General features: G+C 36.6%; 2 protein-coding genes across 6 annotated transcripts; one reads left to right on the forward strand and one right to left on the reverse strand.

Moving 5' to 3' along the window:
* Positions 1–54890: 54890 nt before the first annotated feature.
* PUDP (pseudouridine 5'-phosphatase) lies at positions 54891–115720 on the reverse strand. Its single transcript, XM_058018288.1, has 4 exons — positions 115582–115720; positions 91820–92038; positions 80039–80268; positions 54891–55481 (listed from the first exon to the last, which is right to left on the reverse strand). The coding sequence occupies exons 1-4, from the start codon at positions 115655–115657 to the stop codon at positions 55305–55307; spliced, it is 702 nt and encodes a 233-aa protein (XP_057874271.1). The 5' UTR covers positions 115658–115720; the 3' UTR covers positions 54891–55304.
* On the forward strand, positions 115514–222146 carry STS (steroid sulfatase). Of its 5 annotated transcripts, none has more exons than XM_058018283.1 (11): positions 115514–115612; positions 138660–138812; positions 140523–140644; positions 143937–144059; positions 149681–150104; positions 159757–159893; positions 181565–181702; positions 191004–191163; positions 193764–193885; positions 218837–219259; positions 221377–222146. In XM_058018283.1, exons 1-10 carry the CDS (start codon positions 115599–115601, stop codon positions 219208–219210), a joined length of 1767 nt encoding a protein of 588 aa, XP_057874266.1. In that variant the 5' UTR covers positions 115514–115598; the 3' UTR covers positions 219211–219259; positions 221377–222146. The 5 variants fall into 5 exon arrangements, with proteins under 5 accessions (XP_057874266.1, XP_057874265.1, XP_057874267.1 ...); XM_058018284.1 differs by adding an exon at positions 116470–116653 and having other exon boundaries at positions 115528–115612; positions 218837–222146; XM_058018285.1 differs by adding an exon at positions 116470–116609 and having other exon boundaries at positions 115528–115612; positions 218837–222146.
* Positions 222147–288358: the final 66212 nt, after the last annotated feature.

Below are 288358 nucleotides of genomic sequence, written 5' to 3' on the forward strand. Positions count from 1 at the left end.
CAATCAGCTGAGTCACTTTCCCATAGCCCATCTTTGCTTAGCCAAAGCAGCAGGCCTGAGCCATGAATTTATAAGGGTAACAATGCCCTTATTTTATAAGGTTCTGGCTTTTACTGGGATATCCAACATCCAGTGACAACTTTCTAATTATCCAAAAGAAGGATATTATCTAGGTCAAGTCCAAATCACACAATTGGCATGATATCACTATAGCACTCAACATTTCCATCATAGTACCATCTCTCCATTTATTGAAATTATTGTCTTCTTTCCCTTCATTATTTCTCATGAAATATCATGCAGATACAGATGGCACCTGAAATAAATAAATAAATAAGCAAATAAATAAATAAATAGTCAGTGCTATTTCAGATGTATTTTTAGTAGGGATTTTAAATGGACAAATTGTAATCCAGAAACATACCACATGCTCATTTGCTGAAATATTGTGCATATTCAGTGCAATATTTATGCATATTTTCAGTGTAGAAAAGTGTTATCCTCACTGCTAGGGCTTTTCCTTCATATAATATGGCAGGACAGTGCACACTGAGAAAACTTGGTGCAAAGAAACCCATTTGCTTTATAGCTAAAATATTTTGAATGCTGGACAACAGTACCATAAGAACAGGGATATCAGTAATTATATTATAACTACCTTTTTTCTTCTTAGGGATACTTTGATCAGTTCTTTCATATTTAAATAATTTAGAGAAGCCAACAACAAAATTATGCAACTATTTTTTAACATCGTGCAGAAGTCTATATTATGTCATCTAAAAATTTGATTTTCAGAACAGGTAGTCCTTATTCTTGCATTTTCTCCATTTTATTACTGAAATTGTAATGACAAAGGGTGAGGGAAGAAAAATTAAAATCAATAAAGCAGATATTAATACATGACTCTTTCACTCTTCTGTTTCTTAGTGAGATAAGATTTCAGAATTAAGAACATTTATATCATTTAATTGGTTCACTAAATGTCTTCTACAACTCTGTCACTTAAATAACACTGCATCCTGCTTTGCAGAAATATAAATAGGATAGGTCCTTTGGTCAAAAAGCTCAAATTCAAGCAGATATTGGATGTACAGCAGCTGTTTCACCTGCACAAGGTTCCACTAACTAGGAAGACAAGACATAAGGCTGCAATGATTTTGGAAGAAGTCAGAAATAATCTCTGCCATCTGACTTGATTAGAAAATCCATCACGATTCTCCCACTGGGAATCACCGTTACCTACACCTGGGGCAATGTGGATATGCATGAAGAGTGGCCCTGTGAAGCTGCAGGGGCTTGGCTGAGTCGGGACTCCCTGGGAGACCCACCAGGGCTCTATTAAACCACAAACCAACCCAGAAGGAGTTCTGATGAAAATGCAGGTGAAAAAATTTTCCCCCCTTTCTTTGGTTTTGCTTTTTAGCCCTCAACATATTTATTTCAGAAATCTTTTCAGGTAATGCCATCCTTGTATATACTACATTGAAGCAGAACAAAAGAAAGGGAGAAATAAAGCTTCAGAGAAGTAGATTCTGATCTCTTCCCATCATTTAGTGCTGCTGCAAATAAAAAGGTCAAAAGAGAGAAAGAAATGCATCCTACTGTTCTCTTATAATAAAGCTTTTTTTTTTTTTTTTCAAAGAATCAACCAGGAACTGAACTGAAATTATTCTTTTTTTCAGTAAGTATCAAAAGCCCTCTACGAAAGAGGTGCAGTGTGGAGATGGATCACTTGTCAATCACTGTCTGAATAGCAGCCATTGAGTAAACCCGTTATCTTGGTTGCTAATGGCTGATAAGTCAATTCCATGAACCTTGCAAAAGACATATAGAAAGCACCCCACCCTTTTTATTTTAGCTCATGAAAAGAAGGCTGAGTTTTAGAGAGAAATTTTGAAGGTTTGCTTGTTTGTTCTGTCAGATACAGTACAAAAGACGGGAGAGGGGAGAAGAAACATGCAAAAATCTAAATTAAGGGATCTGCCCTTCTAAAACTGTGTCCTTTGGAGCATTGTGTCTTTAAGCATTGATTGGCAAAGGCTGGCAGGAATCCGTACATGTTTTTTGTTGTATGCTAAACTGTCATCCTCTTTGTAATATAGATTGTGCTTGAATGCTATCAGAGAGCCTTAGAGTTTCCCCTATTTAATATTGAGAACTGCCCCTACATCCTCTCACTTGGCCTGTCCCTCCTAAAATTATGTTTCTAGCACTGAGATTTATGGAGAGGTTTTTTCAAATTATTTATATGTAAATAGTTCTGTATTTTCTTCCATCTTTGTAAGTTGTGCGGGTCTAGACTAATACTAATTAGCAATGTGATTCTGAAAACAGAGGTTGATTGGGTGTAAGTAGTCTGAACCCTCTTGCCAATCACACAGTAATATTCAGACTTAAACTTCAATGCCTTGTTTCTACAAATAGCTACAAACATTTACACAAACTAACCTGCAAAATAATATATAAACACACAGTGCTTAGCTTTCACACTGTGAAAAATGTGCTTCACTCAAAGGAGCACGTTACAGAGCTCCTCATGTCAAATGCCAACCAGCTTGTTTCTACCACCCAGATTACCCAGAGAAGGATGATCTGGACAATTACAGCCAAGCACCAGCCTCACCCCAGGGCAGTGCCTGAGCTGGGGCTGTCTGCCTTTCTGGGCTGGTGGGGAAATCCCCCATCCACTTTCCCTTATTACAGCTTTAATCTGCTTCCTAAGTAGGACAAGCATAAATATGCTTCCCTAAGAACTGATAAGAAATTCACCTCAATTAACACTTATCACTGCTTCAAATGGCAGCGCAGGGGGAGGGAAAGATTATACATCTTAAAGTTCACAGCTCTTTGTTTTGAGGATAACAGTGATAAACACCTAACAAAAAGTTAGCTGCAAGTTTCTCCCCAGCAAAAAATGCATGATTATGTTAGCTATCATATAAATTATTGAATATTTATTAGTGATTGTAAACAGACCTGTTTACAAACAAGTAAAAACTTGTAAAATATGCGTTATAGCATTATTATGTCACTGTAAAGAGCTGGACTTCAGTGTTCTTATGGACTTGTAAGTCACATAGCCCTGACACCAAATGGACTCCTACCAAACCTCTGCTTCACTCTATACAGATTTGGAATTATGACCACTCGGGGGCTCCGCACAGCCCTGCCCAGCCTCTGCCCTGCTGGGCCAGGAGCCCTCCCAGGACACAGCCCAGCCCATCCCTCTGCCCATTGTGGTGCCAGGAAATAAACACAGTCATGGGAGCTTTCTCCTTTTTAATGCCTTTATTAGAAGTGATCAGCTCAGGTGAGGAGAACAGATGGGTCACACTCACACCACCGCTGCTCCCAGGAATGATGAGAAGAAGTGAAGCTTTGTCCACTGGTCTGTGGGCAGAGCTGGATGCTCAATCCTCACAAGAGCATCATGAGATTGCCCACTTTCTGCTTTAACTGTTGAGCTCCTCTCTCTAGCCAACATCCTTTAGGTTAGGGTGAGGGGTAAAAAGGGTCTTAGCAGATACTCAATTCTGTTCCTCATGTCTAGACATCACTTTGATTCATCCATTTCATGTTGGCTCACTGTTTTTAGGGGTTTTTGGCTAGGTTTGATGAGGGGCTTCTCCCATTGCATGCTGGTTCTGAGAGCGTTTGTGTGCTAACTCCAAGGCCTCCTCCCCTTCACCACCTGGGTGCCATCCTCCAGGAAGCAGCAGGGTGCTTCTTGAGAAAAGGGGGAATTCTTGACCATCAACAACAAGTAGTTAACAAAAATGACAGGTGACTACAATAACAAACAGTTAGAACTCCATCCTGGCCCAACCTGTTAGCTCTGCAACCTTTTAAAAAAATGGGCAGCTTTTCTACTCATAACACCTGGGGATGCCCCAAGCTCTACCCTGACCCACAGGGAGTCCCTGGCAGAGAGGTTTGGCTGTTTTGGGTATGTCCAGTACACATGATGAATCACCTGAAATTAGCAGAGCACTTCAGAGCTACTTTCTGTAGGATTCAAAGAAAAGAGGTAATTTTCTTACATTTCCTAACAACCTTCCCAAATGAAAAAAGATAAAGACATTTTTTTCAGTATTTTTTTAAAGAATACTGTGACCTCCAGGAAAACTTCCATCCCTCTGAATAACCACAAGCCCAAGAAAGGCATAAGTGTGAGCTTCCTTAGTTTTTAATTCTTCCCCTAGCAGATTCCATAAACTTATTGTTTGATTTTAGTTGACATTTCTTGCTGCAATCACACTTTTTTAAACATAACTATACAGATCACTTGGATCATGCAAATTTTTGTACATAATCCAATAGAAGTCCGTGTTTGAGAAAAGATATTCACCATATTCATCACTTTAAAAGATCAAGACTTTACACATAAATCAAGTCTCTCACCCTAAAACAACCAAAAATTCAAGAGCCAATGAAAGGATTTATAGGAGAACAATTATTTCACTTGAGTCTTCTTTTGCTTTATTTCACTCCAGTCTTCTTTTGCTTTTAACATAATTAATTTCTCATTCCTTAAAACTGTCTCCTGAATGAATTACTTCATAGACACACTGGTACTTGAAAAGTCTCTTAATATTTCCAACATTCCTAATGAGCAGAATTTTCTGTATTAACCTTACCCCATCACTGGCTGAAAAATCTAAACTAAACTAGGCCAGGGCAAGACATATAGAGCTTGGCAGTCTTCAACTCTCTGGTGAAATGTCTCTGGGAGTGCTAATTATGATGCAATAGTGAGAGCAGGAGCTCCTGAAGCACAAGTCAGCGTTTGTAAATAGTTCACCCTGACAGCTGTCTGCTATCTGCACTCCAAAGGTCCCTTTTAATAGTACTAAAACTATCCAATAGGAAATCTTTTTCCCTTTTCCCACCTTAACACTTAAATGCATTAGTCTTGTCTGCTGTGCACACACAACTAGTTAATATGGTGGTGCAAACATTTACCATAGCTGCATGTGTGTTTAACTCATTCATTCAACAAACAAGGGAAATAGAAAAACAAATGTTCCAACAGGCACCTAGCAATCCATCCTAACAGCATCCTTAACCATATTGTTGGACTCGTTGATATTGCTATTTCCTTTCTTCCTGTACCATGACTTTTCTCTCTCTCACATATACTGTGGACACACGTTAAATTTTTTTTCTATATATATTACGCGTTGTAGTTATATTGCAAAGGTTCTATTATCATTACATTGCAAGGGTTCCATATTGCTAGAGTTTCACACCTCCTTGATGTTTCTTGTAGGCATCTCCTCTAAGCACTGACTCTTCCTTGTCCTTATAGCAGCCAACTAATTCAAGTTCCCACCAATCCACTCTTTTATAACACTCTTCTGACTGGCTACAGGTGTGGCCGGTTAACATCAGGCCTGCTCCTAATCTTTAGTAATTGGTTCAGCTGCAACTCTTTAGGGGATAAGATTATATTCTATACTACCTTCATTTACCCCTACTGTATCCCCCTACAATTATGTACTCTCAGGAAAGAAAAATCTTTAATCTTTTTTTTTTTTTTTAGCTAGGTTAAAACTTAGCAACAGAGTCACATTTGAATAAAGTTTAGTTAAAAAGACAACTGACTATTGAAGACTTTACAGTTAATAGTGGTAATATGAAAAGTGTCACTCTGGAGGAGTTGCAAAAGAAAAAATATGCTGATCTTAAGCAGTTTCAGTCAATGACTGAGTGGTATTTGATATTCATTAAAGAGGGAGGTAGCTCATAATATTTAACTGATGAATGATTAAACTAACAATGAAGTGTTAGATTGAAATTTCTGTGATTGGAAAAACTTTTAACTGGAGGCAAACCAATTTACCATACAGTAAATTGAATGTTCTAAGGGGAAAATTAATTTCTTCAGTGGTCATTATATAAGGGATTTCATTAATCTTTTTTGTTCTTGCTTTTGTTCTGAATAAATACCTTATTTTTCTGACAAAGTCTGATATACCAAATAAGAGACTGTCCTGCCATGTGTAAAATAAATATTATGAAAAATAAACAGGAATTTAAAGTTTATTCTACCATTGCCTTTGCAGAGTCACAGTCACTATTAAAGAGAAATGAACAATGTCTGTTGTCTTGAAAATCATTGGCCACTGCAGGTAGTAAAAAAAACTTTGTTTTTCTCTCATATATCACACAAGTTACCTAAGAAACATATGGAGTTCTTTACGAGAAGGAATGACTGCAGAGCTTTGATTGTCATGGTTATTGTGTTTTCAGTACAACCTTCCCCTGGGAAATGGAAGAAGAGGTCCCTGGCTGTATCTGCCAAACTTCAATATATATTTACAGTATGCAGCATAACATAATTTGCCACAATAAAGAAGAAAAAATAGAGGTGAAGGTATTGTGTGAGATGTCAGAATGAAAAAGAAGTTTGAAGCTATACATCCTTTAAAAGAGGGAAGATAAAAGAACAAGCAATAAAACTGAGACTTCAGAAAATCCTGAATTTGACCTAGCTCTAATGCCATCAAATCCTCTGCAGGTAGTCTCAATGAGAACAGAAATAAACAAATAATAGGCACTTAGAGTATAGCCTGGTGACTGGCATGAAAAAACATAGATCAACAGGGATCAATCGTTCTCTGTCTTTTCTAATAAAAAATACTTAAATATCAAATTAAGCCATTTTACTTCAAGTTAAGAAAACCTAAAAAGGTATTATTTCTTCATACAATTAATAGCTAAGTTATATTTTTACTACAGGATGCTAAAGAAGCAAATCACAGCAGAAAGTATATCAGGACTATTAAGCACAAAAAAAAACAACTTTCACTTTAAGCACTCACTCTCACCCCTGTTATAAATTATGGAGGTCTGGGAAAAAATTTCAGTAAAATATTATAATTTTATTGCCTGTATCTTTTATCACTCACTATTATCATCCACTGTTCTTCCAATATTTAGTATTTGTCAGTGCTGGAGACAGAAGCCTAAGAAAGGAATTTCAACCTGATTTATGTAACTGTCAAGTGTTTCTGAAAATACATAAATATGTGTACCTGAAGATGATGCCCTTCTCAGATGACAATTTTTTTAAAATCAAAAGTTATCAGACATTTAGAAAATAACATATCTGCAATTAAAAAAAAAATTAGTGTGTTTGAACAACACAAAACACATAATGATTACTACTCAAATGATATTCAACCATATTCTTACAGACTGCAAACTGAGAATCAAAAACACTTTGTGTTTGCAGTCAGAAATAAGAAGGAGCTGCAATGTTATGTGCCAATAATATCACTAGCTGCTTGAAGAATTAGAAAAAAAGAAAAAGAAACACCTTATTCCATCAACTTCAATACAATCTATTCTGGAATTCAATAGATTTCTCTGGCCTGGAGAACAAAACTTTCCCTTTGTTTTAAGGGTACCTATCACTAGATAAATTGTTCTATTCCAGACATGTAGCAATAATGTAATTGAAATGGCTAGTGCCCTTGTAATACACATCAAGTAATTAACTTGATTTTACTTTATGATCCACAGTTTTGTCTGAAGTAAGGTGGCAAAAATAATAGAATTATGCTGTCAAGCCATTACCAACAAAGTATTTGGACCTGCAAAATGGAGAATACCTTAGTTGTGCTCTTGCCAGGAGATGGAATTAAAAGTAATTTGATACAGGGTCAGATCAATTTTAGAAATGCATGCTTTGAGAAGCTATACTGTGCTGATGTAATGATAGATAAACAACTAATTTCAGGTTTCAATGAAGTTCTGCATAAAAATTTCAACTGGCCTGAATTTTCTGATCATTCTGATTGTTTTACTTTAAAATATTTCAGCAAGACAACATCAATTTTGAAAATCTTCTGAAGGAGTACAGGCAGAATATATCTGAGTTTGTCCTTGTTTCATGACAGCTCAAGTGCCACACCACCAAAGAACTAAACTTAGTCAATTCTGCTAAATAGAAGATGACCAAGCCATGACCCTGAAATCAAGTGGCAAGAACTGATTCCCATCCATGCTTGTTAAAGTTGGTCTTGTGTAAGGCAAATTGCCCGTGTGTGTCCTGAAAAGCACTCTGTCTTCAATCTCCCCTGGGTCCTTTGTGCTCTATTTGACAAAATTAGTATTTTTTTCTGGAAATGTGGGGCGTGAGGTTTTATGGGTTACTTGAGTATACAATGCTGTTGAGAGAGAGCTGGAGGGCTGCCTAAGGGAGAAAAAGCCAAGACTGGTGGCATTTTTCAGTACCAGCCTGGCTGACCTGGGATCAAACTGCTGGGATGGAGACCTTGACAAACCTGCTCTGACTTACCAACTTGATTTACTTTAGCCTTGGACTTGTCATGTCACTACAGATCTGTTCAGCTGTGTGGGCTGACCCTGCCTGGATGCCAGACACCCACCAAGGCTTCTCTCTCTCTCCGCTCCACAGCTGGAGAGGGGACAGAAACTGTAATAATAATATATATAAAATATATGAGGGGTTCATGAGTTGAGGCAAGGGCAGGGAGAGATCACTCACCAAATACCATCACGGGCAAATCAGATTTCAAAAGTTCTGTCCATAAATCACACCACATTTATAAATTTATTACTCTCAATCATCATTCACAGAAGCCATTGACTCAGTGTATAAAACCCCTATATTTTAAAGCATTGAATACCAAGTCAATATTCAGTGAAGGCAACAGTGATGAATTCCATAAACTTCTACAGATTTTGCTGTTTTTTTTCAGAATGGGAGCTTTCATGTAAAAATAAATTCTCACACACTTTGGCTGTGAAACTAGCCTTCCTTCCCTAAATCAATAGATTTCTGTCTTGTTCATTCTGCAGTCAAGACAGACTGAAGAATGTAACACCTGCAGAAGTGTCGATGTCTTTCATCTGGATAAGAGTTTAACTTCAAGGTCAGTATCTGACTCTTTAGATGGTTAAGGCCCAGTTTTCAGTTTGTAACAAAGTACAGAGATTTTGTAACCAAAATTACAGTTTAGTTTCCAGTTATTCCTGATTCAGCAGAGGTAAATATGATGTTGCCTCCTTCCCGAAGTAACTGCAGGGAATGAGTATCACCACTTCGAGCAGCCTCCCAGGGAGCAGCTTTTGGCACAGCTCATGCTGCTCCTGCATTAGGGCCAGTCTGGCAGAGAGAGACCGAGTTCCTTCAGCCTTTTTTGCTGCCCAGGTCTGACAAGGGAATTACAGCCTTGTCCCAAGCTCAACAAGATAATTTAACAAACAGATTCCAGGTGGCCAAACCTGTATTTTTACTCACAACGTCTGACACCTATGTGGGATGTTATGCAATTCCCCATTGGCCAGATAACAAAATGTTCTCTTTTTTTGAAAACCAAATCAAACTGAACTGCGTGATATTAATTTTGCCCTTCATTCTATGCAGTCCTTGAGTCTCAGCCACAGCTGTCACTGGTTTTACAGTTTTAAAAACTCACTGACTTCTCATGGAAAATATTGACTAACATTCAATAATGGCAAAGAATATGTCCCCTCATGAATGATAATGACAAACAGCTTCCCCTCTACACTGATGGAAACATTGATTATTACAATTTTGCCTATGTTTCACATTTGGGACAAAAATCTTTTGTATAGATTTTCTTATAAAAGAAGAGAGGCTATATTGACAAAGGTGAGTATCTAATATTATTGGAAGACATCTCTGATCTCTGAAAGCACTTAAAGTAGAAAACATTTGAGAAAAAAAATAAATAGGCTAATAAATTTGTAGAGGAACTTTCTGAGAACACTAAATTCAAATAATGCTGAGATTGTCTCTTGGATTCCAAGTGCTGCAGGCAAGTGTGGAAGTGTGGAGCAGCACCTACAAAATTTGTGTATGCTTACACTGTGTGAGTGCCCAGGCCCCATTTATTTCCATTTTCCAGGACTCTTACTGTGGATCTTAATTTTTTTAGGCACGACAAATTTTCCTAAATTTCTATGGACCAGTGATGCAGATAGATTTCAGCAAATGATCCTGCTCTACACTGAAAAGCATTTACCCCCAGATTACTTGCACAGATAAGTTAGTTTTGCTGAAAGCTGTGAGAGATGCCAGAGGGATGACTGTGATAGAAGAAACACTTGTACACTTAAAAATTTGAGCAGGCACAGATTTTAGATATAAAAATTCATATAAAGCATTCTGTCCAATACTAATACTAATACTAATACTAATACTAATACTAATACTAATACTAATACTAATACTAATACTAATAATAACAACTCCTTTTTTTCCACAAATTTATGGTTTCAAGTAAAAAAAAAGGTCTTTTTCTTGAAAAAATTTCATAACAGAGTTTTGATAAACTGTTTTGTCACTGTGCTGGGTTGACCTTGGTCAATGGCCATGCACCCACGTAGCCACAATTTCACTCCTCTTCAAGGGGACATGGGGAGAAAAGAGGACAAAAAAGCTCATGGTTTTGAGGCAAAGACAGAGAGATCCTGTAGCAATTAGTGTCACAGATAAAGCAGTCTTGACTTGAGACAATTAATTTAATTTATTTAAAAGTAAAATAGTTATGGATGGTGATATACAAAGAAAAATTCCCTCCACCCTTTATTGTCAGTCTTTGCTTCACTCCTTCATCCATCAGTCTCTGACCTTAACCCTTCCTGAGCAGCACAAGAGGAATGGGAGTGATGCTCATAGCAGTTTCCCTCTCAGCCCTTGCTCACACTCCCTGCTCCAGTGAGATCTCTCCACTGAGCTGCAGCTTCCTTCAGGGAATATCCATCTGCCACAGCGTGGGCTCCTCCCCAGGCTGCAGTGGGGTTTCTGCTTCCCCAGCATCCTCCATGGGCCATGGGGGGACAGCCTGCTTCCCTTCAGCCTCTCCATGGGCTGCAGGAACATCTCAGCTCTGGCTCCTGAAACCCTTCCCTCCCTCCTTCTTCACTGAGCCTGGTGTCTGTGGGATGATTTCTCATGCTTTCAGACTCTGCCATGAAGGATTTTCCCTTTATTCAGTGTTTCCTGAAGGCATAACCAGCAGCATTGCTGGACCTGCTGGCAGTGTCCATGGGGCAGCCCCTGGCCTTTCCTCACAGAGACCAGCACTGCTGTTCCCCCTCTACTGCCAGCTCCTGGACACCAATGCCCAATACAAAACCTGACACCTCCTTCCCAGAAAATGGAAACCAGCTCTCAATTAGTGGTTTTTCCACTTTTTCAGCTAAAAATTCCCAGAAAGGAGAGAGCCGCTTTTATATCATGCTATAACTTCCTTCCTTGCATTTTAGTGTTCAAAAGATTGCTTTTTATCCTTTTCCCATTTGCCAAATGAAAAAGCAGATTTTTCCTCTCTGTGATTAAAAGGATCATATAGTTATGGCTTAAACCCCCCAATGCATTCTATTCTGTATTCAGCAAATGTTTCTAATTAGCTCACTGGCTGAAGTGGCAAAATGCATTAAAAAACTGGGATTTTTGGTGTTTTGCTTTCTTAATTGAAAGTCAAAATACCTTGGAATTGTAACCAACAGAAATAGATGTAGAACATACCTATAAGGCACAAGAAGTACACAGCTCATAGCCTTTGGAATGTGCGGATGGAAAAAAAAATAATTTTTTAAAAGTAAGAGCCATTAGAGGCTGTTAGAGACAAGGATTTCACTCTGGCTTAATCAGCAAATAACGTAATTCTAATAGAGCATAAGTGATTTTTTCTAAGTAGAAGAATAATTAATAGGCTAGGACTGAGCAGAAAATAAGGATTACCTGCAGTTCTGTTTATCTTTGTGACATTAAAAACTCTAAAAGTGCTCCATTTTGTAGGACTTAACTCACATACACACTGTTTTACCATTTATGCAATTAAGAAAATTAATTTCAGTAGAGAATAACCCACAAAATAACTCTCTTCTCAGGAATAAAAAGGAGGAAATATCTATAAATAAGGATAGATATTTTCCAATATCTAACGGAGAGACTAATGGAGGAAGTTTGAAAATTATGAATAAAAAGGAATTAATGTTTCTGTCTCCTGTGCTTGATGTTGCATTTCAGACTGATTTTAGAGGCAAAGAGCTAAATTAATTGACCTTGAAAACCTAAAAAAAAGTTGTATCAGTTTTCCTTTTAACTATGTGTCAAATGGAATCAGTTCCTAATTGCAGACCAGGTAAGGGAGTTGCTTTTGCTGCAGTATATGCAGAGTCATTAATCTGGGAAGAGTTGGTAGCATTTTTTCTGTACTTTTAGTGTGTCTGGAAGATTGCACAGAGGAACTATAGTCTATAACTACAGCTTCTGCTGTAATAATGCAGCTAATTAATAGCAATCCATTATGTCATTTATACTATATTAAACTTAACTTTTCTTTCAGGAGCCAGATGCACTGTTCAATAATCGCTCAGAGCAAAAGAGTTTTACACTTTTAAACCTTAGTGCCTAAGTTCTAGCTGATCAGCATTGTATGACTTCAACATCTGTGCACTCCAACTGGTTCCAAATGCCTTTTTTAAAAAGTTGAGGTATTTTAACTGAATTTATTTAATTGGAGTTGTAGAGGCAATTTAGCAGCCACCTTACACTGCTATTTTAGTCTCACTTTAGATTAAAACTAACCTTCTTATCCATTCAAGCAAATCCACACCATTGGATTGATTATAAATTGGATTAGTGACAGTAGCTACAGCTTCACTGGCAATGATGAAGGACTAGAATGGTACAAAGGGCAAAATTTGCAAAGCAGACTTGGATGTGTATTTGTCTTATGTGCCACTAGCAATTTAACTATCCAACTTATTTATCCACTACAATCCCAAATTTCTCTTTGTGTAGGGAACAACTGAGCAGATTTTTTCCTTAGTTTGAAACTAAATTTTTTACTTATTTGGAAAATTATTTCACTTACCCACATGCTCTGGTTCAACAGGCATGCTCAGAGCTTCTGAATCTGCATACATAATCTTAATAAACTACTTCTCAATAAATAATTAGGGTTTGTATAAGAAATATGGAAGATCAGATGAAATTCTTTGATCTGGGTTATGAATTTGTTCTTTAGTTTCTCACATTCTCCTTCCTTGTAGGCAGCACAGACAGCAAATTATTTATTCTTTCTCCAGTCTGCTTTATGCATGCTAAAACACTGGGTTTGCCAGAAAATAACAATGACTCTGTGGACAGATGATTAGCACAATCACCAGGGCTCCAGATCCCCATTAACATCCTTCTTGCTGCAGAGAAGTTTAAAAAGAGAGAGTTTGCCACACCATAATACACCTCAAAGAGACATACAGAATCAACTCATGCATAAAAGCATGTTTCATACTGCTGAAATAAAGATTAAAATTAATAGAATATAGAAAACAAAATTTTAATTAGGAGAAATGTCTGTCAAGACTATCCAGTGACCAGAGTGGGAACACTGCTGTGCAGCCTGAAAGACTTCTCTCTAAAAGTTAGGTGCCAATTTGTTGGATTAATCAGCTCAATTGTGGTTGAAGTGGTCCATGATATTTCCTAGTAGCTGGCCTCAGACAGATGACTTTCTTGTGATCATACGGATTTACCTGAGTGTTACACCTAGGGCTGCCTCCTTCTCTGTTTGTAAGGCAGGTACCCCCATACATTTATGGGCCTCGCACACATCCACACAGATGCATCACCAGGTCACTGAGGGCACTACCAGGCCCTGCTATCCCTGCCAGCTCCACATGCCCCCCACACGACCCATGGTGCCAGGAGCCCCCTTTCAGCCCACATGGGGATGGATCATCAGTCCCTGCCCCAGCTGGGAGTCATTCTCCAGTCCTCTCTCTGGCCCTGCCCCTCAGAAGAGCCTTTTCTCTGCACATAATTCATCTTGTGGATGAACCCTCAGGAGCCCACCTCCTTTTGCCCCTTTCTGCTGCCCCTGGTGGGCCTTTTGCCCTGGCTCTTCATTTGCTGTGCCTGAGGTTGTTGATGATCCTGATACTGGTACCTGGTGTTGTCCCCGCTATGGGCCTGCCCCCCTTGGAGAAGGCACAGCCTGTGATATGGTCACCCTTGGCCCTTGGCCTCAGGGACCAGCTGTCCCTTGCTGCGCTCTTACATATGCATCTTATGGAATAAATTAAAGCTGTGTAATTCACCAGGCACATTGCCATTATCTTGTGACCCTTAGTAATCTTGGACTAAATTCCTGTTAGAATTAGAGATTCAGCTGTGTGCCTCAGGAAGGTCAAAAGAAACCAAACTGAACCTAGGTCTGGTCAAAGACAATTGTCTTTGATTCAACAGTCTGGAAGCAGACTGGCATTAGACCCTTCATTAGGGGAACAATTCACCTGTATGTCAGCAAATCCTTGTTTGGAGAAAAAATGAAAAAGAAAACTCCTTACCCTTGAACTGACAGCATCCAGGCTTAGTATCCCAGGAAAATTGTTTGCGTGTTTGTGACATACTTCTAAAAGGCAGAAGGCTGCAGGCTTCTTTCCAGGCTATGTAGCAATGTCTGTTATATTCCCTCACTTCTTAGTTGTCTGTGTGAAACCATGTATTTCAAAAGTAAACTGACAGCACACAACTTCTTATTTTCTTCCATTTTCTACTGAAAAGAACACTGAAACTCAAAACCTGTGCAAACATTTATCCTGAACAGCATTTGGGATGTGTGACCAGCTAACTATGCACTGGGCCTCAGAACTTATAAACATTGCCCTAACATCAAGAACAATAGTGAAGTTCCTTGTCTTTGGATAGCTGTCCCTGAAGCTTTGCAGTCAGCTCTGAAAGTACTTTGTTTTTCTCTCAGGTATTGGTAGTCGATTATACTTCGCACTACATTTAACTCTTCTCTTCTCTTCTCTTCTCTTCTCTTCTCTTCTCTTCTCTTCTCTTCTCTTCTCTTCTCTTCTCTTCTCTTCTCTTCTCTTCTCTTCTCTTCTCTTCTCTTCTCTTCCTCTTCTCTTCTCTTCTCTTTCTTCCTCCGTCTCCTTTTCTGTTTTTTTCTCTTTTATGTGTGGCACTAGAAGGATTCTTTTGGCATATTGAATTGGTTTGACAATTTTATATTTCATGAGATAGATCCATATATTTCATTAGAGATACATCCATTATAATAAAATCAGCAGAACTGGCAGTTCTTGTTTAAGAAGCCTGCTCCTCTAGAACATTTTGTTGTCCCCTTAGTAACAAAGACAGCAATCTCACACTCTGCAGTAGCCTCACTCAAGTCATTAGAAGTGTAAAAAATTGTCAACTAGAAAACTAAAGTTCTATGTGGACTAAAATCTCAGACATTTTCAGACGTACATGCACCTAAAGAGCAAGTTTTACTACAATTCCTGTAATCAGTGCCACTTATTTATGCTTGAAATCAAGTTTTGTTGCCATACATATGCAGAGCCAGTGCTGTCAAGTCAGTAAGCAGCTCAGAGCTTAGCTCAACCTGATGTTTACAGAATCCTCCAAACCATTTTTCCAGCAGCCTGAATCAATGGGAAGTAGGGAATGCACCTAAAGACAGAATCTTCCTAAAGCACGGTCACATATCTGATTGTGTTAGCCCAGAAAAGTTATATATCTAAAACATAAAAATTTTCCACTGCAATTGTAAAAACAAGGAAAGATTCTGCCTAACCAGAGTTAGTCAAATGATGGAGCTCCTCTTTCTCTTCAGCTCAACACTGGCTTTTATATGGCAATTGCCTTCTGAAAAATCTTGGCTAATGTATGTACCTTGTGGAAACAAGACATCTAGGTCATGGCAAAGCCAGGATGCCTTCAAAGACATGGAGCTACAATATTATTTCCCCTTTATTTTTCTATTCTTCAGGTACGTGTTTCACTTGATTTCTGAGCTTCACTTGAGAGCACTGAAAATTAGCACATCCACTGAAGTTTCTGAACCTTGAGACCTTTGTTACAATATACTCCAAGGTTTGGTTCAGAATTATGTTTTGTGACCTCCATTGATAAAAAATTGCATTCTGACTGACAAATGAAGCAGCTGCTGTTATGGCTTCAACCCAGCCAGAAAGCAAGCCCCATGACACCACTCATTGCCTCCAACACACTTGAGATGGGGGAGAGAATTGACAAAGTGAGAAGACTCATGGGATGAGGTAAAGACAATTTAATAGGTCAAGCAAAAGCCACACATGCCAGCACAGAAAAACAAGCAATTCACCCACCACTTGCCATTGGCAGAGAGGTGTTCAGCTACCTGCAGGAAAGTCAGTCTCTGTCACACATAATGGTGAATTGGGAAGACAAATGCCATCACTACAAGAATGTTACCTCCCACTTAATTTTTCTTCACACAGATTTATATGCTGCGCATGATGCCATATGGTATGGAATATCCCTTTAGTCTTTTGGGGTAGGCTGTCCTGATTGTGTCCCCTCCCAGCTTCTTGTGCACCCCTAGCCCTCGCTGGTGGGGTGAGGTGAGAGATAGAAAAGGCTTTGATATTTTGTAAGTGCTGCTCAGCAATAAGAAAAGCACTCCTTTGTTACCAACACTGTTTCCATCAAAAATTGAAAACAGAGCCCCATACTAGCTACTATGAATAAGATTAACTTTACTCCAACCAAAACTAGCACAGTTACTTATGTTAAATGTTTCAAAAGTCTCTGTCATTCCATTTAATTTTTGCAGTGAAGGTAGATCCGCAGATCTTCTGGTTCTCCTCTACTCAAATATAAAATGTGTACATTCTGATGCTAGAAGCATACTGCTGGCTGTTGTGACACTCCAGTTAGGTGAACAGAACACAGGGACCTTTATTGTCACTTACTGGTGTTTGTTTGAAACTTTCCTGGCATTTTACAGACAATAGAGAAAGTAATGAAACTTATTTTCTGGCAGATCTGTAATTTTAGGGGATTTTTTTGTTTAAAAGAAATGGTTGTCCTTTGTAAAGTAAACTATAATCATACATCTCTTTGACTCTACTTTGACTATTAACTTCAACATAGACAACGAAGAATACAGATGTGACAGCAACTTGTAAGTTACTGAAATTTTTCTTTTCATTTAAAACTTGACTTTTTAAATATCAGCCCTTAATGAAACTCAGGAACTGCTGGTCAATTAATAGATGCATCATATCAAGAACAAAACTTTTTAAGGAATGTTGTACAGTTAGAAAGTCATGGGTTGCATAAGTTTCCAGAAAAGGTTTGAATCAGAAGAAAATGCTGTTCTGGAAGCAAGTCTTAAAATAGTCTTAACTTACCAGATGTCCTCCATGAATTGAGGATATTTAAAACTCTTTTAGAAATCTAGTTGTTTTTTTTTTTTTCATCTAGGAACTCAGTAAATTACAGAGTAGAATACTCTCAATTTACTAAATATCTGATAATTGCATCTCATCTGATTAAGCACCATTGTTTCATGGGTTTGTGTCCCATTTTCAATGTATAATACAATCAATGAATTCCTTTTTAAAAATTATTTAATACATTGAGAAAAAAATGAAAAAATACCTTGCTTTAAAACTGCTGGGTGACAATATATGGAGGTTTAAAGAAACAGAGAATATCAGAAGGGAGGGTGGAGGACTGGCAAAGTTAACAGAGCACAGTTTGGTTATTGTTATTGCTGCTGTGTTTAGTAGCTCTCTAAGCTATTAAATTCTGACAGCAAAATATTCTGCCTGTAAGTCAGTCGTGATTTTTAACATGAACAAATATAAACAGGACAAAGTCTAAGTTCAAAAGTAGGTCAGTGCTCTTTACATGTAGGTGGCAGAAAATGGTATCATAAATCTTAGACTTTAGTTGACTTAGCATGATGACTTTCTTTGTGTTGAAATGTAATGAGTTTTGTGAGCTACTTGGATTTTAAAGTATTTGTGCGTAAGCTTTGTTTCCCTGTTTTTGTTTTGTCCTCAGAAAAAGTTTTATTGTGTGTGTAAGTGTCTCCATACGAATGAAGTCAGGCAGAATGTACAAACCAGTGACTTTGAAACAGCAGCAGTCTCTCCTGAAAAGAACAGTACCTGGGGACATATGAGTCTCTAAAGACACACAATCATCTTCCAGCACAGCACAGAATCCTTTGCTCCTTGTTCACTGCAGTTATACACATCATAGGATGACTCAAAAGAATGATTTGGTGAATGGAGATGTAGGCTCACTAAATAGACTGGCAATGTCAGAAAATTTAAGTTCTTATAGACTCGTAAGGTCAGAAAATTGTAAGTTCTTAGGAAGAATATATAAAATTGACTTGAAAGTTATTTGGCATGCTTCCTAGTACCATACATTCCTGTAGGATACTAAAGAAATTTTTAAAAAGTCATTAACAAAATAGATTGTGAATTAAAAAATTAAAACCAGAATGGTCATTATTCTAGACACTATGCAGTCAATGTAAGCTATTCCAACACAAACCCGCCCTAAACCTTTCAAACTCAGAGTGTTTTGCAAGTGTTCCCAGAGCATCCACTGAGACTTTACCTTCTCAATAAATTAAAGCATTATTAAAGCTGCACTAATTATCTGTGTGCTTTCTGTTGCATATCAAGAGATTATGCTCTTTAAAGCAAAATAGCAAAAAGGACACTTTGCTGTGTCAGGATAATAAAGTCTTCATTACATTCTAGCCCATTTTTCTCTCTCTCTCTCTTTTTTTTTTTTTTTTTTTTTTTTGTAATGGGGAAGATATAGCAATTTTTGCTAAAGTTAATAGGCAGTGGAGAGACTTAAAATAAGCATTTACCCTAAGGACATGGATTAAAGAACAAGCTCATGCATTTTTACCCTAGAGGAAGTGAGTTTGGTTTATGGGTCACTGATTCAGCTAAAATGAGACAGAAAGAGGTGACCTGAACACCACATCTTTCAGTAGGCAGAGAGAGAGGTTGAAGGTGAGCTGTAGCCTTTACAACACTAGCTCCTATACACAAATTGCATTAACAAAACTTCTTCCTGAAGCTGATACCACTCCTGTCTTTGCCGTATCAGCTCATTTTCCTTCCAATATAGCTGGAATTTTGATCTCCAGTTTTTCTTTGGATTTTCAGTTTGGGTTTTTTTCTGCCCAAAGGATGGTTTAAAAAGGCTAACAAGAGGGAACAGTTGCCACATTGCTGCCAAGAATATTAATTTACTATAGCTGAAGTGAACACTGGGGCCTGCATGTCCTGGGCATGCTTCCCACAGCTCCCTTCCTGGAGCAAGAGTAGGGTTTTACTCTCAAGAGTAAAAGTATTCTTGTGAGTAAAACACATTATTGTGTTTTACTCACAAGAATAAAGTTGAAAGCTTTTCTTTTTGCCACCTTTCAGTTAAACTTTTTTCCACCTTGGGAAAGCAGCATTTCTTCACTTGTCCATGAACATCCTCAGGTTTCTGAAAAGCTGCTTGTGAAAATATGACCACAAGATCTCCTCTTCTTCCCTTATGGCTTCATGTGATATAAGAGAAAGTCTGTGAATGGTATTGTGATATATTCCTTCCTTAATAACACTGCTGTGGGAGCTGACAAGCAATAAATAAAATGAAATTTACCTATAGCTATTTTAGATTTCTGTAGCTTCTAAATCAAGACACATAACCATCTTTTTTAAAAAAATGGATAATTTATTCACTGTCATCTTTATTTTTTTCAGAGGAGAAAAATGACTGGATAACAAGGGAAGCCAAATCACAGACTCATATAACCAGAAAATATTCTGAGTTGGAAGGCACCCACAAGGATCATCAAGTCCAACTCCTGGCCCTGAACAGGACCATTCCCAAGAATTGCACCATGTGTCCAACAGTATTATCCAAATGTGTCCTGAACTCTGCAGGCTTGGTGCTGTGACCACTTCCCTGAGGAGCCTGTTCCAGTGCCAAGCCACCCTGTGGGTGAAGAAACTTTTCCTAATGTCCAACCTGAATACTTTTTGACACAATCTCATGCTGTTCCCTGATCACCAGGGAGAAGAGATCAGTGTCTGCCCCTCCCTCTTGCCCTTATGGAGAAGCTGTAACTGCAGTGAAGTCTCCTCTCAGTCTCCCCCAGGCTGAACTGAACAAGTGACCTCAGCCGCTCCTCATACGGCTTCACCTCCAGACCCTTCGCCATCTTTGTTTCCCTCCCTTGTTAGACTCTCTCTAATAGTTTAATGTGTTCCTTATATTGTGGCATCCAAATCTGCCCCCAGCACTCGAGGTGAGGCCACCCCAGCTCAGAGCAGAGCAGGACAATCCCATCCCTTGCCCAGCTGGCCTTGCTGTCCCTGATGCCTCCAGGAGACATTTGGTCCCCTGGCTTCCAGGGCACTGCTAATTCATATTTTTCTGTTGACCGGGGCCCCAGGTCCCTTTCTGCAGCTGCTCTCCAGCCTCTCATTCCCCTGGGAATGAACCATTCTTAACTGAAGGGAACCCCATCCCAGGTGCAGAATCCAGCATCCGTTAAACTTCATACAGCTGGTGAGGGCCCATCTCTCTAATATGTTGAGGTCTCTCTGCAGGGACTCTATGGCTTCAAGGTAGCCAACAGCTCCTCCCAATTTACTATCACCAGCAAACTTACTTAGTATGGACGTTAGTCCATGTCATTTATGAATCTTGCTGTGTTTTCCTGATCTTCACATCATAATTCTAGGAGTGCTAACTTACCTCTTCCACAGTAGAAAACAGTGGTTCATGTAGTATTTTTGAAATTATTACCTCAGGAATATTGGAGATCTCTCTCCAGAACCACTACAACTGAGACTCTGAAGCCCCTTGAGTACAGTCATCAGCAAATTAGGGGTTGACAGAGCTTTTACTGGAACACTGGTTAGAAAGACCCAAACCAAAGCGCAACACCCTGCTGGTTATGAGGAATTCAAGCAATAGATTTTGGGTACTAAAAGATAAAAGAATAAAAAATGAAATATTGAAGTAGTTAATTGTTGTAGCTACAAAACATTGGTTTTTATTAATGTAGAATTGGAGTTACTTTGACGAACAGAAGTATCCTTAGAAAACCTAATTAAGCAATAGAGTCTCTTCTCCACTTATCTAACTCAAAAGAGGTCCTTTGAAGAATTTTTCTCACTGTGTCAATAATTTCTTTCAATATTAGTCTTTAAATAATTTTATATGAAGTATATCACTTTCAGTGTATGTCATGCAAACAACCCAGTATCTCTTACAGCCCAGTTGGAAGGAAGAAGTTGGTATGTGCTGTATGGAAGGAAAAGGCTTCAGAGACAAGACAAAGATAATCTTCATAATGGGTCTCCAGCATCCTGTTGTAGTAGGATAACAACTAAGTTGGAAGTGGAAGGAGAGATCAGCTTTATATTTCCGGTGTGGCATAAAGTCTATGGCATTAAAACTTAATTATATAGACCTAAACATTTGCTTTTGTTAGATATGCCCAGAAATAAGAAAAAAAAAGTGTCATAGACCATTAGATTTTAAATGATTTAATGATCAAGAAACAAAATTTAGAGTGAAGTGGAACCTCTTTGTTTCTTTAATTCTTTTCAGATCTTCCTGAATATTTTTTACACAAACTTAACTTATATTGCTAGTAGTCATCATTCTCATTTTTCAGAAGGAGCAAAAGTCCTTTATTTTTCTATATTAAATTGACATTCATAAAATCTGGTCTTTTAAGTTCAATTTTTCTTGAGTATTTATATAGTTTCAACTTTTTTTATAAGAAGCCTCTAAGTACTGTGCTTCACATTTGGATTAGAAAGTGATGAATATTATGGTCTTTTTCTGTGTCTCCAATCAATGAATTCCATTCTTTTATTTTAGTCTCCAAATATGTGATGACTTACCTGTTTTCTCATGAAGTTAGGTGGTTAAATTCCGAAGGTCAGAGTAACTATGACCCTGCTCAGTCAACAACTGGAAGACACTAGATGAAACATTAAATGTGACTCAGTGTTCCTCCTATAAGGAGCTGTTGCCAAGAGCACAACCGTGGGTGTAGGTATTTATCACGTTCAGGCTTCAGTAAACTTCATCATGATAATTAATTCATGAGATAAAGAAGGTATACATGATTAAGGTCATTTCATCACCAAACAAAAAGTGAAAAGCTGTCTCTTAGCCCTGGTGCTCGTGCTATTTATAAGTCCAAGTTCAGAGGGGAGTCTAGAAACCAAAGGCTGCTTTGATGATTTGTGCGACATGTCTTCAAATGAAGAAGCAAATATGATGGAAAGCTCCCTAGGGGGTTTCTTCTGCCTGCAGGCATAACCTCTTTTTTCCTTGGATTTAGTTTCAATTAACTCCTCGTCAGCTATGTGCTGAGCTCAGCAAGGCACCAGACCAGTCAACAGTCTTCATAAATTGTGACAAAAAATATTTTTGAATACAATCTGAATTATTTATCAGAGTCCATTATATCCTAGCCTTTCTTCATGTTGTTTTTTTAACCACGGGTATGATGATTCAGTATTACTTTGCATTTTTGTATGGTTATTTATGGTCCCACACAGTGTCTGCAAAAGATACTTTCTCTAATGTGATCATATTTTGCATTCCTTTTTTCTGTCACAGTGAATGGATCTCTAGATATTTGGTTTATATGTTTTTATGGTCTACATTGTTTCACTTTCTACCTTTCTTTAGGTTTTCTAAGTAACATCTAAATAAGCATATCCCCAAGACAAGATGTAAATCACTTATTACAGGTAAAGATTCAACTATATGTCTTTATTATTATAAAAGGGTTTGAACCAGATGACTAATTTAAATGCAGCCATAAAAAATGTTTATCCAGAACAAGGTACATTTTAGAATGCATTTGAAAGCTGTCTCGAGCTGACTGACAAAAGGGATATCTTTATGTTACTTCCAGCCATGACTTGATATTAAAACAAGTTTTATGTACTATATTTTGAAAGCCAGCCTCTATTCTGCTTTCCTGTTGTTGTTCGCTATGTCAGAAACTGTGACACATGACACTGCCTAGGCTGGAGATTTCCACAAAAAAATTAGCATTTCATCCAAGAACATGATGATGAGACAAACTTTTAATAAAAAAGACCAAAACTATTCAGAAGGATGTTGGGGTACCTGGTGATCTGACTTTATCCTAGCTGCTTAATGGAGCTTAATAATTTTTAAAAAAGTAAACCACAATAATAATAATAGTAATAATAATAATAATAATAATAGACACAAACAAACAAGTGATGTGGCATACAGTCCCTCACCATCCCCTGACTGATGCCAGGCCCCTTTTCCCGAACTCAGATCAGTCCCCAGTTCTGGGTAGCTCAGCCCAGTTTATCTAATAGGTATGACATTTTGTGATGTGGAGCATCCCTTTGGCCAGTTCAGATCACTTGTCCCAGCTGCACTTCCTCTCAGTTTCTTTTGTGTATCTTCTCACTGGAGCAGCATGAGACACACACACATAAAAACATCCTTGACTTAGGATAAACACAAATCAGCAAAACCCGAAAGGTCACTGTGTTATCAACATTATTCTCATTCTGAATTTGAAATACAGAACTGTGTCAGCTACTGGGAAGAAACTATCTCATCCAAGACCAAGGCAACTGGCTTTCATCTAACATAGCAGTGAGGATATTGTGTGATGAAATGTGGCCTAAAAAAATCTTAAAGCAACCACTGAATGTTAAAGCTTGTTAAAGAATTTCTGCAGAGCTGGTAACATCTCAGATGCCTGCAGAAGGTGCTTCGAGGATGATGCCCATTGATTTCCTGTTAAAGGGTCATTTTCTAAGAGATGTGTAGCAACTCAGTGCATTTCTGTGATAAGGGGAGGGAAAGAAACAGTAAAGATTCAAGATATGTTTACTAGTAGTAGTAGCAGCAGCAGCAGCAAGGGGGAAAATAGATAAAATTGGCTTAGATCAAGTACAGCATCTAGTAAAAGTGATAAATATTGGCAGCCAAGTGATAGAGCAGGATCTAGCTATTGCAGGACTATGGATATATAATTTTCGTTGTAAGTCTGGTAGTGCTCAATATTTTCATTAGAAACCTGGATAATGGAGAAAATTATGAGAAAATGTTAAAATCACATTGGTCAGAAAGGGAACGCAGGCTCTTTGGAAGACATCTTGAGAGTTCAGAATAGTCTTTTGCACCATAATCATCAGTTGTCTTGATGCTAATGACACCACCAAACAGACAGTACTTACTAGGTAGGCAAGAAAAGGGAAACAGAATTTCTAGTAGAGGTTGATAGGAAGCACTACTAGAAATAGAAAATCCTTTGATCCGTATAAGACATTATTTTCACAAGGCATTCATGAAAAGTTTAGACTGAAAATTACATCATCAAAATTAAACCAAAAGCACTTTGAAAATTTGCATGTCATGACAGGTTAAAGGAATTTGCCTCTGACTAGAAAAGACTGAATTTTCCAGTATAAGAAGTTGCTGTTAATGAGCATGATCAATTGTTCATCATGTCCTATGAATGCAGTACATTAAGTATCCAGCTTAATTTACAGCAAAGAAATTTTGGATAGATCAGGGAAATGTGCTTCTTAATATAAGACTTGCTGGAATGGTCTGTTTAATAGGCTACATAGAAACAGTATAATTTCAAGATTTAAAAGAAGTCACACAAGTTTCTGACATGGACAGGCTGGGTATACTCGAATTGCCTCAAAACAAGAAACTGGAGGTCTTTCAAGGGGAGGCTCTTTGTTTTTGTTTTGAATCCCCCCCACTCCTTTTCTATAGTATTTGTTTATAAAATTTTGTTCTTATAAGATAAAGTTTACTTTTCTGCCTAACATTGTGTATTCCACAAGCCCATAAAAATTTTTCATGTTCAAAACATCACATCCAGTTTATCAAACAATCTGAGAACTATTAGGCTTATAGAAAATTCCCACTGTATTGCTTAACTGCTCTTGACACAGCAGTAATAATGAAGCCAATATGGTAAACCAGGTTTCTGCTAGATCAGCTACATGCAATCACTGACACATAGAACAACACAAAACAAAATTATGAAAATAAATCTTACAGATTGTAAATTGTAGAAACGGGACAAGAAATTACATTACTAGTATATTAAACTCATTAATAAGGACCTTAGAGAAAAGGTGATGTAGAACTATGTGAAAAATCTTTAAAAAATATTTTGAAACCCCATAAAAACTAAAGCATAAATGACATCAGCCTTTGAAACAATACCTGAGGAGGAACATCAGGTTATATAGCCTGAACATCATGTTGCCAGATGGTTATTGACAAAATCTGAAGGACATTCAAGAAGGAAATAAGCAAGCTTTAGAACTACATACAACTCTTATTTAAACCATGGGTCATGGTAAATCTCTTGGATGAAGAAAATGCAGACAAAGAAACTATGAGTCTTCCATAATGAAAGGAAGAAAACAATTCAGCTTCTGAAAAAAAAACCCACAGTGAAGGGTTGGGGCCAGAGACAATGACTTAGAAAGATTGCCTGAGATGAAGTATTAGAGCAGATCATGGTGATTACAGGAAAAGAGCATGTCATATCCACCTGTAAATCTTCAGTTGAATAGGAGCTGACCAATAAAACTGGCTGTATCAGCTTAGTCATATAATAACTCAGCTGATCTTACCAGCTAAGATGATCTATTACTGTTTTTTCCAAGAAAATACTGGTGCTGCCTCTTTTTTAAGTTTCTATGAATCAAAAAGGAAAAAAGATTAGATACCTTACTAATACTTATATTTCCTATTGATATCACAATGTTGTTTTAGCTAGATTCCAATATAATTGTAATGTGAGGGTAATAAAAAAGCTTGCAATCTACTCTTCTGATGTATATAAGGCTACCTTATTCCCAAGGACCTATACTACAACTCATGTTGATAATATTAATTGCATAAAAATAGGCTGATGAATGAGAAGATAGTTGGAATGACTGTGAGAAGGCAAAAGCTGAAAGAAATAATTGTTAATTCAGGGGAAAAAATTTTAAAAATTGCAAAATTTAAGTAGTAAAGAGGTCTCAGGAGAACGCCATACTGACTATATGTGACTTATATTTCTAGCTAGGTTCCTTCAGGAATGACTATTCAGAAATGCAGTCAAATGCAATGAAAGAAAGAAATAATACTCAGGTGATATTGCTAAATATGAGGCCTATGGAAGTTAGCATTACAATAATTATATATGCAAATTGATCTCATTGTTTTTTCACACAAGTTTTTCCTATTATTACAAACTGGAATCCTCCTCCATTCACAGTCTTTTAAGTTTATTGTTTAACATCACTGAAATTCAATATGTAAATGAAAGGTTTTAGCCACAGGAGAAAAGATGAAGCCAATCAAAGATGGACTTAGACCTTGAGGGAAAGAACTGGAAATTTTGAGCTTTATCCTTCTATAGGGCCTTACATGTTCAAACTGCTGTATGAGCAGTCATTAGTGAAAAATGTCTCCTTTCATCATCTCATGCTAATTACTGAGAGAAAAAGCAAGAAGTTAGAGGCACCAATGGACACTGCACAAGATAGTACCCTGCCATGTATTAATTAGCATGAAAGTAGAAAAGTAAACTATCTTTAGGAAACATCTCAGGAGTGCAAATGGAACAGGAAGGGATAATCCTGTTTCAAAGTACTTGAAGGTAACAAGAAAAAAAGCCAAACAAAATAAGCAAATCTTAAGGAAAGAGCTGACTACAATGTTTTGCTGTTTTTTCTTTTTCAGATTGTCACTGTGAAAGGGGAAATATCTTTTAAATGTTGAATCTTCATTCATTCTCCTTTAGCTTGTTGCCTGTATTCAGATAAAATAGTAACCGTCTGCACCTCAATTAAGTGTTATTACTAAGTAATCTTTGATTATAACCCTGTTTGTTCCCCACAGTGAGCTTGTAAATCATTCAAGTTGAGCACTGTGCCTTCCTCAAATGCCCTGCAGGGTGAAGAATGATTTCTCAGACATTTCTTGGAATTGGTCTCTTCCCCTAGGCATTCTCTTACTGGAATTTTAATGTGATTTTACACTGGTTTGTTCTGTTTTAGAAGTCTGTAGCAACATTTCCTTTTTGTTTTAATCAATTTTCCCAACAATTTTCTTTTTCAAAGAGAAATGCAAAACTTTGCAATACTTTGAAGAACAACATCTGTTAATTTGCATGGAGAAAATTTTATTTTGTCTGTTATTTTTCATTCCACTAGTAATTGACAAGTGAGGAAAATTGAAGTATCTCCTGCTAGAAGGATGGGAAATAAGAATTATTTTTTATCATGTATATATAAAGTGAAAGTTATACAGTTGTTTAAAATTATACCAAAGATGCTGTATTTAAAAACTTTGAAGCAAACAACCAAAGCCAAGATATGATGAGTGTTCAAAACTAATTTTCTCCAGAACAGGTGTTTTCATTAAATAAAAATAGGCATTTCTGTATGTCAGACTTACGTCCCTCATGTGGCCACATGTGGAAAGTGCTGTTGAATTTTTCAATGGCATGAAAGCCTCGTCCAGCAGGAAGTGGCTTTTCTCCCATTACCTCTTTGAGGTTTGAAATCTTATGGGATACTGCTTAAAAATGTAATTCACATCTGGCTTCTGAAGTTTTTAGGCACATGAGGAAAGACAGATTATCCTGGCAAAATTCAGAGTTGATTAAAAGAAGACTGCAGCCACGTGGAAAATCATATCACCACACGTGATTTAAAAACATAGATGAGGACTTAAACAAATAATCATTTGATGTTGATCTACCTGCAGATTCAAGGATATCCTTGAACACTGCAAACTAATTCAAGGGGCTAACACTGTATGCATTAACTAATACTGTATGTATTAATTATGCACATTTCTTCTTAGCAGATTTGTCAGAAAGCCTCTTCCCCAGCAAGAAACAATTCTTTTTTTCAAGAGTCCATTACAGCCTCCTTCATATCTTTGTTAGCAAAAGGATGAATTTGACGCCAGTTGCACTGATACATCTTTTTTCCATAAGTATTTCATAACCTGTCATATAAGGGCTTCCTAACACAAATATTTTGAAAACCAAAGCAAAAGTAAACACAGAGAGTTCTCTGTAAAGCCATAATATACATCTATGATATTACACAAACAAATGATGAAAAGCAGATATCATTAATAAACGGTGTTGGTCAATATCTCCATGCATTTCAAATAACTGAATTTTGGATTAATGTCTCTGTGTTTTACAATAAGTCTACAGAGTATGAAAATAGCTGTGGTAATTTTTTTTCCACTGTTAATTGTATATTTTTCCCAGGACAACAAAAAAATCCTCTCCCCCCTAGAAAAAATATGAGATTACATGGAATAAAATTACAATGGATTTAGAATTTAATATTCAGCTTTTAAGTATACTTTATTGCACAAACCTTACACATTTTGACTTGACTAATTAAATGGGGAAAAAAAGGAATTCCAGTAGGGATACTTTTCTTATTTCAGGTAGCAAATATTAAATCATATTTGAATGCAGAAGTAGAATCTCAATAAAAGCAACCACAAAAATGTCAATTTGCAAGTATTTTTTCCATGTAAGTAATTGAAATTGTGAATAATTTGTGAATATATTTTATTTTGGCATATTGAAAAACTAATTATAAATTTTTAAAATCTTAGTTTTGTAAGTTTCAGTTTTCTGCCCATAAAATATACTGGTATGCTGCTCTGAGTCCTCCTACTATTGTAGCTAAGTCATATTTTGCATGCATGTAAAAATACTTGTTTTCAATACTTCAGTCACTTTGTCAACAGTGAAATGTAGAGCTTGGAAGGTGGCAAAAGAAACAAGTGAATGTATATATTTAGAAAACATAACATTCTTTGTTTACATCATATATAGCAGTCTCACTTGTATCTTATAGATGCTGGTGGTATGGCAAAGCTCCAAATCATTTTCTTACCTGAAAATGGACATAAAATGTGTCAGTCATAAATCAGGTGAAACACTGAAGACTTTCATTGCTCATATTTTCAAAGCACTGTGCAATTTAACTGTCTTGCGGAGGTGTTGTTGTTGTTTGTTGGATAAAATAGATTTTTTTTTTCCTCTGGAATCTTCAGATTTGATCATTTAAAAGTATATCTATATATATATGTGCTATGAGGATATGGGCACTATTTTAAGAAGACTCAAGAGACATATTTAGGACTTCCAGTGACCATCAGTCTTACTGTCTGGAGTATTAAAAATTGATACTTTCATATTTTGAACTTGATTTTACTTTCATTATTTCCACATTGACTTTCTTGGAATGAAGCACTTATTCTATATGGAAAATTAAAAAAAAAAAAAATATCAGCTCAAAATAAACGCTAGGCATTGATAAACAGACACAACAGAAACCATCTGAAACAACCATCACCCATAAGAAGCTGTCAGACCGAGTATATCCACTGGAAGGTGATATCACAAAAATCCACAACATTTTTTCACAAAGCCATTGAGATTTTGCATACATCATCCTTGGTATTCCATTATCTGGAATAAAGCCAGCAGAAAAATCCACAGACCTGGAAATCTTCCATGTATTTCTCCTCACTGGAGACAGTAGCTAGCAGTGACTTTGCTCCAGCTCTGTGCTGTGCATTGTGCCAGGGTTTCCTTGCTCTGTTTATTAAGCTGGCGACACAGGCAACGCAAACTCTGGCATTGCAATTCTGTTTGCAATCAAAATTGGTTGTTTCAATCAGAAAAGCCCAGCTGAGAAAGGGGCAGCATACTGATCATCTCTCAATAACTTTTCATCCAAATTTCCTCAGGGAATGTGAGGGAGGATAGGACTTTGATCAGAAAGCCAGTTCCTGAACAGTTAAACCTGAAAGTAAGTTTTCACTCAGCTCATCCATGTAATCTCCTTTTAGTCTGGGTGTGTGGTATATTCAATATGCTGGACTAAAAAGTAGTGGCAGAGGAAAACTGCATGTGAGGATGCTCAAAAGAATGAGATCCTTGTTACAATTGGGTTTCTGTGTCCTGCTACACCATATACGATTAGGCAGAGAATTAAGACATATCTCAAGATCCACTCAAGCTAGTCTAGGCAGGAGCAGTAATTTAGATTTATAGAAAACATGTTAATAAAGATGTCTGGATGTCAACTAGTCCATTCCTGGCCCAAAGGCAGGGTCCATTGAGAGGATACAACAGGTGGAGCTGGTGTAGCAGCAGTGAGCTGCAGTCAGCCCAGCCTGTCAACATCTGCTCAGATGTGAAAAGCTGAGACATAAAAGCCTAAAAAAAAAAAAAAAAAATCCTTCCTGCTGTTCCTGCATTTTGTTCTTTCTGGAGAAGTACAGTCCCTCATCATATTGGTGAACCTTACTGTCACTGCAGTTCATTGTTAGTTACATCTATCCTAGGAAATTAAATCTGGCAGAAGCATGGTCTGAAGTACAGGCATGAAAGCATTTTCATGCAGAGGTCAGCTTGCTTTCAGGCATGACTGCAGCTCGTGCCAAATAACCTCTGCCTGGCTCCTGTTCAAAAGATAACACAAGCCAGAGATGCTTCCCTGTGTGCAAACAGTGAAACCCAAGGAAACACGAGGGTTTAGTCACACAGACAAACTCTGCTGTGCCAGGGTCACAGAACGGATCTGAAAGGTTTTCTGTGGAGAGTCTGGTTCTAGCATGGCTTAAAGAAAGAGGCCATGAAGGTATACAGCTGAGGGAAAAGTAAAAGGTAGCTGTAAAGCAGCATTTCCCAGGCTTGATTCTGTAAATAATTAGGCTCTCAAGCACCACTTTATAAACAATAAGATTCTCAGACAGTCTTCCCATAACAGGCAAAACATTCTGTCCTTGGGCTCTCTGGGAACAGATAGGAAGGTTTTGAGTACTTTTCATATCACAGTGAGAACGCTGGTCCTGTTTTCAATAAACAAACCACAGATATTGTAAAACAAAAGGAGGGGTTAGAGTTTTCTCTGTAACCTATCGTGAGCTCGAATTTTGCAATATGCATGAAGTTAATTAACACTGTTATAAAAAGTGGATGATTTGATCAATAAATTGGAGTCGATGCTCATCAATCGGATGGTTGTCTCCCTTCACTTCAATAGTTTTCTTACATTAGTACAGTTATAGTCACTTAGGAAATGAGCCAAAAATCTAATTTTCCATCAACTTTTCCCATCTTTAATGATCTGGGATTGATCACTTCTTGCTTTTGGATCAGATTTCCATATTTACTGTTGAAGAAACAGGGATATGTCCTTGTCCCTCTACCAACACATATTTCTGACATCACAGAATTCAGCAGCCACAAATTTTCAATACTTAGACCAGAAGAAAAGGAGGTTTACAGAAGAACCTAAAGCTGGGTCATTTTTTTTCTTAAATTCAGTTCCAATAACTGAATCTCAGGACTGTCCTTTGCGTTACCTAAAAAGTGTTTACTACTTGATTCTGTCTTCATGGCATTTTATTACAAAGGCAAAGTTGCATTCTTATGCCAAATCCCTTAGTGCATTCTGAAATAAGTCAAATCAGTCATGTTTCCACATTCACAACATGTTACAAACAATGCAGGCCAATTCAATGCATGAATTACATGCCAAAAAGGCACAGTGGAGTCACCATAACATGAACATAACATTGCTCTCTGGCTGTAAACTGGATGCAAGCATAGGGAGATGCTTATTTGTTTCTCAGGAGAAAAGAAAATTATGCATTTGGATAAGGAGATTGTGCAGTACATATATTATGTGTAAGAATTACATTACCAATGGAATCTGTTCCAAGGAATTCCATTTTACACTTGAAAGAGTCCTTTAAGTCTGCTATAGCCCCTCTGAATTCTTTATAATGTTGACTTCTTTCTACTCAATAATACACACCATAAGGCACATCACCATCAAAATACAATTATATAGCATTCCTGTGGCAAATGAAACAACTACTTACATGGAAAATTAATATTATTAGAGTAACACAATTTTTGCCATCTTCTAATGCAATTTTGCTGCTGGAAATCTCCAGGGAAAGGTGCACTGGTGCAGCTCCTTGTGGCATAGAAAGAACTGCTCTTTGAAACAGAAGGCTGCTATGTAAAGTGGCCACTAGGAGCCTAATTAACATTTTCACTCAGTACTGCTTTCTTAATCTGAGAGCCAAATCAGATTTCTCTTCCAAGGCATTGCATCTAAAACAATAAATCAAACTGAAATATTGCTTGGCCATCCTCCAATGGACTGCTAAATGCTAGTTCCTCCAAAAACAAGAGATCAGAATCACTATCAATGCAAGAAAAAGTATAAGCTTTGATCTGTGAGTATATTGTCTCTACCTATCTGCATTTTATTGTCTCTACCTATCTGCATTTTCCATTCTTTTTTACTGTCATAGCCATTTTCAAATGCCTTGAAGCACTGCTGAAGAACAAACAACAGATAAAGATGCTGAGTAATCTTAAGCTAAAACAAAAATATCATTATTTTTCAGTGACTTCAAGAGAATAGTGCTCACACAAAACCCTCTAGCAGTAACCAACCAGACTTTGTGTGTGCTGATTTGGCAGCTTTGTGCCAATTTGCAACGACATCTAATGCATTACACTTGGCAAAATTTGGGGTGCATGCCAGCTCTGATGTTGAGTAGGCAAGTGTACATCCCATATAACAAACTGCTGTCAGTATTTTTGTAGGTTTTTATTACCTAGTGACTAGGCAGCTCAGAAGCTCAAACATTTACTTTATCATTTAGGAACAGCTTTTAGATTTGCTACAGTCCCTAGAGGATTTGGGGTCTTCTAAATTAATCAAATATTTATGATAGATAAATAAATAGTATATTATGTCTGTGATAGATGAATTTTTCTCCCCACTAATGGTCTTCTGGCCAGTCTAGGAACTGAGGACTGCTGTTGGATGACAAATAGATATTGCAATATGTTGCCTGAAGGAGGTTATACCAGAGAATGAAATTAGAGAACGCCTTTTCCATGGGTATTGATAAAGCCATAATTTTTTCTTTTTAATATTATAATTGTGGGAGCTTATTTGGTGTTGATTTTATTTGGATTTGAATACTAAGAACATTTTTTCTTCTTCATAGCTTTCTTACTTGCACAAAATTCTACATTCTGTAGAATATCTAAGGAAAATATTAAAATCTTTAATTAATATTATAAAGCTCCACTGCCACGGATGAAGTCACAGTAGTTGACATTAACTGAGAATCTATCACAGAAATGAGTTGTGCCTAATGGTTGTGAAGTGCACTTCTTTTTGCAAATTGTGGAAGACAAAAATGTGATATTTTTAGAAGCAATATTGTAGGAGACAACTTATGCATGCATGATATTAATGGCATAAGACATTAAGCTCTGAATGATTACTTTTCCTTGCTTGCATACCAATGCATTATTTTATACTTAACTGATATCTCAGATGGCTATCTCTTCTTTCACTCCTTTATTTATGTAAGATGTTTTCTCCTTTTACTCTTTTGCACATTTTGTTTGTCTTGTTATTTTTAGGGTCTGAGCATTTATTCTGGGAATAGGTTTTGTCTGTTAGAATGAGTCATGTCCTACCTCCTTCTCTCATCCATACAAGCACACAGGCAGAACTGAAATGTCCCTTATGTCTTCAGAGCAGGAAGAGTGTCTCTTGGTAGCATGGAATTTATTTCATATAGTAGAGCTTTTATCACAGGTGTGCAGTGAACAACAGCTACTTTTGATTTGTTTACAGATGAGTTTAGAGATTTCTTTTAAATCCCAATGGAGATAATCTCTAGATTCCCACTTATGACCTGCAGACTAATACAAAACTGTTGGGTTCCTTACTGTTCAGTAAAACACATTCTTATGTATTCTTATATAGTTTTCCCCTGTTTCTCATATTGTCATGTCAACGTTCAGTGCATGGCTATACATTATCTTTTAGACAGTGTGCTTTATGTCTCCATTGAGAACTTATTTTTCATTTTTATTATAACAGTGAAGTTTTTGGTATCACTGTGCATTTCCTTTGTAGGCAAGCAGCATTAAATTGAGTCACATCGTTGTAATTGCTTTGAACTGAGGTGTGTTCATGATGGCCATCAGATATGGTAATTACATTACCTGTGGCAATTAGGATAGGGATCCTTTTGCTTCCTTGACACACACTCACACATGTGATGCATACGTGCATCATACATACACAGAAGTGGCAATTCCAAAAGAAATTTATTGGAATATATTGGATATATTTTATAAGCAAATGGAGCTATTTTAATCAGAAATATTGCCTTTTTTAGAGATATATTTATGGATAAAACCTTCCATTAAAACTGGGGCTATTAAGAAGAATTAGAAAGTAGGTTTCTTTGGATAATTACATCAGCATAACCACTGTAAGCATAACTTACTCTTTTTTTGAATTTCAGTCATGGCCACAACATGTAAGATAATCTTTTCTGTTCCTCTTTCAACTCCCACACTTCACTCAATTTTTCTTCTTAAATTGGATTAGAATCTCTTGAGTAGAAGCAATTACCTTGATTCCTTAAATTCTCTGTCAAAGAAAGAAGGTCTCTGAAACACAAAGAAGGAACAATCTTCAGGATTGTTTTTCCTTTGTTGTAAAATCTGCCAATCACTTTCCAGGGAGGAACTGAAAAGAAGAGGAGGAGATGAGGAGGAAAATGAAAAAACATGCCAGAAACAGTGCATGCACTTCTGTTTATATTTTATATTTTTTTAACTTTATGGTCAAATGTCCAAAACAATAATTATTTTAAATCAGAATAATTGTAATCTTGTAGTCCTTTTACTTTGTCTGCACAGATCTTTGTGAAATAGACTCTTGAGAACATTATTCTCAGACTGTGTAAATTGTAACTGTTCCACAGTGGGTGTATGAAGTTTGTAAACAATTATGTTTTTGGACCTTAGAGTCACAGACATACACTGAAATACCAGGCATGTAGGGAAATACAGCTTGTAGACTTCTCAAATATACAGATTTGTCCAGTGATTCTAACTGAACTTGAGACTAAGTTTGCATGAATTGCATACAGAAGGATCAAGAGAGAGATGTAGAAGGCAAAGCAAATGTATAATGCATATGCAGCAGTTCAATGCACAAAAGGAATCTGATGAATACTTTATAAGCCTAATTTATGAGTGCATCCTGACTCCCTCAGTGTGCACTGTTTAAATTAAAAGTTTGTACATCTTGTATGGCATTCTCAGATTGTATCAACACCTCAGAGTGCTTTGTCTCATTCCTAGTAATGGAACATGGGTTTTGTTCACGTTTTGCAGAGTAAAATGAGCCCAAATAATAAGATACACAAAGACAATGTGGCTATGCACTTTGAAAGTGTGTTGGCTCATTTCCTCCAATTCTTCTAATTGCTTAAAAATCTAATACATATGGGTATTTTATCAGCTTAGTTACAATGCTACTGCTAAACACTTGATGAATAGGTTGCAGATGTCACACACAGCTAATGTAGGCCAAGACAGAGTAGATGAGTTAAAAAGAACTACATCAGTGGATGTATGATAATTTAGACCTCCACTGCCTTCACTAATTGTTCTGCAAAGTAAGGAGAAAGATAAAGGTGATTTGCTTACCCAAAGAAGTGACGGGATGAACATATGTCTTTATGGAGGAGTGATACTTCCAAAAAATTAGCTTTAGAGCATCTCCTTTAGAAATGGCATGTTCTAAACTCAAAGTGAATTTTAAACTCCTCATGCAACAAAAAATGTTTAAGTAGTGCTTGGAAACTTACAGGTACAAAGCCTTTAACAGATATGATAGTAAATTAATCAGTTACGTTGATTTTAAGATCAAAAAGACATAACTCATGTATTGAGAAGGATTCTTGTCTTCTCAAGCTGAATCATTAGTTACTGTCTTCACAAATGCATAAAATGCACCAAGGTAAGGATACACAGTATTGTGGGCAAGTCTATAAATCTGTGCATTTATCAAATGCCTGACTTTAGGTCCAAACCTGTGATGAAGGAAAAAAGGACCATGAAAACTGTGGGCTATCACTGAAGATAACTAGTGTATTTACTAAAGCACAGAGCCCCATCTGTTTTACTAAGGAGATATTGTGTCAGCAAGAACGACCAACAGAAGCTATCCCTTTTATGCATTGAAGAATGTATTTTCCCAGTTTTTTTCCAACTGCAACATACTATTATCATTACTTTTAGATTTAATTTCCCTAAACTTGGGCATACCAAACCCCAATTTACTTTAGCTTTCCAGCCAAATTACTTTTTAAAGCTTTCATACCTAATTTTTTTGCTGTAAATTCTATAAATAATTTCTTATTCTAAGAAAATTTCAAACCTTGGTTATCTTTTTTGCATTATTAAAATTATTTCATAGAGGGTTGTTTTATCCTGTTTTCCAGTGTCTACATCTTCAACCAAATTTGGCAATATAGCCTCTTTTCTAAGGAAACACTGAAGAATTAAATGCTTCATGGGCATGGTACTATAAACTCAAGTTCATATAATTCAAATAAAATATATTTGATTGTGAATCTGCATTATTTCAGTTATATAAATCAGCAATAACACTGACCTTTTTTCTCTTTCTTCACTTTTAAAAATTAAACAGCATTGCATTTAATGAGGGTGTGTTTACTTAGGAACTGTGATAGTGGGAGCAGATATAATTATTTCAATTGCTGAAGCATTGTCTGGCTAGTAGATTTTTAGCTGAAGCTTTGGTCAAATCTGAGTTATCTGTCACCAGGAGAGGCAAGTCTAGTGGTGGTGCCTCTAGAATGCTCTAAAAGAATAAGCAAAGTAATGCTTGTAGGCAAAAGGAATAACAAACAAGGGGCAAACATACAGAGGTTTCGTGATGCCAAGCAAACACTGTGATTATGAGTATTACAGCCCTCTAAAGAGAGATATTTGACAGTAGTCTGTGGTCATTTTTTTTGTATAACACAGTGAATATAATAATCCCAGAGCAGTGAGGTGATAAATCTCCTACAGAGCAAAGGTGCAGCTGGGTCTTCACACCTATGAAAACTAACTCACATGATTCCCAAAGCACAGATTCAGATCTCAAATCTCTCAGTTTAGCAAGCTGCCAGCAATGAGGATCCTGTAACTGGTTTTGGACCTATGAGTATTCAAGCTGCCAGTTTAAGCACCTCAAAAACTGCAGATCTTAGATGATCCACTAGAGAAAGTTATATTTATATTTGTACTGCTGAGAGTAAAACCAATAATTTATATTTTATCAAAATGTGGAGAAACAACTCTCAGCTGAATGTTTTTGAGTCCATAGCCCTTTGGAGGAAGATGACATTTTCTATGGAAATCTGTGCTACACTATTAGATTAAAATACATGAGGCAGGTACGTACTGAAGGACATAATATATGCATGATGGAATAAAAGAGAAATGTCACTGTAGCACAAAGAGGTTACCAGAGGTTATTCTCTTAAAATCTTTCAATCTGGGGGAGGTGGAGAGGGAGGCAACTTTTATATCAAAAGGTCATTTTGATCTAGCAGTCTAAAGCTATTCAGCTAGACAATCTGTTTTCCTCTCTGTGTTTGTTCCATTCTTTCAAGTCTATGTCTTTAGCACTCAAAACCATCTGGAATGAAATGTTTACTTTTGAATGTCAAATAATTGCTTTTTACTCTTTAATAAATATGGAGATATATATACAGATATATTTGCATGTCTATTTGCAAAAATGGGTATATTATGAAAACATGCATGTATATAATGCATGAATATATACATTGAATCACTGAGTTGGAAAAGACCCTTGAAATCATTGAATAAGTCCAAAAATGCAAGTTCACCCTAAGTCATGTCCCTAAGCCCCACATGTCTTTGAAACACCTCCAGGGGTGGCAACTCTACCACTGCCCTGGGCAGCCTGTTCCAGGGCTTTACAACCCTTTCAGTGAAGAAATTTTTCCCAATATACAATCTAGAGCTCTTCTGGCTCTAATGGAGTTTGTTTCTCTTGTGTTATCATTTATTGCTTGGGACAAGAGACTGACCCCCCACTTGAATATGTCCTCCTTTTATGTGGTTGCAGGGAGCAATAAGGTCTCCCCTGAGCCTTCTTTTCTCTAGCCTAAAAGAGACCCAGCTTCCTCAGCTGCTCCTCTTAAGATTTGTGCTCCAGACTCTTCTCCACTTCCACTGCACTTTTCTGCACGTGGTCCAGAGCCTCAATATCCTTCTTGTAGTGAGGGACCCAAACCTTAACACAGTACTGAAGGTGTGGCCTCAGCAGTACTGAGTACAAGGGGACAGTCTGTGGCCTGGTCCTGCCAACCACACTACTTCTGACACAGGCCAGGCTGCCTTTGGCCCTCTGCTCCATCTGGGCACATCTGGGTCATGTTCAGCCACTTTCAAACAGTACCCCCAGCTCCTTTTCCACTGAGCACCCTTCCAGCCACTCTTGCCCAGCCTGTAGAGCTGCATGGGGTTGTTGTGACGTGGTGGAAGCACCTGGCTCTTGCCCTTGTTGAACCTCATGCAGCTGGCCTCAGCCCATTGACTCATCCAGTCCAGATCCCTCTACAGAGCCTTCCTTCCCTTCAGCAGAACAACAAACATCTTGCCCAGCTTTGTGTCATCTTCAAACTGGCAGAGGGTTCACTCACCCCCCTCATCCAGATCATTGATGATGATAGACAGAGCTGGCCCCAACAGTGAGCCCTGGAGAACATTCAACACCACTCCTGGGCCTGAGCATCCAGCCAGTTTTTTATCCTGCAAAAGGCCTCTCTAAGCCATGGGCCACCAGCTTTTCCAGCACCATGCTGCGGGAAACAGTGTCAAATGCTTTACTAAGTCTGTGTAGATGGCTTTTACAGCCTTCCCCTCATCTATTAAGCACATCACCCTGCTGTAGAAGGAGATCAGGTTGGTCAAGCAGGACCTGCGCGTCTTAAACCCATGCTGACGGGGCCTGATCTCCTGGTTGTCCTGTACATGCCATGTGATGACATTCAGAATGATCTCCTCCATGACCTTCCGTGGCACCAAGGTCAGGCCTTTAGTTCCAGAATCCTCCTTTCAACCCTTGTTGGAGGCTGGTGTCACGGTTTTTAATGTCCACTCAAGAGAGACCTCCCTGGTCAAACAGGAATCCTGGTAAAGAATGGAAAATGGCTCAGTGGCACTTAGACCAGCTTCCTCAGTACCTCAGGGTGAGTGGATCCCATCCAGCCCCATAGATTTCTTCTATTATGGGAGTTTCATGCTGACCCCCATCCATCTCCTTCCAGCTCAGGGGTAGGATAACCTAAGAACAATTGCTCTTGCTGTTAAAGATTGAGGTAAAGGAGGCATTAATTAAATCAAGCCTTTTCCTCATTCTTTGTCACTATGTTTTCCCCCACATTAATAAAAGAGGGAGATTTTCCTTAGCCCTCCTTTTTTTTTTTCTGATGCATTATAGAAGGTTTTTTTATTTTTTGGCCTTTTATGCCAATAGTGAGATTAAGTTGTAGTTAAGCTTGGGGCCTTTTAATTTTCCCCCCGTATAACCTCTCAATATCCTTGTAGTCCTTTCAAGTGTCCCTTCTCCTAAAGATCATAAAATCCCATTTTTCCCCTAAGTACATAGATATTATTTATGCTGAGTTATTAATTATTATTTAATTGATGAATTATTATTTAATGTTATATTAACCTGACTAATTTGAATACAATATTGAATTTGAGAATTGAGAAACAGGAGTCCACATTCATCAAGATTTTAAATATCATTATAGATGTGCTAGACAAAATATTTTCCTTTTCTCAACAACCCTTTTATGACCTTCTAATGCATTTTTAAATTATATCTACTGTAATAGAAATAAATAAGGGGTTTGGGAGAATTTTGCTTTTAAGCAAAATAAGAAAATTATCCCTGGAGTCTTTGCCTTCCTTCCCTCTGGTCACACTTTTCAGATTTTGTTAATATACTATTAAAAGCAACAGCAAAAGGATTAATATTTTCATAGTGCATTATGTTACTGCTTGCTTGAGATCACTATGGGGGCAACCCTTTAGTTTACCTTTTTGTTTCTTTCTCTGAACTGAGAAAATAATGGTTTGTTTTCTCTAGGAAGGCAAAGTTGGTGGTTACATTGCCACAACAGTTCTCAGTATTCTAATGAGAAGGGGCTGTGTCTGAAATTCCTGTTTAGACAAAGAAACCCCACAAAACCCAAAACTATGAAAATTCATTTGCAAGGCATTTCCCAAGAGAATATGTATGACATATCATACCTTTCTATCTTAGGAGATTTAAAACTGATTCAAATTTGGAAAAGTGAGGTTGTATTTTACAGTGAAAATTTCACAATAGGGCCATGTGTCCCTAAAGTCCTTAAAGAATGATGGTTGTCCTGATAGCTATCTTATGGTTTCTAAAAATGATGAATTGCTTTTGAGATTTATATATCTGGTACTGAAAATGCATGAAATGTTATGTCTGGCTGTTTTTTGTTAGAAGAAAACCCTTCACTTAGCAGACCTGGACACGATGTAAAAGGATATTGCAACTCAATGTTTCAATGGCATGAAAAATTGGAAGCAATTTTCAGCTAGGACCTAACAGCTCCTAAAGCTTGTCTTCACAAAATTACTATGGTCTTCACATACAAACCTCTTTTTTGACAGACAACAAAATACTTCCCTGAATAAGGTCTCATATGAATTAGGCATTAATTAAAAATAGCAACAACCACCATACATCAAAACACCAACCCAAAACCAGCCCTGATCACCAGAGAGAAGAGATCAGTACTGCTCCTCTCCTTCCCCTCTTGAGGAAGCTGTAGACTACTACAATGGCAAGGTTCCTAGTTCTGGCTCAGAAATTAACATGTCTAAAATTAACATGTCCAGACGGAGGATATTGTCTGGGTGTGTGATAAAAGCTCTTGTGCTCAACCTTGCTGTCTAAGCGCAGCTGTGGGAAAGAGCCTCAATGCTGACGTGTATTTCTATATTCTCATTACCCGGCCCTCACCCTGCTGGGGCAGAGTGGGACAGGCAGGATGAGTCCCCTGGCACTGCCTGTGTTTGTGTGAGGCTCTTGTGTCTGTCTGCATTACCTGTGAAAGTGGCAGTTTACTGAGCAATAATGTGCTGGACAATGTGCTGTGCATGTGAGGTCTGCAGGGACGCTCACTGCTGGCTGGAGTAGGGGACATGCCTCCTGTCTGCATGATTTGCCAATTCCAAACAAATATTGTTTTCTTCTGCACTGGAAACTCATGTTCTGTGACCCATCCTGTATGAATACAAGTGTTTTCAAGGTTGTGGCTTACCAGGACAGTTCATTTTGTGTGAAAGGACTCCTTATTTTTAGGTGGTGCTTAAATGGCTGTCATTACTTTTGTGACTGATTGGTGCAAAATTCTCTGACCTTTCTCTCTAAGATACAGTCAATAAAATATAAAGTGCATGCCCAGGGAGGGGTGGTCATACCTTGGATGGGGGTAACTTTGGGATGGAGGTGTGCCTTGATATTACAATTAGGTTACAATGAACCAAGCTCATTGGAGGAGAGTGATTTCACTGCGAGCGGGAGATCTCCCCTGCCTGCCCTGGCTGACAGGTGCTGGGCCATTTCTCAGCTGCAAAGCACCATCGAGCTGCCCTCCCTGTGAGGATTTCAACAGGGCCTGGCCATGGTGTCTCCACTCTGCTCCCCTCTCTGCTCCATCCCCCTGGCCAGGTGAAATGGATGCAGATCGTGGCTGTTAGGAATTATCATGGAATAGCCTTTGAGCATGCCAGCTGCATTCTACTCAGGGAGCAGTGACTGTATTTTACCCTATAATCCCTATAATACCTGTACAGTTATAACCTTTGTTAAGATGCAAATATAACTTCTCAGTTTCCTCTAATTTTATCCCCAGTCCCACATTACTAATTTAATTTTTTTTTCTAAGTTTGATTTTATTATGACAAGATTATACTAAAGAGGTTATTCTATTTCATCTTTTTTATATATTGTAACAACATTAATTTTTGTTCCAGATGTTTCCTGAATATCCTCAACATTTCAATACTTTTGAAAATCAACCTTGACAGTGTAGAGAACTCCTCTGACACTTCTGTTATAATTCTTTGATGCAAATTACACAGACATGCTGATGGTACATTCAAGGGAGAGGGAGAGGGAGAGTTTAACATCCTTCAGAGTAACTTTAGTAATGGAAATTTCTTTATTGTGAACTATGAAGGGACTATATTATCTGAATGTTTCCCAAAAGAGAACAGAGATACTGACGGAAGCCTTTTACTTTGTCCACTGATAATCATTGTGGATTCATTATATTTTATTTTATTCCATGTTTAAACTCAAAGAAGCCATGCTTCCAACAGAAAAACTAACCCCACATCTTCCTTGCTTATTTGCTACCTTGGAAGCTTTGGGTCTGTAACTTAGGTCAGTGTGTTGAAACAGCTTTGCCATAATGGGCATGGATGGAAGAATTCCCAGGAGGCCTCCTGATGCTCTACAGTCACATTAACCCAAGAAAACACATACCAGGAAAAGGCACAGAGATATTAATTTCATTAAGTAGCTGAAGGGTTGCAATTACATTTTACATTTTACTATGTCCTTTTACATGGCAATTGGTCACATTTACACTAGAATAAAAGTGAAAAAGAAGAGGAATCAACAATCCAAACAAAATCTACTTGATGGATATCTTAACCCTACTCCATACAGCTTAGATCTGATGTAGTTATTGCTCCCATCTGCAGTGTGGAAAGATAGCTCAAAAATACTGCTGCCACTTTCCCTGGCTTAAGGTAGGGAAAATTAAATTTTTTTTCCTCAGTGTGTAATACTTTTTATAATTCTGAGATGCTAACTTCTTACTGTGTTGATCAGAGGGAGTACACTTAATAATCCTGAGTTATTAAGCTCCATATTTGAAGGGACAAAAGCGAATGAGAGAAAAAGAGGGATAAAAGCACGGTCTCTTCTCTTTGTAGCTAGAATGGACAGCTGGGGTTTTATGTGTATTCTACTAAGGATCCACTTTTTTATTTGGCATTACAGGTTTGTTTTACTTTATTTTGTCTTGATTTTAGATCTTAAACAGAATTTTTTATTTGCAAAATTTACAGCCATAATTGTAGAATTAAATAGGCAAAATACTGCATTTTGGTAGATGTGACATCTTCTTTTCAATGGTCATTAAGCTGTGGAACTACAGGTATAATATTCCTGACACTAGTGGTCTTATAAAAATAATTACAAACCATTTACTTAAAATACAATATAATATTAAAGAACATTTCCTTAAAAAAGTTGAAATGCATCACTGATACATTTCCAATATTTCAAATGCTGTTTGCACTCTGGCTTGTAAGTTTTTAACTTTTCACAATTATACTTTTTGTTTTTGTTTTGTGATTAATTCCATCTGCAAAGCTCAGGTCTGCTGATTGTTTATGTCTGTAATCAGCTGTGCAATCAGATATCTAAAGAAGTTGAATAGCTCAACTAGTTGGCATGCATTTCCAAAATCCCCAGCAGGTATGGGGCAGGGGGAGTACCATCCTATCGTCAGTGAACGATAATTGAAGACCTCTCAGCTCTGTGTTGGACTCTAGAAAGGGGTAAGGCTTTGCAGTGGTGATGAAGAACTTTGCATATACGGACAGTTCTGCATTGCTGGGCAAGGTGCTCTGGGCACTGAAGGGGGCTCCTGACACCAAAGGGGATTCAGGGAGCTCTGAACTGACATCTGGCCACCCTGCAACTGTTCATATGCACATTTTGCTCATGGCCACTGATACCTTTTTCCTATCTTTCCCTTGGGATAACATGATTAATGTCAGCTACTTTATGTCATAGATGATCTCCTAGCTTGCAACACTCTAGTTTTTAATTCTGAATGTACAAGGTAAACATGGTCCATGCAATGGGTTGGCTTTGCATTTCAGGAATCCCAGTGAATTAGCTTTAATCTTTAACATCAAAAGGGATTTTTGTTCAAATCACTAGTGATAGCTGCCAGCAAGCTGGACTGTAAACTGAGAAATATGAGGATAAGATTCACTGTAAAACAAAGATCTAGGTGGTGTTTCCCCATCAAATTCCTTGATGAGGTGATACATTTTACCTTTTGAGAAATAAATCTTAAGTTGTTTTAAATTTAATTAGTGGAATGTATATTTTCCCTCTTCACATTTGAAGTAGCTTGTGTTTTCCCTGGGTATGTTTTAGGCCAGAGTCTGTTATCAAAGATGAGGACTCTGCCTAATTAATAAGTCCAAACTACCATGGGAACTTGGAGTTCTTGAACTTTTTGGTTTTGAATGGATTATATAAAATTTTATCAAACGTTTCTTAAGATATTTTACTTTTAAGAAGAAAAGTTACTGAGCAAAACAGATAAGAAAAACAAATTTTTGCTTTTTCTATGAGTTTAAACCCCAACTATTAAAACAAATAATTTGGCAAGAACAGTTGAAATGTTTTGGTTATCAAGGCAAACGACATTAATTCAGTGTATAGCCATACATTTAAAGACAGCAATTAACTTATTTCTTTTTATGTAAACCTAACAGGACTTAAAAATACCATTCCAACAATGACTCCTCAGCCATGAAACCCAGCAAGGAAGATGTTATTTAATCACCAGTATTAAAGTCATATACGTGTTGATGAACTCTTATCTTCAAAGATGAACTCATATGAAGCATAGTGTTCAATCTTGCCAAATGTATTGATCTATTGTTAGGAATTTAAACATATATTAATCCTTGCATTTAACTTGAAACACATTCTAAGACCAAATGTTTATACCTGGCAGGGTGATGGGAAGAGGAAGGTAACAGGGGAGAGAGAGATGGGCTAAAAGGAGATTGCCTGCCTATACTTGTGTAATGTATAGCCCATTTAACAGAGGATTTTATGAGCTGCAATTACCCATGCGTCTCATGAGAGATATTTTTCCCTTCATTCTAGCCATCCTACTCAAAGAAAAAATGTGTGTGGCACACTTTTAGTCTTATCACTGCCACCAAAGCAGGTAGGATGCTGCTATCATAATTTGTAATAAATCATTATAGTCTGCAGTATTTTTAAGAATTTTCTATAGAATTGTTCACTTCAATTAATTGCTGATTAACTTTGCCTAGCCTGATGGCACAAAGTGGATTGGCTATTCAGCTATATAACAAATTCACTGCACAGAACTAATGGAAGTCTTCCAGCAAATCACAACCCTCCCAAACCCAGATGTTTTTCTCATCTCCAATGATAATTTGTCCTTATCAAGGTCTTAGAAACAGCACATCTGGCAAATAATTTTATTATCTCCTGATTCTAAATAAGACAGGGTTAATTTTTGCAGTAGCCAGGAGGGGGCACGGCTGATATCTGCCTTCTGTTATTGCTGGGGGCAGGAGGAAGGAATTCTCCCTTCAAGGGAGAAGGGTTTTATTCCAGTCAGAAAATGTGGCAGAGGGAGACATCCAGTAAGTCTATTATCAGGGAGTTTTTCTGTGTGAATAATTCCTTTTCTTATACCATTTGTTATTCATATTGTTGCTGTTCCTATTTGTTTTCTTGTCTCATTGCTGTTGCCAGGAAATTGTTCTTATCTCAACACATGATCTTTACTTTTTGTGTCTCTAGTTCTCAGCTCCCAACATCTGAAGGAGAAAGGGAGGGAAAAAATTGGGTGGAGTGAGTAGCAGCATGAGTTTGTTTGGAGCATTAAACTGGAGAATACCATTCCTAAACCATGACCACTTGCACATCTCTGAAGTGATTATTGTGTTTGGCAGCTACTTAACTCTGACAACCAAACACCAAAAATGAACCATACAACAGCAACAAAAACCAAAAACAAACAAAACCAAACCCCCCACAAAACCAAACAAACCAACTAATACTCCTATAAAAAAGACATTTTAATGACAACCAGGTTTAAGGGAAGGAAAAGTATAAGCAAAAATGTTCAAAAATTAATGAATTAAGAATGCAGGGTATTGTGTAAAAATAACAGGCAGACTAGAATCAATAACTGTGAGAGATCCCAAAGGATGGTTTCAGTCACCTTTGTAAGAACACACCTCAGATACCCAGCATGCGATCCCTCCCATATAGGCAGTCCTAAATATGCAATTCAATTTTTGGTATGTTAAATAGATCAATTAGAAGGAGATACAATAGAATTACACATTATTTACAGATTAGTTATATTGGGTACTGATAGTATCACAGCAGATTAGAGGTAGAGGTACCTGTAAATCTTAGTCTATGACTGAGGTAAATGTTAATGCAGGCAGCTTGTTCTGCAAAGGATGCTTCATGTTTAGCTGTTACTTGCTAAACATCAGTCCAGGTAGTCTATATCTGGAAGTGTCACCTACACTATCACTGGAAAGGAAATGTAAACCTCCCCATGGGGTATTAATACTAAGTGTTTAGTCTTTCAAGCAGAGTTTATTGTGATAATTCCATTTTCTGGGGAAGTATCACAGAATCACAGAATCACAAGGCTGGTAGAGACCTTCCAGATCATCAAGTCCAACTGGTGCCCCAAGACCTCAACTAAAGCATGGCACCGAGTGTCATATCCAGTCTTTTTTTAAACACATCCAGGAATGGTGATTCCACAATCTGCCCAAGCAGAAAATTCCAGTACTTTATCACTTAAAAAAAAAAAAAAAAAACCAACAACTTTTTCCTAATATCCAACCTATATTTCCCTTGGCACAGCTTGAGATTGTGTCCTCTGGTTCTGTCAGTGCTGCCTGGAGAAAGAGACCAACCCCACCTGACTGCAGCCACCTTTCAGGGAGCTGTAGGGAGTGATAAGGTCACCCCTGAGTCTCCTTTTCTCCAGGCTAAACACCCCAGCTCCCTCAGCTGTTCCTCACAGGGCTTGTGTTCCAAGCCCCTCTCCAGCCTCGTTGTCTCCTCTGGACGCCCTCAAGCCTCTCAATGTCCTTCCCAAACTGAGGGGCCAGACCTGGACACAGCTCTCAAGGTGTGGCCTCACCAGTGCCCAGTACAGGGGAAGAATGACCAGCTCCTGCTGGCCACACTGCTCCTGATCCAGGCCAGGATGCCCTTGGCCTCCTTGGCCCCCAGGGCACTCTGCTGGCTCATGTTCAGCCTGCTGTCACCCAATACCCCCAGGTCCCTTTCTGCCTGGGCACTGTCCAGCCACAGCATCCCCAGCCTATAACACTGCAGGGGGTTATTGTGGCCAAAATGCAGAATAGTAAAAGTAAATATCACTGACAAATATCCAGATTTTTTAAAGCTTGGATGGAGAAGAGCCAAACAGATCTTATTATCCAAAATGTCTTCCATATCAAAATGCAGTGAACAAGCTAGCCTTAGGGTCCCTTCCTTCCTTCCTTCCTTCCTTCCTTCCTTCCTTCCTTCCTTCCTTCCTTCCTTCCTTCCTTCCTTCCTTCCTTCCTTCCTTCCTTCCTTCCTTCCTTCCTTCCTTCCTTCCTTCCTTCCTTCCTTCCTTCCTTCCTTCCTTCCTTCCTTCCTTCCGCCACTTCCTTCCTTCCGCCACTTCCTTCCTTCCTTCCGCCACTTCCTTCCGCCACTTCCTTCCGCCACTTCCTTCCGCCACTTCCTTCCGCCACTTCCTTCCTTCCGCCACTTCCTTCCTTCCGCCACTTCCTTCCTTCCTTCCGCCACTTCCTTCCGCCACTTCCTTCCGCCACTTCCTTCCGCCACTTCCTTCCTTCCTTCCGCCACTTCCTTCCTTCCTTCCGCCACTTCCTTCCTTCCTTCCGCCACTTCCTTCCTTCCGCCACTTCCTTCCGCCACTTCCTTCCTTCCGCCACTTCCTTCCTTCCGCCACTTCCTTCCTTCCGCCACTTCCTTCCTTCCTCCACTTCCTTCCGCCACTTCCTTCCGCCACTTCCTTCCGCCACTTCCTTCCTTCCTTCCGCCACTTCCTTCCTTCCTTCCTCTTCGCAAAATTTCACAGAGGTGTGAACTTCACTAAGGATACAGCATTTTCTGCTGAGGTTAACAGGGGTATTAATTTCTAATCAGATACAGAATTGGCTTTAAGAAGAGCACAGATGACAGCTGTGCACCAGCTCCCCTTATGTAGATGTCAAAAAGTTCCTTTGTACCAGAAAAGGTTTGCAACCTCTGTTCCTGATATGATTGAGTCTTCACTAGAAAGTCAGCACTGAAAGGACTTGTGCCCTTTAGACAATTTCACAAAATAAGTTCCTTCAACCAACAAAAATAACAATTATTTGATTAATGGAATGTGTTTAGGACACATGGAATGTGTTTATGACACTGCAGACAAAATAATTTCAAATGGATTTCAGTCACATATGTGCTCCATAACATTGATAAAATCATTACTAAGAGTTATATAACATAGGTTAAGGATATATGACAGGATGAAATTACATGTCCTTGCAGTAAGATTTGCTTTAAAGAGAGGAAAAATCCACCATGTATTTCTTCTCATATTGCACAAAAAGACATAAAATCAGTTGCCTAATATGTTTGGTCTGAAAAACACAAAATTTTTTGCAATGTTTCAGATGCAGCCATCTGAAATAAGAACAATGTTGAGGGCTATAATGGATCAGTTTACAAGGCTGCAGTCATAGGCCTCCAGGAAATCCATTTTGACTTAATCAGCTTTCCAATTTTTCAGGTAAAATGTAGCAGTTCTGGATCATATCCAAGAATGAGGACACAGTAATAAAAAAGATTCAATACATTTTGCATAGTCTTCACAATTTTAAATCAAGATGGCATCTTAGCAAGCATTAACACTTGTTTTCCCTCATGTTCCCCATTCCTCCCCAGTTTTTGGGTATTGTAATGAAAACTCTTATCTCCCTACTTAAAAACAGCTTATGATATCCTTGTCTCTGGAGTTATTATGCCGAGAGTTAAATACAAGAAATATTTCTATGTCACAGAACTAGTGTTTGATGAAATTACATTTTGCTACAGCAAAATAACACTTCCCAAAGTGCAGCACTATTGAATGAATGCCTTTCAGCATTTTCTGAAAAGGAAAAGCATTCCCTAGTGTAGCACTTACCTTCTCTTTCTTCAGCACAACTCCCACGGTCCAGTGCTTGACCACGTCTCAGCTGATTAACTCAGGAGCTTGAGGAGCAGCAGCTGAGATAACCACTGAGAACAGCAGATGCTCTGGTAAGTCACAAAATCACTTCTCTGTACTTCTGGCAAAGTGTACAGAGATTTTTCTGCAAGTTGAGCCTAACTGCATTTCACATGTTTTTGTTTACCTCTAAAGTTCATGTACATTAGCTAAAACTGAGAAAGAGTTAAAACCTGTGCATTACTGAATTTCTTTAGTTAACAGCTAGAATGACTCTCATTTCATGGTCTCAGGCAGAGAAGCAGAGACTCAGAATGATTGATCTGTGTGTGTCTTCCTCTTTCCCTACATATTTCTACCTACACTACCTTTGGATAATGTCATTGGAAATAAAACTATTTTGTAGAAATACCATATTTGCATTCTTCCCCAAGCAAGCTGCATTATTTTGTGAGGAGCTGGTGGCAAGCATATTTTTCTATCAGTTGTAGGTCTGTGTGATCTCCTACCAAACACTTCCTTTTCTGGGTATCTGGGCAAAGAACCTCTTGTTTGAAATTCCTAATGTTTTTTATTTTATCACATTGGAGTGCAGGATAGCAGTTAAACCTGCAGCCATACAGGAGTTTGGATTGGATACTGTTACTATTAGACACATTGCCCACACGCTAGGTATGTAGGTAGAAGTAGTTAATTAAATAACTTGCAAGACATCAAGATTCTACAGTGGGAACTGCATTGTCAAATTTACAGGAAACTTCATTAACCTTGGTTATCCAGCTTCCGAAGTTCTCTAAATGAGGAATAGTTGTCTGTCAAAGAGTAGTCAGTAAGACCACCATCATACACTTTACTCGAGTAACCACGATAGCATGGGTGAAAAGCAGTCCAAATCAATGTCCCCTTCTGTAGGCAAATTGTTCTAGTTGCCACAGGGGCTGACTCTTATCTGTAGAGACCTGATTTTCATAACAGAATGCCTTTGCATTTGTTTTTGAGTTTTGCTTCCATTAATGCAAAACATTTTCCTGTCATAATTACTGCTTTTTACAGTTTTGCTAAGGACAAGGCTTTACTGTTTCTCTTCTTCCATTTCATTGGAGTGCTAGGTCCTAGATGGTTTATATCATGGGTCAAATCCTGGTCTCCAGCTCTCTTCTTCTACCATTCTGTTTTACTCCACTAAATAATGCCCCCTCTGCTACTTTTTGAATCACAGGAACTTTGGATATTAACAATGATCCTGTTAATGTTTTATTTCATATTCCAGTTTCATATTGGAGATATTCTGGGGAAAGAGCCATAGAGAGAGAAGCAAGAGCTGGAGTGCTCTCTCTTTCTGTGGAAGCTTGTTTTAATCACCAGAGTGAGCCAGCACCTAACATTTTGAATAAGATGGCGTAGGCCCATAAATCAAAGGGCTGAGGAGCAGAAGAGACAAACAGACTTTCTTATGCTGCCCCCTGCCCTCTAGTATACACATTTTTTTTTTCACACTGAGCTACCGGGTGTAAACACAGCCACTGGCATGTGCAGTGAGTGAGCCCTCCTGCTGGAATTGGCTTCCTTGGCTCTTGAAGTTCTGGAAGGGGTTTAGTTTGATCCTTGCCCTTCTTCTGTCCTTTGTTGAAATATGGGAATTAGCCCCACAACTTAGACTTATTGGCCAAAGGGAAGATTGACATAAAGTGTTGATGAGAGTCATGTTTCCCTTGGGACAGAGAAGTGTTCTCAGAGAACTTCTTTTCCTCCATTCCACTATTTCCATTTATTTCCATTAGTTTTACAAAAACATCAGTCCTACCTTCTCAGTGCTAGTAAATTCGGTGAAGATAGAAATTGGTTAAACTAGAACAAATGTATGGAAACAAATTAATTGGGAAAAAAGGAGTTGCTATATTTTTGTTGTTTATCCTAATATTAAAAAAAAGTAACAAATTTTTGATATGGCGGTGGAATTGTGGAATTTACTGCCAAGCTAGTGTTTTTGGTGTCTAAATTTATCTAGATTTAAAAAAAGAAAAGACTTTTGTATGGATAACCAGTATCTAGAGGTAGCAAGAAAGCAGCGAATTTCTAGCTTCATTTTCTATTTGTTAAAGACAAATCTGAATTTTAAAGTAGTAGAAAATAATTGTATTTTTTCTTCATATGAGTTTTCTTACAATTTTTTTTTCTAATTTGGATTCTACTTAAGACATTTTTTGGAATATATGCAACATGAGCATTCTGGGCAGAGTTTTCTCTGGTTTAAGTATAAAATTCTTTAGAAAGATATCGAATCCAAATGAGAAATGGATATCTGAGCTTTTTCTGATCTTTATTTGTAGAAGACAAATGCCAAGCTTCATAGAAGTCAGACTGCATTTTAAAATTAATCCTGTTCCAAGGCAATGAATTTTTATTTGAATATATTCAATGAAACCCCATTTATGTATATCTTTTCAACCTGGAAATTCTACCAAAATTAATCCTGTTGAAGTTCCAGTAAAATGTAAATCCTAATTCACTTGTGAGGTAGAAAGGAGTTTAAGTTTCAGTACAATAGTTTGTACATCACAAAATTGTCTTTTTTGTGTTTTTTTTTTTTTTTTTTTAATTTATTTTCATGACTGAATTTAGCTCCATCTTGCTGCACTGATCCCATTTCCAATGGCAAAAACTTGGTCATGAATTTTTGCATTTATTTTCTGGAGGCTGGAATCCTTCTCAGGATATGCCTGAAGCACATGTTCTATATTAAGCCAAATAAAATAAAATGTATCCTTAAAATTAAGCTGGTGCTTATTCTTTGCTTAATAAAAATTAATTAAGCATGTGTTAATTATTTACTGGGATTGAAGTCTGCTTGCTGAGTTAGAGGATAGACTTTTTGGATTAGTTTTTAACAGTCCTCTTCATAAAAACACAGATGGAGCATTCAAATGTCCTGATTGCTCACATGTTCTCATGATCTGTAGCCAGGATCTGGTATGGATTTTTTTCAGCTCAGTCAGAACAGGACTTCATCTGGAAAGCAGCAGATGGAAGGAAGGGAGGGGATCCAAGTTTTTAATCCGTTTTTCCTTTTTTTATTTTCTGAACAGATGTTGTTGAGATGATCGAGCTACAGAGCCACAAATCCAACCAAAAACTGGGTAAAGAAATATATATAAACATATGTTGATACTTGGTACATGGTTAATCAGGCAGGCTACAGTCATCTACTGCTGACATGAATATCTCCCTCCCATATAATGGAGAGGACAGGATTTTTAGGGCTACTGTAGAAGAAGGATTTAATTTTGTGTGCTGTTTCGATTTTTCATTCAGTCAAGAGAAAAGCTAACAACAACAGTCAAAATTACTTTAGTAACAGTAAAATGGCTCAGCACAGGACCAGGAAGTTGGTAAACAACAAGCTGAAAATTATGTGGAAGAAATTTTACCAGAATGATGGGAAGGTTATGGCGTATAGCTCAGGTTCACAGACTTCAATTTGGGGTCATAATTTCACTGACAACTGTCAGGTGGGATACTAAATAAATGAAAAAATAATTGTATACAATGGGATTTACTGATCAGTTAAGGAGCAGTATTTTTCTGATTAGTAATTTTCATAAAGATAAGGCTATCACATTAGAACTATGCTGATCTTGCCATGGTGGTTTTGATGATTTTGTCAGTGATATATTTATTGCATCTACATCTTTAAAACCAAAATTCATTACTTGGAAGACAACTCCTTCAAAGCAAAGTATAAATGAGACGACTCACTTTATTTTTTTGCAAAACTCACCAGTTAAATTAAATATATGCAAAACTTTGAAAAAGTTACTAATTACACCTTATTAAAGATTTTTCTACATAGTAACTTCCTTGTTGAAATTCAGTAATTATGAATGAAGGGGATCCCAACAGGCACCTGTTTTACACTTGAAAGCTCAGAATTATTGCTCTACAGTAAAACATTGTGCTGTGTAACACAAGTCAAAGGAGGAACTGTACAGCTACAACTGTACAATAGTTCTGTTATCTTGTCTGGGAAGATCAGAAATGGAGTTCAGGTTGGATGGGACAGGTTGTTGTCACTACACAAACAGTTATGACTGCAATATCCATGGACAAAAGGAACAACATAATATGGACAATACTTACACTAAATCAAAATATACTCTTTTTTGAAAAAATGCCTCCAGATCCTTAGAATGGAAAGCATTTACCTGCAAAGAATTATACTGTATGTATAAAAACATTCTGGTATAATCTAGGTCATATCTGATTGACCATATAGAATAAATTGTCCTTAATTTCCTGAGGTATAAACAGACAACTATAAAAGAAAATAATAACAGTCTACATAAAAGATGTAAAATTGTGAGTTTTTATAAACACAGAAGGAAAAAAATCACCTTGAATACTGAAGAGTCCATAACTCATTAATTTCTGTTCCTGACAAAACACCCTTAAAGCTAAAACAGTTAAACATCAGGAATGCCTAGAAAATATTTTTTGGAGGAAGACCATATATAAACATATAATATTTAAAAAACCCAAGATCAGAGCAGCCTTCTTATAATACATGGAAATTATCAGATTTGACATATTTCAGGCATCTTCTCTTTAGGGAGTTTGGTATTTTCCCAAGAATGGCAAGTATATCATGGATACTCATTAGAAATGAGGGATTTAAGTGCTGAATACAATAATTAATTTTATAAAACTGTCATAAAGGTACATGAATACTACATCTTTCTTTAGACAAGGTAAAAGACATTTCTTCCATCATGTCACACATGAAATTGTGGACTCCACCAAAATTTGTCTATGTATCTAGCATTTTATAAAGAGGCCCTTACCCTAGTATTAACAAGATACCAGAAAGAGACAGAAGTAAGAAGGACAGCTGACAACATAAAAATTTATTGGAAATTATGGTAGCGAGAAAAAGACATTTTTGCAATCTGCAATTCCTGCATTTTAAAAATATATAGTAAAACTCTGGAGGGAAATTGGTGAAAAACAAGGACTTAAGGACAAGGAAAGAATGGAAACTAAGGACAGCCTACTGAAAGCTATTAGCATAAAGGAGTTAGGGCCATAACTTCATCAGAATTGAAGCACAGAGATACATTTATTTCACAAGAATGAAAGAGAAGGCTACATGACACATGGACTATAAGAAGGATGTAAGGAAATGAAAGAAACAAGATGCAAAGCATTTTGGCTCAATTCTAAGATCATGTAAACTTGTTTATTTCCTTGCAGGTGATCAAAATATCAGAAAAGATAATGACAGAATTACAGAATAATGGAAGTTTTGAGGGATGTCTGGAAGTAATCTCATTCAATCTCTAAGAAGAAAACAAAGAAACACAGAATGTACAACAGAACCCCTGTGTCAAAAAAGTGGGAGGAAAAAAAAGAAAAAAGACAACACAATACAAGTGGAATAGATGAGCAAGCATGGTGATGCTTTAAGATTTTAGCCTTTATATTTTTCAAATCCTTTGCTGCATTAGTGCATAACTCTAAACTTCATATAAAGTGTTAACTACTATCTTCACAGTGTGGTCAGAAAAAAATTCCTCTGGGCCTGGAACCCAACGACACCCTACGGGCAGAGGGAGAAAAGTATAAACAAAAGGGAAATGGGTGGGGAAGGAGAGAGTTGACTTCATTAAGGAGTAATGGGGCAATATGACTTCATTACCTGAGGCTGGAATTGGACAATTAACCTCTGATATGCAAATAGACCAAACATATCTGTCTGAAAAACCTGTGACCATTGTGCATCTTGAGTGTAGCCTCTGTCAGGCTTTTGACTGTCCAAGGTTTATTTATTGAAGGCCTTTAATAAATACCCACTTAATTCTCTTAAATTTGTCTAGCTGCTGTTCTAGGTAGCCACTCCAAGGCATCAATGGGATGAGCAAAAGAATAAACATATTGATAGCAATAGTGGTGTCAAAAACGTTTTAATGGGATAAAAGGCAATCCAGAACAGGTTTCTGATTAAGATGTAAACAGTAAGTAATTCAAGTGGAAACAGAAAAAGAAGCTTCCAATGCAGTTACAATAAATTGTCTAAATAGTTCCATAATATTCTTAGAAAACATTATGATGTGAATAGAACAAGGTTGGATTCACTTAACAGAAAGATGCTGCTTTAATATTGTGTTTATCAAAAGGATAAATCATAAACATTCCACACAATTTATCAAAGGTAATGTGAAAAAGACTGAATGTTAACAGGATTTTTTGTGCTCTAGTTTTGCGGAAGAAAGTAGAAGATCAAAAAAAATCATAAAACTGAAATAAAACGCCATTTCGCTTTAAATTTATCTCCAGCCAAAAACATGTTCATAGGCATTAGGCATCAATCATATGCTGGTAAACCAAACAGTTCTGGTTTGAAATCTTCCATGGACTTCAGCACCAGTGTTGCCTCCTTTCTAAACTCTTCACCTAAATTTTCATCTGGAATCATGATCGCTTGCATTCCTGCTGTCCGGGCTCCTTTGATTCCCTGTGGTGAATCTTCAAACACAAGACACTGAAAAACAAGAAGGTGAGGAGAAAAAAATAATTATAATGTTACTATGAACTTCTAATAGCTTGTTTTAAAAGAGAGAATGATCCTGAATGAAACTTAGTAGGAAAAGTAAATTTCCTTCTTGTCTTAGACACCCCTAATTAGAAGAGCAAGCCTCTCAGTTTGAACATCTGCATGGTAATTAATTTCAATTCAAAAAACATCAATACACTTACTTAAATCCCAGAAAGTGGTTATCCAGATGTTCCTAAGTGCTTTAATAGGGACGTGTTTAATCACAAGCTTAAAGGAAAATTAAGCAAATGCCTAAATAAGCAAGAACTTTAACTTTCCCAAACCAACTTTAAAACCTGCAAAATGGCAAAAGCAGGGCTTTCACACACAAGTATAGCATTTCCTACACACACAAGGTTTGGGGAGCACTAAACTACCTAGGTCAACAGTAGAACTTCAGATGAGTGGAGATAGATACTACTTATCAGAAGAATGCTGTCAAAGTCATACTCTATTTACTTAATTCTTCCAATTCAATGATGAGAAAGAAAACAAGCAATTATATTGGAAAGTTACATTTAGAGAAGAAAGAGTTTCGTCAGTTAGAATTAGGCTTCATGCCTTACAATAGCCACAGTCATTCCAGATTGCAGTTTGGAAGCAAAGCTAAGATTTTTTAAAACAATCACACTTTATTTACGTGGATTTTGCAATATAATGTTGGAATATTGAATAATAAACAAATAAGATAAACATATAAAAATCATATGGTCTGAAATTTTATATAATAAAAGATAATGTTTCTGGAGATTATTTCAGAATTTATATAATGAAGCATCTCTTCCTGCCTCTTTCTGTCCATGTCTTGCAAATTCAGTTTGGATTTTTGGTCATGGATAACCCTAAGCAACTTTTGGCATTCAAGGACCTGAAAAATTCTGACCTATACAACACATGGTTTCAAACACTTCTCCAATTCATACTGCATTTCTTATCAATATTAGCACTGCTGCTATTACTAATGCCAAAGTCACTGTGACAAGTAATTTTAATAATTGAAAACAGATGTTGGGATGGTTAGGACTATTTTCCTCACATCTAGTAATCAACGCTCTCAGGCACATGGTGTGATTCCTGAGCCTGTCCTGTGCAGGGCCGGGAGCTGAACTTTGATGATCCTTGCAAGTCCTTTCAAACTCAGAATATTCTATGATTCTATGAACATACAACATCATACTGCACCTTTTAGATTCTGAAACACACAACTATTTCACTGCAGAACATAAAGGATGCACAGCATTTGTTCTGGCTTTGCTCTAAGGAAATCAAGTTGCAACTTACAAAAGCTTTATTACATTCAAAGAAAAAAATTTTGCAAGATTTATCAAATGTCTGCCCTATTTACACCTATCTATGGTATATATGGGATGGTGGAAGGTATATATGGACTGAGGAAGGAGAAAAATGAAAGAACCCTCTCCTGATTTCCTTTCTTTTTAAAATATTGATTCTTGCCTTTCAACATATCAGCAACAACCTGGAGTTTGTGAAGTGAAAAGGTGCTTTCTACCTTGCATGTAATAAAGTAAAACCTAATTAATAATTTTTAGTGAGCCAAATTAATCACACCAATGTTTTTTCTGCTCATTTCCTTCATAAAGTCGCTGCATTCCTGTTTGAACAATTGATACTTTCAAAAGTTGATCATTATCACTATTAGTAACTACAAATATGTAACCAGCTGATCCTGGCAAGCTTCGTACAATCACTATTGGAATGGAAGCGTGGCTATGCCTATAGGTTTTGTTCTTAACAATAACTTAGTTCATGAACTTAAGCACTCTGAGGACAATAAATGAAACTCTGACAGGCTTTGCTTTTTGAAGAATAAGCTTAAATGTTGCACAGAAGAGCATTATCAAGGCCTTTCAGAAACCTTTTCTGATCCAGCTCATACAAAAGAATGCACTTCACTGCTCTGCCTTGAAAGACCTAACTGGCTTCCATGATGTCACTAAGCTTACTGTATGAGAGGAACCAATGATTATGGAAGGCAATATGCATAATGAAAAGCTTAACTAATTCCATGGAGCTGGACACAATTAAAACTCTTAATTACCAAAGAAACCAGGCAAATGACCCATAATTACAGTGTCTTGCGCATTACAGGAAATAAGTGTACTAGGTCTTCCTTAAGTCTTTCTTTTTACTGAAACTTAGTGTCAACAGCACAGTCACAATTTTAATGGATGACAAAAGGTTTACAGAGGTTCACACACGAAATGGATTTATTAATACATAGAGATGTTATAAATGCTTCACTGTCCTGGACCACCCACACACTAAATTTAGAGATATGAAAGCAGCCAAGTTCTTTTCCATTTTGCATAAGTATTGCAACATCAGCATCACTCCAACTGAGAGACAGATGAGATTTATACAGACTTCAGCTGAGATTCTGGCTGCTTCTGTGCATTATTTTTAAAACTTGTGTCATTGATCAATACTACTCCTATGAGATCTCTCAAAAGGTCATACTAATATAGGACAGTTCTCACTTTGGAATGAACTAAATGCTTCAAAATGTACAGCAAAGTATATTAATTTATATTTCACTCTATGAATCTAGAAAAAAAAATTAATCACATAACCAGAGGAAGAAGTAATATTACTGCAGCACCTCATTACCTCATCCTCCTACATTAAATGCAAGAATATAAGAAAAGAGTATTAGTTAGGCTCTTGGTATGTACAGCAGGCCCTCTCTACCCCATACAGTGCAAAAGCCTGGATGGAATAATTATGTGACTAACAGGGATATCCATAAGTGTTACTGCAGATAACCAAGAAGGCTGGAAGCATAAAATATTAAAATCAGTTTTAAAATTAAGATTTAGAAAGACCTGTGAATAAAATGTATTTGCATAGGGATTGCTTATCTAATAAATATCCTTGACCACATATGACACTACTGTATCAGCCCTAAAACAGACTGAAGGATGAAACTAAAGATGCAGTGATTTATACATACAGAATTCATCTGCAAGTTTAACACTACCATCTATTGTTCTATAAGGAAAGAATGAAAATAAAGCTTTCATCACCTGTCCACAAATGACACAGAAGCATTTGGTATCAGAATGTGACATATTATGTTTTGGGCTTCTTATGGATTACATCTCATACTCTGTAACTTCTTCATTTTTAAATGATGTTTTTCTCCTTCCTAATATAATCAACTGGTCAAAAGCATGATGGGTGATTTGGAAAATTTGCACTGTAGAAGTATGTGGTACCCATATATATTAATTAATGTATATATGCACAATAAAGTCCTCTATAAATGTTTAATTTAAATTTCATTCTATCTCTAAAAAAAGCCCCAAAACAGGCTGCAAGAAGAAATTCACCGAGTGTATACAGCCAGATCACATGGATATCAGAATGACAGTTGATTTCTGTAAAGCAAGAGGTGCTCAGGCCTTCCATTTCTACAGACAGCTTGCTGACTATTCATTGCCGTAAGTGTTTTTACTATTTTCTTTGTGAAAAACTAGCCCATACTACATGGTTAAAATTCAAAACTAAAGAGCATCTAAGAAGTAACTTCGTCTGAAAGGTATTACTACTGCAATCATGGTTTGTGATTTGTTCAACAACTTTTGTAACTTTTCCTTGCTCAGTTTTTTTTTAGATTTTCAAAATAATTCCAGTACTAATCAACTGTGTTAGTCCTGTGAGTGACCCAGAAATTTTTAAGAACCATAATATATAATTCAGAATACAACACAGATCCATCCATATCCCATACAAAATATTGAGATGCTTAGAAGGGGCTGTTTGTCATTTATGGGAGATGATGGAAACTCACAAAAAGAGAGAGGAAACAACAATTTTAACATGATAACACAGATGGTGGGCAACTTTTTCGCTCAACTTATATTTTCTTTTTTCTTATGTTTTCACTGTCCAAATACCTGGGAACAAGAGGCAAATATATTTCTGGGTGACCCATTTACCATCAGGGTTACTTAAACATTACTGACTTAATCCATTTTAAGCAGCAGCATTATTTGCAGTTTTGGTCTCCTACTGTGTTAATTCTCTGATGAATTAAGAAAAAACAATAATGAAATAATGTACTTAATGTTTCTCTCCTAATATTTGGACTTACACTCCTTCCAGAAATAGTTGGGAAAAATTCCAATAGTGAATACAATAATAAATTACATTTCATTTTATTTTAAGGATGTGCCAATTTGACCAGCCAGGGATAACAGAATCATAATAAATATGCTGTTAGAAAGTAATGCAGCTTACAGCCGCACAACTTAGTTCCATTAAAGAAAATGAGGACTAAGCCAAGATGTTTTTAAATGCTATAACAAATGAATAAACTGGAAACTAAAAATCAACGTAATTAAGCACCAGAATATTCAGAATACTAACTACAACCACCATTCTTTATGAGTCAATGATTCATATTAAGAACTATTTGGAATTTACATGCAAATATGCTTTTTAATTCAGATTTTTATTAACTCACTACTAAGAGTATGTTGCAGACCATTATAAGAATCAAATTATTCACCATAAAACATACAAAATAAAAAATCATTAGCATAATTTCAAAAAGGAAAAAAGAAATAAAAAATTGTTACATCTGCACATAATTAGACCACTCTAATTTTTAGCTCTCACATAAATTCCACTTTACATTTCAGACCACACCAGCAGTTCTTCTCTCACAAACCAGTTCATGGAACATTATCTCAAGGAAGGCCAGAAGGAATAAAATGGTTTGGATGGAGAAGAAGGAAGAGAAATTTCATATTTCTTGCTTGTTTTCAAGACTCAATCAAATGAAAGAAAGTGTTTCTGTGAGTGACAGTCAGGCTCAGACACAGCGGCTCTGTGAGGCAGGGAGAAGGTCACATTTACATGCAGGGTTACTCTGATCATTCCAGATGGCTGGAGCACTCTTTTCACAGAGCACTGTGTGTTTAGAGGACAGCACACTGGGAACTTTGTACGGTAACTTGTGTTAAAGGCCTCAAGAAATTCTCAGGCGTTTCTGAAACAGTGTCCAATTATCCCAGCAGCAGAAATCTAACTCAATCAACTGCAGCTTGGAGTAGCCATAGAAGGGTATTGTTCCTTTATGGAGAACACAAGGCAAATACTCAAGATGTTCTCTACTGAGGATACTCGTATTCCATAACATGCTGGAGTTTTATGTCACTTATCTCTAAAATTGGCCTAAAAAGTAATCCTGTACAGTGAAATAGTTAATTTGAGTTGCCTTCCTTTCCACAGAGAACTATCTTTATCTCACCCACTGACTTCCTTGACATGTAATACACAACACATTCAAGGAATGCACCTTGCATGCAGAGCTCAGAACTGTAGGACAAAAAGCACTGAGTGAGTGCCTGAAGGCCCTTTGGAAACACCCTATTCAACACATGTCCAGCCAAAGCAGGCTGCTCAGGTCCTTGGCCAGGTGAGCTTTGAGCATTTTCAAGTATGCAGATTCCACATACCTCCTGGTCACCTGTTCTCATACATGAAACCATATGGTGGAACCAGCCCTCTGGTGGAAATGGTTTTCCAAGAATCTAGGAGTTTCTTGTGTTCCCCCTTCTGCCTGTTGCCTACTGCACGATCACTCTGCATCTTGGACAAGAGGCTGAGCCCATTTTGTGAGCAAACACATCAGAGATACAAGCCAGGTACGCCCAAAGGAGGAAGTTTTGATGCATCCTGATTCCAAGTCTTGAACTGAAACTGGAAGTAGGGACCAAAAGTATTTCCTGAATAAAAGCAGTTAACTTTTTGCCACAGGGAATGTGGACAAACCCTCAGGTGCAGGGTGCCAGAGCAGGTACCCTTCCTGCTTGTTTTGGGTAACTGGACCCCATCACTTGCCTACAACTGCCTCAGCAGGGGCTGCAGAAGGCAATTCTCACGGAGCAAGCTAATTTTTCTAAAATCTATTTTGGCAATAGTTTGTTTTTGTTCTATAGTGCCTCCTTGATCAGTGTTATTTTCCCACACAGAAAGATCAGCTTGCATAGTGAAATTTACATGAATTTGATCTAAACATTATTTAATGATTGTATAATCTTTGATGGAAGTGTTAATAATAGCCTACATATGCTTCAGACATAAGGTCATTTCTTAATTTCTTCAATAAAGAGAGAAAGGGGCAGAAAAGGCATTAACCTTTAAACAGGTTTTCATTGGGAATGCAAAAACATCATGGAAAAGGTCCTTTTTTTCTATTCAGTACAAGCTTCTCACTGAACTGCACAAAAGAGTGTCACCAGTCTGGAGTGACTTGGTGAGATATAGCTGCATTACACTTCAACTCTTCCTGATCAGGAAGAAAAGAGCCTTTCTTTCAAAATTTAAAGGTGAAAATTATTCTAGAAAATATTTAAGATTATTAGCATAAAGCTCCAAGCACAAAGCCAGAAACTACCACCTTTAAATAAAACAAACAAAGACTAACAAAATTCCAATAAGTATTTTCTTGTATTTCAACCACAGGAAAAAAACCCCAAACCACATTAAAAATGGCAATTCTCTCTTGTCAATATAGATTTTCAGAGGAAAGTGGAGAAGAAGAATGTACAAAACTAAGTTTGAAAAAATATTAACTCCTAAAGTTAAGAGGAATACAAATGTTCCTGTTGGGCAGTGTCTAAATCATACAGGCTCATCCCTTCAACCCATCTTACACCTGGCATGCCTGAAGCTGATTGTACACGTAAACCCACAAAAGAGCTGCGCAAGTGAATGTGCTTCTTCAACAGTAGCCCACCTGTGGTCATTGGGTTATGGTAAGGAATGTCATAATTCCATAATTTATTTTTGCAACAGCAATCTAAAAATATCACATCTGAAATGAAAAGCCTCATAACATCAGTAACCAGAACTATTTAAGTAACTGTCCTGTGATTTCAAAAGATGATTTCTCAGCCTCTTAGTTTACAAAGCTGCTTTGACTCTGCAAGAAAATGAAATTCCGAACTCAAAATTTCTTTCCTAAATCTCTTTACCTGAGAAATTATTTCTGTGTGCTAAATACAATATTTCTAAAAAATGTGAAATCTACCACCAAAAGTAAAAGAATTCATTATGAAATCCTATTTCTTCATGCACTATGTACAATATATTTCCTTTTGGAACTATTTATTATGAGAAATAATTAATTCAGTGGACTCACTCTCCTAACCCCGAATGAGGGATTAACTGTAAGTGCACTCAAGTTCTACTAGATCAATACAATTATTATTGGTAAAACCAAAAATTTTAAAAAGAACTATGTATTAAAAGGAAAGTTTAAAAATAAGGTCATAATTATTTTTTTTTAGATTCCAGTAGAGAAGTTGTGTTTTTCACATTAATCCCTAGCTTGGTTTTATCAGCTTCCTTTGTTTATTTTAGGGAAGCAATAGTTACCTAGCTTTTTTGATTTATAAAAAATGCAGAGAAGAAAAGTCAGTGAATATCAAACAGTTTTATGTGAATTGACCATTACAACAGACCACTCCTCTAGAAAATTTCTTTCTACTGTAAACTCCAAGCCCAAATATTTATGTAAATAAGAAAATTAATATACTGTTAAAAAATGAATTCACATGTAGAAAGCTATTTAAGTCTTAATCTCAAAATATTTCAACATGCTTTTGTTGAAATTCCCTTAATATGATCTAGCTATTTTATATATCACATAGAAACACTTTTTAAAAGGCATTGATGACACACAGTTATCAAGCTGCTCCTATTTTTCTATTAGACCTGCTCTACCAGATAAGAGGATGCTAACAGTCACTTCAACCAAGGACTCTCAGCTCTTTTTTTTTACTAAGTTATGCTTACAGAAAGAGTATCAGGTCATTTTCCATGAAAGGAATAAGGCGTGCATATAAATGAATGTGTAAGAGTAAACAATGAACAAAACCAGAAAAGCATGTTTATTTAACTCTGTGTACGTATGCATGTGGATAAATACATGGTGTATATGGTCTCCATACAGTCTCCCTCTCTGTGGCATAAGGCTTATTGAGTTTAAGAGATCAGTAACTAACAGAGCCATGACACTGGCTTAACAGAACATTATTTTTGGAATATTGCCATGGTATCAGCAACTTTTGGGTACTCAGTTCTTCAAATAAACAAGTTTATCAGTATCTGGGTTCTCGTTAGCTTTACTTAATGTAATTTTTTTTCTAAAAACTCCTCCCATTCCATATATTTCAACCACAAATAAAGTTCAGATTCAACAGGGTATAAAGCTGACAGATGGCAGACTAATTCAAAAGAAAAACTACCATATATTTGCCTGTAAAACAACCTCTCATGGGCAAAGTCCTCAAAACACTTCATCAGACCATATGCTTAAATGAAAACTACTTGCTCATCCAACACAATAATAAATTTATATTAAAAGTAAGAATCACTTAATGAATCTGCTGATCTGAAGTATCCTGCATTTGCTGACCTTCAATAGTTTGAGTGAGTCTATAGAAAAGGGATGAGGGTGGCTAATTGCCCATTTAAGCTGTGTCCACATTTCTGAAACTTTTTGAATTGTTACTCTAAAGCTTGTTGCCACATTATTTTGCTATGCCATTAATAACTAATTATTGCTTTTTAATGGACCCCACATAATATACATATATACACAGAAAATGTGCAAATGATACACAAGTATTGTATGGACTCAGAGTCACATGATTCCAGAATGGCAGGTTATAGTGTGGTGTTATAATGCCAAGGTTGTGGGCTTGATCCCTGTATGGGCCATTCACTCAGGAGGTAGACTCATGCTCCTTGTGGATCCCTTCCACCTCAGAATATCTGTGATTCTGTGATTCCTTGACTGAGATTGGAAGCAACCTCTGAAGGTCACCTGGGCCAACCTCCTGCTGAAGCAAGGACACCCACAGCCCAGGACAAGATCTAGACAGTGTTTGAGTATTTCCAAGGAACAAGATTCTGCCACCTCTCTGGGTAACCTGCAACAGTGCTCAGTCAATCTTATGGGGAAAAGGTGTTTCCTGATGCTCAGAGGGAACCTCCTGTCTTTCAGTTTGTGTCCATTGCCTCTGACCACTAAAGAGTGCCTGGCTCTTTCCATTCTCCCTTCAGGTATTTACTTGCATTAATGTTTCCCCGAGCCTTCTATTCTCCAAGCTCACTTTGCCTTTCCTCAAATGTGATATGCTGAAATCCCTTAATTATCTTGGTGTCCCTTTGCAGGACTCACTCCAGCAGCTCAATGTCTCTTGTACTGGGAAGTGCAGAACTGCTCCCAGTATTTTCCTGGTGTGGTCTTACCAGTGCTGAGTAGAAGGGCAGGATCAATTCCCTCAATCTGCTGGCAAGACTCCTCCTCATCAGCCACCTGTGCTGCAATGGCACATTGCTGGCTCATGGCCAACTCAGTGTCCACCACACATTGTAATTACCTTTTTTTCTGACCACAGGAAATAAATCAATTGGGTTTTCTGTCCTGTTCAAAAGTGTGCAGCTAGATTCATTGCAGAGACAGATGGCACTGTAATGGAACTTGTAAATTTAAAGGTCTGAATGAAAAATGTGCAAAAAATACAGATAAAACTTAATGCTAAGTGACCATTAGAAAACTTATGATGAGAATATAAAGCACTCCATTAGGAAGTGTCTCAGTCACCCCAATACTGATATAAACACATTTCTTCATAGTAAAATCCAAGACAAATTGCCTTCTATGCAAATGCCTGCAGTCAAATTACAGAGAATCACCTTAATGAGAGTTAATGTGCTTATAAGACACACTTGTTTGGAAAAAAAAAAATCTGAGTCTTCTCTGTGTAAACACAGTCCATTCTGCTTTTCTTCTATTTAAAAACAAATTATGTGTATTTATATATTAGTTAAACTAGTTAAACTACCATGGCATACTGGAAAGAGTGATTTTACATTGCTCTAACCATGACAACACATGACCTGAAAGAAAGTACCTCAGATACAGTAATACAATCAGTTCAGAAAGATGCTGAGATATTGCCAAGAATCTGGATAAATTGACAAGCAACTGAGTGCTACAAGTAGCATTTTACTGGAAGCTTGGAACTTGGAAGCTTCAGCATCCAGACATTATATAAAGATTCCCTAGCGAAACCAGACTGCAGCAGGTGTGTCAAGGTGAAAAAGTATCACTGCCATACAGTCCACTGAATTATATGTTCTGGCTACCAGGTAAAATATGCTGTGACTAAAAAAAAAATAAAATAGGACAGGCTGACTATCAGATGAACAAGCAAAAGTGAATCTTAAACTTTGTGATTCAGCACACAGAAAATGGTGAAGGTGATTTTTTTTCTACTTTTGTTTTTGTTTTTGTTTTTTTTTTTTAAGAAGTTGTAGTGATCTATTATATTCTATTTCTATTTTATTTCAAGTCTTTGCAAATTGACTCCAGCTGTCTCTAGCGAGCTTATAGGTAAGATTCATCATTGAATGGAAAAAATTGATAAATCAAATAGCAAATATGTCTAAAGATTGAGGACTGAAAATCTCATCCACACATAAAGACTGACTCTGGGATCTATGTTCTGGTCAGGCAGATCTTGAAGGTGTGGCTAAAAATAACTGTTTTATAGTCTTCAAAGGTTTCTAAGTTCTAGTCTTCGCAAGCAGAACAGTGTGAGAAAAGACACTAAAAATTCTTTTTTCTCCATTGACCCTGCATCTGAAAAAAAAAACACTTCAATACTTTTAAAGCCATAGAGAACAGCCTCCTCATTGACAACAAAACTAGGAATTTAACAGGTAGTTCTACTGGATATCAAGATGATGGATTAAAACTGGAAAGAAACAATTACTCTGTCTAGAAACACTGTTATTCTATGCTCTACTAGGTCATATTTAACTTTGTTACAAAAAGTAACAACAAGAAAATCTTACAAAATCAAGTGACAATTACACTTTTGAGCTAGTTCACATAGATACCCAGTATCTTACACATTGAGGAAAACCAAAGATGTTCTCATGATACTCAAAATGTTTTTCTAAACCAGATGTTCTTGTGCTTTGCAGTGGTAGTGCTGCAGGCTTCCAGTCTAGGTTCTCTTCATGTTTTTCTACTTTCCCTATCAACTAAAAAAGTTTTCTCTCTGCCTTGGCTGCCTTCCTGACTACCTTCCTTGAAGAAAAGGAACACAGTTTAGGTATGCTGATCTTAATTAATAAGAATCTCTCCTTCCAAGCCATAAAAAATGTGGAACACCCACAGACAAAGACTTTGCAAATACAATGAGAGCCATGGTCAATCTAAATAATACTGATCCCTTTGCTGTATTTATAAAGAAATGCAAAAAGATGGTTGGCTTGGTTTTGTCAGACAACACAAGCTTTTAGTATCTCTAGTCATTCAGACCTTTGACTAAGATTTATTAACCCGTCAAACAAAAGCAATTTTACAACATACACAACTGCAGTTCATTTCAGAACATTTATTGCTCTGTAAACAGAAAATCCAGATTCTGCTAAAACAATCTATTCCTTTTCTTCCTCTTGAAGCAAGAAGGAATACACAGTAATAAGAGAAATTCTAAGTGAAAAATAAAGAAGTATTTACAAATTTATTTTCACAAATACATAAAGAGCATAAAGTTAGAAATTAAAATAGACTTTTATGGTGACTACCTCAACTGAGAAAATATCCCCCACATTTGGATAGTATGGGGAGGGGAAGGGCAAACAGAATAGGGGCACAGTTCCATGTATACTTTGCATATTTTCTGCTATGCAGTGCAGCTCAAATGGCTGTGAGAGATGTCTAGAAAGGAGGCAGTTCATTAGGAGATTGAAACAGAAGGATTATGACACCTACCTGGAACATGATCAGGTTATCCAATCTCCCTTTTTAGAGAGAAACATGTGATGCTAGGGAAGGGGTTGCTGCTGTTTGGGAATAGAGCCTCCTCTAATTGCCTGACAAAGGGGAGGCAGCCACAGCTCCCTGCTCCCAGCTCAAACGGTAGTAAGGCTGAGCACATATCTCCCAGCAGGCACCACAAAACACATAAATAAATAAATAAATAAATAAATAAAATAGATAAATAAATAAATAAATAAATTTACGTAAGGCTAGACACACAGATCAATGCAGTTATACTCAGCACTCCCAAGGACCCACAGGTTCATTCAGCTGCCTCTTCTCTAGTGCTCACAGGATTGCATTTCAGCCTGGCCACTGGCTCTGCAGATGCCTGGGCTGGGCCCCTGTGACCTGCAGTTCCAGGCTGTGGGCTGGCACCTCATTTTGCCCAGTTGCCAGCACCCAGATCCGTGCTCACTCCAGATGCTGGTACCATGAACACATTGCGCCTCTGCCTGGGTCTGGTTGCTGGCCACACACACAGAGGCCCTTCAGCCAGGAAGAGTTAGAAGTGGAATTTGTAAACACAGGACACACTACACTGGTAAGGAGCTGTGCATGGCCAGACAAATGAATGTGTCACCTATTTACACATCCAATGTTTTTTATCCTCTTATCTCTCTATTTCCCTGTAATAAATCCTGATAAAACCCCAAATTATCTTCCTCTGCATCCCATACTGAGAGTGACACTGTCACAGACATCTTTTATAAAAAATCCTTTCCTTAGGATTTTTCCTCCTGAGAAGCTGAGAGGCCTCAAGTACAAAATGTAAACAATGGTTATCTACTGCTGTGGAATGCAACAAGTGGATCTGTAATTGGTCTCATAGAGTTGTTTCTAATTAGTGGCCAATCACAGTCAGCTGGCTTAGACTCTCTGTCTGAGACAGAAGCTTTTGTTATCATTTTTTCCTATGCTATTATTACTTAGCCTTCTGATGACAACCTTTCCTTCTATTCTTTTAGTATAGTTTTAATGTAATATATATCATAAAATAATAAATCAAACCTTCTGAAACATGGAGTCAGATCTTCGTCTCTTCCCCAACCCAAGAACCCCTGCGAACACTGTCACACGATGCTCTAGGCTGCATCTTTCCTCAGTCCAAAAGGATTGGTCCAGCATTGATTTCCCTCGATAGAACTTCAGGGATAGCCCTGGGAGGGCCTGAACAGGCTGTCCCTCCCTTTGAGCTCTTAATCTGAGCTTCTGTCTACCTCTGGGACTCTGTGCTGCCCTGACCATATGGAGATGGGCACCTGATGGATGATGACTTCTGCGACTGATGTGGGAACTGTTGGGAAGGTGTGACTTGGGATCCCCCACCTGCTGTCACCTCTCTCAGCTCTTTTGTGGCTCTACAAAGAAGCTTTTAACACAAACCCCAACATCTGGTAAAGGATCTTCTTAGAATCCATCCAACTCTGTGCAAGTTTATGCATCACGTGCTGCTTGATTCCTAACATGCAAGACCAGGAATTCAAGTACTTTCTTTTATAGGTCTTTATAACCAGGGCCTGACATGCCATACACTATGCTAAATATACAAATCAATAGAAGAAAAAATGATGCTCAAATCAGACATCCTATTTTTCCTTTCTTCTCAATGCTGCTATTATTCCAGTGTTCAGTTTGATCCTAAAGCAATACACCACAGCATGTCACACGCATTATTATGTCTTTATATGGCCAAGTAACTGAAATCCTTTTATTAAAATAAAGCATTCTGTGATGGATTTCTTCATCCTTGGACTGACATTGAGCCTGAAGCTCTTAGTAGTAATCACTTTACACAAAGCCAGATCACTCAGACATACTCAGCTCAGACAGAGAAGCTAAGGACTCAATTGGCAGATTTTTAAAAATGGTGTGAAAGCTGGTGAGACTGAATTGTTCTAGAAAATAATAGACACATTTCAAAATTTCTGAGAAAAACTACAATGAAGGCCTTTTCTAAGTATTCTACTAACAGAACATTTTATTCACCATTCATTAGCACTGTATTATTTAAAAAAATCACAGAAACAAGAAAGTTACTGCACTAAATATTAACAATCTTTAAGAAAATTAAGGCTGTAATTTACTAATATCAGCTGTAAAGAGGACCTGTAAATATGAAGATAGCACTGAAACAGTCTTCTACCAGCCTACTCAAAGTCAACAATCATCCTTCAAGCATACTTGCTCTTCAACTAAGATTGCTAAGATGACAGGGGAAAAAAACAAATCAATTGAAAGGAGAAAGGGACAGAAATAAATTGTTCAAACACTTTAGAATTACTAGTTAATGCAATACTAGGATAGAAGATGAAACTCTGTCATCAGTGTTCCTAAAAAAACTTCTTTACTTTGAGAGAAATGCCAAAGTGCAAATTTGTAGCTGATTCCTCTTTCCACTATCTTCATGAGGTTTTAAATTTAGACATGTAGCATCCTAAATATTTGAAGAGTTTTTTCTGTAATGTTAGGTCTGTCACATCATCTACCAATCCTCATGAGACAGAATGCTTAGCCTCAAAGAAGTAAATGCCTTTACTATTTCAGTATATACATCATTAACTTATAGACCATTTCCTCACACTTCATCTACACTCCCTAAAAGATGCTTGAGAAAGCCATAAGGACAAATGGGCTACTGCACACTATTAACTCTTTATTATTTATAATGAAGGTATATAGATTACTTAGTGCAGCTACAAATTAAAGTTTTCATTTTCACCTTCAAGGCCCTATATTATCTTACCCACAATTACTTATGTCTTGCTTTTATTTCCTTCTACTCCCTAGACATCTTCTATTCTTTCACTTAATTGCATTCTTTATCTCTTTCTCCCACTTCCAGCTGTATGTCTTATATCATGCTGACCTCTGTGCCTTGTACAATCTTCATGCCTACATTCTTCATCCTTCTCCAGCAGTATATTTAGGAATACAGTCTTTCTGGAATCATTGGTACATGCTCTTCGTCCTCCCTTTCTTATTGCTGGGTTATTAACTAAAATTTGTCTTGCTTAAATTGCTTTTGCTACTTGTTGGACCAGCGCAGCAGAGAACACAGCTGAAAGCAGATTTGTCTGATTTACTTCTTATTTTTATTAGAATGACCTCTGTTAACTCTAACTCTGAGGAGAACTGAGGGACTTGCTTGCCATCTAAAACACGAAATTGGAATCTTGTTCACTAAAAAAGCCACAATGTTCATTAAATAGATTGAAGTGTGTGCTTACAGTGCTTAGTTTGTACAAGCTACATCTGTACTTAGAGTCTTAGATGTTTACATTTATTTCATAGTGCTCAAAAAATTGTCCAGAGCAGACTCCATGCCTGTGATCCAGCATACATGAATATGATGCTTTTTATCCCATCATAGTTTAATGTGTACTTAAGTATAAATAGGATGACCACACTGAGCAGCACACAAATGTCAGGAAAACAGGGAAACATTCCCAGATGCAGTATTAGTCATGGTATGGTAGAGTAATAGCATCATTCCTGACTTCTAGAACACCTGACTACAGGAATTTCACCTTTCCAAACTTCAAACACCTACTGTACACAATATAACTCTTCACAGAATTATCATATGACCATTGTACTAGTTATCACTACAACTGAAAAATACTATCTTCTGAGGAACATCCTAAAAAATCTGCAAACATTTTTTGCTGAAATAAAAAAAAAATCCTCTCAATGAAAATTTTTCGCCTGAAAATTTAAAAAATCACATCTAATATCAGTCTTCAAATGATATATTGTAGCTAATCTAAAGCTTGCAAATGCCTTCTACCTCAGATACATGATCATTCTTTCTAAAATGAAAGGTTCTGGTTTCGGTTGCTTGGGATAACTGCATTATTGAAAGTGAAAAGCAGTAAGGTTACATACTGTTATGCTCATGGCACTTTTGAATCAGTAGTATTTTGAGTCCTTAATAGTTCTGAAGTTCAGGACAATAGGCAATCTCTAATGTCTCCAGACTGAGCTACAGGATGCAATAATATGTTCTGGAGACAAATTGAAGAGATCACTGTGACCAGGTGTCTGTTCAGGAGAAAGAAGACAATTTCCTAATGGAGGAAAACATGTTCTGTAACAGAGGATATTTTCAGCAATGGATGAAATCTCATCAACTGCTCTTTGCTACTCAACAAAACCTTGAGGCTTTGAAGCAACTAACCTATGAAGGACTTATAACATCAAAAGACATTTCCATTACCATGTCATTATATTAGAAAATAGTTGCAGTTGTATTTTAAAATAATTCTGGTTCTATTCAGGGAAGTATTAACTAGTAATCCTTAGCTCTATATTTAGTAAAATCTGCTGATAGCAGAAAGTTTTGTAGGTCATCTGGGATAACATTTGTAAGAACTTTGGAATGACAAACTAGTCTACTGGGCAGTCAAGTGTCAAATTAAATGAAATGGTCAAGAAACATGGCAGTAAATATTAGCTGGAAGAAAATAAATGACATATACATTTTCTAATATTTGGTTTAAATACTGGGCATCATTGTAAACAGCTCAGAGAAAACTCAGGACTTGGGAGACCAGCTCAGTGAAAACTTAGAGCTTGGGTGATATTATTTATATTCACAGACATATATAAAATGGTCTCATCTGGAATGCTCCATGTACTATGCTCCACAGACATTATTCTATGTTAAAATGTTTTTGATAGGAAGAGTAAGAAAAAATGCAATCAGAATGCTTACAAAGAGAAAAAAACCCAAACAACCATATCACTGTCCTCACTCCCACAAAAAATGCCAAACACAATCCTTTGAGATGGTGAGGTTTTGAACAGACTCTAAAGAACTTAATTTACGGAGCAAAAATTAAAAAGGGATGTGACAAGCAGCATTTACAATACTGAGTGGCAGATCAATTACTTCTTATCTTTCTCACTCATAACATATAAAAACTGACACTGGAACATATGCAACATATACAACATATACAGAATTCATTGTCCCAGGCACACATCAGTAGAAAGAAAACCCACAGATCTTGTGGAAGAGTTACTAAAGCCTATTTTTTGTCTGTTTTTGTTAAAAGCAACTTGATATGGGAGCAATAGAATTTAAGCGGATAAATTAACCACCTCTAGCTAAAAGGTGATTATTAAGCTGTGATTATTAGCTGTCACCAGAGATGGTATCAAATAAGCTGGACACTGAATCTGAGCATGAACAGCAATTCCTGTATTTAGCATCATTTAGACAAAAATGAAAAGGTTTGTTTGGGTTTTTTTTTTTGTGTTTGTTTGTTTGTTTATTTGTTTGTTTTTATGGAACAGAAGGGTAGAATTTCTACCACTGCTTGGAATTGTATTCTAATTTAAATCAGAATCACTCCAGTCTTACTGAAGTTAAACTTGAACCATTTTCATCTAGGCTTTGAATTATGCTATTATTCTAAGAAAAAAGGTGCTGAAATGGAAATGCTAAGCATCCTTTTTTAGCAGACAACTCTTCATATCTTCAGTTCTTTTGTATACTACAAGGTCTTTTATATTTATAACACCTTTATATATATTTATAACACTTTTATATTTATAACACAATAATAACGAAAAAAAAATCTCCAGTACTCCTTTATGGAGTACACTTTGTAATCACCTCCTAAGTGCACTCATTTCGTGATACAGCAATCAGTCTGCGCAAAAAGCTTTGCCCTGTTTAGACTATAAATAATTTACCAGTGTTAATTGATGGCTCCATATGTAGGTTTTCTGCAATCATGCCAAAAATACAGACTCTTACAAATTCTTTATCACACAGCAGAATAAGAAGAACCCTACCATGTAATACCAGCTCTCTGAAAATTGCCTACAACCACATCTCCACAAAGAACAAGTAATTTAAACAAACTAAGAAATTGTTGAAAGCCACTGTTACAACAAGCTCTGGGTGATTACAAAGGTAACTCCAGATACAGAGAGAATCAGTGCACTAGATCTCATTGAAAGAGGATTTATTCATGCTTGCTCTAACTCAAAAGACATTAAAAACATTTTTTGTGAAAATTCTCGTTAATTAAAATCTAATTATTCAATGATCGCTGTTTGGCATCTCTAAGAAAACGCTCAAGGTCTTGAAAGAAAGAAAAGATAAATCAGTGAGCAAGTTATCATAAAACAAGGATTTCCCCCCTCTTTTTTCCTAGTTGCCATGCATAATTAATATGTGATAATACTCATAATGAGTTCCCTAAAACAATTAGCAACACATCTCCAGCGACCGGCTAATCTGAATATAATGCCTTTTGAATTTGGAGGTGCACCAGTCTCTTTGTGCTCACACACTCACCTCACGTAGAAGCAAAGAAGGCTGCAGAGCATAATTTATTATTCTGCATCACATTTCATCAAGTCCCTTAGCAGCTACTTGATACATTATCAAGACAAATGCAAGGAAAAAAAAGTATTCCTACCTCTCCACCCTCCCAAGTAGAGTACCCCAAAGACTAAGAACTAATTATAATCCTTCTTTCCCCTTCCAATCATTAAGATACCTTCAGTGAAAGCAAACCTTGACCAGGTTACTTTTTGCATGGAATTCCAATGACTTTTTTCATCTCCGTAAGACAAATACATCCATAAATAAACATGCACTGCAGTAACAAGAGCAATGTCTGGAACACTTAAAAGTTAAATTACTTGCAAGCCATACAACGTCTCATTTTTCTTCCACAAATATATAATAGAGACTGCCAGTATGGGGAGGGGTAGGTTGGGAGAGTGGGTGAGGGCACGTGTGAACACACAAGTACACATGCTTTAGAAGTGAGGAGTAAATCAGCCATAGGAACTGAGAGCATGATAATTGAAAAAAAACTGAAAATGAACAAACAAAAAGTACCCTTCCTTTAATTATCTTTAAGTATAAAATAGTGGCTTATTATGAATTTAGGGAAAAGATGCCTGCGTATAGTAGTGTAGAGGACCAGACCTAAGCCTGTTTTGTCTCAAATATTCAGAGTATTGCTACAGGAAAGATGATCAAAGGAGAGGGTCCCATGGAGGTGGGGCAGTGCTGTCCTGAGCCAACTTTCTGAAAAGAAAGATTAAATTCTTCTTTCTATCTCAAAATGCACCTTCAGCCAGAAAGAGTTGTGGAGCAACATTGATGTCTTTTCATAATAAGCAGCCACTGGCCTGTGCTGTATCTGCCTCTGTCAGACTACACTGTCTGAGAACAACAGTGATCATCTACAAACTCTTTGTCATCTCTCTCCCTGAATGCAGCCTAGCACTTTAAACTTCATACTCTGACCATTACCATCACAAGTTATATCCACTGGAAAAAATCCAATATCTAACAATATGCCAAAACAGCTGGTAAGAACTGTGAGTCCAAGGAAATAAGACAGCAGGGCTTGGGTAAATCAGAATGGCTCATACCATGAACAGCTATTTAGAAAGTTGTTTCAGATGAGAAAAAAATCAGTAATCTAGGCCTAGGCAAAGAAAAACCAGAGTCAAGCTTGAAGAAAAAAACCACTGATGTATATTTGAACTAAGCTGAAAAAATGTCAGTGGTTTTACATTTAATGCCTTTATTTCCAAAATAAAAAATTTGTGAATCATAAACATTCAGGAAAGAGTATAAGTCAATAAAATTGAAAGGAACAGATTTATGGTGACTAAAACATTTGATTTGAACAGCAGGGATTCCAATTTACAGCTCAGTGCACCACTTAGAATGGTTGTTCATGTCTGTAATTTCTGTACTTCAAATAAAGTACTTCTAATACATTCAACCTCCAGGTATACACAAGGAACAAAAGCAACATCACTAATTAAATACCTGCTTATCTGAAAACCATAGTGAGTAAAATATATGCACTACATGCATTCAGTCAAAATGGAGGACTTGAGTGGGGGAAAAAAACTAGAAAACGTTTAAAAATGAAGCAGATAATACAAAAAAAACAGTTTTAGCACTCTTTATTACAAAAGCTCACAACAACAGTGGTCACATTAAGCGCTAAATTAACCTTCTTTATCCAGTTTTAGTTGTACAATATAGAATAAAATTACAAAATATTTTAATGTCATAATGTTCTGAATCTACTGTTCTTCCCTTATATCTTCTACAGCAAAAAAGTCACAGAAAATTTCTCTTTGAACTTCTCCATTCTATGACAAAATGCCCACTGAGACTCATAAATCCTAATGCCATTTAATCAGTCTGAAAAAATTTTAATGAGCTCTCTCTAGATTTGGTACAGAGATTATTTGTAACTATGGGATCAATTAATTAATTAGAAATGGAAGAAACTGCAAAGAAATAGTCTTTTAAATTAAGGGAATGATTTACATCACTTGGAACTTTTTAAATAGAACAGATTGATTCTTCATAAGAGAGTTATGACCATTTGTATTACTACAGTCTATCCCTCTGTTTAAAAAGTTTATATAAATGGATTTATTCGCTTTTAAACTACTACTAAGGTCCTTTATTTTACAGAAAAGCTATAAGCAAATCTACCAAAATACTGGAAAGAAATGCCTTAGCCTTCAATGCCCTAAAAAGGATGTTAATTAATCTGTGTGGTTTTAATGACAGAAACATATTGGAAATATGTATAAATGCTGGCATGTGGATGTCAGAAACCTCTGATTCAGAGCCATACCTAAAATAAATTTATTTGCATCCCATTTTTGTTATTATGAAACAAAACTTCTTCAAGATAGCATTGAGAAGTTGTATTTGATATATAAATATATATATGTATAAACTATAAAAATACACACAAATGGCTTGGTTACTATAACTCTTTTAAATCAAAATTTAATATTCTGGTATTTCAAATCCCCAAAGCATTATTTTAAATAATGTGAGCTCTGTAAATTATAGAGGAACAGAAAAATGTTGTTCAGCAAAAACTTTTTTTTTTCCCTTTATTTTTTTCTTCCCAGATCAAACCTGTGAAGTTAATCACTGAACCACAGGATGAGTGAGATTGGAAGGGCTCTCCAGAGCTCATCTGGTCCAACCTCCTCCATTGCACAAGACTGTGTCCAGACACACTTTGTGTATCTCACAACCTCCTGAACAACCTTTGCAAGTGCTTGGCCATCCTCACAGTAAAAAAAAAAAAGTGTTTCCTTGTGCTCAGTCTCCTGTGTGTGTCTGTGTCCCTTGCCTCAGGTTCCATCACTGGGCATTGCTGAAAAAAGTCTGCCTCCTTCTTCATTACAGTCTTTCTTCAGGTACTCATATGCATTAGTAAGATCCCATTGAGCATTCTCTCAATTCATCCACACCACTAAAGATGTTAAACAGGGCTGCAGCCAGTATTCACCCTCAGAGCACACCACTAGTCACTGGCACCCAGCTAGACTTGTGCCACTGATCACAACCCTCTGGGCCTGGCCACTGAGCCACTTTTCAAACCACCTCACTGTCTGCTCATCCACATCATGTGGGTGAGAGTGTCACAGGCACCACTGTAGCTCAGGCAGAAAACAGCCACTGCTCTCACCATGTGCACTAGGACAGTCACTTCATCAAAGTAGTTAAACAGGTTGTCAAGCATGACTTTCCTTTGGTGTAGCCATAATGACTACTCCTGATGGTTTGCTTATCCTCACTGTGCCTGGAAATGATTTTCAGGATAAGTTGTTCCATCATCTTTTTCCAGGGATTGGGATGAGGCTGAGAAGCCTGCAGCTCCATGGGTCATCCTTCTTGCCTGGCTTCAACACAGGAGTGACATTTGCTGTCTCCAGCCTTCGAGCACTTCTCCCAGTGGCCATATAGATCAAAAATTATGGAAAATGGTCTTTCAATAACATCTTCCAGATCTCTCTGCACTTGAGAGTGCATTCCATTAGGATCCCTGGATTTATTAATGTTCAGTTTGTTTAAGCATTCCCCGACCAGAATCCAAACAGAAATAACACTATGAAAAGTGTTTTTTAATCATCTAAATAAAATGTATGAAAAAGAACACAGTGTTTTGAACATTGTGGCCTGAAAGTTCTATAATATTCAAGAACACATCATTTCTACACATATAGTTTTCATACAAGTTGCATCTGTGCATTTAAGAGCAGAATTTGGAATATATTTAAAAATAAATTTTATTAAAATACAAAATTTCTAGTATTTAATTTTTAGATCATATTTTGATTATCTGGCTAATTTACTTACATGATTGCTTATATGAATGGGCTTATATTACTAGCATTGGATGTTCATATGATGCTTCATGTAGCACAAGATAGGAGACCTAGGTTGAATTTGCAGGCTGTATCTTTTTTTAAATTCCTGTGCTATCATTTTATCATTATGCTTATTAAGTTCCTAGTTAAGCAGAGACTGCAAATCAAAAGATCAACATCTAAGAAATTTCAAGATGGATATCTATGACATCCTTCAATGACAGTATAGCAGATATCATAGCCATTTATATACCACCTAAATACTGGTCTACTTGCAGAAGTATTCCTGCACAGCAATTGCCACTGGGTGATATGACACTACAGCTCAATTCTGGCTTTGGTTTTCTCTATGCCTACATTGTATTTTTTGCTAACAGCAGCAATAAAGTTTGGAAGCAAACTTGAAAGCTCTCACTTTCTCCCTGATAGTTGGTTTCACTGGGTATTTTGGTATGTACTAGGTTGTTCTAGCCAGCATCTCCAGTGAAAGTTCTCTGCAGGCACTCATCAAGCAAGCTCCAAGGTTTAAGAGTACATAAAGCTCCAAAGAACCTTATCTCAGCCTGGGATCGCTGTAAATCCAATCCAACTGAAAACATTCAAATAATATATAGCATAGACCTCTGAGCTCAAGCACTGCCTATGATGCTCTAACAGTCTGTTTTGCTTAAATCCAATTATTTGCTTATGCAGACATTAGCTTTACCTCCTGATACTTGGCTGCAGCCTTGCATGTTAATGATTGCTGGCATGAAATCCAAACCTGTAGCTCTATTAGTTCACTGCTTGGGACAAAACACTGCAGATGACACTATTACACTGCAACTGGTCACAAATGCTTTGGATAGTTTCACATGCACTGTTTTCACTTCCTTCCTCTTGGGAATTCTGTGCATTAGTAAATTTCCCACACTTCAACATTTGTGACATTTTCAGATGGAACAAAAAAAAAATTCAGCTGAATTATCTGCACTAAGGGAATCTGATGCTATAAACTTCTTACAAAGGAAAAAGATGGATTTAAACATCTATGCCCTTCTTCAAAGGAAAGTGAACAAAATTAAAAATACACAACTGTGACACTGATTGTCTAACATACCTTTAAAGTTTAAAAATATTTAGTGTAATACAGATGCTACTATTTCTTCATGGCTTTTTTTCAATGCTAACATAACTGAAGAATACAAGTATCTACACACTGTCACTGGTTCACTGGTTTTGTTGCTTTCTTTTGGTTTGTTTTCAAACTTTTTGATTGTTTTAAGTATTACTATCTTGTGGGTTTTCTGAAATAGAACCACAAAAACTAAGGGTTTTGGAAAAGCTGTCCTGCTCCTTCCATGAAATTATAGTTTAATTTGCCATTAACACAGATGACATTCAATTTCCTTGGTTATGTACATTTGGTGTACCATTTCTAAACATGTAAGCTTATAAAGGAAGTAGATTCACACATCAAGACAAATTGCAACAGAAAAAAAATCAAACCAAATCCCAAACCCAGTTTGGTTAACTCTGTTCAAAAGGAAATCACACTGCACCAAACTTAATTCACTTTGTATTCCCAGGCAATAAAAATACCATTTAGACTCTGGGTGAGAACTTGAAGTATGAAAGGTGAGGAATCTTACCTAATCATTCCATATGTATTTGTGTAGCCATTTTTTCCCAATAATTTTACTGAGAGAACAGTAATCACAGTCTAATCTACCTAATTTTTTTCCCTAAAATTATCATGCAACACATTTTTCTGCAGTAATGAAAATAACTCCAAAACTTACATTCAACTTGTGGCAGAGAAGAAGTGAGAAAAATATTCTAAGGATAAAGGCAATTTGATTTAAAATAAAAATGAAGACATTGTTTTAACTAACTCTCAGTGAAATTTTCTTCCCACAGATTTCTAATTCAGAATAGTTTGTAAAGTTATATATAAGACAGGAAAAATTAACACATCCACTATTTGAGAAAGAGTGCTCAAACTGATAGTTTTAAATTGGAAACAAGGACTATGATCTCAGAGATTTAGACTGCTAGTGGAAAGATATAGCTTCAGAAAAATATATGTCCTCATCACAAAGAACTATATTTAATGTTTTGACACTTAAGAGGTAAATCAGCCATGAATGTTTCCAAACTCTGAATAGTGAAGTTAAGCTTGTAGACTTATATATACAGAAGAAAATCATTACACTTTCCTATTACTGCATGCTACCATGTAACAAATCAGAGCAATCTGCATGACAAACTCTAAATCCCTGTCTTGGACAGCACAAACATCTTTGAAAATGAGGGTTGCTGATTTTAATAATGTTTATATAAATCTAAGTATCACATTAAAAAAACATTTCCAAATATAGCCCAAACAGAAAATTCCTAAATGTAATCTATGCCCTAAATTAATTAATTAACAGAAAATTCCTAAATTTAATTTGTGCCCTCTCCCTCTTACCTTCTCTGGTGGTGCAGGAGGTTCAAATCTCTTTGCACAAAGCAAAAATGGATCAGGATGCGGCTTGCCACGCTTCAACTCAGGATCCTCTCCCAACACAATGTGATGAAAAAGACTAAAGAAGTCTTTGTGTCTGCTTGTTTTTAGCTCAAATGATGCTACACCCGAGCTGGTAGCAACAGCTATGGGTATCTTGTGTTTGTGTAAATGATGGACCAGCTTACTGACTCCTGCAAGACAAATATACACATTTTAGTTTTTATAAATATCCATATAAATTGGTATACGTAGTAATGTCTACACCCAATTACAAAGCATTTAGCAATACTTCAACAATGCTGTCTTACTGAATGTGATAAGCCTATTTCAAATAGTCAGTGTAAAATAAAATTCTTGCTATATCTGAAATGTTCCTTCTACACTCAAAAATCATGGAACATTCTGTAAGCTATATACATATGTTTTCTGCTATCAAACAAAGCTTTTCTCAAAATCTGTCAAAAATGTGATTAATAACACTACATAATGAGACCCACTAGAAACTCATTAAGCAATTTCCCCACATCATGTAAGTTTATTAGTTAAAACTCTAAGAGTTTGAGAGAACATTTTTTCATATACAGTTATGTTCCTGGAAAAAAATAAATCAAAGAAGTATACTCCTCTCAGTGGATTACAGAGATTTAATTCCTGAAGTAGGTATCCAGCTGGCTCAAACCAGCCCATAAGAGAGCATAGTTTCTCTCTTTTGCAATTACTAAAGCAAGTAACACTGGGCAGAGGAGAGCAGCTGTCAGTCACAGTTGTTAATACCAGAGCTTTATCTATTGATGCTGTGAACCCAGAGTAATGAACACCTCAAGCCTAATGGGTAGAAATTTCAATCTGATCCAGTCTTCTAGGGAAGGTTAATGCAGCAAACAGTGAAAACACAACCAGACTGTGTAAGAGGGAAACATACTTTGTTATTCAGTGCAAGTTTTGAGCTTTCTCTGAAGGGTTTTTAATACTCCTTTGCTGAAGTATTCTAAATGCTGGATACCATTCCCAGACAAAACAATTAGTATTATCTAATAAAAAACAAGTGTGGATGTCTGGTCTTTATCAATTCCCAAGTGAAAATCCTCCATACATGTAAAATCATTTCAGCTGTGCTTTTTGGCATTAATCCCAACTGTACTGGACACAGGGTATTAGTTTCAGTTACTTTAAGTTCAAGTAGAGTCCAGTGGACTTTTGGCTCCTTGAAACAACTTGAGCACAATTCTACTTTCATTTTCCAACTACATTAATTCTTATCCTATTTTTCATGCCTCGTTATACAAAAATAATCTTATTCCTTTCCTCCTGATTCACTATCATCATTATGTCTGGTCTTCACTCCCTTAAACCATTCCTACTCTCTTAAACCATTTCACTCCCTTAAACCATTAAACCATTCCTACTCCTCCTTGGCCACCCCAGCCCCTTTGATTTGTACTTCCTTTGTGATCCAGCCATTCAATTCTATAAACAACCATGTTATCTGCCATACATTTTTCCCAGGTATAGTCATATGCCCAACTTTGAAAAGCTGTAAGTACTACTGATAACAAAGTGTGTAGATTAGTGAATAGGTGCAGTAACTAATCTATCTATCGGGAAATAGGACTTGTAGGTATGACTCTCTGCAGATTTCTCATTTTTTCTCCAGAATCGAATCAAACAATTAATAACTGGCATTTCCAGCTCCATGCTTGTATTTGAAGATGGCCTTCAAACTTTGAATACATGCACTTCTCTAATGTTAGACTTTGAGATGGACAGATATAACAAGCACTACTCTTCCTCTAAGGTCAATACATCAGCTATTTAAAAGCCTTCTTATGCTCCGCTAAGTGGTTATACTAAGCAAGTGCACTTTTTCCCAAATGATGCAACTATGTCCTTTCACTAAAATATGATGTTAAATACAAGCCAGCTTTGTATGCCAGATAGTTTATATCTTCATTCTGAATCATGCCAAGTAAGTCTATATTAAATTAATGGAAGCACTGATTCCTTAATGTAAAGCAGGAGTATAAATGTCTCTTCCCTAAAATAAAATGCATTCATTCTAAAGAATTTAATAAACTGGAACATTTAGCAAGGCTAGCATACATAAGTGCTGTAACATAAAGTAGTCCAAAGATTACACAAGCAGAAGACTCTTCCTATCTCCTACGCTTTTTCTATGATATGGTTAGTTTTCTCTCAAGTTGTGCTCTTTTCAAATAGCTAATTTTCTTCATTCCCACTGCATCACAGCTTCAGTTCATCTCTCACTGGGTATGCTTATTCTGTTTCTATTGGAGGTAGCCAGCCAGAGAGAAGCACTGTTGCAGAAAGGTTATTTCTCCAGGGCTCTCCCTTGTATTCCTCGAGCACATCATGATTTCAGTGTGTAAATGTGTCTGCATGTGTATTTGATTTCTCTTTTTGACTTCCCTCACAATAAGGGAGCTAAAATGCAGTTTTAGCTAATATCTCCAGAGAGAAAATATTTACATTATTCAGACAACATGCCCCTTAAAAAATTATTATTTGCACACATGTAAATAGAGCAAGATAGAAAAAAAATGCAAAGGGCAAATCAGCTTCCCACAAAAAAATTAAACTGCATTTGGAAGAATAGCTAGCATAACTTGACAAGCTCAGAACAATAGCAGCTGAAAGATATTTTAATTTCAGGTTTGCTTCCCTCTTTGTAAAAGCTATAGATCAGGAAAATCCATTTTTGTTTGCATCAATTACCACCAGCTTAGTTCTAGACACTTTGCCACCACATCAAATTACCGACAGAATTATTTTACTAATTCGGCATATAATTCTTCATTAAGAATATAATATCTTCCTTAGTATCTATTTTTTTTAAGAAATTATCAACAGAAGGGGAATTGAGGAACTGCTTTAAAGATCTGTAAGAAACTTCCCCTGGCAAATACTGTGTCATTACATCTTCTTTAGCTACAAAGATTTTTCAATGTACTGACAATCAAAACCAACCAAATGAAAACTCAATGGCTATGAAGAAGCATACTGAAAATTCCCATGATCTCCCTAACTTCTAATTTATTTATGGCACCATGTAAGGGATCATGGACCACCCATCCCAGAGGGACCATCTGCTAGACTTCTTGGGACTACCCTCCACCTCTCCTACTGAAAGCTTAGTAATAGAGAACAAGAATAAAAATTCAAGAAATGTCAAAAGAAATGAGGATCTCTGTTTTTCCAGCATAAGAATACACTCCAAATGTGGCACACAGGCAATAAATGTCTTATGCAGAACAACATAAATTCTTCAAGTAGTTATAAAAAATGAGGAAAAAATATCCCACATTGCTATGATTTATTTCCAAATGTACTCTTGTTTTTAGATAGCAAAAGAGGTAAATACTGTATCTTTACACTATCTCTTTAAATAAGAAGTTTTAGATCGAACCTTAATATATACTAACTACAACAGTTAAGTATTAGTGACTATTGCACAGAAAAGAATTGTAAGCTGAGTTTTGTTACAGAAGCTGCAAAGAAGGAGGATCAACTTTAAATGTCAGCATCTTTAAGACCCAATTAATCACAAATGTCAATGAAGTTATCAACTTTGAGGGAAAAAAGAAAACAAATTAAACAAACAGAAAGGAGCTATTTCTTCTGAGACCACAGACACATTTAAAAGAAAGAGATCGTCTCTTTTGTTCTGAAACTTGCACAAAAGTATGTACATTATTTTATTTTTTTGAAAAATGAACTTTTATCCCTCCATTAGACTCCAGATGTGGTGTTGTTTGCCTTAGATTCAGCTGATATCATGGTGACTGATACATTGGATCAACTGACAAACTAAAGATAAGACTTATACTGAACAACAAAACCCTTGAGCTAACCGCCACATTTTCCTTCTAATTGACTAATACTAGATGTTCACCAAGAGTTCAGGAAACCAAATAATGTTACACTAAAATGATCTAACGAGAATCCCTATCTAATTATTTACATGCTATTACAACACTGTTTTCTACATTATTCCTTTTAAGCTATTCAATTTTCTAATCAAATGACATTATTGATCATGAAGTGAAAATTAACAAGATGAAACTCCTGAAAGCTAACTCAAATTGATTGAAAGCAAAGGAAAATTTTATTTTCCTTTTAGCTTTATAAAAACATAATCTCTGTGTCTTGCACAATAGTTTAGAAGTTTTTGCTACATTTTTGCTACATTTTATTTTATATAATTTCAAATTTTTGTACCATGCCTTTTCTTGTATTTCTCTATCTGTGTACAAAACACTGTTCTTGTATCACTTCTGTATATACAGATTCAGATCTATTTCTTTTAAAATGCTTTCAGATAAAGAAGGAGAGACTATAAAGCTCTTCTGTTTTTTTCAAATATTTATCTCCAACCAAACTTTCACCTACGGAAATGTTACAGGAGTATAATGAGAATGTTTTTCAAGATAAACAAGAAAGTGATGTCCATGATAAACTGGGAAAACATGTGAAAGGAGGAAGAGAATTATACATACCACTTCTGGAAGGAACCCTAATTTCAGTTTCCTTTGTTCCCCAGCAGAACATCTCTTGTATTGCATATCAGCAAAATCTTACAAAAGGAAGGCCCTACAAAATCATGGCTCAAGCCTGTTACTTTGGTTAACTAGAAAAGGACTGTGTGAAAGTGACTCAGCTGAGTTAGGGGTAGAAAAACAAGTTATGCAATCATGATATGTTCACATCGTGGTGTATGGTGGTAGCTGATAACTGCTAACTGGACTAACTGCTCAAAAAGGCCTGGTTTTTGCAATAAAGCAGCTCTCCTTTGCACCTGCCTGGGGACTCTGTGTCACTAAGGACCCTCACTCACCTACACTGGTGTTTATATTTCTGCTTGCAGTTGATTTATTTGAAGGCATAACACCATCATACAGACAATCACACAGCAAGCTCTGACAGTACCTTAGCCTGAAAATCCACTGTTTGATGTCTTATACACAGAGCTGAAGTCCTACAGTCTTCCAGGTCCAGGAAAACATCTGGTTAGTGTACTGTTAGCACAGAGTGCAGGAGCACATAAATACTCAGACCTACACAGACAGCTCCCCTGTCTTCTCTAACATCTGAATCCTAAAGAGATGAACGTAAGCTATGTAAGGAAAATGTCCTTAAAAATGAACTTCACAAGACCTTTACTCAAGAAAGTATACATTGCAAGAAGGACCATAATAAGTTAAAAATCTAGAATTTATAAGGTAGATTCTATGAAACCTAAGCTTCAAAATTACATTACAGGGTCTCCTACATGGCTGAGAAGGCCTCAAATAAACAAGCAGTGTCATTTTCAGTGGCCTATCACAAACACCACAGTGTACTATACCCCTCTTGCCAGTGCTTAGTTCTTCCCTGACTGGCACCTAGGTACCAATTACATCTTATTTCTGATAAATAGTATTTTATCCACAATGCAATCCCAGAAAGAAAACCAAGAAATCAATAGGAAATAGAGAAATATCAAGTGTGTGTGTGTGTGTGTGTGTGTGTGTGTGTGTGTGTGTGTGTGTGTGTGTTGTTGTTGCTCCTAATTTATCTGAAAGCTGGCATTCTCTGCTAGGAAGGACATATACCAGACATATAGACATTTTCCCACCCTCAAACAAAATCCAAACAGCTCACAGGGCTTTCAGATCTGCCCCAACCACCAAGTGGTCAATGAAATCAGGTTATATTGTGAAATTTCCATAGATTCTGTGTTTCCTTCAGATGCAAGTGGAAGTTCATATTAAATTATTACAGAAAGCAAAAGGCTACATGTATGGAAATAATAAAAAAAAAATTAGCTAGGCTTAGGTTGATTATAGAAAATGTGTATTTTAAAAGTGATATGAAGATGACTTACTATGTTCAAAAGCTTCTCCACACTTTAATCAGCTTAATAAAAATACTACTTCTCATTTCACAGAATCACAGAATAAGCTGACTTGGAAGAGTTCCACAAGGATCGAGTCCAACAAGCTTACTCATGCAGGCCTCAATAGTTATGATTAAAGTAACAACTTTCAGGCTACCCATTGCTGCTAGGTATAAACTTTGACATAGTTTTGGAGACTACAAAAATACTTCAGAAAAAGTGAGGCATTTAGAAAATTTTAAAGATTGTCTTATCCCTCTTCCGAGGTAGTTACTAGTTATGTGGTAAGTGATCCAGTTACAATCCTGTGCTATGTTTGTCTGTATTTTATAATCACAATCATTTCATTGCTAGTCGATTTTCGTTGTTGAAAAGATACTCATTCTCCTTACTTAAATAAGTTTTGAAGACCACTTTTCTTTGTACTAGGTACTAACGAGTACTATTAGTCATATTTATTTTAATGTCAAAGGAAAGGTTTTATTTCCAAACTTTTTGCTAAGAAATGTGGTGGTTTGAAAAAACAGAGTATGGAAATACATTACGAAGTTGTTTTTAACAGAGAACAAGAACTGTATTTCGTGGGTAACCAGATCTCTCCTTATGTATATTTCATGTATACATGCTTATGCTTTCTTGGGAGGGGTAGTTGGGAGAGGTGTAAGTTATTTATTTATTTAATCTGACTTCTTACTCGCATTCAAAGACACAATTGTTTTTATTTTTATTTTCATATCATGTTTGACTAATCTGTTAATCTGCTACCTCTTTTATTCTGTTTCCCTTTTCCTTTGCTGATGTAGATGTATGGTTTGTTTCTCTTTCCTTACTACACTTTTGGAGCTTGTCTACTCCATGTAGCTCATGCTAATACAACTACACTTGCTAAGACTTGTAGCTGAGATGCAGCATATTCTGAAAGAAACAACATGGGCTACAGACTTTTTAAAAGAACACAATATTAATCAACAGATTTTCAGACCTGTGCACTGAAGTGTTTGTTGGAAGAACTGTACCGGTCACCATATCCTTTCCTCATGTAGTCTGTGCACAAATTCATACAATGTTTTGCATTGGAAAGGACTTTGAAGATCATCTAGCTCCAATCCCCTGCCATGTGTGGGCCAACTTTTGTTAGGTCCAGTTTGCTCCAAGCCCCATCCAGACTGTCCTTGAAAACTTTGGAACATTCACAGCTTCATCAGGCAATCTTTTCCAGTGCCCCACCACTCTCACAGAAAAGAATTTCTTCCTAATATCTAACCTAAACCTACTTCCTTCCAGTTTGAAGCCATTCCCCCTTGTCCTGTCACTACAAGCTCTTGTAAAAAGTCCTTGCCCAGATTTCTCATGAGATACTGAAAGGTGCTATCAGGTCTCCCTGAAGTCTTCTCTTCTCCAGGCTGAACAACCCCTATTCTCTCAGTCAGCCTTCAAGAAGAGATGCTTCATTCTTCTGATCAGATGATCACTTGTTCTCCTCTGAGCTCATTCCCACATGTGCACATCTTTCTCATGCTGGGTGCCCCACAGCTGGATGCAGCATTCCAGGTGGGGTCTCAAAAACAACAGAGTAGAATGGCAGAACCACCTCCCTTGACCCACTGGCCATGCTCCTTTGGATGCAGCCCAGTTCACAGTTGACTTTCTGGGATGCGAGCACATGTTGCCAGCTTATGTCGAACTTCTTGTCAATCAATACCCCCAAGCCTCTCTTGTTAGGGCTGCTTTCAATCCATTCCCTTCCCTGTCTGTATTGGTGCTTGGGATTACTTCAGCTCAGGCACAGGACCTTGCACTTGCCCTTATTGACCTTCATGAGCTTTTCCTCGACACACCTCTCAAGTCTGTCCAAGTCCCTCTGGATGGCACTCCTTCCCTTCAGCATGCTTACTGGGACAAAAATCATCAGCAAATCTGCTAAGGGTGCAATCAATCCCACTGTCCATGTTGCCAAAAAAAAAGTTAAATGGCAATGGTCAAATACAACTTTGGCTTGTCTCACATTCAGTACTCCTACACCTACATCTATCACAGCATTGCTCTTCATTCACCACTGTGTAGATACGGTTACTTTTCTACTCACACTAAGCAGCCCAAGAACAGAGGACACCTGACCTCTGTGCCTAAATCAAGGCTCTTTAGACACAGATATTCAAGTCCACTTCATTTTACTGTAATGTTGCACAAAACAAGCTGTTCAAGAGTGTTTGGTGTATATCTTGAAGAAAAGATTTACTGCTGACAGAAAGACTAAAGGAAACCAAAGTGGTCCATGCAGTGTTTAAATTAACTGTGCACACATTATGTGTGTCTTGATGATTTATGTCCACTTGTACACAAACAGAAATCTCAAGGATATATATAGCTTGTGTATTAAAAAGACCACCCCTTTTTCCCAAAATCATTTACAGTTCCCACACTGAATGTGATATGTGGATATATGAAATCTTTTCAAGATTTCATCACTTTCTTTAATCAAAGAAAAGTTAACATTTGCACTCAGCTTTGTCACATTGATTAGATTTCTAACCAATTCAATGATAAGGAAATCCTTAAGTTCACAAAAACAAATCTATGGCAAGAAACCCCAGCAGCCTCTGAACACTAAGAGCACTCAGCAAAACAAAACAACCTCACTTAGAAAAAGAAGATATTGTTTGTTAACTTAAGTAATAAAATTATTTTAAAATATTTTTATGAAGTCTGGTGTGCTACAACAATGGCAAGCCCTTCACCGACGCTATTAATTTTATACGCTTGCTCTCAATCCTCAGGTGAAGTCAGGATTGCTGCTGTGAAGGTGACAGTGTGACAGAGATGGGGTTATCCATGGCTTGGTTTAATTGCCAAGAATGCTTTAAACTGGTCAGCCCTGAACAGGCAGTTGGACTAGATGACATTTGTTGGTCCCTTCCAATTGAAAAAGTTCTGTTCTGTTCTGTTCTATTCTATTCTATTCTATTCTATTCTATTCTATTCTATTCTATTCTATTCTAATTTCTGAATCTCATCAAAGTATGGAAACACAACTCTCAGATCAACCTGCTTCTTTCTTTGTTATGACATACTGTTTAAAAATGCTTATTGCAATGGTATGGCATCCTTTCTTAACCTTCAAAAGTGGAGGTGGAAACTACCAGCCTACCCCCTCATTTTGGAAGGCCATGACTATTAAGAAGGAATTTTGTCTTCTCATCTTATTTCTCCCTAAAAAGTATCAGAGAACCTTCTGGTTGGAGAGACTTCTTATTCATCAAATCATTACTCTCATTTGAATCTGGACATACTGACACATGCATGACCATAGAAGGAACATAAATATTAATTTTTACATAATTTAAAACCTCTATCAACTGTGTTGCTGATTTCCTGTCAAAAACATGTTTGGGATGCAGTCCCGTAGGACTGCACCTGGCACTAAGAAGGAAAAAAACTCTATCTCAGTCAGAACCAGGACAAGTTCGTAACTTGTCAGATGAAGAACTGCTTTGCCAATTAAATTTTCATTCAACTTCCACACTATCCTTAGCCATCTCTGACATACCTTTACTTGATTTAGGAATTTACAGCACTACCATCTTTGGCAAGATCATGTGCATAGCTCATCCAGAAACAAGTGCCACTTTGTTTGAGCCACTTTTTCAAACATCATTGGCCACTGCTTAACAGTGCTTTCCACCAAATCAAATTTCAATCCAATTTTTTTTCACAACTTTTAGAAACAGTTTGAAAAATAAAATGTCATCTGTTTATCAACTGTCAAAAGATGACCAGAGACACAGCACTTTAGAGTACTCTTACACCATGAATATGACAATTAACTTTCACTTTCCTGTATTTACCTGTAACCATCTAAAACATCAGTTCAGTCAGAGAACAATGGTAAACTCAAACATTACCACAATCTTACATCTTGCACAACATTCAAGAAGCCCATTCTTAATTCAACAGCATTGAGTGACTGTAGAATAAATCCACAATCCATTAATAAACATCCTCAGAAGACACAAAAAGACAGAATTGGATTAAAAAATCTGGTTAACTGGATAACAGTTTTTAAAGAAACTGAATAGTAAGCAGCTGCAGACATTTTCCCCTTAGCTTATCAGCTGTCATCATCCTGGTTTCCCAAAATTCATGGCAATTCAGCTTGCATCCTAGTTCACATAAATTCTACTTTAGAATATGGACTGAAAAAAGTTATCATGTGTATTTTGTTAAACTGAAAAATAATCAGTTGAACAATTTTGGTAATGATGAAAATGTTTACTTCTTCTCCTAGTACAAATTTGGCTTGTTTCATCCATAATAGTCCAGCTTTAGTGAGGACAAAATTCACTTCTTGAAGGCAGGAACAGTAGAAAACTTCATGTTTCCTTTGGTTAATCTGTTCCATCACCTTTCTAACTCTGTTCAAGCCAAGTCAGCCAGATTATCTGACAGTCTTCAGCAGTCATGGAATATCTCCTCTGTGCTACCCAACATTTTACCGAGTTTGTTCATCTGGTATTTTCTAAACCCATACCAGGTTTTTTTGTTTGGCTTGAAAAATATATATTTGAAAAATCAGTCCCAGAATCTTGAGATGAAAACCAAAAAAACCCACATCAATGAAAACTTTCTTGTTTTCTGGGAAGTTTAACTAGGCTTACAGTGTCAGGTGGATGTATAAGTGAGAGAGATGCAATTTGAAAAATCTTGCCTATAAAAGACATTAGAGAGATAACTAAGTGAGAACTAAGTTAGACACAAAATATACTGAAGCTTTTTAAGCTGCTGAAAAAAATCGCACTTTTTATTTTTGCTACTTGTTACTTACTCCTAACATATCACATATTTTTAATTTTCATCTTCTTAATGCATTATAAAACTAGGTATAAAACAGTTGCTCTAAAAATTAAAATATTAATGTGTTGTAGAAATTGTCAGAACAAATGAGTACACATTCAAAGAGAAAAAATAACTGTTAAACATGTACAGTGACATGCAGTTATTTCACTTCTAATACCTTTTTTATAGTCCTTCTGGTTTTGTTTTTTTTTTTACCATCATAAATTATTGATACTTGCTCCATAAATTGTAACACTGTATATAAAGTTATCAGCAATCCTAGCTTTAGGTCCTGATAGTGTTTCATGGCTGATGATTTCTCTCTAAGCATTTCAAATCTAAATGTAATTCAATACAGAAGAATGCATTCACGTTACAGGTAAGATTGGTCCTCTTGCTTATCTTGAGTTACCTCGTTGAAGTTACTCATTTGAGCATCCTACATAATCACTGGTAAAAGACATATCCTCAGAAGGTAAGGAAATTCCCCTGTCTTAGGATAACCTGAAAAACCCTCCTTCTCCACTGAGACACTCAGACACAGTATTTGAATTACAATTTTTGGGTTAGGTGAGATTAATTCCAACATAAAGAACCCATGGGCACACATACTTTTGTATGTGCAGGCAAACGCATCTATGCTTAACAAAGTCAGATTGTGCTCATAGCCATGTAAAACACAGCTGACAAAAAAAGTTACAAAAAATGTCTAGATGTCTAGTTTACCAAACAGAATTCATACATATATATCTAGTCTTTATTGTTCTTTTAAAACATGAAAAAAAGCTTTTCTCCAAGTAAGCAGGGCAAAAAAAAAATTCTGTCAACTTTAATAGGTAAAATATTCTTTTTTAAACAGGTAAGTAAACGGTAAATTTAGTAAATTTTCTAAAACAAGAGCAATGAAACATCATTTGTAAGAATGACTGCTTTTTAAAGGCAGATTATAGACTTCTACCTTGATTAGCATTTAAATAATTCCATAACGAGCTTATAAGTGCTGCAAGGAAACATACCTGGCATCAACCCAGAAGTATGGAATATCTTCTCCAGCATCGACTGACTTTCCTTGAATAACTCTTCTTTGGTTATTGGAAGATCTAGATGTTCTCGAATAATCCCTGCTGCTTCTGGGGCTTGTCTACCTAGAACCAAGGATTTCACATCCCAGGTGTAGCTCTTTCCATAACGCCTACAGATCTCGTCATACACTTTTGTATAGAGAATCTCAGTATCTGAAATAAAAAGAAAAAAAGAAATTTAAACCTATGTACAAACAAGTGGGCAGCTGGTCTTGCTAAGAGACCACATAAAAGGTCAGAGCATGAACTGCCAGGAGCCAGAGGGCATGGAGCAGAGTGGATAAAATGCCTCTTTATTTGCAGGAGGGAACCAAGGCTTCTCCCATCATCTCAAAGCTATCCAAGTTTTTCAAGCAGTAGTTTCTGCATTAAGAAAATGTATCTTAGGGTGTCAACAAATAACTATCTGGATCTTGTCTTTCATCATCTTTCTTCACTATCCAAGTTGGCAAGCAGTGTCTTAATTTAAATACTCTATGTATGCTTTTAATGAGAAAGAAAAGAAAGGAAGGAAGGAAATCTGGTACTGTGGGGGGATGCCATTATATCTGCCATGTAAATTGAAAAAAGAAAAAATATTTAATTATTTAGGAGTGTCTTTGAGAGGAAGCTTCTAAGTGCCTTCAAAGACATTATGGTCATTATAACAGAGCTGCTGGCACCACTGCATTTACAAGAGATTACTCAAGCAAAACATACTCACTTGTATTTCCAGTGGGTTTCAGACAAGATCAAACTTCAGATTGAATTTTGGCAGTGATACTATCAGCTTATATCTCAAAGGTGGTTTTAGGTTTAAAGCTATTTTTTTTAAATACAAACAAACAATTAATCCTTTCCTTCCCTCCTCCCCCTACAAATTTTTGAAAAAGGTCTTTAACATTGAATTTAACACTAATATGGGGATTACATGTCCTTCCAGCTCTTGTCTTCATTTCAGCAAAGATCTCAAACACTGCCTTCTGTATCTCTAAAGATATGTCTATTATCACCACTATAGAAATAAAAGGCAAAAGCAAGGAAAGAAGTTGCTCTTATGAGATTTATTTAGAGAAACTAGGGACTTCGCTTATCAACATATCCTTTGTCATGTAAAATATTTTTAATGGAGATAATAAAATAGTGAAATTATTAAAGTGGATATTGTGTCACTTTCTGAGTACATAGGAATTGTGCAGGAGTGATTAAATGTTAAGCTTTAACAAAGATACTATGAAGAACACAGGCTGAAGAAAGAAGCACAGAGCCTACGACTACAACAGATGCCAAGACCTTCCCTGCAGTCTGACAAACACTCCCTACTTCACCACAGTAATGTCGTCCTGAGATCAGCAGACGAGTCTCATCTGAAAGCAAATAGGAAACACAGGGGCCATTTCACCATCATGTGAACCCACAGGATGCAGAATAGATTCTCTGCCACCTGTCAGAGTGCTCTAGTCCATGTCTCCTCGCAGCAGCTACAGGGATATTGGGCCAAAAGACCAGATGAAGACCCAACATACTTGTCTGGGAAGTTTAACGGAGCACCAAGGGGTTCACGAAAAACTCTGTGCTGAAAAATAGAGGTAAAAAAAACTGTACTACTCTTTGTAAATGCCCCTCAAACACCTACACATAAAGGAAAAAAAATACAAGGAATCCTGGAGATCCCTAAAACACACAGGAAAGGTACCACAACATAAACACAGGCAAATGGGCTCTGAAAAGTGCTGAGCTGGCTGACACAAGAAAGGAGAAAAGAAAAGAGAACAATAACAAAAATTTCTCAGTTTTGCTTGAAAATGCCAGCTGGTACTCTCTGCAAGCTAGAAATGTAAATTAAGAATACAATTTTTTAAATTCACAGCTCTCACGTTCCTTTTTTTTTTTTTAAATAAACTAGTTTTTCTCCTGTATCTCAGACTCACCAGGTGAAGGGCATAAAATTCTTAACCTAAGTTTAAATTTGAAAGTGAAAATCAATCCTCATCCTATTAAATAGTACAAACTAAGCAGAATTAAAACAAAGCAAGGATACAAAAAATATTAGAATATGAAAATTTTCCAATGGGTCTCTACAATAATTACATGTTAATCTATTTGAACTGAAAGGTTCAACTTTATTGCTTAATATACTACTTTAATAGTGTCCTACATTTTCAATATTACATAGCTGACTTGTGAATGAAATTTTATTTATTTTCCTTAAAAAAATCAACATTATTTTAACTTTCATGAGTAGATGACAAAAGCATGGATGTTGGCATTTTACTTGCTGAAATAGGAATGGTTCACTACAGCACACAAATCAAACCTGAAATCTAAAGGAAAAATATTATGTACACATGCAGTGTACATAATCCAACTGGAATCTGAGAAGATCACTGCTGATAAAGCTGCATTTCTATATGCATGTATAACAGAAAAGGACACGATTCTTTTGATTGAAGACAAAGGAAGATCTATATGTTTCCCTAGTAATTAATGAGCATTACACGAATACTAAATAATGATATAACTTCAAGATTTCTTATTCCTATTGGAAAGGAGCAATCTCAAAAAAAAAAAAAAGGCAGGCTAGCTTTTTCACCATTGTAACAAGAAAGAAACCATTCACAGTTCAAAGGATTGAGCAGAGTTTAAATATATCATATGATAAATTTAAATATATCATATGATATATATCATATCATATCATCAAATTTCATACTGCTATAAATCTACTATACAAAACAAATTATATCTAGCTCCCACACATGAATAAAATCCATTGGTGAAATGACACAAGCAAGAAGAATTAGAAGTTCAACTCAAGTGCCTAATTGCAAGCACCTACTGGTAATTACTCTGGTATGTCCAGGACATCCACACACATCTAATGTTCAAAAGGTAATTTGGGCACAACTCACACTTAATGGCATAAGCAGTCACATGATGCCCTACAGAATCCCAAGTGTTTCACACTCACACATTTCAGCAAGTGAATCCAGCCCCAGCTGCTAGCCTCCATCAAGAATAAACTGAGAACACAACTGGGCATATGTAGCAGTGGCCTGTTCTAATAGTGGAAAGGAGAAGCAAGAATTCTTAGCTCCTGCAGCTTTGAGTAAATGCATAAGTTTTCAAAATATTCTTTTTATCTTTAGCTCTCATCTCTTGAAATATCTTTTATGTGGACATTATCAGCACAATGTACTGTCCATCTGCTTGCTACATTTCACTGGGAATGAGTAATATTCATTCCCTAGTCACATATCATCTTCTAGTCATTTTTATAGTGACCCTTCTTCAATATAAAAGCACAGTCAGCTCCACTGGTGTTGTTTAGAGTGTGTAAAAGCCAGCCACAATAAATACAAATAAAGTGACCAAAATGACAGAGGCACTGGATTACTCAATTTGTAATCTGGCACAAAAATATGCTGACATGTACTCAGGAAGTCCCGCAGGTCACTTGGAAACACACCACAGTGGAGTGCATGATCTGCTCGAATCACTGCAGAGTCTCAATTAGATGTGCAGATCTACCTAGGCTGGGGGTACAGCAAACATCAAAACAGTATGTAAGCCTTATGTTTATCACTTAGACATAAAGACAGTTTAAGACAGAAAATTGTAACTTCATGAATACAGAACTTAATTTTTTTAGAAGGTTATATATCTTCTAATTGAATGTTATGTTATTGTTCTTCTAAAATAATCTCTAGTTTAGCAAGTAGATGAGATTAGTAGGCATGAAACCTCCTTTAAGCCATAGCTCATTTTAATCACTATTTATGAGTTCTTTGTTTGAATAACCCATCTTTCTAAATAAACCCTCTATAGCAGACAACTGTCTTGCAATTTGTGTCAAAGGGTCAGTTATGCACTTCCCCCTCAATATTTTTCCATTCACACTTTCATTACTATGAACGCTAGTTTAAAAATGCATGACTATGGTCACCCATGATGGCTAAAAGGAAAAAAAAACCCAGCAATTTTACAACTGACCTCAAAATCACTTACAGCAGCCTAGCAAAAGTAGGGATGAGGAAAGCAGGCAACAGAAATTACTTTTTGCATAATAGTCTAACTGCTAGAGCACTAGCTCAGAAAACAAAACTCCGTCCTTCAATTAATCCTAAGGCCCTAAGGCTGTTTTTCTAACATACCCTGACATTTTTTATGCTATTATGTTATGTGCATATAAACACTTGCATACAGATAAACCATTTATATGCTTGTACATATATATATATATACACACACACACATTTATATATAAAAACTAAAAGCATACAGGCCTTTATTTCATATATTTACTTCTATATGGTGTATGTATAGAACTGTGTTTTACAGGCAAAAGTGTCCTTTAAAGAATGGAACTCAGGATGAGTACTAGCCAATGAATACAAATCAACCTCTTGACTAAAGGGCTCGTTAAGGGAATGTGGTTCAAAATGCTTAGCTTTGAAAGTACACAAGGAAATGTTCCATTCTTTACTGAAGTATTTCCCCATTCCTCCCATGAACTTGTTTAGGAATAAAAATGAAATCTAAATTTATCATCTTAGACATACCCACTTCACTGCCACAGCAGGAAATAAGCTCTGGTTTCACACATGCTCAAATGAAACATTTGGGCCATGCCTAAATGTCAAGGCTGATGTACCCAACCAGGCAAAGTGAACCCAAAGGCAGTCTGGACCACCAAACCAAGGGAAATGCTGCTGACATATTCATGTCTTGTACCTTTCCTCTCTCATAACCAGTACCATTTAAATTCATCTTACTGCTCCCTGGAAGTTAAAGGAAGGTGAAGTATCTATTAAAATAAACATCAAGCACCAAATAATGGCTACTTCAAAATCATAAGCTACTTACAAAGAACAAGTTATTTAGTAAACCATTTTACATATTGATAAACCATAACTTCTAAAGATACAGGAAAAAAAATAAATGCTGAAAATTAAAATTACTGCTTCCAATTTAACTGAGTAATGATTTGTAAACCATTACATTTTTGATTAGCACTTAGAAAAACTCACTGAAAATATCCATTATTCATTTTAGTAAGGAAAAGGTATAAGACTATTCTGGAGCTTTAATTTTTGCAAACCTACTTCTTATTTTCTCTTGTAACTGAATGTTAATACAAGTACACTCCAAGGTAGACAAAGATGTTGCATTGTGATTACTTTATTAGGTCCAGAGAAACATGTTGCTACTGGCTAATTCAGTGCTGTCAGTCTGTTTGTCCTTCTCTGAGAGATCCTACCATGAATTCAAGTTACTGCTAACAGGTTTAAAAAGGAAGTAAATTTGATTCTCAAACAACAGCAGCTGTATGAAACTGGAAACTGTTCCCAAATGAGTATTTCCCCCTGTGGGCTTATATTAGCAGAATTTTTCAATAGCAGCTACAGAGGAAGCCAATTTCTCATTTTATATGCAGAGAAACATGGTACTTCTATGGGGAGAGGAAGAAACTTCTGAACAAATTCAGAAGGCTTTTAGTTTTCATTAATACAGCAGACATATCTTAATGCTATCTTGTATTCATATATACACTTTATCCTTCTTTTTTAATGCCACAGGGAAGTGAAAGAAATAGTTCACAAATAAAGCATGCAAACTTTTTCGATGGGGAGCTGTAAACAATACTCTGGCACCAATGCAAAACAACACATGAAAACGTAAAGAAATCTGTATTTCAATTCCAGAGCACGAGGGATTCAAACTTTGAAATACAAGGGCAATATACATGACTTACTACAAAACATTCTAAAAATGTACTTATTAAGCATCATATATGTGACAGCATCTCATTAGTTTAAAAATAGAAAAGTTATTGATTCATAGAAACTGCCTGATATGCTTTCTTAGGCTCTCTTAACCATTAAAGACAGAACTATGCAAACATCAGTTGATATGATGCCTGCAAAGCCCTGTCTGTTGGGTGGAAATCTACACTTTACAGAGACACGGCTTCTTAAAATGTGTATGGGGAGACTCAAGTCAGGCAACAGTTTTACTATCATTACTATATGAGCTACTATACCATGGAAATTTATACAAGCAATGTTCTCAACCAGAGGAGCAATTACCAGCTCTGAACACCCTATCAGCTTACAGCATATTCACAAGGAAGTTAGCCTTTCACCAAGGGGCTACCTCCTCTTCTTGAGATGTTGCTGAAAACACAGAGCAGCAGTCCACTGGCCCAAGGAATGCAAAACAAGGTTTAAAAAGTTGTTTTGAAACTAGATGCTCCAAGGAACTTGTATAAAACCACTCCCCCACAAGGTAGATGAAACCAGAAGGGTCACTGTGTTATCAAAGTCAGCAGAATAATAGCTAATTGTATCTTCTTAATTAAGAATCTAGTGGGTTGGCCCTGGTTGGGCCAGGTACTCAGCCAGGTCCCAAGCTACTCTGTCATTCTCCTCCTCCTCAGTTGGACAAGGGAACGAAAATATAACAAAAGATTCACGGGTTGAGATGAGGGTAGGGAGAGATGACCCACCAGTTACCATCACAGGCAAAACACACACAATTTGGAGAAATTATATCTGAAAAGGGGAATAAGAAATAACACCAAATTTTAAAAAACCTTCCTTTACACCCATCCCATCCTCCTGGGCTTAGCTTTAATCCTAAATTCTCTACCTCCTCTCCTGCAGCAGCACAGGTGAAAGAGAAGAAGGGCTGTGATCAGTTCATCACACATCTCTGCTTCTCCTTCCTTGTTGTAGTGCGTTTGGTTATTTTGTTTAATTGCTCCCCCATTTGAGGTATTGCTCCCCCTATTTTGTGTAAAATGGTTCTGCCCTCCCCAGTTTTCCCGCCACAGCCCTGCCAGTTATGTTGTTCCTTTAGCAACCCTTGCTACGTGTATTGTCAATCTTTTAGGTTATATAATTCCTCCTCCCCCTTTTTCCCTTATATGTATACTTTTTCTCCTCCCTGGGTCCAGTCAATCACCCCCCCCACTCCACCTAGGGTTCCAGAAGCTTCTCCTCTTTGGGGGTTGTGGTTGGCTGTGGTCCCGGGACCCCTCCCATACCTGGTATCTATTGGGTTCTCCACTATGTCATTTGTGTTAAGTTCATCCCCTCTCCTCCCTCTATTGGTCTTTTGTAAACCCCTCCCTTATCTGCCCCTGCCCTTGATAACCCTACTCCCGACTCCATTTTGGGGTCATTCCCTGGTTGGCATTGTGGGCTTTCTAATAAACCTGTTTAGCCCCCCCAGCGAGTGTCCAGCTCCTTCCTTCTCGTTGTTTAGCAGTGATCCAGTCCGCAGCCAGCACAGCCCGAGGCCTTACGATGCCGAGGGGTGCTGGCAGACCCTGCAGCTGGGTGTCGGCCTTAACCTCAGCTAGCCGGACTCTGACCTTGAAGGCCAGATACACCTCGCTGCACTTCCTCTGCAGGAGTAGAACCCCTCCAGCACCTGGAGCACGTCCTCCCCCTCCTTCTTCACCAACCTCGATGCCTGCAGGCCTGTTTCTCTCAGATATTCTAGCTCTTCTGCCCTGGCTGCTGTTTTTCAGCAGGTGTTCCTCACCTTATTAAATCTGTTATCCCAGAAGTGCTTTCGCTGTTACTAATGAGCTCAGCCTTGGCCAGAGGCAGGTCTTTCTTGGATCTGGCTGGCATTGGCTCTGTTGGACATCAGGGAAGCTTCTGGCATCTTCTCACAGAAGCCACTCCTGTAGCCCACCCTTCCACGCAACTCCTCTGCTACCAAAACCTTGCACACAAAGCCAAATACAAATACATACTTTCTCTGGGAAGAGCTATCTATAGGAAACATAACCTTCCTTAAACAGATACCAAAGCTGTTCTGTTTAACTCACAACCTAAAAGAGCAGAAATGGAAAAAAAAAAAAGTTGTGAAATGGAAAAGGGTCAGGAAACTTTATTCCTTCCTCAAAAAGAAACACAACATGAGGCCATAGGGAAAATTCTCTTCAGCATGTCACAGGTCTCTCCTAATACTAATTTCCTTACTCTCAAAACACTTTCATCTTTCTAAGAATATATGCATATATTCTCAAAAGAGATTATATATGCATACATATATATGTATATAAAGACTTGATCAAGCTGCAAATTCAAGATGTTTGACTTTCAGTGCTACATGTTTCTAAATCACTTTCTGTAATACTGCCAAAATGTCTGTTTCCTCAATAGTGGAAACATTTTAAAAAACAGAGTAGCTTCAATAGGAAAAAAAAAAAACCACATTATATTTCTACTGTGGCCTTGGACAATGTTCTAAATTTAATGGTGGCAATGTGTCAAACATTACTACCACAGAGAAAGTGTAGAGAACTACAGATTAATAAAGACAATCTCTTCTGTCCACTCAAGAGTGCCTAAAATTTTTGAGGTAAATCTGTTGATGGAGTGATTTCTCTGCAGTAATAACACCAAGAGCAGAAAACCAAACATCATCAAATGGCTTGGTTTTCCAAAAGCAAGGACATTTCATCATGGCTGACTATTGTAGCAAGCTGAATTGCTGCTAGCATAGTCCAGGGTAAAGAAGCAAAAAGGACTTTCGCATAATATCCACAGATGTTTATTCAGCCACAGGTGAGATGTTCAAGCCCCAGACAGCACACAAGGGGGATCCAGCTTTCTCAAGTACAAAGACAAAGGCCAATCAGGGAATGGAGGGGAGTTGCTCAAGGACATAGGAACAGACATAGGAACAGGAGAAGGGCCAATGGGGTCTAACAGCTTTTTGAGGGAAGCTTCCTGTGTCTCCTTAGACCAGGAAATGCACCCCCAGGGTCTCCACAGACTATCTACATACAAGAGCAAAGTGACAGAAATACTGCAGAAGACCTGGTCACAATAATTCTTTAGTAGTTGTATACCAGGCACTTCTTATACTAACTATAGAAACTAAACTAACTAAAATACACAAAAAAGAATCAGACCTTTGAGATTCATGAGGCAAGTATGATACAACAAACTGAAAATTATGTTTTATGAGTTGCAGTGACTGTTTGTTGGAAAACTGTAGAAGAAAATTCAAACCCATTATATAGATACCAATAAAAGGAACTTCCAACACAACAGGGAACTTCCACAGAGGTGAGCCATAGGCTTCTCTGAAGATGTGTGACCAGAGCCCTCACCTCCCATGAGGGACTGAGGATCAGAAGAGAAGGCCAGTCTCACAGAGTACTCAAAGGCCTCACACAACAGCAACAGTTGTCCTGCCTCCAGACTCGGCAGTAAACCAGAGGCAAGTTCTGAGTCTTAGATCAAATACAGCCTGTAGCCCAGAGAAAGACTACCCAAAGTTACAACTGTCACAAATGATGGTTTTTTTTGTTTCCCAACCCCATTGGTAAAAGTACAGAAATACTGGAATATGCTTTAGAATATAATCAGCTTGCTTAAGATTGTCAGGATGAAACAAAACTTATACTTGGCCATAGAAACTTTTAACTAAGCCCTATTGAACCCAGTGAGATATAGGTACATAAACCATAGAATGGATTGGATTGAAAAGGACCCTTCAAACACAACCTATTCCAATCCCCCTGACAGAGGCAGGGACAGGTTGCTCATAGCCCCACCCAACATACAACACTTTTGTGCTTCTGAGCTAAAATACCATTTGTACTCAAGAACTTGAACCACAGGCTGGCAGATGCTGTGCACTGAGAACACCTCATATGGCAAAAAGAACGTCTATTCACAGGAAATTAGGCCAGTCACTCAAGTGCAGTCATACTCATCAGTACTAGGTCTTTGCAACAATATTCCCCAACAAACTGCCACTTACAGTTTAGTACACAATAAGAGATTTTTAACAGCATTCATTTTCTTAATGAGTATTTACACACCAAATCTCAATCTTGATCTTGAAGAGCTGCATAGTTTTCCTCCCCATATGTATCTAAAATTTTGCTAAAAAGCTTTAGCCTCTCTGTTTACTTGTTTTAGACTACATAGTAATACTAGTATAGAACCTACACTAGTTTATTATTTATTAATAATTATTCTAACTACAGTTCTGTAGATAGAACTACAACTAATTTAGTTATTATATAACTAAAAATAGACTGAGTTAACTTTCATTAACTGGAAAATCTTACCAGAATATTTTAAGTTAGCCTTCTGTCATGAAAATTATTGCCCAGAATTTCTATCTCCGATCATATAAAATCTCTACTTAATATGGCAGATGCAGATTGATTAGGAAGCCTGAAAAACAATAGCAAATAGCATCAACTACAGTTCAAGTAAGACATGGAAGAAACACTTCAAAATTAAATATCTGATGCAAAATACCTGTGAAAGGATTTCAAATCACCTCAGTTTGAAACCACCCTAGGGACATTCATCTGCAAAAATCTTCATCAACCTCTATGCTGCTGTAAGGATCTAAAAATTACAGTTGCCTGCCTAAAACACTGTTACCACTGAAGGACTTTGCCCATTGTGGCAAACTGTAAAGAAGAAAACGCTCATCTGCAACCACTGAAGGTGTCTCCCCGAAATATAACTGCATTGATTCCTGGAACTTGGACTGTAAATTAAGCCACCTGACAGGAACTTGAGAAAAGATAAAGGTGGTACTGTCGTCTAAATGTTATCTCAAACTAGAGAGAGGTAAAAAAAGCTGGTGGACAAGAATATATCACTGATTATGGACAAGAAAAACCAACTGAGCAACACTGCTAAAATCAGCTCAGACTAAATCCAGCAGGGGGACATCAGAACCCACTGACTTAAGAAACCCCCTGACTTAAAACTCAGAAAGACTGGGCACGGGATTAATTAGCGTTAGAAGTGAGGGAATTATTTAACCAATAGAGTAAGAGAATTACGTAGCCAATGAACACCAATTCCTTTGTTTGCTAAAATGTATAAATAGTGAAAATTTTTCAACAACTTCGGGATCTTCACCACCAAGAAGCCCAGGGTGAAGAAGGACCAATGGGATGCTGCTGGATCCATGGGTGGTGACTATATTCTGCTTGATCTGTCTGTCGGTCTGTCTGCCGGTCTCTCTGTCTCTCCCTCCTCTCTTTTTTTAATTTTTCTACCTTACATTTTACTGTTAAACAAAATCCATACTATTGATTTGGGTGTATGATCCTGCTTGTACCTTAATTTGGATAGAGGCATCTCTCAATAATGAGATCTTAACAGCTGCACACAATTATTTTATTGTAGTAGAAGTGACACACACAACCTTTAAAAGTTTGGCACACGTCAGGTACCTAAAAGCTGAAGCACTGGATCCAGCGCTCACTTTCAAGTAAAATATTTCAGCTTTTAAAGCTTTTCTGAGAGTGTCCCTTTCTTTTGGCAAAGAGGAGATGATCAAGAAATCTTAACTCCCATGCTTGAGTCAAACTGACCTTGTATTATTTTAGCACATAATGAAAACTTTAAAGAAGCATAAGGTCTTTGAACATCAAAATGCATTTAACCTAAATACTACCATCTCCTGTTTAAAATGGGAAAAATAATAAAACAGTATCAGAGATGTCTTATAAGAAGACATAAAACTTATATACAGTACAATCCTGAAAGAACACTGTAATTACAAAAAGGTTCAGAGAGAGAATCTCACTAACATGTCAGTGAACCCAATTCACATGAGGACTACAGGAGAAATGGAAACCTGGAAGGAGACTCTCTGACAGTAGCTATTAGGGTTATATTTTTAGGTATCTCAAAGAGGAGAGGCTGAATCTTCTTTTGCTTGAGAGTGGTTCTGGGCATAATGGAAATATTACCTTATGACTCTCTTTTGAGTGTGACAGCTTAGAGTTACAAGAAACACTGCTGTGTATCCTACTAAATGAAAAAAAATGTGTTCAGAGACTCAAAGAGTGCAAGAAATTTCAGTCCATCATTTCATTCTTCCATATGAGTAATGTGATAAAAATAAAGAGAGATACTGAGAATTGAACTAGAAATCATTCCACTTTCCCTCAATCTTTCTTTCCTTCTGCCTCAGTTCTGCAAGCTGAGGTCAAAGTTTACATCTTGAGACACAAACAGCTTCACTCTCCAGTGGCTGAAATTTAATAAGCCTGACACAGGAGTTACTACACTGGGGTGTTCTTAGTTTTACTGTAACATTGCTTGCAAAAGACAGACTGGGAATTTATATGCTCAATAAGCAGATAGAAGAGATTTGTTTACTTTACTTACAAAAATAGCCTAAGCTTCCTTCACTCTATCTAAAAACAAAGAAGGAAAAAAATCCAGTATCCTTTCTCCCACAATCAGCAAAAGGACAAGTGTCTGATTTATTTGCTGAATACATTCAACTGAGCCACTGAACTTAATGACTTTTAGATTAAAAGTCCTATACTTTTTGACCCATTATGTTTTTAAACTGTTAGAATACATCCTAGCATATAGTTAGAACTGCATAACCAGTTAAACAGGGTAACTTACATGTTTCCTAAATGTAAGGAAAAAACAACTCTGAGGTGTACAAGTTCACAGCTGGTCACCCAAAGAGCTTTCTTTTCTGCAAGAGCTGCACACACTCTAGGCCACATCTTTCTAACAACCTCTGTGAAGTAGTTTTCAAAGAGATTAAAAACTTTGCACAAAAATGCAAACCTGATAATTAAAAAGCAGGAATACCTTTTTTTCTTCTATTTTCTGAAAAGCAAGTCTAACTATTAATAAGAGAATCCAATTGTATAGAACATTGCAATCAGAGAAAAGAGAACTACACTCTGCTGACTACAGCTACTGTCTACACTTTCTAATACAAAGGGTTGCTTTAGTCATTGACCTTGTCATAAGCAAAGAGATTGGAGATTTTGTCCTTGTGTTAGGTTGACACAGACCATGGTGCTATTGCTACAGGGCTGTCAGGCTCTCATAATTTCTGTTATGAACTCGTATTCTATACAACTTAAAATTTGTTCCACTAACAAATAAAATTGAAATTACACACACAAAAAAAGCTGTTTTCTTTAGGAGAGGGATTTCTTCTTCTCAGTACTCTCTATCCTAATTATTAATTACAGAAAACCTAGCATGTCTCTTGAGATTTTAACTCCCTACACTGGACTCACAGAGGAGCTTAAGTAGCTCTTGAACTGGAAATAGGAAGCATTTACACTGTCAGTACTAAAGCAATTAAATTGCATCATCATCATCATTATTCTGTAAAAAATAATTTCTTTGGTAGTCTGCAATTGTTTCCAAGGCCCCACTATAGACAATTAAAGTGGGTAATACATTTTCCATATTTAGACTGCCATTAAGTACAGTTATACAATAGCTGTAATCATAGATAATTGTAAATTATTTTTTGAATATATGATTTACGCTTCTGGGCTTACATTATCAATGCCACTTTTTTATGGCTTGAAGGAAGGGAGTAGCTACTGTTATATAAACAGAACTACAGCATATTGTAACCAATTCCTTTAGTTTTACCCATGGAAAGTCCAGTACCTGTAAGATACTCCATATTATACATTTGATATCCTACATCACCTAGGAATTGGGCACTTTGTAACCAGTCATAATACAATCTTTCTGAATTATGTACTTATATGATGCTCTCCTCTAAGAAGAAGAATGGCATAAAAAACATGGGGTTCGGGAAAAGTTATTTATATGCACTATCAAATCAGCTACCAAGTCAAAATGACTCAGATAAAATGAGAATTTCAAGATGGTAGTGAGAATACGAAAATCAGATTAAATCTCAGGGTTTTTTTGTAACTTAACAACTTAGAATTTTATCTTGTTAATGTTAAATCCATATACTCACTACCTACTCTTTAAAACAAGTTGCAAAATAAAGGGGAATAGTTTACTTCTATTTTGGAAAACACAAAGCCATGATAAACAGTAAACTATGCAAAATGAACTCTGAATCAAACATTCCAAGAAATTAAATTTTGCAATACTCTGGAATTTGCAATCAACTGACACATACAACATTTGACATTTTAGAACACACAAAACCAGAACAGCAACACTACTTCTTGCTCTTTGCTCCTAGATACCTTCATCCATGAAAAATGAAAACATTTGAATTAAAAATGGTAAAAAGGGTAAATATAATAAAAATATGATCTACAACAATAATAACAGTGAAAGTTATTAGGCAGCAGAATAGCAATTAGATAGACTACAATACCTTAGTGGCACAAATACTTTCATTTTCCTGAGACATGTTCCCCATGAAACACTGTTTTTAATTTTTAAAGACTAGAAATTTATTACATTGTGATAAGCTCTTTATGGCTCCATCTCCCCTGAGCCATAAAGCAAAGAACACTTTGTTAGTCCAGCAATAATAATATAATGCTATAGAGAAGACTCAGTCCTAGCATGAAAATATCCACCATTTCATATGGTGAAATTTTTTGTAATAATGATCTTGTAGCAGAATGCTGACTTTATCCACAGTTATGTCACTTTACAGGCATGCATGAGTATACTCTTCTGCCCTGGAGAGACAGGTCAAAGGACGTTCCTATATGTCAATTACAAAACAAGCAAAGAAAAATATCTTTACCATAGAACAATTTATTCAAGTGAAATATGTCTCAGTATACTCATGCTCCACCTTAAACCATTAATTTCTCGTACTTCAAACCTTCTGATACATTATAATCCTATTTTTTTTCATTGAATACACATCATCTTTTACTTCATTCTTCCAGTACTAGTACATTTTTTTTCCTCCTGCTTAGAAATGTTCCCAAATGACCAGTACCAGCATCAAACTCATAAAACATTCCAATCCAAAAAACATAATCCCACTTATTACTGGTCAGTAATCAAATAAAGAAATAAAGGTATATTCTATTAGTTTGAATAGATAGTCTGTTTAAGCTTACATTGCGCACAAATGGAGCAATTAAAACAGAAGATAATTTTGAAGACACAGCGTTCCAAAAGATGCCCTGACATAAACAGGCTATTTTATGTATACAGTGACACTGTGATAAAAGAACCTGAATGAACTCATATTTATGCTCAGCTGACAATCCATGCCCAGGGCTGAGCAGCCTGGCAGCAAAGCCAGCGAGTGCAGCACGTGCAAGCATGGGGCTGCTGCAAAGGGCGAGCACGAGCCCATCCTGTGGAGAGCAAAGGTGACACGGGGCCCTGTTACAGCAGGTCAGAGAGCACACATTAATGAGCTGCAACAATGAGACACTCTAACACTGCCCATGTTATATAATGACAAAGGTCATGAGCACATTCACATAGATGTTAGACAGAAAGACTGGACTGACAAATAGTAAGGTGGGCTTTCCTCTTAAATGCCTTGCATTACCCTGAGACAAACTGCATGTGAAACTTATCCAAAAGAACCACACACAGGCAGAGGCAATCCAAAAACAAGCAGCAGAGAAAAAAGCAATGTTTGGAGTGCTAACCCATAAGTGGTGCCCTGTAATGACTGAAGCATGGACTCAGACTGGGAGGGAATCTGAATCCTTTATGCAACAATTCAAGCTGGTTTTATACACTTTTCCAAGGCACAGCATCTCCTTACATTAGAAGTCTCACTACATGGCCTATCCCATCTTGCCACATCAGCAACACTTTCTAAATGTCCTTCCAAAGAGTGACCATTGTGCTGTTCATCTGTCTGTCAGCTTCTGGCAGGCTCCTCTCTGTAGGGCTCTGCCATGTGGCACCTCCTCTCCCGAGGTCAGGTGGAGACAGCCTCTGTGTGCCCCCCTGTGCTCCTCTGTGCCACCCTGTGCTCCTCTGTGCCACCCCAGCATTCCACACGCACGTGCCACAGCCGGTAACTCAGTTCTATCCAATCTCTTCCCACAGTGCCCAAATGAAATCACTCAAGAGCCAGAAATAAACTTGCTTCATGAGACATAGTATATTAGAACTTACTTGATGACTTTTACAAAAATATGTCACATGTCATATGTCATATTTTCTTCCTCTTTCTCTAAAGAGAGAGAGGAAGTAAAGTAAGAATACATTTTAACAAGAACACAGCTATTATATATAATAATAGCTTGGAAAAGTACATGGGAAAGAGCAATGTATGCTTAGATAAAAGTTTTTCCAAAATGCAGCATCATATATACTACCAAACTACTACTGAATATGGTATTCATTATAAGAAAAATAAAAAGATTATTAAAAGCTGCACAAGAACAGAAAACATACACAGAGACAGCAAAAACTGACACTGTCAACAGGTATTCAACCCTTCAAGAAACAAAATATTGCTTAAAAAAGAAAGTTCAAAAAGGTTTTCAGCCATCAAAAAAAAAAAAAAAAAAAAAGAGCCACAAAAGATGCATTCTTCACCAGTTATTGAAGCAAAGGAAGCAAAAAACAGTGATTAAAAAGAGAGGATGGTTTTCCCCTAAGCATTAAATAAAATCTTGATGAAGGTTAACACTACCTCAACAAACCTTAAGTCAGAACAATGATTTTCCTATTATTATTATCAAAGGGGGCAAAAGGGGATAAGTCAAGGTCAGGAGCCTCTGAGAGAACCATTGTAAGCCACAAAAAAATTTTTGGTTATATAATTCTTTGTAGTCTTGTGAAAGAAATTAGTATCGATACAAAGATGTACATAAACACATAATAGGAGCAGCAACAATCATTAGCAATATCTGCTTCATGCCAGAGATGTCCATAATGAATGCAATAAAGTTTGAGAGGAGATATTTGGCTTAATTGCTTCTGTATTTTTAGTTAACATAGTTCCTGGTCTTAAAAAGAGCAATGGTCATAGTGTGAAAATTATAATCTCCATTAAGGTCTGTTGCCAATAAAAAAAAAAAAAAGTTAAAAATAAGAGCAAGCACAATCACCTCTTCCTCCATTAGAAGTGTAAATGCCAGTATTCAAGAACGGGATTGTGTCTCAGAGATAATATACCAGCAGAATTCAGAGACCAGAAACTGTCCTGCCCAAATTAAGATGTTCTGAAAAATTCCACTCTCAAGAGCTCAATTAGGCAACTCACAACAAGGCTACATGAATGAATTACAGCTACTCAGAACAAGAGCTGCAGAACTGGGTCCAAGATGGTACAGAGTGTAACTATTGCCAGTATGTAGAATAATAAAACCAGGGTTGTTAATGCTGTTTTTCTTCTTAAATGAGAAGAAAATTGGAATACAGCAGCTAGAAATTGTGTTATTATAATGGAAAATTCTATGCACCTTTTCTTTGTGTGAAATTCTATTCCATTTATGACACCTTATTATTTACATTCAAAGCAAAATAATTGGAACTTTATACACATGCCAGTTTATGTATACAACAAATCCTTATCATCTACAAACAGATTTGAAAATCTGCTTTTAGGCATAGGAAGAGACTAGTTTTTATAAATGGTCTTACTGCTGTATGCACCTCTAAAATCACTAAACAGAACCTCTACATTCCTAGCATTTTCAAAACATACCTCTCCACTTACTACAGGCTCTCTATGCAATTTCAAGTGTGTAACAGTCAGAAAACAAAAGCCACATAGGAAATTGGAAAACTCTATGGATTAACTGTTTGGCATGTGACTTCTCTGGGTTTTTTTTTTTTCCTTTTCTCTATAACCAAATGTTTTGGGTCTGGGGCAAGTCATAAATAAGCACCAAAACTACACTGCATTTGTGTGTAATTCCTGTACAACATTAAAATCAAATCATGGATCCTTCAGCTTGGGAGCATTCCTTGGTTAATTTCTCAAGAAAAAAAAATCATTGTTAATGCTGCCCATGGCATTTTGAAATGTGGTAGCCACTACAGAAATCAAAACCTAAACTCACAAAAAAACCCCCTGTTGAACGCTGAAATTACTCTGATTCTGGATTATTCTAACCACAAACAACAAGCAACCATGTGGATAGGCAATTCACAAATCAATCAAGGGAATAACAGAAGTCAGACTCTGGGTTAGTATGTTTGTTATGTTCTTGCCAAAATTTTTCTTGCTGTTAAATTAAAATGTTAGCTTTCAAGCATATGACAAATCTTATTTACTGTATTTATGGTCAGTTAATTCTCAATGAGGAGCTATTTTACTTATGTCCAAGATTTGCTCATGAAGCATCTGTAGGGTATTCTAATCCAATAATATCCTTAATCTCTTTAGTTTTGCAACAAATTTCAAATACTGAACACAGGGGCAAGAGAGTATTTTCCCTTCCCTCTTTGTTCCCAAAATCAGATGGAAAGAAGTGAGAATGACAAGAAAGTAAGTTTCCACTACACAGAAGCAGAAAATAGGCTTACAAAGATAGCCAGGTTATAGCCTAAGAAGATTAATTCCTGCACTTAAGGCATAACATAGACCAATCTAGAGAGGACTGATGTTTAATGGAATTGGTGTTATTTGCTTGGATGCAGAAGAAATAGGAAGCTGTTTTAAATATAAGACAGCATGCACATAAGCAAACTCCAGCATGGAACTCTCATCAGTTTTCTTGTAACAGCCATCTCCTAGGCAACATGCAATAAAATGAAAGTAAGAGTACATTTTTGACTTCTGACCTTGTGACAATGAGTACGTAACAATGGGGAGAAAGAAAACATACTGAAATTCTTGTGAATCTCACAACACTACAACGAATTTCTCTGCAAGCTAATTTCTTCTATGTTATAGACCAGAGAGGACCTGTCTAGCCAGTCATGCAGAAGTGTCTTAGAAGTGGCACAAAACACAGAGGTCTTCACACAAAGGAGACGGTGGCTATAAAAGCAGCAACTTCTGATCCTAGTTGCTTTAACTACATTCCATCCCTCTGGAAATGGTCACCAGCTGGCATACCTGTGCAGTCCAACATGACTTTGAGTTATGGTGAAGTTATCTTGCAAAACTAAGCTGCTTTAGGAACTTTCTCTCATATTTGAACACATTGATTTATCTCACATTAAGATACACTTTTCTAACACTGAGGGGCACTGACAAGGATAATAATTTACATAAAACAATCCCTACTCGTAGGAGAAATTTAAACAAAAATAAATATATGACTAAACTTCCTATACTAAAGTGTCATGCTGTTTGCATGTTAATTTAGCTCTAGTTCAGCTTTAAGCACAATGCTAAGAAATATTTTATCTTTGCAGCCATTTTCCTAAGTTCATTTGAGAAAGGTTACTATTACATGTTATTGATACATATAATAATATCGGCTTTTTACAAATATTAAAATAGGTTTTATATATATGGTGTAAAAGTAACTTTACTATAAAGATATAGTTTGTTTTTCTGTTGTTAATTAAGCTTAGATATAGTAGTGAAATAGCTATGCTTGTGTTAAAATGCCTGCTTGGATGGTATAACATCCAATGAACACAGGATAAGGACACCTGCTACAGATATGCCAACTATCAGCACTCACCATTTGAAGAAAGTATGGACCAAGGCCCAAACTAGAAGTGATAAAGAGAAGGAGCCAGAACCACAGCCAAGAAACATGCATGCTCTAAAAAGGCAGACCCAAGGAGGAGCCATGTAAAATAGTTCCTGGAAAACATCAACTAGTTTATGGATATGCATAGGGGTCTATGAACATGCAACAAACTGATGTAAGGGAAAAGGTATTTAAGGGGTATCCCTGAAGGTGATGGTGTTGTCTTAGATGAGTGCCAACATGCACCGGGCCATAATAACCTTTGCTTTATGGTCCTTATCTCCTATCATCCTTTAATAAACTTTTTTAATTTTCACAATGGAGTGAAAGTGTTTTTCACATTACATATGTAGCTTGTAGAGAATTTTAAATGTTTTCAGTCCCCTATAAGTTTAAGCACAGATCATCAAAGGCAACATTCAATCCTATTTGTGTTTTGGTAGTAGGGTAGCTATTGGCTACAATTATATAACAAAACTACTTGTCATAGTTTAAAAAGAAACCTACGCAGTAAGTTTATATGATAGATCCTGGGGGGCATTACTCTAGTTTTATATTCTGCACAAGTTAAATAGATTTTTCCTTCTCTATCTTTGGCACTGATTTTGTATGTTTTTACAATATGCTAAAATGTCAAGATCCAAACTGTACAACTGTAACAACAGGATTTATTTAGGAATCAAATATCTCAAGTTTCTGTTGTTGTTGTTATTCTTATTATCTGTTAACCCCATACTATGTGTTGGGTAAGTGCCTAAATAGATTTAATATTTTCAATATTATTAAATATTTAATTAATTATGTTAAATTAATTTATACATATGTTTAATTAATTAATTAATTGATATTTTAAATAGTTTAACATTTTTAACTAGACCACACACTAGCAGTTAGAACAGTAGTCTTCTGTAGGAACAGACTACCACATTTCAAGAAAAAGCAATCTAAGTAGAAACTTAACTTAAGAAATGTAATGCCTTAATTGAAGTGCTGGGAGGTTTTTTGTGGGTTTTTTTTTGTTGTTGTTTTGGGTGGGTTTTTTTGAGAAAGTACAGCAGTACAACAAAAATTAAGATGTAGTTATTCCTTTTCCTCTGGTTTCTACTACACAGTGCACCACTAATCAACTATGATAATTAATGAAGCTGCATGAGAGGATGATCAGTCACTGGAACCGGCTCCCCCAAGCAGTCATCGTGGCACCAAGGCTGTCAGAGTTCAAGGAGCATTTGGACAAGGCTCTTAGTCCTCTGTTCTACTTCTCAGAAGTCCTGCAAGGAGCTGGACTCAGTGATCCTTATGCTTTGGGAAGAGGTGGGATGGAGTTGAGCTGCAGGCTGTGGCACGCACCCGCAGCAGCACATGGCAGCACAGAGCTGGCCTGACCTTGGGAGGAGGCGTCACGCGACAGACCCCTATGGAGAGGAGCTGCTGGAGGCTGACAGACGGGTGAACAGCGCGTGATCACCCCTAAGACTCCATCCAGGAGCTCAAAGGGAAAGATGAGGTAATAAAAAACAGGAAGGGCAGATTGCATTGATTAGAAATGCAGAAGAAGGAGGCTGACAGACGGGTGAACAGTGCGTGATCACCCCTAAGATTTCATCCAAGAGCTCAAAGGGAAACATTAGGTAATAAAAAAAAAAAAAAGGAAGAGTAGATTGCATTGATTAGAAATGCAAAAAAACCCCTGGTGTTAGATAACCTTTGAAACAATATACAGAAGGACTCTGAATGAAAGGGATGAAGGACTTCCACAGGCAGCTCAGAGGCAGTAACTTCTGTGTTGAAAGTAAGCTGATGTATCAAGGTGCAACTCAAGGACAACTTAATCAGCCTCAATTATGTTAGAGGAAGGGAGGAGGTAAAATATCAGTTGATCAAACTCAGCAACACTTCCACACAGCCAAGGATTAGCCAGTAAAGTATAGGCTGCAGGTTTTATAGGGTAACACTTGGATTGTTTCCAAAGTCAAGAACCTTGTGAACATCTCCGACCTCATTTAAGGACTTCATACTCACAAAGATTTTGGAAATCTTTCTATCAGAAGATATCCTACCTTCCTTAATTAGAAGTGTCAATTACAGAAAGCAAGTTCATGGCACGTTACATCTGATGAATTTAATGCTCAATTTTTCTCATCATTTATAGATCAATTTATATTTGTTCTATAAAATCAGTAGGGTTTAGGTGAAAACATCTAGAAATAGTCATGTACATTTGCAGACACTACTTTATTCAGAAAAAGTTTTGCAAAACCTGAAGCTTCAGATTCTAAAAATTGCAATAAAATTTCTAAATTTTATTCTAAACTATGCAATCACCCAACCACTTAAAAAAGTTAGCAATAATAGATATTCAATACCAAAACTTTTATTTGTGCTCTTTGAAAGGAGGTACACTTGGGCCATTTCTGTAGCTTCTTGAAATATGTATGTTATTCATTTTATCACCTCCAATGAACATTATGTGGCACATTAAAAATTTCATGAGAAAATTATGGGGTTCTTATGTTAGGTTAACATCAATATGAACATTTGTCTCATTCAGAAGATTTACAGTAGGCAGGTTGGGCAGAGGGAATCTAATTTTGTGTGCCTTTTTTCACTCTTTCCCCTAAATTATTCCAAATTTCTTGAAACATTTAGAAACCTTGGGAAAGTCCAAGCAGTCTCTTGACTGCCTTTTTGCCTCCCAAGGGTCACTGCTTATCATGAAACAAACAGACTCACCAAGAATGTTAAACATTTCATAGTATTCAGAGGTTGAAACATACTGAAGTCCTCTGAAATGAAGTGCACATAGTGAAAATCACCAAGGTAGTGTCACTTTTACTACTCTGTACTGGAAGATACTTGAAGAGTATTTTCAGTCTATTTCCTTGCAGCCGAAAGATTTCTGAAATACAATATATACTTTATGTGTAACTTTTTAAAATAGAAGAAATCACATACATGTATCATTACCAATGCTGTCCTGTTAAGGTGACTATTGACTGTGTGAAGGAGATTTCCAGCTTCTGACAAAGAGCTGTAGTAACTAAAAAATACTCTCCTGAAACTTCTAAGAATGAAATCAAAATAATTGGTTCTAGATAAGAGGATCACACACACACACACGCATATATGTGTGTGTGTGTATGTATGTGTGTGTGTGTGTGTGTGTGTGTGCGTCCCCAGGCTATTTGAGAGGCCAGTGATGAAGTTGAAAATACAATTAAAATCTAAATGCAACTCAATCACTGTTTTGCATAGCATAGCCATTTTTGTTTTAGAAGGTAAATGTGGATCACATTCACCTCTTACAGCCCTGAGGGAGGGAAAAGTGCACATTTCTTGGAAACAGTGTAATTCATCAGACTTCAGAGCAGTCTTCTCAGAAACTACAACAATTCAGGTTTTGCAGAAAGAAAGCACACACCTCCAGTTCACACCTTTTAGGAATTCACCTATCTCCAGAACTGCTTCCTGTGTGATAACTCACAATAACTATTTCAATAACTAAGTCACATGTCAAAACATCCCATTATGCCTCACCAGAGGGTCCTGATTCAGCGAAGAGTTAAGAGCAGACTTAAAAACTGTCCTAATTATAGCGACTATTCAAACATCAAGATCTAACCGAGCTGCAGCACGGGAAGCATCAAGTTATAGAGTAACCCTGCAAAGCAGAAAGTCTACTGATGCCAAAGCTAAGTGAAAACTATCAGAGTGCTGTCCAGGCTCATCAGCTGGAGAAGGTAGCTCTAAACGCTGCCGAGCGCTGTCCAGCCCTCCGCGTCCCGCTGCTCCCGGCCTCCGGCAGTGCCCGGCCCGGGGTCCCTGAGCCCAGGCTGCCTGCCCGTCCGCTCCCTGCCCACCTTTCCCGGCTGCCAGCCCCAGCCTGCCCCGCACCGCTCTCCCCACACCCTCTCCGGCCTCGCTCAGCCCTCCGCCAGCCAGAGCGAGTACCCTGCTCTCTTACTTGAAGCACGAATACCCTACTCTGTTACTTTAATTAAGGCGAAATCTGCCCCCGAAAGGCAGCAAGTAGCGGAAACAGGAGAAGGAATTAACTCGTTTCCTGTTACTTTAATCCTTTCACACCGGTTTTAGCAGCGCTGCCCGGGGCGTTCTGGCTGCTCGCCCGGAGCGAGGCCGTGAACCAGCAGCCACAGCCTGGGCTGCTCCGACTGCGGGAGGCGGAGGGGAGGGGAGAAGGAGGGAAGGGAAAGTGGCTGCTCGCCGCCGGCTACGGCCCCTCGCAGTCGGGGCGGGCGGGGCGGGCCGGGCCCGGCGGCGCGGTGGGACCCACCGCCGCGGGGCGGAGCGGAGCGGGGACCTGGCCGTGGAGGGGAGAGGGGTTCAGGCTACGCACCCAGCAGCAGCCCGTCCATGTCAAAGATCAGGTGAGTGACCGGGCGCAGCGCGGCCGCCGAGGAGGAAGCGGCCATGGCGAGGCAGAGCAGCCGGAGTGCGGCAGGAGCAGAGGCAGATGGAGCCCGCGCGGTGCGAGACTGGCCAGGCCGGAAACCTAACGGGGAGGCCGGGGTAGGGCGGCGGTTTATAGCGGCACACGGGGCGGGCCGGGCCGGGCCTGCCTGAGCCTGCCGGACCTTTGTTCTGTCTTGTTCTACTTCTTAACCAAAGTCTATTTCTCTTATTGGGGCCTCTTATCTTGCAGAATAGCACTTCGTGTCCAGAGAGGTTATGGAGTCTCCCTCTCTGGAAGCCATCTGGATGCAGTTCTGTTCAGTGTGCTCTGGGATGACCCTGCAGGGAGGTTGGCCCAGGCGACCCATGGTGGTCCCTTGCAACCAGACTTATTTTGTGATTCCTAAATCCTGTTTGGTGCTGCTGGCGGGAAATACAGAACATGACATCAAGTTGACATGTTAGCCAGTGTCTCTTCTGCATGCCTGTGCAGAGATACTATTTCACTAGACTATAGATGAAACAAAAAGGTGTAAATCTGTATGAAACTGTGAGGGATGAGTAAAGTAATGGAGAGAAAAAAATCTGTGAGGAAGGAGTAAATCTGTCTCTTACAGGTTGCTGAGTGCAAGAGTGGTTAATTGAAAGCTGTTTTGGGTGTTGTATGTTTTTTTCTGAAACATGCAAGAAGTTCTGAAGTTCAAGAAACAAGACTGTTCTTAAGTTGAAACAAGGTCTTCCTGCATGGACACATCTGATTTTTACTGGGCAGCTGGGAGGGAAAGAGGCACCAACCTAATCAGCTTTTTCTCTTTTGTATTTTTTCATGCAGGTAATTCTCCACTGGGCATCGGGATCACTGAGGCACCAGTTGCAGAGGCAGACATGAAAAGAGCTGTGTCAGGCTCCCAAGGTGACATGCTGGCTGGAAGATGTGTACTGCTGTGCCATTCTGTGTGAGGACGGACACTGGTTAGTTGCAGCTTCACCTAGGGGGAGTCCTGTCTCATTTGTAGGTAGGCCTTGCAGCAATTCCTTTTTCCTAACAGCGCCCTCATTTGAATTGGCAATGTTTCACCATTTTAGCAAGTTAGTGGGGGCTTTTAAATCCTTAGCTGTAGGTATCACATAGCTATATTTCAATTTTAATTTAGGCTTGTTAATCATCTTACCTAGCCCCAAAGCCTATCCCTTGCAAGTACATTCACCCCACATTTATGTGAAATGTAGACACAGAATTCTCCTGACACCTACTCCTATTTGTGAAATAAGACAAATAAAACATCCTTGGCCTTTACTTGTACATTTTGAATAATAAAACTTGACTTTCAAACAACAGTTTTTGAGTTTTGGGTTGGTTTTCTCTTTTTTATCTTGTCTCATTCTGTAATGATAATGCTGCTTAGGCCCTGTTTGTGTAGGCTAGGAAAAGGATTGTGTGCAGTACCTTCAATGTTTTTTAAAAATTCTGTGCGTAGTTGTGAAATTGATTCCTGTGTAGATTTAAGAAAATGGCTCCTGAGCTTTGAGGGGTCTTTTTGTAACCTTACAATATATGAGTATTAAAAATGCCCACGGCTGTTTTGTTTCTGCAATAAACACTGTGCAACAAGTCAATATTCCAGTTTTGTTTCCAGCAAACATTTATAGTTTCTTTTGTAGCACACTTAGTTGGGAGCATAGCTAGAATCAGTAGGGGTAAAATCAAAAATACAGTAGGTCAAAAAAGGTGTTAACCTCTTAAAGGGAATTGAAAAAATAGTGATTTCAGTAGTTATAATGGTAGTGTTGTGCTGTCCTAAGAAAGAATGTGATTCTGCTGTAAGAGACAAATATTTAAAGAGGATGGGTAATGATGTAGTATGACAGTGTTATCTGAGATAGATTTACTAACTTTCTAATTGGCAAATCTTATAAAAATCTGGTTTTTAATTGTATGTATGGTGGGGGAGTAAAACCTTTATTTGTTACTCAACAGATGTAGCTTTTTCATGTTACCTTGATTTATTGTTCTAATTCGAAAAAAATATTTGATCATAACTTCCATTGGTTCTAGCTCCTAAAAAGAGGAAAACTCACTATTTTTAGCATTTAAATTCCCTAATTATCTGAGAAGACAAGGGTTTTACAAAACTTGTGAGTATTTAAAGTGTAAATAAGTCATTGGCAATCTCTGTGAAAATAGCCCTCAAAATTAAAGTGTAATACAGAAGCTGAACATTTTTAGGGTTAAATGGTCTGGGTTACAAATCCTATGGTACACGTTTCAAGACTCTCACATTGCTGACAGGCTGGTGACCTCAATTTGCTTTGCTTTGCTCTGGCTCATCAGTGATAATCAGTGTGATGTTAGCTTACTTGATTCTTCAAAGCTGTGTTCAAACACAGGAAAATCTTCCCAAGATAGAAAACTGTTTAGGTTTATTCTGTGTGATTAAGTCTTTTTACTGACAGAATGAAATTAAGTAAAAGTCCAAGCAACATGGTAGAGCATAATTTTCTAGATACATAAGTAAGAAATTGTGCTGATCTAAGTTTTGTTTGAGCTCTCTTAAATATCTGTATCTAATGACTCACCAGTAGTAGTTGGTTTTGTTGTTGGGTTATTTTTTTCTTGAAACGGAGTGAAAATTTGATACTAAGAACTGTGGAATTGATTTTTTTATTTGCTGCTATTTTTTATTACTTATTTGAATGGTTTTGTAATAATGTGTTAAAATTTAATTGGTTTTATTGTTTTTGACTGTGAGATAAAGTGAAAATACTCAGGTGCTGTGGGGTCATTAAGTATGCAACACAATGTTTTGTGTACTAGGACCTCTTAACCTTTTTTTAACTTCTCTATTGTTTGAGTTTACTTTGAGGCTGGAAGTTTTGTACTTCACTGAAATTTATGTGACTGAGTTCTTTCTTGGAGAGTAAAAGCTTCAGAATATGCTTAAGTGTTTTCATAGGTAGTACTTGTGATTATCAAATCAATTATTTGATTCAATAATTGCAGTTTCCTATTTCACTATTTCATATTGTGCTGGAAGCACTGATTCACTTACCTGTTTTTTATCCCATTCATAGGAGTATCATGCACTATGTGTTTCACACAGAAATGACTGACTTTATTTTTCTTTTTCTGCAGGCACCTTGACAAAGAGGATAAACACATTATAATCCGTTTTGGTTTGAATATTAAAAAAGAATCAAAAGACTAGAATAAATCCAGTAATTTAAATTATTTACATAAACAGCTGTTAAACCCACTATTAGTAACAAATTACTTGGAATGATTTAGAATTAAATGTAAATTCATGTATCAGCTGAGATTCTCAGCAGTTGCTATAGTTAAGCCTATAAGCTTTCAGAAAATGAAGCCCCTCTCAGTGCTGGATATCACCAAACATGAGCTTTTCACCTTAAGATTATGAATTAGGTGAATTGTATTGTTTCAGTTCATGTTTTTATAGGTACAAAATGGAAGATTACCATATGTCTTAAAGCAATTAAACAGTACCATGGAACTGCTGATCTAGGTCATGTTTTATTGATTACATAGGTTAAAAGGATGTATATGCTCTTTTAATCAACCACATGTGTCTTCTCTCAGCCAACCAAGCAGGGATAGGAGAGCCATGTGTTTTCTAGATTTTGGTATTGACAACCAGTTACAAGTGAGATAGTTAAAAAGGCATGGAAGATGATGTGTTAGGCTGCAGGAGAATGAAGTGAAGATATGTGTTACTCACATGTGTTCATCTCAGTAAATTTAGATGAGGCACTCTAGAAAGGTTCATTTTTAGATGTCAATTGCTGTATTTATTGGTGGAATTATACAACAACAAAGTTTCTGAAGATGGGAAAGGAAGCCTTAATATCATGCTTTAGGGCCATTATTGCTTTCGTTAAAGTCACTGAGAGCCATTTACTCTCCTTTATGGATTGTGACTTAGCTTGTTGACATACTTTTTGGTCTTCTAATAAAATATTGGCTGCACGCAGGCAAACTGTTCAGGTAATTAGCAGTGTCATTGTAATGAAAATCCTGAAGTGCCTAATGGCTGGGTCCTGCTTAGCCTTAAACTGTCAGGAAGATTAGAACAGAAGGGATTGCATCCCCAGAAATTATATGAAGTATTGTATCCTGCTTTATTTTCCCTGTGATATGGGTTTGCTGTAACTTTTTTTTGTTATGGTATAACTTTCATTTATTTATCGAAGTTCCCATTGTTACTAGAATCTAAAACATTTGTTATTAACTTGGTTTTATGTCTTGTCTGCATGTGGATTTAATTGCTTTTTTTGTTAATTTTACTACAGTTTGATTGTTACAGATTAATCAAAAAGTTTTGTATTTCTACTGTCATGTGGAATGCACATTTTGTGAACCTTTCTGAGCAAGTCATCTGTAACTTGGTTGCTGGAAGTAAAGGTGAAACTGAATGCAGTCACCCTTCCAGTGGTGAGTTCCAAAGCTCAAACTTTTCAAAGGCTGTGGAAATTACATGTTCAGATGGAGAAGAGAGAGAAGGAAATGTGATTCTCAGGGTCACAAGGTCTCTGAGCCACTGATCGGTAATGCTACTTCATGTTTAGGTTTTATATGCATGTTCCCTGCTTGGGATGCAACAAGCTGGGGAGTTGAATCTCCAGAGCTCAGACATTCTGCCTACTCTGTGGCTGTGTGCCCTTAAAAGTTTGTATCTGTCCAAAAGAGTTGAATAGAAATAAATGAACTGGCTGACACTCAGCCCAGAATGGCTGCATGATCAGGAGGAACATGCTGACAGCCTGGGAAGTGCAGGGAGTCAGCTGGAGGCCAGCTATCATACAGTACTGTGACCTTCCTTTCTTTGCAGTGATTCTCAGCTTCTAGAATTATCTAGGCAGAAAAGCAATAGTACTGTACTGATATGTATGAAAAATAGCAACTCTGATTGGGAAGCAGAAACAGTGCAGAGAGGAGAAGGGGCAATGCCAAACAGAGCTAGTCAGCTTCATGGGTCCCCATTGCAGCAGAGTTGTATTAGACATCCAGGCTGTTCCTTACTGTGGGAGCTGGCACTTTTTCTTGGCTGCTGGAGTTAGTGTGCCTCCCAACCAAGTCATAATTCAAGTTTTTGAATTCTCTTGCCCCAGAAGTTACTGCCCTGTTCTCCTTCTCCCATGTACAGACACAGACATACTGGTAGTGTACCTCAGAACATGCTCTTGTGTACAGGCAATGGCAGATAGGCTTTGTGACCATGTAAGGCACTGTATAATCTTTGGGTGAGGAAACAGTTCCATCACTAACCTGTCCACTTAATTTAAGTTCAGCTTATATTTACCTTTTTTAAGCAATTAGTTTCTATGTATTGTAAGAAAGTAGATAAGGGAGTGATGTTGCTTTATTTCTTATTTTAGATATTTCAATTGAAATGTTCTTTGTAGAAGACCAGCAACAGACACTTGTTTTCATAAAACTTATAAAACAAGGAACACCACTTGTAAATCTAATACAGTTAGATGGTTAGATACTAGAGTTACCTAGAAGAATGTAATGAAGTTCAAGTGTTGTCAAGCCAGTCAGGCCCTGACTTTTTTCCCTAAGACAGCTAGCTCCACTTAATCAGGTAATCTCAAACATTTCACCTTGAGTTCTGTGAGGTGAATGATTGCTTGCAGTGACGCTGCAGGTTTGAAAGAGTCCTCTATTTCCATTTCATGTATTTACGTATAGGTGAGACCACAAGAGACGTTCAAGATCTAAATGAATTCTCTGCAATAGAATTGTACAGGCTTAAAATATGTGTCCAAACATGCTTAAAATTTTCTGAATCTTTCAGAAACTTCTACTTTGCAAGGATATTCTGTGTTTTTCCTCTACTCTTCTTTTTTTTTTTCACTTTTACAAATTGAATTTCTTCCATCTACTGTTGTAAGTTATGCTTTCTGAACCTTTTCATATTTTAATTGCTCTTCAGCATTTTAGGTTTTCTGTATCCTTAGAGAAGTCCACCACACAAATATATTTACTGTAGCTGTGGACTTAATAAAAGACAAATAGAAAGTAATTTTTTGCCTTCTTAGACCCAGATAGATCAACACCTTTGAATTAACATAAGAGCTGAATTACTGTCTTTGCTATAGTTTGGTTTTTACTGCTGATTAGTCACGTTGTTCCTCATGTCACAACATGGGGAGCAAGCTCAAAACTTTTGTTGCTATTTGTCCCATTTAAAATTTTCTTTATGGTTCACTTCTATATGTAGTTTCACTAATTAAGACGAGTCAGTATCATGCTTCAGTGAAAGAGATCAGGGGCAGTATCTGTAGCCCATTAGGAGCTTATTGCCTCCTCATACAGTTCAAAATCTCTTTACGCATTTTTAAGTATGAAAAACTACTGTCTTGCAAGCCTAATGAGGCAGATATCTGCAAGAATCTGTGCTGCAGAATGAATTGTTGTATCCTTGTTTCAGAAATGTTTTATGTGTCATTTAGACCAGTGACTGCTACAAGCAGAAGGGAATAAGTATTATATTAATGACTGTGTTTGACAGCCTGGCTTCGTAATCTCTTTTTCACTGACTTTTCCTTTTTATGCTAATAGTTATGCTCTCATCTGGAAAAATTAGACTAATACAATTTTCCAAAAGCTATTAACAAGACTTTTAATATTAAGATGGCTATATATCCTAATGTGCCATACCAAAACTGAGCTTTTGTTGTGGGCATGAAATGGGGCATGGTTAGGGTATATTTTGGAGTTGCAGATCATGGAGGAAAGCCTACAGGCTTCAGAGGGCATAGAGCTTCACTCAGGATGTGGCATTCTTGTCACCAAGCATCCACTAGGTGAACTTTCTGAAGTTGGTGGAAATAAAGTAAAACCCTGCCTGATTTCAATTTTTCAGTATTTGGGTGATTGTTGATTCTTGGAGGACCTGACAGCCTTGGGGACACGAATATCCATATGCTTTTTCTGACTTCATCACATCCAGGAAATAAAATAAATGATCTTGTAGATGAAATGAAAAATATTTTTCCTACCTGTTCGAGCCCATCTTTGTTTAAAAATACTGTTCTGTTTATGACTTGCAGTAGCTTAGACCAATATTATTTGATAGTCAGAAACTATGGTTGTAGCAACTACAAAACCTGAATCTTTTTTTCTTGCATGGCATAGCCAACACATTCTTCCAGTTGAACTCCCATGTGTAAGTCTTAAGAAAACTTAATCACAATCATTAAAAAAACCTTTAGACCGAAACCTTTAGACAGTGTTATAGAGTTCTATGTACAATAACTTTTGGGACTTCCTCAGACCTGTATAAAGTCCTCTGCAATCCACAGATTTTACAAGTTCATGTAAGGACTTTCTATCAAGATACGTACCTGACTACACAGTTTTCAGAGGGAAACTTGCCAATGTTTTTTTGGACTAAGCTGAAGAATAAGCATCTTTTTTCACTGAAGGTTTTTTTTAATATTCTCTAGAATCCAATAGCCCAATTTGTACATAGTCCCTAGAACAGCAAAACTTTTATCTTTAAATTCTGTGTAAATGTCTTTCAAAAATACCCTTTGAAATTAGATATATTCCTTGGGTTTTACTATGCTAGGAGAAGTTAACAAATATCCTTTGTTTCATTTTAGCTCTGTTGCTGCTATGTTTCATTTGAATCTAAGTAAAATACAAGTTTGTATTAGCAGATTTATGTGGAAGCAGAAGCATTTACATGTGCACCAACATCCAGGCTGGCTAAGATAGCAGTGTATCGTGTTTTGTTTTTATCAAGACCCTGTACCATACATGGTAGATGAACATTGAGTTGTATGGTAAAGTTGGATCCTAAACTTCTGAAACTTTGGCAGAGATGTTTTGATGAACTGAAACAAAGGGTCTGATTTGCTGCAGCTCTCCCTTACCACTAAAATCCAGTGAAAATTGAGTCATGCATCCTTCTTCCTCCTTTTTATCCCAAATACTAATTAAAACCATTAGTTCAATGAATTGAGCTCTTTTATACATATGAACATTCATAAGTAAATCGGTAGGTACTGACTCCCAATTTGTGACCAAAAGTCTAAAGTACCTTAAAAAATAGTGTTTCTAACATGAAAGAAAAGAAATGGACTGTGTGTTCATATCTGACTCTGCGTTTCCGTGTGGAAAAAGAAAGCCAAAGCACCTGTTGGCCAAAATGGAGAATATTATTAAGTATTATTAAGAATCCATTAAGTAACATGGATCATTGGAGAATACATTACTGGGTGACGTAGTACTCTGTTGGCCATGCTTAAATGCAGCCTCCCTGTTGGCATTTCAGTTTTCACTCCTGCTTAAGCTTTGAACTCAGCAAGTAATTGTCACTTTACCACCCTTTAGTGATGTTTAATCAAACATGGAAAAGAAACCAAACAAACCCCCTCTATTCAGTCTTCATTCAGTACTCAGATATTAAGATGTTTATTTTTACACTCATTACCTCATTGTAATTTTTTGCATACTGTTATAGTTGGAATGAATAGATCTTTATACACTGCATTTTGGTTTTCCATATCAAATGCCCTAAATTGTCATGCTAATTTGCACAGACAAGTCTGCTTTTCATTAATTTTATCTATATTTTGTCGTACATGTCCTTGTTTTTATCATTACCTTCTTCTAATTTACATAATCATAAGGTTTTGAATGAATGTCAATAATAATTTGTTTTAATAAAATTTACTGTAAGTAGTTATTATGCATTTAAGTGTATGTACACAAGAAATGTGTTTTGTCAGTGGATGTTGCTTCTCATTTGTTGTATCTCTAGTACTTCTTTTGTCCATATACATTGCTTTTTTAATACATTCTAAAATATTATTAATCTAAAGTATAATTAGTCAAAGGGATCAAAAAGTAGTTGGCTATTTATTTTAGAGAGATTGACAAGATCTGTTAAAAATGGTTTTTATATTCACTTACTAAAGCTTTGAATAAATGCAAGACAATAGTGCAGTTTTTCAAAGGCTTAAGATAAGGGCTAGCATTTCCTATCAGCATTTGAGATAGAGAAAAGGTTGGTAATTTAAAATTCTTTCAAAGTTGTTAAAGTGGAATGTTATTTCAAAATAGAGGAAAAATGCAGAAGAAAGCTTAGGACAAGCTGTACTGATTTCCTGAACCACAGAAAAATGTAATTTAAGCTTTGCATTTAGGCAGCTCTTCAAAAATCTTGGTTCAATTTGATTTCTCACAGTCATTGTGAGCTCTTAGGTTTTGCCTGGAAGAAAAGTAAAATTTCATACTTAGGTTGTAAGGCTTGGATTCTGTTAAATTTCATCAGCAGTGGTTGTCACAAATCTTTGGACATCCATCTTTCTCTTCCTGATCAAATTTCTTTGTGACAAATACATAAATTGGAGTGAGGAGGACAATAGCTAAGAAGGAAGGTAATATGTCAACTAGCCAGAACTTTTTGAAGTTTAATGAATGATTTTTCATGTTAGGGTCCTTGGGCTTTCTGGAAGCAGTCATTTTCTGGGAGCACATATAGTTTATAAGTCAATTCATATTAAAGAAACCAGGATGGGCTATAGTGTATGGTATTTATAAAAGAGAATCTCAAAATGTCCTGTGCCTCCAATGAAGAAGTTTAAAAAACGCTGATCTGAAATTATACTTTAAGAGGTGTTTCAGTGTAGTTTGTGTAAAATTGCTTTGTAGATATTCTGTAGGAATGCTTCCCATATGTACAGAAGGCAGAAATGTACTTGAGATTCTGGCATAGCCCTTGTTTTCAAAAAACACAGTGCAAATTCATGAAAAAGTCTTAACAGAAGATCTTCAGTAACAAACTAAAATAAGCATCTTGATTAGGCATACCTATATATCCATTATGAGAACATGCTGAAATTGTTTTGTACTAGTGAAGCAGGGTCTTATCAAGAAATCCTGTCAGTCTTGTATAAATTATCTTTTTCAGTGTTGTCCTTCTTCCCCCCACTCTTGTGTTTCACTTTACATGACTGGACTTTGTACCCATGTACTGATACGTGTGCAGCCATTTTGTTTGCATAGGAGAGGCAAAACCTGAAACAATTCCATGCTGCAAGGTAAAACACCCTTTCTGCCCCAAAGTCTGTTCCTTATATACAGTTTATATTGTGAACCTTGGGGTAATGTGTAGTTAGAGATCATATTCTTTCACAGCTCAAAGAAATTCTTCATGTCAGGAAGTTAGCAATTATGAGAAATAATAACATATTCAATGTTGTCTTTTCTGCATTAACTTAATACAGTGTCTTTTTTACAATGAAGAAGAGATTGCTGAAACCCTACACTCATGTCTGTAAGATACTATCAAGTATAGTGGCAAATTATTTTGTAACAGAATGCACTTTGCGATCAGGTATTGCAATGGAGTAGAACATTCCCTGCTTTGAACAGATTATAATGAGTATAAGCATTACTTTAGTTGTGAAAGCATTTTGAAGAAAATAGAAAGCAGGGTCTTTATGAACTAGAAGACTTTCCAGCTGTGCCACAGCAGTTTTTTCTTGGCACTTAAGTTCTGGTTGTTTAAAATGTAATGTTGAAAGTGTATGGAATTTTGATTATGGAGTCTGTTTCAAGGATCAAATGGAAATGAATTGTTAAATAGTTTTGGAGGGAGGTAGGTTCTGAAATAAGCTTGTAGTTTTGAAGTGACTGGTTCATGGTGCAGTGTGTGTAATCTGAAAAAATCCACTCAGTTCAAAGGTGGAAGTAACTTTTAAAGGGATATTAAGTAAATCTAATCTTTTCCTTTGAAACCTCATATACACTCACCTTGCAAACTGGGAGTAAGCATAGCTACTGAGGGGCAAGTATCTGTAAGAGGAATCTCTGAGATAGAGGAGAATGGCAAAGAGTAAAAAGGGAAAATGTAAAAAAAATTCATCACTTCTTGATAGGATGTATCTGCCAGGCTTAAACAAAACAATTTGAGCAACCATACTGAGACAAGAAGGAAGATGAAAGAGAAGCCTATATAACCAAAACAAGTGTTGGAACAGAATCTGACCATACCTATTGCTTGCTATGCAGTTTTGTAATGACTCATTAATAATATGTATTCCATTCATCCTGTTTTCTCACAAACGTGTATTTTGCTTTTGCCCTCGGGATGCTGTGTAGGTGGATTTTAGTAAATATGTGTTAAAGCCCCGTCAGTCCAACAGCTGAGGCTGCGCTGACACAGAGGAGAGCCCCAGTCCCCAGCAGGGAGCACTGTGTGCTGCTGGCCCTGGAAGAGCCCATGTTGAGGGCAGTCATGGAGGAGGCAGGCAGCGAGGCACAGCAGCACTGAGAGCAGGGACTGGTGCTAGAGAGGCAGGGACAGTAGCAGCACCTGGGCAAGCAGAATCGGAGGAGTCGAGCCACTGCATCTGAAAGGTATTTAGCCTCAGTTTACATTGATGGCACACTGATATAGGGTTCTTGTGTAACAAGGGATTTCAAATAGGGTAGAGCAGGGTTTAGAAAGATAACGATTGCAGAAGAATTTGTGGGGCGGCTTCTTGATTGTAAGAGCGGAAGTTTGGGGATGAGGATGAATGAAATAAAAGTAGTTCCGGTGAGAAATTAAGTTGAGAGCAGGACTACAGGACAACTGAGATGGCTTTTTAATATGTGCTTAACAAGAATTGTGACTACGGACTCTAGACTTTGAACACACAAGTTTGAACAGTTTCAGGTATGCACTGATTTTGGATTTTTTTGCATCATGGACCAAAATTTCAAATTTGGTGCAAAAATGGCCTTTTTGTCTACCATGCTAAAGAATCAGATGACTAGCCGTACTCATAAGGAAATCTTAGGGTACAGATCTCAAACAGATCTATTTTTCTCTGTTATTGTTTATATTCTGCACTACTGACAGAACTGACTATTATGATGAAGAAAACTAGAAGCTATTGACATGGGTTAGTCACTTACAAGAGTAACTCTTAGCATCCAGGTCATCTATTATTGTAATAAATAACTGGGTATGTTCTCTACTATAGCAGTTGTCTAATAACAGCAGTATTGTCCTGAAAAAGGCATTTTGGACAGAGGAATTGATACATTCTTTCTCATTGATTAACAGAATCCATCCTTTAAAAACATAATGTTGTGTTGTACGTAAAGGCACAAAGCAAAGAAAAAAATATTTTTTAAAAACTTATTTAAAAACATTCTCATACAGTTGGAAAAGCACATTTTTTGCTTCAGAAATACTGGCAGCATGCTCTAGACCAAGCCAAAAGATAATGAGACCCCTGGAGCTATTACTGAGAAACTTTCAAATGTTAATGGAAAAGCTAATGCTAGTGTACCACAAGAAAAGGTGTGCTATAAAATAATAGAAAAATGCCTTTTTTGAATACCTTTTAGTTTATTTATGATCTTATAATGTCGTACAAAATAAGGTGAAAACAAAATAAATTCCTATAATTTTGAGGTACTGATAACTTTCATTTTGTCATGTTGGAATTTTTCCTCAGCAAAAAAAAAAATGTTGTTCTGTTTTAACAGCAAGAATTTACAAGTTTCATAGGCTTCCTATGTAAGCAAGGAGTAAATAACCAGAGTAAAAGAAAGGCAGGAAGGAAGGGAAGGAACAAGAGTTTCCTACTTACACAGGGCAGAACAAACCCAGATACCTCTGGCTTAAATTGATGTTTTTCCTGTATTGCTGTAATACAATATTTGCATTTCTACTGTTTATTCAGGTATTTTTATTTTCTGTCTAAGAATACACTTAGCCTCTTCTTGTATTGTAGACTTATATTTTTTATCTTAGAATTATTTGCTGTTTCGGTATCATTCATTTTAAGACATTAATTTTATTATTTACTTAATCCTATGATGTTTAAAATCTATCCCTCAAATATTTTCCAAGCTAAGTAGAGACACTTTTAATTTTTGATGGGAAAGTCAGTTATTATTTTGTAGAATTCCTGACATTAGTAAATTATCAAATAATTGGAATTGGGTTGCACATTTGGGTAATATGTATATGTCTTGTTTTGTAAATGTCTTTGCCTTTTGTCTGCTACATTTTTTAGCAGATTCTTGATCTATGTATTTTGCAAGCAGAGTGCTATAAAGCCACTATGCGGCTCATCTTTCTTTTCTTAATTGTATAAATGTTCTTTCTAGGGTAAACATTTTCCTGGTTTGTAAGACCTCCTAATTTCATGATCCTTACGTGTTGTTTTCAATTTTGTTTTGCAGTGATTGTATTTTATTTTTAAGCTGTTTTGTACTTTTATTTTTTAGTGAATAATGCTAGTGGAGTATCTCATCATTAAAGGTGGTTATAAAATTACTTACCATCTTCCTCCCCCCCTCCCCTTTTCTAAAGCTCTTTTTTCATTATGTTATTTGAGGGGAAAATGGAAATGGTGAATGGATAAAGCTATTATGTTTGTTTTAATTTTGTATTAGGTGCTGAAAATTGGGTAATTTGAGAGTTAATCTTTTAACTCAAGTCAAAATAATGCAGTAAAAATATCTCCCAGCCTAAAAGAACAAAAAAAAATGGTTTGTGGTTTGCTTTCTCCTTGTAAGTGCTAAACAGGCCATTTTTCGTATTTAAAAGTAAGTGAGAGTAATTTTTTTTTTAAATTGCCTCATTTAAAAAGAAAATACTTTTTTTTTGTTTAAACCCACTTTTTTTCCTGCTAGAATGACTTTTGTCAAAAAAAATTCCAAACCATTTCATTCATAACTATTTGCAGAATGAGGACAACATTCCAAGGATATTAGTTGTAGCACAAAAGGAACATAAACCAGATTTTCCGGTTTTAGAAACTGCAGGGAAGGAGCTTGGTCTTTAATAAGCCACTACTTGTCTATTTTTAATGTCTCTTATCCATGCAAATTAAGAGGAAGGAGAAGATGTTTGTTTATGTCCTGTGAGCCACCTGCTTATAGCAGCAACATCATAAGTCAGTTGGTCTCAAGGGAATTTTTTTTGCTTTATAAGCTTTGCCATTTCTCTCCCTGGTAAAAGTTCACTTTTAGATCTAGATGGATTCAGTAACAGCAAAGAAATTTTTGGCTCCTGGTAATCAATAAAAGTAATTTGCCATTGGATCCATTTATTCCTTTTCATTTTAAATGTGGTGGGTTGGTCCTGGCTAACAGCCAAGAACTCACACAGCTGCTCACTCCCTGCCTTCATTCCCCAGGGATATGGGGAAAAATTAGTAGGGATGCAAGTGAAAAAACTGGTGGTGAAATGACAGGAAAATCCCTGTAATAGGCAAAACCACTCGGGGAATACAAGTTAATTTATTGATAGGTAGCATAAATATTTAATTAGTTGGAGTATTGGGAGACAAAGCAATCAAAAAAAGGACAAACATTTAATTTTACAGGAAAAACATTTTTCTTCCCACTCTCCCAGCTTCAGCTTCCGATTCCTCTCTTTCACTTTCCTACTCTCCACACCTTCACTCCATTCACGTCCTCCTGTGTTACTGCTGCAGGTTTTGCACAGTCCCTTCAGGGAGGCACTGGGTGGCACACCAGGCTGTGCTTGGCAGTCTCCTTATGCTACTTGCTGTTGCTCTACAGTGCCTTTGGGCATGTTCCTGATCCAGTGTGAGACACTTCCTACTGCTCTGGCCTTTTTGTTCTTTCTTCTTCTTCTTCCTCTCCCACTGCTCCTCACAGTCTTCTGTCTCTGTTCCTCACCCCCCTCCAGTATTTTTGTCCTTTCTTAAATTTGTTTCCCTATGGGCTTGTCTGTGATCAGCAGTGGGTCCATTGCAGAGCTGGCCAGAACTGATGATGTTCAGCACAGAGCAGCTCCTGGTCTGTCCTCAGAGGCATCCCCTGGAGTGCCCCTCCACTGTCAAAACAACCTACCTCCTCTTCTCCTACCTCTTATCTGACAGAACAAACATTTGCATCACTGTTCCATGATTGGAATGGATGAATTTCCCATGGTGTGGTGGGAGTCAGGAGAACATGGAAGATGCTTGTACATGAGTGATGTCATGACCATAGTGTTCACTGTCCATGTGACTTGCTGAACAGTGCCCATGGACAGCAACAGACTTTTTCTTACCATGTATCAGGAACTGAAGTGTTTTTTCTTCTGTGACAAGGACCTCATGAAAGAAAGTAGCAGGATCTAGCGATCACCTGCAAGTCCCAGGCTGTTTTGTTGCTTTGTGTGTGTCGCTTGTAGGAAAGTGGGCAGGGAGTAGATGGGCTGAGCTCATAGTTTCTTGTCTGGTTGCCTCTGACAAGAACTTCTTGATATCCTGCTTGAATAAATTCTGTTCTTTTAGAACTATGTCAAAATAAAGTTTATTTTTCCAATCAGATATGTGACTGCAACCTAAACACATGTTGGCTGTAGTTGAGTTCAATTAGAGAATTACCAATATTCATATAAAATAATCATTGCCCTTGGATTGATCACTCTTGTCTCTTTTGTTTTAGAGTAATGAAAGAATAAAATATTTAAGATGGAATATTCATCATATTGCTATACAGTCTGGAAAGGAAAAATACCTAAATGAATCCCTTGGAGGAAAATCTTGCTACTGATACTCCCGAGGAATTGTCCCTAATTCTTAGATTTCTAGTAGGAATTACTACTAACAGAATAAGAAATTATTACACCAGTAAGATTTGGAGAGTACATCATACTAATTGAAATCTTCATGTTTGTTTATTACAAAAAGGTATTTTTTCCATATTTCATGCTGAGAGCATACAGACAACCAACAGGGTGGAATTTATTCCATGTAACTATTACTTTTGTATAAATGTAGTCTAAACTAGCTTTTAAGGCTTTCTAGTCTGTGGAAAGAAGTCATGAGTATTCCTTCCAAAAGTTCTTTATACCAGTCTTAAGAAAAAACTTAAGGTGCCTGTATCTTCCTACTGATTAAAAAGAAAGCTTAGGTAATTAGCTCAGACTAAATACCTTACTTGAAGATTACTTGAAGATTAATAAATTCACATGGATTTTCGCTCATGGTTTGTACCATGAGTGTCTGTTTGCTGTGGGCCATATAGGTACTTAAATTCTACATGGGCAAAATTACTATTGATTGAATTTAGCTTTGTCTTAATTTTTCTATCTGGTACAATCAGCAATATTGAGAGTCCTTAAGTGTTATCGTAATGAAAGTATAAATAACAATAGAACTCATATAAAAATAATAACTCCTTGAGAACAAACTAATTCAAATGCCTTTTTTCTTTAAATGAAGCATTATTTTGGAAATAGCATAACATATTGGGTAATTTTGTTGATGTGCTGCTTGCTAACCATATGTAGCAAAGAGAATTAACTGGCCATTTCCCTGAAATTTTCTCTGGTAAATCACTCTATCTAGTAAAGTGATTGTAGGTGGAGGAATATGGTGTTATAAAATCCAAAGCTTTGATCATGACAGATTCCAGAGGATTCCATTAAGTAATTCAGGGGAGGGAGGTGGGTTTCATTGGGATTGTTTGGGTTGTTGGTTTTTTGGGTGTTTTTTCCTCTGATAGACACACAAAGGCTACCATTTCAGTGAAAATGGTTTAGAATCTGCTTTCAGATTAAAGGAAAAAAAAATTCGGTGCTAAGTGGTTGGTTGTGTTACTGTCTCTTCAGTGATTTACAGCAGGACTTAAATTCCAGATCACAGATTCCAACCTGTGCATGTACCTATGAAGGCGTGTGTTGGTGAAGTTGAGTGTTTTAATCCAATACTACTTGTAATTAGAACTTCTATTTGAATTTTCTTTAAACATTTCAATTAATATGAATGGAAACTCAAAGGAGACTAGTTTGGCTGCAGTTAGGCAAAGGCGAAGAGTTTGTAACCAGTCAGTGAGATGAAGCTGTGGTTTCTATGTTGTCCAGTTCAAATGGATGTAACCAAGCTTATTTTGTGAATTTGATGTGTAAGGGTCACAGTCTTGCAGAACTTTACAGTCCGTATCTGCTTGCATAACTCTAAAGTGCAAAATTTGAGGCACGTAAGTTCTTCTGCATGTCCATTTGACACTCTTGAAGAGGGCGTTGTCAAAAATAGTCATTTCACTCAACATCTGTATTAAAAAAACCCTGACTCAACATCTTTCAAAACTGTAAAATAAGCTAAATATAATGGCTGAGTTTAGCTAAGCCCTCAAAGTATGTAAGAAAAAATTCTTTTAATTGGTTTGGATACTTATATCTAGTCTGCAGTAAGTGACATGACATAGTCGCTAGTAATTAGTTGTTCATGATTGGCTTTTTTTTTGTTTTAAAAGATTTTTCATTCTGAAGATGGTGCATAACTGTCAAATAAGATTACTACCTATTTTATCTCGAAGATTTTCTTATGTTTCTGATCAGAGCCTATAACCAAAATCAACTTTTTATAGAGCATTCGGCGAACGGAGATTTTTGTGAAACAGTAGAAAGGGTAAAAATGTATGTGCTCTAATATGTGCATCTAATTATATAGGTTCTTTATTACAAATAAAATAATGACATTATATCACAAAAAATTATATTTTACTCCATTCAGGCTACATTCAGAAAGAATGTTTATTATTTACTAATGCTGCTTTTAAGTTCCATAATTTAGTTGAGACAAAAGTAGAAAATTCTTGAGAGACCATTTTAAAAAGATACCTAAACTAAACTTAGATCTGGTAGGGGCTCTGTGGCTTTATCTCTGTTTAATTCAGATTCAATAATTATTTGCACTTAAGAAACACGATTATTCGTTTTAATGCTTTTTCCAGCTTATAAAGTGAAATTTCTTTCTTGCAATGAGAAAACTTTTAGTCAATTAAATACAGATTTTCATATATGTATATAGTTAAGATGCATACTGAAATATAATGAAAAGTTTCAGAGAGACAGTTATATTACATCAAAGATTCAACAGATATTACCGACTTGTAAGAGAATTAATTGAATTTAGCAAATTTTAGACTGATACCGTAAAATAATTATACATAATATAACTTTGAATTTTTGGAGTTTGAGCATTCAATTAAGCAAGGTAATTTTTTTCTTTTTTTTGTATACTGCTTAAGGATAACACAGCATTTTTAATGAGGTCAATATCTTTAAGTGTTGCTTATTTCATCAGAAAATACCGTACCTTCAAGGATAAAGTATATTAAGCATTTTCTCAAAGGGTTCTGTAACATTAAAAGAGTAGTTTGCAGATAAATTGCTTAATCAAAGTTAATAAAAATGCTGAGATGATTCAATAGGGAAGAGATGTTTCAAAGACTTTCTTTTAATTGTTCCTGTAAAAATGCATGTGTCTGTAGTAGTCAGATGATTATCCAGCACACAGCTGGATAAACACATCATGTGACGGGTGAGCAGCTGGCTCACGGGTCAGGTGCAAGGGGTTTCAGGGAATGGAGTGACTGGTGACTTGTCCCTAGTGGGGTTCCACAGGGCTCCATTGTAGGCCCAGTAGTCTTCAACATCTTCATAAACAATGCAGGACTGGAAAGTATACTAACTAAATTTGCCAATGATGCTAAACTGGGAGGAGCTGTTCACTTCTTTGAAGGCAGAGAAACCCTGCAGAGACCTCAACAAATGAGAGGACAGGGCAATCACCAGCTATATGAAGTTCAATAAGGGCAGGTGCCAGATTCTGAACCTGGGATGGTGCAATCCTGGGTGTAGAGACAGACTGGAGAAGAAGAGGCTGGAAAGCAGTGCCAGGAAAGGGACCTGGTGGTCCTGGTCAGTGGCAAGTTGAACCTGGGTTAGCAGTGTCCTGGCAGCCAGGAGAGCCAGCCCTGTCCTGGGGGCATCAGGCACAGCATGGCCAGCTGGGCAAGGGAGGGGATTGTCCTGCTCTGCTCTGAGCTGGGGCAGCCTCACCTCGAGTGCTGGGGGCAGTTTTGGGTGCTGCAATGTAAGGAACACATTAAATTATTAGAGAGAATCCAGAGGAGGGCAACAAAGGTGGTGAAGGGCTTTGAGGAGAAGCTGTATGAGGAGTGATTGAGATCACTTGGTTTGTTCATCCTGGAGATGGGAATCCGAGGGCAAACCTCTTTGCAGTTACAACTTCCTCATGAGTAAGAGGAGGAGCGGCACTGATGTCTCTGGTGATCAGTGACAAGACTCGAGATAATGGCCTGAAGCTGTGTCAGGGAAGGTTTATATTGGATATTATAAGGTTCTTCACAAAGAGGGTGGTTGGACACTGGAACAGGCTCCCTAGGGAAGTGGTCACATCATCAAGCCTGACAGAGTTCAGGAAGTGTTTGGATAATACTCATGGGCAAATGGTGTGACTCTTGGGGATGTCCTGTGCGGGGCCAGAAGTTGGACTTCAATGATCCTTGTAGGTCCCCAACTTAGGTTATTCTATAATTCTATGACAGCCATATCTTGAGTCGGTTATTCTGATGGGAAAAAAAAAAAAAAAACAACAAAAACAAACCCCAAAACCAATCAAACAGAAAACCCAAACAAACAAAATAAAGCCCAAAAAACCCCACAAACCTCTTTAACCAGCATTTTTTAATGAAGAAAATAAAAAATTAAAAGAAGTGTTTGGTGAAATACTGGATTGTGGATCTGTTTGGGGCTTTTCTTTCGTTCATTTATTCTTACATATTTATACTTTGGGGTTTTTTAATGCTAATAGAAAATATGTATTAGAATCCCAAAAATACAATTTGGAGATATGTAGTAAAAGTAGGACATGTGTATATGCCCCCACATACACGTGTATATGTGCATATGTGCCTATGGACACATCTGTGTGTATATGTGTTCGTGTCTATAGATTCCTATACAGTGATTTAAGTATTGTAGGTTGGAATAGGATATGTGAAATACAAATTCTTGTGTGGCTATTGTTGTAGGAGATTAAGCACCTCTTGAATCTATTCAACTTATCAGCCACCTTGGAAATGAAGAAGCTACTTTTCTATTATATAATGGAGAAAGTGAAGCAGAGGTTAAAACTTGCACTTACATGCCCCACATGCAAAAAAGAAGGAAAAAAGTTGCCAGATGAATGTGAAACACAAGCCTTCAAAGCTGATGCCTACTGAAAGAACATCTAAAGAGTGTTACAGAAGTAAAAAACCTAAAATCAAATTGTTTCAATGCAAGAAACCAAACCACAAGTTAATCAATTAAAAATAAACAGTACCAAATCCATGAAGGGTAAAAGATCCATGGAGAGATATTCATTACAATGTTCTCCTCTCCAAAATGCCTTTAATGCTGACTGCCAAAAGCTAAAAGGTTGTGCAAGTAAAAGAATTTTTGCCCGGCTTTTTTAAAAATCTTTTCTTAAGCATTTGAATTGGCTCCAGACAGAGAGGAAACATTAGTTAGCTGGAAGCTTCATCTGATTTTGTGTTATCATTTTTCTGTTAGGTCTACATATGCCTGTGTTTTCACCAGGAGAAACCCTGGTGTAATACAAAGAGCCCTCAGCATTCTCAGAGCTTCATTCTTCTCACGTCCTTCCCTTTTAGCTCCTTTGAATTTCTTTGCTGTTGTCTGTTCCACTCAATTTCATCCATCTGATTCTTCTTGCTTTCTATGCACATCCTTTCAAGACATATGAAAATCTGCTGCAGAAGGAGTACACCAGAGAGATCGTTGTTTGGATTATTTTTTTCCCTGTTTCCTTGTTGATTTCACTTCAGGGACATTGTATCAGGTGAAGGCAAATAGCTCAGTGTGGGAATATCTACAGATATTCCTTCAGAGTAAAGTATCCAGCAGTAATGTATCAGAGACAACATTCAAAAACCTTTTGGCTGATTTACGAAATGACAAATGCAGGTTTTAAATGAGGCTATCATCTGTGGGTCTTGCAAGCATCCATGCAGCTCTATATAATGTCACCAACATAAAATGCTCCCTTTTTCAACATGCCCATTGCCATTGTCCTTTGAGACCTTTGTAGTCTGAACATAAGTGTAGGAACATAAGATCTGGCTGCAGTTTGTTCCTGTCCTCTTGGGTCAGTTTGGGAGTTAGTTGTTCTCTTGGAATGCATGGGAAGCAAATCACTTTTATTAATCCTTTCAGGGAAGAAAGGCAAGTCTGCACCATAGCAGGGGCTACACAACTTCGTTAGTATGGTTATTTGATGAAGGATGAAGTGGATGTATCCTATGCAGCAATCCATTTGCTCTTTTAAATTTACAGTTTGTGTATTTATTTTCCATGTCTGAAATGAAGTATATTGCTTTTCATGGGATAAACAAGAGAACAATAACCTGCAGTCATAAGGCTGGGATCTTTAGAGGCTTCTGGCTGAAGTCTAAGCCAGAACTATGATCACCAAAGTGTTTATAAAATGTAACTTAAGCAGTAAAACAAAGTTAATATACTAAAGAAGTTAAAGCCCTCTTTGTACCTATACTTCCTTACAGAACAGCAATAATGAATTTGGCAACCAGAAGTCCCAGTCTGTTTTGGTTGTTCCCTACTATTTGGTTCTCTTCTCACTTACGTTAGTCCCAAATCTTATCTTCCCAGATTCTTTCCAATCAGTCCTCTTTATTGACCATAATCATAACTCCTCAGCTCTTTCCTCCCAGACATTCCCTGTTCTCTCTCACCTCTGTTCCTCAGTTTTGTTTTCCTGTTCACTGTCATCCCTTCCAGTTTCTTTATTACTGTGCCATTTCTCCTCATTTCTGCCTGCAGTTCTCATTCCAGCTGGGTATCAACTCCCATTCTTGCTATTAATGTCAGAGTAAGCTCTTCTAGTTCTGCCTATTTTGTCTCCTCTATAAATAATTTTACCCATCTCATTTCTTTGTGAATCTGTCTCCCTTAATGTCTAGTCTCTTTGTACCAGGTCTTTCAGTTTTGACTTCTTTATCTTCTCTCCAGTTACATTATGTACCATAATTCATTGATTTATAAGATTTTTCTTTCTTGACCAGCTATCTGCATTCTCTCTGGAAATTATTGTCTCTCCTATTTCTACTCTCTCACTTACAAATTTGTACCTTAGTTCTGGTTTCTTCCACTTCTTGTCCGAGAATAATGCAGAGTTCAGGTGTGACTCAGGCCTTGCCTGCATTTTAAAAAGGCTGTCTGCATCCAGAAAAGATGGGAATCTTACTAAGAGACGGAACAGAGTCTCTGTTCTTTTTGATGTGTTCCTGGCACAGTCCATTCCAGCCTGAAGGCACTCAGTTTCAGCCAGGACATGGTCAGTGCAGTTTAACACAAGGATTCAACAAGTTCTGATTAAGGTAAAACAGCATTCATATCATGCACATCTGCAAATGCTCTGCTTTTACTATAAAAGCGTATAATGGTATATTGTGTTGTGTACAATACATCCTTCTTCCTGCTTTAGGTTGGATATGGCATGGGAATTGTTTATAGAACATTGTGATATTATATAAAATATTTTTAATTGCTTTTACTATATACCCTGGTATTTGTAATGTTTGTGAATAGCCTTTTGTTAAACACTCCTTTCAATAATTTCATAGCGCATCTCTTCACTCTCTTTTCCATAATATTTATAACTTTCCAGAAACTTCAGCTGTTTTTTTTTTCCCCATTGTTGAAGAGAAATTCAGTAATTTGCTTCGTTAGTGGAATTGATTAACTTTTTTGATTTCAGATTCTGTGTTATTCAAATAACATTTGTAGCTGGGAAGAAAAACAAGCCAAACAAAAAAAAAAAAAAAAAAAGCAAACATACAAAAGATAAAAAAATCCCCAAGCTTTGTTAGCTCTTACGATTTATTGCTTTATAGTAGTGCATGTGTATATGCAAAATTGCCACTGAGGTTGTACCTAGTTCTTTATTTGTCTTTATTCAAAGGCTTCATCTGTGTAAAGGAGTGGAAGGAAAAATTACCCATGTACTAAAATAGGCATTTTTATTTTTAAGAAGTGTGAGAGAATAAATGCTTTAAAAAACTTCCAAGAAAAAAAGCACCATCTAAAAGCATTCAATCTTTTGTTTTCTCTTTTACTATGCAAAGTGTAATGATAAGAATAAATTAGATTAACAATCTGTTTATTATATTTTCCATCTGTTCTTACACACCAGGAGGAAGATGGGGCTCCTTTTACTTCTAATAATTTGCCAATGTGCCATAAACAGTATCAAAACACACAGTGTTTCAAAGCCCAATATAATTTTACTGATGGCTGATGATCTTGGTATTGGAGACCTGGGATGTTATGGGAACAAAACCTTAAGGTAGGATGATAATTTGGTGGAGTCATAGCTTTATATTTAGTTTTCAATGGATTTTTAAAATTAAAAATTTCAGAACATTCAGAGGTTTTATTTAGGCTTTTTTATGAGTAACTAAAGTTAATAACTTTTCCAGGGTTTTAAATATTCAATCCTTATTTTCTTTTTTTTGACCAAAGACTTAGCTAATGCAGTTATCCTGCTGAAAAGTTGCATTATAAACAGAGGATTGAGCAATCAACCAAATAAGGGTTGGTTGGTTGGTATAAGGATTATACTTTAGCTCTAGAGAGCTGAAGTATAATCAACAATTTTCTTCTAGAATAGACATGACACAAGTACTATGAATTAAACGTATTTTGAAGCAGTCTTGATTTGGGACAAGCTTGTTGTTCACTAACTGGAAATAAAGAACTGATATTTGCCCTTAATTTGTCTTCATACAGTAGTCAATGTATTAATTAAAGCAAATGTTAATATACTTGAATAATACATCAGTGTGCCCTGGGATGTTTCTTGCTACCAGCTTAGATGTGATGGTTGTGTAAACAGAGCAAGTGATATCTAGACATTGTGTTTCAGTGGTGCAAAGTTAAATAAAACATTCAGACTAAAAGCCCTGTCTGTCAAATGTTAAATGCTCTTTTTCCTGCTGATGTTAGTTAGAAGTAAAATCTTCTCATAACTCAAAAAAAAATACAAATCAAGTTACGGCTTCTGGTTTTAAACAAGGAAAAATATATAGAACATTGATGCTTGGATCACTCCCCTCACAGGCACCAGAACAACCTCAAGATCTATATTCTCTACTGAGAGAATTCGGAATTTGATTTTTGGAATATGATGAATTTTCATCTTAGCGATTGTTATCAGTAGGTGACTTTACAGGTAGAAAATAATTCCATTGGAAAATTAATGTTTCTGACTATTCAGACTTAGATGATGGGAGCACTAGTGTGCCTTGAGGTCATGGTCATTAATCTCCAGGGTCAGAGAGCTATTAGAGCATGCTGCAGCTGCTGGCCAGTCTGCATTAGTAATTTTTATCTGTAGAACCAAGGATACAGGATTTCTTCTTGCAGGACCCAATTTTAATCTGCATGATGAGCCAGTTGACAGACAAGTTTCCCATACAGATATGGAAGCTAGGTTGTGCCTCTGGGTCTAATATAGCAGATATAATAATGTCAGACATGTAGATAATGTTAATATAGAACATAACACGAAGTCATAATCATTTGAATCTGATCTAATAGCTTATAGCACTACACAACATTATCCCTACCCCAAAAAGCTTTTGCTGAAGAGAGACTGAAGAGGCACCAAGTCGGGAGCAAGGAAACACAACCTTTCTCTAGTCTCTCTTACCCTCATTACTGAAGCAAAAATGTAAAACTTACAGTTCTGGTCAAGGAACAGATTAAAAAGGGTTGCAATACTATATGTCCAGATGTTGCAGTTTAACACTGGCCATGAGGAATAGAAGAAAGTGGAGGAAAAGATTTTTGCTGCAATGTTCAGACGCCTCATGTAAAAATATTTGACATGATAGTATTTGCAATTGCAACCCCATCATGCATTTGATAATTTACATACAGTAAATTTTAACTGGATTTTCCTGATAGTTCTTGCCTCAGATGCCTTGTTCTTACCATGTCTGTATCCAAATAACCATCTTTGGGGTTTTTTTTTCACCTGCTTGTGTTTTTCCAGAACCCCTAATATTGACAGGCTAGCAGAGGAAGGAGTGACACTTACTCAGCATATAGCAGCAGCCCCACTTTGTACTCCAAGCAGGGCAGCTTTCCTGACTGGAAGATATCCTATAAGATCAGGTAAAATCCCATCACTTTATTTATATATAAGTAGTTTATTTTATTTACAGTAAACTGTATGCAGGTATTTTGTCTGGCCTTCCTTGATTTGTTTATTATTATGAGTTTAAGTAATGGTAAATTATCAGTCCTTTCATTGACTGATCAAGCTCAGCAGAGTTGGTCTACATTAGAAATATTTCATATATATGGGGAATTTTCACATTTCAGAAGAGTTGACCCAAAAATAAAGTTTATTTAGTGAGTAATTTTTTTTTTTTTAATAGCAACAAAACAATCTGACTGTGGTTATTTAATGCCAACATTTAATCCAATGTCCTGGACTGTATCAGGCACAACATCACCAGCCAGGCAAGGGAGGGGATTGTTGAGGGCACGTGAGCTGCTCTGTGCTAGGGTGGCCTCACCTCAAGTGCTGTGTGCACCAAATCTGACAGAGTTCAAGAAGTGTATGGACAATACTCTGGGGCACTTAGTGTGGCTCCTGGGGATGTCCTGTGAAGGGCTGGATGTTGAATTCATAGATCCCTGTAGGTCCCTTCCAACTAAGCATCTCTTGTGATTCTCTGTGATTCTGTGAAATTCCTCCACTATGCAATGACCCCAGGCTCTTTGCCTGCCTCCACAGTTGCATTCAAGCTACTCCCTCTGTGTTGGCAGGCAGCCCAAGTATTGAACACCACAGAGATGCATCTAGAGAGACTCAGTGGAAGAACCCAATGTAAATACTTCTTCTCAAACATTTTTATTTCTGCTAAGCCTTTCTGTTTAGACTGATGCCTCAGGTTTTAGCTTTTCTATTTTTCAGATTCTATTCTGCTTTAGTGTGTAAGTCTAGGCTTCATATTAGGGGATAGTAAGCTCTCTCCACAGAATAGTAGACAAAACAATTCCTTCTCTAGCTGGGGACCCAAGGATAACCAATCCAGATCTCAGGCCCAAGAGCATAAACAACAGTGGACTGAAGAGAGAAAAAAGAGAGAAAACAAGAAGGATGGGACTTCATGGGCTAAAGATGTAATTGGTAAATTAGCTCCAATATGCTAATGGACCAAAACTTATAAAAATGTGAGACCCCATGACCTGTTACCCATTTTGTGGCCATTATGAGTTGTGCTGCCCAAGGTGGATCTATTTGAGGCCTTTTAAAATACCTACTTTACTTTAGCTCCGTCTAGTCTCTGTTCTAGGTCAGCCTTCACAAGGCATCAAGACAAATTGTTGAGTTTGTGTTTTTTGTAGTGGGGAGGTAGGGGCAGGACAGTTCATTAAAGTACTCAAGTTGCCCTGAAAACTGGGAAGAAGAGAGTAAAAAATATCTCATCTGTTTGAAGTGTTATTTTTGTTCCATATCTACCCATACACAGCACTAAGTATCCTGTGAATACATGCATTTAATTTTTCTTACTTTCAAAGTACCTGATCCAAAGCCTATTTGAATCCATGAAGATCTAGTCTGTTTATTTTAGTGTGCTGGGACTGAGCCTCTCAGTGCTTAGCCATGCAACTTTAACATTCCCTTAACATCATTTTTAGCAAGGATCATTATACATTAATCAGATCACTTGTTCATTAGTGATAAAACATCCTGTCCTTGCTTCTGGGAATGAAAGCAAAGCAAGACTCTGGAGCCTACTTGATACGTTCGTGTTCACTCAAATCAAGTAACAAGCTTCTGCAAAAGTGCCAGCTAATATAACTTGCTAAATTTTCCATTAAATTCATCTGCAAAGGAAAATGTTATATCCTGTTTCAGATATATTGCTATTATCATTTACTGTAGGTAAAGTCACAGGTCACTTTCCATCATGTGACTTGTTCTTATTTCTGAAAAATTAAGGCTTGAACTATTTTTTTTTTTTTCACTGATCAGCTCTCAGACACACTTAATCATTTCCATGTAGGTACAAAAATTGAACTTTGTCTTACTTAGCATACAAAATTTCTAAATATGGATTGCTTCTGAATATCAGTGAAGAACTAGTAAAGGCTTACTATAGAAGACACTAGAATCATGATGTGGAAAAAATGTTAGAAATATAAATCTCCTGATAATAGAGCTAAAGAAAACTATTCCAAAATGTTGTATTGGATGAGACACAAGCTCAGAGAAAGGTAATGATGAAAATAAATAGAATGCTTCTGTACTTTCATTCTGATAACTTAATGGAATTACACTGATTTCAGTTACAAGAGCTTGAAATATGTAAAAAATATAAATAAGAAAAATATAGATAAATATATGACTGAAGCTATCTGAAGCATTGATCAGCAAAACTATCTGGGGTGAAAAACTGAAGTCAGCATTTGAAGGGTAGGTGGAGCTGTCTTTAATAAACCAGTCTAACGAGTCGTTTTCTCATGTAACCACAAGGGATACCTGAGGGAGGATTCTGGTTGTCTATATCAGTCATGTAACTTGGGCACAGTTGCATAATTTAGACTTCCTGAAGATACATCTGCACAGATTTGCATAGATATTCTCTCTTCTTACTGTCTATTTTCAGTGCCAGCTCTCATCTGGAATCCTAGTAATCTAATTTTCATGAACCTGAGCTCTCAAGTTCCTCATCCTGAGTGCACTTTTTAAGCTCATTTGTGTTTCTCAGACTCTTAGCATATAGAAATTACTGTGCCTTATTTAGATGTTGTCTTGTTAGCTGGTACCTGATGCTCCTTTAGTGCACTCCTTCAGTGTGCATTGGATGATGTGTCTTCATGCCACCAGAGCACCCATCAATGCTGACAGCTCAAACCACTCTATTTACAGGATCAGATTCTCTCTTGCTCTTTCTGACCTCATGATATTTACATGCCCAGAAGTAAGACTGCCCTATTTCAGTATGACTTCTCTCAAAAAACCTTAAAGGCTTGTAGAAAACCACATATGAGGACAGGGGAAATTCTCAAACTAGAACTTGGGAATGATCTCACTTAGTCCTCATCTTCCTTCCCTCCCTGGGTATAGGAAAAATAAATTATACAAGCTCAACTTCTTAAAATTTTGCTATACCTTAGAAAATCTACAGAAGGGGCTGCAGTTCTTTATGTGATGGCTGGCCCCATGGTTATAAGCTCAGATTTTTTTTCTCCATGTCTGTTTTTGGTGTCAATACAGGAAATACCTCACTCATCTAAATGGATGATTATATCTTCTACTTGCAGCACTTAGCGTCTGATTGTAATATGTCATTTAAGTGATACCACCTAAGGCAAAAAGTGCATGCAGAATTAATGAATGGAAATTCTTTCTTTGTATTATCTTGGTCTCATTCATTTTTATTGTATTTAGGAATGGCTGCCTTCTCACGAGTCGGTGTCTTCTTATTTTCTGCCTCTTCTGGGGGACTTCCTTCTGAAGAAATAACTTTTCCCAAACTCCTGAAGCAGAAAGGTTATGCAACAGCTCTAATAGGTAAAATTGCAGACATGAGCGGCTCTGTTTCCTTTCATTTCAATGAAAAGAACATTAACTTCCTGTATAGGCTTTTGAGGGCCTGCATTAAGCTTTTCTGCCCCGTAGCATAATGAATTTATTTTTCTGGAACAAAGCTGAGGACATTCCCATGCTGTGTGAAATACTAGTCAGGTAAGTATGTCTAATTCACTTGTGTAGTTATAGTCTCATTTTGCGCAGTACTGAAGAAACATGATGACCAAACTGAAAATTATTCAAGCTCTTGAAAAGTTTTCAGTATAAATAGGACTTTGGTTACATCAGAGAGACAATGAGGGGTTGATCACAGGGGTACAAGTCAGCACTATGCTTGTTTTTCACCAGTGTTTAAATTCCCATACAGTAAATAATGCTGTACCTGGGTTACCATCTAAGTCACCAGACAAAAATGGATTTTTCTAGGAAATTTTTCATATCATTTGGTAGATATTTCATATAAAAATGTATTCCTCTCTTATTATAAATATAGTTCAGACAACTGATCACAGCATAAATATCCAGTGATGGGCAAAAGGAATCATACTAGGTTAATATTAAATAGAATTGGAATTAATGTCATAAAAAGTATAACATTAAAGATTTTTGAATTTTTTTTTTCTTAATTTGGCCACTGACTTATTGCACACTGCTTATATTTTAGAAGATTCTTGAGAAGTTCAATTTGTATTACATAATATGTTTCTGTACTGAAATTGCCAGGGAATAGTTGTGCAGAGAACATCACACTGAAATATTACTAAATTGATTTAGATGAAGGATGCATGCAATTTGTTTTTTAAATGAAACAGAAACTTGCAATTTTGAGAGTAATTTTCATTTAAAAACCCAGGATGTTTAGCAAGGCTAACAATTCATGCCAGTGTTCAGAAAATGTCTGTATTGTGTAGATAAACCAGTGTCAGCGTTCTAACTAAAAATCCTACTTAGCTATATCTCAGTCTTATAAAGCATAAAATGCCATGATCTCCTGAAAGAATGAAAATAGAAAACCAGAAATTCTTATCAGAAGTGTATTTAATGTACATGTATTTCAACCATAGTTCAAATAGTTCATAGTTTGAACAAAAAAGTTGTTCATAATTTGTCACGTTCCTTGTGGAGTTGATTTCTATTTCTCTGTATTCAATTAAAGACTAGGATTTTTCTGTTTGTAACAAGCACCGTAATACAACTCATTTTCTGGGGCTGACCCAGTTAATGTTCTTTTTTTAACTACTTTTACAGCAGCATGACAGCTTGCCACTTAGATCTCCAGAAGTTCTCTCCATGATGCTTAATGAACAATTCTTCCAAGTGGCCTGAGTGATAGCTATGAGACCATAAAATGTAATATTACCATATCCTTAGAGTATAATGAAGGTTTCCAAAAATCAAGAAGTGCATTAAAATTAGGGATAAAGCATATGTAAATGATAGAAAGAAAAATTATGTAGATTTGAAGACTAGATAGACTGTCTGATTCACAACCAGCATATTTTCTGCCTTTGCTGGTGTTCTTATCACATCATATTGGTCTAGGTCAGGGAGTCTTTGCTTGGTTCAATCTAATTCAGCAATTCCCAAAGAACTAATTGTCAAATCCTGCACCAGTGATGGATTGGCATAAGGTTAATTTGAAGCCTTTCTGATCCTCAAGCCTGTAGTGTCATTCCTACTATTTTGGTAAATCTCCTCTCTGATGACAGTATTTTTCTTCCCTAGGTGCATTTTTGTTTCTTTTTAAATGTTTTTTTCTCCTCTGAATATGTGCTTTCTTTTGTTTGATATGTCCCAAAATATATTTTATCTATAAATCTACTTTATGTATACATTTTCCTACCTCATTGTTTTCCCCTGTGACATAAAGAAGGTGACAACCAATAGATCTGTCAGGAAGGCATACAATCAGATCTGCAACAAAACGAAGTTCTATCAAAAAAAGCAGATGCATAGAATAGATATTATTTCACCAGTTGGAAGAAATGCTGATGTTTTGTTGGAAATTGCTATTCATAATACAAAAATTCCCCTTACATTTGATAGATAGTGTTTTAACTACTGCTATACTCAATTACAGTAAAGGTTCATTTTCTCACTGGTGCTATCCAGTGTGTTGTCCAGCATCCAGAGAAGTTTAAAATCCACCTATGTAGCTTATCTCCGGTGCTAAAATACTAATTGATAACTGGTACTTATTTCTTTCAGAATGAAGTATTTTAATGTTTGGATAAATCACAGTAGTAAGGTGTCCAAGATTGACTGAGTGTATGGAGTGGAGTTAGTACAACAGCTATTTATAAAACAGCCTAAAATCTGTCCGTGTGAATACCATATGTACATACAGTTTTAATAAATTTTGCTGTGTACTTCAAATAAATATATTTCCTAAGAACATAAAATATTTCTGTTTGCATCTTGCTCCACATCTTGTATCTTGCCATTTATCTGAAAAGCACAGAATCATTCCAAAAGAAATATATCATTACATAAAAATCAGTCTTTGTACCAAAACCACTACAGTATTTTTCCTTTTTCTGCTATCTGAGGGAAAAATACAGGGGAAACATGGATTTCTGTAGTGTCCTTAGGATTCTGCATTTTGAAAAATGGAGTTTTAAGTGAAATTTCTTGGCTGAATAGGACTTGCTTCTCACGTCCACTTGCCTTTCATTGCATTGTTTTCGTTCTGCAGAAGTTTTAATTGTGGCTGATGGAGAGGGAAAAGAGCCTAGGTCTCAAATTATTACAGTACTTATAATTTACAATTAACAGAATAAATTTCACTCAAAAGCTTGGTAGAATCTGTTGAAATGCTTATGATGCTTATGTGAAGTGTCCATTCTATGAAGCATCACTTGGCAAAGAGATGAGAGCATTTTGCATTGCTCTCAGATTCAGAAGGGCCCCAGAATCTAAAGCACATTACAGTAATCTCTTCAAGCACTAGCTCAAGGCAGGGGTTATTGTCACAAGGAGTGAAGCAAAACATGTATTGTGCACCCAGCCATCACTTGCCTGTTCAGAGTAATGCAGGGTCTATCAAAACCTTCTACCTGCCCAGCCATTTGAGAATGGCAGTTGTGTCATTCTGTCACAGCTCCTGATAGCATTTGAGCAGGGGCTTTTGCTGCTTTTCTTGCTAACCTGATCTCTGCTTTGCTTGGCTTAAGTTGCTTCTCAACAAATCTTTTTCTGAGGCCCAAGTTTGTCTTGACATTGAACAATTCGTTGTACTTGCTAAAGAAGCCCTTTAGATAAAAATAGGACTTATATTTCCTCCTGCCCTAATTTGTTATTGCTAGGTTTTTCTGTCCTGGATTGTAGTTGAGATCCAGTTAAAAAATCCACTACATATCATAAAAAGTCACCTTGAAGGTATACTTAATTTGTTTTTGTTTCATTTTCATATTTTCTTGCTGAATTATAGTTACTTTGAGATTAATATATAATAGCAAAGAAAAAAAATATTAAGCCAGAAGAGCATTTATGTTCATGATTATAAGCCTCTACCTTTAAATCACTTATCCAACTTGATGACAGTTCTTTCATGCTCACTGTGTTATACCTCTGATTTATAATTATTCCATTAAGAGACTCATTCAAATATAAGAGAAAAATTGAAGCATTTCTTTTCAAAAATCTGCATCTTTGGGTGCTGGGAATGAAAATCAGAGTTTCAGCCTTACCTAGCCCTTTATAGCACCATTATAACTTCTTACATTTCAGTAAAATGGTGTGTACTGCTTGTTTTTTTAACTGACCACAGTAATTTTTACTGGACCATGTCCAAAGTAGTGACCAGAACCATTCTGTGCAGAATACCACCAGCAGAATACCACTTCAGGTGAGGGGCTATCTGACAGGGAAAAGTTCTGATGGAATGAGAAATCTGTAGAGGCCTTAATTTCACTGGCACATAAGCAGACCTGAAAATGTTTTATACCTGCTTTGATGATATACAGAAGTTACTTTTAACTTAAGACCATCGAGATATGTATGAGGACAATTGCACTCAACTATGCACTCAGATTCAAGATTTTTGCTTTTTCTCCACCTTTGCTGACAGACAAACTTAGTCATATGACATTCTCATCCTATAACTCAGTTCTGTTATTAGTAGAAGAGAAATAAGAACATCCACCTAATTTGCTAAATTTTAAAAAAGCAGAACTGATTCCCATGTTCACCTTCTTTGATGCTGCAGTACCTGCATTTGTCGCAGCCAAAGGAAAAAGTGCAGGATGAATACATTGTTCTGGAGACCCAGAAGGAGATGTTCAGAACTGTTTGCATTAGGACTCTCTTACAGTTGTGTAAAAACTGGCTTGGTTTGAAAAAGGGGACAAATTCTGTATATGCTATTTTTTTTTTCTGTTTTACATTTACTGCCATGAATATTTTGAATTCTCTGAAATAAGTATTTCAGATTTCTTTGGGGCAAGTTATGGGAATGAAGACTTACTGGATTTGTACTTTTTCTTGTTTATTTCTTTTGCAATCACAATCCCTGAATTATGCTGGTCATGTTTAGGTGTTTGATTCAGAAAAATAAATAAAGTTTGGCCCAGCAGTGTATAATGTGATCTGTTTTGTCAAGGCCAGCATGCTTTTTTAAAATATTCAGCATGTTTTCTTGCTGAGAGCAAAAATAGCTAGCTCTACCCATAAGCTAGCTCAATAAGCTTAACTGAATTTGAATTTTTTTTATAATTATGCATTTTATTCAAATAGCAGCTACCAGTTAGGTCTGTTGTGCTAAGCAATGCATAAGCATGTGGTAAGAGGTTGTACCTGAGTCATAGAATGAATTATCTAGATACTTACCATAATCAACATGAATATAGATTGTATTAGTATAATGCAAATCAGGCTCAGTGGTCAGACAGGGTCCAACATTATTGCAGAATTAGAGTGATTTCCTAGTGGTACAAAATGCTATGAGAGAGAATATTTGACAGCAATTTACTTGTTACTGTTGTTTTTATTTATATATATGAAATATAAATACAAAATAACCAGCCTTGTATATATGTGTGTATTTTGAGGGATGTTGGCAATTTCAGATATTTCACAATCATTTAAATAATAAATGCTTTAATAATTTTCCTATTCTTGATTTATTTTCTATTTGTTACTGTTTTCTTATTATTCTTTTGGCTTTTTTTTAACTATTCAAATTATTTGCCAGAAAAACTTCAGAAAATATATTTTGTACTTCTATATTTGTTCTTCCTCTTCAATCAGTAGCTGCTACAAAACAGTATTATCTTATCACAACTACACATGCCTAATTTCCAAAGGTAACTGTCTGTTAGGGCTCTGTTGCTCTTCAATGATCTGCTAGCCCACTCAGAATTTAATGTTCATCATCAGCAGCCATGTTAATCTATTTCTTACTGAGATGAAGAGGGAGACAAGAAAAATAAATCTTTGATGGAGGCACAAAGAAACTTTCAATAGAAAATAGTGATCCACACAGTAAAAGCTGGGAGCAGGAGGATATCAGCCAGATAGTGACTGCTTTATGTTTTAAATGATGCACATTAAAAGTAAGTGATGATTTAACTACAAAAACACTCCCTGTCCTTCTCTCTTTGTAGGAAAGTGGCATCTTGGGATGAACTGTGAAAGCAGTAGTGACTTCTGTCACCACCCTCTCAGTCATGGATTTGATTACTTTTATGGCCTTCCCGTGACCAATTTTAGAGACTGCAAACCTGGCCAAGGCAGTGTATTTTTAAAAGGTGTTCAGAGGGACCTTGTCATCCCAGTCCAAATTGCTGGGATCGCCCTTGTGTCTTTGGCAGTAGTGCAGTACATTGGCCTTCTCAAAGTACCCTTTCAAGCACTGGGTTACTTCTTGTTAATAATCACAATTTCACTTGTGGTTTTGATTTTTTTCTTCTATCATTTTCGACAACTAAACTGCTTTTTAATGAGAGACCATCAGATTATCCAGCAGCCACTGTCCTATGAGAACCTTACTCAGAGACTGACAAAAGAAGCCATGAAGTTTATTGAAAGGTAGGTTTCTAAGTGTTGTAAGTTAACATTGGCATCTCATGATGACAGTGCTCCTGAAAATTAGGAAAAAAAGTGATCTGGTGGGCACAGGGAATATGTTGTAATATATGTGATAGTAAGTTTTTTCCTTTAAAAGATGACATTAATCTTGTTGGTAGGAATGACTGTTTGGTTTCCTCCTGTCAGGTATGTAGCTAGTTTCTCTATAGAAAGGGAAATGTTTTATTCTTAAGAATTTCATGTAAATTGAAATATGAAAAATATTTTGTGGTGTGACTTAATTCTGTGAAAGCACAATGCAGGGTCATAATTCATGGCTTTTCTAGAATGGGGAGATGTTCTTCATCATTGAGTTGATGCATCCATTAAAAGGCATTCATATGGCTAATTTTTTAAGATACTGGCATTTTAGATGACTTTTATAACAGTAATTTTGAAAATATTTGATTTTCCAAAATTAGAGTGCTAGCCTCTGCATCTGGGACAGAAGAACCCCAGGCACCAGGACAGGCTGGGAGTGACAGGTCTGTGGAGAAGGAGCTGGGGGTGCTGGTGGACAACCATCTGTCCATGAGCCAGCAGTGGGTCCTGGGGGCCAGGGAGGCCAGTGGGATCCTGGGGGGCATTAGGGAGAGCATTGCCAGCAGGGAGGGGATCCTGCCCTCTGCTCAGCCCTGGTGAGGCCACATCTGAAAAGTTGTATCCAGCTCTGGGATCCTGAGGACAAGAGAGAGGCAGAGCTCCTGGAGGAGGTCCAGCAGAGGGCAATAAGGTTGATTAAGGGATTAGAGCGTCTCTCTTATGAGAAAGTCTGTGGTATCTGGGCCTGTTCAGCCTCAAGAGGAGACAGCTTAGAGAGAACCTCATCACTGTACATAAGTATCTGCAGGAAGGTGTCAAGAGGACAGACCCAGGCTCTGCTTGGTGGTGCCAAGCAATAGGACAAGAGGCAATGGGCAAAAGCTGATGTACAGGGAGTTCCAGGTGAACATGAGGAAGAACTTTCTAGTGCAGGTGACAGTGCCCTGGAACAGTTAACCAGAGGGATTTTGTAGTCTCCCTCACTGGAGGTATTTAAGAACTGTCTGGACATAATCCTGGGCCATGTTCTCTGGGATGACCCTGAGGGAGGTTGGTCCAGATGATCCCACTGTTGTCCCTTCCAACTTTACCCATTCTGTGATTCTGTGAAACAAAAGGGTGTTTTGAAAACAGTATTTTTAATAGCCATCATATTGGGCCACCTAAACATTGGGTTACAAAACCATCCTAAGTCATGGTTCATTTTTGCTAGGTCAGTTACTTTGTAATTGTTACCAAAGGGCTCTTAATGGGATTAAGTCAAAAAAGTATACATTTGTATATTCTAAAATAGAAATCAATATATTTACAGAAAAAAAAATATTTATTCAATTTAACTTCTGGAAAAAATATGTGTATGTATTTTTCTCCACCACTTTTGACACAAATTGTAGCATTTTTAAAAATACTAAATCAAGATAAAATCATATTCTAACATATAGAATTACTATTATCCTGAATTTCTATTCAACACCCCTGAATTACTATTCTTTAAAGTATGTAGCATTAGTTTCTGTGAATACATGCAAATGGTGTTGTTGCTGGATGAAAACACATACCGAGAATCTGCAGCTAAATTTTGTAGACTTAATGACTTTACAGAGCAACTGCTTCTAGCTGTTAGCAAGAAAAAATGTTTATCTAAAATCTTGATCTCATACTGCAATTTTTTATCATTTCCATCCTTATGAATATTTGATGTGGCTGTTTTTACATATTATACTGAAAAAATGGTTTTTATAACAAATTTCCTTAAATAAGTAAGTGTTCCCAACAATCAACATTTCCATAAGTATTTATAAATTAACTCAACCATCCTTATTTCCTCTTGGTGATGGGGATAGATATAAAGATGCCTTTTCAGATACATTGTAGATAATTTAACAGTGAAGTACTTTGTTATTACAAACACATGAACAAACACATTTGAAAATTGCTAAAAGATTACTTGCTTAGTGACCAAGCATCTGGTGATTTCAAAAGACTCTCAAGTACATGAACTATTTGTTGGTATATTCTTCCACTATTTGCAAGTATATAAAGTGTCTGTAGTGATACTGTTATGGGTATCTATTAATGTTTCGCTAATTTCAATGCCATGACAATAAAATGGTTGCCTCAAAATAGGTGAGTTCAAGATGGAAATTGATGGTAGAAAGCTAGTAACTCTTTTAACTGTATTAATATGTGTAATGTGCAAAGTGTTACCCTGTAGATTAGTGCTGCTGTTTGACCTCAGTGTTTAGAGCTGGCAAAATAATGTGTAATCTAAGTCATCATAGCTTTGTTGACCTAGCTAGAGGTAAGTGATTTTACATCATTTAGGCACTTGGCCTCAAATGTCAGTGTAGTTTTCAGACAACACTGATGTTAAATTGAAGTCAAGGTTAATAGCACATATTCATAATTTACAACAAACTTTGTTACAGGAGTGCTGCAATTACAGTGAGAATTATAACCCAGACTCTTCATAGTCAATGTTATATTAGAGAATATCCAAACATGTTAAAGTATTGAGAAGCAATTAGGGCATTTGAGCAATCTTAACTGTGCCCTTTAATGAATATATGCAAAGTATATGACCATAAACCTTACTCTTGGGGATATGAGTAATTGGATTAATATTCACTGATCTGCCCCTTGTGTTAGTGTGAGCAACAAAACCAATATTTGCTTTGACACACTAGTTCTGACATGATAGAGTTCATACCTGTTAAATCCAGAGCACCAGTAGACCATTGCTTTTATGATTAATCCACTGACTTTGGCCATTTGTAGGTGAATGGCCAATAAGAGGTAACCAGGTTGCAGAAGTGAAGGGCCACAAGTATTTTGAAAGTCATGGTGCTTAGCAGCATTCTTGTCATTCCAGTTCTTTCAGCCCTTTAGCCACATGTTTGAACACTGAACTTGTCACACAGTCTCGTTTTCTTTAGCTGACACATTAAGTAGCAAACTCAGTCATGTACGCTGTTAATTCTTGTGTACAATTATACCTGAGAGCAAACAATCCTGAAGTTAAAGAATTCAAGCTTTCACCTTACCTGGTTCTGAATACACGTTTCATCATCAAATTAAAATTATCAGATATCATCTGTCTTTTAGTTGGTTAAATAACTTTACAATAAATATACGATGAACCTCCAATCTTCACCAGCACTGATATTTCCTATAAAGCTTTTTATATGCTACTTTTATATGCAATGTATATGAACATATATTAATTTTCCAATTTTTTATCTATGTAAGTTTGTTTGCCTATTGCCTTTATTACCTCTAGAATTTCTTCGGAGTTCAGGTGATGGACTTCCAGACATTCTCTTTTCTAGTTGTTTCTCTGTAATTTTCGGTTTTGTGACTTGTATAAGCATCAGATTCTTCAGAAGGAATAGGCAAAGAAGGAGAGGAAGTGGGGTAGACCTTTATGTTAAGGAATATTTTGATTATCCAGAGCTTAATGATGGTAGTGATAGGTTTGAGTGCTTAAGGTAAGAATCAGGGGATAGGCCAACAAGGTAGACACCAAGGTGGGAGTATGTCATGGACCACCCAGACAGGATGAAGAGGAAGACAATATATTCTGTAAGCAGCTGGGAGAAGTCTCACAATTCCTGGCCTTTGTTCATGTGGGGAACTTCAGTTTACCAGAGCTAGAAATGCATTGCAGTGGACAGGAAACTGTGTGAGTGGTTCTTAGAGTATATGAAAGACAAGTTCCTGATATAGCTGCTGAGTGAGCCAACCTGAGGAGGTGCTGGACCTGTTCTCTGTGAACAGGGAAAGACTGGTGGGTGCTGTGGTGGCAGGAGCTGTTTGGGCACAGAGACCACAAAATGAGAGTTTGTGATTCCCAGCAAAATAAGGAGAGAAGTCTTCCATAACTACTACCTCAGACTGCTGGATGGCCAATTTTGGCCTGTGATTCTATATAATCATTAGAATTTGTATTTTTAAAGTCTTATAATATCTTCATAGTGTACAGCTATGTGCTATTTTGCTTACTTTGATCTGATCTTTAGAAAGGTGATATTGTATTTTATCTTCCTTAATCTAGTGTGTGCATATTACAATTTTTGTTTGTTCTTTAATGGACTGAAAGAGACCAAATACAAAATTCAATGCCCAAAAATGGCACTGGAGAAGAATGTATGCAATTACATGTGTCAGATCTGGTGTGTGAAAACAGGTAGTAGTTTAGTTGCTTACCCTAATTGTAAGTGGGCAGGTCAGCTCTGTGTATGTTAATTCTAATTGCTTTTTCCTGAGAGGAAGTGTTTACATGTCGTAAACCTAACAGAATGCTCTCTTGGTATTACAATGTATTTGAAAGTCAAATGGGTGCTACTTATTTCATGTTAAATTCAATGTGGTTGTCACTCATACATCTTCAGCATGCCTTTCAATGACCAGCTGCACAGAAAATCAAATTTTTCAAAATGCCAGGGTCTGTTTTCTGGTGCATCAGAAATTAACAACACAAAAATACCACTCTGTGATACAGAATACCTCTCTGAGAAATTTCTACACCTGATCACAACAAATAATAATATTTTTTAAAAGTCTAATGAAATCTGGTTTCTTGAAAACAGTATTTAAATACTAACATGATTATATTTAAAAACTGTGATGAAGGTGAATTTTAATCCTCTTGACTAGTTTTACCAGTCATAGATTGCATATGCATAGTGTTCAACATATTATAACAGTTAATAAGTTGTAAATTTTCTCCTTATCTATTCTATTTTAGTTCTTGAAACACTGTTGCAACACCTATTCTAATTCTTTGTTAGCTACTGTAGCAGACTGTGGTTTAGGGTTTTTCCATGTATCATTAGAGTTTTTCCATGTGTCATGTTGCACTGAAGTTACAGGTCTCAAATCCAGTGTTTTTATGAATCCTACAAGAATATTCCTTATAGTTACAGCTAAATAAAAATTATAGAGAAGAATTTGTGTATCTCTGTATGCATATAATGTATATGTGCACATATATTAGAAAATGTTGTAACTTATAAGCTCTAACAACTCTACTAGATCTTTGTGTGTTTTCTCCCAGACCTCTGATTATGCCTTTTGAACAAGAAGGTGACAGGAAGAAGGAGTGGGTTCATATAGGACTTTACCAAATCTTTGGATCATTTAAGAATTATTGGGGTCCTCACTAGTTCTGCAATGATTGACAGACTGAACGGTCAATGGAACACTTCTAAAACAGAGGTGGATCTGTATGCTGGACTCCAAAGCTTTGTGGATGAGAGGGTTTAGTTATGAGTTTAGTTTGTACTAGATAATATTTTTTTTTTTTCTTCATGCTTACAAAATTTTCTTTCAGAGGGGGAGAAAAGGTTGTATAGAAGGGAAATAAAAACATATGTGAAGTGTTTACCTTAAGTATTTAAAGGAAGCAATGAAGACATGAAATTGGAAAAGTAGAAGCATTTTATCTATTGGCATAGAAAAATTATTTAAAAAATGCAGATATAGTGGTAAAAAAATTCTACTTATAATATCTACTAGAAAGAGTCAGATTTTCTATATATTTACATTTTTCCTTATCTCTCTGTTACATTTTCAACACCTTTTGTGGTTCGTATAAGCTATCCCGCAGTAGTCTGGAGTTCTTTTTCTGATTTTGAAAACAATTGAAAATGTGACATCTGTGTTTGAAGGTGTATATTTTAAAACAGCAGGACAGAAACATCCATTCATAAATTCATTCAGACTAACAAGAATTTTAGCAGTGTTAGCAGTCTGAACAAAACAAAATCCAGCATATAGAACAGTCCTGCTTTCGTACAACTGAGCCAAAATTTGGCTTTTCCTCCTGCAGGAACAAGATTAATGAAGTGTATTCATCCACTGCTATCACAAAGAGCACTGTCTTACTGGTGATCTAATCTGGAAGTAGAGGAGGCATCTGTGGGGAATAGCACTAATTAATTTATCCACTGGGGGGATACTGAATAAGAAGAATTTTTTAATAGAAGGAAAATGACAGGAAAGGAAATGTTATGTTTCTATCTGCTTGTGTTGACACAGTGGTGATTCACCTAGAGTACTGTGTCAAGGTGTGGCACAAGAAAGATGTGGACCTCTTACAGTGGGTCCAGAGGAGGATCAAGAAGATGATCAATGGGATGAAACTGCTTTCCTATGAGGACAGGCTGTAAAAGCTGAAGTTGTTCAGCATGGAGAAGGCTCAAGAGAGACCTCATGGTCGCCTTCCAGTACCTTGAGGGGGCTTATAAAAGGAGGGAGAGGGAATTTTTATAAGGACAGATAGTGGCAGGTGATAGTTTTAAACTGAAAGGAGGCAGGTTTAGATGAGATATTATGAAGAAATTCATTACTCTGAGAGTGGTGAAGCGCTGGAACTGGTAGAGCAGTTGCAGATGCCCCATCCCTGGAATTGTTCAAGGATTACCTGCTGGTCATGCTGGTTTTGTTGAGGCCTGGGATACAGTTGGCTTTGTGGGCTGCAAGTGTATATTTTGCCAGCTAATACGGAGCTTCTTGTCAACCAACACCCCCAAGTCCTTCCCCAATCTGCTCCCATTCCATTCTTCATCCAGCCAGCATTTGTGCTTGGGATTGACATAACTGTGGTGCAGGCCTTTGCACTTGGCTTTGTTGACGTAATTAAATTTTCATGGACTGAAATCTCAAACCTATCCAGGCACCTCTGAGTGGTGTTCCTTCCCTGCAGTGTGTCAACTGTGCCACTTAAGTGCACAGAAAAGCCCACAATGGCCCAAGGAGTTTTCAGAGCAGCAAGCATTTAAAGCAGATTTGCAGGGGAAAAGTTAAAAGACTTGGGTTTGAAGCACAAAGTCAGATTAGCTTTAATTGCTCTCTCACACACTTTAAAGCTGTTTTTTATAGCTCAAGCCTGAGCTGAATCCTTGAGTAACTTAAAGACACCTCACTATACAAAAGAAAAACCCGGTACTTTGCAATGCAGACGAGTCACCAGCAATGTGATGCTTTAAGATGTTTTCAAGATGCATTAAAAGCACCCTGAAGAATATCTTATGTCAGGTGTGTGTAATCTCTCTAGCTACTTGATAAATTGAAAAAACTGTGTGACTCATGTGAGGATGAAAAATCTCAAATTTTTTGAAAAGGAGATTCTCTGTGTTTGGGCTGTGTAAAAGATAGTGGAAATACATTTTTGAAAGAGCTGTTTTTTGAAGTGGTTCAGGAGTTAAGCTGTTATTGTCAAATTTCTCTCCTGCCTACTAGCTGGTATTGTCATTCCATTTTCAAGGTCAGAGTAAAGGTATTTATTCATGATTCTCCTCAAAGTGTTTTGGCAGGAGATAAATAGCTGCCTCTGATCTTTTAGAGGATATTAATGGGTGAGACACTTCTCCACCCGACAGCAAGCTGTCAATCAAAAGCTGCCAATTTTAGTTGGAAAAAAGAGAATGATGTAGTGCCCTTCCATATCAATCATTGATTTGATGACTCTTCATGAAAGTTAGATCTTTTCTGTGAATTCAACAAACAAAACAAATTTGAATATTATGTCTTGAAAAATAACATTTGTAATGGAAGCTCTTGATACTTTTAGCAAAGCAAGAAGACAGTTATGAGAATGCAGTGTCTCTATGGCATTAGAACAAGGTAGTTTGCATGAAAACTAAATATAGCCAGCAGTGTTAAGGTACAAAATAATTTTTTGTGGTGTTTTACCCTAGAATTTGTATATTAATCTCAATTCAGTGAACTGTGTTTAAGGAAAAAGTCAACAATAATCCCAGGAATTAAAAAATGCAAGTTGTAAAACAAAAATCATTTGCCTTGAAGTAAAGTTCTGTAGTGAAAGGTCAGTATTAGATTTTTGTATATATTAAATAAGTAACTTTTAAGTATATGTCTTTTTTTACCTCAATTGGTGATATTTTCAACCTTTTTCATTGACTCAGGGATCTCTTGTTATTTCTTGCTAAAATTGTGAAAAGTTCTCACATATATGACCTTTCAAATAGCAACAAACAACTTCATGGGAAGTGTATCTTTTATGAAAAACATGTCTTAAATGTTTTGGATCAGTACTTTATATTAATAAACTAATACAGGATTTATGCAGAAATGTTTGTGAGATAATTAAAATATTTTTTATTAATCTTCCACATGAAGATCGTTTTTTTTTCCTCTGGGTTTCCTAAAAAATGAGAACTTTTTTATGAAGAAAAAATGCCCATCAGAAACACACTTATCAAGTGATTAATATGGATAAAAACTTATTCTGTGTTTATCTGTATATGCCAGTAGAAAAAAAAGCTTTAATCATACAACTTGTGAAAAAAACAGATCCAACCAAGGAGAGAGGAAAGTGGATCATAAATATAGTAAATTAAGCTTAATTATTTTTCTTTAAGAGAAAAGTATTGATATCACATTAATATTTTGTACTAAAAAACTTTGTTTTGAAGTTCTAAATGTTAGGATTTTTTGTTAATTTTGAAGAAGTGGTTTTTATGAGCATGCCTGTATTGGTGCTCCCCTCTTTAAAGGGTGGATGAACCAATTGCTTGAGGAAATACATGGTCTCCATTTGATGTTGATATGAATCACAGGTATTACCCACCACAGTTTGGTGGGGGAAAATATGATAAATAAAATTAAAAGTAGTCTGCAATTAGCTGTGTGCTTTAAGGTGAGATCCAGACAAGTTTTGTGGGTAGTGCTTTTGTGGTTCAGCTGATATTTACAATATGCATAATGTACTGCAAGTGCTGTTAGAGCATATAGCAGTAAATTTGGCTAGGATGGCACAATTTTAAATAAAGTAGTATAAATAATGCATAAGCAGAAGTACTTGTTTGAGCTGTGCTTTCACAGACTGCTGGAATTGATCATAAATATCCTGTTGACAGATCACATGAACAGCAAAATTTACAGAGTCTATTTATTGCACTCTTTCTTTTGTATCTGTTTAGGAAATAGACAGAAGACAATGGAGACTGTTCAGTACTCTGAGAACAAAAAGTTTTATATTGGTATGATTTTGAGGTTATGTAGAGTCACATTCATACACATACAGAGCTTTAAAAGAAAAGAGGCTTGGTCATATACCTTAGTCTAGAATAAAGACACAGGTCCCCATAACAGTTTAGCTGATCAGCTTCCATGTGACTTTGTGAGGAAGGAAATTGTGTTTCACATGGATATATAGTGCTGAGGGTATGTTTTTGAACAGAAATTGTATTCAGGTTTTTAAAAATATCCTTGTAAAATGTGGAGAGATGTTTGTATATAGAAACTGCTAGATTCCTGCCTTTGAACAACAAGTCCTTTTCCAATATATATCACAAATGGTATTAAGATAGATGTTGTCATTTATTTTTGCACAAAAGAGTGGCATTTTTCCTGGGTGTGTGTTTATTCAAAATTATCCTGTAATCAATTACATTATTCCTTTTCAGCTTTATTTTTTTGCTTTGGTGTCAGTTTTTTTGAGAGGTACAGGGAGCCTTTTTAAAAAAAACTCTATTGAAGAAAGATTTATTTGAAAGATTATAAAATACTCTAAGAGTTTGTGGTTTTGTTTTGCTTTGTTTTCCAGGAACACTGATACACCATTTCTTCTTTTCCTGTCTTATCTTCATGTCCATACTGCTCTATATGCTTCAGAAAATTTCAAAGGAAAGAGCAAGCATGGTTTATATGGTGATGCAGTGGAGGAAATGGACTGGAGTGTAGGTATGTTACATATACTTCTAAAAGCAGTGGAAGGAATTCATGATGGCTTGTGTTCATGTTTACCAAATTGAGACCAGCAATTTGTGTCTATAGGATATCTTTCATACTTGTCCTTTATACTTAGGGGAAAGAAACAGTCATTTAGAAAGCACAATAATCTCAGCTTTTGCAATATCTACTTTATTGCCAAATTTATTGTGTCCTACAAAAGCAATTCCCTTCTTTGACTGTGAAGGTGGTCTATGCAGCATGGACTTAGCAGAGATGTGGATATCTAATTGTGGACTTCTGAAGCTGAGTAGTTAAATCCAACCCTCTGAGCTTCTGAATGCATCGTGCATATGCAATGATCCTTATAAAACAATCTATTATTTTAAAAAGTGACCATATGATATCAGAATCAAAATATTTTCAAATTAAGTATATAATGTGCTCTGTTGGAAAAACTAGTTTGCTAATTATTTCAGTGAGTTCTCTGAATTACTGAAATCACTAAGATGAGATCCACTTCTGTTTATGAAGAATAGTCCAAAAAAATGAACTTGCCTTTCAGAGCCTTCCATTCTCTCTGAGGCTGGAGAGGAATTGGTCCTTAATCTTTCAGCAGGCTTCCTGTATATCTAGATGTATAGAAGTGTTTCTCTGATTTCATGGATAATCACCTGTGAAAACAAGTAGAGTTCATATTTGTAGATAATCATATGGTAGAAAAGCAGTACTGTAGGCACTAAAGATGACTTTACGGTCCTCCTTCCGGTAAACCCCAAGTTGATTCTCTTCTCAGTACAATTCAATGCAAATTGTCTTTCTTCAAGAAAGCTTTCTGACTAAATTGCTATAAACAGATGTTTAGCTTTGGTGCATGCATAAATTATGCCAGCATGAGCAGTTAAACATGTATTCTTCACATATTTTGCATCAGGAAGTCTAGTTGAAGAAAGAGTGGGCAAAAGGCAGCACAGCATACTTAGTGATTTGTAATGTACTTATTGCAGTATTTATAGGAATGGGGAGAACTGTTGTGGGAAGCTGTAATGTGCTTAGGAAGGGCTTTCAATATAGGAGATAACAGAACAATACTCTTTTGTAAATCATGTTTTGTAAAGAGAGAGCAAGTTTTGTTTTATTCCAGTTCTATCAACCCTGAATGTTTACCATGTCTATCAGTGGCCACCAGCATTTGGTCAATTGGGTACTTGCATTAGATTAAAGAATGCATGTGTTATAATTTCTGTTTGCATCCACATTGTAGCAATCCATTGGACATTAACTCGTTTTACTGTCTGTGTTTGATTTCCTGTTTTTTTCTTTTTTCCTGTTGTGCATTATTTACTTTATTCTAGCATAATTGGTTTTCTTTGCTGCTGCCATTACATTTTGCTGTTTCCTTGCTGCAAAGGAAGGAAAGTCTCCAGAGAGAGTCTCTAGGCTTTAAACAGCAAGTTGGAAAGCAGGGTAGCTGACATGTTGCTGTTTCAGCCTATTTAGTGATGCAGAGGTAGTAACAGGTTGAAAACCACTGCTCTTTTCCAGAATGACCACAAGTTCTTAGGAGATGTGTCAAATAAACCAACTGTAGGACAGAAGCATGCTATTTAAAAAGCTTAGGCTAAACCAGGGATTCAAGTTTAATGGTGATAACATAGGAAAATAGAACAAATTTAGAGAAGATACACAAGATTCCTCAGGTATTGTCCTTTTCTGGTCATTACACGAGCATCAGGGACAACAGAGCTAGCTTAATCAGGAAACAGATCCACAACTGTCATTTGCTAATATAAAAGTAACAATTTTTTTTCAGTTGGTCTCAGTTTTGGTTGTGTCTTCTAAGATCTTCTTGATGAGAGATGACATATTTGTTCCAGCGTGTAGAAAATATGTTTAGTTCCTCTGCTACTTTCTCCTCCATTATTAGCCTGATGAAAAAAAGAAAAGTCAAGGCTGTCATTTCCAAATGAATCTGGAAGAATAATATACTTTTTTTTTTCAGTTGAAGGGAGTACTTATTTCCATTAACCTCCACTGAAAAGTCCAGTTTTAATGCATCAGCCATGTCAGAGAAAGTAGATTAATTCACTGTACTGCTGATGTCAGTAACCAGTATGTTCTTGAAAATGCCTCTGAAGAGTCTACAGTAGAAAAAGTTCTTAAGAAATTGTCTAGAAAAGATGAAAAGGTGGATACTGTGAGCTCTTCAGAAATTGAGGTTTTATCATTCATTTGACAAAAATTAGTATTTATACATAGATGAATGTAACTTGCAAGAGCAGTAAGAACAACATAGCCCAGATATAACACTATGCTGCAAGACTTCCTAAGTAAAGAAAATACAGCATATGAAGAAAACGTGAGTGTATGGAAAACTACATTATAGAAAAACATCAGAAATCTTTGACATTTGGTAGGAAAAATACACGAACTTTCACTGAGTTCTAAAAGAAATTTACAGTGTTTTCTGCTGACTAAGTCATGTTGTGGAAGACCCTTGTGGATGAATAAAAAAAAAAGGAGTAGAAAAGGAGTAGAAGTTGCAAGTAGAAGTCCTACCAGGTACCAGTGATGACATAAAGACATAAAGATTGAACAATGGAATTGCAACTGAAATACTTTTCCTTATTTGAGAAGTCAGATGGAATCAGAAAGATATTAGGCGCCATTTCCAAGAGAGAAAGCAAAAGCTTTCCTTGTAAGATGGAAAAGTCCACTCAAGACTCAAAATTCTAAATACAAAACAGTTCCATTTTCATTTGTTTATTTATTGAAAATCAGTACCAAATAGGACAATTATTCAATTGTAAGGCAATCATCATGCTAGGAGGAGAAAAGCCCAAAAGACACATGAATAAAATACTTTTTTGAATATTTCATGTTTGTGACTTGTTAAACCAACACTGAAGATTATGATTACAATCCACGTCAAAAATCCAAAATACAAAGCCTCTTGATAAGCTTTGGGACCATGTATGCCTATTGCTTTTTCATACTGATGTATGTATAACAGAATTCAATGTTGAAAGCATTCACTGTTATAATGTCACTGCATGTGACATGCCTTAGAGAATTATTCTCTGGCTAATAACATTAATTTTCTTTCAATGTAGGCTAAGCACCTTATTAATTCTATTAATTATAATTCATATGAGAGCAGATGAAATAATCTTACAGTCTAAAAATGGAAAAAGAAATGATGAATGAATCAATGAATGCACTATCATCCTTTTCTTCCTTCCTGTATTCCCTTCTTTCATTCCTTCATTCCTGATTGAGTATAGGAAGAAAAATGGATATGCTCAGAAATTGTTTTTGATGTAAATTGCATTACACTAATTGAATCCAAAACAGATCACTGCAAAGAGTTTTGGAGCCCCCTGTAGACTTGCAAGCTGTGTGAAGACACTAATCCAACATCACTTTTGCAAATGGCTGGTTATTATTATGTTAGCAGCAGCAGAACTACATCTCAGGTCTTCTTCCTTTGTAGGTCAATCCCAACTGAAAGGTTTAGATGTAAAAAAGTCTCAGAAAGTGTGGTCTGTCACATACTAGGTAACTGTAAAGTGAGGGCCTTGTCTGGATGTCTTTGTTATATGAATGTCCTGAAAGGTGAAAAACCTTAACTGCCTCTCTCCCATGGTCTTTTGACCTGTCTTAGGATCAAGTTAATGTTACAAGAAAATTTTATAAGTCATCTGATATTATTTATTTAGAAGGAAAGGAAAAGGGAAAAGTGGGAGGGAAAGGGAAAGGGAAAGGGAAAGGGAAAGGGATAGGGAAAGGGAAAGGGAAAGGGAAAGATCCCAAACCATCTTAAATTTAACTTTTATTTTAAATACCTTGAAAGGTTGTATAGAATTTTATGGGAAGTATGTTTTTTATAGGAATATGTTCCCAGTACCACTGAACAGTGTCCTGAAAAGGTTTGTAAGAAACTCTAGAGGAATTTTTAATAGAAAAATCTGGGAGAGCTGTGACTGAAGCCCTATTCAACCTGGAGAAGAGAGTATCGTATTGACCTGAAGGAAGGGTGTAAAGAGAATGGGCCCAGGCTCTTCTCATTTCTGCCCAGTGGTGTGAAGAAATGGGCACAAATTGAAACATGTGAGGTTTCCTCTGAACATCAGGGAAAACTTTTTTACTCTGAGGATGATCACATGCTAACCCAGGTTGCCATAGGGGTGGTGAATTCTGGAGATGGTCCAGAGCTCCAAGTGGCCCTGTTTAAGGAGCAAGCTTGGGCAAGGTAGCCTCCAGAGGTCCCTTCCAACATCAATCATTCTGTGATTCTGTGAGATGCTGGAGAAAACAAAAAAAGAAATCTATTCACTAAATTCAAATCATATTTGAAACAAAATCAAATACAACCTTTAAAAGTCAGTGTAGAGAAACAAAGGAACTCTGAAGCAAAGAGAAGCAAGATACTGTCATGATACTCTCCTCCCCTGCTCTTCTCTAGTGTGACCTCACCTGGAGCAATGCATCCAGGCCCAGAGGAAAGCCACAGAAATGGTCAGAAGTCTGGAAACAATTCTTCTCTGAAGAAAGGCTGGAAGAGCTAAGGTTCTTTAACCGGGGGAGCTGAGATTGTTTAGCCTGGGGAGGGAAAGGTTCCAGGGTTATTGCTGCCTTTCAATATATAAAGGGGGCCTAAAAAAAGGTGGAGAGGGACTTGTTGCCAATGACTGTGTAGACAAGACAAGGGGCAGTTTTAAACTGAAAGAGAACAGGTTTAGGTTAGCTATTAGAAGTAATTGTTTGTGATGAGGGCAGTGAGACACTGGACCAAGTGACCCAAAGAAGCTGTGGGTCTCCCATCACTGGCAGTATTCAGGTTCAGGTTGTACAGGACTTGGAGTAATGTGGCAGGGAGATTGGACTGTATGATCTTTGAAGGTCCCTTCCAATATAAGCCAATTTTTGATTCTCCATTACTAGAGTGATTGACAAATTTTGAGGATGCTAATGACATCTTGAGTAGATTTTCCTTACAAGGAAATAATATCCCATAATTTTTTTTAAGTAAAAGTAACTATGAAATTAAACCTTAGGTATCCGAAGAAGTTGAACCTCACATGAGGAACATTAATGACTTGTTGAAGCATTTGCAATGCTCTGCAACACAACTCTCTGGGGTGACATATAGCCTGCACTGAAATGCAGCAAGACAGATGTAAAGCATACTTTCTTCACTGAGGAAAGACAGCTGGGGTACAATCTAGGAGGACTATCTGAAAGTCAGACCACTTTTCAAGTGGTTTTTTTTTTTTTTTATTCCACTGTTATCATTATTAAGAATTTTCTATAAATACATATCTTCGCAAAGCACTTTCAAAGATGAAGAGAAGGGCAGAAACTCCACCAAGCCATCACCAGGCTTTTGTGAAAAACATCTAATTTACTTATTCCCTAATGAGATTTCCTAGTGTTATAAAAGAGATTATATCAGTAATATAATATGTGCAGGACTAAGCTGTGGTTCCTAATGTCTATACCACCCAATTGTGAGATGATGAAAACTAAATTCTTACACAGCTTTATCTGATGAATTTGTGCATGATTAAATAGTTAATACGCTATGTATGTGAACTTGATCACATCCTTTCCTTTAATCTTTTTTCTGTTCTGGAATGATGTAAATGAAAGGTCTAAGTGAAAACCATTCCAATTTAATATAAACTATTTTTAATGACCCCTGTGGCATCTTTCTCTCTTTTTAGTAATAGATGTAACACCAAGTAAATGAAAATAATGGTTTCAGATGCAAAACAAAAGTTACTTTGGAAAATGTAATATATTTAGGAGACAGAAAACTGAACTATGCCCAAAAGACTCATAGGAATTCTTGCTCTGATGAAAGTAACATAGTCTAATGTATTCACAAAGCAAAGAGAAAAAAGGGTAATTTTTTTTTTCACTTTTAAAAGCCATTGTTTTAAACTCACAATCCTTTAAGCTCTTAAAGTTGACTTGTTGTTTTTAATTACAAAGTAATTAAAATTTAATTTTAATATTTTTTTCAAGTTATTCTGGCCTAAACTTACATTCTTAGGGATTGGATGTTTGGCGTTTTGTGGGGGTTTTGTGGGCTTTTTTAATGTTCTTCCAAATACTGTACAGTAACTATCTTCCTTCTGGTAAACAGCATAGTATTATTAAATTTTATCAGAAAGTCAATATTTCTTCTTTTACATGAAATTGTTCATGGTTGTTATTTTGAATTTTCATGTCTTTGAATCACTTTGCAGTGTTTGTACACTTTGAACCTTTATTTAAAAGCATATTCTATAAGGGACAACCTAAAAATGTATCACAAATCTTCTGAGAATTCTGAATTGTATTAAAAATCAAAATAAACATTATTAATAGTATGAGAAGAAAAAAAGGGACAAATTCCTATTGCTTTAAGAAAAAAAATGACTGAGCTATCTTTTTTTTTTCCAAGAAAAAATCCTGCACACCAAGATAAGCCTAATTTATCATGGCTTTTCACCTCATGTAGTCATTTGTAACAGAGCAACATTGATTAAAAAGGTAAGCAAAGCAGAATGATGCCACATGATCAGAAGCAGCAGATAAGCACTTATCTTATCCAGCTACTGTGAACGTGACATAATGTTGGCTGAGCCTCAAAACAAAAAAATAGAATTAAAAATCTGGAGATGGATGCCTGATGCTCATAGTGCATTCCTTGACCTTGCTTTTCTGAATGTATACTGGTGTATATCTCAAATCTATAAGGTTTAATATTAGGCTGGATTTCTTATCATAAAAGATGTTCAGCCAGCACCCTGAGGAAGAAGGTATCCAGCCAATACAGGTATTCTGTGACTAGGATAGAATTTTCCTACCCTGTCTTGCCATTCTGCTCTTATCCAAGCATTAAGAGACTGTTTTTTCAGCTAAGACAGTAGTTAAGCTCTTGAAGCACATTCACTCTTTAGGTCACATCTGGGAAAATTGTAAGTGTGGGTGCAGATTAAAAACAGTTGTGGTTCTGCCTTTTATGATATGGATGCATTCCAGTTACAATCTGCTCTAAAACCCAAACCCATTTCATATGTCACTAAGCAGCAATGACTTTCAGTCACTACTGAATGGGACCAAATTTAAGAGGTGACTAGGTGATGAAGGACTCCTGTTTCCACTATGATAAGCCTTCTGATCTACCTAATCCTCTTTAAGTATAGTTTCTTTTTGTATATCACATCTTTGTATACCGCAAAGCTCCTTCTCTGCACGTTATTTACAAGATTACAAGGCACATCCTATGTCGCCATTTCTGTAGCACTTTTTAATCAGTCATGTTCAAATAATGTCTTAGTACTCCATGATGGAAAAATTCAGGGTAATGTAGTTTGTGGTAATAGTGCTGTGTGGTTCAAAATTTGCTGCCAGCTGCTTAAGAGGTTTCATTTGCATCTGATAGTGCAGAAGTTAAATTGTCAGAACTACGTGTGCTAGGGCACTGAGCATTTTTCTTTACAAAAATGTAATCATGTAATGCTCAAAAATGTAAAGGCTTTCTGTTAATTATGAAGCTCTTAAAATTCGGTTTATTGCAAAAACAGTGACTTGACATCTAACATTGTGTTAGATCAAAATGGTGTAATAGATGAAAGAAAATTAGCATTACTCTTAGACAAGCTAATTTTCATTAGTAAGAGAAAGCTCAAAGCCTGTTTTAGATAAACTAGAAATAAGAATCCTGATGACTCCAAGCAGTGATAAATCCTAAGGAGGATAGGAAGTTCTCTAATGAAATGTGCAACCAACCTTTTGTTTCACCTTTGCCTCTGAAGTTTAATTTTACAAATAAATGGTATGGTTGGATTTTGCTCCTAGCTTAAGGTGGGTAGGCAAAACCATTATCAGTGAGATTAGGAGCGCAGCAAGATTAAGAACAATTCAGAACAATTAAGAACACAAATTTAAACCAAAATTGACCTGCAGGACTTCAAGTCAATATGGACAAAGGTCTGAGTATGAATATTCAGATAAAGGTTGCAATAAGGAAACAAAATGGGTCTAACTTTATTCAGATTGTAGATTATCTCCAAAATACAGACTGGAAAAACAGTTTTAAGGAAGCTGTTGAAGGTTTTGCTCATCGAGGGCCTTTGCATAGCAACCTTTTTTAACACAGATACTGTGAAGCTTTAAAAAAAATTACATTTGCACTGTGCTAGAAAAACTCCACAGGAATTTAGTAAGACAGTCATCCACAGCAAGGGATCAGGATGACAGACTTTACTCACTTTGGTGGAAGTGTTACTGTTGTCAGCCTTAACCTTCAGCCCTCAGGAACGTGACTTTTGCCATGTTTTTCTTCAGTAGATGAAGCATATCTGTGTAGGTATTTATGGAGCTTTTAATCATGGTTTTATAAAGAATGTGACTGTGCTAGAGAAGAAGGATATTGCTGATGGTAGTTGCATGTCTGTGAAACAAGCCTTGACATGAAACTAAGGAACAAAGAGACTGAAAATATCAAGGATTTTTAATCTGTGTGTTAAAACCTTCTCATCCACACCTCTTCCTTGTACCTTCAGATAGTTTTGTAGTGGATTACCCAGTGCCTTACCATAGATGATACAGCCCATAAATGCATACAAACATGCAGAAGGCACAAATGTAAGACTGTGAAATCAAGTACTCAAAGACAGAAAAAGATCATTCTTCCTATGCTTGTCTTATGGTACAGTTTTCTAACATATGTTTACATGTCATTTCTTTTCCCATTGGAATCCTATCTCCTTATCAGAGTGCCTTCTTAATGAGCAGCTTCTCAACAGCAGGTATATTCCTCATTGTTAAATATGAGTTCTCATGTTTTATTTAACACATGCTATTGAAGTTCTGTTTTGAAGACAGATACTTTGACATGTCTCATCTCTTCTGTGTCAGTACTTTGCTACAATGTATAACAGATTTGCAAATAAGCATTTTCACAAAGCCTTTGTAAGACTGGGGAATCTCATTAATCTGTTTCCCAGAAGAAAAACTGAGACACAGAGATGATGTTCAGTTTTAACTCCTGAGATATAACTTTGTTGCTAGTTACCCACTAATCCAGATCTGATCTTTAGTAAAGCATTAGGACTTTAATTCAGCTGGCATGGGATTTGGGAAGGGGAAAAGTAATTTTTTTGATGGTCTTGATCCATGTTGGATGCTGGAAATGGTTAGAATGTGCACCTGGACTCAGGAACTCATGTCTTCTTCTGGTCCTGGGGACTAAATAGTGCTTTTTAAAGATAATTAAATATCATTTTCTATATATGAACTATAATGATATGAACAGTTTCTGTGATGACTCAGGGAATGTCTTCCAGCCTTTTACCATTTTTTCATAGCTGGCTGCATATCAATTAGCTGTAGAAAAAACCCTAAAACTGATCATGTGCATTTCAGTTTCAGTGATGATATTGAGAATACTAGAGATTCTTTTAAAATAATCCACAAAGTTTTTTTGGAGAGAGATATGAAACATTTTCATGCTTCTTTGGAAATATATTTTAATTTTTTTGACACTGTTCTGCTTAAAAAAAGGTGATCTAATTCTGAGTGAAAGCAGTAATCATACAATAAAGCTTATAATAATATTGATTCTGTATTCTTCATCAACAGCTTGGTTCCAATTAGTGAATTTCCCTGCAGAATTTCATACTATTAAATAACAAGGCTCAAATTCCAGGTGGTAATAAGCTCTTATTGATGAGGTTTATAGAACTGGCTTTTTATTGACTCTGGCTGATAATCTTTCAATGGTACATTTGACTGCTAAAACAACCACACTATATAATAGGCTGTGTGGTAATACTGCTAAAGATCATTATTTTTATAAAAATAGTCGCTTATATTGCATTAAAGAAAGCTTTTCATTGCTTTCTATTTAATAACAAAATATAATAATGAGATAAATAATTAATTTTTTAGGTCTGGGAAAAGCAGATGAGTAGTGATGCAGTGACTAGTGAAAGGCAGTCTAGTAAAATGGTAATTTCGCTCTGGAGCTTTTCCCCACGCCTCTTGATTGCAAAAAGGCATTTTTATTTCAATTTAGGATGCTGTTTAATAAAAACTGAAACTAAACCTTTATTTTTTCTTTTCTATCATTCTTTTTTAATACTGATGTTTGTGGGGCGAGGGTTGTGTGTTTCATAGTGTACTCAGGTTATTTTTTACTATTTTGAATTTTTTCTTTTTGTTTTTGCTTTCTTTTGACTCTGTATACACACTTCTATTTTTAAATCATTCTCTCTCCCTACCCATGAAACTTTCTTTATAACATTTCCTTATGAAGAGCATATTTCAGTAACCCTGAGAACACTGAACTGATTTTGTATTACAGTAGCAAGCTCAATATCCAAAGGAACACCTGACCCCTAAGGGCTCAGTTGCTTACTTGGGATGAGCAAAAAAAGACTCCATGATAATAAAATTCTTGCCTTAGACCAGCATGAAGTTATATTCTACAGCTTTCATGGATCTTGCAGCCTTATGATTCCACGAGAGGGGAGGCAGAGTATTCTTCTCTCCCTTACCTCCTTTTTTCCTAACCAGCTTCCAGAGAAAATAGAAAGAAGGAGAAAGAGAAGAAGAGAGGAATCTTCCTTTTTCAACAAGTGTCCTTTTAGAAAACTACTGGATGGACTCGTCTGTAATGTCACTATTACATTACCTACAATTAAGTGTAACTAACTTAGGTCCTTCAGTTTACATGGTTTTACAGTACTGTTTCCATTTTACTGTTGTGAAGGTAAAGGATTTTGGCTTTTTAGGCTCTTGTATCTCAGTGGTTGAGATAGTTGTGGGTTAGAAATCAAACTTACTTTCATTTCTTATTCAGACTTGCATTGAAAAACAAAGCAGGAAACAAGAAATAATACAAATGTAACCTCATTTAAATCCTATGGAAAAGAGTGGCCTAGGCCAAAAAAAAAGCAGTACAAACTTTGTCTTCCTGTGAATCCTAAGCTAACTTATGCCAGATGTTTGAAAGAAGTTAATAGTTCATGATGCCACATTATTTATAGTAAAGTCCAGGAAGATCCTAGTTGTACTAATGGGAAAAGTATAGCCAATATAGATTATTTCAATGTATAGTATATCGCTGTGTAAACAATAGCAAAGTGCTTCTAATGCAGAGTTCAGTTGATTTTGACATCACAAAATCACAGAGTATACATTAAGCAAGTAATAAATTAATACTTTTTTTTTAAATTTACTTATAATTCAAATACATAATTTATCCTTTCCATTTGGCAGATTAAAAATTGGACACTGAGCCAACAGTGTGAATTTGCAGCCCAGAAAGCCAGCCATGTCCTGGGCTGCATCTAAAGCAGTGTGGCCAGCAGGATGAGGGTGGTGAGTCTGCCCCACTGCTCTGCGCTTGCTATATCCCACCTGGAGTGCTGCATCCAGCTCTGGGGTCCTCAGCACAGGAAAGGTGGGAGCCTCTCAGGAATGGCCTAGGGGAGGTTGGTGAAGATAAGCAGAGGGCTGGAGGAGCTCTCCAGTGAAGACAGACTGAGAGAGCTGGGCTGAGAGAGAGCCTGGAGAAGAGAAAGCTCTAGGGAGAATATTTAAAGGAAAATAAATTATAAGAAAGACTTGATACCAGTACTTGTAGTGATAGGGCAAGGGACAAAAATTTTAAGCAGCAAAATGGTAGATTTAGATTGGACATTGGGAAGAAATATTGGACAATGAGGGTAGTAAGACACTGGTATGGGTTGCCCAGAAAAGTTGTGAATGCTGCATCATTGGAAGTGTTCAAAGCCAGATTTTAAGTAACCTGATCTAGTGATAGATGTCCCTTCCTAAGGCAGGGAGGTTGGACTCGATGATCTTTGAAGGCCGGTTCCAAACCAACATGAGGACAGAGTGAGACACAATGTAACCAGCACATCCTACAGAACAATGTTTGAACACCTTAGCAGGGTGTTATGAGCAAAGTGCTGCTATGATGGCTTTTTTATCAGCATTTTTTTAAGAGGCACAAAATTGGAAGTTGTCCTTAAAAAAAAAAAAAAAAAAAGCCTAAAACCTTTCTACAGGACATATCCTAAATGTTCTTGCCTATTTAGTGCTGAAGTAGTCAAGCTCCATATCCGCAATTTCTCAGTCCAACTTTTGTGTGATTCTGCTGCTGTTTGCCAGTCTTCTTGTGCAATAACCCCCAGGTGCTGCTCATAAAAAAATAGATGGCCTAGTTAAGGAGAGCTTTGAGGACTTTCTTGGCAAAAAATACAAGACAATAATATCACATTCACCTCTCAGAATGTAAACTGATTTTTGATGAGACATTTAATTACTTCCCTGGTTATGTACTAACTTTAGTAATTCATGGTAAAGTAGTTGAAAATAGCTGTTTTAAATAGGAGGAACTGGTATATTAAATCTATCATCGGGAAATGTATGCAAATACTCTATCCTACTGTTACCATATTTACTTATTGAATCTTGGTAACAATAGAGTCAGTTCCTGTATGTAGCCAGCCATACTTTTCCAGTGCCTTCTAGAGCAGAAATCTATTTGCTGCATTGTACTTCTCTCTGCATGTGGTACTGAAACACCAGTGTGTTACAGAGCTATTCATGTGAAATGTGAAGATTCCAAACATTTCCTGTTCAAAGACATCTGTTTATATACAAATTCTTAAATTTGATTTTATAGGTTCAGAAATGATTAGTTCATTTAAAAAAATACATTAATAGGGAGGAACTAACCCTCTACCTGCCTGTCTATCCATAAGAATAGTGCTATTCCATAAGTAACAAATGTGCTGCCTAGGGCCTTCATGTGGTTATTTGCCATCTGTTCTTTGGAGACTTTACCTTGGCAATAACTCCTCTCTTCCCCAAATAGTCTAATTACTGTTAGACTAATTTTTTCCAGGTATTTATGTTAATATTTCAGCTGATGTGTGGTGCTTTTGTCAATGATCCTTTCTCACTTCACATTTAGCCTTCAGATTTATCCTAAAAAACACATCTCACTGTGATCCATACATGCAAGGCAGAGCCTTTTCAGAATTCTGCCTTGCCTTCACACAGAAAAAATATATTGGTCCATTTTTGTAACTTCTCATTACAAACAAGATACACATAGCATTCATAGTGTTAAACCTTGACAAACTCAGATTAATTATCAATTTAACATGTAACATACTCATTTTTGTTTTATTATTATATAAGTGAAAATCAGAGAAAAGGCAAAGAAAGGAGCCTAATGGTCTCAGGGCCCTCTCTGATCTCATGACTCCACCATGTCTTAGGGGCATCAAACACATGTTGGTCTAAGCAGATTCCTTAAGTATTTCCAAACTAATTTAAAACAAAAATGGCATATTTTTCTTTCCAGGCCTCAGACCAGAAAAAGGCAGATTTTCTTCCTCATAGGCATCTGCTGTGCTACTTAATACTACTCTGAAACTTCAACAAAAATTCTTTTTGAATAGGCTGTGAATATTTTTCAAGAGCACTTAGATGAATTAAGGAATCAAAGTGCCATTTGATGAGATTGTGAGTAATCTTTTTGAGATAGTAATCTATCATCAGTGAGGATGACCTGAAAAATTATTTGCCTTCCCTTCAAACAGGATCCTCTGGAATGGAAGTCAGCATATATATGTCATGTTTAACACACATACATATACCAGGGGGAAAAGGCACCAAATCATAATTTATGGCTCTCAGTGTATTTATTTGTTTTTTGGTTTTTTTTTTTCCTAAATTCTGAATGTCATCTAGAGAAGACAGAGTGGAGTCTACATCATTAGTGGAAAAGTCCCTTGAGACAATTTTCATAGTCAGGTTTGCTTTCTTATTGGTAGTAACAGTGTCTCTACAGAGATTCATTATCAAGTAACTTGTTTTGGAGATGGTGATTTCACAGTAGGCTTTGAGTGTCTAGTAGCACTTAGGAATAAAATTTAGAGAAATAGGTGAATTAACAAGTGTGCATGGTGATCCTTGTGTCAAGGAGGAAAAAAAATGTGTATTGGTAGTGAGTTAATGCACACCTACATTCATGTTAGATTAGATTTGCACAATTAAAATCAGAAAACCAGGAAATCAAATCTATTGAGATTTCGTGATGAATATAATTTACTCTTGATAAAACTCCTCTTAACTATATGGCATGTAATTTATAGCAAGTCTTCAAAACCTGCTTCCAAATTCAGCAAAGATTAAAAAAATTTGGCTGCTGAAAGATGATAAATGTTTATGCTCTAATGTCAGCCAGTTTTTTACAGTTTGAATTTTACTTAATAAAAATGAAATAAACAGCTGGCAAAGGCTTTGAAGTTTTTAGAAAAGTGCAGAGGATTTAAATGGGGGGTTAAATTTTTTTCTCTGCTTTACATTCTTCATAATTCTTCATACGTTAATCTGGCAAAATGTTGTCATTATGCATTTGCTTGTAGGACCAGATACATATTAAGTTTAAAACTTAGTCTGATATTTGTAAATGTTTAAACCTTTGAAGACATAGGAAAGAGTTTCTTTTATCATTCCCCATTTATGCAATCAATCACAATCAGCATATATTGGAATGGTCAAATACCCGAAGCCTTAAATTCACCTGACAGTCTAATTCAAAATTGAATAGTACCCCTCAGCTGTCGCTACAGTTTGCCAAGGTCACACCTAAAGAAATCCCTTTCATAATTTGGAAGAAAACATGGGAGACCTCAAAGTGGGAAATGAGACAATGTATTTTTCATTATTCATCTTAGTTGTATGTGTGAAATGGCATCTTAGATATGTGCAGAATGAAGATGCAAATTTACCCAAAAAGTTATCACAGCTGTCATGCAAAATGCAAATATAATGGACCCTCCTAAAATTGTGTGACCATTTATCATATTTTAGCATTTTAAGCAGGCTAAAAATCAAGATTTACTTTAGAAATACATTGACTTATGTTCAACAGCTGTAAGGTCCAAAAGTGAATTTCAAGCAATGCATTTATTAGCTAATTTAAATACTAATAAAGAAATAGCTACTGATTAGTTATACTTTTTGACCTGTAATAATCCATCATTAGTGCTGCAGTACAGGAAGCTTTTCCATCCTGCATTGTCTCTATTGCTGCTATACTTACAGATTTTCAGACACTTAACTCTGTACTTCATTATGCTCATGTATTTATACATATCTAAAATATCATTCCAAATTTCGTGTTTAAAAAATTATTTGAACCTATATGCATAAGAAAAATAAGAGATGTGGTACTCATTTCTAGGAAAAACCTTATGCATAAGTCAAAATTTGGTTGATTTATTCAAAGCTGCTAAGAAGTGTGCGTACCTAATCTGCTCTGCGCTGTGCTGAAAATTTATCCTGAGGGTCAGAAAGACACATTATACTTATAAAACTGTATAAACAGTCACAACTGATTTGCAAGTTTGCAGCTACATGGCAATCCAAATCCAAACAAAAAGCAAGTTCACACTGATAGCTTAGCTGTCCACACTGAAGTTGCCTTGTTTTCTGATTAAAAGACTGCCCTTTTCTGAGCACTTCTGCCTATTTACTTGTCCCACTCTGAGTCTATAGGAATGTAACAAAGAACTGTTGTTCTTCAGACTATCTGGACTTAAGAACTTCTTATCCGATTTCTAGTGGGAGGTAGTTACATCTGGGGCAACTGCCTCACTTCATTTTGAAAATAATTGATAATTTTTGAGGCCAAATTCTTAGGATAGGTGAGCTGCATATGAAAATCCATACTTTGTGTATGCTGTATGTAAATCCCACTCTCCATGTATCTACAGCATACACAGCTGGAGCTTGATTTGGCCTGCTCTAGACTTCCATTGGAGGATTCATCAGTCCTAAAATGTTTAAAATTGCCAACAGTGGCAGGTCTGAACTGTCTTCTGAGCTGAAAAAAGACTGTCAGCACACCAGAAGAGACAAGAAACCCACTTCAGCTCTACTTTGATTCCTGACTGAATGCCCATTAGAAGTGTGAGTGCCTTTGTTGAATTCCCAGGATTTGTCCTTGAAATTAGACTTTGAAAGAAATCCAAGTCACAAAATCCAAGAGGGCTTTGCTATGGAAACATAAATATGTTAACTGTCCATGATTGGATTTACTGTAAATATGCATTCCTGATACAAATTAAAACACTAATATAGATGTATTTTTTCAGAACCAGATGCTACTTTTTGGCAGAATTTCCTGTTGACATTGAAGATCCCACTAACCTATCCTAGCAGGAGCTAAGCACATTTGAGACTATGTACTTTTGGAGAAGATTTTGTTGTATGGATTGTTTCCATTGTGTAACTTTGGAAATAGTAGTGTGGTAGTACTGATTCAAGGCTTTGTACTGAATGTGCGCTCTACTTTCTTTCTGCAGGAAGAACCTTATACCTTTTGCAATTAGTTATGCATCTATTTTCTGGTCTAGTCAGACTTGTTCTTCCTAGTATTCACTCTCACCTTTGAGGTTCATATGGTGATGTCCTCCTTATGGAAATCACTTGTTTTCGAAGGCGGATATGTTCTGTTGACTGGCTATACTGCCATAGTACATTCTAATGCTTTGTTCTGCAATTTCCACTCTGCCGTGGTTGTGTTGTAGCTCTGAATGTTAAACAAGTTGTGTGCAGAGTTTATGTACTGTTCATCATATGTGCAGCCACTTGTGTTGCCGTCAATGGTTTTATTATTTTTCATCTTTACCTCAAGTGTTGTACTCTATGACTAGGCCTGAAAGTGATAATTACTTCCCCACTGCAGAGACAAGCTGATTTACATATTTATCAAAGGAAACTGGATGGCTCTGAGCATACTATGGGAACATTTGCATATTTATAACTTGAAATGTACAAAAGCTAAAATTAAAATAGGGGTGTCTTGATCTTAGTTATAAGTTTGTTTTAATACAAAGGTTTTAGTCAGTGGATTTTGTAATCAGATCAATGCATTAAAATGAAGTAACTTTTCTTCATCACAGAAAACCAACATAGAGATTAAAATGATTGTTAGCTTGTGAATGATGGTATGCTGAAGCTCAACATTAAGTTTTCATAAGGTGAAAATCTTAGCCTTTGAGCCCTGAAGAGATGATTAACTGTGGCAAAACCTTAAACTGCTGTAGCAGAAAGGGGCTCCCAAGAGGTTTACTATGTGGTAAACCTATGGGTATATACTTGAAAGGCATCAATGTATTTTCTGGGAGAAATGTGGGTTTCCAAATACTTATGCATGTAGCAATAATTTTTAGGATTTTATGCATTTATTCAACGGCTTGCATTCACAGAGGTGAATGCCTGGAGCTGACTACAAGTTGTGATTCCGGCTAATGATGCTATTCAAAACCAAACATGAGCAGCAGTAGCAAATTCTAAACAGCAAATAAAAACAATAAAACCCCAACACAATCAAACTGCCTCTTCTTGGCAGTGATGTGATGGCTTATTTTCCCAGGCTGATCTATTGGAAATCTTTGTTCAATAATTGTCTCAGTCTTGCTGTAAATTTCTGGATACAAGAGAGGCATGTGAAAGTTTACTGGAGTTGGAAAATAGTGTTACATTATTAGGAATTTCCTTTACTGTCAGTTATCTCTTCCTGAGACAGATCCTTAACCCTCCTTCTGAAACATGTTTTTTCTTTGAATTTGGCAGACTGCTTTAAAGCTTTCATCACAAGTAGAAGCTATTTTTTTCTAATGCCTAGATTACACAGAGGTATTCTATTTCCTCTAGCTTCTTATTCAAAATTTCAGCAATAGTCTAAATTATTTTGAATTAATGCAAATAATATTTATTTCCCATTGACTTGAAATGTCAGTAAACTAGTTTTTGAATAAAATGCATTTGTCCATATGCTTGCTTGACTAAACACTTTAACAAATCAGTAACACATTTGTAAGCACATTATTGTTTTTCAGTGTTTGTACCTTGTTTGCAAATGAATAGTCATTTTTTAGAAACCCTATCTCTTCTTGTACATGCATACATAGGAGCTTTACATGAGTCAAAACTCAGTAATTACGGTCATCATTAGCAAGGCTGGTTCAGCTGCCATTCAGGCTGTGCTGGAGAACTTGAAAAGCGGCATGGCGCTGTGTTTCCTTCCTAAGAACAGAGTCAATTGCTCTTCTCTCTTTCCCATGGCTATCACTCCACTGAAATTGGGATTTTCACATTCAGAATGGAACAATTCTTTATAATTTTGCACAGCTTGAAGCAAGAATGGAGAGTAGAATTCAGAGAGCACTCTTCAGTATATTTCACAAGGTTTCATTTAAATTTTGGAACACTGATGTACTAATTAAAACAAGTAACATCTTAACACAGCCCTCAATCTGTTTTGTATCTTAAAAATATATAAATGGAAGCAAAATGTCCAATGATATAACACCTTTGTTAGTCACCTACATTGCAGAATACATTCCTATAATGGCAGTGGTAGGAGTAGCTTGATCTGAAATTCTAGTTGCTAAATAGCAGCAGAAATTATGGAGCTCCATCAGCTAGATTGATTTGGATATTCAGAAATCTTGTCTTTCCAAATATGTTCTGTTAAAATCAGAAAAAAATAACTAGTACCATCCACACAGATCAATACAGCAGTTAATTTTTCAGAATGTGACTTTCGAGCAAGGTATTTTAATTTAAACTCTTTCTTGTGTTAACGAGAGTTAAATCATTCAAATACACTTAAATTTGTCTTATATCCTGGTAACACAAACTTTGCTGTTTATTTCCCATTTTCATTCTAGTAGGTGCTAGTGTTCAGGATCAAAATAGAAATGGAAAGTTTGCTTATGAGTGTGTTTTGACTGCCGTACTCTGGCAATACTGTTTTCTGAATTACCACTGTTAGTCCATCTGTACTGAAAAATGTTGCTGCTAAGATAAATTGTCATTTTAGCATTTGTTAGTTAAACGTTATGTATGCAATCCTCTGTGTTTCGAAATCCTTTTGAAGGAAATGGAAGTTTTACCATTGAGTTTAACAATGGATGAGATTTTCTATGCATTTTATATGGCTGGGTTTTTTCTAAAGTGGGACATGTTTGAGGGTCAGTATTTAATATTTTTTTCAGAGAAAGACTAGTTACTCTACCTCATTTAAAAATTCATTATAATATCTTACATTTAATTTTATTATAAATTTTAAACTTTAATTATTTGTGATAGTGAGACAATTTTCATTGCTTCTCATGTCTTCCCAAATCATTTGGGAAATCAAAGTGGACATTATTGAATGATTGCCAGTGTCTTTGATCACCAGAGATCATGTTATATACTGGGTGCCATTCTCTCTTTATTTTCATTTTGGTTTATATACAAGATTAATTTGAAAGTTCAATTTCATCATGAACATGAGGTATGTAAAAAAAATATTGCTGTGCACATCACTGCACAGATATTTCTTTGCACAATACTATTTATTGTCATTGTATCATAAAATCATAGCTTGATGTAGGTTGGAAGGGAACTCTGAAGGTCATGTGGCTGAATACCTACATATAATTTACTAATTTATCTTTGTACTCTACATTTTTATCATTATTGGAGCATTTCCAAGTGATATTGCAGTCACTTAACAAGTACATTCTCCAAACATTTCCGGAGCCAATGGGAAATTGCCTCGTTCTTTTCTGGCACTAAGTCCATCCACCTCATGCAGCAAGCGCATGGCTTGTCAGAAGGATCTGCGTGATTTTCCCTCAACCCACCAGCTTTAAAATGTCAGCCTTTGTAACAGATTTTCTCAGCTCTGTTGGGAAATTTCAACTCCCACGAGGCTTCAAAATTTACATAAACAAATTCTCCTACTCTTACATTTCTTCTTTGCTCCTACTTTACAAACAAGACCAACAGGTACCTACTTAAATTTAGCAGCTGATGTTCCTTTATTCTTGACCTAGTCATTTGAAAAATTATGACAGTCAACCATTTTAAAGAGACAGTTTTAAAATGATATGGCATTAAGAGGCAACTAGAAATAGTAGCAATAAAGTAAGGTAATTCCTCCTTATCCAGAAAAAGAGCATAGCAGCAGAAACAGTGATCTGAAAACCATTTAGAAGGCTCTGTATTTCAGAGTTCTTATCTCATCCTCTTTGACACAATAATTGGGCATCAGATGATGAATTAATTCTTAGTGGTCAAGTTAGCAAATCAAAATTAACATTCAAATTGGACCATTCTTGGATGCTTAAGTAAAAGAATAAAGATAAAATAGTTGTGAAGACAGAATTATCTTTATATGTTCTGAGATCCCTAAAGGACAGGTTCATTGTCAGGCTGATGTGAAGAATTATATTCTTAAGCTTTGGTCGTTTTCCAGGACCAATAATTTTACATTCCTAATCAGTATAAAGTTCACTGGAGCAAGTTACAAAGAGAAGCTTCACTCTCATTCATACAGAAACACACTTTAAAGAATTCAGTCTAAATAGGTTTCAGTGCAATTTATATAACTGCAAGGCCCTCCACAGTGGCAAAGTAGTGTGAGGAGCCTGTGGTGCCTCAGAGGTACAAGATATATCCCTGTTGGTGCTTCTTTTAAATGTGTACATCTAAGTGTGTTTATTACCTTGCATATTTTGAGTTTAGTTGATGTTTTTCCATATGTTGAGATATTAAGGGGCTAGTTATTAGGTTTGATAATGAAACCACAAATACTTTAAAGGTGCTGCATGCATTCTCTTACTTTTTTTTTTTTTTTTTTTTTTTTTTTGTCTTACTCTAACACTTGCACTGAGATTTTTGCCATGCTGCCTCTATGGGTTGCTAGGCAGCAAGGCTTTACCCCCAAACTGCGAGATCTACTCTGCATGCTGAGACTCTTTCCTCAGTGTTACTAAATATCCTCAGTGGCTTGAATCTTCTTGCTGAGGGATTTCCTTGATGGAGAGCAACTGCTTCCAAAAGTCACTTGCTCTCTGTGCAGTCTCTTTTCTCTGATGTGCACAAATCCTCTCATACTGTTCTTCAAGAAACCCTGCAGCAACTGAGTCATGGTCCTGATTGCTACAAGCCCTGTGTGGTTGTGCCCTAGTATGCTGCATGTGCCTATTGCTGAGTATAAGAGAGTTTATGTGAAAAGTGGTCTCAAAAAGGCAAAGGAACACAAATATTTATATGTGCCAAGGCTAATGAAAAAGTCATTTATTCTCCAGCATCCAGAGGAAGGCAACAAGGCTGATGAAGGGCTTGGAACACAAGCCCTGTGAAGAACTGCTGAGGGAGATGGGGATGTTTAGCCTGGAAAACAGGAGACAGAGGAGTGACCTCATCTCTCTCTACAACTCCCTGAAAGGTGGTTTTACTCAGGTGAGGGTTGGTCTCTTTCTCCTGGCAACAGCTGACGGAACGAGAGGACACAGTCTTAAACTGTGCCAGAGCAGGTTTAGGTTAGATGTCAGAAAAAAATTTTTCACTGAAAGAATGATTGGGCACTGGAATTGTCTGGCCAGGGAGATGGTGAAATCACCATCCTTGGACATGTTTTATAAACAGACTGGGCATGGTACTCAGTGCCATGGTTTAGTTTATTAGGAAGTGTTAGGTTAGGTCATAGGTTGGACTTGATGATTTCAAAGGTCTCTTCCAACCTAGTTCATTCTGTGGTTCTTAAAGCTGTTCTTTATTTTTTTTTGGTTTGTTTTTTTTTTTTTTTTTTCACCTAGGGCAAGTTCTGGATGTGCTGGAGAAGCATAATCTGAAGGACAAAACTCTTGTATACTTTACATCTGACCAAGGGGCTCATGTTGAAGAAATCTCCAGTGCTGGAGAAGTCCATGGAGGATACAATGGCATATATAAAGGTGAATATTCTCTGATTGTTCTTGAAAAATGCAAGAAAAAGCATCTCCTTGGGTTTGCACCAAAACTGTAATGTACTATGTGGCCAAGGTCAAAACCTTTGATCTATTTGAAATAAAGTAAGAATGTTTTTTTTATTCTTTTTAATGAAATTACAATTAGTCTTCTTGTTTCTTTATGAGAGATTAATTTCTTTTCATTCTTTCACTAGGTAGAGGCTGTGTAATTTGTTTTCCACTCATGTTTCAGGGATCAAGATCAAAGAAATCCAGCAATCTCATAGTAGTTGAGCCTGGGAGGTATCTCCCAGGGTCTGCAGTCCCAGCGCCTGCAGAGCAGGGTCAGCTGTAGCACATTGCTCAGGATTGTATCCAGTGAAGTTATGAAAATGATGGAACTTCATAGCCTCCTTGGGCAACTTTCTCTAGTATTTGATCACACTCACCATAAAAAAACCTTTCTCTTATGTTTAAATGGAGTTTTCTGTGGTTTAGTTTGTGTCCATTGCCTCTTGTCCTGTCATTGGCTCCCCACTGAAAAGAGTCTACCTCTGTCCTCTTTACTCATATAAATCCATGTAATCCCTACCAATGTATAACATCCTGGTAAGCATTTTCTTCTCCAGGATGAACATCTCTCTCAGCCTCTCCTCATATATTGAATACTCCAGTTGCTTAATCATTCATCACCTTCATTCAAACTCGTTCCAGTATGCCCATATACCTTGTACTGGGGAGTTCTGCACCCGGACCCAGTGCTCCAGGTATGTCTCACCAGTGCTGAGCAGAGAGCAGGACTGGCTGGAAGAGTTCTTCCTGGTGCAGCACAGGGTGATGTTGTCCTTCATTGCCAGAAGGGCACATGCTGTCTCATGTTCAGCTGGTTGCTCCTTAGAACCCTCCAGTCCCTCTCTGCAGAGCTGCTTTCCAGCCAGTTACTCCCCAGCCTTTGCTTTGCTAGAGGTTGCTGCTGTGAAGATTCAGGACTTGGTATTTCCTTTGCTGAACTTAATGGGGTTCCTTTTGGCCCATTTCTCCAACCCTATCAAAGTCCCTTTGAAAGGTAACACAATCTTCCACTCTTGCCAGATTTATATCAACTGCAAAACTTTAAAAAGGAAAAAATTCAGGCATATAAAGGAAGGTTTTCAAGGAGGAGGACCCCACAGTTTTTAGTCAGTAGGTATCTATCTGAGAAATGACCCTTACATTTTAAGAGAGCTTCAAAGAAAATGGTACACAAGAAAAACAAGGAATGCCAAAGGGATGATGTCTATCAGATGGGTCCCCGTGGGCTAACACCAGAGTGAAATGTATCTTGAATGTTAGCACATAGACCTTGCATAGTGATTTAAGTAATTAAGGAACCATATGGTTACATATCTGTAGCCGTAGGCTCAGCCTGAGGTGTTTTAGAAGCTCTAAAAAATATTTGCCTTCTAGAGTGCCAGACATAAGGTACAGGATAAATTATAAGGAAGGAAAAAATACACTTGGGAATATGTCTTCTTGAAGAACTTTGATTAAATGGAGTCTTTCTCTCAAGCCTTGCACAATTTTGTATTCATATTTACAGTGCAGAGAAAAACTTGAAATATATCTTACCTATATTAAGAAAAAAGTCTGATTGATAGGTTTAGTTGAGTAGTAATGGGGCTTATATAAAAAAAGGAAAAAGTTTTGTAGTTTGCAATTAACACCTCTGCTGTGCTGACAAATGGGTTAGAAAATAATCACAATGTAAGAAAAAATTATTATTTGATGAGAAACATTCTTAATAAAATAAAAAGAAATTAAAAGACCCATGCAATTAGTTGAATATACTTCTAATATTTTAAAATACAATTAATTCTGCTTTGCATTCCACTTTCTCCATATCAAAATCAGTCCTTAATTTAACATGTATATTATGCATCATTTTCAAAAGGACTGAGGTAAAAATTATCAATTAATTGCATAACTAGCAATTTTCATACATAGGAATTTGTTCATATTAAAAGTCATGTGTGGTGAAAAGCATCTGTACATATTTGTCAGAGTTAATGAGAAACAGACCTGTGAAGCCCCAAGACTAGCAATGTGCCTAAAAAAGCAGGACAATCTTGATACTGCTTGTGCTTGTGTGTCAACACACCAAGAATTTCCTTTCTTTGGTGTGTAGTTTAAAAACCTGTGAGACACACACATCCTTCCTCCCTCCCTGTCTCAGCTAGTCAATCTCCACTACTTATCTTTTTGTCTCTGAGTGCTGCATGAATGCAAATATGAATCAAGGCACTTAACCCTCTTGTCAGAGCTGGAGCAATATACTCAGCAATAATTGGTTCTGCCCTAAAATCAAAAGCTCTTAAGCAAACTCCGCAATTCTAACTCACTAATTTCTCTTGATACCTAGCCAAATAAGCACCAATAATAAAATTTAAGAGGGGTTTGGATAGTTAAGCTAGTGCTGCAAAATGCAATGCAAAAAGGGGAAATTGCTGTTTGAAGGTTTTATTACTCTGGATCCTAACTACAGAACAGTCCACCATAAATCTGGATAGTTAGAAACCAGAGCTAACCAATTGCTGTCATACACAGTCTGGTTTATTTGTGCAGTATTCCTTTTTAGAAGACATTATATAGTAATACCAAAGTAATGGATCAAAATCTCCTTCCAGTGGCCTTCTTCTGATGGTTGGTTATGAGGATCTGTGTAGTAAATAGAATCCCGAAGAAGATCCTAATCCTAGACAGTATCACCTTGGTTTAAGATGTGATTTCTGAAAATTTAGATTCTACAAAGATTCTTAACATTAATTATATAAATTTTTATCATATAAAGTTGAATTCCCACTTTGAGTCTTTCTAAAGCTGTGCATAGCCTCTATCACTTATCCATGAGAGAACAGTGCGTTCATTTACTATTATGAAATGGGACAGTTGCAAATTTCATGGAATATCTTGAAGTTTAATAATATGTTCTCACTAATATAGCATAAAGGAGGGCAAATTTTAAATTTTTCATAACTTAGATTTGTTTTGTATACTTTTACTATGGGTCTTGGCGAAATTCAGAAAATAATTGTCTTTTCCATCTCTCTTATGATTTTTAATTGTTGGGTTTTTACTCATCCCTAATTTCTTATTATTTTCCTGTGTGAATTACTTCACTTTCAAAACTGAAGTAAATATACTAAAACAGTAAGGGGCTTAACACATTGTAGCTTTAAGATACCTCACGTTTGTTTTTTGGGTATTTTTGCAAAGGGTCACACAGACTGTTTATTCTCTCTTTTTGTTTCATCTTTTTGTTTTCTAGTCAGAATTTGATTCATGAAAATTCTTTATCTCCTAAGCCATGATTAATGTTGCAGTAACTTTTCCTGAAGGTCTTTGTCAAAGATCTTTCTAAGGTTTAAATCTAGATACAGATTCTAAAACAAAAAATAAGATTCTAAAACAAAAAATAGTGGCTATTTTAGTAAGAATTTCCTCGCAACTGAAGGACTTCATACCTGAACTTGTGAAATACTCCTGGGATTTGTACAAGACACTATTAATATTTTAATTAAATTAAAAATAATAACAATTTAATTAATACATTAATATTAACAATTTTATATTGAAATATGGAAAGTAATAGGTGTAACTGAAGTATCTTATTAAAATTTTCTATGTAGTTTTTCCAGGTTTTTTTTTCCAGTTCTGTAATATTTGTCTGTTGAAAGTCAGACGCTAGAACATCAAGGTATTGCTTGTATATATGATTTCCAGGATACCTGCACTGACTTCTCCTTAGGTGTTTTTCACTAGCTGCCTCACTGGAGCATGTCCATTTATGTAGTCACCATAGCTTTCATTTAGGAGCAGAAATAAGGTTAGTTTTTCCAAATACTTTGGATTTGTACTTTCAAATAAGATGAGCAGAATAAATAAATGAAGAGAATTTCCTTTATATTAACAAGATGTGCAAGGTGACTGATTTAAAGGAAGTCATTATATTCTTCTTTAGTACTCTGAGATTTTGAACCAAAATATTTTGTTGTAATTTGTTACATGGCTTTGCAAGGGTCTTTGGGGTGAGAGAGATAGACGAGAATCTTGGCTTCATGATCAGAAGGCTGGATTTATTATTTTATGATATATAATACATTATGACTGTACTAAAAGGAATAAAGAGAAAAGTTCAGAAGCTGCTAAGCTAAGAATAGAATAGGAATCCCCAAAAAACAAGGGAGCTCTCCGTGAATCTGTCCCAGAGAACTTGGTCCCTGATTGGCCCTTAATTGTAAACATGGAACATGGGCCAATCACAGTTGCACCTGTTACATTCCACAGCAGCAGATAACCATTGTTTACATTCTTCTTCTGGGGCCTCAGCTTCCCAGAAGAGGGAAAATCCTAAAGAAAGGATTTTTATGAAAAGATGTCGATGACAGTAATTTCTATTTAGTTTCTTAGTAATTTCTTGAATTAGCCTTAGTGTGCTATCATATATATAAATACATAATTTGTATCAATAAACAATGAAGGCAATTAAAAATTTTCTCTACACTTTTACTCACCATAGTATTTCACTGGCACATATGCAGACAGTACAAGTCCTCCCTCGCTATCACTTGTTGACATCTATCCCACTTTGTCACATACTGGATTTTCTGTTCAATCTCCTTACATCTTACTGTCTTTTGAATATGTACATTTTGCCTGTACCTCAGATCTGCATCAGAAATAGTTTTTCTTTGTACTTATGAAGCACTTAGGACAATACAGACACTTGGCTACTGTCATGCTGCCAGAGTGGGTCAGAAGTCAGTGCAGAGTGGGTATGTTGATAATGGAAGTGGAGCCAAACACTGATAAAGTCAAACTGTGTGAACAACATTCATTTCAAGTGTTTCGTGCCTTAGAAATAGGTATTATCATAGTTATTTTTTAATATCCATAAAAAATAATAATGTCTTATAAGAACTTAGGCCCTGATTTGTTTTTTAAAATTTGCTACAGATCTGTGAGATCAAAACAAGAAATTAATACCTATTTTCTTTTAAAATGTGTTACTGTAAAAAAAAATTATATACTACAGTGATAAGTTAGTTCAGCAGGGTTTCTTGAAGCTGTTAGTAAATCTTTTCATTCCTCTAAGCCACAGAGAAATCAAGCTGGCCATTACTTTGACCCCAGGAATCATGCTATGGCATATCTGGTGATATTTGTTCGAGTTTACTTTTCACTTGAAAGAAAGCAGTAGTTGACTTTTTTCAAATGTACTGTATTTTTATAGTCTCTCTGAAGTGATCCAGATTTTTAAATAATCAACCCATCTTTTAATTTTGACTGAAAGAAAAATATCCTCACAGATCATTTTCTTTGATTGAAGGAAATGTTAGATGAAAAACATCCAAATGAGCCATGTCTATTCCATTCACCTGTACAAGAATAGCTCAGATCAATATAAATAAAATTAACAAAAACAGTACAAGAAACAAGTTAAAAATCAGTAAGAGTAAACTTGTCATTGAAAATAAATTTTTGTTCAACTATTTTATAAAGTAAGCAATAGTAACCAGTCTTGATTGTTGATATTTGTGACATTAAGTCCAGTAGAGATGGGTGGAATAATGAATGTTGTGTTTTTAATTCAAGAGAATAAATTGGGTCTGGAGGCTTTGTTTTTAGAAGAATATATGAAGGAAAGTGTAGTATGGTTATAATCCAGGTGATTTAAGAAAGTTGTTTCAAGTAGTTTTCATCATTCATCATTCATAATGTTAATGGTGATTTACTGCAGCGTTCCCCTTTATACATCATCCTTTGTAAAATCTCTATTGCCAGAGTTAGGTAATAGCAGTCAATTTAAACCAGAGGGGAAAAAAAAAGATATGTTTTTTTAGCTAAGATTTGAAATGAGGTTAAAATGGAAATTTGACATCATGTTGTGGATGACTGCAAAGAGTTATGTCTGTATTTTGCCTGCTCCTGCAGATTTTTCAGGAAAGGTGAATGTAGGCTATTGTTCAATGTAACACTGAAAGGGACAACTACTCAGAAAGCATAAATGGTGAAGCAGGAAAATACAGTCTCATGTGTTTTGTACTGCTTTAAAAACATTTTTTAAAGACTTCAAGAGAACAAAAATAACAAAAAGGTAAGTTGTCTAGATTTTGCAAGGCATACAGGCTACTAGGTTTCAGTCTTTTCTCTGTTTCAATGTTTTCAAGTCTGAGCAAAACTCAAAACTAATAAGCCATGTCCTTAAATATCAAGAGATTTTGTTTCAAAATAATTATATTTTCTGCATTTTTTAAAATTTTATTATATTAGCCATTTAGATATTTCTGTGTTTCAAGCATCAGTAGTAAAACCTTGATTATTGTTTTAAGGAAAAAAGAATGCAGATATCTTGAACAGAGTTTAACAGCTAGAGTTTTAAAGATGATAAATGTCCAGGGATTTGTAATCGTGTAATGGCATTAAGCACCTGCAGTCACTAAGCACAATTCTAGTAAAAATTAACACCTTGTAAGCAGAGATAATAGAAGACAGTCTTCTGCAATGGCCTGTAATTCCTGCCCTGATTCCCTGTTATTCCCAGTCTCCAGAGATGTAAAAAGAAATTATGCTCCAATTAGCCTTTTGAAAGGAAAACAGCAGTCACTTCTTCATAGATGTAGGTAAGGAGAAAGCCCTGCTGTGGAATCCATTTTGCTTTTTCTACCTTACAGCAGGGCATCAGAGTTTGTGTACTGTTCCTTTGTACTTGAGTAATGTGCAATTTTTCTGTTGTTTTCTGCTGATTCAAGAAAATTGTACTGTGAACCTAAGAGACGTGAAAGTGACCCAATATCTAAGTTTTAAGAATTGCAACATGTGTGAGAATCAGATTTACCACTTTGAAATTTCTCTGTCTTCAGAGTATACAGGAGACAACAGTATAACAAGACTTTATTTAAACATCGAGTCCAGTACATCCGTCTAGTCTCTTACTAGACAGAGTATACAGAAATACTAGGTAGACATACAGAAATAAGAGGAACATCATAGCTAAAGCTACCAAAGTTATAGATCAACTCTTAGTGTTGTCTGTCTGTTGGTACCCTTCAGCCATAAAGTTGCTGTCATGTATACACAGAATTAGGATCTGTCTCATGAACTAAATCATATCCCTGGTGTATCTGTTCACTAAAAGTATGTTCATTTGAGGATATCTGTAATTTTAAGGCCTTATGCTTGTTTTGCTTGGATTAACCAACTCCCACTCAGCAGGATTTTCTATGCACCATAGCTCAGTCAGTTTATTAATCTTTCCTGCTGTGTAACACCTAATTCCCACCAAACTTTGAAAAGCATAAATGGCTGTTGTGCAGGGATTGAGTCATCTTTTCTACAGAAGATAGACACAAGATCTTGACATCTACACTGGTCTTGACCCAACACGAACAACTTGATCAGCATACTTTTGGCTGAACACTTTCTTTGGGTGACAGGTGTTCTATGTCCCACCAAATAACACTTTTTGAACTTAAATTTACATTTTCTTTAGAGCTGTGTTTTGAAAATAATATTTTAATAGAATGTACACAAAAAATTGGACATGCATCTCATTCTTGAGTAGGTAGCCACACACTTCATCATGAGAATGGAATTACATTTAACTCAGCAAGGACAGTAAACTTTTTAGAGTGTTCCAGAGTTCTATAAGACAGACAATCCGGTAGAGATCTGATCTTGACATCATTTTCAAAAAAAACTTAAGCAAATATTATTGCTTGACATAAGGCTGAATATTAAAAAGTTGTAACTTTTCTGATGTCAGACTAGATGTGTCCCTGAATATTCAATACTATGAGTTCTGATAAAGCCTGTGAAAAAAATTAAGCAAAAATCTGATATAACAAGGAATCATGAACTAATGGTCCTTCAGTTACAAGACAAGAAAAAGGTAAATTTATACAAAAAAGAGTTGTCTTTCTTGAAGTTACTACTTACCTTTACAAACAGTGAAAATCCCGTAGAAAACCAGGTAGATTCTGAACCCCTTTTGCTGAAATGTCAAAGATCATTGAGAAGTCAATAAAATAGACAGCATGTATAACAAGGCCTGGGGTCAATACCAAAGGTATTGACATCTATGAGGTGTTTTGGGTGTTTAAGATGCTGAGGAAGCAGAACTTTTGAAATAATTTGTTGTAATAATTTTTGTTGTTGTTGTTTGGTTGGTTTGGGTTTATTTTTTATTTTTTGGTTGTTTTTTTTTTTTTTTTTTAACTTGAAAAAGGGAGATACGGGAAGAAGATAGTCCTGTAGTAGTTTGGCCTGAACCATGAATTGCTGTTTGGTTCATTTAATGGCAGAAGTCCAACCAATACATTTTTGTTTTTCCAGACATTTTAATGGAATAAAATTTCAATTTATGTCCAAATGGCCCTGACTGTGTTTAACCATATTCAAAACTCATCTGCTAAGCAGAGGTTTCTTTTTCAAGCGATATATTAATTTCAAAGGTCACCTTGAAGTGTTCTGCATAGTCACAACTGTGCAGGACATTGGTAATAGCATTTGTGATTCCTCTTCATACAGAGCCAGGTCAATTTTTTATTCAGTAATGGGGAACATGCTGTCAGAGAATAAACCCATTGCCCTTCTGCAAAAGGTGTTGGGAGGACTCAGCAGTGATGGATCTTGTAGAAACAGTAAATGACTGCAAGTCACTGTTGAAGGCAATCAGTGACAGTTCTAAACTAACACAGTTGCATTTGATGCAACTGTGTTAGTTTAGAACACAAAAAGTTCTTTACAGCATCCTGCAAGTTATCATCGCTGAAGTGAATTTCTTTATAATGCATTGGATTGGAGAATTCATTTACATACATAAATTAGTACTTTCTTCTATATAAAGTCATTAAGCACCATTTTTAATAAAAAGTCATGTACCTTCTCTGGATTCATACTTCAGACATCTAAGTATAGCTCTTTTTTTATTTTTGGATTCCTGTTTGTTTGGGTTATAGGTTCACATATCTATAGGCTACACAATCTAGGCCTACATGAAGATTCCAGTGAAATGCTCTTTAATCTCCACAACTACTTTTTTGGTGCAATTTAAATGCAATTTATAAGCTCTGTCTAATACATATTAGTAAATTTACAGAAAGAAAGTACTACAGAAGGTAGAAAATTGAGAAAATTAAGCATAGGACAAATTTGTCTAATGGAAAGATTCTAGCTAGACAGAATGTTTAATATTTGGAAATTGAATCTAATGGAGTGGAATTATCAAAGGAGAAACTGATTTCTCAGCAAACAAAACTAAATTTTTCAGGTGGAAAATCAACGAACTGGGAAGGAGGCATTCGTGTGCCAGGTCTTCTCCGTTGGCCTGGCGTGGTACAGGCTGGCGCCCATATTGATGAGCCAACCAGTAACATGGATATATTTCCTACCATAGTTAAACTTGCAAATGCACAGCTACCCTCTGACAGGTATGTTCTGTAGTCATCTCTGTTTTAGAGCAAGTGCCATGAGTGTTTTATTCATTCTGGTGATATCTATTAAGATAGAGGTGAGAATGTAAATAAGAAACTAGGTTTTCTACTTGCAATATCATGTCGTCTCTCCATATTGACAGACTGATAATATTGTACAGAAATGTTGTATGTAAATACACTTAACTCACAAAACAAACACCAAAAAGACAACAGAATACCATCAGATCAATGTACTGTCAAATCAAACTTGGAATTACTTGCTAAAAGCAAAAATGAATGTAACAAAAAAGGTCCTGTTCTGCATAAGTGAATTTGGTGGGAAAGGAAACTTTAAGTGTAAATTACTTTAAACTTCATGAGCTTAGCATTAACCTGCTTAATATCCAAAACACATCAAAATGCCATCTACATTTTTCTCACAGGTTTCTTTTGGAGTTTTTTGTTTTGTTTGTTTGGTTTTTTTCTCTGTACCTAGTAGTCAAAATAATCCCGTACAGGGTTTTGCAGCCTGATAAGAAAAGCCACTGGACTTCCACAATTCATAAGATGTCTTCTTGACACTGCTACATCCCCAGGCTTTATCTTGTTTGTGAGATACACAGTTTCAGTGGCAGGGTGCCTCTGCCTAAATGCTGTTGCTCTCCAAATCCAGTGAGTGGAGAAACCTGTAGATATGCATGTGCTTTGAACACATTGATGACTCACAAACAGCTTTTGAGCACAAAGCATAAAGAATCCACATGGGGAAGCCCACTGGTAAGCAGAGTCACTCTGCTAATGATTATTCATTGAGTGTTTGAAGGAAATGGCAGGGCAGGACAAGTCTAAGACATTAAAAATTAGTCAGGTTGATCCTGAGAGATGCTCTACAAGTAGTAATTCTGTCGAACTTCCTCAGAAGTTCTGATTGTTCTTTATGTGGCAGATCTATTGCATTTTGTTTTCATATTGCTTGAGTGAATACTAAGTACTGATGTTTTCTTTGATCCCCTTTGTAGAAATTCAAATATAGTTGTGTAACTTTCACTTGTAGGTTGCTCCGCTGTGATTCTTCTGTGCTAGACTGATGCCATAAGTACTGTTTCATCTTAGGTCATAGAATAGCTTGAAGTACTTTTGTTCCAGCAGCTGGATTCTTTTAGCTCCACTGAATTCTTCCTGAGAAATAAGAGAAGGTAATATAATTAATACTCTGTCACTGTGAGAAAGCAAGTTGAAAAGGAATGGGAGAGATGCTCCTAGTTAAAGAAAATGAATTAGTAATTGGAAAGCAAAGTCTCATGTATTCCTCTGAATCCAGCAGCTGAAGCAATGTTAGAGTACTGGAGACTATTTTTCTGGAGATGCCTTTTTCCCCATCAACAGGCTCTAGAACAGAAGGTGTTCAATAGACATGCATCTGTTAATGAGCCAGCTTGCAAGACGAGCCTGTTACTCAGGCAAGGGAACATGAAAAACTGAAAGTGGGAAAGATTCTATTTTAACAGACCCCCACAGACAGGAATTAACCCAGATGGCAGTTATCAGACAAGATAGCTTTCAAAATTCCAGGAAGTTTTCCTCCCCATCATTTGAGAAAAGTCCTATTCTGAATGGCTTTGTTGCATACAATTGCTGGCAAGAATTCAATCATCACATGCAACTTAAAAAAGTAAACTTAGTACCTGTCTTGTAGTAGTTAACCACAGTAGTTACCATATATTTTATGTAATTGTAATGAAATGATCATGTATGTAAAGGTAATGAAAATCATAACATTTTAGAACTTTTAGAACTTTTTATAAGTTTCAAAACAATTTTATGGTTTGTAGCTCAAAATGCTTGAGAAAGAATTACATGCTGATTTTTATATCAGCAAAATGTAATTTCTGATAAGACTTACTGAAAAATTTGTAATTCATACAAGGTCAAAAATGCAGACTATGATTTCTCCCCAGCTGATGTCAGCAATTCAAAGGTTTAATATAGGGAAGCAGCTAAAAGTCTTGCTTATTTTATAAGTCAGTTTTTATGTAAATTGACTGACTCCTTCAAAGCATGATCAAATTGTCCAGCAGCATTTAGAGAATTTATATATATTTATGTGTATGTGTGTGTGTGTGTGTGTGTGTGTGTGTGTGTAGTTGATAAATGCATATTTAAACAGTAAATTTTCAAATTTGAAATTACCACTTCTGTCTTAAATTCTGGCATACAGAATATACTGAACAGAGAAATTACCACTACTACTGGGGATGCTAGCACAGAACAACATATTTTCTCTAGTTTTAGGGTTACTTCAGCCAGACTACTCCCAAAAACCTGAATGTGAAGGACTGTGTTGTAGCAGTTTATTCACTTATGTCTGTTTACTTTCTCAGAAGTGAGAAAAAAGACTTGAGAGAACTATTCATAATGGCAAAATGTAAAATTGTTTCCTTAGGTAATGTAAACATCAAAGGGAAGAGCGCCTGAAGGTTTTTATCCAGTTGACCAATTGGAGGTGGTCATTCAGACTTGGGTTTTTTTAAGCAACAGATGAGCAGAATTATCATATCTTATAGAAAAGTGAGGTTTGAGTTATTTTATTGATTTTTAAATTCTTTCTTACTCAGGATTATTGATGGACATGATCTGCTACCTTTAGTTCAAGGAGAAGTTACTCAATCTAAGCATGAATTTCTCTTTCACTACTGCAATGCATATTTAAATGCAGTACGCTGGCATCCAGGAAACAGTAAGTAAACTTGCCTGTTCACATTTTAAATATTTAATATAATTTTTATTGCAGCTTGAAAAGAACCAGGAGGAAGCCCTAGGCTATAGTAACAAAAAAGTTGTTTAAAATATCTAGCCTTTTTCCATCTCTTTCACTTTTGTCTTTGCTGTTACATTCCTATTCACCATTTTATTGTTTGACATTATTTTTTTGTTATGTATTAATGTTGAATATGAATGCAATACTGAGATCTATGGTATCTAAAAATGTCCTTTTTTAAAAACCTTCATGAAAGAGAGTCTGTGTAACAGAATGAAGTAGTCAAGGTTGACACTTACATTGTCCTAAAAATGCACAGGTAATAGGATGGTTTGCTGAATAACAGCAAAAGTATGATGTCAGCCTGGCCATTTTTGTTAGTCAGATAACAACACATAGAGGAATCCCTGAGTCAAAGTCATAATTATCCAATAAGTGAGTATAGTATTATAGAGTCCCTTTTCATGCTTTTTATGAATGACATAATTCTACTTTGTAGGCCAAGGAAAAAAGCATTTCTCACTGATATGCTCTTTTTAAACTAACAGCTCACTGTTTCTAGTAGCACCTTCCACATTAACCAAGGCATATATCCCTTTCTATAAAAATCTCTGTGCTGAATGAAATTAAACGCACATTTTGTCCCACCTCAGTTGACATTGAAAGTGATGACTTGTGTTACAGCTTCAAAATAATGATCCAAAACAAGCTTTGGTGTAGAATTTTTAAATTATTTTTTTATTTAAGTGTTGTGGGAAAAGACTTGTTTAATCTTTAATATGCAAACTTAAAGTACTTGGAAACGCTGTCTTCTTGGTCATCTGTAGGCTGACTCTCTACCTGTCTCAGACTTTAAACTAGGAGAAAGGAAATATTAAATATAATATTTATTTACCATTACTGTGCCTCTATGTCTTGCATTTGATAAATAATCATAGGGAAGAACCAAACAATCAGATCTAGAACCATTTTGTATCTGCTGTTGGATGAAGTTATTCTGCATCATGAGAGAAGTGGGCAAAGAAGCTGTTTTTTCTCAAACATATACCTTTGCAAGATGATATAACCCTTGTCTGAGGAAAGGGTCATCTTTATTATTCACTGAAGGGGAATGTGATGGGAAATGAATATGAGCAACAGTGGGGGACTAGTCTACTGCAGTAACTTGATGAGTAACATCAATGTAGAGTGTGATTCATCCTTTCTCCAAGGCATTCAAATGATAAAGCCCACTCAGAACCTGGTGATGACATTTTCATAACCATGGGCTGGCTTTTGTACAGAAGGTTGTTGTGGTTCAATTCCAGACAGCAACTAAGACTGACAGAGCCATTCTGTGCCTCTTTCTGTGATGGAGAAGAGAACTGGAAGGGTAGAAGTGAGAAGACTCATTAGCTGAGATAAAGACATTTTAACAGATAAAGCAAAAGCCACACTTGTCAGCTAAGCAAAATAAGGAATTAATTTATTATTTCCCATTACCAGGCAGGTGTTCAACCATCTCCAGGAAAGCTGGGCTCCATCACACATAGTGGTGACTTGGGAAAACACGTGTCATCCCTGAATATCCTTCCTTTCTTCTTATTTCTGCAGCTTTCTATGCTGAACATGCTGTCATTTGTTCTTGGATATGCCTTGGGTCACTTGGGGTCAGCTGTCCCAGCAGTGCTCCCACCAAGTGCTCCTTGTGCATCCCCAGCCTACTCACTGGTAGGGTGGGGCAAGAGGCAGAAGAGCCTTGTCTGCTCAGTAATAAATAAAACATCCATGTTAACAACACTGTTTTCAGCACAAATGAAAAACACAGCCCCATATTAGCTACTGTGAAGTAAATTGGCTCTATTCCACACAAAACAAGCAAAAGGTCTTTTGATATTCTGCCTTGTTAGCTTACATTGTAGTGAGAGTAGATAAGAGCCAGGTATTCCTCTCTATTGTCTTATGTACCAGTCCTCTGTGAGGGCTTCACACCCTTCAGCACCTTCTGCACTTCTCTGGTCATGGGCCCTAACCCAAATGTCCCACTGGACTGCTCATTCCTTCATTAAACATGTAATTTATGTTAATTTCAAAGATGCAATTTTTGAAGAATAAAGCAACAACAGCTTAGAAGAGAAAGCTTACAACAGTTAAGGAAAATGTGATGTATGTGTTTATTGATTAAGGTACAAGGTAATGGTACATATACTGTGTGTATGCACTTACTATTGCATCTGTCATGAGATTTCTTACTATATTTATTTTCTAGGAAGTCTCAATTTGCATATCAGTGACAGCTTGCTTATTCCACTATTTTTTCTAGATGCTCAAAGTGTAATATTAGCTTTGATCCTCAGAAAATCCTCAGCCAAATTCTGCCTAACTATTTGGTCCCTTTTTAACTCCATCACCCCATACTTCCCTTTGTAACTCCATCTTTGTCCATTAGATTCTAAACTCCATTAGATTTTCACCGTGCTTCAGTCCAGACCCCCTTTTTTTGGTTTAATTTTTGACTCTTACAGTGTATGGTAAATTTTTGGTAGTTGCACATCTTTCCTTTACTTGCAAGATTCTAGTCTGAGTTAAGCAGGCAGGTTTCTCACATCATTCAGGGAAGGTCAGAAGCTTCAGAGTGAACAATTACCATTTTGCATTTATACATTTAGAGGCTAAGAGTTCCTCATAACCAAATCAATACACATCTTCATTAAGTTATATTAGTTAGGTCATTTATTGCATTCACAATGTACTTTCCCCTTGATCAGTCCTTTGAAGGAGCTTTTAGAGGATGTGTGCTATGCAATGATCTTCTCAAAAAAGGCTGCAGAATTAAAACCTTGTGTTTTCTAGAAAGTCGTGAGGAAAATAATCCCTTGGATTTTTTTCTCTTTTCTTTTTCTTTTTCTGCCACAGAAATAAGCTACCACCATTTTTTCTTCACTTTTTCACTTCTTCACTTCTTTTTCACACTTCTTCACTTCTTCACTTCACACTAAAATGTCACTTTGACTCACATTTTACCTCATGCTAGAAAATAATGCACATAATCCTTCACATTCTGAATTTTAAAAAACGAATGAAATATCAGGCAAATTTTTTTTTGCTCTTACAGACTTTTTCAGGCTGATACTTCACAGAATCACAGAGTTACAGAATAAGCTGAGTTGGAAGGGACCCACATCCTTCCACTCAATGGAAGGATCATTGAGTCCAACTTCTGTAATTGCCTTGGAAGCAGCCAAGATATATAGTCCTAGTCCTTGAAGGATGATTTTCTGTTGTTTTGAAAGCTTATAAATGTTTGTAATGTAATGTATCTGTCAAAAATACAGAGGAAAAGACGTGAAAAAGTAAAGTGATTTCCCATTATCAATACGTTTTCTGCACAGCTGCCTGGTATACCACAGAAGTACCAATATAGGAAAGCAACACCTTTAGAAAAAAAACCACTACATTTTCTTTCTTCCTAGTAGGGTGTAATCACCTTGTTTTTTTAAAGCATTGAGTATTTTCTTTTAATCATTAAGCATTTATATTGAAAATAAAACAGATGTAGAATCTGCCTTTACTTTCTTGAGCTGAGCCACCCAAAATTTTGTGTTGCTTTCTGCAATGTATGCCAGATGATACTTTAGCCTGTTTCAAGTCTGATCACATGTTCTTCTGCTTGAGCAAGTTGACCAGTACCTTTGTATTTGATAACTTTATAATTTAGCATAACTGAGTGCTAAAAAACTACCAAGAGCACTGTCTCCAGAATATTACTGGCATATGAATCAGTACTACTAAAAATGCATTGCTATGACAACTTAATTATAAGGAGAGGATTAATCAGATACAAAGCAAATCTATAATTGAATGAAACTTCATCTTTCAGGTTGCACTGCTTGTGTACAAAATTTTGATTTGATAAGGAGAAAATATATTGTAATGCTGTGTAATAAATATTGAGAAATACAATGCAATGCAGTCTGCATTATAAAGAAATAATGAACTTCACAGTATTTTCCTACTACTGATAAAAATATAATAATGCTTCTGATGAATGTTAGAGTGACTTTCCTAGCAGCACTTCACTTTTTCTATTTCAAAATGGATTTAGTTCTTCAGTGGAATATGTCATTCAGTAAACAAAAGACAAGGAGATTTTCTATGGGAAGTTCCATTGAGGCAGACTACACTGCAATGCCAAACTACCTTATTGTGCAAATATAAAGACTTTTAAAGACAGTAGAAATTCACTGAGAAGCTTTATATAGAAATTTCCCACTTTGCTTCAATTAACAAATAAGATACATTTCAATTATTGTTTGTATTGACTTTCTTGAATGTTGTGAACTACCTCAATTTCTGAAATTAATTCAGCCAAATTCACCAGTGAAGGATTTTCTCTGTAGTATCACCGAATTCAAAGCTGTTCTGATTCCTGGCTGTTGCTATATTCTCAAGCATTCAACAGTATTTAATGAGACATATTTTGTTTTATGGCTAGGGGTTATAGGCGCTTCCTAGTCATTTTTCTACATTTTCAGCTGTAAAAATTGAAGGTGAAAAACAAATAAAAAGTAAATGATAGAGAAATGTTTTGGTTTGCAGTTTTCAGACTGAATATATAGGATAAATTTATCAGAATAGTATTTTGGGTTTTTTAAGAGGTTCCTCCAGATTTAGTTTGACTAAAAACATTGGAGTCATAATAAAGAGAGGACAAAACATAAAAAATCTTCTCAGAAGCATCATTTTGTAACAATTTCTGGTTTGGAAAAGCACAACCTTTCTTATGAAATTGAGTTAAAATGGACCTGGTTTTGAAGGAATTAGACATGAGGAATACCTTCCACTTTTCCTTACCTCTCAAAAGCCCAATGTTATTCATGCCTTAAAGGGTAGTAAGGGTTACCTTATAAATTAAGGAGGCTTACATTATTTATAGTGCCATTCTTAGCTTAATTTTTTTGTAACTTCTCATTCAGTGTTAATAGTTTAAAACTGTAAAATGAATTCATATGCTGAAAACACTGTCTTGTGAGCACAATATTATACTCTGACAAAAAACACAGGAGTTGGAGTTTAGACAAGTAACAGAAACTGGAAAACTTCTAAAAAGTTCTGGAACCAGCTTGAAATGGTTTTTTTTGCAGTCTGGTTCTCATTGTGAAGGTCGGTGAATCTAGTGGTTGTCTCTAGCAAACAGTGTCTAAATAATGTGTATATACACAGTCTAGCATTAATGTGTATATAAGGGAAATTTGAGAGTGTTATGTAGTGAAAAAACACTTGAAAATGCCTGTCCTTCTTTGGTCCTCTTAGTGCAGCTAAGAAATATAATTATGCAGACATCCACAAAGTAAATGAACACTTCTCTTTGCTCTGAATTGGAAAGTATTAGAGTTTTTCCTAAGTACTCGATATTTTAAAGATCTGTCTTAATATTGCTTCCACTTTCTGAATATAAACAAGAAATTTCAAATCATGCATTCTTTAAAGCCTTGTAAGCTTCTTTTTTATTACTTTCTTAGTAATAACAGAGGAAAATTTTCAGTGTGTTCTTTACCATAGTGTTGAAAATTGCTACAGCATCTTCATTTGTAAGATGTGGGAAGTGCTTGTCATACACAGAAGACCCATTGGCAGAACCCATACCCTTGCCTAACTTCTTCCTATTCTTATTACTTGCTTCTCTGAGGAGCTTTTCCATTTTTGGTTTATTTGCCTTCTCTGTGGGGAATGAAGGACTTGGAAGATGTTGTTACAGATTAGTAAAGCTCACATTGACCCTGAGAATGCCAACAGTTACAGTTGCTTTCATTGCTTAACAGTACAAATGAAGGAATATGTAATAGAAGCTTGATCCAGAAATTTCTTGTTTTGCAAAACATCTTCAAGGAGAGATACTACCATGTGGCTTCCACTGCTGTCAAGGAAACATTTTGTTTCCTTACTAAGAAACAACTTTTTTTTAATCCAATCTTTTATCACACCAACCTTGTATCTTTTCTCAGAAGATAACAGATGAGAAAGGATAAAACAGAAATAAACATTTAAAGGAGTAAAACTTTCCTGTTGTCACAAAAAATTCTAGATTCCCAGCTAGAAAGAATAGACTTTTTCTTTAATTGTAGTAAAATTGATTCAGAGACATTTTTGTCTTAGAGGGCTGTTCCCCCAGTGAAGGACCATGGTAAATGTCCCTTGAAGTGGCATTATACACACAGACTTTCAGTGATCATATCAGAATGCTTTTTCTTCATATAAAAATAGAAACTGTAACATACTGGTCTATTGAGTTCAAAATATCTTGACCTAAATTAGTAATGTTTTTAGTGAACACTAAAAGAGGTAGACAGGTTTCAGTGATCCTATAATGGCAAAAGCATTTAAAATAGATAATTCAGTGCTATTTATACCTCAGCTTTAATGCTTTGCTGTCAAATATTTTGTCGTGCATTTGTGATGTGTACAAAAGTTAAATTTTAACGGATTTTTTTCTGTATACTCCACAGCTAACACTTAAATACAAAAAGGTATCTGAGTTAGAGCAACTGTCTGATATATTTTTATTTATTTATAAATTTATCAGTAGTGAAAACAACAACCACATAAAAGACTAGGTAAAAATGCTCTGCAACTTTCAAAAACTAATTTCAGCATTCCAAGTTACATTAAAAGTGAGTGTTAAACAATATCTGGAGCAATACACTTCCAAAAATATCTTTAGCTCAATGTTGGATTTGAGCCTGCAGCATTTTGCATGTTACATTCAGAACATAGCGCTGATTCATCCTAATTTTAAAGTCGGATTCAAATGGCATATGTTGTCTTAGGCAATGTTCTTCAAGGGAAGTAGTTAATGCATGCACAACCCACGTGGAGTATTCTGTGTGCCACATCCTCTAACCTCATATTATTACTCCTAGAAAATAAAACAAACCATATGTTTATTAGAGTAATTCCCTGGAAACTTGACTGTCAATAGTGAGGTGACTTCTCAGTATGGCATGAAAGGCAGAAGAAATAAATGTAGAAGAAAGCAGTGAATGTTTGCAGGCTCGGTGCACTTGGGCAATACTATGGTGGAGGCCAGTGTGCAATCTGTGGATGATGTGCACTCTGTACTCATGTAATTGCTTCTAAATTTAAGTTCTGCTCAGTACTTTGGACAGAAAACACAAGCAGAATTACTCAGTAATCAGTGAAACTGTTATCAACCTGAGAAAAACTCACATCTCAGTACAAAGAGTGGTCTTTTTGTTGCTTTCAGACCATTTTATGTGGTCTCAAAATATCAGAGGGTATGTTACACATTGAATTTTTCAAGTATCTTTTAAGGCATTTACAGTTTCTTAAAACTTAAAGTAAGGGAAAAAAAAAACACAGCAAAACACCAAAAAGATTTCTATAACTTGTTACTTGTTGTGTCATCCTTAGTAGAGAAATTTTGTAGTGGATTTTTATGAAAGCTTTTTGAAACTGAAGAAGACTACATTTCACTTGTAGTTTTTTATCACAGTTCTTTCAATTACCTCCTAGTAGAAAAGCAAATTAGGTGAAATAGTATAAAATAGGTTCCTGCACATTGTGACATTTTTCACATTTATTCAAAGTTTTAACCCCAAATTTATTGAAAATAATTCTTCAGATGCAGTTCACTCGTATTCAGGAGAATTTTATGGCCTCATGGTTGTAGGTCTGTAAGGTGAACATTTCTGAGACTCAATTATTCAGTCCTCTTCAAGACTGACATTTTAAAGCAAAGTAGGTTTCTAGCATTCACAGTACAAGGAGGAAGTTAGAAATCATGGCTCACTCACAACATTAAAAGTCAACAAGACTATAAAACCTCAATAAAGATAATGAAAATTTAGTTCTTTGAATTAGCACTAATGCAATAAAGAAAGGGTGACCCTTTTAATATTAAGAAATATTAGTCATCCTTAAGATAATTTTGTCATTACCAAGTGTGTGCTAATTTTTCATGTACAACCTGTTACCTGTGTGTTGAACATTAACTTTTAAATGGTATTATATCACAGAAGCAAGATACTCAATCATCTCACTTGCTCAGTGAGTAGAGTCTTCAAGACTCCATAGAGTCTTCAAGATTAATTTAATTATATTATCTGGGCTCTCTTCAATGCCATACGATATTTACAGGCAGTTATTCAGTCTGAAAGTGTTATCTTTCTGTATGGTCTGTTTGGTGACAAATAGAGACTGAATCTCAGTCTTAAAAGCTTATAGTTACCTTAGCATTAGTTCATATCCTTGACAGCAAAACTACTTAGCCACAAAGCTTTATAGTGTGGACTCAAAAGCAATACCTTGATTACTGTGTTGTTGATAATTGCACTTTGAATTTTCTACTCTAGCTCTTTGCAGAATTGAAATTTTGAAAGGTTTTAGTTGATTCACATGAATTTGGTTTTTTGTTTGCTTGTTTTTGTTTTGTTGTTGTTGTTGTGGGTTGGTTGTTTGGTGGGATTTTAACAAAGTTCCCCTCCCATTCCTATCCAATGCCAAGCTCCAAATACTTTATTATCTTCCAAAAGCCAACATTGTTAATGAATCACTTGGTGAAGCTGCTAAAACAGTACTATGATACATAAACATAAAGCTAATTAGTGAGAGGTAATAACAAAGTATAAATGATTTAATGAAGATTTTGACTTTAGCAGTATGAAAATACAAGACTGAAATATTAGACAAGAAAGTATGAGTAAATAAATCTACCTGAGTGAAACAATTACTTATTCTCTGAAAATGTTTTCTCAAAACTCTGGAATTTCTTTTGAATGCACTTTTAGAGCATTCTAGGATGCTCTGGGAAACACTGAAATTAGGATTCATTAGTTCTTCATGACCATGGTGCCTTAGAACTGCAAATCTTTTAGTTCCATCAGGATCTAAGTCCACTTTATCCCACAGCTGGTCATGGAGGCACTTTCATGAACTTTCTCTACTTCATCTCTCAAATTGTCCCAGTCTAGCAAATTGGATTTTGTTGCAACTACATTGCTGTTTGCTTTTATCAGCTGTTACCTTTCTGTCTCAGACATTGTTGTTTTATGGAAAAATTCAATTCTTATCTACTGTAGGTAGACTGTGGGTTTTAAAGCATTGATAAAAAATGGAATTTGCTGTGCTGTAGGATATCGCTCTCTGTTTTATGCAACATATCTAAATTAGAAGATAAAACAATTCCTTTATTAATATATATATGCAATCAGGTGCTCTATATGAGATCATAGTTTTAGTATCTGATTTCTCCAAGCCTAATACTCAAAAATAATTATTATTCATAAATATTATATAAAATTTTAAGATTTTTGACTTACACCCCTCGAGGATGACACTGATAGCTCTATAATACTGAATGGTGGATTGCTTGTAGTATTTTTAGTTGACAATGGTTTTTTGACTCTGGAAAACAATGTAATTGTTACTAAAACCAATTTTCAGCTGTAGCCAGAGGCCCTAAGACCACATACCTTTATGATTCAGAAACAACTGGAGCTCTTGAACATTCAGGTCACATTTCAAAAAGCAACTTACAAGAACTCCAGAAATTAAATAAAACTTATCATTTTTTCTAGACAAAATCAGTTTCTTCAGTGAGTACTATTTGTATGTATGCTGTGAAGGCATGAGCTTATGTGAAAGTATGAGGACAAATACAGGTTTCACAGAAGTGGAGTTATGCTGTGAGAGGGAAGTTTTGCATTAAAGTTGGAAATTTCCTAAAAAACCTTAATATCATATGGAAGCTTTTATCCTAACAGAGCTAATCAGAATAAGAAGACCAAAGGTAGAATCAGGAAAATAAGAGAGAGAGAAATGCAGCTATTATGTCACGCTGAAACTGAGGTTTTATATAACTGACTTTTTTTCAAAACAAATACAGAGACATGTAAATTTTTTTTGAGTCCTGTTTGCAATGGTCAGTATTAAACTTTGAAGGAAAACTTTAGAACTTCATACATTTTATTTTAGTTTTCATTCTCTAATTTTATGTTTTGAGTAAGGAAAATATTAATAATCTGATGCATTCTTTAGTGGCAGAAAATACATTATGTGACTTTAAATAGGGATTATAATAAAATTAAATCTGTTTAAAGCATGAATTATGATACTTGAAATATTTGGATTATAGCATTTGAATTTTTTCAAAATTAGCAAAAATTACCAGTTCTTTTACAACTAAATTCTATTAGATATTATACTTTGACAGTTTTCAGTTTTTTTCCAGGAAATATTGCAAAGTTCATTAATGAGCTTATCTTAGCACAAGAGTAAGTACTGAACACAAATGTCCCAGTTCAGTTTCGCGGTCAATGGAAACATAATCAGTCTGTGGGTAGAAGAGCAACTGGGAATTGCAAAAAATTGTACAATTGTACAGGTTGTACAAGAGTACAGGTTGTACAAGAATACAGGTTGTACATTCAGCTCTGCTCTAGTGGAGCTGTTGGGTCATTTAAAGGTTCTGGTGATTTCAAGAATGCTGAGTAACACCAAATACCAGAGCTGTGTTGTGACAACAGAAGGCAGGCTTAGAAAACCATACTGCTATTTAGAAAGAGGCCATAATAATCAAGAAAAAGGTGCTGAGAAATGCTTTAACTGGGTTTGGGAACATGGTACTAAATTGATAACACAAAGCCTCCTGATAATAATCAAAGGCCTCATTCCTCTCCACCCCCCCATATTGCCAAAATATTTGAGCTCTTCATATTGAAAGTGTTTCATATCTACCAATGGCTTTAAATGGTGATGACATACCGATTTTTGAAAAGAATTAGCCAAGCCAAGCCAAACCAAAACAGTAACCCTGAACTAAGATCAGAGAAGTATAGTTGAATGTTTAGCACACAGCAGGTGGAACTAAAAAGAGTAAACGTTCCACTTGTACTTCAGAAAATAATTTTTAATACATATCTTTCAAAGCATTTAATCCATGGGAAGTGTTTGTATTTCGAAGATAGAAAATATGAAAAAATCAACATTACTCTCTTAACACAGCTTAAATGTGAACAAGTTACAAATTTTTATCTCTTAATCAAGAAAATTAAGTATAAATTATTAGAATGGTTTAAAGTATTATTCCATTAGTGGGTATTTTTGAAACGAAGATGGGTGCAAGTGATTACAAGGACAATGTCTACATCTCAATCTTGATAAGTCTGTGTTATTGCCATGGCATAGAGAAGTCAGAAACAGATTTCTACTCCATTAACATGTGAAACTTAAGAGCTTGGCTGAGCCTGCCAATGCAATCTCTGCCTGGACTCACAAGAACAGTTCCTATGATATTTGGTAGTTTCTAACTAATTTCAAGCAATTTGTTCTCTTTGCAGACCAAATTGACCTCAGTTTTTTGGGGTTTTTTTTGCTGTGCTGTATTGTTAGATTTTGCATTTCAGTTTCTACATACTTGAAAAAGCTTTGTGAGGACACATTGTGTCTCAGGGATGGAGAGGAGAAGCTTTAGGAAGGCTTAAACTATCTGCATTCTTGGACATCTGTACAGCAGTGTAATATGTCCGTATATGGGTATCTTACTCCTCCTGTAAATTTTGATCTGCTCTTGCAGAGCTAGCTGTGGAAGCAGAGGACCTTTTTTATGCTTAAAGTTTTGGTCTTTTTATATTTGATAGGTGACTAGTGATCCAAAGTTCTGAAGTTAAAACTAGACAGATCTATGAGATTCAGCAGGACAGGCAAAGTTTTCAAAGCGAGGGTGAAGATCTGGATGACAGGTAAATTGTTTGGCAGGTTCATCTACCTGGTCTGACTATCACTTGAGTGCATTTTGGTTGGTAGACTTCCTAACTGAATTCCTAATTGAATTTCAGGTTCCTTTTTTTGTCTTCAGAGTCTAATTGCCAAGACCTCAGTTAGGAATTCCCTCTGGGTATCAATAAAAAGTTTAAGAGAGACTTAAATCTTGGACATGTTCAGGGTAAATGACAGCTAGTTAGAGACTTCTTTGGAAATGTTATAGAAAGTGTGTTTTAATTAATCACAAGATGAAATAGAGGTAAATGTCTGTCAGTGTGCAGTGCACTATAGTATGAAGGAAGGATTAGTGCTTAATGCTAAACTAAACCTGGTTTACAGCTGAAAATAATTAATGTAATCCATTTTCTTTTCCATTGCAATGGATGACGAATATGTGTAAGATTATTTGCTTTGTGAAGAACAACATAAAAATGCTTAGAAGGGGCCAGGGTAGTGAATAAAATAGAAAGACATTTCCTAGTCTTTCCTGTTGCCATTACTATTGTCACAGATTTTATAAGGAGTATTTTGACAAAGAAACCAGCTAAAATTGAGAGATGGAGGCTGAGTTTGCAGAACTATGAATTAAAAATTTAATGTAAGATTCAACAGTCCAGAAAAAGCTACCAGTATGCAGATGTTTCTATTTCACAATATCATGTCGTTACTCTTAACTGCAGTGAGGAGGAAGGGCATATGTAAAATTTATATCTGTCATGTAGTGCCAAAAGCACTTTGAGTTGGTCTGAGAAGGTACAATGTGTAACTGAATGACTTCAGACTGCAAACAGTTTTATATTCTATTTATTTATATCACTTCTTAAAATAAGAGGTTAGGGTCCTTAAAGGAAACCATAATGTATGGAAACATACTCTTACACCAGTAAAAGGTGTATTTTATGCTCAAGGATAAAGTTTTATTTGTTTAACTTGTCTTTGTAATTGTCTTAACATGTCTTGAACCTCATTGTGCTGCAAGTAGTAATAATAGGTGTTAGATTGAGTTTATGAGGTAAGTGCCCTCTTCAAAGATACTTTGAGGCTTGTTAGAATTATTAAATTGAATTGTATTGTTAGTAAAAAATAAAAGATCAAGCCAAAGGCAACAAACACATTTTCTACCCCCTCATTCACAGCAGTGGTCTATCTACTGTGCTCCAGAAACTGGAGAGAAAAAAACTCCACCACTATTCCTTTTGCCACTCAGGTATCATCAAGACCCCTGGCCCTTTGTGACACTGACTGAAGTTCTAGCACTCTTGTATTTCTTACATAACAATCTGTTAGAAAATATAGCTCAGAGAATGAAGAACAGTGGCTGGCGTTCCATAGGTTCATTGCTGCATTCTTCCAATTTGAGATGAACTCACTCCATAGCTGATTACATACCAGCTCAGCATAGTGGGCATTGTGTAGGATTATCCTATGCTGATGAATCTCTCCAGAAGGCCCAAGAGCTGGGAAGGTCTTTGTTGAAATGCTGCACCCAGGTCCCTGCATCACACAGGTCAAAAGCACCTGGATTTACCTGGCTATATTAAGTAGTATTCCACATATACATGTACAAGCCATTAGAAGAAAAGGCAACAAGATGTTACCACTGAGATTCTGAGTAACTGAGAGTGTTTGGAGGGAGAGGCTGTTGCTCAGCAGACATGGGTTTAATCTTCAGAGAGGTAAGCTGAATACTGATTTTTCTACAAGAGTTTCTTTTTCTACAAGAGTTAGTTGTCCAGTGAACAGGACAGTTAGAGTTGGTGAAACTTGATTCAGGTAGCTTCTTCCTATAGGCCTTGAGACAACATTAAATTAATTCCTCACAGTATATCCAATAATATATATCAGTGTTGCAAAGAAATAAAACAGTTTTTATTAACTGTTTTATTAAGCAATAGCGCAGGTGGCCAAAAAATAATTTACTCATTATTTTTCATAAATTGTTTGAAGTAGGAGATTTGATGGAAGTTGAGCAGCATATGCAGATCCTTGCTTAAGCAATTAATTAAGCACACAGCAGCTTCTGTCATAGAATACATTGTACTTTGCTAAATTTAAGCATGGAGTTATTATTTAAAGCTAGTGTAGGACTACTTTGTTGAACTGAAGGCAAACAAGATTAAATAATCAGCAAATTCACAGGGATTTTAACATTCACTTCAGTGCACCACAACTCTACAAAAGGTGTGGAAATGGAATTTAGAATAGACAATGCAAAAGGTAATTGAGGGATGGGGCAGACCAAATGAACTGTGAGACAGTCATCTGTCCCAAAATCCTTATTTAAACTCCAGAAAAAGTTTGTGAAGGATTTGTATTTGAAAAAGTTAGTAGATAAAACACCAAGTGAAAGGAGTATGCCAATAAAATGTCTTTGTCTCCTGCAATAAAGGAAATGAATGATAGTAGCACAAAAGTTACAGCAGAAGACACCATACATCAGGAGAGCTCTTAGAAAATACATTGTGGAGAACAATTGTGCAGTGGCAGGGGATGAATTAGATGACAAAAAGAAAATTCACTAGAAATACCAGAAATGAGATTTTGTCCCTATTTTGTACAACTGGAACATAAGCAACTGTACATTTATATGAGCAAGATGCAGCATCTCATAAGCAGTGTTGATGTAGATGTGCTGTAGTTAGTGACTGCATTTCAAAGGTCATTGAATGACCATTAAGGATAAGTAAGGCTCATTTTAAAAAAGTATGCAGAAGTAACATATATATCAGCAAGGAAGGCAAACCTCTCTATTTTCTGGCCATGGCCATGTCAGTGATATTTATGGGTTTTACATGTGCTTGAGAGGAGGAAATTTTTATCACCCTACGGATGAACACTGTGATTTTCATAAGCAACAATGCCTTGTAGATAGACATCTTAAAAACAAAATTGAGGGTAGATGAGAAAACATTGGAGAGACAAGTTCAGCTTTCTAAGTGGGTGACACTGCATCCTGAAGGTCAGTCCAACAGAACTGTGAGTGACCCCTGCACTGACAGGGACTTTACTGACAGAGCAATGTCTTCCAGCACCTGAGCAGAAAGAGCAGAGCTGGGTGCTGGTAACAGACTCCACAGTAGCCCCAGGCCTGGCAAAGTGGTGAGTCAAGTTCAGGATCTACCCAGGGAGTGCAGTAAGGAGCAGGAGGAGATGAGAGCACAGACTGAGCTGGAAGGAAGGCTGTAGCCTGGAGACATCCAGAGACAGGGCTGGGAACTGGCACTGCTGCACCACTCAGGCAGGGACTGGTGGCCTTGGGCTGAGCTGAATTGGGAATCCTGGTCCGTGGGCAGGGTGCACAGATGAGGATCCACCCGAGGGCTGGGCAGGGCCAGTGAGGCTTTTTGGTGCCATCAGGACTCCTAACACCTTGGTTTTTTAGCAAACTCTGAAGATGGTGATGACAAGATGTACATGTATGCTATACTGTGTAGATGCCTACAGCTGAGCTGACCTCAGCGAGTCGCTCTCATCAAAAGAGGAACAAGCATAGCTCTTCTCATCCTAAACACCTCTAACAAAGTTAAGAAGCAGATAAGTATAGGCTGGTAACTCACTTACATAAAGATCAGCATGTTGGTTGCAGTGATCCAAAATTAGGTGAGGTGACCAGATTGTCAGATTGAATGCTAAGTAGCAGCAAAGTGATGAGCAATAAATCCTATTTTAGTAACATGAATTTAAAAGTGGAGATGCCTTGCTAGCTTTTTCACATTCTGAAAAATAGTATTGTTGTGCTAAGTGACAGGAAGAATACTATAGGAGGCTTTTGAAGTTGACTAGGAATTTTAGACTCAGGTAATTTATTGAGTGTAATTTTTTCTTTTAAATCACCAGAGATTCAAAAAAGGGCCTGTCTACATATATAGATAAATAAGATAGTAATTAAAATGTGCAATAAAATGCAAAGAGTTAACTGGTTTTGGAACACAAAGCAGCATTTTATTCATTCATTAGTGTCATGAAAGAACTGACTGGAATGGTCAGAAAAATATTAAAATGCAAATCCTTACTTGAGTGGCAGTGTGATAAATATCTTTAAAATCTAATTAAGAAAGCGCCACTCACTATTCTTGTTCAATTTTCCTTTCAACACGAGACTGAAATTGTCATTTACATTGCCTGTCAGCTATCAGCTCTCTGGGAATCTTTTTACTTTTTCCACCACACAGGTGATGTTGGTGATGGGGCAGCTCTTGTTGTGGAAGCATAGGTGTCCCTTCACAAAATCACTTTAAAAAACTTCACAGTCTCATTTAAACCTCATTCCTTGTCACCAGACTTTGTCTTAATAGCAACACACAGTGGCAAAGTAATCTATCAAAGAAATTGCACAAAATCTTGTAGCAAAAATAGCAAGCTTCCATAGATACATAGAAATATCTTTCACTGATATTAGACATTTGCATGCTATAGTTTACAGCAAAGTTGTTTCTTGAGGTTTCCTCAAGAGTAGAAGACAAATGCTGCGGGCCACTTTTCTTGATTTGAGTGCTGCCATTCATGAAAAACATTGAAGTGTCAGTGTGATATGGATTAGTGTTTGTTCTCCACTGAAGGACTTAAATAGCATCAAGTATCTGATTCATAATATGTAGCACATGGGAAAAATTCACTTTTCCTTCAGTAATAACTCAGGAGTCTTCACATTACTTGCAGCACATTTTTGTTGGACAGAGAGCAGCCCCTTTCTCCCCTCTGAACTGTGTCCTTTTACAGTGTTTTTCATCTTTTTCCTGTCTGTTTATTCATCTTGCTCTCTTTATTTCTCATCTCACTGACAAAGTGAATCCTCTTTTGATCCTCTTAATTGATCCAACCCTTGTGTGACTCTCCCTTCTGACACTGCAGAAGCTGTAATGAACTCTGACCCTCATAAGGGTTTTTCTGCCATTTGCCTTTTGTTTTTCTATCTTACAAGTTCCTTGACTTCCAGTGTTCTCTCTAGAGAATCCTCCTATTTTAGAAGTGGGTTTGGAGTTGGGTTTTTTTTGTTGTTGATGGTGATTTCTCAAAGATCTTTATGGTTTCTTTCTTCACTCATTTTATTTTTGATTATATCAAAAATAAATATCTTTTTGCTCTGCATGAAACATCTAATCACTTACTACTGTTTCTTGCTGTAGTTCATCGCAACCTTTTAATATACTTGATTATTGAAAATATTTTGTTTCCCTGCTTCCTAACTTGCTTTATGAGCATCAACTTCACTCCATGTTTGCCCCCTTTGATTTTTCCCCCCTCTCTCTGCCTGATCTTCCCCATGTCATGGAGGCACCACAATCAAGGAAAGCTTCCAAAAATCTCAAAATCGTCCCCCAAATCCCTTCTTCATGTTCTGTGTTTCAACCACAGCCATGGAGGAAGCAAAACAAGCATCAAAAGTCATTTACCTAAACTATCTCATTAAGAATTTTAATATGCTATCTTGAGCCTCGTATCAGAGCAGCTGCAGTTGAATTTGGGTGACACAGTTATGGACATATTATTTGATAAGTGTGAAATAACATGACTGTCAAAAGAGAGAAGAGCATTTCTAGCATGAAGAGACACCAGGAAACAGTTTGTATCAAGCTCAAGAAAATTGACCTAATCATCTGATACAAATTTCTGCTCACAAATTTTAGGTAGGAAAGTGTTCCCCCTGACAGGCATGACAAATACTGTTAAAGTATTTTCTTGCCTTTGCTCTGCTCTGTGTTGGTGGCAGCAGAGTTATTGTTAGGCTCAGGCAGAGCTATTTATACCCTGGGATTTGCAGTGCTCCATTCCCTACCAGCATTCCCCTACTTATTCTGGGAGTAAGAGAGAGACTGAGAGAGATGTGAATAAAGAGAATGAAAAGAAATTATATACCATCCTTTAAAAAATACTGACGCTACTCCTGATCATAGCAAGAGCATGAAACAAACTTATTATCATAGTTATTTAAGCTGAAATGGAGACTTTTTTTTCCCTTTCTGCTTCTTGTCTTATTTTCACATCCCTTTACCGTGTTTTACATTGCAAGCTAAGGGTCAGGAATATGGCTGCAGTATGGAAGGCACAAGCCAGACTTCCTGTAAAACCCAAAAAACAACAACATAAAACAAAAAAACAAAAAAACAAGCCCCCCTCAAAAAAAACAAAAAACAAATACCAAAAAGCCCCAGTAAAACCCCAAAAAGACCCAACAAACAAACCCTGAAAATTCCAAAATTATTTTGTATTAATTGAATGACAGACCTAAGTAACCTTTTGTGAAAATGATGCTGGTATTTCCATCTAAGTCCTCTATAAGGAACAGTTAAAACCTGTTTTTCTCGTCTGCATCCACAGGACATCTTTCTCTGTTCTTGATTCTCAGAGGAATACCATTACCTCAAACATGTCAATGTGAAAGAGAAAATACACTTCTACAAATGTTCTTAGCAACAAATTTGTAATTCCTACCAGAGTCCCTGCTGATCATCTATAAGAGAACCTCCTGTGCTATGTCCTTTTCATGCTAGGGTTTTTAATTCAGGATTTTGAAGGGTTTTTGCATTGTTTGCTCAATATCAGGAAAATTGCAAATTTATGGTTTAACATTGTTTGTAATCTTTTACTAGTTTAATATTCTGGAAAATACATGCATTTTCTAACACTGGGATAAAAACTGCTGTCTCATATTTCAGATGCTAAACTGGACATACATCTTTACAATAAAACCAAATTTCAGCTATTGTGGGGGTTTTAAAAAAATATTTAGGACTGCCTGATACTGATATTTTTTGCACCAAATTACTTGCAAATGTTCGCTTTCTTCAACTCAATTTTTTTTAGTTTCATAAAAGAAACTCCTTTGCTCAGTTGTCATCTATGCTTAACTTAATAAATTTTCAAATTTTTTTTCAAAATTTTGCCTAAGCGACCTAGTAACTTTATAAAAATAAAAGTAAAATAAAATAATTCAACAAGCTAAGACACTTGTAAGGAAGAGTAATTCACCGTTTTCTTTGACTTTTTAAAGTAAAGAAAATTATTATTCAGTGTTCTTTGGCACAGCAAAAAAATTGAGGCAACTGCAGTTACAAAATTTCTATTTTTCATTTTTAAAGTAACTGAACAATCATTTCTCTGGTTTAAGATGTATATCTGGTAACTTAAATGTTAGGCATGATAGTAATTTTCATATTAATTATTTTGGATACTTCATTATCATTCATAATAATGATAAAAAAAAAGCTGTGTCAACAGCTTATTTTTTGACATCCAAATTTTGAAAACTTTCTGAAGATAATAATTTATAAAAAAAAAATCTTGGGGATGGGTTTAGTTTTGGCTGATACCAACTTATCTAAAAATATTTGCAGAAATTGCTTAGGACTTCAATGGCATCTTTCTCCCATATGTTTGATTAGTATCAGAAAAAATGCTGTCTAAATCTTACAGAACTGTTCTTTTCACTCAGAAAAAATGCATCTACCTTATGAAAGAGGGAAATGATTGTACCAAATTTATTTTCTGTTAGTAAAATGCATTCCTGAAGGACAGGAAAAATAATCCAAATACAAAAAACACAGTTCTGAATAGGTTTCTCCTTGGGTTTTTCCATCTTTGGCAAAGTGTTTCTGCTTTGTTTCTAAGGGTGTTCTTAACTGATAAATTGATTACTGAAATGATGTTCTTAATCTCTTACTGACTCCCATGGAAAATGACTACCTGAAAATCAAGACTATTTTTTTTTCATAAGCAAAAACTAAGGCTTTTCTGTTTTAAAGGACTTCTTATATAGATTGAAAATGAGCAGGTTTTTTTGGGGTGGTTTTTTTCTGGTTTGGTTTAGTTTAGGTTTCTTTTTTGTGTGTGTGTGTGTGCCAACATTATCTTCTGTCTTCAGCATGCCATCAGCTGCTGCTCAGATGAACTGAAAATTACATGGACCATTCAGCAAATAAATATTCTTCAAACAAATCTTTAGCAGGTGTCTGGATTATTTCCATGAAATTGCTACAGATGGAATTTTTCTTCCAGAGCAATATGTATTCTTCCATGTTACTATCACCTAAGACATCTCAATATGAGGCATAACATTGCATTATAGCACTTCCTACTTTAGCAGCATAATTTCTCTACCCACAGATTCTTCCCTTTTAGGAATTTCTTCAACAAGAAACCACTGCAAATGATCAATCAATTCTTTTTGAAGGTGATGATGAAGAATTCAGGAAAGTAATTCTTTTTGATCTACTACAATTCAACAGATTATCTTGACTTTTAAACAGAATTCAGTGGAAGTTTCTCATACCACAGCACTTACTCTAGATAATGAGCTCAGTCATGAGATTTCTGTCTTCATCAGTCTGAGCATGGTTTCAGTGTGTCTTGTATTTTTCCTGCAGCAGTTGCTCATTAAGGTTATTAGATATTCAAGAATGTGCAATCCTTTCAGGTTTACTGGATACTTAACACTGTAGGATTTTTTTCTAAATATTTTTAAATCACTGCTACTGCTGTGATTTTTTTTTTATGGGGTTCACTCAAATACTGTAAGTTCTACGCAGTTCTTTATGCAAGTCTCTTCTAGCAACAATTGATTGTTGTAAACCAACATTATATCATTGTATATCACTCAGTTGTTCTCCACCTACCCTGGGACATCATGTGCTGTCTTTTGACTGGTGCAACAAAATAACACTAGAAGATACCCAGACACTTAAGACAGCTATCTAAAAAATATTTTTAAAAAGTAATTTTCATTATAAGAGCAACAAAGTTACAAATTTTTACATTCTAATTGAGTATTTTTATTAGCTGTTGGAGAAATGCACAGTCATAAAAATAATATGTGTCATTTCATTACAGTAATCAAATAGCATTGTCTTTGCTATTTAGAGCTATATATAGTTCTACAAGAATTTCACTACTGAAGCCTTTTCTGCATTGTTAAATGATCAAAGAGCTGAATATATGTGTTATCTGCTATGAATAAGATTAGCAGAAAACCTAAAAATTCTGAGTGAACTTAGAGGAAGCAGGAAGGATTCAATCTAATAACAAGAGTTATCTGAATAAAGTAATTTTCAAGTAAGTTTCAGTTTTCATCTGGTACTGTTCAGAAACGATGAAAAGCATGAGTTGGAGTGTGGGAGTTGACAATGGCTACAGAGCACACCTGAGACACAGAAAAGTCTGTCTCAGTTAATGTTTCTCTGCTACACCCAAATGGCTCCCCTCAGAGGCATCTGAGTTCAAGCAGGGACCAGGTCCCCAATGTACAGTGGAGAACAGCCCTGTTTAACTTGTTCTTCTACAGAAAGAAGCAACACAATAATATGAGCCAAGGAAATGGCAGTAGCTGCAAATCTATAAAGCTACTGTCATAGATTAAATGCAGTGAAAATGATCTCCAGGCAGTAAGACAACAATAGCTTCTATGCACGTCAAGAACTGCTTATCAGAAAACCCCCATTTGCCATCAATGATTAAGAAGGGTGTTTTTATAACAGAAATGGCATCCCTATCCAGTGTGTCACTTCATCTTGAATATATTAATATATCTTACTGGGAGACTTTTCTTTAATCTCAAGGCATCCACCAGTGTGTTGGAGCAACTATTGTCTGTGTGAGAGGATAAATAGCTGGGTAAAGGATAATAAAAGGAGTCTTCTAGGGAGATTGAACACTGAACAGCTATGTTCATAGCAGATTTGCTTGGAATAATGACAACTCCTTTTAATTTGAAATTATTTAGAAGTAAAACTTCTTTATTTTTTGTTTTTCTTAACATGTAAAGGAAAGAGGTATTCTGAGAGCAAACTTACTGGACAGCTCAGAGAACTGGAAAATTGCAGTAAAATAGAACTGAAATTATTTGTGAAGCACTGGGACAGGACCTTTAAGGGTGCTGCAGGCTTAGAGCCTTCCTGCTGTTTCAGAAGGGGCTTGATATACTTGGCTTTGGGGAAGCCCTGACAATTTTACTACTAACTTCACTGTGGAAGAGATACAGTTATCTTTATGTAACAAGGGTTTACTATCCAGATGCTTTGGAGAACACAGGTACCGTTAATTACTGGGAGATTAATTTGATCCTTGTAGTTAACCTTCTGACAAAATGAGATTTTATGTCAGCTGAGAGACTGGAAGAGAGCTCTCTTTTTAATATCATGCCTTATACAGTTCATCAGCTTTACTGATTAGAAGTCTGACAGTTCTAATGTCTCCTGGTATACTGCACTGGCTGCTCCTCAGCCACAGCCACTGACAGATTTGCTTTAGTTTTTATCATGCTTGGAAAAGAGGTGTTTAAACTCTGCTGCTGCTTCTCCAGCACAACATGCAGTTCCAGAAACACTGCTGCAGTGCAACAGATAAACATTGCACAGGAACAGGCTTTGCACTCCCAGAGCTCAGTGTTTTGTGGCATTCTGTAGCGGCTTACCTGATAAAGTACCATCAGCTCTTCAGAGCGCTAGCAGTTTCACACAGACACAAGATGATGTCATATATGCCTTTTCCCCAAACCCACACATGATTTTGGAACATGCTGTATGCTCAGCATGTAACAAAACCTAAACAAGTCTTTATTTTGTGTCGGGGGAAAAAAAAAAATCATGGTGCAACTTCCTTATGTCTTTCTTTCACCAGTTATTACCTATATGGGCTGCTTGTACTGGCTTCCATTAATTCAGAATTCCCAATTTTGTGTTGCTGTCTGTAAGCCCTTCAGCAGACCTGGTGCTACAATGCCCAACACTAAAAAAAGTGGCTGAAAATTTTCTTTTCAATGTCATTCAGCACAAATATACCATGAAAGACCAATGTGTGGGAAGACAGCTTGACCGCAAAGTTCTCATGTGCGTGGCCTTATTGGAATTTCTTGTAACTGACAGTTTAGTAGCCATATAATTTTTTTTCTGCTGACAACTTCTGTCAAGTTGTTATAGTGTTGTGAATCAAATTTTCAGGCTGGCAAGTGTTGCATGGTCTATGATGGCACACAGTGCACTGAATAATCAAGACCTTTACCTTTGACTTTTTTATGTTTTTTATAATCCATTTTGCCAATTAAGCATATCTGAGGAGCCTGAACCAATGCTTAGTACAGAATTACATGTCTTCTCAGAATAAAAATTCTAAATCTCAGCAAACAAGAGATGTATTTCTTGGAAGTGTTTTGCACACAAGTTCAAAGAAATTTAAGTGGCAGAATTTGATTTTGTTTACTTGAATTCTAAGAAAACAAGAGACTTAATGCTAGACCAACCTTTCAAAATGTTACTGGAGGCAGATGAAGGAATGCCATATTATGCTATCTGACCTTATCTTGCTTTGCCTTCCTTTAAATTTCCTTTCGTTTTTTCCCAGTAAGACTGTGCCATTGCAGCTGTCACAGCCAGAGCCTTTTAAAACCTGCCGCGTCCCATTGTCTGTGCCAGCAAGTCACTCAGCCTTTAAAAGTCCTTCCCCTTTGCTGGCTTCCAAGAAGCATTTATAGTCTTCTCCCAGTCTAATGTGTATAATAGCCATCACCTATCTGACCCTGATTTAAGTGGAGACCAAGTGAACTGGTAGTCCCCAGGCTCTGTCATTGAATTGGTTCCTAAAGGAAAAATCGCTTCTAATGTGAAAAATGCTGTGGAATAGAAGAAGTTGTAAAGAATCTTAAGGTCACCTACTGTCCTTTAAATCCATGCTATAGTCTAGGACTGCAGCCTGTGACCCTTTAGTCTGCTGAAACATTTCACTTTAAATCTGTTTTGATTCTTTAAAAGCTGAGTGTGATGTAGTTACATGGCATATACCAGTTTATCTCTGCTCTACCCATCCCACATTTTCTAGTGCCTTCCACTCTGTTGTACCATTGAATTGATTAATAAATATTAACTACTGTAGCACACATAAATCTTTGAAAGTCTGTTACTAGGTTAACAGGCTTTCTGTGGCCTTAACAAAATTCAACAAAATACCAAAAAGAGATTTTTCACTCAGTATTTAAAAACTTGAGATGATAAAAAAATCACAATAGGGTGCTGAGAATGTAAATTACTGATGACTACAGTTTTCCAATGTTTTTATAGTCTCAAGGGCAGTTAATCTGACATATAGATCTCAGTTGTTTAGTAATCTTCTTTTATTAAGAATAAGATACAGATTTTTCTTACTCTAATTAATTATTTTTTGTTCCATTTCTGAAGAACTGTGTACTTCATTGGCTGTAGGAGGGTGGTGTGCTTCCCTGGAAGTTCTGTTCTGTTTCTGCCTTTCCTATTTGTTCTGTGATACTTGAGGAAAGTAGTAACAACTTTTTTGTTCACAGCTTTTTTGTTGTTTTCTGATCCTCCACTAACCTCTTTGAGGGTGCTTCTTGAAAGAACCAGCTGATATTTGCCTATTCTTATTCCAAGAAATAACTAGGATTTTCAAGCAGTGAAAGCACCAACTGCAGTTACATAGGAATGGGCAGTTCCATTTTCTGTACACAGAAAATTAAACTAAGAATGACCAGTCTATAAATGAAGAACTTTGGTCCTCATTTTGCGAAGCAGAACATCACCTAAGAGTTGTGCTACTGTAACGGTTATTTATAATTTATATTTGAAAAAAATCATTTAGAAGCATAAGACAGGAATTTAACATCCATTATGCCTTTTCGTGTCATCCCATTTAATAATATGAGTATCCAGGTGTTTGCAATGAGAACATGGGGCAGAAGACAATGGGTTAATACAACAAAGAGAGGAAGAAAGGGAAAAGGTAACAAGGAAATTATTTAGATAAGCAAAATGAGAAGCAGACAGGGCCCAGCAGTAGGTAAATATAGTCAAGGGGCAAAAATACATTTTAATAAGCCATGAAGAAGACTTAGTATATATTTCTGCAAATCTTCTTAGCACTGTTTATATAAAACTCAATGTTATTTAAAGTATTCTATAATTTGGTTAATCAGAATTCTTCCAAGGGAATGAAATTATCATAGTTGCTTCATAAATATGTGTAGCATGAAAATCATGATGTTTTGCTTATTTTTGCTTTGCTCAATCTTGTTTTAGTCTTTCAGTATGCTGCAGTTTTTGTTACAGAGTGTCTGTACTTTTTACTGAAAGACTGACTTCCCATGTTGGTGGAATTTCCTAAGACCAGGGAACTTCCATTTTGTTATTTTATCACTTTATCACCAGCTGTTTTTGTGGCTGTAAATTGCAGGTGAATCTGTCTGGAAGGTCTTCTTCTTCACTCCCAACTTCAGTCCTGAGGACTCCAATGGTTGCTATGATTCTCACGTTTGCTTCTGCCATGGAGGATTCATTACACGACACGATCCTCCGCTGCTCTTCGATCTGTCCAGAGACCCTGAGGAGAAAGTGCCACTGACTCCAGAAACTGAGAGCCGTTTCTACGAAGTCATCAGGGTCATACAACAAGCAGTAGACAATCACACCAGATCCCTGCACGCTGTTCCTAACCAGCTGTCATGGGACAACCTTCTCTGGAAGCCTTGGCTCCAGCTCTGCTGCTCATCTCTCTTCCAGTCTTGTTACTGTGACCATGAATCAGGAGGGGGTTCACTGCAGGTGTAATTGAGATAAATATGCTGTAATTCCCTTTCAGAAACTGGACCAGCTGAGTGTGAGTGTCTGACTTGAACTTGGGGTACAAGCCTTCAGAAGGTTTTGTTGTGTCGGTGAAGGACCAGTCTTCAAATACATATTGCAGTAGAAGAGAATTTCAGTCAAGAAAACGTGCCAGGAGAGGGAAGACACGACACACCTCCTCTGTCCTTATCACACAGCATGAAGGACACGTTGCCGTCCTCATATACACATGGGTAGAATTGTAGGCATTTTCTGTGGGTGATAATTTTCTAGACCTTCAGCCTGGGCTTTTCTCTTACACAGCAAAGAATTTACCAATCAGTTCTGTCAATCACAACTACTAAATGCACACTTTCCTGTCCTTTTTACTAAGTGTTATCCATTAGTAGGACATAGCACTGAGTAATTGAAAACAGAGAGATAATAGTGGAGGGGTCCTCTTGTGACAGTCAATTTGTAACTGATAAATAGGTTAAGAGCAGACTTGCAACAGATCTCTGTTAACAACCATGACAAATATGAAAAAACTGACAGCTTGCCAACAGTCTAACTTTGAATGTGCCATAAAAATGCACAGAGCTATGGTAGTAGAAGACCTTGTGTCTGTATTAAAATGATGCTCCCCAACATCCCTGCTGTCCTATTGCATGGCAGCAACCTTTGAATTGCACCAGCTGTGTGCTTGAGTGTGTACCACAAGTCTCCATATATATATATATATATGTATATATATATATGCATAAATCCTTCAATCCCTGATATAGGCACACCCTTATGATCATATTCCAACTGATAAAAGAAAAGATTTGGTCCGTACTTGATATATGAGTTCCAAATTCACATGATACTACAAATTTGTCTTTCACTTATTTGTCATAGCTATTCTTCCACTGATGAAAGTAATCACAAATAAATAAAATTTGGTCTTCCTTTAAATATCTTTGCCATCTTTTAAGCTCTCTGAATAGGATCTATCATCTTCTGAAAATAAGCTTGGGCTTGAGTACTTAAAGCCAAATATAACTGTCTCTGAGTTCTCAGCAAGGTCTTGGGAAATCTACTGTCCTCAAGGGCTAATTTTTGTATCCATTTTTATCTCTGTCTTATTCAGGCACATTTTCTTTCCCCTCTACAGGCAGACAAACTATTTTCTTTGGCAGATTGCAGATGAAAAGAAGATATCAGCAAAATACTAAAATGATTTGATGCCTGATAATAGAAGGTGACTTGCTCCTTATCAGAAAGCAGCAGTTAATTCCCACATTACAATGTATTAAAAGCTGTTTGGGGCAAAAGTGATCTGTGATGATAGTAATGCAGTAGCTTCAGTCAGCCAGCATTAAGGTTGTGACCCAGTTCTTGTAAGCTATTGAAGCCTTTCCTTTAAAAATATATTGTGATAAATGGTATATTTCTCTGCCTGTAAAACCTAGGCTTTATTTGATTTTTCCATTGCAGTTTCATTCAAAATTTCATTCTCCACAATACCCAGAAGCCTCTCCTGGGAAATGTACTTATTCCTTGAAGTCCTATTTTTGATGTTTCACCTTGTGTTCATGATCTTAATTATGCCCTCAGCAAACTCTCTGTAGGACGCAAAGCCCCGTGACCAATATTTATCACTGAATGTACTACATAACCTTAGGAAGAAAAATGCCTCTCATTTTAATACAAATATTCTTCCATGAGAGAAGCTGCCTTTCAATGTCATGGCAGAATCTGTGCATCTCAAATTTTTGGTCCACACCATGTGGCCCTAGAACCCCTTGGGGCATGGCACTGGTGCCAGCGTGTCCCTCCTTGCAGCCAAAGGGCAGCACTCAGGCCCAGCTGTGGCCAGAGTGCAGAAACACCACGGTGTGGAGGGATGCTCCTTCCAACTCCCACAGCTCTGCCACAGCTTACACAAAAGCCTTTCAGACAAGTACTCCTGAAGAAAATGGGGAAAAAAAGAAAAAATGTGACGTGTTCAGTATACAGTGCTAACTCAGACAAGGGGTTTGGTGTCATTAGTTCTACTTTGTTTCCACAGTTTCTGGTCTGTGACCTTTGCACAGTACTAAATGTGTATTCTCAAGGACACCCACATTGACTTTTTTTTAATCAGGGAGATGCTGTGTTGCTATTATTTCTTTTTCTTTCTTTTTGCAGGTGCAAGAATTCTTTGTTCTGCTAGGCACAACAGCTGTTCTGTGCTGCTTGATCAAATATCAAAAATGATGGCTTTTCTACTGCTCTGATTTCTTCTTGCCTGAATATGATGTTTCTTTCATACCCCCCTTGGTTTTTGATGCCATCTTTCTAATCTCCTTTCTTAAAACATCCACGCTCCTGAAATATTTTTCCATCTATTTCTTTGCCACTTTGCCACTCAGTCCTTCTGTTTGCTTGTCATATTGATTGTAATAGCTATTTTGCCTTATCAATCAGAAAATGCAAAGTAGTCTTTGTCACAAAGTTTGACTTGTAAGGCTCCTTGACTCTGCTAACCTCCTGCTTATTTAAGGTCCAACAGGAATTACCTTTGCATTATGAAATATAAGGAATTAAAACATACCCGAGATGTTGTTTAATGTAAATAATATAAAATATTTATTTTTTGTGGCACAAAATTAATATTTTACAAAATATAATTTAGTACAATGTTTCATACTTTGACATAAGCAGTGAAATCTGAAATCCATTCTTAAAATTGTTCCTTCAAGAAAGATTCTGTGAATAACAGGGCAGTATTTTTCATATTCTTTGTTAATACCATTTCATTTAATACCTAAAATAAACCTTCCTTGTATTGCAAATGTATTATATCTTTCAGTACTATACCTTCTGTTCTGGAGATGGTGCGTCAGATCAGGGTAATTAAAGTACTCTTGTTTATCTGCAAAATAAAATGTGAAGGACAGTATAACATTTGTGTAATGGCACTGCTTGATCTAACAAAGAAAAGTTTTGTTTTTAACAGCAGGTTATTGATGGCATATACCTGTTTCACAAATTACTAACAAGGAAGGCTCAAGGAGAGTGCGCTGCTGTGATACTTGGAAACTGACTTTCAATCTATCATTTAATGAGCACTGTTCTTGTAACATGGTGCCTGTTTATAGGATATGTCATTTTAAACAGGGAGTTCAGCTTCAGAGGGTAGTGTATTCCTCTACAGTATTGTTTAACAGTACCATGTCCTAATTTGTGACAGAGTCCCTGTACAGCCCAGAGCAAGTCATTTAACTAATTTCTCAGCTCCTCTGCTGCACTCAGGAGAGGAAAACAGTATTTCTCTAACTGCTGGGAATACTGAAAGAACAGAAAATGCTGAAAGTAGTAAGCTGGTAAAGGTGAACTTTCTAGTGCCTTCTCTATAGAACACAATTTAAAAGCTGGAAAAATAGGAATTAGAATATCCCCCTATATGAGGCTGTAGGTGATAGCCTTAACTTGAAGTTTGCAGGTGGGTTCTGTGTGTTATTTAGTGGGATTGTGATCTGGAGGAGAAAGAATAGATGGCTAAAAAAGGTACACACTTAGGATTCAGAGAAAGATTGAAGTCCCATTTTTATAATTATATTTACTCTCCTTTTTAGCAGTCAGGAAACTATGTGGGATAATAAATAATGTTTTTCCCTCAGGGACTGGATGTCACAGGTTCTCAGCTCTTAAAAATAGAGATGTCCTGACTTGCCTCCAATTATGGTCAGAAAAATCAAAAGTTAGAAAAAAAAGGGAAATAGGAGCTTTGGAGAGAGGTGTCAGCTTGCTTAAATCCAACTGAAAGTTTTCAGAGAACTAAGAGAATCTGTTCCATATACTTCACAGGTCAGTGAGAATCATCACTTGCCAGCAATCATTTATTTCACACTGTAGTAATGGGAAATCTGGTTATTCAGATATGTGGACAATGTAAAAAATTTTACTTAAAATATCACTTGATACAGGAAAAAAGGGAAAAAGAAAGAAGAAGAGTGCAAGCATAGCTACAAAAATAATATGTTCTATTGAAGTATGTTTATTAAAAATTGTTTTAATTTATGTTTTTGACATCCATTACTACAATAATTTTTACTTACATTAGAACATAATAGTTCTGTGCTTAAGACATGTCTTTTCTTCTTCTCTCTCATTTCCCTTTCCTCTGGCACTGCCTGTGCAGCATCCAAAATATGCAGTAAGGAGCAAGAGGCAGCCACCCCGCCCATATACACTACAAGCAGTGTGGTCAGACATGTGGGCAGGAGGAAAGGCTTGGGCAAAACTCTGCACTGGAACCACCAGGAAGCAAACAGTGTCTGGGGCTTAGCTCCAATCTGAAGACAGAGATCTGGAAATTGACCCTGAGATTAGGTCATCTGGTTAAACTGGTTAAGCTGGTTAGAGAGCAGAGCTAATAACACCAGAGTTCAGGGTTGGATCCCCATGGGGGCCATTCACTGAAGGGCTGGACTTGATAATCCTTCTGGGTCCCTTCCAACTAAGAATATTCTGTGATTCTGTGAAATTGCTGGTTCCTCTGGGTCTGTCAGAGACTGCAGGTGACCAGGAGGAATGAGGTCCCATATGTGGCCAGCTGGAACTGTCATGTGTTCTGCAACAGGGTCCTTCTGTGTCAGGATGTCAGGTGGAAATTAGTTGGGAACCCACAGGAGGCAGGACCTATGAATAATTATACCAAGCAGACTGCTCCTGAATCATCGTACATGAGGTGACAGATCTTAGTCTGACACTCTAAGGCAGCAACAATCTCACACGTTTTTTTGCTGGAGGACCAGAAGACCTGAGCCAGGCTCCAGGGATTCCCAGTTTACAGGCTGCTAAAACTGCAAATAAAAAGAGAGTCCTGGAAACACCCTGGCAGATAAGGCTGACAGATATGGCTTTTCCATGCTCTTCTTTGTAGCTTTTATTTACATCAAAACTAATAAGAATCTCTTAGAATTCCACACGTACAGAAAACAAAGGATTGTGCAAATTTTTCTTAAGATCCACCCCTCCTTAATTTTATTCTGTGCGTTTGGTACTGAGAACAATGGGATTGTGCCAATGCAAGGCACAGCAACTGAAGATTTCTTATATATGTGGAAGATGCTGAATTTCAGACTCCCACTGGAGTTTGTGCCATACTGGTTAGTGAGATAACGACTGGCTTGATTATCTGTGCGTCTCTAATTGCACTGTCAGGGTTATGAAACATTTCTGAGTTTGGGAGATGTGAATTATAGGTTTTGCCATGTTTATGCAGCATCTCCTGAATGCCTAAAAAACATTCCTTTAATATAAATAATGTTAGGTTCCCTATGAAGATTAATGTTAATCTTATCTATTAGAAAATGGTGTTGCAGGTACTTTCCTTGGAAAATAAAGCTATATTAGAAGATAACAAATTCGGCATGTGGGGGTCAGCTCAGTTATAAAAACCCTCCAACGCTTTTTATTCTACCCTTATCCAATTATAAAGCCTTTTTATGCAGATAATACTTCATTTTACCTGATTTATGTGAAAAATACTGTGAAATAGTTTAAATTATAAGGCAGAGCTCTTCATTGTGACACTTATTTTAAGATAATTTGATACAAAGTTGCTCAGGGTAGCAATTCTTATTACAAAGGATTAGATACAAAGCATCTCAAAAGCCTTATGGACTCAACTTGGGCTGCGAGAGAGTAACTTTGGTTTAATATGGTCTTTCTTGCTCACAAATTAAAAACAAAGTAATAAAGAAAAATCCTCAAACTTTAAGAATAGTTTTCCTGTGCTGTTAATGATAAAAGGAATACTTGAAATTTGTGCTATGTTCAAGAATTTTTTTCTTTTTTTTTTCCCTTATTTTTATCTTTTATGTTATAGCTCCTCCTGCCAAGCAGACAGATGTATATTTATACTCAGATGTAGGAGAATGTGCTGATTGGTTTGTAAGTGTCAACCTTCCATTGTCATATGCAATGCATTGGGAAGTAACTGATTAATGCCGCTCCTCTGGAGACTGTTTAAACTTCAGGGTGATTGTTAGAATCAGAGTTTTAGATCCTAACATTTCCCTGTCTGATACCCATGAGAAACAGAGTAATTCAGTGATGTGTCATCACAGACCAAGCTTTCAAAAAGCATAATATTCTGCAAAATTAGTTGCCTCATACCCCATCCTTCTCCTCTATGAAATTTACCAAAAAAACCTGGAAATCCTCTCTGATACTAAGCTTTATGCTACCAAATCACAACCCTCTTTGATTATCTTTCAAGAAAATTCAGCCACAAAAGACCAACCCCAGCAGATAAGCACTCTGCCCTTTCTGGATTAATGACAAAAATGAATGCTAGAGCTCCAGCAGCTGCAACAATGTATACTAAAGGAATGCTGCCCACACTCAGTTTTTATGCACTCCATTCCAGGCTATGTAGAGAGTCTCCATCTTCACATTAAACCTATGGTTCAGCTATCTCCTGTGTTTTTCCTTTTGCTCCCCAGATCCGTTTTGGGGGAATGTAGAAATCACAATGTAGAAAAGTGTACAGGCTGTCAATGAAAAAAAATAGCTCTTCATCCTCTGACTGTGCAACTGCATGGTCAAAAATTTTAAATCCAGCAAACTAAGAAGAGGGCAAAATTCCCTAGCGGTAAGGACACTCACCTGGGCTGTGGTGACAGCTTTACTATGAAACTTCAAGACTGATTAAGTGTTTCTAATCCCATGAGGTACACACATTGCCTCTGGAGCAGAGAGGGATATACCTTATGGCTATGAAGTCACTTTCTGTCTCCATTACTCACCACCTGACCTGGTGAGAATAGCAGTCTCTGCTTCAGAGCAGCAAAGCTCTTACAAAAAAGGCAGAAAGTACAGTGTACTTCTCCTTGCCCATCCTCTTCTCACACCCAGGCAGATGCTTAGGAATGCTTTGTTTTAACTGCACATCCCATCTAGAAAAATGTCAAGGAGAGGAGGCTTGAAAGTATTATCTGTCTTCTTTGATCCCAGGCTTAGAAATACTGTGCTTGTGCAGAAAGAACCTCATTCTCACACTGCCAGTAGTGCTCTGAAAGTAGGATCAAAGTGCTTAGATGACATAGGGAGGCTGTATTCCCTGCCTACAGAAGAATTTAGAAACCACTGCAGGTAGAAATAGAGTTCTAGGTCTGAGATTTATTTAAGTTAGATGATGGAGATACCTGAGTTTGTCTCAATTTCTACCCAGGACAGACAAAACCAAGATGGGTAAATCCTAGCTTGTGTGGCTTTGTGGAGATTTTACTAGTCATATCTAATAATGGACTTTCTTTTTTTCTTAGGCAAAAAAAACAAAAGACATGGGATACAGTTTAAACAGCATAAACATTTAAACATTAAACTGTTTAAACTTTTAATAAAATCCCACAACACCTGTTTTTAGGGAGTAGAATCCTACTTCTTTCTTCTGCAATATTTGAAATGTTTTTTAAGTAGGAAAGTATTTATGAAATTTAAAATGGATCATCATAGTCAGAATTTTGTGACCAAAAGCCTATTTTTCACTGAAAGAATTTTTTGTAAAGGATACATGTCTTTGTTTACTTGTTTGTTTCCTTGGGGTTTATTGGCATGGATCTTCCATTCTTTTTGTCTCTACCATGATCTGCAAGTAAGAAAAGAAAAATCTCATTGGAAGTACTTAAAAGAAGTGTCATCATTACAGAGGTCAGACAGTTTGTTTTTACGATCATACTAGTCATTTTTATGCTGCTTTAATTATTTTACTGTGGTGAAATATTTCAGTTATAATAGAGTTTTGCTGACAGTAACTTAAGATATTTTCCAATTTACGTTTTCTTTTAACATTAGTTATGATTGTTTTGAAAGGACTTGAATTGAAGAATACTGCTGAACTTCTGGAAATAATGTCATGAAATTTAAAATACAGCTTTCAACCTCTACTATGGTGGATGTTTAAGTGTTAAAAAATTTACATTGTCATATGCATATGACACATTTTCTATCTTCTTGTATCTTCAGAAATACTTTGCAGCCAAGCAAACATATAAACTGCACTGAATTATGCATGAAAAAATATTTTAGGGCTCCATCTGCTAGGCATTTTTTTGCAGTTTGTTTCTTAAGTTTATGTTTATGCTGTTTTATATTAGGTATAAAACTAGTTGCAGCACTTTAATGGTTTTTATTTCAGAATATTCTGTATTATCACATGGCTTGTAAGAACACAAGGAGAAAGATCCTAGTACAGCAGGACATTTAAACAAAGTTTGCAATTTCCACTGCATCCAGGAATTTTGCTGATTGAGACCATTGAAGAGAAGATTAAGCAATGTATAATATTTTGCTTATACTATCAATATATTTAATTTACTCTAAACCAAAAACATTTTACATGTTTTAATTGCCAGGTGTTTCCAACCTTTCCAATTCCATAATTTAGTCAATGTCCATCAGATATTTGTAAGCTTGCCTCCAGCCTTGCTTTTTTTTGGAAAATGCAATGCAAGTTAATATTTTTTTCTGAGCTCTACAGCCAATTACTTCTGTTACTAGGATACTGTTTACCATAAAGATCATGATGTAGAATGTACTAGATAAAAAGGAATAAAAAACTAACAGAACAATGAAAAGCTTTCTGGGAGAATAAATCCAAAGGAATTGATAATCAGCTACTATCCAGCTATGATATGTACCTTTCTACATGGGTCACAAGAAGCAACTCTAAATCTGTTAGATTCCATTGTTAAAACAGAGGACAAAACTATTTTAATAAGAGGTGAAAGAAGCATTTTACACACGGAGATAGAAATGAGCTAAGCCCAGCATTAGCAACTGTTACATTGGCTTATGACTCGACAGATAAAATGCTGTTGAAAGGATATCAAATAAACTAACATCCAGGGAAAATGGATTCAAGTATAAAATATATGAATTTTTCAAGTAACCACAGAAAGGTATAAAAAAAATGTACACCAGCTCTGCTGTACTGGTATGTATATTGTATATTGATGTATATTTGGAATTGTGTTTGAGAAGTTGTGGCAGTCTTGTGAAGTTTCCACTGATTGGAAAAGAGGGAACATAACCCCCATTTTTTAAAAGGGTAAGAAGGAATACACAGAGAGCTACAGGTCACCCAGTCTCACCTTTGTGCCTAGCAAGTTTATGGAGCAGATCCTCCTGGAAACCAAGTCTAAAGCACATGGAAAATAAAGAGATGATTGGTGACAGCTGGTACCTTCACTAAGGGCAAATCCTGTCTGACAAGTTTGGTGCTTGTCTGGGACAGGGTTACATCATTGGTGGTTGAGGGAGTAGTGACTGATCTCATCTGCCTGGACTTGTACAAAACATTTGGCACTGTCCCACACAACATCCTGGTCTTCATACTGGAGAGATGTGGATTTGATAGATGGATCACTTGGCAGACAAGGGACTGGCTGGATGGTTGCATTCAAATGGTTGTGGTCAGTGACTCAATGTCCAGGTGGAGACCAGTGACAAGGGTTGTTCCCCAGGGCCTGGTGTTCAGACCAGCTCTGTTTAATGCCTTTGTTGGCATCATGGGCTTAAGTGCAGGCCTGGGATTGAGTGCACTCTCAGCAGGTCTGCCAAAAAAGAGCAAGCTGTCAGGTGGGGTCAACATGCTGGAGAGAAGAGGTGCCATCCAGAGGGACCTGGAGAGGCTTGAGAGGAGAAAATCTTATGAAGTTTAACAAGGCCAAGGGCTAGGTCCTGCCTGTGGGTTGGGGCAATCTCAAGCACAAATACAGGTGGAAAATGGATTGAAAGCAGCTTAAGAGAGACTTGGTGGTGTTGGTTGACAAGAAGTTCAACATGACTGATCAATGTGTGCTGGCAGCCCAGAGAGCCAAGAGTGTCCTGGGCTGTATCCAAAGCAGTGTGGGCTGCAGGAAAGGTACTGGAATCTTCCCCACTGCTCTTCTCTGATGACACCCCACCTGTAGTACTGAGTCCTGGGGCCCCCAGCATAAGTAGGATATGGACATGTTGGGGTGGGTCCAGAGAAAGGTCACAAAGATGATAAGAGGGCTGGAACAGCTCTCCTGTGAAGACAGGGAGTGAGATTTGATGCTGTTGATCCTGGAGAATGCTCTATGCACACCTTTGAGCAGCCTTCCAGTCCCTAGAGGGGATTAAAAGAAAGCTGGAGAGGGACATTTTACCAGGGCATGTAGTGATGGGAAAGGGGTAGTGGCTTTAAACAAAAAGAGAGCAGGTTTAGATGAGATATTAAAATTCTTTACAGTGAAGATGCTGAGACACTGGAACAGGTTGCTCAGAGAAGTTGTTGATACCTCAGCCCTGCAAGTGTTCAAGGCCAGGTTGAATGGGGCTTTGAGCAACCTGGTCAAGGGGAAGGTGTCCCTGCCTATGGCAAGAAGCTTGGAACTAGATGTCTGTAAGGTCACCTCCAAGCCAAAAACTTCTGTCATCCTATAAAAAGATCTGTTTGACTTGGACAGCTATGAAGCCCTGTAATTGGTGGAGGAATTCCCTCTAAGTGCCTACTTTTTTTGTACATAAATTTAATGCAAAAGTTACTTTGAGGTTTGCCAGAGGTATTTATTTATGTTAATCGTAAACAATAAAATTAAACACATAGGTTTTCCCCCTGCAATTTTGCTGAAAGAGAAATTCTCAAAGCTAATTGTAGAGGAAGAAGCAATCCAGAAGCACTGGTTTTGAAGTTGTTGATCTGGGACAGCATTGCCAGCAGCTTTTATGGTTAGTCTATTCTTATTCCCTGAATAAAATTAAATAAATACTTAAGTGTGATTTCACCAGACTATTTTGGTCAACGTTACAATAATATAATGTTACCAAATACTTTGACAAAGTAAATGTTGGGCCAGATAAGACATATTAATTTAAGAAACATGAGTGCCTCTAGCGATGAAGAAATTATTCATTACTTAACCTACTTTTAAATATGTTTGGACAAGCATCCAAGTTTTATTTGTGCCTTTTTTAAATGAAAGACATTAATAGAAACTAATTCAGGTTTGTTGGAATAGATGCTATGATCCTAGACTGAAAATATATGTTATACATGTTTCTAATTCTGTTCAAATAACATTTGTGCTTAGGGACATGTAAGTTTGTTTTTGGTATGAATCACTAAGAGAATAATTGTGTGTTCTCATTTCTCTTCCTCATTGTAACTCTGCTCTTAACCTACTTCTATTACAAGGTAACATCATGATCCTAAGTAGTGTCAAATAACATGTCAAATATAATGCCAAATTGCTGCTACTACTAAATAAAACTCTAAAGCCTATTAAAATTTAGCTTCCAAAGGAATAACATCACTTAGAATCATAAATTAATCCTTGTTCAGTTTTGTGCTTACAAGGTTAAACTGCAAAGCAGCAGCTGGATAAGCTCATTAAAAAAGTCTCATTCTATCTACGTTAGCTGCACCAAAATATTAAGTACAGCCATATTTAAAACTGAAGTAATTTGACATTAGCAAAATATCAGACTCAGACTCACACACTTCTCTTACCGTTCTGCATGAATACTATGAGCATACATTTCCTTGCACTTCTTAATAATTATTGGCACTGGCTTCCTCAGATAATGCAACCAGATACAATCTGTCCAAAAAAAAATTTCACCAAAGGGTATGATTTCTTCTGGGCAGATAACTGTCTAAATGGGCTGGGGTCCTGATTGCTTGTTTCTGTTTCTAGCAATTCATAATTCATAGAAGAACACAATAGAGAATTCAGCAATGAACCCTCCAAAAAAACAAGGAAGGAAAGAGATATTTCTGAAGATTTTAGTGTGTCAATCTTTCTGGAACAAAAAATAGTGAAAAGAAAGTTCAGAGTTGAAGCAGAAGACTCTCCAATCGTATGCATTATTAATTGCCTTAACAAAAGTGGCATGTACTTGTCAACATTAATTAGAAAATTAAAAGGATATGAATCTGTTTAAGGAGTATCATATTAGGAAGTCTACCCAATGTAACTGATCATTTAGGAGATAATATGCAATTTTTAGTGGACCATCTACAACTTTTACTAATCACCTTAGATGAAAATCAAGTCTAGTGATGATAGAAGAGCACGGCTTCTTTATCCATGTTTCAATATTAATTTTCATTTACTTTTGCATAATTGAAATGAATTAGAATAAATATGCATCAAATACTTAAGGAGTCAGTAACCTGATTTCAGCAGGAAGTTAAATTTCAGTTTCACAGAAATGTTTTCTGTATTTTTGTTCTATTTCTGTCTATCAAATTTATGTACTCTTTATTCCATTGCAATTTTCCTCATTTTCATCATCAAAGAGAAGCAGCATTTTCTAAAGAAGAGATGAACACTGTTGCTAACTTTAAGAAGTGATTAACACAAGATATTCAGGGTGAAAATTCAATAAAGTGAAGGAATGAGGTTTAGGAAAAAGGTTTAATCCTACTTCAGAAGACACACCAATGCAAATAAGTGAATCTGCAGCTAAGTTTCCTTAACTGGTGGATGCCTCTAATATAACACCCTTAAATAATTTAATTTCTTGTAAGGCTCCTCTACTCACCTCAACTTGCCCTTTTATTCAACAATTCTTTAATTAGGGGAAGTCCTGCTAAACTTACAGCTGTGTAGTGATACTGATGATTTTTAAAACTTCCATTGCCCTAGTATTGGCAGCAGGGACAGCTGAGGTGGAGGCAGGAAAGGACACACGTGCAGAGGAAGGGATGGTATGGGCATGGCTGGAGAGGTACCCACAAGCTGCATGAGGAGAAGACCTACCAGCAGAAATGTTGATGGTGAGGCAAAGGAAGAGTTGGAGGTATGATCAAAACACCAGAAAAAAATGAGAAATGCACCAGAGAAACAATGTAGTATTAACAAAGGTACTCCTTTCATCAAAGCAGAGAAGAGAGAAGTATCTCAGCCCTAAAAAGTAAACTGAAAACTTTGACTGGTCCTCTGAAGGTCAGTTTTTGTAAATGGACTACATGGTTTACCTGCCTACCTACGCTTCTTATCCCTCATGATCAAAATATAAATGGTTCATGATTAATGCATTCAATGGTAGTCATTAAACACTAAACATTTTATAGGAAAGATTCTAGAGCCTTCCATGCAAAGAGAATTATCTAATTTATTTAAACTAATGTATTGTTAGGAGGCCTTCGAAGGCAGGTACTGAAGCCACTGTGTGTTGCTACATGTTTAACTACATTGTCTGTCCTCAGCTTTTTCTCAGTGTCCTTGTATGAATAAGATTAAGTAACACTGACAGTTAAAAAGCCTTGATTCAACTTGCATAGATATATCTGGAGATCCATGCCAGACCTGAGTTCATTTAAGATGTTGCTTGACAACCTGATCCTTTGAACTCAATCTGTACTTGATCTTGCACCTCTGTGTTGCCATGGCTCCCAGATTAAATAACTAACTATTTTGCCCTAAAGGCACACCAACAGCTTACATATTTGCAAAGAGGTCTTCCTGGTTGTGGTTTCAGGTCTGGAATACTGATCCACAAAATCTCATAATGCACAAGCATGCACATCATTAGGTCTCCTTTATAAACCTTCAGAATATTCTTTGGAAAAAAAAATAGAAAAGGATGTAACTGGAATTTCTAAAACTCCATTAAGATAATTGTTATGGTCTCCAAACTGTTAACCTTTATGATAATATCTTCCACAGTAGCTGTTAAAATGCTTCCTGAAATATGCCAGAACAGGTGACATTGGCACTATTTTCTTCATTTTGCCACATCTTCAATGGGTAAAAGTGATTCTAATAAATCTTCACCAATAATTATGATCCCCTAAGAAAATATTGCTCCTATCTTTCTGCAAGATATAAGAATTGGTCAAGGGCATACCATTGTCACACCACATGAAGTGCACTTTGGAATATCATAAACAAAATGCAACATCAAATAACAATACATGTCACATGTTAGGAATCTAGGTGCATAAATGTATTCCTAATGTAAGCAGCTTTTCTGCACAGAAAAGCAAGGTAATTTAAAGAGTAGCAGCAAAACATTTCTCTATGAAAGGCTGGAGCTGCAGGAGGTGATGGAAAGCTTTGTGATGAAGTACTTGAAAAGTCATGATTGCTAGCTACAGAATATACATTTTAAATTATTTTTTCAAATGTTTGCCACATTAGTTAAGATTGAAACTGTGTGATATGCAGTCATGGTGGCAAACAGTTCTCAGCAATCACAATATTTTCAAAGAACTATCTGAAATGAAGCAAAATATTCATCTGAAATGGGGCATTTTGGTTTTTTTATTATGAAACTTTGAGTTGCGTAATTAGAGAGGAAAACCAGACGATATAAATTTAATTGGATTTTATTTCAAATATTGACTATTTTGAGAAAAATATTTTTTCTTCATCAATCCCTTTTTCTTTCTTCATTCGTGTTCTTCCTCTTTTTATTTAGAATTTTTTAAGATTATGAAAATTTGGACTTTTTCACTTTTTTTTATAAAAACATGAATGTGTTTTAATGAAAACCTTAAATTTTGACAAAAAACTCACTATCTTTCATAAGTGGAAGATATAAGAACAATTTTACTGCTAAGTCAGTGTTGTCATTCATCTGTTTGCTGTGGGTTAATGGTCTTGTGTATGCCCTGAAAACATTATTGCAGGGTAAAAGGAATGTATGTCTGATGCCTACAATCAGGGATATGAATCCATATATCAACTCATAACTAGAAGGGGACCATTTTTCAATTACCAATTACTCCCAGCTATCTGTGACTTAACTCTGAGAGTTAGGTACCTTATGTTCTGCCATAAAATATAGCATTCTGCTGTAGTTCAACACTGCTTTAAGAAGGCATTTTTCAGCCAGTTTAGATTTTTCGTTTCCCAGGAACACAAAGTTTTGTCTAAACTAAAGGGTGACCTTCCTTTGTGATATTTATTAATGCTCTGTGAGTATTCCCTGCCCTCTGCCACTGTGAAGTCTGGTTTTTTATAAAGGTTTTGGAGCATGCATTATTTCAGTGTTCGAGACACGTTATTGTTCCAGTGAATGTTTCAGTAGGGTGCTCTGTTACTGCCAGAGCACAGATAGCTCCCATTCAGCTCAGTGTTAGATAACACAGATTCTTGAACCAGATTACAGAAACAGAGAAAAACCATATGGCTGAGAAATTAGTCTCTATCATATGTAGTACTTTTACCACATTCATATCTTTGAATTTATAGGGTGTGCAAAGGCCTCTCACATAAAAGGTCCAAGACAGGGAGCAACCATATTCTTCATGCTGGAGGAGTCCATCAGATATAGTACTGATTCCTAATGATGAGAAAGAAGGGACTCTGGTGGAAGTGTTTCCCTGTGTTTCTGGTGGTTTTATCCTTGAAAAGCAAGATAGTACTGAAATAATACTGAGTAACACTGAAACAATGAAGATGAATTTCCAAATTAAAATCCAACTTTTCTGCGTTACTGTAACACATGTGATCTTTTAAAGAACATCTGAAATTCCATTGTCGATCAGACTGTGTGAGGTCCTTACTTCCACATTTTTTGGCTGTTGATACTGTTTAAAAAAGTTTATTAAGTGTAATCTACTGCCCACATCAATACTAATATACTTAGCAGCAATCTTCTGTGTTGTGTTGCAAGAGCTCTGATTCTCCTGCCTCCTCACTAGAAGCTTGTTTGCCATCAATCAAGTTGTCATGAAATGCCACTTTTTTTTCTTTTAATTCAAACATGATGCACAGAATCCCCTTATAAATTCAGCAGCAGGAACTCTGGAACTGTCAACCCCAGCACCAGGGTTTCCCCAAAAGGAGAGGTCCTTTTTCAACACAGCCATAAAGCCTTAACAAAACAGATAAGTAAGACAAAGTTATAGATTAGGGCTTGGTTGCTGTGGGGTTTTTTTGTTTTGTTTTTTTGGTTTTTTTTTTTTGGGGGGGGGGCTTTTTTTGGTTGGTTTATTTGTCTTGGGTTTTTTTTTTTAATAGAATAACGTGCCAGCCCTGTTCTACCTGGGACAACTGGAATTACCAGCTCTGTCTCTTTGGTAATCAGTAACTGGAGGCAAGGCTGCTTTTTCAGCCCAAAAGTCAATCTTCAGTCTTGTGATTTCTAGTCCTTCAAACCATCACAGCCTTCCCCTGTGTGCTTCTTTTCTTTACTTCCTAGGAGCAGGTCACTTTTGGACACATTCCCCAGCAGAGCAGTATTTAGGGGCAAGGGCTGGAGGCTCTCTGCCACCATTATACTGAAGCAGGCAGCTCCAGGAATCTCTTGGCTCTTCCCCTTCCCAAAGTTTCAGTGTTCTCTGTTTCACCCATTCCTCACATGTTTCAAGAGATACTCCATGTGACAGAGCAGAGGGATGGAAGGGAGGAAGGGAATGGAGAAGGTAGCTTTAAGGTGATGGGATTTTTGTGGTTATCCCCACCAACTGTTTGTAAAAGGTTCAGCTGATACCTCTAACCCTCACCCATGTCCATGCCTGTCTGACACCTCCTCAGTGGAGGAGGAATACTTTGCCAGAGACCTTTCATTGATTATGTGTCGCCTACAGACTGGAGAGAGACCAAAAATTTCTCACTGGCAGAATTAAAGTAGAGGGGGTTGGTGTTTTCCCATCATAAGGGGCAAGCAGATCAGCAGGAGATAGCCAAATGGTGTTGTTTCCTCAAGTCACACCCCGATATTTGGCAACTTTTAAGAGCCATGTCATGCTAAACTGACCTGGCATATATGCCAGGGGATGTTTGCATTGCTTTATTAAACTTTGATAGTAGGTTTGAAGGAATATCAATCAAGTTAATCAAAGTATGAAAGAAACCTGAAAAATGAGGATGTGAGGAATAGGAATTGGCTTAAATATAACCAGGAGGGAATAAAGAAAAAACTACTTGCTAAGGAAGACATCCCAAAATGCTTTCTGAAAGGTAAGAGTTTAAAATGCCAGCTTTAGTTTCCTCCCAAAAGAAGAAAATTAATTCAGACAGTAAGGGAGGCAACCCAGGCACTGGTGGGTCATAACCCCTATACAGCAGTTCTGGCTCGTGTTTAACTCCCTTTTCCTCAAAAAGACAGGATGGAATGAAATCTGTGTGAATGGGAACTTTAATTACTTTTTGTTTCTTATTTTAGTGGGGTGCACTGAGCCTACTACTCTGGGACGACTGTGTTGTGACAGCCATAATTGCCCTGGTGCTAACCCTAACATAGAGGGAAACTGGATTTTCTGATAAAAGATGCAAGATGCAGAAGGATGATTTCCCAGGTGTCTGAGAGGAGGCCATTACCCATGGAATGCAAATTTTATTTTAACTTAGATCTCAGTAGGAAGGATGCATTTGTATGACAAATTGAGGAAGCATCAAGTAAAGAGGATTAAACATATACAGAATATTAAGAAACTTTCAAATAGATGGAGGCATGGAGCTTTAACTTTTGGTCAAAGTTGGTTTGTCGTTGGAAGTGCCCTGACTAGACAACTGAGTGTACAACAGCTACTGAGATATGTGTATGCTCAAGGAGGTAGTTTTCATACAAAACCAGAGCAAAATGAGAAGACTTTAAAACTCAGATTCTTGAATGGTAGCCTAGGAATGGATGGCACAATGCAGATGTGAGAGTGTGCTGAAACAGAATGCTTGAATGTTGGTAGGGCTTCCAATGCTTTTGTCCAATTTGAGTACCTGTGTCATCTCTTTGATGAACAGTAGGAATTGCCTGTGATGTTACAGCTCAGATTTCCAATGGATCCTATGGCCTCTGGAGCTGACCAGAAAAATCACTGCAAAGACATGATTTTCCTGCATTTCCATGTTTCCTTCTCACTACAAAATCAGTTGGTTTTTTTTTTTTTTTTTTTTTTTTTTTTTTTTTTTTGCAAGAGACCCTTCTAAGGATCTCCAAATAAGAAAATGGAATTTTCTAATGGTGAAGATGTGTTGGAATGAGTAAAAAAGAAAACTGGGGCTGTGGGATGTTGGTTGACATAGTTTTAGCTGAGGAGGAAGTGGGCAGACATCCGATGTCAGTGATGGCTATAATGAATGGTTGTATGCATACTGTGGTGGCTTTATGTCTGTCAATCATCACCATGTTACTAAAAAAGGGATAAAAATCTGGGGTTAGTGTTGCTCAAAATAGAACTTAACGTGTTTCAATTTCCCTCCCGAAGATATTCTATGTTCTATCCTATGTGCAAAATGTGGGTTTTCTTGGGGGTATGTGTATTGGGGGAGATTGTTTCTTTCTCATTGCTGCTGGGGTTTTTTTCAGTCAATGGGACACTCATCTGCAATGAATATGATTTTTGACTTGTGCTTGAATTGCAAATTACAAGACTTAGATTATGAGATGTCTATGGTTTTTCCATGCCATCCAATCCTCTATCTCCTTGCTTACTTCACACAGCAAATTAATACTGAATCCTATAATAGGTATGCATAACTCAAATAACCTTGATGTGAAAAAAGTCCTCTATATCCTGTGTTCCAAACTAGGTAATAAGATGCAGTATGCTAACTTGCAATAAAAATCAAGGAAAGCTTCTGATGAATGGATATAGACTGCAAATGTGTGTGGATGACTTTAAAAGCACTGATTAAATATGTTTTATCAATTTTTCAATATTTGATAATATTGGTCTTCATGGAATTGCTCATCTAACCATGGTAACATAATAGCCCATACCATATAATCTTTACAAGACACCAGAAGAGCCCCAGAATCTTGTGGCCTTTTGGAGGCAGATGCAGTGAAAAATCAATAGTTTGTTGTTTTGCATTTTTATCTCTCACCTCTCAATAATCTTCCTTGGTTTTTGTGCTAACATAATGCATTATCTGGTATAGCATCTCTGGCTTTGTGTTTACAGCACTCATAGAAAGTTATAATGGAGTTACCTTATTTGAAGGAGAAGGAAAATATGAATGTAAAACTGTATATACATTGACTGCAGCACCTCGATTTTGAGTTATTCTTTTGGTAATATTTGTATACATTTTGAAATGGTAATAAGAACAGAAAACTCCATTAAAAATCAGTTTTCAATTTGGTAATTTTACAGAGCACAATGTCAGTCATACAGCTCAAGAAGAGCAGTACCAAAGAAACTATGCAGTGGTGGAAGTCTCCTGTTTGAAATGTTTTTCTGTTGAAGAGAGAGGACCAAATACCTTGGAGAATTTTTGGCACTTAGAAGTCAGTTAATTTCAATTTAATCATAATTTCATAAATTTCAGTCTGTGGAACTTTAACATCTAAATGGCTTTGGGGATGTGAGTGAAAAAGACTCAACATATTTAATAACTATGTTCAGCCACACAGATTAACACCTATAAAATGTCTCTGGGCTAAACTTACTCAGCTGCAAAGGAGTCATAATTTTGCTTCATGGCATTACTTTAGAAGTTACTTTTCTTAATTAAACAGACAACTTCATTAAGTCATAGATTTTTTTATCATATATGATTTAATGATGCTATCACAGAACAGCTGAGATGGGAAGGAACCTCCAGAGTTCATCTGATCCAACCCCCTGATCAAGCCAAGCCATGCAGAGCCAGTTGCTAAGAACCAGGTACTGTGGTATTTGAATATCTCCAAGGATGGAGAGTCCACAATGTCCCCAGGCAATCTGTGCCAATGCTCAGTCACACCCACAGGAAAAAAAAAGTGTTTCCTGATCCTCAGAGGGAACCTCCTGGTTCCACTTTGTGCCTGCTGACATGATTTCTGTCACTGGGTATCACTGAAGGAAGCCTGTATGCCTTACACTTATATTCTTATACCCAAAAATGTACATTTAAAAGACAAATATATACCCATAATTATCAATCCCAGATTTATCCTGCCTATCTTGTTTGGTGCATCATGGAATTGATACAATTGTCATAAATGGATATTTTTGAAGTTTTTGTTATGGGCAGTATAAATAAAAAATAGTTTATTTATTTTTATTTTTATTCTTTTTTATTTTTATTCTTTTATATTTAATATTTCCTGTTTTCTCTAAGTAATTACTGCAGTAAAACAGTAATTCTGGTTCTGCAGATGCTTCCTCGAATTTGAGCTGTTTTCCCCACAAATAAAACATATATATCCTTCTATTCCAGAGCTGAGAGTGCCAAAATAGGTTCCAGCTGAAATTAGGTATCACTTGTACTCTAGGACTTCTGTTTGGTTCCTGGATAAGAAAGTGTAAAGCTGGATGTTTAATGCAGCTTTTTAATTCCTGCAGACAGTGGAATGAGAGAGAGTCAGATGCTTCTAAAGGACTGCACATAAAGTTTCCCTTCCTTGAATACCATATCTGTTAATTTTTTGCTACAACTAGATTCAATCTCTTGATAGTTTTTGCTTGTTCATGTAGCTATACCAGTTTGATTCTTGTTAGGAAATACCTATAGGTATTTTTTCTTCCTTTACCATGTCCTAATCTCTACAGGCATTTGTACCTCTTTTTATGATGATGGTTCCTGCATGCACTTTTGTCCATGCTGGATTTGATGGAACAAATTGTTGTTGTTTCATGTAGCAGGTTTTTTATAAGCGTTGTTCATCCTCTGGATCAGTTTGTGCATTGCACCTGACGACTTTAGGATGTCAGATTTAAAATTGTCCTTCAGATTTCTCTTCTGCTTTTCATCAGTCACATGTTGGAAGAAAGGACTGCAGCACATAATAAACAGCAGCAGCTGCAATAGCAACAGCAGCAGCAACAATGCAATTTTCCTGTCCATGCCTGTGATGATATATAAGATTGCTACTTGCAAAGTGCCAGCTGCTGGCACTTCTTTCCTTCTTGCCTAAAAGTGAAAGTAAAAGGGATTGAACAGATTATTTCTGTGACACACCACTTACTTCATAGATATTTCAGCAAATATAAGGGCACATTCCATAGCTGAATATATTTTACCCTTGGATACATTCAATTTGTATTCATTTTAGAATTTACTCTGTTAATTAGAAAAGGTTATAAGATTAATAAGTAGTCATTGCTAGTATATGCAATGGAATATAAGTTTCAGTTGATTTTTTTTCCCAAAGAGCCATTAGAGATTAGTTCATACAAATCATAGTGAGCAGTATATCCTATCTTTCAAAGCTGGTCTTTATGTTGATTTGTAATCTCTGAATAATTCCTAAAATCTCTGCTAGAAAAGCCAACACAAATCCAGCAAACCATACCCCACGAACAAAAAAACCGACACATTGAAATTTCATACGCTCTTCTTCTTGTAGAGTTACTTTTCAAGGAATTCTTTGTAGACAGCTTAGAAACACACAGAGAATACTATAGCCTGTGAAATTACTCTTATTTGTTACGAAAATGTAATATTAACTAGAGTCTGGGGTTTTTTTCCAGTTTCAGGGTATTAGAATGACCCTTGGCATGTGTTCCAGCCCCAGCCTACATCATGTTTGAGATTCACGATGATGACAATGACCCAGAAGGGCAAGGTGCTCTCTGTAGTTCAGCAAGATCAACGTGCCCAAATTTCAGCTGACAAAAAAGAAGGTCAGCCAGTGTCCTCTTCTTTGTGGCCCCCCAGAGTGGGGTTCACTACAGAATGGTGTCAGGATGGCCTCTAGATAGGTGATTTCCTGATCGGATCACTTGGCTATATAAAAAGAGGCTCTCAAGATTCAGAGTTTTTGAAGCTGGGAGGTGAATCATCCACTACAGATGATCTCATCTTCACTGCAGGTGAAAAAGAGAGAATAAAATTTAATCATCCAACCTCTTACTTTTGCTATGGATGGAAGAGACAGGTCAGATTTTAGCTAGACCTGGAATCTTCTCACATGTCAGTCGTAGTTCAGTCACTTTAATTTACCGTGACATTTTCTTTGGCTGACACTGTGGGGAAAAAATGGCAGCTTTTCTAGATGTGTATGAACACAGACCCTGAAAAGAGCTCAGAAGCTCATTAACTCTCTCTGCTACCTGTAAATTATCTAGAGATTTCCTTTGACAATTTTTTAAAGAGAAAAAAGTTATCGAAACCTATCCTTTCCCGCCAAACATGTTTATTTCAATATGTAGACATCTTTTAGATTAATAAAAACCCAAAACCCAAACCAAAAGCAATCAAAACAAAACAAAAAAAGAAAGGAAATATCCCTATGCAGACACCTAATTGTAGGTGTCAGTAATCTGAACGCCTACTAGCAGGTCAGCTCTTTCAGAAATTAAAATACATATTGGTATATCCTTTTGTACTCTGCCACATAGCTTTGGAAAACTTGTTGTTGTTGAGAGGCAGTCTAAAGGGCATGTCAAGCACTGTGAGTTTCATAAAATTAAAAAGTAAATTTTAGATGAATTTTTAATATTTTTTTAGTGGTTGCAATACATATCTTGCAAAAATTGTGCAAACTAGGATTTTAGCTGCACAAAATGCATTATGTTATTTGAAAAGACAGTCTGTGGGACTCTTAATAAATTATATTCAAACAAAAAATTCACTCCTGATCCTTTAAATGCTTTGATATCATAGAAGTTACTTGGTTAAGGAAATTAACATTAAAAATAACAAAGACAAATATTTATGTAATAAGTGGAATTTGATAAATAATTTAGCTCCTGTAATTTTTATACCCCATATTTCATAAGTAAATATAAGGAATATTGAAGGCATGGGAAAAATTCTGCCTGAGGCAATTGAAACATTCAGTGGCACGATAATTAAATTAATATTAGAAAACAATTTTAGTTGCCCGTTGAGCTACCCCTTATTCTGTTTATTGACTTTTACTTCCCTGATAACAAAACCTGTCTTTTTTCTCTTTACTTTTTGGTGCAAATTATTGTGGTGAAATATAAGCTCAGAAACATATGAACACATTCTCAGGAATTCAGTCAATGATCCTTCAGTCAATGATAAATAGATCCTTTTAAACAAAACACTGTCTATCTTTTGAAGGCATGAAAATCTATGAGCATTGTGATCCCTTAAGTGTCCTCAAAACTTCATGTGTAAAAATAGTCTTTATTAAAAACATATCATAGTTTTTTATTATACTGTAACTTCTTACTGCTTTATATAAATACAGATTGTAGAAATGTTATATTAGAAATTAAATATTAATACACAACGGGCTTTCAAAACACAAGCTTCAAAATGCAGTTCATATTTTACTTTTAGAGCTCAGCTGAAAATCCTTGTGACTTTTCAAAATAAATCTGAACGACCACTGGACAGTTTCATTTATGAGTAGAGGCTTTCCACATTATTCTGTGATGACATAACAATTAATAGAAGGTTTTGCAATATAGATTAAAAGCATCCAAACCTACTGGGACCTGGTTTATACATCTGCAGTGCTGTGTCACTGAGTATATTGAATGATCAAGGACAAGGGTTTTTTTAACTGGGGACTAAACTTCCACAGATTTCAGTGAACACTTACAAAAATAATCAGTTAAGAGAGCTTTTGTGAAATGTTTGAAGGTTTATATGTACATTTGATTGTAATATGGCTACATGGTCATTTAAATAAAACTTTCCATTTTGTACTGAACCTGTATTAAATGAGATAATGAGAGCATCAGCTTGTTTGTAGTGGGCACAAGATAAACTAAGACTATGAATTATTTCTTCTGTTTCTAAATTATATTGGTTTTACTCTAAAATTCCATTTGAAAAAGAAGACATTGAGATCTCATGCAGGTTTTAGGAGGACACTAGAGAATATACATTTGCTTAATCATCAGGTTTAATCAGAGTGTCTGGTCAGGCAAGCACTGTTTTCACTGCAGTGATTGACCCACATTATCTTTCACAAATAGCTGTGCAGAACAGCATTATCAGGTGTCCATTTCTGCAGATGTTAAAGGTAAGGATCACCACAACATGCAGTTAAAAGGATTAAATTACCATCCCATATTATTAAAAAAAAACAGCAAGCCAACAATAGCTTCCTAAATGGCCATACCTGAAAATTAGCATGTTTTACAAAGGCTCTGATATTAGAGTTCTGAAAACAGAGGTTTAGGTTAATGGAGAACTGCCTGTACCTACACAGGAGTGTGCTGATCATTTTCAGTACTTAAGAAGCATAGACAAAGGAATTCAATCCTCACACTACAATCGTTCTTTTTGGAGATTATGCATACAACTAGTGTCATCCAAAGAAGCCACTTTCTCTCAGGTTTGAAAAATTTTTTTTAATATATCTCTGGGGAAGAACAAGCCATCTGAGACATTACAAAGAGTAAATTAACTCACTTCCCATCTTCTATTGACAGGCAAAAGGGAACAATACAGCAGAAAGTAGGATTATAAGACTTGTTCCTCTATCATCTGTCTGTCTGACAGCAATAGGAGAGATCATTAACAACCCAGACCCCTAATAAGTCCTCAGATGGAGAGACTAAAAAGACAGAGTGAGAAATGAGACACAGAGCAGCATTTCAGCTTTGGGAAGGATGTTAAGGAATCCCAGATGCTACATGAGAAACAGTTAAGAGAGAAACAGAGTTACTGGGTTCGCTCAGAAAAGAGCAATATTGATTGAGAGACTTAGGGGCAGAATTAACTGTTGGGCTAGGAGTGAACAGCTGTGTGTTCATTAAAGGCTTCTGTCTCTCTTGGTCACATGCACATACACACTTTTTCAATTTAAGTAGAAATTATTTCTCTTTCATGTTGCTGTTTGTTTTGCTGTTTTCCCAGTAGATATTTAAGATTATGAAACATGGGAAACTGGTCTTTTTTATTCTTATTTTTCATAGCCTCATTTTTTACTCTCATATTTTCATGTGATTACAGAAAGGTTCTGATTGAGGAGAGTTCATCTTTGGCAAAGATAAAAAACCAAAAAAAAAAGCATTACCTCTCCTTTTATAGCAGAAAACCACTGCATATGCATTTACATGTATAAAATGTTTCTGCCATAGGCACTTAAAATTATATTAATTCTCCTCTTTAATTTCATAAAATCTTCCCATGCCAACGCTTTACAGCCTTGTAAGCAGAAGCTGAGAGTGAAGGAGTGACCTGGTCCCCATGAAGCAGTGTGGTCTAGTGAGTGCACTTCTTCTAGAGAATCTATAAATGTCAAGACTGTTAACTATTTCACTGTTCATCAAAGCATGTCAGGAAAGTGAGAGAGTTTGTTCTCTGAAGAGGTGCTCCATCAGCTGTGACTGACAGCTCCTTTTTATACCACGGATTTATAGCTTTGGGGAGTGAATTTATTTACCTTTTTTTTTTCCTTTCCCCACTATTCCAGCACCCAGCAGGACTCTGCAAGGCATCTGGCAGGACATGCCTCTGTGGTTATGAGACCAGGTTTCAGACACTCTCAACCAAGTTGTTTCCCACTTGAGTTTGGTCACAGACATGTGGTGCCCCTGAGAGGACACAGATCTGGAGCTGTTTGCTGTCAGCTGGGGCAGCCCTCAGATGGCTGGGGAGCTGGAGCCCACCCTTGCAGTTTTTGACATAGCTACACTTCTTTTGGGGAAAGCCCTGCCAGGCAGGAAGTTTCATGAGGCACAGTTTTCTGGTATCAGTGTCAGGTATTTCAACCTAGGACAAGTCAAGTCTGAACAGCCAAAATAGGGCTTATAAGCATGTCTCAGATACTGCTGCTGTCCTCATCCAGAAATTTCTGATAAGGGTAGTCTTTGAAGAATAATAATGTCCTGTTCCCTCATTTAATGATTGTGCTAAATCAAAGTGCTAATATCTGAAAAATACTTTAAAAGTGTGACTCTTAAATTAAGATCATCTAAGGACTAGAAAAGCTCTACACAAGACTCCTATGATGCATTATGGAGAAAAAAGTTCAAATGTGCCATCAAAAGACACATAATATGTTCTGAATGGAGTGCTACTAATGACTGTTGTGTATGCATGTACCCACCATAGAAAAAAGCTTAGTTCTCTAGTTAGAAAATGCATGCTGGAAGATGGCAATCTTTTGTAAAGAGGAATGGGTTTGATTCTTACACTGGACTGCTGACCAAGGAGGTCCAGCTTTGTGCTGTTTGATCACAATGCTAATGTATAGGTTTGTTTACCACAGTAAGCATCCTCACATTCAGAAATCTGACAAAAGAAATATCAAGCTGGTCAAGCATTAAATTAATGTGTTTCCATAAGAAGAGAGCACTAGATGTAAACTCTGGACCAGAGAGCTTGTGGCCAATGCAAAACATCTGCACCTGGTATGACATAAGTAGGGCAGAGCTGCTGAAATGTCTCGGAGATGAGATAGTGGCCAGTGGGGCAGGGCAAACATCACATGGTAGAAGAAGGGAGACTGTAAGGACTGATTAGTGATAATAACAATTTACATATGTTCTCTGTTTTTTTGTTAAATGTTTTGATACCCCCCAGCCATTCCTTTGCTCATGAGCAAACAGCCCATCCTTACACCAAGAGGTCAGAACTGCACCCACGGATGAAAGAGCAAAGGCATTCTGTCTCTGTCCGCGCTGCTGCAAGTGCCCTGTTGTTCCTTCCAGCACTGGATCAGGAAATTGCACCATTCTGTTTTAAATGGAGAAAATGCTTGCACTTTTTTTGGAGAGTTCTTCACAGCCTTCTTTGAATTTTATCAAGGAGATTTCACAGTGACCAGAATTCCCATGGTGTCTTTTCTCCACCCACCCCCACAATGATTCCAGCGACACACCTTTTGCATAGTGCCACCCAGGAAAAACAACCCCCTTATGCAATTGAAAGTATTGTTTCATCTTCAGTTTCTTGCTTCGCCAGAGGCCATGAGAGCTTATTATGAGCAGGTGCTGGTAGCCAAAGTCCTAGACTTTTCTTTATTATTTGTGTGCATTTACAACCTTCCTATGTGACAGTCTCATTTAGTCAGTGCTACAGGCAATCTCTGTCTGTACTTAAAATACCTTTAACAGCTACATGTAGGGAACAATCACAGGGGAAGGAAAAAAGGCATACAAAAGCAAAAGGAAACTTAGAAAGGAATTGGAACCAGAGGAATTTCTGGCTGGGGTTCTTTTATTACCTTAAAGGACACATATTTTGTGGAGCATGCAGGGTCTGCTTTTACTGATTCTATTTTTGTTGATATTTTGTCCGTTGCCATTGTTTGCTTAAAATAATTTCTCAGGAGATACCTGGTTTCAGCTGGCAGCAAATTTTAGCAAAGTAGCTCTGAAACTGAAAAATTGGATTATTCTCTACAGAAGACAACTACTTTATAAAGCACATGAAATATCTGTGAATCATGGCATTATATATTGGGGAGTATGACAAGTTCCTATAAACTCACAGACACAACCAAGAAATAGTGATAAGAAAATATTTTGCTCTCTTTTCAAGCCTTCAGCTGGAAAGACTGGGGGGTAGTATCTTTTATGTCTTTTTCTGGTACTCACTAGAATGTTCACATTTAAAAGTTCTTTTATGTCCTTTCTTCCCAAAGTCCTTGTTGCACTTATTATCTCAAAAAGTTTGCCTTATCCCCTTCCTGCCACCCTGTCACCACTTCAAAAATTGCTAAGCTAGGGCTGAGAAAAATCATTTGCTCTATGTAATCCCAAAGTGAAGACCTTAAACTCGCAAACAGAAACCAATTTATAACCTCTTTACAAACTATCCCTCCCTCTGTCTCCATTAGTTTCTGTAGATTTTCTGTGCTATAGGTGCTTATAAGTATTTTGACTGAGTGATCAGGTAGAAAGTGCAGTACAGTCCAGTTTTTCATTGGGCACCCACTGGACTGTCTAACCTGCCTGTTTCTGATACTGATCTAAATCCCAATTAATTTCTTCCTTTCACCACATCCTTGCTGCAGCTTCGAGATCATAATAGAAACAAGTTTCAGGATGTCCTACTTTCTTGAGGGATAAAATTTAGTATTTTCTTCATCCCAGAAGTGTAGGATGGAGAGTAGATTGTAAGATTCGTGTTGATGCCTTTTCCAAGGTATTTTTATTTGTTCAACATATTGGCTCCCTGAGGAATTTTAAGTGTATTAGAAAGGAATGTAGAAAATAATGTGGTGTTCCTCATACGCAGTATAAGAAAGTATTTCATTGTATCCAATATACAAAGAGATGATCATCATTTTCCCAGTCTTTTTATTCTCATGTTACAAGGCAAGAATAGCAGATGTATGTGCATCTTGCCCCTTATATCCCTGCAAGAGTGCCCACACATGCCCACATACTTTTTCTCATCTTTCCCTTACATATCTTATCTGAATTAAAAGAGGTTTTTTCTTTCTCTGTCCCTCAATTTATTCTGAACAAATATTTTCTATTCTGTCATGAAATCCATCAGTAACTGGGTTGTTATAACCTGCCTAAGTACTCTTTTCTGGTGCTTCACTAAATTGTCTTAACTCAAATAATTTCCCTCTAATTCCAAAGAGAATTTTAAAATGAAACAAAGCACCCACACAGACTTCATTGCTTCCAAGTAATTTTTACCTTGCTCATCTCTGGCAAAATTCTTCTAACCTACATTTAGATGTCCATAAAAAAAAAGAAATCAAAGTTGTGCTGACTCTCATTGGCTCCTTCTACACTCAATGGAGAAAATGAGACATTTCTAGATTTACATTCTTTTGGCCTATTTTAGCTAATCAGTAAGATTAATCACAACCTGGAATTTCCTACTTCACTTGCTTAGCTAGAGAGGGACCTCATGTAAATTAAGACATAGAGCTAGAGCTTTACATTTACTCTGGCAAGTTCTGCCTAGAAGAGAACACAAAGAGCAATGTTACTATTTAATACTTCCTAATTTCTGAATTAAAACCAATCTTACCTATGGTATCCAGAATCAGCCCATAGCATCACCATAGCTGCTAAAACATACAAGATTAATCTGGTGTCTCACAGTCAGTTCAAGTATTAAAAAAAAAAACCCAAAATGAACAGGAGTAAAAAATAAATGGACATAAATTAAAGATGCCCAAGGTTTTCAGTAAAAGAATATTTCCGGACAATTACTATGATGAGGATGGAGAGCAGATGCATGAAAATGGGAAAAAGTAAATGAAAATTCTCCTGATTCATATAATAAATGAAATAATGATCTGCTTTTGAAGAACCTAGAATTTAAGTAAAAACTGAATTAAACTAAATAAATGGACTTATAGCTGTAAAAATAATTGTGGAGTAAACTTTCCAAACATTAATGTTTTTAGAGACGCAGTAGAGATGTGAGTGCCTCTAAAGTGATTGTCTGCACCCTTGGATTTGCCCTTTGTCTCTACTCATCTTACTGTGCAACAGTGGCACAAGCAGTTCAAGCCATCAGAAAGTAATGTAAAAACTTCAATCAAAAAACCCCTTGGGGGACATTCAAGCCAATGGCTGAAAAAAATAAGGAAAAAGAAGACACTTGCTTGTAAGTTTCCCTTTCATGCTGAGATAAATTTGCTCACAGTTTTGCAAAAAGACAAAAAAAAATTTAAAACCAGTCATAGTTGTCAGTCATGAAGTTAAACATCCAGAGCTTTTCTTTTTCTTTTTTTAATGCAAAAATTCATGGAGTTTATATATTTTTGTTTCAAATCTCTCTTTTTCTCACAAGCCTACCTTATTCAATACAAAAGAGACAAATTATGCAAAGAATTAGCAAATTTTCAATGTTTTTCTGTTATGCTTTGAACAAAAGGTTCCACTCTATAAGGAAGAGGCTAGAGCCTGCTTCCAGCCAATATTTCCGTAACCATTTTCAATACACACCTTGTAACAAGGTTTGAGAATAAGTGGAAAGCCTATTCAAGCACCTTCAGAAAATATTAGAAGAACATATTTTTTCACAGCATAAAATTTAAAATGAAAAGCCCTGATCAAGATAAATAGTCAAATTCTTGCAAAACATTACAAGCATACATCTGACCCAGGCTAACTCTATAACTATTTTTTCCTTTTTGTGGATACAAGATTTGAGTGAAAGACATCTGGGGAGCTCTGGGCTAGGATAATTTTTATCTGAATTAAAAATATGTAAAGACAAACAGGACAGAAGGTAAATACTAGATACACTTTAGCAGAACTTGCTGCTTATTATTTCTTGTAGAGTTACTAAAAGTAGGGACTTTTTAAAGTAAAAGCCTGGCTTGCATATTTTTGCAGCTCACTTTGCTGAGAGGCACTGAGGCATCCTTGAGGCTGACTACTGGGAGTTCTGGAATACAAAAATAACTAGAGAAGTGTGCATTTGATTAACAAAAATAAACACCTCAGTAACTTCTGAACTGTGAATCAACAAATGAACACTACTTAGCTGTAAAAGATTGAGTTCTAAATGAAAAAAAATATTTGCTGAATTTGTGATCACCCAGAAGAAATTTGCATTGCAGATAAGTGACACTTTGAAAGGGTCATATCAATTCTTGTGTGTGTTTCAACACTGCTGAAGCTTAATTTATGTACTGTCATTGGAGAGAGGGAAGTATAATGGATTTTTAATTATTCCAACTTTCAAAGAGCAAATGGGAGGTAGTCCAGTTTCCAGACAAAGCAGGAAGAGAATTAAGAGTTATAAAGAGCAAACTACACAGCCATGCGCTATTAAAATTTTCTTGGGGATGTAGCATTCCTATTTTTTAAAATGTTTAAGTTATTTTTTGATTCAGTCCCCAGGGTACAATCCTTTATCACATTTTTTTAAATGGTTTACAAGGTTGCATGCACCAAATTAACTCTGGTTCATTTATGTTCCCACATACCTCCTCACTTTTGGATAAGTAGGTTGATGTACCCTACAAAGGCAACAAAGTTTTGCTATTGCATTTAATATTTTGGGATTTTTTCCGAGTTCCTTGACTAAAGAAAGTAGAAAATTATTCACATGCTTTGAAAAAGTTCTTTGTTCTCAGGTCATGAAATAAGGTACATCATTAATGGGATTTTCAAGCTAAAGTTCTTTCAGCAACTGCTAGCACTTAGGATGAGAATTTAAAGAGCCAGATTGATAGTCTGGTTCTGGAAAATGATTGCATTGCTGTGGTTTTGAATCTTAAACATTTTTGTTCAGTAATAGTTGATTGATTAGAAGGTAGATAGCAGTGCTTTTCAATACTTCTTTTTATTTCTTTCTGTTCCCTAATAATGATCCAGCACCTAAAAAAGTCACAAAAAATCTTAATAATTTTGATTTTTACTTGAACCATCACAATGCACAGAACATTTTTCCTTCCTAAACCTACCAGAGCTTTATCAATAAAATTAATATTTAGCATATTCACTGCTCCCCCAATGCAAATCTTTCCAAGTCTTTTCTCTTTTCATCCTGGGTTCCACTGAAAGCAAATTTGACATGGGCTTTCATTAAAATAGGTAAGTTTCTATCTGTTCCTTTTTTAATTCCATTCACCTAAATGATTAGACAGAGTTGGGTTAAAGTCTTTGAATAGTTTGAGCATTAGAAGATATCTATATGGAGATCTTACAAGAAAATATTTTCTTGGAAATTTAGAGCTGTTCTGGTTTTGGTTCTGAAATGCTGCTACAAACCCTGTTGGTCTTTCATCATTTCCAGTTCCATCTGGAACCCATAAGGCAAATTTGCATACATAAAAATAAAATGTTATTTGAATATTTCAGACCTTCATTAAAGGCTTGGTCTAATTTCAGGTCTAATCACAGATGAAACTCTAGTGGTGTTGGGGGACACTTAGATTTGGACTAGTTCATATCTAATTTTCATCATCTAGAAGACTGTGTTCTCTTGGGAAAAGACAATAATTAGAACTCTGCTACTTTTTCTCAAGATTATTGGGAAGTGAAACTAGAAGTAAATTGATTTGATTCAAATACTTGTTAAGCCTTTTAATAGGCTTTGAAGGACTACAATTAAGGGAAGATAAGAATTCAAAGTCAAAAAGTTTGCATGCACCTATTGCTGATAATTCATAAGATTTAGTGCAGAAACTTCTCCAGGAGAGCATAAGACTGGTTATGGACTGTCCAAATGAGTCTCTATATGGCAGTGACAGCTATGCTTCAACCATAAAGGAAATAAAATATGTTTTTATTACTGTGTTACAATTTTTGAAATAGATTGGTTTCATTGTTTTTTAGAACATTACTTCATTGTGTTTCACAGTAGAAAAATTCACACTGGGACCTTTTGAACACCCCTGGTGTCTGGAGAGCTTGGGCACAATTTAGAGGGCCTGCAATTGAGCTGTCTGGGAATCCACAGAAGGAAACCCACTACTTCCATTATTTTGAGTTATTAGTGTTTGGTTTCTTTATTTTTCTAATACATACACAGTGTGTAACAGTTTATTTCTTTTCTCAAATTAGATTTAACAGTAAATGATAGCTGTTTCACCAGAAATGTTCATATACCACAGAGACCATGGCCACATCTGCTATCAATAATATAAAGTAATATCTGGAACACTCCAGAGGCTACTAAAAGGGGAAACAACAACTACAGTATGGAGTTCTCAAACCAGAAAATTATGAAATGGCAACATCATAAAATCCACCTCTGTGAGTAATGGCAGTCATGGATACAAGTCTCAGGCTCAGCCTTAAATATAATCTATTACTTCTGCTCCTGCCATTCCCTGGTGGCTGCTGCTGCACTCTGCAGGATGCACAATGCAAGCTACCACAAATGTGTGTTTGCTGCTGCTGGTAGAGTATCTGTAAGAACAACAAATAAAAAGGAAAATCAGACATGTGCCACCCTTCCTGGGGACGTTTTCCAGGAGGTATTTCAACCTGCTTTGAGGGAAAAGTGTGAGATGACATCTCTTTATTTAGGAAATAGTGCTGGAGGTTGGGCCTGGTGAAGTTCTTTGGGAATAGAAAAAAGAAAAATAGTTAGCTTCTCCTAGGGTTCAAGATTATGGCAGATAAGTGTTGTGAGGAGTTACTAATAATAATACATATTTCAAAAATTAACTTTTAATCAAAAGAAATATTTTTTGTCAAGCAAAACCACAGAATCTGAAGGTGAACGTATTTATGTTTACTTCTGAATATTTTTATAATTTTCTGCAACATTGCAGATAAAAAATATACTTAGTGTGGTTGGTGATTGCCCAGCCCTGTCAGCTGAAGTTCTACTTTACCAAATGTATCAAGAATTTACCTTGCAGGCGCATAGAGACTAGAAAAATAAGGACCAGGATAATGCAGTCAGTATAGGCTATTAAAAACTGCAGCACCTCCCACCACGTTACAGCTAACCCAGCCTCAGAAAGGTGAAAATTGTTTGCTTATACAAATACTTGTTGCTACAGAAATAAAGCTGGGAGAGATCTGTGCATTACATTACCATCTTGCAAAACTTTTAAAATAAAAGCACTTATGAATAATGAGCAAGCTCTCTCAAGTCCTGGCTTGAAAACCCTGAACTTCTGTGATGCAAAAAATAAAAATGACAGGCATTTAAAAATGATGCTACAAAAGTGTACAGAGAGATAGCATAGGTGCTGAATACTGTTCCCAGTGCAGTGACTTTACTGGCCTGCAAAAATGCAGTTATCCTATAAGGAGCTGCCAGTGAGAATGAGGGATGAGAACCAGTCATGAGAATGGGCAATGGAGAATTTAATTTAATTTAATTTAAGCTGTTTTTTTTTTTTTTTGAGATACATAAGTGTGGTGGACATGCCTTTTCATGATTCCAGTTTGCTTTTCTGATCTGGTGTTTTTCAGGCAATATGTGACCACTTGGGTATTGTTCTATCAGGAGTAAGATTCTCCTTCTTGTAAATTTGTATGGGAAAAAGGCCTTTGGCATGGGTCTTCCACATCCTTTATATATGCTTGGTTTACTGGATGATGTGTACTGAATATTTGTGCCAACTATCTTCAGAAATCATCCAGTCTGATCCTGATAATCTCTCCTTTGGAAGCCAGTGCAGTTCCACTAAACTGCATCTCCTCTGGTTACATCACTGCCATGACAAGTGCAATTCTCCTCTTTTCAGGAGATTGACAAGGTTCATTCTCTTTTAACTAGTCTCAACCTAGTTATGCTACTTTAACTAATAACTGAGGGTTTTCTTACTGACACCAATAAAATTGATGAGAGTTAAAGATAAATTAAATTGCAGATGAAACCCTAGTGCCTCCACGGATTTGCTATCAATCATAGCAGGGTTGAGACTTCCTAAATAAAAAGAAAAATAAGGAAAAAAAAAAGAAAGAAAAGAAAATAAAAGCTTGTGGAAATATGTCAAGTAAAAAATATGTTTTAATTTTCTTTTTGTCATCACTGGGATATTGTCATCACCAAAGGCAACAAAGATCCTTATGACATAGGATTGACAAAGTTATTGTCTTTCTGCCTGCACTCAGAAAAAAATCCCAAACACCACAACTGAATTTTTTAAGTCTGATTTTTAGGAAAATTTACAACATGAGCTGAAAGAGCATTTATTAAAAAAAAAAAAAAAAAAAAACAAACAAAAAAAAAAAAAAAAAAAAAAAACCCAAACAAACAAACAAAAAAACAAAAACAAAAAACCCCCCAAAAAACAAAAACAAAAAACCAAACAAGATTATTTCTTCTTATTACCAAGGTTCATATCCCTGCCTGGATTTCTTTGTTTTTCTGATCAGGACATAGGAACAGACATCAGGGTCAAGAAGCTATCACATCAAAGCTGTTTTCAGTGTGTTGCAATTCAAAGAGTGATGCTATTACAGCAGAATACATTTAATCATTTCTATATCATGGTATGAACAGAGAACACACTTTAAAAGTCACTTAATTGAAAACCTAGACGATCTGGCAATCTACAGAAATATTTACAAACAAAAATACAGACATTACAACTTGTAACCAAAATCTCATTAACAGAAATTTGCAGGGAATTGTTTAACACCAGAAACATGGTAAACCATGCTGAAAGGTGGGATTAAATTAATTAAAGCATGCTAGAGACCATTTTGTTATTTCTCTGCTTCACTGGGGTGAACTGACTTTGTACCACATGTGTAAGATGTTCAGTTCTTTCATTTTACATCACTGTATGTGTGAACCTGCTGTAGAAAGAGAATGCAAGAAGATGACCCTCCCTGGAGCTCAGAAGGCAGAGTGTCCCACTCTGTGGTGGTGTGGAAACTCCAAAACCTGCAATCTCTGCTGCTGTGCACACAGAGGGCTGATGACCCTTCTGCCAGTAAGATCTGTTTCTGTGTCCCCCAAGAAAAACTTCATAATATAGGGAAAACAAAAAGAGCCATAAATGTCCATGTGTTCTGACTTTTCTGTCTGTGGAGTGGTGCTCTCAGCGGATTGGAAGTGATTTAGATCCTGGTTTATTGAGATTACAGTGTAGCACTAACCAAAGGATCACCTAGAGGTGGCAACAGCATTCTTTCTCTGAAGAAACTCCATGAAAAACACGTGGCTCTTGTACAATAAAATTTAAAGTTATATGTCAGTGAAATAGATTTAATGCAGAATGTCTCTAAAAACTTCTTAGAATTAGGAAGCAACACTTTTCCATTGCTTTAACATAATCTGACAATAAAATTTTGTATTAAACTGAAAATTAGAAAAATTTAATCAGAGGAGAACAGAAATCTAGTTCTTGGAAGTCAGCTGTGATTAAATAAATGTTAGGGAGCAAAGTCTTTGACAAAGACCTCTGACAGCTAATTATTATGTTGCTTAAAAGTTTCTTCTTTCAAAGCAAGGTCAGTACAGGAGGATGTGTGAAAATGAATAAAAAGAATGAGTTGCCATTCGACATTCTTTGCTATAAAATTAACAATATGCATTTATGGCAAGGTTGGAACAGCACAAATGTAATACATTACATAAGCATCTTGGTTCATTTCATGATAAACTTTGCAGGAAAAGTGTCCACCCCCTAGACCATAAACTGCAATCATGTTTATGATTTTTAGATTGTGGAATGGATAGGGGTATAAGGTAATGGGTAGCCTAATATACATACTAAAGTAGTTGGACAGTGGTTATTTATGTTGTTGACATTGTATAAGTTAAAAACAATTGAAATTTGTCATTACTCTAATGTGTACTCATATTCAAGTGATACAAAGAAAAGGAGTAAGCATTTTACTTTACCATAGGTTCTCTTGAGAATTATATAGTCACATATTCATGAACATGTGTAATTCCTTCTAAACGCATGGATTGAATTCTTTATTCTGTGAAATCACCGAATCATAGAATTAGTAGGGCTGGAAGGGACCTTAAAGATCTTTTCATTTCAATTCAGCTGCAATTGGGAGGGAACCACTAAGACCAGGTTGCTCAGAGCCACAACTTGCCTGGTCTTGAGCATCTCCAGGGATGGGATATCCATCACCTCTCTGGGCCACTTGCTCCAGTGCCTCACTCCCTAAGTAAAGCATTTCTTCCCTATATCTAGTCTAAATCTGCTCCCCTTCCGCTTAAGACCATTCTCTCCTGCTCTATCACTGCATGCCCTTGTGAAAAGCCCTCTCCTAAAATCATTAGCTATTTTTCAATTTTAACTCTGTGTATATATGAATGAATAAATCAGTTCAACTTTTACCCATAGACTTCATCAGCACCCTGAAGAAAAAGAAAAATTCTTTTAATAATATGAAGAATTGGAATTATGCATTTTTGGGATTTTTTGTACTACTATAAATTCTGTAAAGGGTAATGTAATTATTAGTCCTATTAACATAAAAAAAGTTGAATGAATGCCAGCAAACAAGAATTGGCAAGAATTCTCCTTCTAATGGATTGAAGCAGTTCCTCTTGTCTCATTAACTCTGTTGATTGAACAAGTGAAGATGTGATATGTTTTCTGACAGTATCATGCAAAAGGATTAGTTTTATTCCATCACTGGTAAATAGGTTGTTACCTTCAATTTTTTTTTTTTATCATGAAAAAATCGCAAATAAGTAATTTGAATCCTTTGCATGCCTGAAAAATACATCTTTATCTGGTGCAAAACAAAATTATAAATAATTTATTTCACTAAATATTATAACATCATATTATACAGAAAATGTCAGAATGAATAGTTAAATACATGCTACTAATGAATAAAGATATAAGCTGCCGACCCACTGAAGTAGCACACCCGCAAAGTTGTGAAATCTCTTGGCATTGAAATTTTGTCACATTCAGAGTGGCATCACCTCATCCTAAGGTGTCTTCAGTATAGGTTTATTCAAGGATATCTAGACCTTTAATTTATTCAGTTGAGAGTTATTCAATGGCATCTGTGGCCTCCAGAGATTTATTCATTCCACAGTAAATCTGAATGTACGTTTGATCAGATAACTGCATCCTAACCTCACATGCCCAGTTAGTCTGCTGTGAAGGAGATCCACTCATGTTACTGGCATGTAAAAGTCAGTTTTCTAAATGGACCTCCCGCTCTTATTGTAGGAATCACATAATCTTCTAAGAAAGTAAAAGGGGAATGCAGAGAACACCAGATTTCTTTTTGTTAGCTTTTTGACAGTAGCCAAGCACCATTTCATACTATTAGTCATCCTAAGAGTGACAGTTGAAGAAAAATGGAAATGCATGTCTCTTTGCTTTAGCACTAGTATACATCGATGTATTAAAGTAGGTCAACACCAGAACTCACACTCCAGACTGATGGATATCAGGAAGAGAATAAAATGAACTCTGGAACTTGAATGACTGACAAAAAATAGTTTCAACAGAGAGAGTAAGAAGAAGTTTCAGTGTAAGGGTGAATAAAATAACTATTATGTAAAACTCTTTTGATGTACTTTTTCTTGGACAGCTCTAATGGTGGACTTTCTTTTGTCTTAGATACTGACAATATAAAATTTAAGAGAATGCTTCACACCTCACACCAGATGTAACAGATCTTGTCAACCAAAGCCATATGAGGCCAGGAATATAAAGGTCTGTCTCATGAATAGCAAGCAATTGGCTTTTGCTGCTTTGTGCTTGAAATAAAGGATAATGCTAGATTAGAACATTATATTTTTAAACAAATACAAAAAATAACCAGCTTAAAAGGAAGGCAAATATAATGGGTTTATCAAATGAGTGGTTATCCTGCAGGAAGCATTTTACTGAAATTTGTGTAGTATTTCTCTCTCTAAATATCCTTTTTCTGAGAATGTAAAGAAATTTACCAATTTAAATGTAAAGAAATCAGTAGCAAAGTAAAAATAATATGAAAAAAGAAAAAAATTTCAAAAATAATTACTAACATATCAAGGACACAAGTACTGAAACACAATTAGATATTGTACATATTTTATGTGGAATTTAATACACGTATGTGTGTTTCTGTGTATACTTATTCTTCCTTGGATGAGCCATAAAAATTTCATTCTTTTAACTGTACAAAATGGAATAGATAATGGAAACAAGAAAGGAAATATATACATTCATAGAAGTAAATTAAGCAATTACTAGAACATAACGAGGCACTAAGTCATAATTCTTTTTGCTGAGACAAATTTTTTCTCAAAGGAGAGAAAACATCTGGTACTTAAGAGGCAGGGTTCTTGATTTTAGCATCTCTTCAGACACTCAGAGATCTTTTGGCATCTCTAAATGACAGAAAATGATCAGGAGTGACAGACTGACTATCCAGAATCAATGTATACTGTGAGCAGTGAAAACTACCACAAATGAAATAGAAACATCCCTGCTTACATAGAAACCAAAGAAAACTAAATTGAAGAAATAATATTTGCATTTACTATATGATCACATCTGCATTTTGTCCACTCATACAAAATATCCTCCTGGCATCCTGTTCAGACTAAAAAAGAGAGAAAAGCATGGATTATTTTGGGTTAGAAGCTAGGTTTCATAGCTTGAAAGAAAAATTTGCATTCTGAGGAAAGAGGACTCATTGTAAGTGTAACTACACAGGACAGATCTACAGTTTGGTTCTCATCTCTGATGTAAACAGAGCATCAGAGAGGAAGAGGGAAAAGAAGATTTCTTAGTCCAGAAAGTTGTCTCCAGTTATGATTATCAAAGATTGCTTATGAAGAATCATTTGTGAACTGTATGGTTATGTCTACATCATTTAACTACAAAATAAGATTGTTGTGCTATAGTTCTGTTTGGTTGTATCCTATTATAGGAACAGTATCAAAATAGAGAGAGCTTTTTCTTTTTCTGAGATGGTTATGAAAGGGAAAATATCCCAGTATGGTGAAATGATGCAAGTCTTTCACAGCTGTGGGCTAGAGATAGTCTAGGAAACTGCAAGTCATTCAGACTGTTGACAGCTGATCCAATGATCCATGAAATAGCCCAAATCTGTGCTAGTAAGTTCCTGTATTCCCTAAAAGTGGGTAGACACAACCAAGATACGAGTGAGCTGTGGTCCATTCCCACTAGGAACCATGACTGGAAATTGTTTAGGAGACCATTGGTGGACAGTGTTCCAGAAACCAGAATGGACCCAGATTCCTGGGCTTGGGGAGCAAACTGTTCCAGGGACTGTTCTCACAGACATACCTGGGGGCAGCTTTCAAGACTTATGAGTCTGCTTTGTTTGCTTTGTCAAAGTCCCCCAGTATACTGCTGATGTCATTTGTTTACCTTCCTCCCACCATCTGGCTTGCACAAAGTCTCTGTGGATCCCTTTTCCATTTCTTCAGCTCTTCTGCAAGTTTTTGTACTATTCCTGTTGCCTTCCCACCTCTCTATGTGACTGTAACATTGCCTCTTCTGCGACTCCTTATAATAATTTTCCACTGATGTTTGGGTTCCATTCTTAGCAGAACTGCACCACCACGTTGGGACCCTGGATGACACTGAGACACTCCAGTCTCTACACAAGTAATCAGTAGCCTTAAAGCTGCTTCTGGCTTTATATGAAACAATTTACTTTTAATCTATTAACTGAAACTATTTGGTGAAGTTTCATGTTGCATCACACTTCATGTTGGGACTAGCAAGGAATGACCTGACTGAAAACCTCTGTCCTAGGAGAGTACTAAAAACTTAACACTGTGATTTGAAGCAGTCTAAATAAATTGTATATCTGAGCAAGTGTAACAAGCTGAGTGCCTTAACAGTCCTTGGAAAACAAAAATAGGAATAAGCCCCTCCTGTGTCACGTGTTTTTTGGCAGGAGATATGCCCCTAAGTCAGCTCAGCAATAAACACTGGGTTGATGAGCCTTAGATCTTATTTATGGACTTTCCCAGCAGTGTGACTCATCAGGATCTAAGTCGTTCTTTTTGATCTCAATAGATTTGCTCTGTCTTTAAACTGTTAGATTGCCATTTTATGGTATGTACTTATGTGAGTTAGAAACAGTAGCAGGGAAAAACAACCAAATCTTATAAAAAAGCCTATTAGATTGTACCAGTGAACCTAAACTATCCTGGGTTTGAATAATGCTCTTGAAATAAACTGGCATCTTTGCTCTGCCTTCTGCAAAATTGAAGGCTTAAAATGAAAGTGTCTTCTGCAAATAACACACAAATTAATTTACATGAAATGACATGGTTTTTCTTATCCACATAAGCCCATCTGTGCAATACAAAATATGACAGAAATAGAGATTGTAAGGCAAGAGGGTAAAGCTATCTATCCACCACATCAATGTTCATGTAGTAGGCCAACTGAAGTAGCACATGAGCAATATAAAGCTTTGCCTATTCACTTGATGAGTGTGGTGGAACATATTCTGTGCCTTGGCTGGTCCATTTCTGAATTGATTTTGAAATAGTGTCACAGCTGATTTATGGTCTTGGTTAACCTGTACTGTAGGTTGTGCCTCTGGTTTCTTTAACATAGTTTATCCCACAGCATGCCAATATGGACGTGAACAAATAAAGGTAGAGATGACCCTTCAAAGCAGCTTTCTTCAACTAATTGCAATTAATTCCTAAACAGCCATCATAAATCTGTACACTGAGCTTTTTATGGCGTAGACTGGCAGAAGGCTGTCATTTTTGTGGTTATCCAGGCTCATATCCATAGAGAAGCTTGAGGAACTCTCTTTTGTTAAATCATAATTTGTGGAATCATTTTGTACATGGCAAACTCCGTAGATCCAATACTTCCCTTTCCTTTGATATCTAGCTTTTGAGCCTGTTATGGAACAAGTATCTGGATTTCATTCGTTTCAGGACTAGCACAAGAATTCCTTCATATGTGTTTTATGAGTGGCTGAAATTGGCACAAGGGCAGACCAAATGGCAAATTTGCATTAAAGCTTTTGACTCCAACTGTCCATTTGGTTCTGCAGATCAAAATAAAATATTTTTTTCCCTTTGTGTTACAAAATGTTCTTTGACCAGTAGGGGACACAGAATTGCAGTCCCAGAAGTAATACTGTATGGCAGCAGCCATTTAGCAATTCATAGCACAGACCAGAGAGTTGTTAGGACTGAGTGTTCTGATACAATTGATGATCTGTTGGTTGAGGTCTCTTCTTCATGCACAGAGTATTTATGATAACTGTTTAGACACACAGACAGAGAGTTGCTAAAATCTCTTCTACTGTAGTAAAGGCTTATACTTTGAATTTTACTTGAAATAAACACTTCCTTTTGAGTTTGAAAACTGAATGAAATGCTGTACCTTTTTTTTCTTGTCCTGCTGTGCAGTTACTATGCCAAATATCTAGTCACAATCCCGGGTACTTTACTATAACAAAAGAGGGAGACCTTCCATTTAAACGACATGATTTCCTAGGAAACTTGTTTTATCTCATAATTTGAATGCCTTCAAACCCCATGAAAGATCTACAGTTTGTACAATTCAGCTTTTTGAAGAGTTTTGTGACCTTGAGGCAGATCTTCAATGCTATGTGTTGTTGTGCTGGAATTGCAATCAATTTTAAATGCCTTAAATTCTAAGGATAAAAAGAAGTATAATATTTTAGTAGTGCTGTAGTGATTTAGATATTTATAGTTACTTATAATGAGCAGAGATTGGGGTTTTTTTAACCAGGTAACTGAATATTTGTTTGTTTAACTTAATTGATGTTCCCATCCACTCTTGTTTTAGCAAAACAAATGTAACATGATAAATGAACAAAACAATGGGGAGATGATAATGTGGAATTTGTTGCCATTTTCTGAGTAATGAATTACATTCCTGAATGCCAGAACAATATACAGTCTAAAAATCAAGAGTGTATTTTTCTTCTACAAACCTCACAGAATCCAGAGACCTAATGTGAAATATCAAATAGTAAGCTATATGTTTTGTTTATATCTACGTCCATATCTTTTTTAATAGCAGATGTGATCACATTGAATAATACCTTGTGCCTGAGAAACCCAGCTATGAATTTATTTATGGATGAATATGCTTACCTACCTATCATTCAATTCTTTCCTTATTAACCATTATATGATAACACTTTCCATTTATTTCTCTTCTAATTAAAATACCCATGAGTTTATAATCTCATTCTGAAAATTCAGAAATGCATTTCTGTATAATCACAGAATAAGCTGAATTGGAAGAAACCCTTAAGGCTCTTGGAGTCCAGCTCCTGACCCTGCACAAGACCATCCCCAGGAATTGCATCGTGTGCCCCAGACCATTGTTCAAACTCTTCTTGAACTCTGTCAGTTCTGGCGCTGTTACTGCTTCCCTAGGGAGCCCTTTCCAGAGCTCAACCACCCTCTGGGTGAAAAATCTTTTCCCTTATGTGCAACCTGAACCCTCCTGACGCAGCTTCAGGCCATTCCCTCAGGCCCTGTCGCCGATCCCCACAGAGAGGAGAGCAGTGCCGGCCGCTCCTCTTCCCCTCATGGGGGAGCTGTAACTGCAGTGAGGCCTCCCCTCACTCTCCTCTTCTCCAGGCTGACCAGACCAGGTGCCCTCAGCTGCTCCTCCTGTGAGCTTCCTTACGGCACAAGGAGACTGAGAGGTGATTTGAGACAGCCAGCCCTGTGTCGTCACGGACAAGTGCTGTCTGACAAATCTAGTGGCCTTCTGTGATGGGGTGACTGCATCAATGGACTAGGGAAGGGCTACAGATATCTTTTATCTGGACTTCTGAAAGGCCTTTGACACAGTTCCCCAGAACATCTTACTCTCAAAATTGTTTGCTTTCTGTGTAAGTCTCTTCTGAATTCACTTGATTTTTAAATGTCTATGTGGAAAAAATATTTATTTTACAGAATTTTAGATCCTTTTGAAGAATTAAAATTCCATTTCCAAGATACATTTTTTGTCATGGTGTTCTCTTGTATTTCAAGCTAAATTTGCCTTGGCCAGAGGCTTATTTATCTCTCCTAAAGTGAACTTCACATCCATTGTATCCTGGATAACATTTTACATCAACCTTTTACACAGATAGACAAAAATAAAAACATGACTGAGTGACCTCAAAGCTTCCCAAAATTCTTTCACCAACCCATTTGTTCACTGCACAAAGTTACGTTAAGCATTTCCTATTCTTGTCTCAATGAACTCAGAGGAGGAGAGTGGCTACTCTTTTTTGGAACAAAAATATTTCTTTTTGTCATTTAGGCCTCTTTTCTTAATTAGTGGTGAGTACTTTTGGAAGATATGTCACTTCTGAGCCTCACTGCTGTTGATATAAATGTTTCTGCCCCTTGGCTGCCACTGGAAGCAGATGGTAGGCTGACAAGATCTATTTAAATTCTGAGTGCCTTGAAGGAAGTAAAAGCAGTAAAGGAAGGTAATTTGAAGCATGGGGAGTATAAATCATACCTTCATCAGCATAATTGTAAAACTAGGCTTTGATCCTGGAAGCAAAACTTCTCACACAGGAATCTGTACCTGATACCATCATATGTGGTGGTACTCTGTCAAAAAATCTCCAGTGAAGATCCTTTTCAAAAAGCCCCAAATGTTCCAAGCCTTTATCCTTCCTGAGATTAAAGGCTCTGTGTGTGTTAGCATCAACAGTCCCTTCAGCCCAGTATGACAGTTTTGACAATGATCATAAGCTGATGACTAGAGAATAGCATAAGAACAGGGGAATAATTATAGGGGCTTTCCTCTGAGTACTTCACTAATAATCACTTAAATTCATGGATTCCACCAATTGTTTAGGTATTTCTTAATACTGGCAGATTTCTATTCCATGGTTCTGGTAGGAACCACTGCAATCTGCTGTTGCAATCACACACCTCATAGAAGACCACATTTATCATTTATTTTTAGGGCTGTTGGACAGACAGAGATCACCACATTTCAATGAAATGCAATTGTCTGTGAGATGCCCAGATATCTCCTTGGGATACAAGGAGAAGCCAGCTTTGGCTGGGTTTCAAGCATAGGTACTTCAGTTAGTTATCTGAGAATATGAATTCTGTAACTGACATTTGATTTTAGAAGAGAGAGTAGTTGAGTTGTCTGTCAGGACAATATACAGAAGAAATAGAAATAATATTATTTAGTGTTATAATAGTTGGGTATATGCCCCAGAAACACTTTACCAAGATATGCAAATTTTCCCAAGGTTATGACAAACAGCAATAAAACCCAGTTTCACATTTGAAGGGGTCACACTACTAACAGGCTAGCTCAAGTCTGATATCAGAAATCCAGAACAATTAACCTGAATTTTTCAGCATTCAATGAACAGCTTTTTGCCTTTTTGAGAAATTCTTTAATTAGCTTAAAAGCTAGCATATTCATCAACAGGAGAAAAATCCAAAAAGATAAAGAAGATAATGCTACCTAATTCCTCATGCAATTATGAATTTATAAAATTTCACTCAAAGTATAATATTGTCAGTTCTTGCTGGGTAGCAAAACCCAGTTTGAGCCAAACTGCTGTTACAGAAAGAGTTACTGCCCATAGTTTGTTACACATGCTTCAGTCATACTGTTCCTTTAGCCATTCCTTGTTCTGCTCCTGCATGCTGACCACGTGAGATAACACAGCAGAGACACAAAGAGATTTTTATTTTGTAGCTGACCAAATGTGGAATTCTTCTGAATACGAAATACAGTCTGTTGCCTTGTCTAACATACTGGTTTAGATCAAAAGAAACACATACCAAGACAAGATTCTTGATTTCTTTCAAAATTATCACCACTGAACCTTAGTTCCACAGACTATTACTTGAAGGTACATGCCCACTTATTTCATTTACATTTGGAAATTGTTGATGGGCTGGATTTCTCCATGAAATTGTAATTAGAAATTTTCCATCATATCATGATAAGGCTCTCTTTAATTTTTTTTTAAATAATAACATTGTATGTTAATCATATTAGAAATCAAAATATATAAAACAGAAACTTTTATTATCTATCGTTTCCCTCACCTCTCTTCTCTAGTCAGAAAAAGCACTCCACCTTTTTTTGGATTGTCTCTGGAATTCTTAATGAGGAGAACAGAGGAAGCTTGTAAGTTTTGTTCTCAGATCACAGCTATAAGCTTACACAAGATTCTCTTCTTTGATGGTATTTACTTATGACTCTCCAGATGAGAACACAAACATATTTTGTTAATTCATTTTTAGACAGTTTCAAAACTAGGAACTCTTATTATTATCAAGAAAAAGTGTAAATAATATTTTGGGAAAATTAAATAAGCATTATCCTAAATGGTTACTAATAAAAGGAGAAAAAAGAGCAATTTTCTTGCATTGCACTATGTCTATATTTCAATTTTTGCCCTAAAAAAAATCAAAACCTAACCTGAAACTAAATATATCCTGGCAAAGTAAACCACATAAATCTCTGACAAAAATAGAGAATGAAACTGTTCTTTGATTTTTATATAAAAATGTTTTCTACTTATATATATATAATTCAAAATAGTCATTAAAGAGATAAAAGTATTATTTTTTGCAGTTGTCTTTTAAGAATGAAATAAGAAAAATTTATTTTAATGAGATAATATTCAAAAATTACTCAAAAGACAGATTGAAGGAGAAACTATCTAAACTTTTATAAAAGATAAAATAGTGTGAAGTTTCAGAAGATTAAAAAAAATATGTTTAAGAATATTTAACAGGTACATCACTTTTTATTATGTAAGTATGCACACACATTTATAAGCCAATTTTATGGTACTTGCCAGCTTGACCAGTTACCTGGAGATCTTGCTAAAAGATGGAAGAAACCTGGGTCAAAAAACTTGTTCAATTACTGCAATAGTTTCATTTCCTGCAGAAGAAAAAAATATTTTACATGCTTTTAATTAAGTTAAAAGGCCAAAACTCTAAGACTACATCTAAGATCAGTTGACAAAGGTCAAAAATGTGTAGCATCAAGGTACATGCACACATATAAAGACAAAAGTTTGTTCTACTGCAGTAAAATGCCTAGAAGTGGTGCCTCTGACACATCTGTACTGTGCAAAGGGAAGAGAGCAGTTCTTGGAAGCCTTCTCCTCATCAAGGTGTCCATATGGTTCCAAGGAGGAAGGATTTCCACATACAGCTCCAGAGAAACTCCCTCAGGTGGGCACAATTCATACTCCACTGCTCACTGAGAGGATGATGTGGAGTAATTTTTGAAGTGTAGGTTGTGTGGCTTTGTTCAAGCAAGGAAAACCTTTACTTTTTGTTCTTGGATTAAGGGAGCAGGATGAAAAGTCAAAATCTGGTTATGACTGAGCCCTCAAATATAAATTTGTGTGGTGAATCTAGCCTTTTATAGTGACTTGGATGTAACTGGACTAAAACAAACACTTGTTTTAGGATGATTCTCACTTGGAAGTCAAAGTATTTTCTTTTATTGCAGTCATTACATGAGTCAATCATTGGAAAGCTCAAATTAACAAAAAAAGTTAAGAATACATTACAGGAAAAAAACTGAGTGACCTAGTGCATTCCTTCACCTGCTCAAAGTGCTGTTTAGCTGAATAGAACTTGACAGTCTGGGGAATATATATTGAGAATGAGATAAAGTTCTTGAGACTGGAATGAGTTAGTTTGGTTAATAAAATTTTATGTGATTATAAATGTGTTCAGAATTAATTTTCAGATAGTTTTTTGTTGAGAATTTTTTATTGGAAAGGCTCAGTAAAGAATCATGCAAATTTTTGGTTTGAACTGCAAATTTCGACTGCATTGAAAACAGGAGTAAAAATAAAAACTAGTGTTTGGAACTACTTACATCTCCAGCTGTCAGTTAGACTGGTAAATTGTATCTTGTTATAATCCTAGTTTTAGGGTCAGAAGGCTACATGACCATCTACTCAAAACGCTTAAAACATCATTTATTAAAAATATCTTGGCTCTTACACTTTTAAAATACTTCTTAAGTCTAAATAGCTTCCACTGTGTGCATATAACTCCTTAAATACATCTTCCCATCATATGCATTACATTCCTGTACATCTTGGGATGATTTTAAGATACTGTATCCCCTACTTTTCCTTCATAAGGCTCCATTTGTTAGGAGTATTAATACAGATGAGATTTTTGCAGTTTCCAAGTCTCATTATATTATTTTTTAAAATATCAGCCAGAACCATACTTATTGCGAAATAAACATCTGACATATAATTAGGAGACTATTCTAAAGCTCTCCCCTGCTCATTGTCATGGTTGATTATCTTAAAGGAAAAATTGTCTGGATGGAAGATCTGGCTTAAATGAAGTCAACAGCACACATCCTTTTGACAGGATTATGACCAAAATTTCCACAGGCTAAACTTCATTGAGGTAAAGTGAGATTTTTTTTTAAGCAACCTAGACCCCCCCAAACTGCTTGCTTTTGACTAATCACCAAACCAGTTCTGACAACTTTGAAAATCACAACTGACACACAAACCTGGCAAACTCATATAATCACATTTAAGTGAACTTCTTCCAGTAAGGAAAAAATCCAACCCCAAGTTAAAAAGTAATAAAAATCTGTCGCTGCTCAGTGCTGTCCAATTTCAGGCCCACTCTCTAGTTTTGAGGCATAGACATCTCCAGTTGCTGTCATGAAAATTTGTCCCAAATAGGTAAACTAGAGTGTGTTAAGGTTAAAAAAAATGAAAATGTTGTCAAGTAAACACCCCTTCCTTGCACCTCATCATGTTATTGATCAACAGAAAGCATCCTTTGCACTCAGGGATTATAGTCTGGAATTTCCCCGAAGTTTTCTTTGGAAAATGGAGACAGATGAAGCCTGGGAATCTTCTTCACCTCTAAGTATAAAGCACTAGATTTGAATACAGGGAAAAACATGTGAAACTCCTTTTTGCCAGATCTTAGTTTTCCCTTCCATGAAGGGAAACTGAAAATCACAAGCTGGACTCTATTCAGAGTGCAAGGATGCTGTAAATTCTCCACCCCTCCTTTGAAGGCATTCTGCTCTCCAAGAAAGCACAGGACATTGAGCCTGCCAGAGATCAAGAACATGTGCAAGACTGATTAGACCAACAATTAAGGCCTGGAATCTGCCAAGGAAAATTCAAAGGTTCTGGTTTACAGTCTCAGACTTTTATCATTCATCCATACAGTCTTTCAGAATTAGAAATAATAGAGCAGGACATGCTTAACCCAGGAGAAAGTACAGCAATTTTACAGTCCCTAGCAAGTTAACATCAGCAAACTGTGAGCACAGAAAATGTTTATGAGATTAAATACATTGTTCAGTTAATGATCTTTGTTGGCAGCAGACCCAGAATGAAGAATGCTTAATGGGTGTATGTAACTCCTGCTGACCAACTCTGTGAAAGATCTGTGGTGATGACAGCCCTTAAGTGAAAATAGACATATGCATAATTTTCAGGACCTAAAATGCCTAATGGGAAACCACACCAGGGAGGATAATTCTCATAATTATAAACCTGTTATGTGAACTGTGCATAAGTAAACCTGAGAGATATAAAAGACTTATTAGGAAGAATCTGTGAATAAACACTAGCAATGGTTATGGTTAAATGTCTACCTCCCTCTTTATTCCCTTATTCTGACAGAAGATACCTAATGATATATATTTTATGTTTTGCTAAGACACTTCAGAGTATAATTGCTACTCTGTGTTTCAACATTACAATAATTGGCACCAGTCTTAAAATCAGGGTTCTTTATGGGTGTCCTAAATCTCCTACCATTTAAAATGTCATACTAAATCAATTTCATAAAATCAGAATAATAGAATCACAGATTCACAGAGTGGTTTGTATTGGAAAGGACCTTCAAAGATCACCTATCTCAACTCCCCTGACATAAGCAGGGACATTTTTCACTGGATCAGATTGTTTGAAGGCCACATCTAACCTGGCCTTAAGAACTTCTATGGAGGAAGCATCCAAAAATTCTCTAGGCAAAATGGCCCAATATCTCACCACCTTTACCATAAAAAGTTCTTTTCTTACATCCCATCTTTAAGATTAAAATCCTTGCCCCTTGTCCTGTACTAGAGATCCTGAAAAAAACTATCTCTGTCTTCCTTATAAGATGTCTTTTAGAAACCAAGCATGTCAGTTAGGTGTCCCTGAGCCTCCTTTTTTTCCAGACTAAACAAACCCACTTCTCTCGGCCTTTCTTCATGGGCCTTTAACAAGCCCACATCTTTTCTATGCTGAGGACTTGGAGCTGAATGCAGAAGTCCAGGGAGAATCTCACCAGAGCAAAGTGCAGAGTCCCCTCTGTCACCCTTCTGGCCATGCTGCTTTTGATGCAGCCCAGGCTACAGCTGACTTTCTGGTCTGCATCCCACATTGCTGTCTCATGACCCAGTTTGCATCCACCAATATCTCCAAGTCCTTGTCTGTAGGGCTGCTCACAATCCATTACCTCCCAGCTCATATTAATATGGGGAATTGCTCCATTGAGGTGTCCATCTTTGAACTTGGTCTTGAAGTTCATGAGGTTCACATGGACCTGCTCCTCAAGCCTTTCAAAGCATCTCTGGCTGGCATCTCATCCTCCAAGTGTGCCAGCACCCAATGCGCCATCTGCTAACATGCTGAGGGTGCTCTCAATCCCACTCTCATGTCATTAATAAAGATACTGATTCACATAAATCCTAATACTGCTCTTCGAGGGACACCACTTCTTACTGATATCTGTTTGGACACTGAGCCATTGATCAAAACTTTTTGATGTGGTCATCCAGCCAATTCCTTATTCTTAACCTCTGTTTCTGATAAAGACTTTGAGTGACTTTGGAACCTGGTTATGGAGAGGGAAATCCATGTCATCAAGATTAATAAACCTTATACTTGAATATTTAAGTTCAAAATGTAATTTTCACTCAAATATTTGCAGAAAGTTATCACAAAATTGATATGCAGCCATAGATGTGACATTTTGAAAGAAATGTGTCAGCATTGTCATTCAAATGCATATTTAAAATTAAATGGCTGTGTACATTTTTATAATGCTTGTACATTCGTCTGCATTTTGTGATTTTCATCTTTATGTATGTCCTGGTTTCAGCTAGGGTAGAGTTCCTTTCTTCTCAGTAGATGTTATAATGCTGTGTTTGGAATTCAGAATGAGAAGTGTTGATAAAACACTGATGTTTTGGTCTTTTGCTAAAATAAGTCAAGAACTACTTTTTTGTCTCATGCTCTGCCAGAGAGGAGGTAGCAAAAGAAACTGGGAGGGACTCTAGCTGGGACAGGTGACCCAAACTAACCAAAGGGATATTCCACACCATGGAATGTCATGCTCAGTATATAAAGTGAGCATGACATTCCTCAGAAGAGAGGCTGATCTGGGTTTGGGAAAGTGGGTCTGTCATCAGTCAGCAGGTGAAAAACAATTGTATTGTACATCACTTGCTTTTCCCCTAATTATTATTATTAATAGCATTATTTCTGTATATTTACTTTATTTTAGATTATTAAACTGCTCTTATCTCAATCTACAAGAGATATTCTCCTCCCCATTATCACTGTGTTGGATGGGGGAGAGGCAGGATGAGCAAATGGCTGTGTGGTGCCTAATTTCCAGCTGGCCTTAAACCACAAAAATGTACAATAGTCAAGACTTCATATAATAGGATCTTGAAGTTAAGATGCATAATTGATGTTTAGGCTCTTAAGTATAAGATTTGGTTTTCAAGGAATGTTCATTAAACACAAACCAGCAAGATAAGCTGGTTCCTCACATAAAAAATGTAGCAATCTAATAAGCATTTCATGTAAAGTAAGTTTTAGAAAATTGTCTCTAGAACTCCAAAATTAGTTGTGTACTGAAATCAGCCTTTCATGCCTAAATTTTAGAATCACTGAGCTAAGAAAATCAAAGCTAAGTAATGCCTTTGTAAGGATGCTTGTGCACTGTGAAAAAAAAGTTGTAGTAATAAGATCATATGCTGTACTTATAGTGGAATGTCTTTATTTTCCACCCTCTATAACCAGTACATGCTTCTATCCCTTATTTTATGGCTCCTTAACTAAAGTTTGCTTCTGGGTTTTTCTTTAGCATTCATCACTACTGGATTTGGGAACGTAAACCTCTTTTAACGTATTATCCTAACTCTTCTGTCAAAGCAGTTCCACTGTGGACTGGAAGAGAAGAACAGGTAAGATAAGTGTGAAAATGTTGTGCAAGATCAGGTCCCTAATTTGACATCTCTGGTGTCTGTTATTAGCAGAACACTTATCACTGAATAGCAATTCTTATGTCCAAAAGTTAGCTCTTACTCATTGCTGTTTGTTACTGCTACTGAGCAGCAGGTCCATCAATTAGACACCAGATCATCAAGTTGAGCATTCAGAAAATAAGAAATACATAATAGTGATCATCTGTGAAGAGGCAGATTAACTGACTTGACATAGGAATTTTCCATAGAATCATTTGTTTGCTTTGACTAATGAGACCTTTTCTCTCTGCTTGCAGTCACATTAGTCACTCAGTATGCTCTTTCTAAATTCAGCAACAAGAAAGAATTCTGCAATCAATGGCTCTCTTTACCACAAAAGCTGACTTTTTGACACAGAGGATCTACTCTGCACATCCAATGAAGGAAAAAGAGAATAAAAAGTAGAAGGCAATAGGATACAGGGAGGTCATGTAAAGGAAACCTCTATTCTGTTATACTTAGGAGATCATAATGTCCTAACAGATTTTAACAGGATGATGGCTAAAATCTCTACTCTGATATGCTTTGCATGAGTAAACAAAATTTCATAATATACCTAAAAAGCAAGCTGGAAAAACATAGATGTGACCAAAATTATACCCATTTTTAGGCAGAGAAATTGGGAGATATGAGTCACCTTTCACAGGTTTCTATAGTCTCTTTTTTTAGTCATACTGGAGAAATTGGAATCTAGATAAAATGCCTTTGTTAAGTCCTTGAAGAGGAAGAAAAATAAAAAAAAATTTGATCCTTTATTTTGACAATGGTGTTGTTATAAAGTCATTATAATGAATATGTCTTATGATTTTTCATTTATGCTATTATTTCTGCTATTGGGCAAAATTGTAAACTTCAGTATACTGGTTATTGTATAATTTTCTTAATATCTTTCTTGTTTTCACTTCCTTACCTTCCTTAGTGCATATTACAAGAAAATTCATGGACCTCCTTTGATACTTTTCATTTATGAAAATCTGATGCATTAGTACACTCTTCTGTTACAGAACTGGTGGGACTGAACATATCTAAAAATGAGACATCTAAATAATACAGGACATTCTAGCACATACTTGTCTCCCACAGAACACCTCTAATCTTATTTGCCAAAAGCTCTCACACTCTTGTCCAAATGATGAGCACTGTCTCAGAGCTGGGTCTCACCAGGCAAAAATACAGTGCAGAGAACGAAAAGGGAAGAAGGCTGATAGGAAATGTGAGGATTCTCGGGGGCAAGAGGAAAGATAGATAATGACATCTTGGCAAACTATGGCAAATATCCCATGGAAAAATCTTGCATTGCAAGGAGACATTTATTTTCTTGCAATCATTTATCTTTATGTATGTTTAGACAGGCTTTTGCAGGTGAAAAGGAGCCCATCCTAGTTAAATCTTGAGCAGAGTGGAAGTGGTGTGGATGCACTGCCACACAGCCAAGCCTGAACAGACTCATTGTCCTGTCAGCAGGATTCAGCACTACCCTGGACCAGGTGCCATGGTAACTGCATGGTGTAAGCACCTGTCTGGACTAAGCAAGCATTTTGTAGAACAACCCAGGGACTCAGTTACTGCAGATTTGAATATAAAGCTCACATTTATCTTCTCATAAATTTATTTGTGTTGTTAATACTTTATCCGCTGGTGGGAATTACCTACACCAGTATAGTCAGTGACCTAAGGTTCATGGGTATTGATTTCAATGTTTTCCTACACCACTGGTTTTTCAAGTGATCTTGGTCAATTCACCAAGTTTGTGTTCCTCTAGAAAATAGAGAAAATAATTTTATTCTGCAACTCGAGGTTGGAAGAACGTTGAAGGTTTGTGAAGGTTTCAGATACTAAAAAGGGAATTCTTCTAATCATTTAATAAGCTTTTATACATTTTTCTTAGTATCCTTCTGAAGAATATATATTTTAGGATGCCAAAAGTAATGGAAAGGAACAGACAAGAAACTAATGTTAAACAAATCTTTAGGAGAAAATGGATGGTCATGATAATAACGTGTGTGATGGTGTCTCAGTGGTGGAATCCATCCCCACATCCAGGGAGGAGCAGCCACATGGCCAAGGCAGCATGATGTGGTACAAACGTGGTGCATCAGACAGAGGCTGAAATTCCTTGGCTCCTTTCAGTTAGTACTGTAAATGCAACCTCCTCCTGAGGGAGTGAAACCTAGGGAAAAATGCTCATCTGACACAACTTCATCACTTTTTTGTATTATACTGGGTATTGCTTAACATCATTGTGTTGTATACATCACTGGAGCTTTTTGTTTGTTTTGTTTGTTTGCTTGGTTGGAGTGTGGGTTTTTTTTGTTTTTTATTTTTTAAATTCAAATAATTAATTTTGTTTTTCCATAGTGGTCAACTGTATACTTTTCATTCTGTGTTAATTTGAAAACATTCCCACTTAATCCATTCTCTATGTTGTTTGCAAATACATGAAAAATTCTCACGTATGGAAATTATTTCTTAAGGATAATGCTCTAATCCAGACACTCCTTGGAAGTACAACCTTTTAATAGTTACAATATGCTGTGGTTTGGGTTTTTTATTTTGCTTCCAAGAAAAGAGTAGAATCCAGGGTTTTTTTGTGAGTCACGTAAAAGTTAGATGCAGTATCTTACTAAATTGAATATAATTGGTGCACATCTGTCCTTTTAAGACTCTCAAAAGAACATTGTGCCTGTCAGACACAGTCTGTGATTTGTCAACTGAACTTATTTTATTTCTTATTAATGGATTTTTTTCAGTTGTTAAGTTAAATTCCCTAATTGCTATCTTCATTTTTTTTTTTCTCAGGGAAAGAACAATATTAAAATAACCTTGGTCATTTCCTTACATATTTTTTTATTGGCAAATAAAAAAATAATGAGATTTTCTTTTCATCTAGTCATTTAACAATGCCTATTTTCTTCTACAAATCCATTTTCTTCCATTTGTCACTTCCCCTTTTACCCTATGTTTTATTCTCTATACATGCACTCCTGCTAAGACTTCTTCATCTTTGTTACTAGGTTATCCATCACAGCTGCCAGTGATTCCACCTTTTTTGGCAGCTGGCCTCCATCCCTTCATTCTATTATTAGATACTTTTGCCTTCTCAAGTACTAGGCACTCTCCACATCTAATAAACACTAATATACTTAGCAAAAGAAAACATTATTTTGGCTGAGATTATTTTCGTGCAAAACAGAATAATTATCATGAAATTCAGAAACACCCATGGCTGAATTTGTCCCCTAATATTATATATATGTATGTACATATATATTATATTATATTATATTATGTTATATTATATTATATTATATTATATTATATTATATTATATTATATTATATTATATTATATTATATTATATTATATTATATTATATTATATTATATTATATTATATTACATTACATTACATTACATTACATTATATTATATTATTGATTGGAGCCTGTTTTTTGAGAAAATTTAAAATAACAAAGCATAAGAACAGAGCAAACAAAACAGCCTGCAGCCATACAGGCACAGTTAACTTTGGACAAATAGTTACTTGCAATCCCTCATGAAAAATAACTATTCTCTTTGTCATCCACTCTGACTTTGCCATTAAATACTTAACACAAAATCAAACTCTTCAATAGGATTCATAGTAGAGAGGTTTTCTAGAACAAGGTAGAAGAAACAGAGATTTTTTTTGACAGCCAGATACTCAAATCCAAAGCTCAAATTGTAATCATTTGACAGAGTAACAGCATTCAGAAGCTGTGATAACTCAGAATCTGCTTTGCTGCCAGTGGCTACCTGTCTGTTATTACTTTGCATCCAGGTTAAAAATCTGCTTTCACCAAGTCTGCCTCCCTTGGAAAAAGCCTCTAATATCAAGAACAGTTCCATTCACTTCAAATCCTTTTGGCTATCAGCCTCAAGAAGCTGGCATCTCTAACAAAGTGCATCCAACCCAATAAATGAAATATACTCTATATCACCTGCCAGCAGACCTCAGACCTTTGTTACTCATTCATATACATCAGGACAAAATGGGGAAAAGAGCAGAGCTGTCTTTGGAGAAATCCATCTTGGGTGACCATTTTGTTCTCTCTAGATAAGGAGAGATAAAGAAAGGGATATGAAGAGTTCTTTAAGAGAAAAATATTATTAAGCTCTGATAATTTATAGGGTCTGGTTTTTCACTCAGATAATCTAAGAAAATGGGTGTCAAAGATCTTATTTCCATAATTTATGTATTTTCAACATTTCTTTCTAGCTTCCCATAATTCCTTATCATCAGTTTTAGTTCAAGTCTGGCATTGCTCAGGATACTGCTGCTTAAACAGAGATGAAAATTCCTTTGGTACTTCTGCAAGTTTTTCTTGTCCACCTGTGAAGAGCATCAGGGAAGATATGATTGTATTGCTAGTATTTAGTGTTCTGCCTCTGATTTACTTACCTGCATCCATTTGTTCATTAACTTTATGAATATTTTTAGAAAGCAAACAAGGAAAGAAAAACTGCCAAGAGTGTGGCCAATATGGCTTACCTTTTTCATAATTTTTTTTCTCATTCTTTTATGAATTTTGGGACCCCAAGAAATATATTATCCAACTATGGGTACCAAGAATTTTTTTCTTCAGCATAGCCTGACATAAATTTGCTTATAAGAAGAAAAAAAAGGAAGTGCATGTACTCTCAAAAAATATCTTCATCATATTACTCATTTGATTATCTTAAGTATTTACAAGAATGCAGGTTAAGATACAGTTTCAAGTTCATCTAGGACTACAGAAGGATTCCTCAATAAGTTATTATTGAAATGTGATCAATATTTCTCAGTTTAGACATGAGTGTCTAAGCAATTCATTGAATTACCATACCAACTGTCTTCTCCTTTCCTGCATTGTCTGGTTTGTATCAAGAAATGTTTCTTGGTTTCATAAACTACATCTTATTAAAAAATCAATGAGATAAAATAGCTGATCATATTACAATTTACATAACTGTTTATTATTTTTTATTTATGACATGGATGAGGGTTTAGAGTTCTTTATTAGCAAATTTGCAGATGACACTAAGCTGGGAACGTGTGTTGATCTGTTAGAGGGACGTAGGGCTTTGCAGAGGGACTTGGAACGGTTGGATGGATGGGCAGAATCTAATGGGATGAAGTTCAATAAGTCCAAGTGCCGAGTCCTGCACTTTGGCCACAATAACCCCCTGCACCGATATAAGCTGGGGACGGTGTGGTTGGACAGTGTTCAGGTGGAAAGGGACCTGGGGGTGCTGGTTGACAGTCGGCTGAACATGAGCCAGCAGTGTGCCCAGGTGGCCAAGAAGGCCAATGGCATCCTGGCCAGTATCAGGAATGGTGTGGCCAGCAGGAGCAGGGAGGTCATTCTTCCCCTGTACTCAGCACTGGTGAGGCCTCACCTGGAGTATTGCGTCCAGTTCTGGGCCCTTCACTTTAGGAGGGACATTGAGATGCTTGACCATGTCCAAAGGAGAGCAACGAGGCTGGTGAGGGGCTTGAAGCACAAGCCGTATGAAGAATGACTGAGGGAGCGGGGATTGTTCAGCCTGGAGAAGAGGAGACTCAGGGGTGACCTTATCACTCTCTTCAACTTCCTGAAGGGTGGCTGTGATGAGCTGGGGGTCGGCCTCTTTCTCTAGGCAACAACAGACAGAACAAGAGGACACAGTCTCAAGCTGCACCAAGGGAGATGCAAGCTAGAATTAAGGAGGAAGTATTTTACAGAAAGAGTGGTCAAATACTGGAATCATCTACCCAGGGAGGTGGTGGAGTCACCATCCCTCGAAGAATTTAAAAAAAGACTGGATGTGGCACTTGGTGCCATGATCTAGTTGAGGTGTTAGAACATGGGTTGGACTCGATGATCTTAAAGGTCTCTTCCAACCTAGAATTTCTGTGATTCTGTGAACTGTAGATAAAATAGTAAATCACTGATAATATTAAAATATTAGAGTAACTTGATGAGATTACTTTGAAAAATGCTTTCCAATGTTGATTGATTTAGAATTTGGAGCATCCATTTTGCTTCATATCTCTTTCAGATTTATAGGGTCAGTCTGCCACAGAGTGCTGTAAGAGCAAAGAGATTCAGAGCCAGTCATTTCCAAAAGGATTTTTAGATTGCAGTTTCTGTGTGTCTGTGAAAGTTTAGCCTCATAAGACCTAAAGGTTAGCTTATATCATACTTTTCTGTTAAAATAACCTTTGGGATGCTGAGAAGTTGGCCATCTCTGTGCAGTAAAGCTGCCTACACATGGTCATTATAGCTGTTAGAATATATTTCAATGGTATTTCATTGCCAAGGAAAAGTTGCCTTTTATGAACAGTAATAGAAAAACAGTCACAAGGCACCCCATCAAACTGGTTAAAATCAATCATGCATGAAGCAATCCTCCAGATTCCACATGTTCCTTGTATATTATATACAAGTATACTTGTACAATGTACCAACATTATTATCAAGGTTTCCCAGATCCAATGAAAGGAAATCAATAATTCATTAAACTTGCAATCTGGTATTTGCAACAATGAGCAACACTTCTCTCACATTTCTTTGAAGAGAAAAGAAAATGCTGGTTCAGGCACCTTTGTACTGGGTCAGCACAGAGCACTAATGCAGGGGCTGAAGAAGTTCTGAGGAGAAGGACATGTGTGCATATTCTGTGTGAAAATGAAGGTCCCTTCTCTTCATTTGTGGCACTTGTTTGTGTAATAGATTTTTCTGAATGCTTTCACAGAAGTCAATAAATGGGTTTGTGTTTCGTTTGATGTACTATCCACACAGACAACATCATTTACATTCTGACAGTTCATGAACTGTCCTTTAAGACTCATGTGAAAGTGTTTTCCCCCCTCTCTGCTTCTTTGACATGTTTGGCATGCCAAAGTAATGTATATCTTAGCTATTTAAGGTTTTACTATAGGAGTGGAAATCTCCTTGGTAACAAACAAATGCAACTGCTTTATTGTCTCATTCAGGAATTCTTTAAGATACAGCCATAAGTTAAACTAGAAGCTAAAATCTGTAAATAACTTGTACAATTCTGTGGCACAGATAAATTAGCATTCCCACTGTCCTTGGTAATTTTCTGAGACCTCTCACTGTGCCATTTTTATGGAGTTCTAAATTGCTCATCAATTCTTCTTTTTACTGTATATTTTTGAAGTAGGTTTCAGTCTCTGTTAAAGCAGACAGATTGGAACATGTGGACATTTTTATTTTAATACGGTGAGTAATACAAGGAAAGGAAATTCTTGCATGTGACCTACTGCCATGATTTGCCCTGATGATGGGACCTTCTGGTGAATGGATGAAAGCAAATTGTTCTTTAGTCCCATTCTGTCTTATTTTCTTTTTGTACCGAGAAAGCTAACAAAAATTTTAACAAATCCAAACTGCTAAAGTATTTTCTATTATTTTTTTACTCATTTTCTGATGTGGGAAATTAGGCCACTAGAAAGCAGACTGAGATCAATGCATTTCATATGCGGCATGAAGCAACCTTCCGAAAGTAATATCTCGTATTTAATAATTAGAGCTTAGTAGTGGAAACTGATGTCTACTTTTAGAAGTCTTACTACTCCCCCTGAAGCAGTTATGCAATCTCTGATTTAAAACATAAAAAAATTTCCAGATATAAAGATTACTGAGAAGTAGTCTAACCATTGGTGAGGCAGCCTTTCAACACTGGTGCTGTGTCTCTGACCACCATTTAGAAGAGTTACATTTTAAAGTGTAAAAGTTTACTTCTTAAAAGAAAGAGCTAGTGAAAGGACATTTTTTTCCTCCAGTTTGTAAGTTTTATTCTTGTCCTTCACTGAAAAATTAGATAAGGATTAATTGAATACTATTAAACACCACCCCTATCTATTATTAAAAACTACCCCTATCTATGTTCTAGATAGCCTGTTGCAAATTGTTTATCCATTCCAGATGGAAGGCAGAAAGCAAACATTGCTTTCAGATTAGACTGACATAGCCTACAAGGATTGATTTTTTTTTTTAAATCTGTCTTTTTTTGCAGTGATAGATTTCCTAGAGTCAGCTGAGGACCTGACTGTGAGGCAGATGGTATTTTCTTTCCAGGGCACATTTTGGCCTTTGGGAAAAAAGATTTAAGAAGCGAAAAGTAGCTTGTGTGGGGAAGCAATTGCAACCAGAGAAGAGAAGAGTGAGAATTTGTGAGAGAAACAGCCCAGCAGACACCAGCCTTGGTGAGGACCTTGGTGAGGCAGCTGTGGAGGTCCCTGGCAGGGCAGAGATCCACCTGCAGATGGAGATGGAGCATGTGGATGCCTGAAGGAGGTTGTCACCATGGGAAGACCATTCTGGGACAGGCTCCTGGCAGGACCTGGGCCCCGTGGAGAGAGGGGACCATGCTGGAGCAGGTTTGCTGACAGGGCCTGTGACCCTGTGGGGGACCCATGCTGGAGCAGTTTGTTCCTGAAGGACTGCACCCCATGTTGGGGCAGCTTGTGCAGAACTGCAGTCTGTGTGAAGGACCCATGCTGGGGCCCTTGAGCCTATGGGGGGAGGAGGTAGAGAAAACTGGGAGTAAAGTTAAGCCCAGGAAGAAAGGAAGGCAGGGGAAAAGTCGAGGGTTTTTTTAATGTTTGGTTTTATTTCTCAGTATCTTACTCTGATTTGATTTGTAATAAAGTAAAATAATTTCTTTAAATTGAGACTGTTTTACCAATGTCACGCAAGCCCAATACATGTATATGCTATTATCTATATGTTAAATTGGCTTGTACGTCTTCTTAGAGCTGATACCACTTAGAAGAAAGTAATTCACATTGGAAAATAATTCTGCACTGGGTTTTACAGTTTGTAGTTTGGTCATCAGAAAAGAAGACATGACTAAAACCCAGTGCTACTGGAAAAAGTGAATTATGTCAACCTTATATTGTAAATCACTTCAGGATCTGAATGCAAATAATTTCTAGCCAACCACATGCAGTCCATATTTAAATACAGGTTTATTTTTTTAAATCTTCCTAAGCACTAGAAATATCAGTTAGGTAACCTAAAGTGTAGATTAAGGCTGCCACCTGTTCAGAACTTCATACATGATCAAATCATAGGCTTTATCATTTTATGGGAAAATAGTAAAAGTAGATGTGCTTTCAATAGAAAAACATATCACATATCTAAACATATTTTCTGTTGCACTGTGAAATGAACTCCAGCACTGAGATTGTTTCCCTCTTACAAACAAAATATCCAATTTCTGTTATTAAAGGAAATGGATAACATTTAATATTTTTCATTTTGCTATCCTCAGGGTAGCAGATATAAAAGGTCAACAGGGAAACCACTTTCTAATAAAAGATGATAAAATAGTCAATAAAAATGGAAATCAATGAAGGCCAGAGCACTTTCTCCTACCCACTGGTTTCTCTGAGCCCATAACACAACAGAACCTACACAAAGTTGTCAAATCTTCACAGAGCTCTGCATTGGCCAGAGGTGGATCTGGTGTTGGAGCCAGCTGGCATTGGGGCTGCTGCACATGGGGAAGCTTCTGGCAGCTTCACACAGAAGCCACTCATAGCCTTCCCTTGCACCCCTCCTCCAAAAAAAACCCAAAAAACAAGCTTGCCATGTAAATCTAATGCATTACAACATAAATGCTGAATACCATAGTGAAAGAAACACCTGTTATAATGAGAAACACTCATTGCAAGCAGGCAGCATTTGTCTGCTATGCTCCTGTGGTCTTTAGGCTGATTGTGGGATATTTACTCATCTGTCTACACCACAGCTGTGGAAAATCTCATCTTAATCATCAGTTTGCTCCCTGGCTGTACAGAACAACCAGGACTTGTGCAGAGCAACTTGCACATTTAGTCACTTGTTTTCAACCTGTTTCATCTTCCTATGTGCCAAGTCCACTTTCCAAGGTGTCTTAGAGCTGCATCTCTACCCTGTTCATGGTGACTCACCAAGTCAAATCTCTCCATTGTGCAAGCAGTGGGATTTGGACAGGTAATTTCAATGCTGTAATAGCTATGGCTGCATAGAAATCCTTTCAGGCCATCCAGGTTTAGGCCTTGAATAACACACCATGAATTTCCACCCAGACAATATATGGCACTGTTAAGAATATCTAGGCAGCAAGTGAAAAATCCAGCATTGATAACTTCTTCCCTCTTTCCCTTAAATAGCCACAGAAAAATTGAGTGACTGTGATTTTCAAGCTTCTTTTTGCTTTGCTTTAATGGTGAAAATTGTAGCGGTTTTAAGATAATAAGCATGTAGAAAGCATTACAGTCTACAACAGCCTTAAAGATCATACCCCAAACTACCATAAAATATGTTAAGCTCCTCTTCCTTCTTGCGCCTTACAGCAGCATCTAAGAGAAAAGTGGAGGGGAGAGGGAGTGGAATTCCAATCAAATATGACATTAGAATGTATTCAGGAGAGGAGCCTTAGGTGTTGTATCAAAAACAGCACAAAGATTTTGCAAGTATCAGCGCAAAGATTTTGCAAGTATTAGCAATGTCTGGACTTGCAAACTGCACCTTTCTTTATGGCCACTGCTTAATGGCATGTTTGCACAGAGCAGTTCTGCACAGCAGCACCTGAGGAGTGTAGGTGTGCTGCTGTGAAGGTAGTGCAGAAAGAAACACACAGAAACAAACAGAACTGCAATAGTGATATGCAAAGTAATTGGTTTTTTTCCAGACTGAGCTCCTACCTGGTAAAAAAAAAAAGTTCCATTAGTCATAAATCCAACAATGTTATTAGAGGATCATTGTTCAAGTCATAGAGCAGCTGTTGAACACCACTACCTTAAAATTTTTCTCTTCTTCTCACTTGAACCACTACATTTAATAAAATAGGGTCTTCTAGACATATTTTTCATTCTATGAGTGTATTATAGTCCTTATCAGCCTGAAATCTTGAGATTTTTTTTTCTGTTTAAATACATTTAATTCATTTTATTTATTTATCCACCAAATCTTTTCATGATTGCAGGGTAACATCCAAAGATAAAAAGTCTGAAGGTTAAAGCTATACTAAATCCATGGAATCAATAGCAAAAATAAAAATGTTATTTTCTTTTTTAAGGCTAAAAGAAGACGTAGTTGGCAGTTACATCTGAGTACAAAAGATCTTTTTAATGGTAGATATGATCATAACATTTGAGATCTCCTACATTTACATTGATCTTTAACAGTTCTGTTTTAAAAGTCATAAATTTAACATCTACCTTATCTGTAGATTTTTATGTATTGCTTTCTTTTTGTATAAAAAAGTGTTATAATCTTCTTCCAGTCACTGAAATTTACTCATGTAAAAGCACTTTTTACCACAGTCTCTGAATGTAATAGTTTACAACATGCTGTTCACTAATACTTCAAAACTGCTAAACTGTATGATACAGACTTTTTATTACTTACTCTGTTGACAAAAATGTACTACAGACACCTTATAATTTAATGGCATTTTAATGAGGTATCATGCCATGAATTTATGTTTGATGCAGGTTGCCTAGCATATAATTAATAAGCACACAAATACACTTTGGTGAAAAGACTCAGACCCCATAGGAATGGCCACTTACAGATTGCAGCCTGATAAACAAGAGCTTCCTTGTTTCTGCTTTTCATACATGAAACAGTTTTCACAATAAACTTCAAGTGGTTTTCAATTCCAGTTCAATTTCTCCCTATATTACATTTATCAAGCTTCCTCAGCATGTCCTTCACCATGGAGTAAATCTTAAATGCACAAAAGCAGAACACTGCTGTCTCCATGGCACTTTTTAAATGACTGGCATATAAGGCGCCTACAAGTGCAATGTATCTCAGCCCTGTTTTCCCCACAGACTGCACAGAGAAAAAAGCTTTGGAGCCACATTGTACCTGACCTCCTGCACCATTCTCTGTGTCTGTGAAATACCAAAATGGTAAGTGCTGTCATGAGTATAGAAAGAATTAATTCCTACAGATTTTTTTGATAGGATCATGAACTTCAATTGAAGCTTTCCTGTAGCTGGGATATCTGTAAGATCTTTTCTCCATATGAGTTCCCTAAGCTGTTCAACACCATGAGAGTTTCAACTGTAAAGTCTCCCACTTTACAGAGCAAGCAGAGAGCTGTTTCCCTCAGTATGACTGTCCTTTACTAGTTGTTTCTCTGTGTAATTGTGAAGCTTCAGTTGAGTGGATTTGGATACTATCAGGTTCAACAGTTGGCCTACCCAAAGATGCTTCCATTTCCTCCCACTTCCCCTAAAATGCCAATCTCTCCCAATCAAATAAAGCTCATTCTCCTGGGAAGACTGGATAAAGGGAAATAAGTCAACATGTTTGAAAGTATCTCTAATAAATTAATCTGAAGGTAGATATTGGTGCTGTCTAAATTGCTTTCTGCTGCCTATTGTACCTCATGCCTAGGAATGGAAACATGAAAATTTAAGATTACTAAAGATTGCTTATTAACTGCCAAGCAGGTGGCAATGGGGTAGAATCTAATCAAAGATTAATTTCGGTGATTTCAGGACAGGAAGCAAGACCCATTTATTTTGCTTTAATATTTGATTAACTGGTTTTGCTTGGTTCTAATTTAGTATTTTAATTTTCCATAATCAGCACTTAGCTGTCAGGATGACAGGTGGGTTTAGGAACTAGAAAATTAAATTAATAAACCAGTTGCTTGGACTTATCTGTTTATCTATGGGATATCTGGCCTCAGAAAGTACTATCTTCTCCAGTACAAAGAAACTGGAAAGATGAAACAGTCTGGAAATAGCAGTGTACAATGTTTCATGCTGCCTGAAAATTCTATTTTTTTTCTTATCCAAAGTTTAGGCTTTTTGTTAAAAAAACCAATGGCGAAGTAATTTAATAATGGAATGAAAATGCAAGACAGCATTCTCACACACTCCAGGCTTTTGAGTTGTAGTTTTTTCTTCATTTTCTTCAAAATAGGGTTTTCCAACCTCAGACTCTCAAGGTCTTTCATTATAAAGGAAGGGAGACAAGGACATTTGTTTCTCAAAGGCTGAAAAACCTATGATAACAGATCTTTATAACTTATTGAATTTGAATGGTCTCAGTGAAATGTTTTCAATTTGATGAATGATAAAGATGCTAGCTTAGAATTGGTTCTGGAACAGTCTACTGGGACTGACTGTTCTTATCAGATGGATGTTCTATTTATTCCAAGTTTTTGAAAGGCAAGTACAATTTTACTACGAGGTACAAACAGGAATAAGTTAGTATAATTGTTGACTAAGTAGACTATATTGAAAAAAAAAAGTACTTTCTCTTTCCATATGCTTTTACAGGTATTTGCATTAATATTGCAAAATTTAGTGAGATTGGGACCCCAGTGAGTTACATAGCACAAGTGCTCCTATTTAGAAATATTTTATAAGACAAGAGACCATTTACAGTAATATTAATATACTATTACAGAAAATTACTTATTTTGCTTCTGACATGGACATCTCAGCACAAATTTATCAGAAAGATCAGCTATGAACAGGTCCATGACCTGTCCAGAATCTGATTGAGCCTAAGTATAAATCAACATTTCTCTGTAGACTGAATCATTTGCTACCCTTCTGCTCCCATAGCACGGTACCTGCTGTTGAAATGCACTTCAGCCTGATTCAGTTCCTTTCCATCTATCATCTTTTCTGATTTTCCTGTAAGGAGACTCACCACACTTCACTATTGCTGTCTATGGCAAAGACACATCTGCAGAGTGGTCAGGGTATGCTGTTGGGAATCATACCAAAAAGTCATCCTGGGCTGCATTTTGGTTTGTTGAGCTTTTAGAAGAAATCTAGCAAACTGTTTCAATGACAGTTCTTTTCCTGGATACCATTTACTTTCTACAGACCCTCTAGAAAGGGATCCTTGAGAGTCTTGAATGTCTCATTACAAGAAGAATACATCTGGTCTTGATAAAATTTAATGGAAATAATCACAGATGAAATGTAATATTCATTTGAAAACAGGTGTCTGCACCCAAGGCCTTTGTTAAGGCTGACTTCAAATGTTTTGGTTGTCTGAAAGAATATGGCCAGCATCACATGGCACTGTGCTTGTGATAGTGCAGCAGAAGGAAATGCTAACAGAAATTCAGGTTCAATATTGTTTCTGTTGCTGTTTGTGACACATGGCTATTTCTGAACATCTGTGTTATGATTCTGAGGTTTGGTCGGGGTTTTTTGTGCACCTTTTTCCAGAGCTGTAGGAATAAATTCCATCTGAGATTCTATTGAAACAGTTTTTCAGGGGACAATGTAGGGTCTTCACGGACAGCCTCATCTTCCAATAGACTGGGCAGAGCTAGAGCGCTTTGAAGCTGCTCTAAACCCACTGTTGGAAACATCTGAAACTGAAGACACAACTTTAAACTGAGGGATGATGAAAAAGAGCTGACTGAGGCTTTGTCTGCACTGTGTTTTGTACTCTGGCTCAAACTCAGGCTTGATCATGGAGGAAGGCTCCATCGGGCTCTGCCAGCACATCACTGGCTGTGCACGAATCTTAGCCCTAACACATCCACGGTGCTCCCCTACCCAATTCACTACCAGGCTACCTGTTCCTCTCCTCCACCCTTGGCCCAGGTTTGGAGATAGAAATGCAGAGCAGGTGGTCATTAGATGGGGCTCCAGCACACAGCAGTGTGGTGCAGCCAGCTCCAAGATTGTGTGTTAGAAGAGACATAACCTTGCAGCCTGTGCAGGGCATAAGAGGGAAATATTAATGGTTTCATCAGCCAAACAGGTCAAATAATGTATTAATAATAGATTTTAAAACTGGCCAATGAGGTAGAGGGATGAGTTAATTAAAGTCATTGAATGCCTCTGATTGAGGAATCTGAAGGCTGGCTGATACAGCAAAAAAAAGATCAACAGAACTTTAGAGCCATGATGGAAGGATTCTTCTTCATTTTGTCTCCAGGTTTCCAGGTACAGGATATTTATGTTTGCCCAATTAAATTTTCTTTTCTTCTCTTAGAAATAAGTGGAATTTTACTTTAGAGATTATTTCAAAATAAAAAAAAGGAAATGGAAAGCAATTAGTAAGAAAAGTTTTTCAGATAATCAGGTAAGATCAAGACAGCAGGTCAAAGACAAATGCAACAGAAAAATCCTCATGTGTTTGTACTGTAGCTTTCAGGTAAAGGTGAAGCCAACAGAATGCAAAATGGATTTATATAGTACAATGTCAACCTGCCAGTGAACCACAGATAAAATCCCATTAGTATAAACAGAGAGGATACATGAACTCCTAGGCTTTTAATGGCAGGGTTTCTGCTCTTGGACAATGAGCAAATGACAGTCTAAAGCAGATTCAGTAAATAGATTTATATGAAATTCATTTAGTCAGAAGCATTCTTCCACCAATAAAATAAATAATTCAATTAGCAAATGCTCACTCACCTTTATTATGTACAAATTGTTATATCATCAATACACCCTACACTAAGTATTCATCTGCATTGTCTGGCTAATAAAAATTCTTCTCCACAGGTACAGTGCTAGAGATTGCAAAGAACATCAGTCAGTAGAAGTGGCTTACAAATCAAACCTAGTGGGGCAAAGCACTTTATTAGTGTGCCTCTCATTCTGTGGCGTGTAACACATGCAACACTTGAGCTGTAAACATTTCCATTTGCAAAGGGTGATGGAAATAACTTCAGTAATGTATAATACCCATGCTCACTGCACCACAGCAGCACTCAGCACCCTCATGTTTACCCTCATGGCAGTCGATAGGGCAGAACAGGGAACAGGTGAGGTGACATGACTGAAGCACAAATAGCTGGAACAGCTTCCTGCCTATGTTCTGGTAGCGTGTGGGATATTTTCCAACCCAGAAAATAATCTTATTAATGCACTTAAAGGCAGGCTTACCAAAGTCCTGGTTAATGTACAATCGAGAAGACTTCGGAATGAACCTAATTAGATTATACAGTTCTCTTCTATTTCAAACTTCCTCAGCTTTAGGGCATTGGGTAGAATTACTGATCTTTTAGTAAATTATTTCAAACATGCCTTGCTGCATTTTTCATTATGTAAACTATATCTCATGTAGCAGTGCATTCTATTTCAGCTCATTAATTCATGATCATTTTAATAGTAGGAAGGTTTTTTCCCCATCAGTGAAAGAGAAATCCTTCCACTTTTCCCAGTGGTAGGCAAAGACTTGGATTGCCAGCTAATTTTTTCTATGTGAAATTCCATAAATACCCATATATTCTTTATGTCATGATTGCAGGGAGTTTCAAATGTGCTGGGGAACATTCTCAAATAATAATTGAACATGGTTTCCCAATGATGAGGCAATAACACAAATTTGAGATAGTAATTTTTGCTTATTACTGGTTTAAATTCATAATGTGGCAACAGTTTGTTATATTGTTTTACTACCTTTCTTGTTTGTAGTAATAGATGTGTGTAATGGTGGCCTCCTACAAGCAAATAATTTGAAGGAATATCACTGTGCTATAAAAAAGTATTTTTAAATGTTAGTGTATGATGATTCCCTTTGTTATAGTCTTTTCTGAATTCTTCTTAACAATGATTACTTACAGAGGCCTGTATACACTGGGAGTTTGGGTCTTATATTTTTTCTACCTAGAATTTATATTAATATTTTAGAATCTTTCTCTGCTTTGGATGTTTTACCAAATTTTACTGTGGGAGCAGCAGATATTAGAATTTGGTTTGGTACAGGTTTTGACTTAATCCAGTAAGTATTAAGCCTAAATAGCCTGTGTTTTACTAAGATCATGCAGAGTATTCCACCTGGCATGTAGTTACCAGAACAGAAAGCCTTAGTCCCCATAGGTCTTGTGCTGCATCTGCCAGACAGTACAGACTTCTTGGCTGGCACTGCACCTGTGTATTCAAGTCTAGATGTCCATATGTGAGCTAGAAGTTCCCATCATACCCACCACAGGTCTGGCATATACAGTCATTGTATTGTAGAAAGTTATTTAACTCACTAGCCTGTAGATGCTTATATTTCACTGCATAGCTCTCTTGAGTTCAGAAGACTCAGTTGAGCACAGATGTTACCAGAGAGTAGAATTATTTTGCTTTATGTTGTACTGGAACAGCTGATTTGCAACACCTGCTTGTCTTTATATTTTCAAAAAAGAAATTTTCATCAGATATACTGACCTCTTAACTTGATTTTGGGTTTTGTATCTGTTTTTTGCAAAATATTAAGCAGAATTATGACTCTTCAACAGGCTTATTTTTCTGGTTCTGGTTTGAATCCAGTCAAGATGCTGTTTTCTTTTATATGTCTCTTGCAAATACCTGTTCCTACTTGATTAGCCCAAATAGACAGATCTGCATGTTTTTACTATCTTTGTGTTCTGTGTAAATTTTCCATATTAAATCGATGCTGGTTCTTCTATCTACTGATCTGAGTTTGTTTTTCTGGGATAAACAAAATGTGTAGTGGTGAGCAATGTGCTTTAATATCTTGCAGATGTTTCCAGTTAGAGTTGGAATTTTTCTCCTTTAATTTATGACAGGTTTAATTAAAGTATTTTCCTTTGGTCTAATCATTATAACTTTAGTAATTCCAAGTTATTGCTTGAGCTCCTGTGTCATGTTCTGTGGACTGCTTAAAAAAATGTATCTTTCCGTTTATGGAATATAGGGTTTATATTTTACAGCAACCTGTCATTTATGATTTTAGAACTGGTGGCTTCTATTAACTCTGACTTTTCTGTGTCATCCTTTAATTTCTTTTCTTAGTTTGAGTTTGTGCAGCTAGAGTTTATTT

Source organism: Melospiza georgiana, chromosome 2 (assembly GCF_028018845.1).
Source record: "Melospiza georgiana isolate bMelGeo1 chromosome 2, bMelGeo1.pri, whole genome shotgun sequence".
In the NCBI taxonomy this organism is placed as follows: domain Eukaryota; kingdom Metazoa; phylum Chordata; class Aves; order Passeriformes; family Passerellidae; genus Melospiza; species Melospiza georgiana.

Excerpts from the sequence above, each read along its gene's own strand:
- STS (XM_058018282.1), top strand. Across the intron at positions 150,105-159,756 it reads GCCATGAAGTTTATTGAAAG|GAACACTGATACACCATTTC; the intron begins GTAGGTTTCTAA and ends TTTGTTTTCCAG. Across the intron at positions 193,886-218,836 it reads ACGCTGGCATCCAGGAAACA|GTGAATCTGTCTGGAAGGTC; the intron begins GTAAGTAAACTT and ends TGTAAATTGCAG.
- PUDP (XM_058018288.1), bottom strand. The coding sequence starts at position 115,657 with ATGGCCGCTTCCTCCTCGGCGGCCGCGCTGCGCCCGGTCACTCACCTG. Across the intron at positions 92,039-115,581 it reads CATGGACGGGCTGCTGCTGG|ATACTGAGATTCTCTATACA; the intron begins GTGCGTAGCCTG and ends TTTTTATTTCAG. Across the intron at positions 55,482-80,038 it reads CTCCTGCACCACCAGAGAAG|TGTCTTGTGTTTGAAGATTC; the intron begins GTAAGAGGGAGA and ends CTTGTTTTTCAG.